The 227,292-nt window shown below is 46.2% G+C and overlaps 1 protein-coding gene and 2 long non-coding RNA genes across 3 annotated transcripts; 1 reads left to right on the top strand and 2 right to left on the bottom strand.

Moving 5' to 3' along the window:
* Window positions 1-35,485: 35,485 nt before the first annotated feature.
* Window positions 35,486-45,897, bottom strand: LOC148110508 (uncharacterized). The gene is made up of 4 exons (XR_015727633.1): window positions 45,766-45,897; window positions 37,253-37,393; window positions 36,132-36,652; window positions 35,486-35,906 (listed from the first exon to the last, which is right to left on the bottom strand). It is a non-coding gene; the product is annotated as an uncharacterized LOC148110508 (long non-coding RNA).
* On the top strand, window positions 45,257-130,751 carry HS3ST2 (heparan sulfate-glucosamine 3-sulfotransferase 2). Its single transcript, XM_045776493.2, has 2 exons — window positions 45,257-46,154; window positions 129,367-130,751. Exons 1-2 carry the CDS (start codon window positions 45,670-45,672, stop codon window positions 129,983-129,985), a joined length of 1,104 nt encoding a protein of 367 aa, XP_045632449.1. The 5' UTR covers window positions 45,257-45,669; the 3' UTR covers window positions 129,986-130,751.
* LOC123778850 (uncharacterized) lies at window positions 106,261-163,788 on the bottom strand. The gene is made up of 9 exons (XR_015727632.1): window positions 163,577-163,788; window positions 160,307-160,389; window positions 131,926-132,003; window positions 129,562-130,808; window positions 128,569-128,709; window positions 127,483-127,633; window positions 127,100-127,366; window positions 125,184-125,255; window positions 106,261-116,596 (listed from the first exon to the last, which is right to left on the bottom strand). It is a non-coding gene; the product is annotated as an uncharacterized LOC123778850 (long non-coding RNA).
* Between the last annotated feature and the right edge of the window lie 63,504 nt (window positions 163,789-227,292).

The following is a 227,292-nucleotide window of genomic DNA, read 5'->3' as shown; positions in this document are numbered from 1 at the left end:
TCCGGCTGTGCTTCTTGGCACTCAGGCCCCCCAGGACTGTTGAGGCATCCTGCTCTTTTTAGGAACGGCTCTTAGAGGAACCCCCACATCAGAAGGGTCTGAGTGGGGGAACGACATCCCAGTATCATTCTGGCTCAGAGAACTCAACCGTAAGCCTCTTCCCCAGCTGCCTCCTTCCCACCAGCTGGAAATAACTCTGGGAACAAGTGGCTTGTGTTTCTGCATATTTCTCACTTGGCAAATCAACAAGCGGTTGGATTAGAGGATTAGGTACTAATGAATGGCTAATGGCTTCCGTGAGGACAGGATGCAGGTGGCAGGGAACATGCAGGACTGAAGGCTTTCCTGAGGCAGGTCTCCGGCCTTGGTCCTGGAGCAGACCCGCGAAGGGGGAAGAGGGCGATCTCTTCTTCCTCTTCCGTAAGGCCCAACTTGGCTGATACCTTAACTCCTGTCCTGTGGATTGCTAAATCAACACAAAGGGCCAGAGGCTTGCCCTCATTGAGGCAGCTAATATCTGTTGAACACTGACATGTGCTGGGCACCGAAGACCAGGCGCTGAATGACACTGGCACTTTTTCTACCCCCGCCGAACTTGCAGCTGGGAGTCTGTATCTGAAGCACGTGGACTTTGTTATAGTGCAGACTCCAGGGCCACATGCCTAGGTATTCTGACACAGTAGGTCTGGAGTGGGGACCAGGAATCTGCATTTTTAAAAACAAGCATCCGGGGGTGCCTGGGTGGCTCAGTCGGTTAAACATCTGCCTTCGGCTCAGGTCATGATCCACGGTCCATGTTGGGCTCCCTGCTCAGCAGGGAGTCTGCTTCTCCCTCTCCCTCTTCCCCTCCCCCCACTTGTGATTTCTCTCTCTCATTGTGAAATAAATGAAATCTTAAAAAAAAAAAATAAAAACAAGCATCCAAAGCAATTCTCATGCAGTTGGTCCCAGCCATATCTTGAGAACCAACTGGTCTACCAAGAATCTTACGCAATGAGAAGAGAGTTCCCCCATCAGATAATCAGCACCCCACTTTCCCAGACCAGAATGCTGCCTCACCTTAAGGACATTAGGTTTTCAAGTAGGCAGAAAAGGAGGAAAACCTCACATTGTCAAAATTATTCTTGAAGTCACTTAGGAAGGTGCCGTGTTGGAGGTTGTTATACCATCTTTTTAAAAAATCAGCCCAGATAGTTTTCCTCCACTCTGGGGAGACGTCTCTGTTTCTTCAGTGGGCATCAGTGAATGGTTGGCTTGAGGATTCTACTGTTTAAAACGTACAAATCTTTAAATACTCCACACAGTGAGATGTTCTGTTTATCAGAAGCGTGCAAGGAATAGCAGATTCAAGGCCCCATTTCAGTCTTGCTCTGGGGTGTGCACTTCCTGAATGAGGTAGCAGGATGGATTGCGTGTACTAGTTCAGGTTACTAATTCTTCCTCTTAATTTTTTTTTTTTTAGTCCAAGGAGTTAGATTTGCAGAGATTAAACATGTGTGTGATACCACTCAACTGCACTAGCGAGACCGTGACAGGTGCCTGCCACTTGCATTTTCCCACATCGAGACAGCTCAGAGCACTTCCAAGCCCATCACTACCTTTGGAGGAATTCTTCATGATTAGGCCCCTATGCTCTGTGCCATCTGACCCCCAGGTTATTGTACCCAGGTCATACATGCCCTGCACAACCTTTAGGGGTGCTATTCACACAGACCACAATGTGAATGACACCCTGGAGTTGTGCAGTACACAACCTGCACAACCTGATGAGATGGCCCTAGTTGTACCCAAAGGCAGTCAGGCAACTCTGAGAATCTGCTCCAGGCCTTTGATTGGGTGGGTGGGTGGGTGGGGAGTACACTTATTTTATTGTTTTCAAGTAATACAGCAGTGAAAACCCAGACAAATGAAACACCCAAGAGAATATGAGTATCCGTATTTCCAATTACACTGAACATGCATTCTTCACCCACATGAGTGCCAATTTGTATTATTCTGAGTTCCACTGAAATTGGCCCAAGCCCCTGGGGTGCTTCTTGCCTAGTTTCACTTGTTACCCTGGGATAATTGGTTTAAAACTGATTACTGGGTCACTAATTATGGGGCCTATTGACAGTGTATTTCAGCTTAGGGAAGCAATTAAAAAGTTCACCCTAATTAATCAGGGGTAATTAACAGGTCTTAAATTTTGTCAAGAGATTAATTATCAAGAAATCCTGAACAAATCAATGCGCATTCCAGTAGGGTGAGGGAGGACTCAGTCATGGGAGCTGGAGGTTACTTGGGCCATTTATTCCATCATTTTTTTGTTCAAACACAGATGTTTACTGAGCACCTACGTGGGGCCGAGCATGGAGCCCGGGGACTCCAGCGGCTTTGCCGAGGTAGCTTCCCGTTGGACAGAGTGGTCAGGCATGTGACCAGGCACTTATCCGGATGGTTGCAGACAGCCTCTCAGAAGGCATCATACTAGTCATATTCCTAGCTGGTTGTGCTGAGCACTCATTATATGCGACATGCAGTACTCAGTGCTTACATGTTTTGTTTCAGTGTTTATAGTGACCCTATGAAGTAAATACTACTGGTTATTTGACAGTAAGGGAAACTGAGGCCCAGGTAGGTGAGGAGACTTGCCCAACAACAGCCAGGACAGTGCTTTGGTGCACCTCTCCCTGTGTCAGTGTTCTGGGAAAGGAGCAGGTGAATGAAGTCTGTCTTCCAAGGGTAGCTGCTAGGAAGGCAGCATAGGGTGGTGAAGTGGTTCTGGCCCTGCAGCCAGATTGCCTGGGTCAGATCATGTTGCCCCTGACTAGCCGTAGGAGCATGGGTGAGTTCCACTCCGCCTCTCTGTGACTCCATTCTCCTCTTCTGTAAAATGGGAGTGTAATGGTACCTACCTCACTGGACTATTTTAAGATGATTTGTGCAAAATGTTTTAAGTATTTCCTGACACTGGGTAAGTGCTCAGTGATTAGCTGTTAATATTATTACTACCTCTAGGGGGCGCGTGGGTGGCTCAGTTGATTAAATGCTGGACTCTTCGCAGCTCAGGCCTTGATCTCAGGGCCATGAGTTCAAGCCCCGTGTAAAAAAAAGTACATCATTATTACTACCTTCTTACAGAACTAGGAGTTTATTGCCTTCGCTCTTATTCTACCAGCTTATATTTATTCCACCATGAGGTTTTAGGAATGAATTTCTATTTTGTTTTGGAGCGTGCTATGGATTGAACTGTGTCCCTCTTCTCAAGTTTATATGTTGAAACCCTACCTCTCAATGTGATGGTATTTGGAGGTGGGGCCTTTGAGAGGTGATTAGGTTTAGATGACGTCATGAGGATGGGGGTCTCATGATAGGATTAGGGCCCTTACAAAAAGAGAAGGAAGAAAAGAGAGCTTGCATTCTCCCCCACGCCCTCTTTGCCCCTGTCCCCCTTGTGAGGACACAGTGAGACAGTGACTGTCTGTGAGCCAGGAAGGGAGCTCCCACCAGAACCCGACCACGCTGGCATCCTGATCTCAGACTGTGAGAAAGTTCTTGCTCTTTAAAGCCACCCAGTCTGTGGTATTTTGTTATGGTAGCCCAAGCTGACTAATACAGCGTTTACTGATTTTCTAGAGTTGATTGGTTGGGGCCTCTTGGGGTGGGGCTTAAGTGCTGTGTAGTGAGTGTTAGTCCTGTCTCCCATACAAAAATGCTCCATTGTCTATAAGTCAACATTGATAGCAAGGGGGATGGCAGCTCAGGTGAGGGGGCGGGGTCCCCTGATAAATTCTACAGTTGCATCTTTTCTGGGATCTACATCTGATCTTTTCATAGATAAAGTGAGCGATGGAGGCATCAGGCTATACCCCATGAAATGGTGATGTCCAGGGACCTATAGGGGGTGACAAAATTGATGCTGCCGTGGCTGTGGTGAGGAAGTATGGGCTGCAAACAGAGCCCAGCTGTCACCCTGCACTCACCTCAGTCACTAGCCTGAGACTACAGAAATAAGAATGCATTACCTTTCACGTGTAACTGATAGCCACAGGAAGCTGCGTTAGGTGTGGTGGTCAGGAGTGTGGGAGCTGGAGTCAGAGGGCCTGGGTTCAAATCCTGTCCCTGGCACTAACTAGCCAGTTGACTTTGGGCAGATCATGTAACCTCCCTGATGTGGCTCTTAGATGGGGATCCCAATCCGTTGTCATGAGGATTCAGTGACTTCGAGTATGTGAAGTGATTAACTCAGTGCCTGCACACAGTGAGCACCCCCAAACAGTCTAGCAGAACAACTCTGCACACCACTTGCTGAGATAAGGAGAACATTCCATTTGTTCCTGGAGTTGCTTTCCCAGCACATTCCCAAGGGCCCTCAGGATCCTCTTCCTGCTGTTCCCTGCCTTATGCATCAGGGAACAGAAAAAATGCTTATGAACAGAGAGGGTCAGTAAACGTGGACCGACCTTATGTTCTGTAGTCTCTGAACCTTTGATGCTATAAGGGAACAATTCCCCAGCTTCTCCTTCCTCTCTGTATAGGTGTTTTATGTGAATATGGTTATTATATTGAATTAAGGCATTGTTATAGTGTTGAGGTTTGGTGGGAGACAAAAATCCCTTTCTGTAAGAGCAGCGGGTCTAGTTATTAGGCTTTTCTGGTTCTACTTGCTCAGGAAGGTGTGTCTTGTCGATCAGAACAAGGAACTAAGAAAGACCTGGGAGGGTAACTGAGGGTTGGGCTCAGGCCCTGTTGTTATGCACAATGAGAATGTCTAGCAGGAAGCTCCTTGGTGTGTGTGTGGGGGGGCATGGGACCTACCAAAAGGAGAGTCCAAGTTGCACCAGCCTTTGGGGTCTGGAGCATTGCATCAAGACAGCATGTGAAATGGGACATGGCTTTAGAGTTCTGGAAGCAAGGTCAGTGTGGCAGGATGATAAAATTTGCTTGGTTGGCTGTGGTGTTTTTCTTTTCTTTTTCCCCTCTGTGTTTGCTTCTCTTTTGTTCTCTCTTAGCATTTAACTATTTGAATATCCCAGCTGGTTTAACTCTGCTACAGGATAGGGTGGAAATATTTAGGTTGGAGCAGAGCTTTAAAGGGAAGCATGTTTCTTTTGATCAGAGCTGAAATTCATTAATTCGTGCTTCCTTCCTTCCATCCATCCATCCATCCATCCATCCATCCATCCATCCGTTTATTAACCTATTCATCCTCACATTCTTCCATCCATTTATCCATCCTTTTATATATCCATCCATCCAACAAATATTTATTTAGCACCTGCTGTGTGCCAGGCACAGTTCTAGGCATTGGAGATACAGTAATGAATGAGACAGAGAATTGCACTCAAGAAGCTTACCTCCTAGTGACAAAAGGTAAGTACCAAACAAGGTAAAATATAGAGTGTATCAGTTGCTGATAAGTGCTTTGGATACCATAAATCAGGGGAGGAGAAAAGGGAGTGCTGGAAGGTGAGCAATTTGAAAGGGAATCTGGGAAGATAAAACCAGCCACCCTTCCTTACGAAGAGACTTTTAAGAAACTGTGAGAGTGCCTCAGACCCTCCCAAGGCATATGGCATTGTAGCAAATGAGGCAACTCGATGGCAGGCAACTGCCCACTCATGGAGTCATTTAGAATGTGCACATACGCTGGAAGAGGGAAACTGTGCTTTTTGCCTGAGTTGCATCAGCTCTCCTTATTCCTAACTGCATCCCCAATTTTCCTTTGGGGAGCCACCCTTCCCCCTTTCTCAAGTTTCTTGATTTAGGAGCTGATCTCCCTCAAACTGCATAGGGAACATGTGAGCCAGGTCTGGCCATTCAGTTTGCCTTTCCTGATTACCTTGATTGGTTCAGACATAAACGCCTGAATATGTGCATCTAATGAGAGCCATGCCTGGGACTTTGCCTGGTGTCACTCGGGCAGAGGTACCCTCTTTTTTGATGGCCATAAGGATACAATGTAATGAGATAGAATGTAATTTAAAAGTCTACCACCGGGGCACCTGGGTGGCTCAGTGGGTTAAGCATCTGCCTTCTGCTCAGGTTGTGATCCCAGGGTCATGGGATCGAGTACCACGTCGGGCTCCCTGCTCAGTGGGGAGTCTGTCTCTCCCTCTAACCCTCCCCTACCTGTGCGTGCACTCTCTCTCTCTCAAATAAATAGAATCTTAAAATAAAAAAATAACTATAACCACCAGTGGCCGCCTTTGCCTTCTGGGGAAGAGTCTGCCTGAGTATGAATTCAACACAAAGGAGACTTGAGAAACAGAGAGAGAGTAGGTCACTGGGTCTCTGGACCCAGCAGAGCCTGATCCACCAACCACTAGATTACCAGCTTTTTGAGGAAAGCATTTCTTAAAAAAAAACTGTAGTCATTTTGATTTGGGACTCTGTCACATGTAACCCAAGAATCCTGATGAACATGGTGCTCAGTGACTGTTTATTGAATGGATAAAAATGTCAGAACTTTCTGGAAGGAAATTTAAGAAATCTGAATCTACCTTTTTACATCAAGAAGTTCAGTGTGACAGCTAATGTGACATGTACGGGCTCTTTTTTTTATGATATTTATCTATTTGAGACAGAGATGGAGAGCACACAAGCAGGGGGTGGAGGGGCAGAGGGAGAGAGAAACAGACTCCCTGATGAGCAGAGAGCCCGCCGTGGGGCTTGATCCCAGGACCCTGGGATCATGACCTGAGCCAAAGGCAGTGATTTAACCGACTGAGCCTCCAGGTGCCCCTGTACTGGCTCTTTTTACCTCTACAGCTTTAAAAAGGAATTTAATGTATGTGCAGAGTCATAAAGCATGGCAAGTAAGACATGCCTTCTAAGTATGTTTAGATATTGATTTTAGCATGTTTCAAAAGAAATACATGTTCACTCTAGAGAATACAGAAAAGCACAAAGAAGAAAATAAAAATTATGTAACTATTCATACGTAAATAACTTGGCATACTAGTTGTTTTCCTCTGCATCCCTGCTTTTGCAATAAGATACTCTTGTAATCCGTGTTTATTTTCATTAAAAATATATTTTGACTATTTCCCCATGCCAACAATTATTCTCCAATAACAACATATTTGACCACAATCTGGAAAGAATTGAGAGTTACAGAAAAACACAAACAACAACATAATAGACACCTACACTCCCACCATGTACAATTAACAACTGTTAATATTTTGTTATATTTGCTCTCACTCATTTTTTTTAAAGAAAAAACATTATGTTTGTAGCCAACTTCTCCCAACAGTGAACCCTTATTTATTTTTCACCATGGTGAAAAGCACTATGAAGAATATCATTATTGAACTATAACTTTGTATACATCCATCATCCTCCCAGGGTAAAGTCTTAGAAATAGTGGAACTGCAGGATCAATGAGTCTTTTTATATTTCTGCCTGCCGTAAATGATAATGCCCCGTCCCTGTGTCCCAGCCGGCACATAATGCCCATTATTTTTAACAATTACATTGGAGAAAGGTGACATTTGGTTATTGTCTTAATTTGTATTTCTTTGATTCCTACTGATGTGAAATGGGCTTTTGATGTTTATCGGTCAGTTTGCAGTTTTTCTATTGTGAGTGGCATTTTCAGGCCCTATGTCCTTTACTCTGTTGGGGTATTCATCTTTTCTTTTGGAGTTGAAGGACCTGTTTCAATATTAAGGATATTTTCATATTTAGTGGATGTATTTGACTGTGTACCATCTGCCCTTCAGTTTTATTTATCATGGTTTTTGCCATAGGTAAGTTTTTACTTTTTCTTTCTGTAATAAAATTCGTCAGCCTTTTCCTTTACGTTTTCTGCCTTTATGTCATGCTTAGTAAGTCTTTCCCTGCCACAAATTCTAAAACTATTCATATAAAATGTTTTCAAGTGGCTTTATGGTTTCTCTTTTATATAAAACTTCAAAAACCACCTAGAATTAATTTTGGTGTATGATGTGAGGTAGGGATATTATGTATTTTTCTGAATGGTTATCAAATATCTTAACGTCATTTATTGAATAAGCCCTCTGAGGAAAAATGCCCGTTTTACCACACGCTACGTTGGCTTTTATATATCGATTTCTGAAAATTTTATTCAGTTCCATTCATTTCTGTGTCTTAGCTGCATTACAGCTCTGTTAGTATTTTAATTACTGATTCTTTATAATACAGTTTCCTATATATTCTAACAAGTGTCCCTTCTTCCTCACTGCACATGGCCACAACATTCTTTGCAATTGGGCTATCATCTACCTCTCTAGTCTTGTTCTTTGTTATTTTCTCCCTTGTTTGCTTTTCAGGCACATTGATTTTTCTTTCGGCCCTCTCAAATTCACCACATGCCTTTCTGTGTCAGGACCTTTGCATATGCTGTCTCCTTTGCCTGGGATGTTCTCTCTGCGTCCTGACCTCTCCTCTCACCCCTTATCTACGCACTCCAGCTCATTCTTCAGGTCTCTACCCAAGTGTTGCTTTCTCTGGGGAGCTTTCCTGAACTAACTTAGGATGCCTAGTATATACCTTCAAAACTTTGGTACCCACCAGGTGCAGAGCCAGGAAGGGAGGGACTCACTTCTGCCTCTTTCCTTGGCATTCTGTTGGAAAGAGATTGGCCCGAAAGCCTTGGTGCTGGCTAGACAGGGTAAAGTCAGATTCTGTGTATGTGGTGCGCTGATTTCCCTTAAAATATTGCCCAGACTTTTTGAAAATTCTGCTCTATTTCCCTGAGGCCATGCTGGGGCTGGCATTTGAAAGGAAAAGCAGCGAGAGCCAGAATCAGAGGGGCTCCAATGGAAAGGGAAATCTAGGAGGATACCTCCAAGGGCTCTTAATCAGACATCCCTCTTAATCAGGGATCCTCCTTCTCATATTAAATCACAGAGATTCGATGTTCCTCACTACTGAATAACAACAATATAATAACGGCAGTAACTCCAACCTTTACTGAGCATTTACTTTGTAACACGGTGCCTTATCTCACTAATCCCTGTATAGGCTGGAGGAGGAGGAATCACTATTTCTCTCTCTTAAAGAGACTGAGGCGCACAGAGGTTAACTAATTTGCCCAGGATCACACTTGTAATTAGTGACAGAGCTGGGCTTTGAAGCAGGGCTGTCTGATGACAGAACTATAGGCCAAAGCAGCCAGCACCCTGCCTTTCTGATGTTGGCACCTCCCTGCACCTCTCTGAGGGGCGGGAACCTCCAGCCTGAGCCCCCAGTGGCCATCAGCAGCTCTCTGAGACCCAGCCTCTGCTGCTGTTCCATTTCCCCATCCCCCATGATGTCTTCCTCTCCCGCCAGCCCCCGCTGCTCACGTTCCAGCATGCCTCAGGCTATGGCCGGCCTGAGTTATGACATAACTCTGCCTGAAATTCCCCTGTAAAGGGAAAGGGGCCAGTCAAATGTGAGTTATTCTTATTGTAAGCTCCCCAAAGCCAGGGACCTTGTATGATTTATCTTGGTATAACCCACAGCACTGGGAACAGGGCCTGGCACATAGCACACAATAAATGTTTATGGAATTGACTGGAGTTTGCGGAGAGATAGGGGACCAAGCGCACACACACATTGTCTGCACACAAGTACACAGACATTATACCTACACACACCCATACCCACTCTCTCTACCCACACAGACACGCTTTCACACATACACACAGATTTTTTTCCCGTGGGTGTGAGTTTGTGTCTGTGATTTTTGTTTCCCCACAACATGTTACGGGTATAACCCGATCGCTCATTTTAATTACATTACTGCGGGCTCTATTTGGCCTTAGGCTGTTATTGAGACCAAATTAGAAAATTTAAGAACTGCCATCTTTCTTCACTGAGAAACTTACATCAGCGATTGCCATGGGGTGGGGAATGGGGACACGGGTGGAGGTGGGGGACTGACTTTTTATGGGAGTCCCTTTTGTTCAGTTTGCATTTTTTTAACCCCGTGTGTGCATTATGTTTTCAAAGCATCAAAATGGAGACATTTAGAAAAGAAAATAACCACCTTGCTTAAAAACAAGCATTGACTTACATAAAGGCTTTTATAACTGGGTTAGTTAGGGATTACAGTGGAGGCCCGTTCTGGACAGGTTCACAGGCCCCCAGGGATGCGCTGCCACCACCCCAAGGGGAAGGCAGCCAGCAAGCCGATGACCGCCCTCTGGGGCCTGGGCGCAGGCCGTCCTCCGGGGTGAGCCCAGAGGGATGCTTCCTCTGAAACATTGCCCTCCCAGGAGCCCCTCCGGGCAGACCTTGCACGTTCGTTTAGTTACTGTCTTTGCTGGGTCAGTGACAGATCTGCAAGGATTAGGTGCGGTAAGCTCTGAAATCTACTCAGTAAGATGAAAATCTGTCCCTTCATTCTCAGGCTCAAGTGGAAATGATTAAATCTGAGGAGTCAGGCTCAGGGGGCAGGGGGCTGACTGTAGTTCCAAGTTCTGCTGCATCTTTTCCCATGACTTTAGATCACTGGCCTCTGATCCCCCGACTCTCAGGCAGCTGTTCAGAGCCTCGGAGTCAAACCCAGGGAGGACTGGGGCCTCCAAGGTGGACTGAGTAGTTAAAACCAGCTAATGAGAGAGCTGGGACTTTCTTCTGAGTCCAAGATATTCCTGGAGGGATTAATTTTTATCAAATGACTTCTTAATGAGAGTCCGCTTACCTCCAAATTTGGAGACTTTAAAGCTTCTGAAATTTAAAACTAATCAGAGCTGGACTGCTTTGAATATGAGGAGTTCACACAGTCAGAAGCTCAAATGAGAGGAGCACAAGTTAGTAACAGCCAGGAGCTGGCAAAGTGGAAAATGTCAGCTTGTAATTTGGCAAATGGCCTTGCTCAGTGTCCCTGCAAGAGGCACAGAGGTGCCAGGTCAGGGGCTGAAACTGGGGTCTTGGGGCTGGCCCTGACTTGCAGGTGTGTTTTGTTTAATCCACAAATAATTTTAAATTTGGGGAAATTTCATGTACAGATGTGGTTTGGGGGCTTCTTTGTAAAATAACAAACTCTGGCAGGAGCAGGCCTACATTCCTACACAGGTGAGGATCCCCTTGAGCTGCACGGCTCCTGCCCCTTTGCAAAGGGCTGTGAGGGCTTGTTTGCCACAGTCCCCACCTTTCCCTATTACCCTTTGAGTTGTATATATAATGTTATCTGCCTGGCTTTTGTGGGTATTTGAGTTTGAGTTTTCTGCCCCAGGTAGACCACACTCATGCTTAGAAAAACCCATGGAATGGACTATTTTACAAATTTGGGGATCACTGGGTAGTCAGGTGAGGCCAAGACCATTCCACTGGGCTCATTTGGGGGAATTCCTTCATTGTAACCCACACTACTGTGCTGATTTAGCTGCCCCTATGGCTCAACTTCAGTGACCTAATGTTTCTTTCTTGTACCCAGTGGTGGACAGATGCTAAGATGGTCCCAAATTATCCTTGCCCACTGGTACTTGTGTCATTGTGCAATCTCCCCTTGAGTGTGGGCAGAACCTGTGACTTCTTCCCAACAGAACAGAGCAAAGGTGACAGGATGTCACTCCCATGATCACAGTACATAAGACCATAGTGTCTGTCTTGATAACAGACTGTCTTCCCTTGCTGGCTCTGATGAAGACAATGGCCATGCTGGGTGGGGGGGGGGGGTGGAGGGGTGGGAGGTCCCAAGCCCAAGTGCAAGGATCTGAGAGCAGCTGTTGGCCAACAGCCAGTAAGAACCTGAGGCCCTCAGGTCCTCCATAAGGACTTGAATCCTCCCAACAGCCACACGAGCTTAGGAGCTGGCTCTGCCCCGGGTGAGCCTTCACATAAGATCTCAGACCCAGCAACAAGGCTGATTGCAGCCCTGTGGGAGCCTGAAGCAGAAGATCCAGCTAAGCCATGTCCCAACCCCTAAGCCACAGAAACCATGAGGTAACAAATGTGAGTTGTTAAAACAGCTGCTAAGTTTGTGGTAGTATTGTTTGTTACATAGCAATAGAGAACTAATACATGCTCCCTTTGGGTTTGGAGTTTCAACAACTAAATTCCTTCTCAGTTTGATCCCACCTCTGCCTCTTGTCATCTTACTTAGGGTGCAGAACTGCTAAGTGCTGCTATTGATTCTCCCAAATCTGGACCACTTGCCAGAACAGATGTTTTTGAGGGGGAAGGAGGAGAATAGAGCCACACTCAGTTCACAGCTCTTTTGTGTCATTCACTAAATGTATCCCATAATAAAATGTGTGTCCGTTGATGGTCAGAACTGTTTTATTCATCTTGACATCAGTGGTGCTAAATATAAGGTGTATGTGGTCGGTGCATGGTTGTTTGATGAATGGACATAGCTGGATGGCTGGATGATCCATTGCAGGTCCTTTTTCCCTCCCATTTCAATTTTTTAAAAGATTTTATTTATTTATTTATTTATTTATTTATTTATTTATTTATTTGAGAGGGAGAGCACAAGCGGGAGGAGGAGCAGAGGGAGATGGACAAGCAGACTCCATGCTGAGTATGGAGCCTGACATGGGGCTCTATCCCATGACCCCAAGATCATGACCTAAGCCAAAATCAAGAGTCAGATGCTTAACTGATTGAGCCACCCAGGTGCCGCCCATTTTAATTTTTAATGAATTGATCATCATCTGTTGTTTGAAGGTCTTATAGCTTAGAGAATAAACTTCCTTTTGGCATTATCTTGTTTCTGGATTTTCTGCTAATGTAATCAATGCTTTGATTAACCATTCTAATAGCCAAATATTTGTGCCCATTTATGATTACTGATGGGTCAAAGCATATGCACAATATTGTAGTTTTTAATACTTATTGGAAAAGTATTTACACTCCTAAAAATGTAGTATACGGGAATGTTAACTTGCCTGCACATTTGCCAATACTACATAGTATTTTTCTGGTTAATCTTTGCCAATTTAATAGCTGGGAATTTTAGCTTATTGTTTTTATTTGCATCTACTTGCTTTTGAATGGTGTAGAGTTTTTTAAATTAGCTATTTCTGTGTCTCTTATAAATTTATATTTCATGTACATTAACCATTTTTCTAATGGAACAGTTGATTTTTATCTTATTCATTTGTCAGAGCTCTTTATGTGTTACATGTAAATGACTCACACCAGTTTTGAAAATTTTGTCTTTTTAGAAATAGGTTTTGGAACACTTTAAGAAGTTTTTGTTTGGTGAAATGTACCCAGTCCTTTAATTTATAGTTTCTGTCTTTGTTATCACACTTAGAAAATCCTTTTCTACCTTCAACATTATATATTCATTCTCCAATCTCTTCCCTAGGGAAGTAGTTGATCTTCAGAGGACTTTTTATTAAGTTTGGCGGCTTAATATTTAATTAAGTTTGGCAGCTTAAAACATTTGTCATGTTTTGGTCAAGCATAATTGAACTCTAGCCATGTAGAATCAGATTTGGTCCTCCAGGAGATTCACACTAACGGATTTTTGTTAAAACCAATTTCTCCACCCAAGACTCCAGAGACATCCTTTCTTTTCCAGTTGTGGAAGCCACTTCATATCTTGAGCTATCTGGGAGTAGACGGATTCCTTGGTAGACAGACTCAGCCATGGGTACTGGGGGACAGATCAGGGTCAGTGGCATCATTAGACAACAGGTGATCGCCTGGACGAGTAATCAGTGTTGAGGGGCCTGTAGGAAATTGGAGTGTCCTTACCGATCGGAACATAAAATAGGATCAGGCACTGGTTGAGTACTGACTCCGTGCCAGGTACTGTGCAGAGTCTTACCATGCACTATGTCTTTCAGTCCTCTTAATAACTCCACTGTAGCTGTGCAGATATTATTACCCACATTTTGAAGATGTAGGAATGGAGCACTCAGGATCTCGATTCAGATTTGTCTGACTTTGAAGCTCTTTCCACCACGGCAGTCTGCCACGTTGTGTTTCTCCACATGAATATAGTCCTATTCAAGGATGCAGGCTGGCGGCAGCATCCGGAGCATAATGGCCAAGCTGTAGGGCTAGGTTTCCAGTGAGATGCCATGTGAGCACTGACTGGCCATCACGGTGGACATTTAAAAAGGAGGAACTCAGCCCATTGCAGAGGGGCTGCTCTGGCTCCCTGAGGTTCTTGCTAGAACTTTCTAACACTTTGCATTTTCTTATCCGGGTATAGGATTAGCCTGTGTTGATCTGCATTCTTTGTAGCAAGTTTGCTTTCACCTTCCCCCTCTTGTGTCTGTAGGATTTATGTAATTTGTCTCGTCCCTTGGGGATGACCTAGTGTTGAGTGTTAGAAGAGCTCTGGCATCTCTGCCTCTTTCTGGTGCTTGTGAGTAGGTATTTCACATCCCAAGATTGTAGAGGGATAAGAAGAGTTCACCATATGGATGGGACACCTGGGTGGCTCAGTCAGTGAAGCGTCCACCTTTGGCTCCAGTCATGATCCCAGGGTGCTGGGATTAAGTCCCACATCGGACTCCCTCCTCAGCGGGGAGTCTGCTTCTCCTTCTCCCTCTGCTGCTGTTCTCTCTCTGTCAAATAAATAAATAAAATCTTTTCTTTTTAAAGCAAAGTTCACCATATGGAATCACTGAGAGCAAATGTCTCTGAAACCAGATTTCATTCATTTATTCCACAAATACTTAGTGAGCACTTACCATGTGCCAAGAAAAGCATCAAGTGAATAGATGGTTGGAATATACCAAATGAATCGAAGTGAGAAAGAACCTGCCCTCTGGGAGCTTCCATTCTAGCAGAACAGAGGGAAAACAATACAGAGGAGATGGGGTGGGAAGAGCAGGCGAGACCCTACAGGCCACTCTAGGTAACTTGGCTGTTCCTCTGAATGACACGGAAACCCATGACATGACCCGACATATCTTTTAGTAGGTTCTGATGTGTGGAGAACAGACTGTAGTTGAGAACAGAGGCAGGGAGGTCAGTAAGGAATCTAATGGAAATACCTGAGATGACAGTGGCTTTGTTTGACCAGGGTGTTTGGAATAAACGTGGTAGGTTTGGGGTATAAACTGAAGGTTGTGCCAGGGTGGGGGGGGTTGTGACATATTGGCTGTGAGATGGAGAAGGAGGAGAACAGTCGAGGTTGCTGTCAACAAGTCAAAGGATGGAGTTGCCTTTAACACAGGGGAGAAAGGCTGTGGGGCAGGTTTTGAGGGGGAAGAGAAGAGACTCAGTTCTGGACATTTGGAGGCTCGTTTCTTCTGCTTCTCATAACATCCTTGGATTCATCGTGCAATGTGGCTTGCGGAGATGGGAGCTGAGAGGACCCAAGAGGGAACTGAGGAAGTGCGCAAAGAAGAGATGGGGTTTGCCCATCGAATCCTTCTCTGAAAGGACTTCACAACTAAGTGGTGGGGAAGCCCTCTGCACCACTTAATGCTGATGGCTTTCCTAAAGTCCACAAGGATTCCTGAGAGTCTTAAAGCCACACTGCCCTCTGTCCTTGCTACTTAGAAGCAAGAAATCCCAACGAATTCTATGACATGGCAAGGGTGTCACTGATGGAGCAAGAGAGGACTGAGTGGGATTTGGGACAAATGAACAAGGTGGAGTCTCAGGCATAGGGACCAAGACTCAGATCCAGGTAGAAGAATGATGATGGTCTCCTGCTGTGGGGGAGACTTCTACTGCCGACTGTCTTCTCTAGGGCATGGTGGAGGATGACACAGGCCGACCCTATGACATTGGGCTGGAGCGAGAGTGGTCTCTGTCACTCCTGGGCCAAACCATCTGCCACTGATGACTCTGTTATGATGACTGAAGAAGCTTCATGTTCCAGATGGTGCAGCAAGAAGATGTCAGAGCCTCCATCATCCCGAGACGCTAACAGACTCTGTGGAACACAGCTCCCAGTGGCTGGGCTTGCACATGCACCCTGAGAAGGAACCAGAACTCGTTGCATTAAAGCCACTGAGACTCCAGAGTTAATGTTATCCCCACAAAACCTAGACTGTCTCGGCTAAAACACCTCTTAAAGACAGAAGCAAATTACCCCTTTCTCTATTTCCTCTTCTCTTATCCTTTTAAGAAATATAAAAGCTGTTAACACTCTTCTGATGCTCCTGAAAATATATCAGTATATCAGAACTCCCACTCATCCTTAGAGACTCAGCTCTGCATGAAGCCTTCCCACCCCCAGCCCCAAGCAGAGTTAGACGGTTCCTCCTTTCTGCTCCCACGACACTCTTATCATACCTATTAGAGCACTTACCACATCGTGTTGAAACGATTTGTGTACGTCTGCCTCTCCCTCTAGACTGCAAGTGTCAGAAGCCTCCTCTATTTCTCTCTCAAGAATCAGGGGGAAAATACACCAAAGAAAGGATAAATACAGATAAAAGGCAGCAATGCGAAGTCTCTCCTCCACCTTTATCTGGCAGTGTTTTAGTTAAGTCTCTTTTCATTGCAGGTAACAGAAACCTAATCTTGCTAGTTTAAGTTGAAAAAAGAAATGTGTTGGAAGGATAGGAAAGGATATAGTAGTTCTCAGAATCCAGTGAGATCATCAAGCAGCTCAAGAAGGTGCGGGGACCAGGACGGCCCTGGGGATGCCGGTGACAGGACTCTGTCAGCTGTACCTCTACATGTCTGCTGTGGCCCGACACAACTTCCAGCTCCTGGACTCTGGGTCCATCAGTTAAATTTTTCAGGAGACAGAAAATGATTGGCCCAGCTTAGGTGAAGCGTCTGCCCCCGACCCAATCATCGATGGCCAGGAGAAGTGTTGTGCAGGAGAAACACAGAGCTGTGGCTTTGAGCAATCAATATGGGTGGTTCTCAGTGATAACGGGCTGGCAAATCATCTAACAGAAGCTTGTGTTAGCTGCTGTCTTGTCTGACCTTTGGAAGAGCCATCTGCTTGCCTTACAGACCCTTTCTCGACTTGACATTTCTTGATAAATTGAGATAGCTGGGCACACAATCTCTTTCTAGATACCAGGGTATGCCCGGAAGATTGAATGCCTTTAGCTGGCTACTCTGTTGCCCCCAGTTGCTTTTGTCCTTAATAGTTCTCAGTGTCCAGGGCCCTGGGCTCCACTCATGTACTGTATCAGCCTCAGCCAAGCTTGGCTGTTAGCTGGGAATGGACAACGGGCCCCAGAAATAGGCCCATAGCAAGTGCTGAATAAAACTAAAATGGATTGCTAAAAGCTAGATCGTGTCTCCTCTTCCTGGAAGTGGACGGGAGTCCCGCAGGAAAGAGGGGGTGTGGCATCAATTCTGGAAACAGATTACCCCCAAGTCCTGTCCATCCATTCCCATTTATTGATTCCACAAGCACTTCTGGGTTCCTATGATGTCAAGCATTTTCCTAGGTCTGGGATATTAAAATGGAAAATCTTGTCTTGCCATTAACTCAAGTCTAGTGTGCAGTGGGTGGAGGGAATGCAGACATTCAAATAGACAACTGAAATTTTGGGCAGTAAAACAGGCAGTGAAGAGTGTATGTTGTGGAGAGACCTCTGTATAAATCCTGTCCCCACCACTTCCTAGATGCATGACCGTGGACAAGTCACTTGACCTTTCTGGATCTTCATTGCCTTATGACAAAAGTTGGCAAAAATAATGTCAGCTTTGCAGTGCTGTTCTGGGTATTAAATATAATATATAAAGTATCTTAGCATATAATAGATTGCCAATAAGCAGTAACTATTAATGTCATTATAAAATCCAGGTTTTTTTAAAACATATTTATGCTTTTTGCATAATTTCCAGGGTCTACAACATTGTTCAATGTGTAGTAAATCCTCAGTAAATATTTTTTGAATAAATGAATAAATAAGCCATCCCTTCATCATATTAGGCATTCGTACATATATGTGTAAGATAATTTTTAATTCAGAGAAAGACAGTACAATGGAGAAGTTAAGACTTTCATCCTTAGTGTCAAAATATTTGTGTTCTCAGCCTTACTATGAATTTGGGCTCTGTCTTAGGTGGGGTTCCTAGAGGCAGGACCTGAGAAGGACCTTCTTTTGCAAATGATGAGACTGCTCTCAGCAAAAAAGTATAAAAAAGCAAGAGAGGCAGGATGAAGCAGGATGAAGCAGGATAAGAAGCTAGACAAAGATGTGGTAGACTTTGGTGCCTCAGTTCAGGCCTGGAAAGAGCTCTGGAGAATGAATTCTCCACAGAGTCAGTACTGTCTTGTAGCAAGGGGGCCGACTTTTATACCCCCCACATCAGTCAGCCCCTGGCTTCAGGTGGTCCTGGAGAGGAGCATTGTAATCTTGAAAGCATCTCTAGGCAGGGGCTCCAGCTGACTTCAGAAACCTGCAAGTATGAGGCCCTAGAAGTCACCACCAGGAGCCGGGTGCCTAGAGGGGCCTGATGGCTGTAGGCTTGTAGCTTCTCTCATTCAAAATGGCGCCCCTTGATACTCACAACACACGAGGGAACTGAGCTTAAATAACTCAACCCAGATGATCTAGCTCTAAGTAGAAAGTGAATCCTAATGATGACTATGTGTTCATAAGAATAGCTACCAGTTATTAATTAAATTGCCATGTCCTAGGTAGTGAAATAAATCCTTTACATCCACTATCTCATTTATTGCTCACAACAAACCTACAGGGTGAGTAATCTTATTATGAGATTGAGGAATGCACATGTCAGGAGGTGTTATGAAACTAGCCCCAAATCACATTACTAGCAGTGGTGTGACCGGGATTTGAAATCAAGTATGTCAGACTCCAAAACCAAAAACATCTTAACTATCACTCTAGGAAAATATTATGAAGTATTAATTTTTTTTCTCTTCCCACACATTTCCCTTCTTCTCTATATTCCTGTTTCCTTCCCTGTATTCAAGTAGGGAGCAGTCTCTGAGACCCCTTTCTCATGAGGCATTTGTAGTGGAGTGGAAATCAGAAAAGAGGGTTTCCTTTTGACCTTTTCCTCCCAAAGCTTAAGTCTTTAGGGAAAAGGGATCCAAGAACACAGAGTGTGTTGGCTTGAAAAAAATGGCAAGATTTATTCCACTAGAATTAGGATCTGCTAGACTGGAGGAGGAGAGAAAGAATGAGCATTGTGCGGTGGGGGCAGAGAAAGGGAGAGAGATGGAGAGGAGAGGGAAGGAGACAGGGAACAAGACAGCACCCTGTGAGTCCTTGGGCAGCGGAGATGAGCCTCACCCCCTGGCAGCACTGCTGGGACAGATCCCAAACCTTGGAGACGGAAAGCTTTGTGGTGCTTCCAGATAGCTGGGACCGCAGGAAGCCTCCCAAAAGATTCTTTGCTAGGATTACGAAGACACATAAAGAGAGTGGATGAAAAGAAGCCATGTAGACGGGCACAATGGATGCACCAGTGGCAACCTGTGTAGATAGATAACTGACAACCAAACATAGCCAGTCTTTGGATGCAAAAACACATGGATGTGACCAGCCCTAAGAAGGACCAAAGTCAACTTTCTCCACAAATCAGAGGGATAGAGAGCATGTAGTTGGATAATCAAATTAAGCTGGGAAAAAAGGCATATTTATTGGATATCTGAGTTTGAAGTTTGAAATGGAGATCTACAACCAACAGAGAAAGACCTGGCCTTGGGGAATATGGGGACAGTGGCCTATGTTATGGTGAGTCAGCATCGCTGGGCACTGAAAGCTCAACCCTTACCTGTCAGTTTGCGTTGCTCTACCTACTGTCCCTACCAGGATGGTGGGAGGTACTGAGAATTTATGTCCAAGTAAACCAAAGCTAGAATGCTGGTAGGGTTATAGTCTCAGTGAAAGGGATTTAGAAAAACTGTGTGCATCAGCCCAGGGAAGCAAAGCAGGGAATTTGTCACTAACCAGGGCTCTGGGCGGAAAAATTAACAAAACCAACTCACGAGAAACTGAGAGGCCAAGTCTGCACTTCATGGTGATGCTGAAAATCAAATTTATGCTACTGGTAAGTGCTGGATTTCTAAAGTGATGAGTTCACATTAAAAATGTGTTCTAGACTAGTGAAACCTCCAGGGTTTCCTGCAGACACAAAAGCAAAAGTACTCTATGATACTATTACCATAACCGTAGGTTCCATGGGACTCCCATGGTATAACTAGTCCCCATTAGAATTTAGGTATCATTAAGATAGTACAAAGCATAGGAAGAAATGGTCAGCCATGAGGAAGAGTCAGTAGATACCATAAGCAGTAAAATTAGCCACCTCAGGAACTTTAGGCAACAGGACAGCAATATGAAAAAGTCTGTGTAAGATTTTTAAAGAGATAAAAGAAAAAACAAATCATCCTGAAAGAACAAGATAATGTGAAAAAGAAAAACCAGCAGGTCTGAAAGAGAAGCAAATTGGATGTCTGCCTATTAAAAAAAACCAAACATGGGTGCAGAAAATAAAACCTCAATAAATGTGTTAGCAGATTAAACACCACTGGAAAGAGAATTACTAAAGTAAAAGATAAAACTGAGAACATCACCCAGAATAAGGGTCACAGAAGACCAGATGGACAAGAAGGATAAAAGAACAGATGTGAGGAGCATTCTAGTGGGAAAGAATATAGAGAATGGGAAATAGGCAATATTCAGTGAGCATTTTCAGAATGCAGGAAGCACACTGAGTTCTGAACAGGGTATGGATACATATGAACCCATCAACTTGAAACTGAAAGGTAACAAAGACAAAGAAAATATTAAAGACAGTGAAATTATCTGCAAAGGAAACACAGATTGATAGCCAAAAGAGAAGCCCAGAACAATGGAAGATTCCCTTCAAACTCCTGCAGAAGAAAACTGTCAATACTCAGTTTAACATCAACAATGAAGATCGTTTAAAAAAAAAACCAACATCTCTAGGTTAATGCTCCAGGGATGCGTTTGAAAAAGGATACTGACCACAGAAAGAAGGGGTATGGTGCCAGAAGCATTATTTAGCAAACACACTGCTGCATCTGTCACTAACTACACAAGCATTTCTTTTAAAAAATAGTGACGAATATTGGGGGAGATGGAAACAAAATAACCAGTTAACGCAAATGAACGTAATCATCAATGATGAATGTACATCAGTGTATGGAAATCTCTTTATAGATTTGGATTACAAATTCTGGAAGCTTTATATGTTTAATGATTTTTTTAATACGTTTAATGAATGTAATGAAAGGAAAGCAGTGAGAGCTAATCCTCCTAGGGGCTGCTTAGTGTTTCGGAGCAGAGCAGAAATAGCAACTGCTAGAAGAATAGAAGTACAATGCGCAACTTCCAGAACAGTAAAGAGGAAAGAGTACCCAATTCATTCAATACAAAAATAGATAATATAAACGGTATAAAATATATCAAATAAATTCACAACATAAAATGGTCAAAATAAATCCAGATGTGCAATCACAATAGAAGTCGATGGATTGTTGTTGTCAATTAACACACAGAGATTCTTGGATTGGATAAAGAGGGTATCTCTATGCTATTTATTAGAGGTACACCTAAAAAGTAACTTTGTAGGTAATGGGATTGAAGAAGATATCCCAGGTGAATGGCTAACAAAAGAAGGCTGGTGTATCAAAGAGTAGCAGCAGATAAAACATGATTTAAGATGACAAAGCATAATTAGGGATAAAAGTGACCATGATGTAATTATTAACGGGAAAAATTCACCAGTAAAATACAAATATTGAAAGTTATGTTCAGCTAACAAAACAGCATCAGATAAAGTAAATACAACAAAATGACAAGAAGAATTTGATAAATCTACAATCATGGAGGGGGATTTTAATCGACATTTTGTAGAAACTGATGCACAAAGGAAATGAAAAATAAGTAAGGATACTGAAGTTTTGAACATCACAGTTCATAAACTTGGTCTAATGAACATGTTTAGGATACAGAACCTAAAAATTAGAATATAAAAAGAGGTTTCCAGGTCTACAAAGCAAGTCTCAAAAATGCTAAAGAGTCCATTCCTGTAGACTACTTGCTGGCTGATGCAAGAAAATTGAAACAGAAGGGCAGAAAAGCAGTCAGACCCTCTCCTCACTCCTTTGGAAAATGATTACACATTTATTTTGTTTTTATTTTTTAAAGATTTTATTTTTAAGTACTCTACACTTGGGTCTCGAACTCACAACCTGGAGATCAAGAGTTGCTCACTCCACTGACTGAGGCAGCCAGGCGCCCCTCCTTTGGGAAATGATTACAATTTTATTTTTTTAATTTTAAAAGATTTTTGTATTATATACAGAGAGAGAGTGAGCGAGCATGCAGGGGAAGAGGCAGAGGGAGAGAGAGAATCCCAAGCAGACTCTGTGCTGAGCACAGAGCCTGACGCAGGGCTCAATCCCACCACCCTGAGTTCATGTCCTTAGCCAAAATCAAGAGTTGGCTGCGTACCGGACTGCCACCCAGGTGCTCCTGGGAAATGATTGTACTTCTAAACAATTCACATGCCAAAGAAGAAATCTGATGGAAATTAGAACATATTTAGACATAAGCAATAATAAAAACACATCCCATTAAAACATGCAGGTGCTGATTCTAAAAATTCACACGGAAGAGTACAGTGGCCAGTTCACTAGAAGTGGGGGAAATGCACGTTGAAGTAACAAGGGGATTCTGGTACGCCTATCAGTATGGAAAAAATGTTGGGACGAGTCTGGCAAGGACAAGCATCGACACAGATACGAGATGGTGGGAACCTCCAGCATACTGCTGGTTGCAGTGTCAAGGCTGCCTCTGGTCTGGGAGGCTTGTCAGCAGCTAGACAAACTGGCAAGCACACCCTCCAAGTCCGCCGTCTCTGAACACACACCATGCCACTTCCCATTAGGGGGTCATGGCGTCAGAAAGATCCTAATCAGCCTTCAGAGCAAACAAAGAGGGAACAGAATATCAAAGTGCGTTACCCGTAGTAAGATTAGGTGTCGGTTTTGTAAAAATTGTGTGTGTGTTGGTGGCAGTGTGAATGTATGCTTTCTGGGGGTCATGGTAAAGAAAAGAATCAAACAGACTCTGCCATAAAGAAACCCTCACGTTTGTCCACGGGGGGGTCAAAATGAGTATTCGTAGTAGGGTTGTTGGCAATAGTGAAAATTGAAAATAACTTAAAGTGTAGTTTAAAAAAAAGTTCTATTTATCTACTTATCAGAATATGATTCTGCAGGTAAAATAACCTAGATCTCCGTTTTTCAATGTTGAAAAATCTCAAAACCCTAATGTTGAAGAGAAGGAGAGCATGGTGTTAATTTCTCTGGTATCAGTTTTAAAGCTACGTCCATACGCAGTAGAAATACTGAAACATTCACGGAAAGGATACACAGCCACTTTGGGACGTGTCTCCACCTGAGGAGAGAGGTCCAGAGAGTGGGTGGAGTGGCGTGCATGCTGGGGAAGGAGTAAGTCTTTTGTTTTATCCGTGACATTCTCTGTGCAAACAAATGACAAATACCTATTTGGGGACAAATCTGGGGAAAATGTGAACCAACTGTACAATTTGGGTTCTAGGTACGTAGCTGTTATTTACTCTATGTTTCAAACAGTTCACAGGTAAAAATCTAAAAATTAAAATGACCACAATGAACGTACCTTCCGAGCGTGGCTTTCCCCGCACAGTCTCTCAAACCACAGGGCCAGCTGAATGGCCCGTGTACTTGGCTGTTTGGAAGGGGACTCTTGCTGGCATTTAGCTTGGGGGCAGGGAGACAGAATGTAAATTTATATCACACACTCCAGCGAAATCAATAGAGGTAATTTCCTGATTCAAACCCATAGATGTGCACAAAACCACCCAGATCTACGGAGGACGATACACACAGAGAGGGAGCCGGCCGGGGTCGGGGGGGGGGGGAGCAGTGGTGCTGACTGGGGGCCTGAATTATTCAGTGTCTGTCTCACGTCCCCAGCAGTTTGGGCTTCAGTTGGGGTATGGTGGCCGAAGCATGAGTTCAGGCTGCTGGACTGGCCTCGGCTCAGAGGCTCTGACAATAACAGACCCATGATGAATGATAATTGTGTTTTCTCTACATCAGTGTTTGGAAATCTGTTTATAGATTTGGATTACAAATTCTGGAAGCCTTATATGTTTAATGATTTTTTTTTTCCATTGACCTTAAAAGGCTCTGTACTATTTCAACCATGTCTCTGCCTGAATTTTGGGCATTGGGGAATGAACCCTGGTTCTGCCCTGTGGAATTAACTTTTGCAATGGAAAAAACACCCACCTGAAATATCACTTCTCCCAGCCCAAAGTCCTTGTTTTGTTCAAGGGAAAAAAAAAAAAAAAAAGCAGGGAAGGGAAAAAGGTATTTGGGAAAAGACTTTAGTGAACGGCTGTTTTTCTCTGTTAGGCTTTATAGGACACCCATAATCCCAAACTTCATAACTGAAGTCCCTGCTGGGCGGAGAGACAATCCATAGGGTCTCATGTGTGCCTCTAGGAGACCAAAGCAACAGGCCATGAAGTTCAGTTCTAATGGGATTAGAAAATATGGCGGCCGGCGGATGGCCACAAAATCAAAAGGTACAGAGTGACATACACATTAGAAGAAGAAAATTGAATTAGCAGTGACATTTTTTGGCCTGAGGCTTTATTTTTTTTTGGGGGCTGTGGAAATAAAGACAAACTTTGATCTGTTCTACTCAGAACCTGACAAAGACATCAAGGCCAGAATATTGCCTCTAATCTTATTTGCTGTTTCCACACTACATTTCCTTGGCTCTTCTGCTCCTTGAGGATGGGGCGATATCTCTGAATGGACATTTTTTAAAAAGTTTATTTATTTTTAGTAACCTCTACACCCAACGTGGGGCTTGAGCTCACGACCCCGAGATCAAGAGTTGCATGCTCTTTCCACTGAGCCAGCCAGGCACCCTGTGAATGGACATTTTTGTGCTCCTGTTACAACAAACCCATAAAGGAAGTCAAACCAGACACTCAAAAGGCATCCCAGGATTGTTGTGGGAGGCCACCAGTGGTCTGGCCAAGGGTTTTGGTTCATGGGATTTACGTGTTCTTCCTCAGTGTTGGAAAAACCATAGCTAGCAGAAGTAAAATGTAAAAGCGGGCAAGGAGATAGCAGTGTGGCAACTATAGAATTATGAAAGACATAATAAGCAAAATTTCCTGTTCTTAAATGAAAAACGTCATTACTTTTTCAGGGAAAAACATCCATGGAAGGAGACCTGCCACTAGACACAATCTAAAAATGTCTCTTACGCCCTCACTCACACTCTCTACCTCTCTCTAAAATAAATAAATAAATCTTAAAGAAAGCCAAACACAAAAGAAAAACAAAATTGTGTATATAAAAGGGGTGGCTTGGACCTTTCCACTGCAGCAGTAAATGCCATGATAGACCCAACAGTGCCTGTATGACTTGGAGAAATGAAGGCTCTAACTACACATCCACGTTGGTATTCAGGTGTGAAGACAACACAAAAGCATGTTAGATCCTGGCAGAGGGAACGGTATTGCAAAGATCTCCAAGTAAAAAGATGGCAGCACTTTGAAACTTGCAGTTAAGAGCTGGACTTTTCCCCCCCCCCCTAAGAGTTCTAAGCAAAGGAGCAAAGTGATTCGATGGATGTTTTTTTTTTTGAAAAGATGAATCTCTAGCTTGCTGTGTGAAGAACAGACTAGCAGGCCCAAGGGTGGGTGGGCACAGGAATGAGCAGGGTTTTGCCTGTACTGCGCAAGAAGTGATGTGGCCTGCTCTGGCACATGACCGTGGGGAAGAGAAGTAGCTGGATTTAGGATCTCTCTTATAGAAGGATGACATAAGAGGGCTTGCCGATAAGATTGCATTGTGGGTGGGGTGGAGAAGGAGAGGACAGAAGAAGAGAAGGTTTCAGGTGTGTGCATTGGGAAGATGGTTGCCATTAGCTGAAGTGAGAAACATGGGTGGAGGCACACATTTGAGGCTGAAGATCAGTGGACTGGCTTTGAACCTGTTCAAAGAGATTAAGACCTCCAAATGCTGTGGCCAGGGAAGCAAGTGGATCTGTGAGTCGGGAATCCTGTTCTCAGCCCCACACTTCTCTGCATCTCCTACAGCATTCTCTCAAACCTTTCCATGGACCCTCTAGAGCTCCTATCCTGTGATCATTAAATGCCTGTATATCCTCAGCCCCCTCTGCCCCACCCCTACTTCCTCTTCCTTTGATCTTCCTTATTCCATACATGGCACATCCACACTGAACTCTCGATCTTCACTTCTCCCCACCCCCACTTGCTTCCTCCACAGTCCTTTCCTTTCCAATTAATGGCACCTCAAAACTTCCAATTGTTGAATTCCAAAACCTTGAATTGTCAGTGACTCCTCTTTCTAACACCCCATGAAATCCAGTGGCTTTCCATATGCCTCAGAGTAAAAACCAAAGATCTTAAAATAACCCATAAAATCCTGCATGATTTGGACCCTCTGATGTGATCTCTTGCTACTCTCTCTCATTTACGTTGTTCCAACCACAGTAGCTTCCTTACTGTTGCTCAAGACTCCAAACACTTTCCAACCTTAGGGCCTTTGCACTGGCACCTCCGACTGTCTGAAATACTCTTTCTCTCTTTCCCCACTTATCCACATGACACATCCTCATTTCCTTCATGTCCTTCAAATATATCCTCTGATCTAATATAAAGCAGCATCCTTTCCCTTCTTATCACCACCTGGCATACTCCCTATCTTTGTTTACTTGTTTACAGTTTGTCCTTCTCCACCAGAATGCAAGTCCCATGAGACCCTTGTTTTGTTCTGTTTGCCTTTGTATCCCCACAGTCTAGAACAGTGCCCAGCCCATGGTAGGTGCCCTGTCAAGACTGTAGCTGTGTGTTGTTGCTGATGACTAGGAGTCAACTAATCTGGAACTTCGTCTCAATTACAACCTCATGTGACCTCCCTGAGATTCATCTGTCTTAGCTGGGAGGGGGTGATATTAATATCTGCCCTGCCTAGCTCGCTGGGCAGCTGTGAAGCTCAAATGAGTTACTCTGCCCCATAGCTTCCCTTTTGGACTTAGACATTTTCATAGGCCAGAGTTCCATGGCCAAAAAAAGCAAAGCAGGATCTGTGGAACTCATATAAAAGGATGTTTGATAACTTTCTATATAATACCCATGGTGGGGCTGGGGTGGGGGGCAGAGAGGAAGAGTAAAGCCCTAAAGAAACTAATGTGTTCTCACAGGGAATTCTCTGGCAAGTCCTGATCTTAAAATGATCAGTCCATAAAAACCGAGAGACAGGCACAAAACCAAAGATGAATACAAAAGTTGTTGAGTGTGGACAAGAATGGTTTCAGGGAGGCTGTGGGGGGAAGAAAGAGCTAAGGTTTGCAAAAATGTTAAGGATGAGAAAAATTGATTTGGGGGCACATTTGAAGCAAACAGATAAATGACAGGATGGTGCCAACAGATGACAGATTAAAAGTAGAACTCGGGTCTTACTTTGCTTCCAACAAAGAAAATGGTCTTCAGGTTTGAAATAAATCATTAAAAATGAAATTTAAAGAACAACAGAGAAAGGTAAAGAGAATCTCGTTTTATTAAATGAGGTTGAGTCCCCAGACCCCAGGTAATTGTCCACCCAACCCCCTGCTTCATTTCATGGGTCTTTTTCTACCTCCCCCCTCCCCCCACCAAGCTTGGCAACCAGGGTTCCCATCCAAGTTCTGGGCATATTCCCCCCAGTTCACCGTGCAGTCTGATGGAAGGTGGGTAGAGGAGTCTCTCCTCATCTGTGACCTGACTGGAAGGGCCATGGGCAGGTGAACACCATGTGCTTGGGTGTGTGTGTGTGTGTGTGTGTGTGTGTGTGTGTGCACGTGCACAAGTGAGTTCCCTTAACAGGGAGGTCAGGCAGGTGTCTTCTAATGACGCTGAACTAATGGTTTATTGCCTCCAAGCATCTCCTTTACCAGAGGTAGAAGAGTTGGGGGAACATGAGGGCCATTGCTCCCCTGCTGCTAACAGGTCCAACACAGCCATACGTTTGGATTTTCATGCTTCCTGTTGAATTCTCCAAACAGCTTACAAGACCTTACCTTCTCTTCTGGAAGCCCCACAAAATATTCCTCAGGTGTAGAAAACTTTGGGCAGGTTGTATCTCTCTCTCTCTCTCTCTCTTTTTTACTATATAATGTATCTTTTTAATACTTTTGTATTGTAGTAAAATATATAGAACATAAAATTTACAGTTTTAACCAGCTCAGTGTACATGTCAATGGCATTAAGCACATTCGCCCTGCTGTATACCTGTCACCACCATCCACCTCCAGAACTTTGTTATCTTCCCAGATTGAAATGGTACCCTTGAAACACTCCCTCGAGGGCCCCCGCTTGTCCCAGCCCCTGGCAGTCAGCATTCCACGTTCTGTCTCTGTGAATTTGGCTGCTCTCTGATTCTATGAGGAATCACATAGTATTTGTGTTTCTGTGACTGGCTTCTTTCACTTAGCGTAACATCCTCAAAGTTCATCCGCGTGGCCGTGTGTCAGAATCTCCTTTCTTTTAAAGGCTGAATAATATTGTATCCCAATTTTAACAGGATAGATTTTCTCCCGATATCCTGTGGCTAAATGGCAGGAATGCAGACTGAGGGGTGGGATACGGAAATCGTACTGAGTCCGCGTCATGGGGGAGGAAAGCTGTCTCAGGAATCTCCACAAGACTCCTGTCCAGACTGCCCTGGACGACCTTTCTAACAATGACTTAAATGAGGACCCAGGAGGGCTGCCAAGCTAATAACTTGTGAATGACAGAAAATTGGGCCTAACAGCTCTTCTGCGGAATGATGAATATGGATTCAAAATATTTAGTATACTAGAATGATATACCGAGACCAAGGAGGTGAAATTCAGCAACAGTAAGTGCAGTATGCTAAAATTAGGTGAAAGTGCATATTGTGGGCGTACGTGCATGCACGTGCACACCCCCCCCCACACACACAAATGCAGCAGTACAGGATGGAGTAAAACCGGCCTTAGAGCAGCATGAGCAAGAGTTGTGGGTTTTAATTGACCACAAGCTCAGTCTGAGTCAACAGTGGGATGTGGTTGCCAGAAAAACAGCTAATGCGATCCAAAGGTGCATTAATAGAAACACAATGTTCGGAGCAAGGCAGGAAATAGCCCCTGTGCTGGTCTTGCTGGTCAGGCCGCCCCTGGAATGTTGTGTTCAAGTCGGCACCGTACTTTATGAGGGATATCAAAAGCCTGGAGGGCATTTGGCAGAGGGCAAACAGTCTGCAGAAGGTGCCTCATGAGGAGCAGGAAACAAATCTGGGAACTTAGCAGGTAGGACAGAAGACCTGACACAGGAGGCAATTTAAAATTTTGTGTGGCATTGGAAAATGGAACTGTAACTCAGGGATGCAAGTTATGGCAAGGGTAAATTCTACTGAGAAGAAGAAACGCCTTATCTTAGACCTGTCAAACAATAGAATGGGTGCCTTCCGGAGTGAGTTGCTCATCATTGGAGGCAATCAATCAGCATTGTTTCAGGAAAGTGGTTCTTGGGCATTCCTGCCCCTCAGGAGAGGGAGATGTTGATTGTCAGCAGTGGGAGGAGGTGGGATTGCTCCTGGGATCTGGTAAGTACAGGCCAGGGATGCTTTTAAACATCCTATTGTGTACAGGACAGCCCTCGGAACAAAGAATTATCCAGCCCCAACTGTTGATTGTGCCGAGCTTGAGAAACCTCAGAAGGAATTCTGTGCTGCAGCGTTGTAGAGCAGAGCCCAAGCCCCCTGGTTGGATTGGGCCTACAGGTATTTTTCTCTTTATGTCAGTGGCTAATGTTTAAAATCCTGGGATTTTACAGAAAGACTGGAATTCCAGCCCTTTCTTTAAAAAAAAAAATCCCTACGTTTGACAATATTGGGCTCACCTTCCTACACAGCAACAGTTGCCTGGAGCTGAATAGCTGAGGTCCCTTCTGGAAGAATCTGGAGCTCTCTAGCTCACCACAGTCCTCACTTCATTGCCTGTCTGGCCACGGTAGGTGTTTGCATTTGTGATTAAGGGCAGGAACTACAGCTTTATCATGAAACGATAATCTGTGGGTAGAAGTTCTAAGACAAATACACTCATACCCGGTAGAGAAAACTTTCTATAGTCCCAAGAATTTGAACCCCTGAATGGGCTGCTTCAGGAGCGAACTCCACATTTCCGGTGGTAGTTAATGAAGAGAACTTTTAAGAAGAAATCCCTACTTTGGAATACTGGAAAGGGAGTGAGACTGAACCACAGCAGGTGTTCTTCACTCTGAGTGTTGGAAGAGAATCACATGATGGGTTTCCCCTAAGCACACAGGCCCAAGTCCCATCCCAGAAGAGTATAATCTAGAAAGGTCAGGTAAGGGCTGAGCAGGTACAAAATTGAAAAATCTTACCAGACAATGCTGGTAAGCACTCCCAAGGAAGAACCACTGAGCGAGATGGATGACCTCTAAAGCTCCAACCTCAACCTTGGCAGTGACTCAGGTCCTTAAAAAAAAAATCTACATCAACTTTCGAATACACACTAGAAACATAAAGGACCTGATCACCATGGGTCGGCGAAGGTGAGGGTAAGCTTGAAGCGGCAAGATTGTCAGATTCAGTCCTAACACTGAGGCCTGAAGGGATTCAAGGAAAGAACGGTTTTCAAGGTTCTAGCACATTTCCTGACACATCTGACACGTGATGTTTGCTTAAATAACGTCTCAGAAAGCCGTTTATATGCTTGCATGAGTTTTTAGCTTCAAGCAACAGATACTGACACTGCCTGCTTTAAGCTAGAAAGAATTCCATTAAATGGGTATTAGAACAGTGGAAGAAGGCTTTAAAATATGCCTGCCTTAATAAAGCATGATACATGAGTGCAATGACTTATTATACGGCCATTAGAAACTATCATACAGATTAAAATGAATACATTTAGTGGGTGTGTGAGGATGTCCACAATACAGGGCTCTGTGAGAAAATGGTTATAGAACAGGATGTAAGATATGATACAACTCATTTTCATAACAACATATATTTATATTAGTACTTAGATACCAGATCTGGGGAAAAATCTGAACCTTGACCTAAACCTCATATTTTATACAAAAATTAACTGAAAACAGATCATCAACATAAAAATGTAAACCTATAAAAACTTTTAGGAAAAAAAAAAAGACATGAGAGAAAACCTTCCGGATCTAGAGCCAAAGAGCTCTGAGACCGGACGCCAAAAGCCCAGTCATAAAAGGAAAGATGATAAATTTGACCTCATCGAATTACAAACTTCTGTTTTGCAAAGGAACTGTGAAAAGGATGAAAATACAAGCTGCAGATTGGGGACAGTGGTTGGGAGTTGGACTCAGGCAGCAAGATGTACAAACCATGCATCCAACAAAAGACTAGTATTTAGAATATATAAGGAACTCTCAAGACCCAGCAGTCAACAAACAAAAAATGAGAGAATGGGCCAGACATGAAAAGACTTTTCCCCCAGTAGGATATGCAGATGAAAAATAAGCCCACGAAAAGATGTTCAATGTGATTAGCGATCAGGGGGATGTAAGTAAAAACCACAATAAGGTACCACTAGTTACCTAGCAGAATGGCTAAAATAAAAAAATCGTGACAACAGCCAATGCTGGTAAGGATGCAGAGAAACTGGATCGCTCACATAGCAGAAGAGAGGACGGCTAGTCTGGAAAACAGTTTGGCAGTTTCTTAGAAAGTCAAGACGCAACAACCATAGGATCCAGCAATTCAGCTCTTGGGCATTTATCCCAGAGAAGTGAAAATGTATGTCCGCATAAAAATCCGTACGGAGAATGTTCACAGCAGCTCTCTTTGAAATTGGCAAAATTGGAAAACCCAAATGTCCTTCATTGGGTGAATGATTAGAGAAATGGTTACATCCACACTAGGAAATACTACTCAGGCTCACTTTAAAAATACCTAAGTATAAAAGGAGGGGATGATCTAAAGAAATGTTACAGAAGTAATCCTATTGTTGGTACACAGGTAGGGCAGAAATTACGGAGGTGCCGGGTAAGTGACTGAAATTCAAGGCACACTACCCTGGCATATGCCCAATTCCCTGCTGTCTCTCTCTAAGGAATTGGAACACGGTGCACAGGGCACAGAAAATTAAAGAACCCCAGTAAATACGGTCCACATCTTTCCTCCCCTTTTATTCACTCATACTTAGAAGGAGGGGGGATTCTAGACATTAATACATCACTGCCTCTGTATATTAATAAATGATCTGAAATGAGCAATGGTCCTTGGAGCTCCCAATATCATTAGACGGGGGTTGGGGTGGGTCTGGAGGCAGAGATAGGGCTGGGGGAGGGATTAGGGAAGAAGCAGTCGCCGATGAAAATAAAGAAGCATTTTCAAGGTCTGCAGCTAAACCTCAAGCCATCACCGGATAAGCAAGGAAGTGCTCGAAAGTTGTTTGTGTGAAATGGAGTGTAAACTGCAAACATGTTATAGAGGTGGAGGGGAAGGGACAGAAGGAAGGACCCACAGAAGAAGCATTAGCCTCCACCCTACGTGGGAGACTGTAGGAGTTTGGCGGCCCTTATTTATACGATACCAGATAACACTGCAGCTCACACTTCGTGTGTTTGCCGCCACGTCTCCAACAACAGATGGAGGTAATAAAGAGGCTAAAAATGGAAACACGAACTGGTGTGTAGCTTTGTTATGGCAGTTTGTCACAGAACAGTCAAGAATCCCTTGCCAGTAAGTGTGCTTGTCAAGGTCGCCCGTGACCTCTTTGGTATTAAATCTAACAGACATTGGCTGGCCGGGCCGTAGCCAGGCCGGGGAGGCCAGTCTCTTGGGGCATGAGGTTGGCCGCTGCCCACTTGCGATCAACCGGGCTCAAGCAATGGTTTGGCTTCCCTGGGGCTTCCGGAGGCCGTTAGTTCCAGCTTTGGTCAATAGCCTATGTAATTAATCAACTTAAAGGGAGTGCTGGTTAGCAATGGTTCTTGACCCTGGCTGAACACTAGAATCACCTAGGGAGCTTTAAAAATAATACCAGGCCTAGACCTCACCCAGGACCAGTCAGTGGGGCTGAATATAAGCCATTTTTTAAAAACACCCCAGGTGATTCTTTTGTGCAGCCCAGCTGAGAGCCAACAGGCTAGATCATTAAGGGGCCAAGTTCAGACACACATGAGGGATGCCAATCTTGTTCCTGCTCTAATCTGTGACCTCCTACCTCTTCCTAGTACACTCTGAATTGGGGTGGAGACAGGATTGGCACTGAGAGAGCAGGAGACCAAAATTTATTGAAGCAAAAACCAACGGATGCAGTTTTAAGATTGCTTCTAATTTTATATTAATTTTGCTCTAATGAACCAATCAACTTATGTGCAAACCTCCGTATGGATCCATAATCTGTTTTCTTGGGATAAACTCCTACTCTGATTAAAAAGGTATGGATATCTAAAGTTCAATAATTCAAAAATTATTGGCCAACTTGGTAATAAATTCTATTTAATATTATTTTACTTTGCACTTTAATGTTCATTCCATTTATATATTATTATTTGTATTTCTTTTTTGAAGTGGCTTTTCATGGGCTTTGACCCGTTTTTCCATTGTGGTGTTCATTTTTTACTGATTTTTAAATACTCTTTATATATGACAGTATTGGTAATATATGGTATATTAATATATATTACGGTATGACTTGCATGTCATGCACATCGCCAATATTTTTCTTGGTGCATTTAATTTTGAGACTTTTAGGTATAGAAGTGTAAATTGTGTATGGAGCCAAATTTCCCAGTCTCATCCTCCTTAGTATCCTTTCACTATTTTTAGGTTTATCAAGTTCCTTTTAATTTAAATTGTTCTTGTAATTATTTTATGGCCTAATTTCCAACATTAAATACTTTGATTCATCTGGAATTTCTTTTGGCAAAGAAACTGCCTTAATTTCAACACCCAAATGGCATCTCCATCATATACTGGACATAAGGGCCCAGTTGTGATCTTTCTCTTTTGCCCTGCTGATCATTTTGTCTGTTCTAAGATCATACTGTTTTAATACTGTCACTTTATCATTTAAGATCTTGTAAAAAGTACAGTTGACCCTAGAATAACATGGGTTTGAACTATGCAGGTCCACTTAAAGGTGGATTTTTTTTTTTTTTATGAATAAAGTCTAGTACTGTGAATGTATTTTCTTTTCCTTAGGACTTTCTTTCTTTTTTTTTTTTTTTAAAGATTTTATTTATTTATGCGACAGAGAGACAGCCAGCGAGAGAGGGAACACAGCAGGGGGAGTGGGAGAGGAAGAAGCAGGCTCCCAGCAGAGGAGCCCGATGTGGGACTTGATCCGGGAACGCCGGGATCACGCCCTGAGCCGAAGGCAGCCGCTTAACGACTGCGCTACCTAGGCGCCCCTCCTTAGGACTTTCTTAATAGCATTTTCTTTTCCCTAGTTTACTTTATTGTAAGAATACAGTATAGAATACATGTAATTTACAAAATATGTGTCACTATATTATAGGTAAGGCTTCTGGTCAACAGTAGGCTATTAGTTAAGTTGGGGGGAGTCAAGGGTTATACATGAATTTTTGACTGTGGGGGGGACTGGTACCCCAACCCCTGTATTGTTCAAGGGTCAACTTTGTATCATTCTTATTTTTATTTTCAAAAGCATTCTATTCTTCGATTCTTGCTCGAATAAGTATTTTAGAAACTCTTATAAAATTATTACAAAATTAATGAATATTAAGACAATATTGTTTGCAAATATTGAGAAATAGATCTATGGAACCAAAAGAGAGTCCACACATGGGAAACAGTATGTTTTTAAAAAGATTTTATTTAGAGAGAGAGAGTGCGTGTGTTTGAGCAGGGGTAGGAGCAGAGGGAGAGGGAGATAATCTCTAGCAGAATCCTGGCTGAGTGCAGAGTCCGATGGGGGAGTTTGATATCATGACCCTGAGTGGAAATCAAGAGTCCCACACTCAACCATTTGAGCCACCCAGGCGCCCCAGGAAACTTAGTATTTTATATCTGCAAGAGAAGAGAGGACTATTGAGTCACTGATTTCAGACATGTGCTTATCTAACTGGAAAACATTAGAGCGCTACCTCAGATTATATACAAAAATGAATTCCGGGAAAACTGGCAAACTCCGTGAACAGTCAATTTATAGACAAGGAATCCTAAATGGCCAAGGAACATATGAAAAGAATCTTACCCACAGTGATAATCAGGGAAATGTATATAAAAACAATTAGATATCATTTTTCTTCTGTATGATTGGCAAAATTACTTTTAAAATATAATCTCTTAATACGTAGAGTTGATGAGGCTGAGGGGGAATTGCTGGGAGGGTACGGATCAGTGAAGTCAATTTGGGAGGATCTATCAAAATTTAAAACACCCTATGACCTAGTGGACATACTCACAGAAGCAGCAGCACGTGCACACAGTAAGGGCAGGGAGAGGCAGGGCTCTAGCAGTTGCTAAGATACTGTACTTCCCTTTCAGTTGGTAGACAGTCCCCACCTCACGTCCTGCAACGGCCCTTGACTCTCACTGCCCAGGCCACTTTAACCTTCTCCCCCCCCCCCCCCCCACCAATACTCTCCCGTGATCAACAACTGAAGAGCTGGCGTCAATGCCAGAGATTAGCTCCTAGACCCCCTTCCAGCTCCGGGCCCAGGGTCTATTCAAACCAACAGAACCTAGTCACATTCCCACCCATCCAGAACAAGAGTGCCTGTCCCAGCTTTCCTCACAGCCAGGGGTAGTCACGTGGTTGAATTCCAGCCAATGAGAGGTGAGCAGACATTATCGTGGGACTTCCGGGAAATCTCAGCAGGGAGGGTGAACACCCTCTTCTCCTTCCTCCGTGCAGTCACCAAGATGGAGGAGGTGCTTATGGAGACCACAGCACCCAAATTCAACCACAAGCAGGGGGGACACATCCAGGGTTACCAAGACCTAGAAGCTCAGGCGCCTGGTGACTTCACGGTGCCTCCATGCTGACTCAGACCACTTTCTTCTGGACTTCCTTTAAATTAGACAAATGAGTATCCTATTCAAATTGCCGCTACTTTGGGTTTCTCGGTTATAGGCAGCCACATCTAGTCACAATGGGTACAAAGCTAAATGCCTATTAACAGGGAAATGGCTAAATCAACCACGATATCTAAACAATATAAATTGTAAACAAGCGGAGGCATCATGCAGTTGATGAAATACTTTGCAGAGGTCGAGATAAATTTACAGACATTACCATGTCTAGTGAAAAAAGCAAGGGGCAGAATAATCCTCATCCATGTACTCTCGGCTCCAAACCCCTAATACACTCGGCCGGGTTTTCCTAGTTTTCTAGACCGGTAAGCACAGAAGAAAGACGAAAAGTATACTACGTAAGCTGTGCCAATGTTAGGAACTGTTGGAGAGAGGAGAAAAATTGCTGGGGGATGGTCAAAGGGCCCCTTACCTTTGGCTCCGCCATTCTACCTTCATGCAAAACAATGATTCATGTACTACCCGTATGGTACAAATTAATTAGGTTTCCCACCTACCCACCAGCAGACCTTCTCTGACTGTTTACTGGCCTGCTGCTTGCTGCCTGCAGGGTCCACATGTGAGAGCTGTCAGAGCTGAAGACTCAGACTTGGAGGGGCAGCCTCTTCGGCACACAGAGATTAGCTCGAGAGCCACCACCTAAGTGCTTTGTGTTGGAGAAGTTCAGGGTTCTTTTAGAACTCCTGTGTCACACAGATCGTACTGCTTACAATAGCACTGCGTCTAAAAGAATGAAATAAAGGTATTAATCTACAAGGACAAAGAAAGTGAGAGGACACAAGAGCTAATGAGAAATTACAATAAAACACTGGAAGCACTGCTTGGCACGGCAGAGCCCAGAAAGTTGAACTGAACACTGAAAACAGGAACGACTGCCTGAGAGGATTGTCAAAAGCTAGGTATTCGGAGGCATCGGGTGCTGCGGGAAGCAGGGGAGAGGTACCGGGCTGAGCAGCCTGCCCCCTAGGTATCACCTGCCATGCACGTGACTGGGAACACGTGCTGCCCACTCTGCAGTCACTTGTTCTACAGAAAACTTGACTCAGCTGAGCTCCAGGCACGGAGATCTCACACACAGTGCAGAAAAAGGAGAGGTGTGCTGGTATGAGCCAAGGGGAGAGGTTCGAGTCAGCCTCTTATGGGGTATTTATTCCTGGGTCCCCTGCCAGAGTCTTCTGATTATTTCTCATTCTGGAATGAGGCCAATTCTGAGACTCCTCATTGTTTGAGAATAGTAGGGAGGCCGGGGGGATGGGGTGGAGGGGAATGATCTGGGCAGCTGGCGGTTTTATTTTGGGTTTACTATCTCCCAGCAATTCTTACCAGGTTGGCAATTCTTTAGCCCCTGGGGCAGATCCTCCCTCTGGATGAGCTGAGAAGCCACAGAGGGCTTTCAACAGAAGGCTCCCTCACATTGTTGAGAAGATGTTAGGAAGACCGGGTGGGGGCTAGATGGATCCGTTTCTGGTCAGGAAAAGAGAAACACTCTAGGTATTTCAAACAGAAATGATTTAATATAGGAGATTGGCTCTAAAAGTACTGGAAGGGCAGATGGGCCAAAAGGGAAGGATGGAAGTTACTGCAAAATGAGTAAGTGCAGGAGCCGCCCCCACCCAGGCTGGGGAAGCAAAAGGGAAAATGTTAGCAGAGCCCACGACTGCTACATTGCTGTGCTTTCTGGAGCACTGGCAACTGTCTGCAGCCACAGGGACCACAGCTGCACCCGCCCAGCAGCAAGCCAGGCCGTCACACTCTTACCGCTATTGCAGGATCCTCTAGGCCCCCAAAGTGTCTAAGAGGTGGAGGGTCTGCTATACCTGTGAGTTCTGTGCTACCGAGGCCACAGGGATGCCCACTCAGCCTCCAAGCTCCTCGGACAAATTCGAAGCCTACCAGGATATTAGCAGTGGACGTGGTGAGAGGCAGTCAGATTCAATATATATTTTGAGGGGGGAAACAACAGGATGTGGTCACCAGTCAGATGTGGGGTATAACAGAGAAGTCAAGGCTAACTCTAGATTTTTTAAAAAAGATTTTTATTTATTTATTTAGATTTTATTTATTTGACAGAGAGTGTGTGGGCACGCACACACACGAGCAGGGGGAGCGGCAGGCAGAGAGAGGGAGAAGCAGGCTCCCCGCTGAAGAGGGAGCCCAATCTGGAGCTCAATCCCAGGACCCTGGGATTATGACTTGAGCCAAAGGCAGATGCTTAACTGACTGAGCCACTCAGGTGCCCTTAAAGATTTTTATTTATATATTTGAGAGAGAGTGTGTGAGGTAGCACAGTGATGGGAAGGGGAGAGGGAGAAGCAGACTCCATGCTGAGCAAGGAGCCCGACATGGGGCTCGATTCTAGGACCCTCAGCCGAAGGCAGATGCTTTAATTGACTGAGCCACCCAGGCACCCCTAACTCTAGATTATTCTTGGCTTGAGCAAATGGAAGATGAGAATTGCCATTTACTTCGATGACCAAAATTACAGTGACAGCAGGTTTTAGGGAACTAGTAAGAGTTTGGTTTGTGACATGTTTAGGGGGAGATGCCTGTTAGCCATCCAGGCAGACGTGTCTCAGTAGACATTCCAGGGAAAGGAGCTATGAATCTGAGATGCAGTAGTATACAAAGGGATACACACACCAGGAAACCTCCGGTGTCACTAAGGGAGGGAGTGTTGATAGGAAAGAGATAATGTTCAAGGACCAATCCTTGGGGTACTCCCAAGTGAGAGGTCAGGGAGGTAAAAAGAAGCCATCAAAGGAAACTTAGGAAAAGCAGAAAAGTGAGAAAAACACCAGAAGGATGTGGCATCTTCCAATCCTGGTGAAGAGAGTTTTGGGAAGAAAAGTGGGTTGGCAGTGCCATGTGCTGTGTGTAGGTCAAGTCCCAGTAAGATGAAGAATTGGCTTGGGTTTTGCACAATGGATGTCAGTGGTGACTTCCAGAAGAACTGCTTCAGAGGGGAGGTGGAAACATAAGCTTGACTGGGATGGGATCAGGGTGAGGAGATGGAGAGAGGTGGGGAGGAGTGAGGAGAGTTCACTCTTGAGGAGCTGAGCTATAACGAGGAATGAAAATAGTGCTCCAGTTGGAGAGAAAGGGTGAGGTCAAGACAGGGTTGCTTTCCTCTTTTCTTCTGAAGATGGAAGAGATACCAATTTATTGATACACTGAAGGGAAGGACCCAGTGGAGAGGGGACACTGATAACGAGGGAGAAAAAGGTAAGGCTTGCTGGAGTCACATCCTTGAGTAGACTGGAGCAGACTGGAGAGAATACACAAACAGAGGGTCTGGCCTGATCAAGGAACATAGACCATGAACTCCTATTCACCAGAGAGAAAATAAAGTATATGAACATAACTACAGGCGGGTGGGTAGAGGTGGCAGTAAGAGTTCTCTTCCAGTTGCTTCTATTAGCCAGTGAAATATGGAGGAAGCAAGGCCATCAGATGATTAGGATGGGGCGGAGCTGTTTCAGGATTGAGAAGAGTAGAGAAGGAACCAAATAGTTATATGAGAACCAAGAATGAATGGACGAGGGAAATGTAACATGATTGCCAGGAAATGTGAAGGGTCCACTTGAGGTTAGAAATGATGAATTTTAAGTGGGACTAGTCATCACGCTTGTGCATTTGCTGTGTTCAGCTGTGTGGGTGCAGGCATGGGCAGAAAGTTGATTTTAACCAGAAAATATAGCACAGTGAGAGAGGGTCAAGGGAGTAGATGGTATACGCAAAAAGTGACTATATATCATGTTTATCTGTGCAGAGGGGGCATAGGGGGGTGTTCAATGAATAGAAAATTCAGTCCTTTAAGATAAGTTATTCCATGTCCTCATGCTAAAATTATTGTCCTCCAGGTAGAGGGGTCTTTGGGGGTATTACCTATTTCTCTAACAAGCATTTACTAAACACTTGTCATGAACTAGGTCCAGAATGGATATGTGGTTACTTCCCTAGAAGCATTTAAAGTATCAGGAAGATAAGCTGGATCCAAAGTAGGAGGGATCTTAGGTGATTACTGAGAACACAGGGTAACTTTATTTTATTGTCGATAAAATTTTTAAGTAGGTTGAAAGATGCAGATCTAGTTGAAAAGTACATATCTCTATCAATCAAAATAAGCAAAATCCATCCATGGATGGATGTAATTGAAAAGTTTGCAATATAGTAATGGTTAATATTTATTGTGGGCTTACTGTTAGCCAGGCTCTGTTCTAAGTGCATTACATTTATAATCTTGTTTAATCTCCCTAGCAGAGCCAGGATTTGAACTCAGGCAGCCTAACCACTCTTTGAAGAGACAGCTTCAGGCACAGCTGGATCCAGGATCCACACTATTACTGGGACTCAGCCTTTCCTTTTCACTCTGCTTACTTACATGTTGAATTATTTCACAAGCGTGTTAGGTTCTCTCCATTCATGGTAGCTGCAAGCTTACCCCATCCTTAGAAAGTAAGCAGCTATTTCCTCTTTCTGAAAGTACTAGACCTACATAGGTCTGTATTTAATGATATAAAATAGATTCACAATATTGTCAAGTAAAAAAGCATTTTACAAAACAGTAGATATGGGCTGACCCATAAACTAACAAACACGTGTGTGGAAGGATGTAAAAAACATTAGTGATAGTTATTTCTGAGTATTGTTATTTGGGGGACTTATTTCTTTTTACTTCTCAGGATTTTCATTTGTTCTACATTCAGGATAATATAATCTATAATAATAATGTTGAAGAAAACAGAAAACTCAATACAAGCAAACAAATATATCTGCTTAAGTTGTTCTCTGTAGCCAGGTACTGTTATATATACCACTAAGATCTGCATTTCAGAAATGGATAAATTGGGGGGTCATCAATGGCGACATTCCCATCTGCTTTCATTTGGTTAAAGACAAGGAGACGAGAGGGAGTAAGTATCTCCAGGTACTCTGGGTCAGCTCTACCACATTATAGGACAAGGTTAGTATCTTCCCCGACATTACAAATAATCCACTTTGGATAAATTTTGAAATGAAATATTCTTTCTTGGAAGCCCTAACAGGGTAACAGTGGTCTGTGGTCCATCAAGGAGGAGAAAGGAGATCAGGAATCCAAGGGAGTCCCAACATGAATACGCAGCCCAGATTCTAAGTACCAGGCTGATCTGGAACTAGCTGTTTAGTCCCTGGCCCCCAAGGGGTTTATAGTTACATTAAGAAGGCAAGATGGTAAGATAAGGTGAGCAGAAGATTGTGTGGGTTACATGACACAGGATGGGGGGTGGGGCACGAAACAGTTCTGACCCAAGGGAAGGCTATGTGGTGAAGCTGATCAGCCTCCCCATTTGGGCTTTTTTTTTTTTTAAGTTTGTTTGATTGATTTTAGGGGGGAACGGGGGGAAGAGTGTGCGTGCAGGGGCGGGGGTGGAGGAAGAGGGAGAGAAGGATCTCAAGCAGACTCCTCACTGAGCGAGGAGCCCTACTCAGGGCTGGGTCTTATGACCCTGAGATCATGACTTGAGCCAAACTCAGGAGTCAGACGTTTACTGACTGAGCCACCCAGGCTGCCCATTCATACATTTTATTTTATTTTATTTTGCACTCGTTTCCCCCTTCTCCAGCCTGCAGCAATTGGAGAACATGGAAAAATCAACCTCCTTGAGATGGTTTCCATATTTATAAGACAGGGATACTAATAAGCCTGATCTTACTGGTTTATTATGAGGATTAAATCAGGTACTGCATCTAATGCTTAACCCAGTGCCTGGTGCTGACTAAATGCTCAGTACATCGTGCCTATTATGATGATGATACTGCCAACAGCACAAGTATACCAACGTGGAGACGACAGAGGTTGGGAATCTTACAAAGTACTAAAAATCAACTATGGTTCCTGGCCTTCCTGATTCGGTTCCCTTCTACAGGCAGCATCTGGTCCCTTGAACTTTCGCCCTCTGACTTTAGCCAGAGAAGGGAGCACGTGGAAAACCTTCTCTCATCCTCACTCCTAAAGGTAGAATATTCACGCACACCCTCCGGCTCAGATGTGAACTCTGCACCTCACACAACCCACAAGACCGTGTGAGTCCATTTCACGGTCCTTCACCTCTTAGGAACCACCCTCTTTGGAACATTTTCTCACATTTTACAAAACTTGGCTCTAGGCGGAACAGAATGGAAACTTATGCGGAAATACAACTGAATAATAAGGCTTGATTGGGTCCAAAGACTTACGGGAAAGAAAATTTCCTTGTTTAGTAATTTCAAATTCAAGGTCTTAAATGCAGGGTGTAAGCGTGGAAGGGAAGATTCAAGAGAATGCTGATGCGAAAGAGCAAACGAAGACTCAGGAAGGAAGGCAAGAGAAGGATCTGGGTCGTGTGGTTGCTATTCTGTTTATGCGTCCTGTTCCCCCGCCGCCTTCATTCTGTGAGTGACTGCTAAGTTCTTTCTGGTGAGCTATTCCAAATCTCTCTTTTTGCTTCTGTTAGCCAAAGTCAGCCTCTGTTGCTTGCAACTCAGTAGCCCTTCCTGGTTTATAAATAAAGGGGGTAAAAAGGCAAGAAAACAAGGTCCAAAGAAGAAGAGAGAAGATGGAGAAAAGTAGCCGAATCTGAGGACTATGTCTGATTTTTGACACAGTCTGGGCATAATCCTCCCCGATGCTCTCAAAGAAGAATCATGGTACTTCTGGAAAAAAGAGAGGGGTGGGGGATGATGAGCAGGCCATGTCCACTGTCTCACTCCTGAAAAACTCTACCCAAATCATGGTCACTACTCTGGGTGGAAAATTGAAGAGGCAAATCTGCCTGGCTCTGATGGGCTGGAATACCCAGGCATTTCACAGCTTATGAATTCAAAGATAAAAATAATTTTTAAATTGAGCCAAGTGGAGAACGATGAGAAATAACTACACTCATTTTTTTTTTGCAAGAAAAAAGTTCTTGTCGGAGTGGATTAATCCACATTTAACCTTGTAATTCTAACAATGAAGTGCAGAAATAACAGGTTCACAATGTGAAAAACTGTCGAAGGTCTATCTTAGAGCTCCTTCCAGCATATTTGTTTTGACATTATTATTAAAAACGTGAGTGAAGAATTAATTAAACTGTAATCAAACACACGGAGATGACATAATGCCAACAGAGTGGTTCATGCCTTGAATAATGGAACCCCGGGAGGTTTTCCTAGTTAATCCCAACTCCCCAGTTTACAGCTGAGAAAACCGAGGCTCAGAAAGGTCAACCCACTTGCCCAAGGTACACCCGGAATCAATTCAACCTTTCTACGTTTTCTTTTTGAATAAATGAAAGCTGCGTTGTGATTCAAGAGTCAAGTAGACATTTGTTAAAAACTGGAGCAGTGAGCTGATGAGACAAGATAAAATTTAATCAGGTCAGATGTGTAAGGACCTACATGTTGGGTCCAAAAAAGCCCACTGTAGAAGCACAGTATGGGGTAGATATGCCTTAATCAGTAGCACTTGTAAGAGACACTTAGAGATGGAACTTGGCTGTGAGCTTGAGATGTCAGCAGTGTGATGTAGCTACAAGAAAAAGATAATGGAGTCGGAGGTGGCATTACTAGAGGCAGAGTTTACAGAAGGGAGGTGAGCATCCCAGTGAACTTTTCAACCTACACCTGGAAGTCCTCATTGGGTCCCAGGTATCAGGTTTTAGAAGTAATATAAATGTGTTAGTTCACACGTGGGAGAGGAGCCTAGGATGGAATGCTGTTAGGAATGATCAAAGAAGAGAGGGATTTGTAAAGCACTGTCATCAGAGCTTGAATCCTGGAGTCAGGTTAACCCCAGCCCTGCTGACTACTGATTATGTGTTCATTAAGCCTTAATCTCACTGTCTGTAAATTAGGAATTATAAATGAATACCTATCTCCAAAGTATAAGGAGGTAGTGCATGTCAAGTGATACGCACATTCTGGCAACAAACAAGCACTCAATAAATGTTAGCTACTATGCAAATTAAGGAAGGGAGGTGATGTGAGGATAACGGTAACAAACTCATAGGCTGTGGTTGATATTAAGTGAGTTAAAGTGGGGAGGGCTTGGAACAAAGTTGGTAGTTATGATCTGTAGTAGAAGGATTGGCCTAAGGTTTCTAGGATGGGCCGGGTTTAGGGACAAAATATTCCCTGGTTTGGGCTAAGGTCCACAGAGCCTGATCAGGTTATTCCCTGAAGAAGGATGTTTAGTTTGTGGGGGAGACAGTAGAGGGGATGGTGGGCATTCAGACATTCTGTGGGGGTATCACTTGGTGAACACCTGGGCACGGGGATTTGGCATTGCTGTGGGGTGACAGCTTAGTTCTTGGGCACTGTCATTTAGGTTTGCTCTGATCCACTAGTGTGGTCACTCGGGGCAACACTGGGGTTGGTCACACATGCCTGTTCTGGACATGGTCACTGTGGGCCACTACTTGGGAATCATTCGAAGTGGAACTGCTCCTGGATCAGTCCTCCCCTCTGTCTCCTCCTCCTCGTGCCCCTGGGTGAAGTCTGCATCATCCTGGACCTTAGGGACGCTGTGGGACCCCAGAACAGCTCCCCAGGGAGTAGTCCGCCGCTAGGGGGCGGCCGCTAAGAGAAGAACCGGCCCCGCGCGGAGTCCGCTCCTTTGGGGCTCACTCTGCCGCCACGTCCCGGGAACAGTGGGGTGGGGGCGCATGCTTCATGGGTGTGAGACAGAGCGAGCCGCCTGGGTATGAGTCAGCGCGCGGGGGGCTAGGGAGCTCCGTGAATAGTCACGGAATCTCACTCACGCTCGGCTCCTCCACCCATCCGCGTCTAGAGCGTGTGTCCCAGTCCCGCGCGTGTGTGCGCACAAGGCACGATGTCCGATTCCAGGCTGTGTGTCTGGTGAGATGGGGATGAGGGGGACAGGGTAGGGTCCCTGTCGGTGTTTCCACGCCCATGTGGGGTGAGGGGGTGTGTCCTGGTCAGGGTACGTGTGTACCTGTGTGTGTGCGTGCGTGTGTGTCAGTGTGGCGGGACCGTGTATCAGTGTAGAGTGCTTGCATCTGCGCCCGGGTGTGGATGTTGGCGCAACCTGGACCGGGGTTCCCAGCCCTGGGGGTGGTGGGGGCGTCTAGCTTCCTGGAGGAGTAAATGCCTCGCCAGACCAAGCCGGCCAGGGCTCCTCAGGGAGGGGCCTGCGCTGGGAGGGCCAGAGATAGTGCGTCCCTGGGAGGGGCAGGAGAGTGGGGGCGTAGGGGGCGGGCCAGGTCCCAGGGCGGGGCGCGGGCTCGGGGGACCCGCGCGGCTGACGTCAGGCGACTCCTTAAATAGAGCCGGCAGCGCGCGCGGCTCGGCATTTCTCGAGGAGCCCGAGCGGGGCCCGCGCCAGCGCCACCGTCCGTTCCACCCGCCAGCCCGCGCGGCCGCGCCGCTGCCGAGCGTTCGGGGCGCCGCGCTCCAGGGACCAGTAATGGAGCTTCGGGCGCTGGGCGCGCTCCGAAGCCGGCGCACGTGAGACCCGAGGAGCGCCGCCCAGAGCCCCGTGGCCCCGGACGGGGAGATGTGGGACGCGCAGCCGCCTGTGCCCCGAGGAGCCGCCGCCCCCGGGATCCCCGGGCATGGTGCGCGCCCCGGCCGGCAGCGCCCGGAGAAGACGGCGCCCCCCACGCCCGACCCGCGGGTCCGGGGCAGCGCCGCGCCAGCCCTCTAGGCGGCCGTAGGGCCACAGCAGCTCCGCCGCCGGCGCCCCCCGGAAACCATGACCCCCGGCGCGGGCCCATGGAGCCATGGCCTATAGGGTCCTGGGCCGCGCGGGGCCAGCTCAGCCGCGGAGGGCGCGCAGGCTGCTCTTCGCCTTCACGCTCTCGCTCTCCTGCACTTACCTGTGCTACAGCCTCCTGTGCTGCTGCGACGACCTGGGCCAGAGCCGCCTCCTCGGCGCGCCTCCCTGCCTGCGCGGCCCCGGCGCGGGCAGCCAGAAACTTCTCCCGAAGTCCCGCCCCTGCGATCCCCCGGGGCCCACGCCCAGCGCGCCCGGCGCTCCCAGCGCGCCCGTCGCTGCCGCGCCAGCCGCTCGCCTCCCAGCTGTCAACCACTCGGGCTCGCCCAGGATGGGCACCAAACGGCTGCCCCAAGCCCTCATCGTGGGCGTGAAGAAGGGGGGCACGCGGGCCGTGCTGGAGTTCATCCGCGTGCACCCGGACGTGCGGGCCTTGGGCACCGAGCCCCACTTCTTCGACAGGAACTACGGCCGCGGACTGGACTGGTACAGGTAAGGAGGGGGCGCCCCACTCCGCGCGCCAGGTCCCCAGTCGGGTCCATCCTTAGGGCCTCCTCTTGCGTCTTCTCTCCCCCTTAATCCGGCTCGTTGTGTGGGTTTAGGCTGACACGTGGGGGGACTCCGGCAGGATTTACTTAGAACTTCCCAGGTTTGGTGTAGACCATGCACTTTCTCGAACGGCTAAGGGCAGTTGTTTCTGGAGGCGCCGGATGTGAAGGGGGATCTCTAGCCAAACCTCATGGCGAGCTGGTGGGCCTCCTCCTTGTCCAGCCTCTGGGGTGGAGCGGGGTGCCCGGGGAAGGGGGCCGTCTCCTGACCTTCACTGATCTTTCCAGGCATCTGAAGGACCCTGAGCAGGGAAGGTCAGAATAGGGCCCCCTTGCGGCAGGGCTCCGTGCTTGGTGAGGTTCCCTGGCCCAAAGAGAGGTGTGGGGATGAGGAAGGTCCCTTCTGGAGGGTCATTCCCAGCTCCAGATATTTGTTGCTGTGCCTTGGCTGAGAGCCCCCAGTCGCTCTGACCCTGGGTTAGTGGTCTTGGGTAGTGGAAAGGAACCCTGGATTGGAGTCATGCTCTGTCACTTAGCTTGAACAAATACCTGAAACTCTTCGAGCCATTATTTTTCTCATCTTTCACAATGGGCAGGAAAACCGTCTCTTCCCTTATCTGCTTTCCGAGGTCTTTCTAAAGTGCCTTCAAAGTGTAAAAAAAGACACCTGCCCTGGGTGGTGCTTCCAAACCGGCAGCGGGGATGTGGAATTTGGGATACTGGTGGGCACCTCAGGTAAGGGTTGGCTGGATCCTAGGTACAGCCAGAGACTGTCCACTCCTCTGTTGCACTGCTAGGGATGACCGTCACCCAGGCTGGTGGTATCTGGGGATAGCCTGAAGCTTCTGGAAGGTGACTGCCTCTCCTGTTCCATGCCCATCTGCCTCCCAATCCCTGTATGGTGCTGAGGTGTAGGACAGGCCCGAATGTGGGCTGAGTCAGTGCATCTCCTAGGGTGGTGTAATGTATGTGCTCCCCATAACACATGGGTCACAGAATTCCCATCATTTACCTGACCCCTTGAAGACCTTCTAGAAATGTCTGCGTCGTCATAGAGCTGGGGAGGAGTAATGTGGTAGCTGACACAGTGACTAGAGCTAATTTTTAAAAATTCATAAAAATAAACCCTTTAGGAAGAAGTCTTAGCATATTGGACAGATGAAAAGTTCATTATAAAGGGGACCCCACTGGGCTCATAATAAGGGGCCCTGGATTTGCAGTGGGGCAACAGGGCTGGTAGGCCTGACCTGTTGTGGTTGTGGGGCCAAGGGATGGGACATGCACTGTCCTTAGGAGGTGGACACACACTCTGTTTCCAATGGAGCCCAGCAGGGATACCCAGCCTGTTGGTGGCCCCGGCCCCATTATGTTGGCTTAATGGAATAGAGTGACACAGAATGGTAGGTCTGGTGCTTCCCACGCTGTGACCCACAGGCATCCCATCTGGGTGTACAAGGTGTGTGAGGACGGCGTCAGAGCCAGACCCCCGGGCCAGGGAGGCAAATGCGTGGAACAGCAGAACCCTGTGTGGGTCAGCCGTGGTCACACTCCAATGCACAGCAGGTTTTCCTCGATGGAAAAATATGAAGATTATTATGAAACCCTTTGCCAGTACCAAGTGCCTTTAAGTGCAAAATAACAAAATTCGGAGCATCTGGCTCTTAGATATTGTGTCCTCCAATAAACACCCATACCCCACACCCAGCATCTGCACTCCCCTCTCCTGGGTTCACCAGCAAGCAGCTTACCCCAGGCTTCCTTCCCAGAGCCCGTGTCATTCAGGGATGGCTGCTTTTTATTTTTAACCTTGGCATGTGTGATTCTAAGCCAGCTTAACTGTGAACCTTAGAGATGGGAGCTGTGCCTTTTTTTTTTTTTAATAGCACATTTGGATTCTGCTAAAATTCTCAGCTGAGTCTTGGTAGGTTTTATTTAACGTAAAGCGCACTGACAGCTCCACTTCTCTCTTCCACCCCACTTCTCAGGGTCTGAGTTACGTTCCCTTTCACCCTTTGTAGTTCCAGAACGATGAGCCCAGAGTCTGGCACAGACTGCCCCATCCTACCGCTTCCCCAGGAGGGCCAGGAGCGTACAGCTCAGGGAGGAGCTGTGTGGTTTGCGCTTCTCTCTGTTGCAGACCCACACCCTCAGAGTCCAGGGGTTTGGTTGTGGTTTGCCATTTCTGGGTGAGGCAGTACCGCCCTATTTGGATGCTGTTTCCAGACTTTCCAGAACATTTCTCTACAAGTGCTTTATCCTCAAGAAATATGCATTAATTGCAGAAATGACAGGGATTCCTGGGATCCTTTAAAAGCCATGTTCTCACTTTGTTCCCAAATTCTGTGAGTTCAGACAGCAGGTGATAGGATGCTCCTCTTTCTGCCCACGGCCTGTGTCATTTCACAGATGTGAAAACTAAAGCCCCCAAAACGGAGAGCATCTGAAATGGGGTCACAAAGCAAGTTGATGAGCCAGAAGTCACTGGCACGCAGTATCCCACAGAGATCCACATGCTCGTGTGTGTGTGTGTGTGTGCGCGCGCTCGCACGCGCGGGTGCATGCGTGTGTTTCCAGCCAAGTGCTCCGACCCCTGCTCTGCATAGCTTGCCACCATAGGGCCAGTGTCCACTGAGTAGACGTGGCCAAAGAGCCCTCGCACCCATGGTAGCAGACTGTGTTTTCCAGAGGTGGGGTTCAGCATGGCAGAGTAGTGTGCCATAAATCACATTATAATCTGCCCACGGCCAAGCCCCTGGGGACCACTTCCTGGGTCCTGAGGCCCCAATACAGAGAGACAGTGGAAAAATCTAACTTCACTCCCAACCCAGAAGGAGAGCCTGCTTTCCGTGGAGATAAACCAAGAGGTGATACATGGTGCCTGAAGGCAGAGTGACACAGCCAGAGAGACCAGGAGGCAGAGTCTGTGCCCTCCTTGTGTTGACCCCGAGCCCCTTTTGGGAACCAGCCCCGTTCGGGCCACCCTTGGAGAGCCCAGCCCCCTGCTTTGGGATCCCTGCCCTTAGAGGTTTCTCTGAGTTCCATCCTCCGTGTGTGTGGCCTGGTTCCCCTCCCCCAATTTCCTCCCCAAGTCCTGCAGGGTGGGATCGGCTAGATGCTTGGACAGGTAGGCAAAGCGGCAGCAGGCTGACGAAGGAACCAGGGATGGCCTCCAGATGCTGTGGGATTGGCAGAGCGGGGTCCTCCTGCGTCTCCGCTTCCTCCTAGAATGGGGCCTGGAGCAACCGTCGCAGAAGGTTGTGTTGCGGAATGAATGAAGCCTGGTGTGGGAAGGTGCCCTGGAAAAGTCTGTGGTATTTAAAGATCAGGTGGCCACGTTACTCCTGTTGCCACTGTGGCTACTGCTGCTTCCCTACTGACGCTTCTGGATCGCCGTCAGTACTGTTAGTGGTAAGGCTGTTGGTCTCTGCCCCTGCTGCTGTTACCAGACGGGGCTGAGGAATGAATTAATTGCTAGAAAAGTAGTTCTGTGATAGACGAGGTAGGGTCCCGGTCTTAACTTTCAACTCTGCTTTACTTTGCTTTTTTTATTTTTCTGTCTTTCTCTCCCTCCCTCCCTCCCTCCGTTCCTCACCCCCTCCCTCGCTTCCTTCCTTCCTTTGGCGTCGATGAACAGTCGCTTCACATTTCTGGGTGTCTGTTTGCTCACCTTTAAAAACGGAGCTGATGTCTGACCTGCTTTACAACCTCGTGAAACCCGAGTAAGACAGAACATGCGAAGAGGCTGCACGCAATCTAGGGTCATACGTGGGATGCTGTCATGGAGCAAGGGGTGGGGGCGAGGCAGAATCATTCGGGGTCTTATCTGTCATCAAGAGATACACGCGGTGCTTTGTCTAGTAGTTTTTTGAGTCTCAGGGGGAGCTGAGTTTCGTGAAGTGTTCTCGGTTTTGCTAGTTTTCAAGGATGGCCAGGGTGTGAGGAGAAAGCGAACCTTCTCCAAATGCATTGAATTGGCACCATGAGCCAGTTAAAACACGATCATTGACTCTCTGTTCTGGCGACGATGTTTTAATAGATAAGCCTGTTCTGGAAACTTTAGATGTCACATCTCAGGTTGTTTGTTCAGTGTGGATGGTGGTTTTGGGGAGGGTGTAAGGCAGAGAGGACACAGCATGTGCCCTGGATGCAACCGTCTAAGACGAAGAATCAAAAGCCAAGGATACGGTCTGTCCCTGGTTCCAGCTCCTCTCAATCAAGAAGTGAGATTCTAATAGCAAAGCCAAACTTTAGAAAGAACTAAGACCAGAGGCAGAAGGGTCTACCCTCTTTAACCAATGAGGAACACCTGACATTGGCAGCGCGGCACCCACCCCGCACGTGTGCCCTTGCACGCATGATTACAATGTCTGTGCAGACACAGGTCTTCGCAGTTTTCCTACCTCGGTCCAGGAGGATGTCATCCATGCTGATTAAAGAAATCAGTGAGTCCATAAATCCCCTGTCCTTCGTGTGCTCGCTGTCAGCCTGGCAGCGCGCTGGAGACGTAATAGTTAGCTCTAGCACGCGTCCAGTTGTCAGGCACCGAGGAACATTCAGGATGGGCAAGCAGGACTGTCATGGCTCAGAGACGTGTTTTGAAGAGCTGGCTTCGCTGTCGCCTGGAGCTTCCAGGGACCGTAGGAGAGCTCACCATAGGACGAGCTGTCCCCACAGCCTCTGGTGTGTGGCTGTTTAGTGGGGGAAGACCCCGACTACCCTGGTGCTTTTCAGCTGCCACACATTGTTAAGGCTGTTTTGGATGTGAAAATACCATTTATCAAAGATTCTAAGCACATTTTCCCCCACATTTTAACATCTGTGAAAAGAAGGTAACTGACAGTTGATGGGGTCTTAGACGCAGTGAGGTAATGCTTCCATGTTGGGTGGAAACTCTCTTCCCCAGAGGTGCCTTCTGCCGTGGGGACCCACTGGATCCCCCCACCAAGAGCCCAATGCTAGGTGGCAAATGCCCACCCAGGAGGGAGCCCCCAGGTTGCTGTCTCGGCGGCCAGCAGGGGCCTCTTCTGATGGGTCAAGGAGCTGTGCCCATTTTAGATCTGAGTCACCCATGCCATCTCCCCGAAAACGTCCTTCCTGATATGAGAGAAAGTGTGGGAATAGGGTCACAAGGAGATAACAAGAGGCCGTGGTGGTCACGTTCTTCGTGGGCTGCTGGACCGCCCAGGTATGTGGAGGCACATCGCGAGAGTCCCTGACGAGCTCAGGGCAGAGTCGGTGCCCAACAGGTGCTTGCTAACGAGCCCGTGCATCTGCCGCGTGGGACTAGAGAGCGACTTTCTTCCCTTCGGTTAGACCTCCGTGAGTCAGCCCTGAATGCCTGAGTGATGGAGTGGGTGGGGAGGGGGTGGAAGCGCACAGCTCTCTATTGATCAGGGTCCCCCGGAGGACTGGGAGGGGAGGCTGTCTGCGCACGGAGGGCCTGGCACCGGGGGGGGGGGGTGCTGGGTAGACGGGCATGTGGCCGGTGAGTCAGGCTGGAGGGGTCAGAGAGGTCGCAGCTGATCTGAACCCGCGGGACTCCCTCTCTCCTCCAGAGCTGACCGGGGGCGGGTTCATCCATGTATTTGTCAAACGCCTACTGTGTGCCAGGCTCCGTGCCAGGCTGCTGTAGGCCAGCCCTTGCTGCCACTTTGTTCTCCTCATGGGCTGCGGGGCTTTGTAGCGCATGGGCAGCCTGACGAGCTGGGTAAAAGCCACCAGTGAGTGGAAATAACTTAGCATTTCAGAGGTAATTGCTGTGTGTCAGGCCACACAGCTGGGCTCTTGGCCCAGTGCTGCACTCGCCCGGGGGCTTTCTCAGCGAGATAATGGCAGAGGAGGGGGGGGTATTACTGAGCACGTGCTTCCAAGGCACGCGGGCCAGGGGTGCTGACCGGGTTATCTGGGGCTGGGCAACGTGTGGTTTCCTGGGCGCAAGTCCAGTAGGGGTGCCTTATCCAAGCTTTGGAATCAGAGGCTCCGTGCCATGGCCACCAGGGAGAAACCCGGAGTGTCTGCTTGGGGTGGAGGCCGGGGACCGCTCCCTGCCGTCCGAGGGGCAGCGTTCTCCCCGCCCAGTCTCTGAGGGGCGCGTTTTCCAAGCTTCAGACATCCTTGTGCCACCATCTTCACAAGAGCGGCCAAACTCTGGCATGGCCGCTGCTATTTATGTTCTTAATATTTTTAAGTTAGCGCGTTTACAGATTGTAATTTTTTTCATAAAGAATTGGGCTTATTTTTTTTTTCCTTCTGTGCGAATATTTTGGAAACATAATGCAAAAGAACGTTCCCTTGAAAATTATTCCCCTCCTTCCCACCCCCGTTTCTCTGCTGTGTGGTTCCTCTTCCCAGAGCCATCCCAGGTACCCCTGCTTTTGTGTGTCCTTCTAGAGACGTACTGTGCGTTTGTCAACCCAACACCAGATAGGCAGAGTGAAAACACGTTTTTTAAAAAAAAAAACTTGATTTCAAAACCACCCTACGTGGAAAACGAGCCTCAGGTGTCATCATTAGAAGGGAATTGTAAGAATAAATAGTTTGGAGACAAAACAGTGTGATTGAAGTTTGCTTCCTCAGGTGGCTAGAATGTTCCAAGCCTGTGCCCTGCCCTGTCTTTGTCTAAAAGAGGATACTAGGGGATACTAGGAAGAGCTAGTTAAAGAAATCTTAATTTCAGCATGAGCCTTTCCTTTCTCCTTGATGTGGGGGAATGGAAGGAGTGGAAACAAAATGTAAAAAACAAATTTTCTCACTGTGAGAAGTAGTCAGTGATACTTCATAAATAATTCATAACTACCCGGTGATATTTAGTAGGTCTGTGGAGTACTCCAGATTACCGAGATGGGCCATCCAGCCGACATCCCATCCAGGGAAGTGGTGCTAGAATTTGCAGGAAATCCACCCTAAGTAAATCCTGCGAGGTTCCTAGCTTTCAGATTCCTTTGATGTGTTAATGATTGGAAGAGACAAGCCAAAGGAAAAATCAGAACAAATAAGAGCGTTCTAGAAGTATTTTGACTTGCGGTATTTAACAAGGGCCTTCAGAAGAACAGGGTTCCCAGAATAAAGGATATAGCAGGAATTTAAAGGCGGTGGGGGCAGGGGGACAACCCAGACCCTCTCAAAGTTGCCATTGGTTTCTTCACTGTTCCCAAGGGTGGAAAAACCTCATTCTTCCCCACGATGACCAGATGCACCCGGGTCGTTACATACATACCTACAGGCGTCAGTGTTGCAAAAAGCAGACATGAAGTTGTTTCCACTAGGGACTCGGCAACTTATGGCAACTTATGGCAATGGGGCTCAAGCCTTTTTTTTTTTTCCTTCATTTTGAGCTCATGCAAGACAGGGTGTCTTTTTAAATTTTTAGGATGCAAAGTCCCTTTTCTTCCACTTTGTGATGCATGACGTGAGACTTCAACCTAGTGGCGGGGCAAGGTGACACTTTCGCCTTCTCAGCTTCATGGAGGGAGCTCCACGGGGGGAAATTGTCCCTGGGACTTATTGTCCCTGAATAGAACCGTATCCAGCAGCAGCAAATTAGAGGGTATCTGTGACAGCAGGGCTCCCCAAGCTGGCCCTTAGTTGGGCAGATAGCCATCAAAGCTGATGAAGAGGTGGCTTCCTGCAACCTCCCCCTCCCCCCATCCAGCGCTCACAGCTGGGTGAAGGAGTCCCGCATCTTCCCTGAGGCTGGTGGAAAGATGCGCCAGGCATTGCATCCATGGCTCTTGGGGCAGCAGAGCTCCTTTGGGGGAATGAGAAGCATCATCTCATTGGAAGGAGGGAGAACAGCCCGGATTCAAAGAGCGTGGGCGAGATGACCTCAAAATGGGGGTAAAGAGGCAGAGAGCCCCAGGGCAGGCAGTTTCGGCACAGTGATTAAAAACTTGGCTCTGGAACCAGAATGAACGGGTTGGGCTCTCACTGCTACCACCTGCCAGGTGTGCGCCCACCAGCCAGTGGCTTCTCTGTGTCTCAGCTCCATCTGCATACCGGGACGAGTCACGTTGCCTTGCCCCGTAAGCTTGCTGTGAGGATCAGATGAGTGATCACATGCGCAAGTGCTCAGATTTCTGGCAGGTGGAAGGTGGCCAACAAGGTTTACCTGTCATTATTAGTCATTGATTTTTTTTTTCATCCAATCTGTATTGAGCTACGTTCTGAGGGCCTAGAGATAAATAGGACATGGGTCCTGCCACTGGGCTCTTCACGATTTGATGTGGTTACGAGATGTTCATGGAAAATCAGATGGTAAGAGGTACCATGTAGAGATCCATGCAGAGCTATAGCAGCACAGAAAGGAAATGAAATCCGACTGGGAGAATTTTGGAGGGCTTCCTGGAGGAGGCAGTATATTATTTGGGTCTCAGGGCAGATAGGATTTTCAAAGGGAGTGATTGAAGTTGGGGGTAGGAGGGGTCTAGGGATGCTGTTTCTAAATATGTTCATGCCACGATTTCACTTCTGATTTCAGTCCTGCACACATTTATTGACCACTGACTGTGTACCAGGCACTGTGCCAAGCCCTGGAAAAGTGAAGATGGGAAATAGGAGCTCCCCTTTAAAGAGCTGAAGGGCACACAAGTCCAGTAGTGAGATTAGCAGAGGGACTATGAGATCACTGTGGGATCTCACGGGAGGGGTCCCCACCCAGCGTGGGTTAGAGAGGCATTAGGGGGAGCCGGTGCCTCAGCTGTATCCTAGATCTGGCTGCTTCTCATGGTTCCAGCTCAGATGTCACCTACTCAAATACCTCTGTGTTGGACGCTGGGTACAGTGTGAAGTTACGTACACAGGATGTGCTGAGGGATTTCACCGTGGCAAGGCATGAGGGCGGGGCGTCAAGGAAGCCAACAGTGGGCTGAGGACGGTGGTGGTGCTGCTTGCTGCTGATGACCTCCATTAAGGGCTTGCTGTCTTGTGACAAGTGACGGACTGGATTTTGACCCTCACACGCTTTCTACGACAGCTCCTGGCTTAACCGGCCAAGGGTCTATCCGTAGGCGTCCTCGAACTAAACAAAGACAGGAAAGTCATGTTTGACTGCAGCTTGAAGGCTGCAGGGTCACCCCCAAATAGGTGGGAGATGGCATAGTCCCCCTTTCTAGGGGTCCTTGAGGCCCTTTTTTGCAAATGCAGCGTGCTTAAGTAACCTCTTGAGATCCTTTGAAGGTTGAATTAGCTTTGCTCCAACCAGACGAGGTACATGCCACTCGGTGTGCGTGTGTGTGTGTGTCCCAGCTTCTCATTCCAGCCTCATCAACATGCATGGCAACGCAGCGGCCTTGCTGGCATTGCTAGATTTAGGGGGCTTGCGTGTGTGGGTCCCTTCAAACAGAACTGAACACCGTTGTGCCTTCCTGCACAGTGGGATCTGAATCCCCCCGACTTCCCCAAAGCTGCCGGAGCATGGGGAAATGTTCTCTGCTTTGGCGCCTCTTTGCAGTGTTTCTGCTTTGATGGTTTTAATGAAGATATGAAATCACCTAACAGCTTTCATTTTGCTCAAGCGAGATGGCTGAAAGTGGAGGTAGCATTTCCCAGGATCAATCCCCATTTTCAGAAGTGGTTGGTTAAACTCTCTGCAGTTTATGGCCACTTCTGGCTGAAACCATGGGGGATCTGAATTATTAATTCTGTGAAAAACGAGTTAAGTCATTGCAGAGCTCCGTGGTGGCAAAGTCCCTACTACTGGAGGTCCCCCATCTGGTAGTTTCTCTAGCACAGACCTATCCCTTAACCACAAACCCTGGAGCACCTTGGCTGGATTGCTGTGTGTCCGTCATTTCTCCAGGAGAGAAAGAACTTGACTTAATTCAGTTATTCTTTTCTGCGGAGGATAAAGAGGGGGAAATAGGCATAAATGACCCTGGGAGGTGTTTATGTCACAGCCATTTTGATAGACACTCAAATTTGGACATCATTCAAGTGACAAGTGTGCCAGCAAGGTCCTCTCTCAAACATGAACCCCTAGCACCTCTGTCCTATCTGAGTGGCTGATGCCCAGGGAAGTGTGTGAAAGCATGGAGAGCTTCGAGCAGTGAGCAGGGGCAGTGACCGAGCTGCCCAGACCTTGCCTCTCGCGGAGGAGCAGTTTGGAACAATGGTGACGTCACAAATTCAGCATCCTTCAGGTACTCCCTAGACACATACGTGAATGAATGAAGTTGGCTGTGGGGCAGTGAAGAGAGGGGACAAAAAGGACAAGTCCCAGTTAGAGCGGGTGCTTGTCCCATTTAGAGGGGACAACCACTTGTTAATCTCAACAGATTTATTGCCAGATTTTCTAGGTTTTTCCTTTTTTAGAACAAAGCTTGAAATATGGCATCTTTAAAAAAAAAAAAGCAAATCTCAATTTATAATTGTGTGTTACTGATTCACAATTTCTGCAGAACATGTTTGGGGGCTGGATGTTACCTGTAACTGTCCTTTCATGACTTTGATGGGCCAGGTCGTCGAAACAGGCACTGCTGTTTGCCAGTCCTGCCTGCCTTTCGTGTGTATTCACTGTGGGGTAAGTCGCCACCGTCCTAAGCTTTGATTTGTCCTGTGTGAGATGGGGATGGCATGTGCTCCTACTTCCCAGGTTGTGGTAATAACTCAGTGTCATAAGTACACATTAGATTTTATTCCTGATGTGATTCCGCCTTCCTGGATTATGCTTGGAGAAGGTATGACCAACACTAAGCTGATGGGCATGCCTGGAAGACAAGAGGCATGACGTGGACCTTTGTCAGGGTGAGGAAAGCTTCTCATTTGAATCAATAGGGAGGAGAAGAGTCTAGAGCCGGGATGACCTGTGGTTGGAGAAACCCATGTGGTTCTAGAGCTGGCCCCCAGGGAGGGAGCCTGCAGTCCCCAGAGCTCCTTGTTGTCATTCCCATGTGTGCCCTTGGAGTCCCTGGAGGATATTGAGTTGGTGACGCCATCCCTGCCCCCAAACTGCTGCATGCAGCTCAGTCACTGCCCCCAGCGTGCCGTGCCATTCAGAACAGCGCAGGGCTCTCCGTCCTTCTGCATCCTTTTTTTGGCCTTCGTAACTGGATAGGGCAGAGCTGTTCCACGCTCCATGCTTTAGAGATGACCTTGCTTGCACAGAAGGTGACTGCCTCTCTGACTCGGTGGTTTGATGTAGACAGAAGTCCAGCCTGGAGAACGGATCTTGCTAACAAGGAGAGGCTGAGGGATGGGCAAGGGCCAGACATAAAGATCAGCCTGGAAGAATTTTTGTTCAGCCTCGATCAGGAGTTGGCACCTTCAAACGGATGAGGGCTGCGGGGGGCGGGGAGGGGAGGAAGTGTTGGGAAGATCGTGAGAAGGCAGCTGCCCTCGAGGAGGACCAGTTGTGTCAAAGATGACACAGTTCCCTTTCAGACCAAGCAAAGCTTTGACGGGAAGGGAGGTCCGTTGGGATCAGTTGCATGGTCAGTACCGAGAACCCGGATGCTTGAACCATCGATGGAAGAGCTGGCTTTGTGATGCCTGGGGGCAGTCTTGTCTGCAAGCCTCCTCAGACATTGGGTCTTCACGGTTCTGTCTGATCTGACGGCACATCTTGACCTTCAGTGACTCGGGGACCATCTTCACGGTTTACCTTTGAATGTGTCTACAGATGTTTCATTGACTTCACGTGACCTTAAAGTCCACTCATAACTTTTTCTTTAACACGTTTACTTAAACATGAAACTTCACATCACCATCATACATGAGAATCCCCACTAGCCCAGAGTAGAAAATTGTCATAAACACAGAGTCCGTAGAAACCAAACAGCACACTTCAGTTCCAGCCCATACCCAACCAGAGGCAGTCTCGTTCTTTCTGATGAGGAGAGAGAGGGAAAGAAACCCATTAGAGAGGCGTTAACAACATTTTAGCACCTAAGACTCTCTCCATCGTGTAATCGGAAGATTTGAACAGAAAGAAAAGGAAAGGTCATTATTTTCTAGGGAAGTGATTAGGTGGCATTTCAAGTCATGTCCATGGGCCACCTACATTTTTCTTTTTAACTGGTGGTACACATCACCAAAGTGTATGTGTACTTGGGGACATGCCGGCCGACCCACTGAGATCCCTCTTGCTTTGATGTCGCTATATTATTTTATCATGCTTGCTTGTCATGGTCCATCAACAGCTTGGGAGGGACTGGCTGACATTACAAAGTCTGGGTGGTTTCAAAAGCTGTGATTCCAATTTTAATTGCAAATTGATGGGGCATCATGGGAAAAGCGAATGGAGACGTGAAGAACTGGAGGAAAAGATCCAACTCTGCTGTATTTTTAGATTTTTCTTCCCCCCCCCCCCCCGATCGGTTTTGTATAATTTTATCTGGACTCTGGGTTTGGTAAGTTCGATACCTTCTCTCTACTGTATTACCTGAGGGCTAACCCAAAGTTGCTTTACAATTCCAGTTTAAACGACCTACGTAAAACCTTTATCTGTTGCTCCTTAAAAAAACTGTGACTTGGATGAATGTCAGTGGCATTATGCCGAGTGAAAGAAAGGTTATGTACTGTATGATTCCATTTATATGACACTCTCAAACAGACAAAACTACAGTGATGGAGAACAAATCAGTGGTTGCTAGGGTTTAGGGCAGGGGGAGGGGATGATTATAAAGAAGCAGATAAGGGGATTTTTTTGGGTGATGGGGCCATTCTGTATCCTGATTGTGGTGACGGTCACATGAATCTATACGTGTGTTAAAATTCATAGAGCTGAACACCAGTCAAAAGTCTGTTTCACTGTGTAATACATCTAAAGATTAAAAAAAAAAAAGCCCCAAAACTTGATTTAAAAAAAACATGCAGGATTGTAGGACTCTGCCGCTGATGGGCATCCTATGCCCCAAATCCTAACTACCAAAAAGTGACGCAGTTCCCGCATGTTTGGAGTTCACCAGCCTCCCTCACTTCCATCCTGATCACAAATTAGAATCAGCCCCCCCCATCCCAGTCCCCAGTCCTGAACGATGCTAGGATCTGAAGCAAAGTTTGGGAAGTTTCCATTGAGGTCTGGGGCCACCGTGGCCAACAGACATCCAGCCAGGCCTCCCCCTGAGGGGCTGAGGTCAGGACTGTGGGAAGCAGCAGTGGGAAATGCATCTCGTAATCGGAGTGCCTGCAGGTGGGTAGCATATCTGCCTGGGGTCCCGGGGATAGTTGGAGGAGATGTGCAGCATGGGGGAAAATGGGTCACAAACCACAGTTGGAAGAAGAATCCACTGACAATGTGTCTGACCTCCTGACCACCAGACAGCCTAAGGACTAAGCTAGAGGCATCCCCTTGCTCCTCTCACCCTCCACCCCCAGCCAACCCCGCAGACAGATAGCTCTCAAATGCACCTCTCCAGCCGGAGCACCCCCAGAGCTGGGGAAGAGCACTGTGGACTGGAGGTGCCCACGTTTCCCTCTTCCCAGTACTTGGTAAAGAACCATGATGCTTCCCAGAGCCTTACAGGCCACAAAACTTCACTTTCCAGCCATGGCTAAAGATGGGCACCCGGTCATGGTCTCTCTTCCCGTGTCTGAAGTTGGACAGGGAAAACATGCATGCAACAGAGAGCAGCCACGAAAGCCACCAGGCTCTCCTGCATCCTTCCCCAAACCCCACTTTCTACTGGGCTTGGTTTGAATGCGTTTCTTAGGTGGCTAAGACACTACTTGTGTCGTTGTACCAAAACCGCTGGAGCTGGAGGCAGAAGTGTGTGCATTGCCAGCCTGCAGGTGGTGATTGGATTCACGGAAGTGGCTGCAAGAACTCTGGAGCCTGAATAGCTGGAGGAGGGCACCAGGGGGGCGGGGGGAGCATGCCCAGGGAGTAAATGAACACAGTGACAGGGAGGAGGTGAAGGGTGGTCTGCGCATTAACCACAGTGGAGCAGAGGGCATACGCATGGGCGCGTTCGAGGTACCGACCCGCCCAGCCTCCCTTCCTCCATGCCAGCCCCCGAGGGAAGGACCGCTCTATAGTTCTCGAAGTTACCATTTTCCCATGGTTGCTGGTCTCTTTGGGCTCCTGTGCAGTCTGCTTTGTTAAAAGATAGTAGCCACATGGTGGAATTCAGCATAGCGGGTAAAGAAAAACAGACGCTGACATGGGACGTTCTCAGGATCTGTTGTTCGGGTGAGAAAAGAGCGAGGTGAAAAACTCACACTTTGGGTGACATGGAGGGGGATAATATATATCTGAGTTTTCTTCCTTATGCGTACATAAATTTTGAAAGGATACAAGAAACTGTGGATGGGGCTGGGGTAGGAGGGAGATTGTCACTACACACCTTTTATGTTTTTTTGAGCTATGTGAGTATATTCTTTGAAAAATTAAAATAGAAACTGCACATTGTGGCAAAATAAGGAAACTGATAAAAGGGTTAAAAAAGTCCCCCCAAAATGGTACTTCTGGTTGGAACCACTGTTAGCATTCTGCTTTTTACCCCTCCAGACACATTTATACCATTCTCTGCATACATATATATTCGTTTTATAACTTGCAATTCCGTTTGACGATGCGACGTGGATATCCTTCCCTCTCAATACGCGTGGATCTACAGAATCATTTTAAATGCCTTTAGTTAGGCCATCACCTGTTCCGTCACATCTCTTTTTGAGAAACACTTAGATTGTCCCCACGTTGTATTATTTAAAAAATAAAAATGTCAGCAGGAAGCATCTTGTCCATTTTCTTTTCCCTGAGGATCAGTCTCTTACAGAAGACGTTCTGGGTTCGAGAATAAGCGTACTTAAAAAAGAAAGAAAAGTTTTTGATAGAAATTGGCAGCCCTCCCCTACCCCTATGACGATGTGGCGGAGGCATTTCTACACCACAGGCAGAGCCGAAAAGGGCTCCCCCTGCCCGTAACCTTGTCAGCACAAGGTTATCAACCTTATCAACAACCAGTTTGATCTTTGCCGACGTAACACATGGAAATAATCTCCCTTTAATTTGAAAAAATTTTTGATAGCCATTTCAACATGTCTACTGCCCATTTGTGTTTATTTTCTGAAAATCTTGGCTAATTGTTTTTACCTCCGGAGATTTTTCTTTCTCTTTTTGAAAGCGATGGTGAGGGACTCAGGATGCTCCTTCCGGCTTCACTTCATACTTTTAGCGTCCTCTTATTTCAGATGTGTTTCTGGGTGGATAGAATTCGCTGGCCTTTATATTTTTCTGCAGTCCGATAGCCGTCTTTCAATAAGAGAGTTTGCATGTTTATGGGTGTTCTGATGATCAACCGATTTGGGCTTTTTTTCTGTCATCTATTTTGTTCATCTTCCTTACTTCTTTTCCCCCCCTCTCCTGACCCTTCTATTAGATCAGGGGAGCTTTCGATTTCTTCCCTCTACTGGAGTGCAAGTTATGCAGGCTTTTTCTGTGCTTGTCATGGTTGCCTTTACATTTGACCACACGAAGCCTTAGCAAAAAGTAATTGAGAATCATGACTCCCAGCCTTCCCCACCCCAACATTGACCATGTTACGGTTGCCCAGCATTTTATTCCACTTTTGTGACTTTAGTGTTTATCAAAATAACACGTACGTCGTCTACACAGGTAAATAACATCTTAAGGCTTATTTCCAAAACTGCAGCCCACCGCCTCACTCCCTACACTCTGCTTCCCATGCAGTGGAGCAACCAATTTTGATTCTTTGGGCTGTCTCAGACTTCCGCGTCCTTCCATATTACCAAATAACATGTTTATGCTGCCACGTTTTATAAATCACGGAAAGGCTAACCTTGGGAGTTAAAACTGCACCTCTCAATTGCTCAGGTAAATGAAGAATTTCAAAGCTGCAGGTGGGCGATATGTAGAAAGTAATGATAATGTGGATAATAATATTTGTTGAAATCAGTCGGCTGTAGCCAAAGCTGGATGCTACAGCAGCTTGGCTTCTTTATGACATGAAAAAGATGACTTGACTAAGGATTCCGCCCCAGAAGTTAGCCGAATGACGCAACAAACATCAGGAAGGAGTCCTTTGGAAAGATAAAAACGGAAGATGAATCTAGGAAAGCAGTAACACTGATTTTAAAAAATAATAATAATAAACCCACCCAAGAACTGGTTCTTTGAAAGATCAATAAAATCATCAAACAACAGTGGTATCTAATCAAGAAAAAAAAAAAGAAAGCTAACACAAATACGCAAAATTAGGAAGGAGAGCATGTAACCACAAATTTTTAAAAATCCCCAAAGGGCTTAAGCATCTTTATGATGCTGCAAGAGAAGTAGATAAAATCTAATATTTAGTCCTCATAAAGCACTCAGGATATCTTAAAGATATTTTCTTTTTTGAAATTTTTATTATGTTAGTCACCATTAAAGATATTTTCTTAACATGATCTTGAAGGCCATTTTCAAGCTAATTTTCAGCATTGTGGCCTGGGTGGAGAGGGGGGAGCATTTTCCCCAGACCCTGTCTGCTGGTAAATCGTGGACATGCTCAAGAAAGGGTAGGTACGGGAAGAACTAGAACTACAGCTAAAAACCACAGTCTTAGCCAGGAACTGGGGAAAGTTCATCCCCGGGAGCCACAGAGAACGGGCGGCCGCAGCCACTGTTGCCCAGGACTTTGCTGCTAAGTAATCGTTACTACATCGTCTTCTGTTTCAAATGATACATTTGATGTATTTCAGCTCAAACTGTAGTAACAGCAGAAGTCTGTGTTTGTGGGTACCGAGCCTCACCTTCCTTTCTCCATAATTAATACCTTTCTTTAGTTCACTTTTATTTATCTGTCAACCATTTGACAGACTCTTAGGAAGAAAAAGGAAAAAAATTTTTTTTTCAGTTAGTGTTTTAATTTGAGCCCTTTGCGGATTCAGAGACTCTCTGCTTTTCTCACGTGTGAGCGACCATCTGGCTGAATTAAAAATCTTAGGACAACATCTTTTCAAAAACACCTGTGGAGACGTGGTGCTACTATCGTGGGGCGTGTGTGTCTGTGTGTTGTGTATATGGCAGAGGGGAAGTTTGATGTCAGTTGGATTCATTTTTTTCCCCTCTGCAGACAAACGGTGTCATTTTTCCCCCGCCTGGATGCTTATATAATTTTTCTCTATTGTTTCAATTAAAACATTTCATCAGGGTTTGTTCAGGTGTGGTTCCTGACTTTACCTCACCACTTACTACACTTCTGATCAGTAGCACCCACCTTATCTATTCATCCGGATTCCCCATTAAATTCTTATTCAGGGGCTTCTGGGGGGCTTAGTCGGTTAAGCGTCTGCCTTCGGCTCTGGTCATGATCTCAGGGTCCTGGGATCGAGTCCCGCATCAGGCTCCCTGCTCAGTTGGGGAGCCTGCTTCTCCCTCTGCCTGCCACTCCCCCTGCTTGTGCTCTCTCTCTCTCTCTCTCTCTGTCAAATAAGTAAAACCTTTGTAAAAAATTTTTTTAAAAATCTTAGTTTTGCAGATTCGTCCTCTTTGGTTCTCACGTCTTCCAGGACTTTCCTCTTTTGCCTCTGATCACTGTTTCTCTTGACTTGTTCTATTCCCTGACCCATAGTTTGACACGTGGCACCTGGGCTTCCAGCCTCGGTCTTGGCTTTTCCTTTTCCCATCATTAATGGCTATTCTTCTGCAGCCGTTGTTGCCCCTAGATTATTCCTCTCCGTGGATGCATGGATGTAATGTTTTTTGAGTCCGTTGAAAACGCAGCTGGCGGTTTTCTGACTTGTGTTTCTTGCCGTAACTCGACTGCTCTGATAACATGTGCTCTCACTCCTCGTACAGAGTGTTTGAACTGCCTGTCCTTCCGTGTGCCTGGTGATCTTTCTCTCCTCTCTGTGGCAATAGACAGGTGACCCATTTCCCTCTTTCCTGTGGCCAGATCCTATTCCGTCGTGTATACATACAACATCTTCCTTATCCACTCACCTGTCAGTGGACACTTGGGTTGTTTCCATGTCTTGGCTATTGTGGTCTCATCTTAATTACATCTTGTTAAAAAAAAAAAAATCCTTGGAACTCCTGGCATGTGAGTTAAGTGCATCCCCAGATGTCAGCACAAACACAGACATCTCCTATTTCTGTCATTAGTGAAAGGGACAGGAAGGTGGGGTGGGGGACGTTGAAGGTGCAAGGAGGCCTTTTTTACCTGAAACCAGCATTGTAACCATCTTTTGTCACCTGGAACTACTGGATTTCTTTACGCTGTTTCCCACTGGAGTGCAGATTTTCAGTCTAACTCTTGCTGATGGATGGCCTCCTTCTCTTTCCTTCTTTTGCATCCCTGGGCTCTCTACAGGCTCTCTATCTCCAGGAAAGCATGCCCTCACCAAGTGGGATAGGAGTTGCCCTCTTCTATCCAGAGTTTCAATCCAGCGTGATTCACACGGGCACCTTATCTGGAGTACATGAGATTGGCGCTCTTTACCTTACCGTATGTCTGAGTTTGGACAAGAACGTGAGTTCAGAGGGTTTATTTAGGTGGTGATTCCCGAAAGCAGGACCGATGGAGAGAAGTGGGTGCAGGGAAGAGGAAGGGCTGGTTACGGATAGCTGGTCCACAGTATGGTGACAAGAGCTCAGCCTTGCTGGGAAATCTGAGGACTTCTAAGGAATCATCTTAAGTGGTGTTCAGGGTCCTGCACAATGAGGGAAGGAAATCTCAGTCTAATAGTGGTGTTCAAAGAACAAGAAACCCACGTTCTAGGTTCAGTAAGTTCATTGACTTGCCTTTTTGTCTTTGGGTGAATGACTTGAGTGTTCTTAGTGTCTTTGTTTTCTCTTAGAGAATTACAGAGTTAGATTGGACTTGGGTGTCCTGAGAGGTGAACATGTCATGAACCGGGTGGTCTGGGGCAACCCTCGAGGTGATTTGGGATGACACATGCTTACATTACATACATCAAAACACATTGTGAGCACGTGACTTTGTGAGTTTTCATTGCCTCCTTCTGATGATATCAAAGAGAAGGTCTCAGCTTGGGGTTCACGGGCCTGTAACACGTCTCCAACACCATGACATCACCTGGGTAGAACTAAATCTTTTCCTCCTCTGTATTTGTTTTTACAATTGCCTCCTGTTTGTGGTAAGAGATACTGGCTTTTTGTTTGTGGTTCTAACAACATTTTAGAAAAAAAAAAAAAACCCTAAAGACAGAGACTTATGTAAGCAAAAAAAAAAAAAAAAAGTGAGTGGATTTTAAAGAGAAACATGAAGTAAACACAAGTGCAAGAATACGGCCAGAATTGTGGAGGGTGTATATGATTGACTAAATTTGGAGAAAATCAACTTAAGGATCCTTCCAGCTTGACTATCTCACTGAGCAAAAATTTATCATGCAGTCGGGACTCCGAATACAACGTTCCACAGCCCAGGATTTTGAACGATCCATTTTGGATTCCTCTGGAATGCGTTCCCAGCAAACCACCCCTCAGATGCAGTATCGGCAACGTGGGATCCAAGAGGCATTTTTGACAGTTGGCGGACGCTTCTCTCTCCTACAGCAGCCACAGAACGAGCCCTTAAAAATCATAACCGGTAAATTGCCTCTTTGGCTACTTTGACATCCTTGTGTAGTTCAGTCCAGGTGTGCTTGTAGCTGAAGAGTTTGGGCCGGAGTCCTCGCTGGGGAGAAAATCATTATGAAAAGCTATCGATTAGGTGTCCACGGCCGCTGAAACCCAGCAGCGGAAGCTCCTAGAGCTGCATTTATGAAAGGCCAGGGGTCGTAAAGAAGGGCAAGACTGTGATTGAGAGAGGGGGAGGCGATTTGTTCAAAGGACGACGGCGTGTGGAGACAGGCAGCCCCTGAAACGTCCGTTCTTCCTTACTGCAGGTGGTAGTGTGGGCGGTTCAGGGGGCGACTGGCGTGGCCCTGTTGCCGTTGGCAGGGGAAGAGCGGTCCCGGGGTGCTCTTTCTTCCTGGGCAGTCCTGCCACGGAGTCGTTACCGTAGGACTCAGGGGTGTGACGATGCTGACCTTCTGGTTTCACCGCACAAACCCAGGACTGCCCAGCCCAGCGCTGCTCTTCCCTGCCCAGCCACGAGGCCCCAGCCCCCATCTCACTGCCCCTACACCAGCCGACACTGTCGCCCCATGTGTGCGCTGAGCTGTGATGGTCCCGGTGCCCCTTGCGCGGCCCTTGGCAACCTGGTAGAACGCCCTCCCTCACTGCACGAGATGTCCGTAAGCACTTTTCACTGCTGTGCAACGAGGCAACGTCCTGTCGCTCGCTGGCTCTCTCCTCTGTGCCTAACGAAGCGCCTGGCACCTAGTAACGTTGGCAACTGTCAAAATAACGAGTGTGTGTTCGTGCCCCCCATCCCCCTCCCCCGGGCAGGGCAGGACTGAGCGAAGCTCCCAGGCGCCCACCGAGAGCACACGCGCCCCTGCGGCTCACAGCTGCAAAGGCATGAAAGAGTGAAAAGCTTCTCGGGGAACTCTGGAAGGAGCTCTTGAAAAGAACAAAAGTGTTCGTAGTGAAGGAGGAGCACAACAATGTTCTTTCTGCCTATAGCTTCAGAATAGGTGTAATTTTGAATGGTCCGTCAATCACATTTGATACACGAAATCATACCTTAGAGCAGCATATCTCACGTTGCTTTCTTTTTGGCACAAAAGCAGCTGCATAGGTAACTCCTGTGAGTTCGGCGGGATTTCCTTTCCAGGGTGGCCGTGACTTCACTCTTTTTCTTCAACTCAAGGCAGCATATTAAATGCTGGTTTTTTCTTTTTTCTTTTCTTTTTTTTTTTTTAAGATGATATACAGTTTTTCCCCCTTTCACCCAAAGATCAGCTATGCCCCCCACCTGCCACTCCTGCTAGTTAGAATTAATGCCTCGGATGCTTCTAGCTCCATTTTGCTCATAAATTTCTCTGACAACATGCTGAAAGCTATATTCCCATCCCCCTCAAATTTATAAATATGTACCCGCAACATTCTGCAGAGGATTCATCTTATTGCAATGGAAATTGATTGCCTTCAAATGCGGGCGACAGGAGTGTGGGATCTTTGCAAAGAGCTCTGTTTTTTTCTACCTCAGCTTTTTCATGTAAATGGTCATTTGGGAGGGGGCGCAGAACACCCCAAATTGTGCAAAATAAGACAAAGAGTGGCCTTCAAGTTTGCTTAAAAGGCAGCTTTGGTGCCAGTGCTGCCAACATTCGCTTGCACAGGAGCTGAATTGTGGTGCAGCGCACATGTCATCTCGGACATCAAATCGATTCTGACTTCTGGTTTTGATGGCGATGGGCACCTGACTTAGAAAGGCAAGTAGAAGCAGATGCAATCAGAGATTCCACGGGCAGCTTCGCCCAAGGAGAGTGGCCTTGTGTCAAAGAGCACAAGATTTCCCCCAGACTCCCTAAGTGGAATTCATGCCACATCATTTCCATTGCACGTGTGTCAGGGAGGTCACCTCCAGCCCGGTCTGCATATTCTTTGCTTGGCAAAGAAACGTCATTATTTTAGAGCTGCCTCCTTTAACTAACTTTTGCAATTACCCAAAGGAGCTCGCAAAATAGGAATTCCTTGATGGTGTCAGGGTGCATTTGAGAGGTGAAGGCGAGCAGCACAGGGAGGCAGTGAGACTGACATCCAGTCACGTGCTAGGGACAGTGGGCATAGTTCGAGTTCCCTCCGTGACCTGACTCACGCTGTCAGGGGAAACGTCAGTGGTTCTGGAGCAGATGACGGAACTCTCCAGAGTTGCCGCTCCCCTCTCCTCTGCTGCTCCAAGCCACGAGGTGGCTCGAAAGCCTCACTGCCGCCTCTCCTTCGACAACTCTGGAAGTTCTCTCTTCTGCTTGTGTTCTTTGAGGGGTCATCCTTACGGTTTTACCATAATCCTCTTGGAATGTATCAGGATTGTACCTTCTTCCCAAATAATACAGGAACCTCACTTACTAACTTCTGTCACCACCCCACGTCCATGACCACGTACCATGTAGGATTTCAGTTACAGCCCAGATCCTGTGATTTTTATTCCTGCCTTTCTGAAAGAGAGTAAATAGCAGTGTAGATTTATCCAGAGCTTTCCTAATTCCTTGGCTCACATCGCGTCTTTCTCCACCTCCTCCTTCTGAGTTGAATTGCTTTCTACCAACCTATGCCCTGTAGTTGTCTTGTCACCGGTAAATATTCTGCCAATATCTTTTTTCCCCCCTGAAAATGTCTTTATGTTGCCTTCATCTTTGATTAATAGCAGAATTCTAGGTCAGTGGTTATTCTCCTGCAGATCCTGGGAGGCATAATTCTAGCGTCTTCTGAAATTCCTTACTGTCGTTGAGAAATCTGCTCTGAGTTTAGTCGTCATTCGTCTAGAGGCAACGTGTCCGGTATCTCTGGTTGTTTTTTGCTATTTCTTTGGTGCTCTGTAATTTCTTTACAACGTATCTTAGTATGGGCTAGGTTTTATTTTCTTTTGATCAGGACACATTTTGCTTCCTAAATCTGAGGGTTTAATGCCTTTTTATCAGTTCTGGAAAATTCTCAGCCATCATCTCTCTTGAGTGTTTTCACTTCCAGGTTCTCTCTTCCTCCTTTGAGGACCTCTTGTTAGACACGTGTTGCACCGGCTAATGAATGTTCCCTAGTGCTTCACATCATCCCATTTTCCTTCCTTTGGGCTCTCTGTGTTGAACTACAGAAAATTTCCTTTGTTTCATTTGTTTGAGAGTGTCTGTTTTTAACAAGAAAGAGACTGAATTTGGAAAGGCTAGAACTTTGGCTGAAACTTGGATTTGCCTGGGTTTTTCCCCCCTATAATGTGCTCTTTTTTCATTTGTGTTCTCTTCTTTTTCCTTTTAATCTCTTCAGTTATATTAAAGACTTGTTTATTTTTTGTCTTATTTTGCACCTTTCAAAAGCTGTTTATTTTTAATTGAGATATCACCTCAAATTAAGAAAATATTAATTTTATAGTTTCTTTTAAATTGCTTTATTATCAGGGCACCTGGGTGGCTCAGTCAGTTAGGCGTTTGCCTTTGGCTCAGGTCATGATCTCAGTGTCCTGGGATCAAGTCCCGCATTGGGCTTCCACTCAGTGGAGAGTCTGCTTCTCCCTCTCCCTCTGCCCCTCCCCCCTTCTCATGCACTCGTGTGTTCTCTCTCTCTCTCTCAAATGAATAAATAAAAAAATCTTTAAAAAGTAAATTGCTGGGGCACCTGGGTGGCTGGGTTGGGTATCTGCCTTCAGCTCAGGGTGTCTACCTTCAACTTTGGGATCGAGCCCCACATCAGGCTCCCTGCTCAGTGGGGAGTCTGCTTCTCCTTCCACCCCCCACCCTGCTCCTGCTCTCACGCTCTCTCAAATAAATTAAATCTTTAAAAAAAATAATAAATTGCCTTATTATCTTTAGTTCTTTGGAAAATCCATTCCCTTTTTGTCCTGTTTCTTACTCTCTATTATGATGGATTATTTCCTGGTGTGTTTTATAATTTTTAAATTGCAAGCTCATCTCAGCCAGGGTGGTTTTTGCCCTGTGAGCTCCTTGTGTCCTGGCTGTGGAAGTGTCTCGTCTGAGCGGCTTTGCATTTGCTTCTATCGCACTGCCACCAACTCTTGTGTTATTTTCTTGCTTTGCAATTCTTGTGTCCTAAACACAAGTTCAGGGTTTCATTTTCTTGAGACTTGGGTTTTCCTCCCAGAGCCCTGAGTAAAGACAACGTTGCAGGCAGTTCTCCTGGGCCAGTGGGAAGGCTTCTACCCCAACAATGGCAACCCCTTGAAGATTCCCGGCTCTACGCAGGGGTCTTGGTTCCAGGTAATCTCACGTGAGTTTAGGGTCCTTCTCTGGACATAACAACTCCTCAGCTAAAGCCTGTTTGTGGTCTCTGGGGACCACTGTGGCACACTCTGACCATCCGTGTTCTCTTCATTTCTGGCATTCAGGGTTCCCCCTTCTGTGAGCTCATCTCTGCGTTTGTTATTGTAATGTTTTATCTAGCATTTCTGTTGACAGGGAAGTTCACGTTGGCTCAGACTACTTTGCTTTGGGGCCTCACGGTGTCTCTTTAAGTGTGGTTACATTTGCTTTCAGTAAGAAATGTAGCAGAACGGTGAAGAGAAGGCCTTTGTGTTAAAGCAAATTCAGCTTTTGGTAAAGTCTCAGCCTTTTAAAATTGAGTTTTCTTCTCATTAACAAAAGACCTCTCTGGCGTGATGCCACTCGAGGGTGGACAGACATGAGTGGGCCCTTAAGATTGGTTACCACATTGGGGCAAAGGGACCAGTCAGCTCCTGCTAGTATATTATTTTTGGCTTTAGACGGTGGTGTCCCCAGCAGATCTCACTGCAAGCCCTTTCTGTCTTCCCACCTTTAACACCTCCCTCGTTATATGCTTGACCTTACCCGGTACCCTCGTGTAAGCTTAGTGAGATCCAGGACATGTCACGTACTTGTGTCCTACCCCCCCATCATGCCAAGCACATAGTAAGCAGTTTTAAAAAATCTGTACGTGTCCTATGAACTCATTTGTCGTTGGAGATACCAAAATTAAAACAACTTGAGATGTCATTTCACACCTATTAGACCAGCAAAACTTAGAATACTGCTACATGTTGGCGCAGACACGGGGATATGAGGACTCTAGGGACCACTGACGGGAAGGCAGATGGGTGTGACTTTGAACAGCGGTCTGACGTTACTGCCAAATAAAACCTGTCCAGCTCCAGAGTTCCACTCCTGGGCAGATAGCCTAAAGACACTGTCACAGCACTCCATCAAAGACACAGCCAGTCACAGCCATGTGCGGGTGGTGGTGGGGAGGCGGCCACCATCGCGGTGTCTGGCCTAGGAAAGTGCGGGGGTGCAGAGGTGGGGGTCCACCACGCAGAGTCCCCGCGGTGCTTCGACTCAGCAGAATAGATGAACACAGAGCAACACGGATGGACCTTAAACGTACAGCACCAAGTGACAAATGCTGAAAAGGGAATGGGATTTTCAGCATAATACCATTTATGTAAATTTTTAAAAACCCACATGCAAAACAATATACATTTTGCAAGAACACACTCAAGCAAAAAGATACACATTAAATATATGAGAATGGATTGCCTGTGGCAGAGGAGAATGAGAACGGAGGTGAATACATTATCAATATATAGGTAAGAAAGGGGCCGTGCACAGACCAACAGTGATGATAAGCCATAGAGCAAAGAGTATGATTAACTCCAACACACAATGTTAAAAAAAAAAAAAAGAAGAAGAAGGAAATGAACATTTGTTCAGTTGGGAGTCTCATTTTCTCCTTGAATTCTTGCCTGATCAGGCCAGCCTCGTGTGTTTTCTGGAATCCTGTAATTCTTATTTTATGCATCTGCCCCCCTCCCCCCGCCCTTGATAAGCTCTTTAAATGCAGCATTTGTGTCTTATTCTTTGTTACACGGTTGCAGCAAGATGTGGCTGGGGGTCAGGTGGGCCTCCTTTACAGACCGTCTGACCTTGGGCAAGGTCACATCCTCCTTCTGAGCCTCAGTTTCTCATTCAGAGAACAAGGACCTCTGGGTGTTGTTACCAGGGCTCGGTGAGGAAGTGTGAACTGTTTTTCCCAGTACAGAGCCTATGGCAGAGACTCAGTCAATCAGTAAAGCATCCTGTCCTTGATTATGTTTCCCGGGGCCTCCACACATGATGGGGGGTCCTATCAAGAATTTGTGGACAGAAAGGAACTGTGATATTCACGGTAGAGTGGAGCAAAAGATGGTGTTTTCAGGTCCAGCTAAAACAGAACTTCTGTACCGCGTTTTTGGTTTTTTTGTTTTTGTTTTTAAAGCATCAGGCTTGCTTCTGAGTGTGGTCGTGGAATACACACACCTCCACCACATCCCTCCCCAGCTCTGTGTCTCTGCATTCAGTCCTGGGGACTCTGTGACTCCTCACTCACCTTCCTCCCTGCTGGTCTGGGAGAGAAGGACTCTGTGTATTCAGGTTGACTTCCCCCTCCCTTTTGTTCTCTGCTGTCTGTTAGACCGGAACTTGACGCGGGGCTGGGTGATTACCCCCACGCCTGCCGCAGAGTGTAGAAATCCTGACACTCTCCTGTGGACGGTGGTGATTTTCTGAGGCCTTTAGATTGATTGCATTCATCCTAGCAGCAGGTTATACTCGCTATAAAATTATCCAGCTGCTTTCTAAAATCTTGCATTCAACCTGAGATTCTGTAAAAGCTTTCACACGTTGAATGTTTTAAACCCGGCCGATTTTGGACCATGAAACTGTGCGATTGGGGCGGGCGTTGCTGCCTCTCTCCCTTGTTTTTCTCATCTAGGAAACGGGCCTCAACTTCAGTGCGGTGTGTTGAAACGCCCCGAGGGCCGTGAAGCATCCCGGGTGCCTGAAATAGCAGGTGTAGCCGAGATTTTCACTCCCCGCCCGGTTCTCACTGGTCCACCCGCGCTCCCTGGCTGCTGCCAGCAGGAGCGCGCAGACACACACACTTACCTCTTTAAAATAGTTTAGTCCTCCATCTCTTTAAGATCAGCCAGCCCACCCAGAGACTCACTGCGTAAATGAAGGAGGAAAAAACCTTTTACTAAAATGTCGCCACACGGAAGTACTACGGCTTATCTTCTGTCTGTGGGAAAGCACCCGTCGTGTCTAGTTCTCGGGCTCCGTCCATGTAGACAGCCTGAGTAGGCTCAGCTGTGCTGTAGTTAACACACAGCCCCAGTGTGTCCGTGGCTGAGCACAGCAGAGACTTGTTTCTTGCTGGTGCTAGTGACCTTCAAGATCCGCAGGGGACCTCTACTCATCATGGTCACGCAGGGACCCAGCTCATGGAGGCTTCTGGATACGTGCTCCCAGGGGCACCACAGAAGTGGAAGGGAACGTGCTCCACAGTGTGCACTGGCTCTTCATGTGTCTGCGTGGGAGCAGCTTCAGGAAAGGCTTGATCCAGGGCATATGATGCTCCCTCATTCAGATCTGCTCCCTCTGGGTTATCTCTGTCCTCAGATTCTGGCAGTTCTAATCTTCACATCATCACAACGCCCAATTCAGCAGGAGAGACAGATCATTCCCACACGAATCCTGAGAGTCCCTCTCTCATTGCTCCGGATTAAGTGATCGAGCCTTACCGACGTGATGACCATGGCTAGGGCAGTGCAGTGCCCTCTCAGCTTAGTGTAGGTCATCTCTGCTTCAGGGGCTGGGTGTAGGAGTACGGTTGCTTCTGTAAAATAAACTACAGGCTCCCCAGTTGAATCTGAATTTCAGATAAACAATGAAAAATATCTTTGGTAAATAAGGAAGTCCCAAATATCACAGGGGATATACTTCCACTAAAAAATTATTTATTGTTTACCTGAAGTTTAGATTTGACTGGATATGCTGTATGTTTATTTGCTAAAGCTACCAATGCCACATGGGAATCCCTTCCCAGACCACATGCAGGGACACGGTGGTTCCTTAAAGCAAAATTGGAATGTTGTATTATCAGAACAAGAGACCGTGTCTGCTGAGTGGCACAAAGCACAGTTGTTCAGTGTAATAACAATGGTAGTGCCGAATGCATGCGACGCTCCCCCTGGGTGTATATGGTGATAGAGCCATAAAATAATACCTTATTACGGCATGACACTGTTCCGGTTACCATTGCTATGTAACAAACAGCCTCTCATAGGCACTTACACCGGTTTATTATTACCTCTCCTGGTTCCGTGGGGGCAAGCGGGGCTGAGCCAGGAGTTCTTGTACAGTATCTTGCATACAGTGGCGGTAAATGTCAGTTGGTGCCGTGATCATCTGAAGGGTCTGCGGGGATGAGTGTCCAAGATGGCGCTGTCACACGGCTGGTGGGTGGGGCTGGCAGTTGGCTGGGAGTTCAGCTAGGTGGGGCTGCCAACTGAGTGCCCCCACACGGCCTCTCCACGCGGCTTGGGCTTCTGGCAGCAGGGCAGCTGGGATCCGAGAAGAAGCTTCTCGAGGGCAAGCATTGTAAGAGGTCCGTGCGGAAGCTGCAGGACTTCTTATGACTTCAGTTTCCGAAGTCCCAGAACCTCCCTTGTGCTGTGTTCTCTTAGGCAAGCCAGTCACTGAGGCGAGTCTAGATTCAAGGGCAGGGGAATTAGAGCCCGTGTCTTACAGGAGGAGCAGTGTGTGAACAGGGAGGGAAAGGATGATGGAGTCATCCTGCAGTCCGTCAGCTGTGTGCATTTTACGTGCGTTTTACATGCGTTATGTCATTGAGCCTCCCCCCCAATCAGCTTTATCGGGTAGAAACGAATATTGCCCCGTTATATAGATGAGGAACCCAAAGTTGTCGTGGAGTCCAGAGACAGGCCTGAGATCAAACACAGGTAGGAAATGGCAAAACAGGGACTAGAAGTCAGGTCTTCTGGCTCCAGATCAATTATTTTGTTCTCTGTGGCAGCCTGGCTATCTCCTCTTTGCACTGGTCCAGCCATTGTACATGGATGTACGTGGATAAGAATACGGATGAAAATTCATCCTCCTGAAGGAGGAGGCTCTCAGATACAATCCGGGTTCTCCTGACTCATGGGGGTTTCCCCCTTCTCTGCTGGTTGTATCACACTCTGTGTCTTCTAGGATAATTTGAGATAAAAGATAAAGAACTTCCTAGACTAATACCATTTTAAGCCAGTGATGGTGTTGATGGTGGGGGTAGTTTGGATTATTATTCCATAAATATTCACATGCCTCACCCCTTCATTATGGCGTAGTGTGCTCCCTTACTCCATTAGTGTTAGCCTTGGTCATGGGACACGCTTGGCTCCGAGGGCTGTTTGCGCCGATGTCATGTGACCAAAGATTGGAAATGTGCTTGGGTCCTTGGGCTTGCTCCCTTGTGCTTCTGCAATTGTTACAAGAACCAGCTAGTTAGCTGGTCCTAGAAGGATGGGAGAGGTGTGGTGCTCGCCTGGACCCGGCCCGAAGCTCCGCCCCAAGCCCCGGTGAGCCCAGCCCCAGTTCAGCCTGGAGTAGTGGTTCTCAGCTGAAAGTGAGTTAACCCACCAGGGGATATTTGACAATGTCTGGCTACATTTTTGATTGTCACAACTAGGAGGAGGGTGCCCTGGCATCTAGAGGGCCTCTGCGGTCAGGAATGCTGCTAAGCATCCTTCCAGGCACAGGACAGCCCCCCATGACAGAGAATTGTCTGGCCCAAACCGTTAGCAGTGCTGAGGTTGAGAAAACCAGGGCTTAGATGAGCAAACTTCCAGCCTATCTGTAGACACGTGGGCAAAACTAATTGACTGTTATTTGAAACCTGAGTTTGGGGGGGAGGTTTTTAATGCAGCATTATTGGGTAATAAGTGGCGGATACAATGGCAGATGAGGGAACCATGTTTTATGACCCAAGTTCATATATGGTTCCTTCCCCACTAAACTTCATAATTTCACTGGCCTGGTCCCTGGTCATTTCCTCCATTCAAGGGCGGCCGAGCTCACCAGCTTGCATTCTTACTAGTTCCCAGACACCCCCTAGGGAAGGAAGGCCACCACCCCAGGCTCTGAAGAAGAACCTCCCTCAAGCCTCCGGTCACCCTCTTCCTTGCCTCCTGAAGCCCTTAATGACTCTGCCTCACCAGGCCTGGCCCTTCCCCTCTCTGTCACATTCAATTTGTCTGAAGAATTTTCTCCAGCTGGTTATTACTGCTTGTTTTCTCCTGCAGGAAAGCTCAGCCTTTTCTCTCATCATTTCAGGCTGGCCCCTCCAGCCCTGACGACTTGGCATGTTCGGTGGTGACTCGTGTCTCTGAGGAGCCTAATTCATTCTGTACTTTCTCAGAAAAGATGAAAATCGTTCCTTTTGGTCCTTTATAAAATCCTCACATCCCCTAGGATCTTTTTATGTAGTTTGGTTCTCAAACTGAGAAAAGGATCAGGTTCTGACTAATCTGCCCAAAAGAAATTATAGAAGCTTTTTTTTTAACCTACCGAACAAGCAATTCCGTTTTCTATCAGCTTACCTTTCCACCCACTTTGAAGGATGTTTTTTAAATTGAGGTATAATTTGCATACAGTAAAATGCACCAAACCCGAGGGTAAGGCTTGATCAGTTTTTATGTCTGTATGCGTGACTCAGATCAAGATCTAGAACATTCCATCACCCGAGAAATCCCTTTGTGCCCCTTTCCAGGCAGTCACCAGAGGTGATCACTATTCTGTCTTTGTCACCCAAGATTAATTTCGTCTGTTCTCAAGACTTCACATAGTCCAAATCATACAGCGTGCCATGTAGTATTTACTCGTTTGTGCCTGGCTTCTCTCTGTCCATGTGTTTGAAGGACTCTCAATAGCGTCTTCCACAGGGAAGAGAAAGGATTTGGTAGAATTACTGCTGCTGTGATTTCAGGAGGCCGTGAATGGGTAAAAGAGAGAATTCAGGACTTCTGGAGAAGACAGGCACCAAACCCCACCCCTCCTTCCCGTGTACGCCCATGAGAACAGTCAACAAAGCAGGAGGAAATTCTGCACTGGTTTTGGATGCTTTTCTAGGAATAGCTTTACGTGTTTGGTAGAAACGTGAAGTTATTTCTGCTACGCTGGTAGCAGTGAGGTTGGTCTGGAGGTACCAGGGAGGGCAGCCTCGCTTTCCCCATCCTGAAAGGAGGGGAGAGGGCCACGGGTAGGCAGGGATCCCTAAAGCAGAAGCCAGCATGGTGCTTGGGCTTTCTCCCAGACTGGAAGGCTGCCATGTGCAGAAAAGTTCCGTGGAAGACATCTCCCAGCGCTGGCAGCCAAAGCAAATAAAAATCCATGGAGACTGGGCACCCTCTGAAGCTGGCTGTCTGCTGGAGCAAGATGCCTGGCGTGCTTACTGGTCTAAGCAGGTTGACTCTTCTTGAGTCAATTTTGGTGATTTATCCTTTCCTAGAAAAACATCCATTTCATCCAACTTTTCATTTATACGCACAGACACACGTGCTGTCAGAATTGTGTTTTGAATCAGCTGATGACTGGCTGGAGTATGAGTTCAGGAGCATAGAATGGGAGTATTGAACATTCTGGGCCTTCCGTAGCTGAGAGTCGTGTTACTGCACACGGGTACGGCAGCCGGGCTGGTGTGTTGAGCCCCGGGGTCACAGGCTTCCAGAACCCTCAAAACTAGACGTTGCCTTCTGCCCGATGCCACAGAGGTGAACTCTGAGGCCAGGCTGACTCTTTCCCTTTGTCGGTAAGCTCTTCCCCTGAGCTTTGTCTGAGAATTTGTCCGATTCTTTTCTTTGAAGTTAGAACTTTACCAGGATATGCATCTAGGCTTTGGTGTCTATGAATTTTCTTTTCTCCCCCAATACGATTTGCACTCTTTGAAGCACAGCTTTGACTTTTTTCTTTAATTCAGGAAACTTTGTTTCTTGTGTCAAATACTGCTCCTGCTACATGTGTTTAGTGTCTTGTTCATAGACACACGTTTTCTGTGTGGGACGCCACACCGCCTGTCTACAAGCCCCTCCCACCCCTCACCGTGGTCGCCTCTGAGTCCTGGTGATCTTGCTCAAGCTTGGCCTTTTCGCCAGGGGATTGCTTTTCTGCATTGCTAATTTAGCTGTTACTGGACTAAATGCATTTTGAAATAGCTTAATTCCTTTCTGCCTCGAAACCATAATCATTTTCATCTCTTTTTTTAAAATCTCATCTATGTTTTTGATGCATGAGGTCTGCATTTTCTTCAGTTTTATTGACAGTACAGAGTTAATGCTGTTGGAATTTATTTCTATTTTCCTGCAGAAAATCATTTTCAAAAGCATGTTTTTTCTGCCCATTTCATGACATAGACAGTTCTCATAGGCTTCAGAAGTTTTTTTCCTTTTTATTTTCTTAAATTAAAAAAAATTTTTTTTAGCAAGCTCTGTGCCCACTGTGGGGCTCGAACTCCACTCACCAAGGTCAGGAGTCCCATGCTGCTCTAACTGAGCCAGCCAGGCACCTTCTTTTCATTATTTTTAGTTGACAAGAGTTCTATCCAGGTCTGCCATTTCCTCCTACGTGGAGGTGAGTGGGTTCTTATAGTAATCCCCTCCCTGCCCACCCCCCCCACTGTGGATCCTGAGCTGGGAGTTTTTGCCAGACCCAGGATTGAGCGTCATGGGGGAAAGAGAGGGAAGATAAGGCCGCAGACCATGCCAGCACAGAGCTGTGACTTCTCCGCATTTGACAAGGGTACCATGGCATGTTTCAAACACCCCAGGTGTCCAGCGCCTTCATAGTGAGGGTTTTTGTGACGTTCAGGACTCTTTTGTGGATGAATGACATAAAAACAAACCCAGGCTAGCTTAAACAAAAGAGAATTTACTGTCTCACATAACCAAAGTGTTCAGGAGTTGTTGTGGCTTCAGGTACGGCTGGGTTCAGGGGTATCCGAAACAGTGCATCAGGTGTCTGTCTGTCTCCCTCCCCTTCATTCTCAGGTTCCTTATGATGGCATGATGCCCATTATAGCTTCAGCCCTTATATCCTCACAATTCCAAATACAGAAAGAATAGTTTTTGTTCTCCCAGCACTTTCAGGAAAAGTCTCCTTGTCGACTCATTGGCTCTGATTGGGTCACATGCTTGTCTTTGGACTACTCGTCACATTTAGGGGGTGGGATATTCTGCCTGGTTTAGGCACGGGTTATATGTCCACTTCTCAAGCAGGGATTGGTATCTGCCACATCCAAATCCTAAAAAGAAATGTCGAGGTACCATTATTATAAGAAGAATGAGTGGATGGTAGTGACACAAGCAGTAGATGTCCATTATAGAAGATCTCTCCACTTAATTCTGTAAAACTGCTCTGTTTCCACAGAGTAGCAAGTGGCGAATGGACCCAGCAGGGCTGCTCTGTATAGTTGGGCAGGTTGTGCACTATACAACCATGCCACAGCTTGAGGAGAGCCCAAGTCACATCATAGACATTCTAGATTTGTATCACTTTTAGTTTTCTTACAGATGGAAGTATCAGATGGGGCGTCTTTTGCTAACTACATAAAGGTGCCTTAGAGGCTGGTATCAAAGAGCAGGCCTCTTAAGGTGCTGTTACTCAGTGGTTCTTTTTGCAGGCTGCACTTCCTTTTCCTGACGCAGTTTCTTTAGCTTGCTTTTGCATGTTTGAGTACGTAAGTCCTCACTCTTGTGTCATTTCTCAGAAATAGAAATCTTATTGCTAATATAGGATGATTTTTCTCCCATGCCCGCATGCTCAGCTCCAAAACATATACCTTCACTGAGAAAGCATGCTTCCCCCATCCCTTACCTCTTAGCATTTCTGGTGGTAGAGAGTGGTGGGAAGTCCATTCTGGGGCCGGTAGATCAGGTGCTGGGAGAGCAGGAGAGACCCTTGTTTGCTTCTACGTGGTAGCTGATACACCATCGAGTTGTGAGTGACTTCAGAGCGCCCAGGAGGCAGCAGTCTTGATTTTTCTGTGCCTTGGGCATGTTGCGTCCCTCCGCTGGGCTTTAGAGGAGGGAGCAGGGCTGAGTAATTTCTGAAGGCTTTCCCACCTTGCACATCTAATGCCTGGGGGATCATTCGATTGTAAGAATAACAGCATTTCAACAAATGCTACATAATTTCAGTAACCCTTTCTTCAGTGCTCATATGGAACATCATGTATGATGGCACTTCCCTGGCTGTTTTAGAGACACTGTGTCATGTAATCCTTACAACAAACCCCAGATATATATTACTGTCACCCCCATTTTATTAGTAAGGAAGGTGAGGTTCAGAGAGGCTAAATAACACCCGGGTGCTTATTAATTTTTTGAAAAGATTTTATTTATTGGAGAGAGAGCCAGTGAGAAAGAGTGAGCGAGCACGAGCAGAGTGGAAGAGGGACTGAGGGAGAAGCAGACTCCCTGCTGAGCAGGGAGCCCAGGACCCCAAGATCGTGACCTGAGCTGAAGTCAGATGCTTAACTGACTGAGCCACCCAGGCACCCCTAAAGCCTGGATGTTTAAAAATAAAGATTCGGTTTGGTCTTACACCCATGACTTTATGTGATATTTCCTAATGCTCAGTCTAGTGAAAAATAATATTAATTGTAATGACTCCCATTTGTTCAACAAACGTGGATGACGGTGTGCTGTGATTGGGACAGGACAGGGTTCAGATTTTGTCTTTTTCACTTGACCATGAACCTTTATTTTCTCTTCTGTAAAGTGAACATGATAATACGTGCTTCCTAAGATGGTATAAGCACTCGGGGCACCTGGGTGGCTCAGTCAGTCGAGCGTCTGACTGTTGATCTCAGCTCAGGTCTTGCTCTCGCGGTTGTGGGTTCAAGCCTCAAGTTGGGCTCCACTCCCAAGATGGTATAAGCACTCACTAATAAATGGTCTTCCTTGATTATATACATGTATTTACTTGTTAACCATGGGTTTTCACAGTCCTAATTTTTCCATGAGAAAATACGAACTCTGATGGCATCACAAGACACTTCCTGCATCTTTCTACACGTTCGTTACGCCGGATGATTTCCCTTTAAGAAAGCTCCCCCTTATTATTCCCACCAAAGCCTCTTGATGAGTATTCGAGATGATTTTAAAGCATAAACAGTTGAAAACGCGTTAATATCATTTCCTTTCCAGGCCCATTTCAAAATGAAAGGGAAATGTGTTTGGGGAAAAATTCACTTACAACTTTGGCCAAATGCCCGAACTCTCAGAAGAGCCTGACAAACAGAACAAAGTTTAAGTCTCTCTAAATAAAATCCCCATGTCTCTGATTCTGTGCTGGGGAAGGATCTTGCAGTGACCCATTTGCTAATGATAGCCTGCACATCAATAATGGATCGTGAAAGACAATCTTCCAATCAATTTTTTTTCCTGCTGGTTTAGATTAAAGCACAGAAAATGCCCAAATGCTCCATCTGCTTCCTCTAAGATTTCTGGTAGGCTGGAGCCCAATTATGGCTGCCTTATCCATTTTTAATAATCTACTTATGATCATGCAAACACAGGGTGTGATTATACCCACATCGGCTTCTGTTTCAGAGCCTCCATTCCCATCCATAATTAATAAGCCACTGGGTGCATCGGAGGGGAGCTGAAGGAGAGATGGAAGGGACCTTCAAGTAGGATGGCTTTTCTGTTGCTGCTCATTCATTCATTTTACAGACCTTCCCCAATGTCTGCAGCGTGCAGGGCGCAGTGCTAGACCCCAAAAGCAAAAGGATCACACATACCTTGGGCCTCTTGAGCAGCTCACGACTGTGGAGGCGGACGCATAAACACACGCTTGTGGTGTGGATGGCACTGGTCTTCAAACCAGAAAATTCAGCTGCTGAGACAACCGAGATGTTTTATATTCTCAAATCATGAAGTATGGGATAATTAGATGACTGTATTATTACGGATATAATTCTGGGAAGACCTGTTTTGGAACCAGTTTCTTCTATTTGAGGAGTGAGCTATTCTGGGGAGGCAGTCAATTTAGCAAGGAAACCCGATCAGCAAGAGCATGAAATGTACAGTCAGCCCGGGTTTAAGTCACTGCTTTGTACTGTGTGACCTTAGACAGTCCCTTTACCTCTCTGAGCCTGTCTCTGCATTGTACAAGGAGGGAAACGCCTCCCTCACTGGCCTTCTCTGGGATAATAATGTTCATGAATTTGTCATATAGATTGCAAAGTGCAACATCAGTATAAAAAAGAAAACTCAGTCTTGCTGATCAGAAATACGATAAAACCACAAAGTTCTTGTTTTCCGACCCTGTCTCCCCTCCCAAGTTTCCCGGGCAAGTGTTAGCCATACCATGCTTTGGAAAGAGCTGATCCTTCCCGTTAGAGACAGGTGTGAAGTATTTTGCAATTGTTCATGTTTGCAAACAATGCAAACTGCCTCTAATAATTTAGGAACAGATATTGGGGACTCACAAATTTGCAGAAGGCCAGAAAACTGAATTTAGTACATGCTCTGTTATTATTTGCTGAAAATGTAATTGAATTAAAACTTTACTGCTCCTTCTCACCTTCAGTGTAGCAGGTGCCGGACTTGCTTATCTCCTTTCGGGGCTTGTGTCAAGGACCCCGCGTGCTCTCCTTCCCGTCTTAGTTTGGAGCCAGAGCGGGCCAGGGCGGTCTTCTCCTGCCAGTGTTGGCCTCTCTGGGGAGGTGTCCACCTCTGCCTTCAAATCCCCACTGTCCGTCTTGATGGAAAATTCCAGCAATCTATAGCTGAAGTCAACCTAAACTCTTAATCTCCAGCAGTAAGTGGGACCTGACAGAGAGGTAGCTTTGGGGCAGGCGGTGAGTGGGATGAGAGGGCTGCGGGACTGGAGTTCCGATGATGTGCTCCCCAGCTCCGCCTGACCCCCTCCCACCCTGACATCCGGCACATCGCTCTTCCCCAAGCATGCCGGGTGTACCTAGCCTCAAAACCGCAGCCCTTGCATTTGGCTGGACTCCTCTCCCCCAGAACAGCCCCAGGTCCTGCCTCCCTAGAATGCTCGAATCTCTGCTTTGGCAGGAGTGAGATTCTCCCTGACGGCTCTATTGAAAATTGCAACCCCCCTCCCGTACATGCCAGAATTCCCCATCCCGTTTCTGGGCTTTATTTTCCTTCCTAGCACTGATCCTTTATGCTGTCAGATTTGCTTTGGGGGAGGGACGTTCTCTCCCCCTCTTGGCAGGAATTGGCTTTTGTGTTCACTGCTGTAATCCCTACCTCATAGAACCATTTCTGGCACATGATAGGTTCCCGGTAATTTGCAGAGGGAACAGACGAAGCAGCTGATCTCATCACAGGGTTTGGACATGTCAGCTCCTTGTTTGGCCTCTGCGGGCACCGGCCTCCGCTGTGTTTCTGCCTGTGGTCTGCAGCGGCTGTGCAGAGCCGAACCCGGTGGGCTGCTGGTGCAAACAGTGTGCACCGTGTACCTGCTGGGCAGCTGGTTCTTATTTCAGAGACCCCCGGAGGTCGGGCCGTGCCCCGGCTGCCTGTGGGGGACGAGGTGACGGGGTGGCCAGAGCTGCAGTTCCAGGACTGGCCTTAGTCGGCTCTTGTGGGTGGGCACCTGCGCCGTCTTCTGACTGCTAATTACATTCTAGTCCAGAGCTGGGGTCACGGGGAGCCTCCTCCCAGGAGTCAGTGGAACTTAATGAAATACAAACCTCTTGCCTCGGCCTCTCAGATCTTGGCCACTGCCAGCCTCCACAGCCTCGCCTCCCACGCCCCAGCCGCCCGGCCCTCTGTGTTTCTTGAACCCACCGACTGAACTGCTTTCCTGCCGTGGGGCATTCACCCTTGTTTCCCCGAGTGCCTGTGCCCCGGTCGTCTTCAAAGCTGAGCCCAGCGTATCCTTTCCTGTCCAGAGTAGCCTCCCCCATCCCATTGATTTTCTTCCTGACACAGTTTCTCCGACTTGTTTGGTTTTCACGGCTTCTCCCCCCCCCCCTTCGGAACGGGAGCTTTGTGACAGTGGGGCGTCCTTCGCCACCGTAGCCTTCCCGCCTGCACGGCAGCCTGCGCTCCATGGGGGCTCAGTGAGCATTTGTAGAAGGAAGGCATGAATGAATGGACCCACAGGCCAATTAGGCATTCTTGTTTTGGGATCCAAAGGCAACTGGCGGGGGTGTCTCATTCACGAGGCAGGCTTCGCCTCCATTCCTTTGAAGAGAATCAACAGCGGAGGTTGCAAGCTGGCGGATCATGGAGCTGTGCGGAGCCTGTGGATTTGTTGAAGTGGTTTGATTGGCCCCCCGTAGGGTTTTAAAGGCACACTAGCCAGGTACCTGGTATTCTTGCAATCGCAGCATTTGGCGTCCATTGTCTCTAACTTTTCCCGTCTCCTGCGTTCCCGTTACGTGCCTGCTCGTGTAGCATGTGAGCTTACTGACCCCGGGCTACTGGATCATTTAGACTTGGAACACTCAGACACCTTCTGGGGCCTCTGCTGCTCTCCTCATGGATCAGAGTCCGTTCTCGCGAGGCTGGCTGGAGAACCAGGCGTAGGGGGTAGTGAGATATGGCTGATGGTTCTTGTTTTTCCAGAAAAGTTGAGCAGGGTTGACGGCTGAGCGGAAAGGATGGTGGGCTGGAGAGCAGAGCTTTGGAACATCTCCCATGGGAAGGCGGAAGGCAGAAGGCAGCCTGGGAGAGCGGGAGCCGGGCCTGCTCTGTTCACTGCAAGCGTCCTTAGCACATAGCACGGCTTGGAAACTACTAGATGCCAAGGAAAACTTGAGTGAAATTTTAAAAATAGCTGTGGCTAAAATGACAGTGTTTGCTTTTGAACTCACAGTATCCCTAATTAGTTGGGTTTTATGACTTTCCCCATCAACCTGGTGAAAGCAGGGAATGCAGACAGTGGTGACCTTACTGCCCCATGGTGCCTTTAAGACGCAGCAGGGGCACAGTGGCAGTGCTTGTGGGAGGACCAGTACAAAGTGCACACCTGCCAGTGCCCATGTATCTGAAGAATTCCCTGGCACAAGCTTGCTGCTCCCATGAACTTGAAGTTGGTAGGAAACAGCTCCACTTGGGGTAAAGACACACACACACACAGACACACACACACACACACATGAAACCTTTTGAGCCTCAAGATGACAGATGTGGCTGAGCCTTCTATAACTTATCACCCACCCATCCCTCCGACCGAAATCCCAAGACCTCTGCACCACCGTCCGGCTTTCTGTCAGGCCCGGGCGTGCTCTCTGCCCCTCTGCCACCCTCTCCGCTTCCAGATCTCATGCATCCCAGAATGTCCATCCCCCGGGCTGTGGTAGTTGGTTCTTGGTACAAGCCAAACAGTAGTGTCTGCTGCAGGGTTTTTCCCACCAGAGTCATGAGGATGACCGAATTCTACCACTGGGGCTGTTGAGCCCATCGGAGGCCTCGTTCTGCCACGTGGACAAAGCAGTGAGGGAGTCAGACTGAGAGGAGCAGAGAGAGCCTGAGCTCTGAGGTCATCATCAGGGCCCCTAGCGTCCAGCAGGGTCTGCATTTTCCCATTTGGTGGCAGAAATTCTCTCCCCACTTAAGCCCTTTCCGTTTTAGTTTGTGTTTCGTTTTTAGCATGATGCATAGTTTTCTAGGCCGTGCAAGAAACTTAGTGGCAAATACCCACCACCCTCTTCTCTCACCCTCCGTAACTCCCAGCACCCGTGACCAGGCTCTACTGTTCCTTCCCTAGTTGAGCTTGGCCGGAAGCCCCTAATCATGGAGCGCATGTGACCACGTGTTAAGACTTTGCTAAATTAACATTTGTTAAGTGGAGCACAGGGTGCCAGATGGTGAGGAGGTTCAACAAAAGACCACAAGAGAAATTGAAATAGAGAAGTCAGTGACTCACGGGTCCTAGAGGGAGTCCATGGCACATCTTGAGGGGCCACAGCGAGAGACAGAACCTGGGGTACATGCCATTATTGGGGTCTGTGTGTGGAGGAATTTGGGCTTCAGGGCTAAGGCCAGATTGGTCCATTCAAACCAAAAAGAGCAGGGTTTTGCCAAGCCCTCTGAGGATTTGATCTAAGGGGAGTACAAGGGGGAAGGCCCTTATTCAAACCAGGTAAAGCAGAAAAGGGGATTTATTATAAAATGACAGGGATATTTCGTGGAACTAAGTATAGGAAAGATGGCAGGACCTCATGAAGAACCGTAGCCAGGAACCAAAGCAACAGTTACCTGTTTGAGCAAATGGCAAATATGAACCAGCTTCTCTGATTCTCTGTTCCAAGTTCCTCAGAGAGATGGCTTGTTCCCCTGCCTTAGCCCGAACCAAGTGTCTGCAGCTGGTCCAGTCCAGATCAGGGTGGGCAGGCTGTTTAGTCCAAATATGGCCACGGGGGCCCGTCCTAGGGGTGAGGAGGCTGCTCGAAGAAAGGGAGATAACAGCCCAGAATGTATCTATTGTGGTGACTGAGTACATATAAATGACACATGTACTACTTTTTCCAGGAGCATGGTCCTCAAGACACTATAGTTAATAAATAACCCTAAGCTGCTTTTTAAAAAGATTTATTTATTAGAGCGAGAGCGAGCATGCACAAGAGGGAGGGGCAGAGGGAGAGAGAAACTCAGACTCCACGCTGAGTGCAGAGCCCGATGTGGGCTTGATCTCATGACCCTAAGACCACAACCTGAGCCAAAACCGAGAGTTGGACGCCCAACCAACTGCCACCTAGGCGCTCTTCAAGTGCTACCTTTTTTAAAAGGCAGAATAGATCTCTGGATAGGTAAATCAAGGGAGAAAAATAAAAGAAACCTCAAATGCATAATGTTAGAAAGACAGAACAGATTTTAAAAATATATATTGCATTTATTAGGTAAGACGTCATTTAAGCAGAAGGACTTCTAGGGGAAAAATTGACTCAAGAAGATATAAAAAAAATTGAAAATATACTGATAACCATGGATATATTTGAAAATAATGTCCCCAAAAAGCTGCTAGACCAAAAATATCCGATGTATGAATTCAATCAGATCTTCAGGGAACCAAATTATTTATGCCCGTCCTAGACAAGTGTATGAAAAACATACTTCCCTGTTTATTTTACTAGCAACTAACTGGATTGTCCTGATACCAGACTCTGAATACAGACATAAAACCCAAATGATACCGGAGCAAACACTATTTGGCTAAGTTAGCAAAAAAGAAATACATATCTAGAGAATTTAGGGGGACTGTGTTGTAGCCAAGCAGTATTTCTTCCAAGAATGCTAATGGCTTGTCATCACGATGCCTGCTAACAGCACCAAAGCACTATGGCAGGGCAAAAGAAGGAAAAATGCGAAATTGGATGGCTTTTAAGTTAGGCATTGCTGGAAGTCAGTGGTCATGTCTGAAAACAAAATACTAAATTAGGACTGGAGGATACTCTTTTTTTATTTATCTGACTGGCTCCCTACGTGATGTTTAAAGCCCAGAACACCACTAGGGTGATTGCAGTAATGTTGTTCTGGACGATATTGCCAATGCAATAAGAAAAGAAAAAAAGAGAAAATGGACACAAATCCTGAAAAGAATTCACATTTTTTCCCCCAAGAATTAGAGGATGAGGGTATTGCATGCCCACAAAACCAGACTAGCAGTCTGTTAGAAAAGAAAGCTGAGCAAAGTTTGGCAAAGGGGACACATGTACGTGCACGTACACACACACACACACACACACACACACACAGTAACCATTTCAGTAATACTGTGTGTGTTATGGGGGGAGGGTTGTTTACAACAGAAACAAAAATGTTAAATACTTAAATATGCAGGAAGAATCTGTATGAAGAAAACTGTAGAACTTTACTGGATGATGTAAACAGAAGCCCTGAGTAAGTGGACGTCATGACATGTACCTGGATGTCAATTCTCCTTAATCTACTCCTTTTATTCAACTAAATGGAAATGCCGCTGAAAAGAAAAATCTTGACTTTAAAAAACAAACAAAAAAAACCCCTTGACTTTTAAGGCTCATCTGGAGATCAGTGAGAACACCGGAGAAAATTGTTAACATGGGGAATGAGATTACTATATTAAAATATGAGTTTGTTGGAGCGCCTGGCTGGCTCATCAGGAGAGCATGCAATTCTTGACCTCAGGGTCGTGAGTTCAAGCCCCACACTGGGTGTGGAGCCTACTCAAAAAAAATAACAATAAAAAAACACAAGTTTGTAATAATTAAAAGAATAGTACTGGTATAAAAATCAGTGGAATAGAAGGGAAAATCCATTAAAAACTTTGAATTTAACATATGATAAGGTGGGATTTGAATTTGTGGGGAAGATTTATTCAACAAACGGTGCTGAGACAACTGGCTAGCCATTTGGAAAATCTTCCTTCACGAGTATCAAAATGTCTCAACGTGGTTACAGATTTCAATTTAAAAATAAAACCACTTTACAGTTATGGAATGGTGGAAATTTTCAAAGCTTGACACCCAAGACAGAAAATATAAAGGAAAAGGCTAAGAAATTGGACTGCATAAAAACATAAGGACATTTTTATGCTAAAAAAGAAATCATCAAGGTAAAGCAGAAGGTAACATGGGTAATAGTGTCCATAACGCATAATGTGAAAAAAGAGAAATTCGAATGGACAGTTTACAAATGAAAGGCAAACGCTCCACTCCGTAGTCATGAGAAAAATGAGGTAAACTAACGATAGCATTTTTTCCACCAGTGAAGTTGGGAAATGTGAGAACTGTCCTCTTGCAGTGCTATTTTGAATATCAATTGGTGTAACTGCTCCAGAAGGAAACTTGGCCAGGTGTTGAAAAGCCTTAGACTCAGTCACACCCAGAAATTCTGCTTTTAGGGGACAGTGTCAAGGAAAGAAAGAGTAGATGCATATTTCACCTCAAGGATGTTTTGTAAGCTTTGTTTGAATATAAATATCCGGCCTAGGAGAATACTACGCAACTGTTTAGGGAGCCGAGGTCCATGAATGCAAACTTCAATAAGGAATATTATCCAGTGTGTGTTAACAAGTTTTAAGAAGTTGTGGAGCACCACACTCATTTAGTGCGATTCTGTTCGCTTTTGGAAAATACTCTGCATGCACAAAATCACCCAAAGAGAAACATAAAAAGTCTGGAGGAATACACACCACACTGTTAATAGTGTTTATCTCTGCTTGGTGGGATTACACAGGCTCTTCATTCCCCCCCCCCCTTTCTGCTTATCCGATGTGTTATTTCCATGTAAATCAGCCAGAGAATGCGAAGTTAGGAAATATTTTACAGTCCGTAGCAGTTAAGTTTCAGATCCATTTCTGAGCCTGGGCCCTACCCAGGACTGCTGTTAATCTACAGATGAATTCGTCCACAGCCGGGCTCCAGCTTACAAGTCCCGGCATTGATTTGTTTCTTTTTGGAGTGAATTTTGCTGCCACAGCATCCCGAGGTCTCCTGAGCTGGGAGTGCCTGTTTAACTACCAGTCCTTTGTGTCCCTTGCCAGATTTATTCAGCAATTCCTAATTGAATAAAACCCATAATTTCATTTTTAAAATACACGGGCCCATTAGTGTCAGTAATTAGACATTAACAAGTATGAAGATGGCCCATTAATGAAGCAGCAGTTTTAAGAGGCTCTACCGGTAGAGTCTACAGGGGAGTCTCTTCTAAGTGCCGTCCCTTGAGGATTTTTGATGGACCAGTTTGTGATCATCTGAACAGCAGTGGGACCCGCAATGAAATTAGCATTTTCCTGACAGGTGTTCAACAGGGAGACCGGCCGCTAGGATTTATGTGGTTCAGAGAACAGAAGGAAGCCCCGTGAAGCCAGAGAAGGGGGTCTCTGCAAAATGAGCCCCGAAGGCAGGGAGGGTTCGGACCCTGCCTTCTGGGAGGGGCCTCCTTACCAGCCCTGCTGGATGAATCTTGGAGCGGAAGCCTTCTGTCACACGCAGGAGGCAACACGGTATTGTAAAGATGTGGCTTTAGCACCATACAGCTGTGGGTTCAAGCCCAGCTCGGCCACTTTCTCGCTGTGTCATCTTGGGTAGTTTATTGCAGACTCCTCAGCCCACCCGAGACTTGCTCTCCTGATGTAAGATTATAGAGTAGGACTGGACTACACCCCCCAAATCTTTAACCTGCTTTTATTTATTTTTATGATTTTTTAAAAAGATTTCTTTATTTTAGAGCACGAGCTGGGGGAGTGTCAGAGGGGGAGGGAAAGGGAAAGAATCTTGAGCCGACTCCACGCTCAGATCATGACCTGAGCTGAAACCGAGAGTCGGACGCTCAGCTGACTGAGCCACCCAGGCGCCCCCAACCTGCCTTTAATTTGGGCGGGAGGAGCAGAAGGAACCCCTTTTCATCACCCTGTGGTGCAGCTTGGGTTGAAGGCAAAAGTCTTGGAGTCTCTACCTTATCTGGGTCACTCGTGCCTTCGGAAAATTGGATAAAAAAATAGCTAACGTATAGCGAGGACTTACTATGAAGTGTTTTACAAACATGGTCTTAAATTCTCACGTTAAAGGAGGGTGCGGCTCTTAATATCCCTGTGTTTACAGGTGGGGGGACTCAGGCTCAGGGAGAGGTTTGAAAGCTTGCCGAGGGTTCTGCGGTTCCAGAGGGTAAGTGGCTCCTGTGGAATTTGAACTGTGGCCGTCTCACTGCCGAGCACTGGGCTGGACCTGCCTACGCTGACAGGTACATACCAGCCACAAAAGAGCATTTCAGGGACTCCATCCCCCATCCCCCAAATCCGACCAGCAATGCTCAGTAAGCTGTGGTGGGAACACTAACCGAGGCTTTGGGGATATGGACGTCCCCACAATCTGATTGCTCCTCGCCTGCTCTCAGACACGCCACCAACCTCTCTTTCACGAGTGACTGTCAGCAGCCTCCTGATTCTTGCTTCTGCCCCTTTCTCCCGTCTGTCCCCGGCACTGCAGCTTTGGGAGATCTGCTAAAACAGGAGTCAGATCAGGTCACTCCTCTGCTTCGTGTTTCCTTCAGAGTAAACATCCAAGTCCTTCAATGACCTCCGAGGTCCTACACCCCTGTCTCTTCCACTCTGTCTCTCTGAGCTCTCCTTGCCCATCCTGTTCCGGGAACACGGGTTTCCTCATGGTGCCTGGTGCATGTGATGTTGGGGACCGTGCACCTGTGTCTGCACTGCCAGGAACGCTCGCTCCTCTGAGACCCTCCTGCCCCCCTCCCTCCCTCCCTTCCTTCCTTCAAGTCTGCTCAGACACCCCTTCTGAGCACAGCCTTCCGTGAATGCCCTTTGTAACTTTTAACCTCCCTGACCCTTCATCATCCCTGTTCCTGCTTTATTTTCTCTCCTTGGCACTTGGAGTCCCCTCACGTGCTGCATACTTTGTTCATTCGCCTTGTTTATTGCCCATCTCCCCACCGCACAAGCCTCGTGAAGGCAAGGATTTTTGTCTCTCTTGTTCCGTCTCCTTCTGGACTCTGGAACGGTGCCTTGCATATTTGACGAATAGAGGAACCTGGTCCAACATATCCTCCTTGCAGGGGCCTGGAATTTGGAGGCAAAGTCCCAGGAAAGGTAGCCAGGCTCCTACACTGAGAGCAGCCACTGCTGGTGACACCTCGTGGGCTAGAGACCCAGGGCTGGGACTCCAGTGTTGGCAAGGGAGCAGGACTCTTTTCCCGGGCTGGGGAGGCTCCCCTGGGAGGTGCATGCACGCCTTGCTTTGGGTGCCGGTGGAATGATTACAGACGGGGCCTCGTGCTCCTGCAGACGGTCTGCTTATTGTTGATGGCAACGAGATCTGTATACCGGAGATACCCGGAGAACCAGCAGCACGGCAGACACTCCGAGATGAAAATTTCAGAACTTGGCTTGTAAATCTGCTCTCTACACAGAAGTGGGACAGCCGTGTGATTTGTCAACTGAGTATTAGGATGTCAAGTGGCAGGCCCTGGAGATAAACCCGAGTGAAAGACTATTTAATAATCCACCCTTCACTTCTCATATCGACCCTAAAGATGATTCTTCCAGACTTATTTTCCAAGAGATAAGTTCCCCCTTAAACTCATTCTGATTTTTATTTTCATTTACCCTGAGTTTTATCGTCTGTACCAAACGTAGCAAATGCTGTTCTTGGGCAATATTTGGCCCCAAGAAGTTTTGTTTGGCTCACATGATATTTTGAGGGGAAAAAAAAATTCCCCCCCCCACTGGGTGCCGACTTACAAATAGCACACAGAAATATGAAATTTCTAGCTTGTCTTGAAAAATGGGGAAATAGGGCAATGGTGGACCCGTATTTTCGCTTTCTGACAAGCAGGTAGTGAGGAGGGATTTCCTCTTTAAGTGAAGCGTGCCGCTGCCACCCCACTCAGCCCCTCCCACTCACCTGTTACCTGCTCGACCCCAGTGGGCGTCTGGACTGGTTACTCCGGCGCCCACCCCTGGGTGTTGGGCTGCTCCACTGATGATGGAGGAGGGGGCAGTTCTGGACCCCAGAGCTCAAGATTCTCCCAAACTTCAACTCAGAGACTCCAAAACACAGACTTTTCAGGCCGTCTACTTCCCTGCCCGGGGCCCTGCCTTGGCTTCCAAGAGGCAGATGAAAAGGAGCTATTTCTATAATGACTTCTAGACTTCCAGTCCATAATATTGGATAATCTGGTGAAAATGGGCTCTTGAGGCAGAAGGCCCCGTGGCGTCATGTCCTGGCTCGAGCCCTTCTCATCATGTGTGACCCCATCCAGATTTCCTCCCCTCTCTGTGCCTCCGTTCCCTCATCTGTAAGGTGAGGACCACAGTAGTTCCCATGCCAGAGGGCTAGGGTTACGGTTTATTTTACTCACGTAAAGCGTTCCGAGAAGGACCTGCCATGTGAGTGGTGGTGGATAAGAATTCACCAGAACGGAAATCCAGTGCCTTCGTGAAAATGCTGAGCTGCGAGTCGGCAGCATGGATTTCGGAGCCTGGCTCCTCCACCCCGCGGGGACCTGTGGAAGCAGGCTCCATGCCGTGGGTTACTACCTAGGGCGGCGGAGGTGAATGAAACTGAGAACGGGATGTTTACAACAGCAGGTTCAGGGGTGCCCTTCTTCGGCTCAGGTCATGATCTCAGGGTCCTGGAATCGAGTTCTGTGTCAGGCTCCCTGCTCAGTGGGGAGCCTGCTTCTCCCTCTCCCTCTGCTGTTCCCCCTGCTTGTGCTCTCTCTCAGATGAATAAATAAAATCTTAAAAAGAAAAAAAAAAAAAAACACCACCACCAGGTTCAGTGCCTGGCACGTAGCAGACACTCAAATGTTTGTTAAGTCTTATTTCATTTAAATGTCAAGCTTCTGGGACCATTTTCCCTGGACCTCTACTTAAAGCCAACTAAAACTTTTGAGTGCCCGGTAACGTAGACTGGAAGAAAGGGAGCAGTGGGACATGGCTTTTCGTTGCTGGTGCAGTTAGTTTTGAATGCCTAATCACTCCCTTTGTTGGTTAGATTTTATAAGTGACCATTCTGGCTTGTTCTGAACAGTTATGCATCTGCGTCTGGCTCTCCTCTGGCGATCTCTGACAGCATAAAATGCTTTTGTGGGGCAGCACCAGAACTCGGGGCCTTAAAGCAACAGCCCACGATGTTCAGCAGCTCTAAAGTTTAGCAGGTTGGCCTGAGTTCCCCTGGGTGGTTCTGGGCTGGGCCAGACTCACCTGCACTTGGCTGGGCCCACACGTGCATCCGTGGCCAACCCAGAGGTTGACCAGGACTGGCTGGTGTGTGGGGCTTGGCCCAGGACACCTGAGACGAGGGGGGCCCATCTGCCAGTGGTCTCCCACCCTTCAGCTGGTTAGCCCGGGCGTGCTCCGTGGTGGCCGTGGGGCTCCAGGAGCAGCAAGGGGGCAAGCCCCGGTGCACGAGAGCTTTTAAAGGGTCTGCATGTGTCGCATTTGCTGCTGTCCTCTGGCGGCAGGAAGTCACGTGGCCACGTTTGGAGGCACCATGGGAGGGTTCTCCCAAAGGACGTTATTAGTACAGGAAGAGGAGTTACTGTAGCCAGTTCTGCAAACAGTTGACCCCACCTTGACCCTAAGCCAAGCTGGAAAATGACCCCTTCAACTTCTATTAAGTAGAAAACCCAGAAGGCGAGCGTTCTTCCCCAGGGTCCCACCTCCGGGTTCTTGGGCTTGCCTGGACTCTTGGCCTTGGCGGCTGTCCTGACCAGCCTTCCAGCAGGGCCGGTGCTCCTCTCGAGCTTGGTCCCCAGAGAGACTGAGTTAAGTCCCCCAACCCCTGCGGCCCGGTGTGGCCTGACTTAGAAGAGCTCCGGCAGCGAGCCCATGTGGCTGGGAGTCTGGGCCTCTCGCATGCCAAACTCTGCCAAGGCCATATGCTGTCTGGGAAAAGGCATGATTTACTGCGAACGTCCTTGCCGAGAACAGGCAGAGGCAGCTGCTGGGGCCAGAACCTGGGACAATCAGACGAGTACTGGGACCTGTTCTCCCTGTAGGCCCAAGAGGCCGGACCAGTGACAGATCTGCTGGTTCTCCTCGGATCCTTGTGCTCCACACCCCTAAGCCAGGCCCTCAAGGGGGCTGTGTTCTGAGTCCCTGAAATCCTCAGAAGAGGCTGCCCGGGGGTTTCCACGCCAAGACCTTTGCCAGTATCTGGACAGCCTGGGACCTGCCTATCCTTCTGCCCCATGGGAGGCCTCATGGCCTGTGTCAGCCCTGTGTGAGGCCCCAGGGCTGGGCGATGCGGTGCAGGATGCTTGGCTGCAGCTGGAGTACGAGCGTCGATGCCATATCACAAGACACACAGGGCACCGGAGGCCAGGGCTGCAGAAACGTGCCCTGATGGGCCAGTCACAGCAGCAGCCAACACTGACGCCATTTGCTGTGTGCCGGGCACCTTGCTGAGCCCATACCCTGTGGGGTTGGTATTATTGGTGGTGCTGTTTTAAAGAAAGAGGAGCTGAGACAGCAGGAGAGGAAGTCACTTGTGGCTCAGCCAGCAGGAAGGGGAGGGGGTGATGGTCAACCCCTAGCCTGTCTGTCTGACTCGGGCACCCTTAAGCCCTATAGCGGGATGCCAGGGAGGGCGACTGAGGTTTCCATAAGAGATTGTCAGGGCAGCTGGGAAAGACAAAAGCAGGAAGGGGGAATGAGTGGACCTAGAAAGGGTGAACTCTTGCCGTGGTGTGGTTCTCACCAACCCACATCTCTTTGAAGGGGCCAGGACCCTGGAGCTTTGGCATGGGGCACTTAGTCTTCCGACAGCACCCGCAATTGGGTGCAGACTACCAGTTCCCCTGGGGGGCAGCTCAGACCCAGGTCCTCTGACTACACCTGTGACCTCTGGCCTCCGTAGACCTGCAAGATTTGACACCTGTTAAAGATTGGGGGGGAGGGTAGTACATAAGCTGCGTTCCTCTCTTCCCTGCCCAAGTTCAGAACCAGTGGAGTCGAGAGTCAGACAACGGGTGATCGAAATGTCAGCCCTGTCACTGATGAAGGTGGCTGGAGAACGTGGTCAGGAGAGCGTGCTAGTTGTCCTGCTGAGTTAGACTTACCCGCCTGGTCACCAGCATAGCTGAGTGACTGCAGGTGTCCCCCACCGGCCGCCCCTCAGCACTAATGGCCCAAAGGAGTGGGCAGTGCCCTACGTGTGGGGGGTAGCTGGTTCTAGCAGGCTGGGGAAGGGTTGCTGACCACCCGTCCTTGGCTCGTCTTTCTCCCAAACTTGCCAGCGAGTTAAGTCAGTGTGAGAAGTGATATGAGGATGAGAGGGGGAGGCCAGGAGTTAGTCAAGCTGAGGCCTTTCCATGCGGCTGTCATGGCAGGGAAATGGAAGTCCCTTCTAACACTCGTGGTTGGCCGGGTGACAGCGTACAGAGGAGAATGCTTGTCCCTTTGTGACAGCCCAAGAGAGTGTCACTTGCAGGGGGAGGGGATCTGAAACTCCGAGGTGTGTCCTATAGCCCAACTTACCCTGAGGATGGTGCGGGTCGATATCAGCTTGGATCGCGTCCCAGATCTATCCTGACCCGAAGCACCAGGCAGTTAGCTTGTCCTGCAGAGCATCCGTGAGATGCTGTCTCTCTTCCTCCGCATCTGTTTAGCGTCTGGTACGTGCCAGGCACTGTGCTGGGCGTGGTAGGCAGGAGAGGAAGAGGACGCCTCTGCCCTCGAGGAACTGCTGTCTACACACGAGACAGCACTGTGTAATTGATGCAGCAGTGCAGGGGTGAGGAAGGTGCACAGCGGAGAGGGGGGAAGGACAGCCTCTGTCGTGCACAGAGGGATAGCCAGGGGCTTCTCGGAGGAGGTGAGGCTGATGCCGAGCTCTGAAGCAGGAGCAGGAGTTCACTCGGAGAACGATGCCAGGACGCCCCTGCTGGGCAGGGGTGTAGGAAAATGCACAGAGTCTGGGGGAACCTTAAATCCTCCCGCATTTCCGGAGTTGAGGGTTTGTGAAAGAGGGTACCTGCAGGATTGAAGCAAGTGCCAGATCTCGAAGGGCCAAGGGCGCTGCGTGAGGATGTTTAGAATTGGTTGTGTGCGTGACAATTTCTCAACCTTCTGTCATCCGTGGAGCCCCTTGTTGATTTTTCTTTGTGTCAGGCATTTGGGTTTTCTGCTTAAGTTACTTAGCGAGTAAACTCTTTTCTTGCTGTGGTGAAGGGAAAGCCGGTATCTTTTGTTGAAGAAATAGGTACAACAGAAACAAAATGATGTTATTCACATCTGATTAGACAGTGCTGCCTGCTGCGGGCTGGGAGCCTGAGATGTGCTCTCTCTTTGTTAAAAATGCAGAGTAACAGGTGTTAGAGAGACGTTGATGCCAAACGGTGACCTTGTCCTTGGCTAAAGCAGGAGAGGTTGGGAAGGGAATAGCCGTTTGGTCTGTGACGTGGTGTTAATTGATGCCGAGCCCCAGGACCCCCAAACTACCCCACCCAGTGGAAGACCCATAAGCCATGGGGAGTGGATGAAGGGTATTAAGCAGCAGTGCAATGTGACTTAGACAACAGAAACAAGTAAATTGTGGAGTAATTAGAAGGTGGCAAGTGATGCAGAGAAGAGTAAAACAAATGAGGATAAGAAGCACAGGGGGAGGAGTGTTACACTTCTAGATAAGGTGGTCAGGGTGCCTTTCCGAGAAGGTGGGTTTGAGTACAGACTTGAAGAAGGGGAGGGAGGCTTGGAGATCTGAGGGAAGAGCTTTCCATGCACAGAGAACGTCATGTGCAAAGGCCCTGGGGTAGGAGTGTGCCTTGCGTGTTCACCAGCAAAATAGCCTATGAGGCTGGAATGGAGGGAGAGAGGGAGAGGGCAAATTGTTGAAGATGAATTCACCAAAGTAAGGGGGAGAGTGCAGACGATCTCCTGGCATTTGCCCAAAGCCCCATCTGTATATCCCTACAACTGCCTTCAGTGTGGTGGGGAGTGAAAAATTCCATCAGCCATTTTGTACCCTGCCTTCACAAACTGACCACCTGCCTTCACCAGCCAGTGTCAAGACAATCTAAACAGATTGTCTGGGCCCTGGCTATAGACGCCACTTTAGTACTATGTCATTACCAACCCAGTGTCTGTGTCTAGACAGCCCCAAACCCAGTCTCCGATTTCTGAGCAAAACCCAGCTCGATGATCTCTTGGGATTCCAGCAGAATCTACCAAGTTTCAGCGTCTTGTAGACCACCTCCGGAGCCTTTGAGGCCCAGCGCCCTACAGGCCTGGACTGTGGTGTCAGGAGCTGTCCTTCTCCTGTCCTTTCAGCTGTTCCTGAGCTTCCAGGGCAGAAGGTAATCGAGCTGTCTTGTGGAATATCTACTTGCCAGGCATCCTGCGTGTCTGTGCCTCGCCCTCGGGGGGGGGGGGAGGAATGAGGGCAGGTGTGGATGGAGGCGGGGGCCGAGCACCCTCTGCCGTGTTGGTAGGCCAGTGGGATGCCCACCCCAGGGGTCTGCCATGGAGCGCACGTGGCCCTAGCAAGCCGGTCCCATCTCACAGGAGATTAACTGTGTCCGAGGTGTGGGGGCGGGGAGAGGGACCCGGAGCAAAGAGCTGAGTTTGTGGCGACATCCATGCGGCTGCACACCCAGCAGACACGGCCATCCGTCAGTCTGTCAGCATCTCTGGGGGCACCAGAGTGTATATTAATCCAGAGGTGGCAGCTCCGCTGCCGCATTCTTCCCCCACATGTGTGTGAGTCTGAGATCTTCCCTGGGCTCTCGTCTTTGGCCACCGAAGTGTGAGGATTTTCCGTGGCCAGGCCCCACCGACAGAGCTCGGGGCCACGGGCCTGGGAGCAAACCCATGACTGGCAGCCGTGGACTGGGTGAGCCGGGTCGAGAGAGGAGAACGGGGACCCTCCACAGCCCCGCAGAACTTCAGACAGCGCAGGGCCCAGCTCTGGGACGATTTAAGGCCGTTCTGCCAACCTCCATGCCAGAGAGCAAGCAGATGAGTGAGGGAAGGCCCAGCTTCACAAAGTCACTTCTCTTGATTTGTCTTCTTTCTGTGAAAGGTGTGGGGAAGGCTTTGATACCGGAAGTCCAGACAACATTCATGCGTTTTGCCTGCTCAGCGTCTCCTTCTCTGGCCGGTGCCAGGCGTGGGTTTTCCTGTGGAGAACTTGCTCTGTGCCAGGTGGTCCTGGCTGGTGAGTGTAGACCGCACCCCATGTACCGAGGTGGGCACATGACCCAGGCTGGCCAGTCAGGGACCTTTATTCCGTGCCACTGCGATATGTAGGGGTGGCATGTGACTCCAACCGGGCCATTCAGAACCTCCCTACGAGACGATATGTGGGCTCCGATGGAAATAATTCCCTTTTCCTCTGGGATCTCCAGCTGTTCCAAGGCACATCTGTGCCTTGGGGACTGGTTTGCAAAGCGAAGCCACTATACCAAGGACAGCAGAGCCAAGTGATGGGGACAGACCCGCATAGAGGGATGACCTATTTGGGCCCCTGGATCCAGATGGGTCTGAGACCAGATAAATCTCTGGCCATCAGAGAACGTGTGGCAATAAGTCCCCTTGTTGTTTGTGCTAGTTTGAGTGGAGTTTCCATCACTTGCAACTGAAGGCTAGACCACAGTTCAAATCCCAGCTCTGCCATCTGCGGAGTCCGTGATCTTGGGAACGCACTCAGCTCCCTTTGCTCATGTGCAGGACAAGAATAATGATGGCCTCGTCCCCTAGGGCTGTTGGAAGGGCTGGGTGTGCACGCCCTGGCTGTTCTGTGGCATTGCCAGGTGCTCGGAGCGGCACTGGTCCCCTTCCTTCCCTGCTGCACAGGGAGGCCTGGGACGCCACTCTAGCTCATGGTGGGAAGTGTAGACATTGTGCTGTCAGGAAGAGGAGTGGTGGAACCCTCATGAACACTGCGAGCTGTGAGGGCGGCTCTCAGGCCCTGCCTCTTGCACTATCTCTCCCTGCTTCCTCTGTGTCCCCATCTCCCCTTGGTCACCAGCCCTCCCTCCATGCTCTAAAGAACATACCAGAATGCATGTCCAGCCCTGTGAGAGGGGTGAGAAGCAAAGGAAACAAGTTGAGAGAAAGTAGGGCTTTTTTGACTGGAAGAGGAAAAAAGGTTTCTCTAGGGTTAGGTGACTTCTATGGCTCAATCCTAACTTCTCACCAAAAATGAGGACAGACAGGTTTCCCGTGACCTTGGGAAGCTGGAGAAGACACTTGGTAGCATCTCAGAGACTTATGCCCTAGGTTCTTGGTTTAAGCTAGTTCTTTGCAAGATCACAGCAGCAAGAACTGTGAAGTCCTTGGCTTGCTTCTCTGCTCCCAGCATTTTCTCAAGTTATTGGCATTTCATGGGTCCTTAACAGACATCTGGTAAAAGAAAGGAAGAAAATGTTGGGGTGCCTGGGTGGCTCAGTCGCTTGAACATTTGAGTCTTCGTTTCATCTCAGGTCATGATCTCAGGGTCATGAGATCAAGCCCCGTGTCATGCTCTGCGCTCAGCATGGAGTCTGCTTGAGATTCTCCCCCTCTCTCTCCCTCTGCTCCTCCCCCCTGCTCGGGAGCTTGCTGTCTCTCAAAAAAAAAAAAAAGAGAGAGAAAGGAAGAAATGCGGGGGCCCAGGTTGCAAAGTGGCAGCCAGGAGGCTGCAGCTCCAGGGGACACATCTGAGTTGGTCCTTACCGTGTTTTTCCATGACTGTTGATGTTGTTTAAGAACACTTGCCAAAATTTTTTTAATTGAGAAATTCCACATGAACATCTTTATTTCTTTTTTTTTTTTTTAAAGATTTTATTTATTTATTCGACAGAGATAGAGACAGCCAGCGAGAGAGGGAACACAAGCAGGGGGAGTGGGAGAGGAAGAAGCAGGCTCATAGCAGAGGAGCCTGATGTGAGGCTCGATCCCACAACGCCGGGTGAACATCTTTATTTCTGACTTTGCTTTCAAAAAAACCAGCATATGTGGGATTTCCAAAGAGAGTCTTGGGGATCAGCGAGGCAGGCGAACTTAGCTGTGCTCGGTTTCCCAGACCATAGCAACATCCCTGCTAACCATATGCTCCATTTGGGGTGAATGTGGATGGCTGTGTGGTGCTTGCAGAATATTATAAACTGCAAACAGATGCCAGCTCCCGGCCACATTGACCATTTGTGCTTCCTTCTCTGAGAGTCACGGAGTGAAAGGAAATGATAGTAAAGAAGCTCAGAGGGGCTCCTGGCTGTCTCAGTCGGTTAAGCCTCTGACTCTTGGTTTTAGCTCAGGTCGTGATCTCGGGGTCGTGGGATCGAGCCCCGTGTCAGGCTCTTCACGTCAGCGTGGAGTTTGCTTGTCCCTCTCCCTCTGCTCCTCTCCCTGCTCTCTTTCTCTCTCCCTCTCTCTCTAAAATAAATAAAATCTTAAAAAAAAAAAAGCCAGAGAACATTTCTTAGCCTTACTGCATCAGGAGACTGCTGCCCCGAACATTAGCCTAGCATCTCACAAGATTTCACACCGTTAAGGGTGAGCCAGATAAATTGGAGAGGCCAGAGGACACACACACACACACACACACACACACACACACACACACCAAAACAACTGGTCCAATGGGCAAGAGTTGAAGGAATAAGAGCAATTTTGCTTGAACAAGAGTTCTGTGATAGAAGAATGTTATGTGGAAGGCCCATCGTGCTGTGCGAGATGGATGCGAAGTTCAAGGAGTCACAAGTGCCATTATCAGAGAAAAAAAAAAAGGAAGTGAGCTGTTTTAGAAAGTCACTGGAGTGGCTGGAATAACCACTTAACCGGATTTTTGTTGTTTTTGGTTTGAGGATAAAATAGTAGATGCTAGTTGAACTTCCCTTCTGTTGAGATTTGCGGTTAGCCGGTAATCACGCCCCCGCCACTTCCTGGTTCTCAACTTAATAGTGGAAATGAAAATGTAAGTTCTACTTGTGTTCTGCTCAGGCTAGATTGCAGAGTGCAGCTTGAACCCAAGATCAAAATAGGCATTCTACAGCTACCCATCACTCCGTAACCCTGACTTTGGGGCCAGCCTGTAGGAGAAACTGGGGCACCCACCCTGCCGGCCACAGAGGGAACATATACCTGCCTCACTCTCTTCTGGGTCTGCTAGAGAAAAGCCAGAGGGTTCCAGACTGGCCTCTAAACACCAGAACAGGTGGGTCCGACCCCAGGTGAGACAAGGGCTCAAATTCGAGGCAAGTCACAGAGACAGAGAAAGGAGGAGAAACAAGGTCAAGAAAGAAGCTGAGCCATACTTGACCCAAATGTCACCATATAACTATTTCGGACATCTGACGCTTACAGTGCTGCTTGTGTGTCAGGGACCCTTCTAGGGACTTCACATGATCTGATTTATCTCACTGTATTATCTCATTTAATCCTTACAACAACCCTATGGAGTGTTACTGTTACCATCTCTGTTTTATGTGTAAGAAACCCAAGGAACAGAGAAGTTGAGTAATGTGCCTCAGACCCAACTAGTAAGTGGTTGAGCTGAGCTTCAAACGCAGGCCCGTCTGACTCTGCATTGGAGCTCCTGCCAAGACAGAAGGAAAAGCGGAAGCTTCATTCACTGTGCTTTTCCAAGAGGAGGCAGGTTTTGGCAGGAGTCCGAGGCCCTGGGCACAGGACTCCGTAACAGAAGGAGATTCACAGCCAGATCTTCTCCCCGGACCCTAAGGACAGGTCCCGCAGTATCACCCTCCAGGGCAGGGTCTGTGTCGGACTGGGAGGGGTCAGACGTCTGCCGCCTCGGGTAACTCCTCCAGCCTTAGTTCCTCCATCTGTAAGGCGGAGGGAAAAACATCTGCAGTCCGTTTTATCCCCTGTCAAAAGTTAGGCAGTGTCCGATCCCACCTAGACATCGACCTTGACCATCATTCCCTCTTACCGGAGACATCTTCAGCTGCAACCCTTGTGCTTCTCTCACTCTTAATGGTGCACTGTCACCACCCGACCCCCCATTTCTGCCCCTGCCACTGAAGGTTTTGTGAGTGCTGGCTTGGAAGAGGAAAGTCTTCTCACCTTGTTCCCTGAAGTTTCCAATGCAGGAGAATCCCCCAAAGGGTCTGGAGGGGGAGTTGACAGAAGCGAAGAAAACCCCAGGAAGAGCAAAGTGTTTGAACTTGGGGCTCTCGCCCGCACATCTCACTTCCTACTAGAGTGGCTTCACTGTGTGTCCCTGTGTATTCCCTTTGGTCCTGGATTTTTACCAGAGAGGTTCCTCTACTGGGGAGAAAGTGGGGGCTTTCCCTGGAGGAGCAGCACCTACCTCATTGTGGTGGGTCAGGAACACATGAGGTCTTGGGAGCAGAAGGTCTGGTGCACAGTCTCTGGTCATCGGACGCCTAAAGGCTGGGAGTCAGATTTCACAGACGCTCCCTGACCCAGCCGAGCTCTCTGCGAGCATCAGGTCATGAGAGATCAGCCGCCTTCTCGTGGCTCGGGTGGGGGCCCAGGCTCCCTTGCACCCCAAGACTGAGAGCTGACTGTGCATCCTTCTCAGGGGTGTAGGTAGCACGTAGATAATCTTCTGAGCAGAGGAGCCCTTGAGGCTCATTTTCTTCTCCCTCAAAAACCTTTCTAGGCTACCACAGATCCCATTTGATAGCTCAAGTTAGCTGCACAGTTAAACCCAAAGCAGCCTGTTTATGAATATGAGATGCCAAGTTTCCCTGCAAAACATAGCAAAGTAACAGATGCTTTAGAGCAATAAACAAACTGAAATATAGCTTTTCTTTGCTCTCTCCAATACTAATAGGCAGAAAACCTTTCTTGGCAAGTATAACTTGGGGAGGGGTGCTGTAAGGTACGGGGGTGCTCACATCACTCCGTTAGACAGGGGGCCTGGATGACCCACCTTTGGAGATCCACGTTTGGCCCTGACCTTGGTGGCTGGGGGTCCCTTGTATGTAGCCCAGGGCCGGTGCCAGCCTGCTGCAGAAGAGACAGAGGCACCCACTCCTGGTGAGCCCGGCTGCATGTGGTGAATCACAGCGTGGTGAACCAGATGGAGACTGGATTTCCCACTGCTCCCCCCCCCGCCCCCCCGCCGGCTGGGCACCGTTGGGCAAGAAGGCTCTCGCACAGCGTAAAGTAGTGGGCCTGGTGCAGGTACGTTCACACCGTCCAGAAAGTGTCTTCTGTTTTCGTGGATTTAAAACAAACAGGCTCAAGACCCCAAGGAGACACTTCTCTGTCTTCTGTGCTGGTTCATAACCTCACATTGTAAAGCTGTTAGTGTGATCACTGAATCCACTTTGGAATTCTGAGTCGCAGACTTCATCAGAGTCCCCAGCGTTTCTGAGCATTTGTTTTTGTGTGTCTTGTAGCCTCCCACACCCATTCGCCAGGGGTCATTTCAGAACTTTCTAGTTGCTTGGAGTCTTCTGCCGCACCTTTACCATTTACCAGACCTTCAGCAGATGACCTTGCTCCCTTGCAGCCTTCCACCTCCCGCCCACCTGTTTCCACACACGTGCGCCCAGAGCAGGTCCCGTCTGCCCACCACCCGCACACACTGCAGGCGTGGCCTCGGAAGGGCAAAGTGCTGGCGAGTTCTCAGCCCCGGAGACCACACTCCATCAATAGCAGACGGAGGCTCGGTGGATACATACTCCAGCGTTCTTGTTCTTCCGTTGGGATGACTCTGTGGTGTGTTCCGTACAGTCTCCCAGAGCTCCCAGCAGGATCGCACGGCCGTTGCCCACAGTGTTACTGGCTCGATAACACTTCTGTTGCTGGTCTTTCTGTCCTCACCTCCTTTTCCTGTTCTCTGGTGTCGCCTAATATCACGTTCCAGTAAGTTGATACCTTATTGCAGTGTCACCTTTCTTGCGCTCAGATCCTTGTCTCCGTGACGCTTTCTGGGGGGGAAATCAAACCTAGACACTCCGTAACGCCATCGCTGGTCTTCTTTCTCATTCAGAGCTGACCAGCTGACCCCTGCTCTTACACTCCTTTCCTTCTGAGACCGCCCATGATCTCATAAACACCAGGGCTACTTTGTCAAGAACTTCTTTGGCTTGGTTACAGCATTAGACACTGCGGACCATCTTGGTCCTTCTGGAAACTATATTATGCCTTGACTTCCACTTGACCAGGGAGTTAGTTAAATTACAGACATACCCAAATAAATACTGGCTAGACCAAGATAGAAATTGATGCATCTCTTACTGACCAGTGTGGGGAGATATTCCAGGGCCAGCACAATGAGGATCTAGTCCACACCATCATCCAGGGACCCACACCCCTTCTGCCTTGTTGCTCCTCTATCCCTGGAGTGTTGTTCTTACCCCATAGTCCAGGGTGGCTCAGCAGGAAGCAAGGTGCAGGTATGGGTGTAGGGGTGCAGTATGGGCACACATCTGCTCACATCTGGTTGGCTTAGACACAGTGGCCACACTGAGCTGCAAAGGAAGCTGTGAAGTGTAGTCTTTCCCTTGGCAGGTCCATGTGCAGCTGAAACGAGAGGCTCGAGTACTGTGGGGACAGGGGTAATAGGCTTTAGGGGGCAACCAGCAGTCACATGTTTCTGGTTCTGCTCTTCTCTCATCCTGTTCTTCAAAGTCCTCTGCCTGGATCTCCTTCCTGTGCCAGCCCACCAAGCTCTTGTGCTTATCGTGGTTCTCTCATCGCTCATAGTCTGTTTCTGGAGGAGCACCTCCAGGCTGTACCCCCCAGATCCAACCTTCCAGATCCCACCTTCCAGATCCCTTCTCTCTTGGCCTCAGTTTCCCAGTGCCTGTAATGATCTGTAATCACTGTAATCCCAGTGCCTGTAATCACTGTAAATGATCTCATCCGTATCCCAACCTCAATCATCCAAAACCTGAGCTGATGAGTGCCTTCTCCTGCCCCTTACCCTATTGAGCCTCTCGTATCCCCTGACTTGGCGAGTGTCAGTTTTCCTCCCTTTGCCCTTTGAGTCAGAAGCCAGAGAGTCACTGTAGACTAGACTTTCCACACACTCATCTCATGCTCCCTCTCCGATCACATGGTGACTTCAAGCCTTCCTCATTCCTACTGTATCAAGTTTGCACACGTCTTCTTCCCTCCAAGGTCTGCCCCTTCCACACTGTCATCAGGGGGTGCATTTTGGATGTCTTGAGCCATCATCACACTCTACATATGATTTTTTTTTGGTCTACATGGTGGTTTTCTAAAAGTCATTAGATGTCAGCATCTAAATACTGAGCTAGTCACATGAAACTCACATTTCCATACTCAAGCCTGCACAGCAGCAATTCCTACAGCTGAGGAGTAGCTGCCTTATTAAGGTGGGACATAGGCTCTCCAGTTCCCCGAGAACCAACTCAATGGGCTTCTTATATATGTCATCTGTCTGGCCCCTGTAGGCATTTTTCGGCCCCATTCTGAATTATGAATCTGATTGTGGTACAGTCATGCTATCACTCCTACAGTGGCTACCCGTCACCTACCACATGAAGGTCAGACTCCAAAGGATGCCATGAAGGGCACCCCTGTGTTTGACCCCTACCTGAATTTTCCACCCACTGCATCATACTCACCTTTCATTCCTGCCATCCTGAGCCCTCTTGCCCTAGAATGCCGCATGCTCGCTCACACACACTGCTTGCATTTGATGCTTTCCCTTCCCTTGCCCATTGGGCACATTCTTATTTTTCAAGTTAGCCATCTTCTGTATGAGAAGCCTTCTCACTCTTTCACCCTCTGGAATAGAGTTACATGTCACCTCCTCACTTGCCTTCATTGCACATTCAGTGTGTGTTAACCTTCAGCATTTCTTCTTTTTCTGTAGCTGTTTGTCTCCTTAGCTAGATTATGAGCCCTTCATTCAGGCCAAATATTTGCTCTCAGCACCAAGGACAGCACCAGACACCAGGAAGTGAGCTTCTCAGTGTCTGTTGAAGGAAGGAGTTGAAACTGTAATAACCATTGCATCATGAAAATTGAGATCAACCTATCTTCCTTTACACTCTAGACACACATAGATGTGTCTACCTGAAATACAATACAAAGACAATATACAAATATGAAACAGTCACGAAATACAAATAACAACACGAATCGAAAAACCTGGAGACAGACTCACACACACGCATTTCTGAAAATAGACAAAGGAGGAAGCGCAGAGAACAATGAAAGCTTCTGCCTTAAAAATTTGGGTGATAAATTTACAACCCAAATCAAACATAGTGTCAATGATAACAAGTAGAAAGGGAGGCTGAGCAGAACATTATTACATTGTTTGCATGCAGGGCACTGCACTAACATTTTATATACATTTTATTTAATCCTCACAGAAGCCCTGGAAGAAATTGTATTTGTCAGGGTTCTCCAGAGAAACAGAACCAATAGGATATATATAGATTATATATAAGAGGAGATTTATTATAGGAATTGGCTCACGCGGTTATGGAGGCTGAGAAGTTCCACAATCTGCTGTCTGCAAAATGGAGAACCAGGGAAGCTGGTGATAAATTCCGTCCAAGTCTGAAGGCCTGAGAACCAGGAGCCCCAAGGTCAGAAGGCAGGAAAAGCTGGACCTCCCAGTTCAAGAACAGAAAGCGAATTGACCCTTCCTTTACCTTTTTATTCCAGATCAGAGGATGCAGATCTCTTTACTCAGGATTTACTCTGTATTCAAACGCTAATCTCCTCCAGAAGCACCCTCACGGACACCCCCAGAAATACTGTCTAACCAGCTAGTTGGGCCTCCTGCACCCCAGGCAAACTGACACATAACACTGTGCATCTCAGAAATACACTACTTTCTCCATTTCCTGTGTGTGGAGACTGAGTCTGAGAGCTGTTGTGACTTGCTCCTTGTGCCTCGACCTTGAAGTGGGAGACACTGGACCGTCCAGGCCCGAATGTTTACTACACTGAAACATTCTCCTTGGGGTCATGCTTTACACATTCAACAGGTTTTTTGGTTTTTGTTTTGGTTTTTGGTTTTTGTTTTTACCACCACAACTAAGGAGGTGAGGTTAAGACCTGGGATTTGGGAATTGCCTACAACCTTTTCCTGGGAAATAATGGACTTTTTAAAAATTAAGTTTTTATTTTTAATTCCAGTGTAGTTCACATACCGTGTTATGTTAGTTTCCGGAGTACAGTATAGTGATTCAGCACTTGCGTACATCATCCAGTGCTCATCTCAGCAAGACCTCTCCTTAATCCCCCTCATCTGTTTCACCCATCTCCCCCCGCCCCCCACCGCCCCTCTGGCCACCATCAGTTTGTTCTCTGTAGTTAAGAGTCTGCTTCTTGGGGGAGTGGGGGGAAGTCTGTTTCTTGGTTTGTCTCTCTTTTTCCTTTGCTCGTTTGTTTAATTAAATTCCATGTGTGAGTGAAATCATGATATTTGTCTTTCTCTGACTGATTTCACTTAGCATTATACTCTAGCTCCATCCATGTGTTAGGTCCTGCAAATGGCAATATTTTCTTCTTTATGGCAGACTGATATTCTGTTGTATATCTGTAGTGCATCTTCTTTATCCACTCGTCTGCTGATTGACACTTGGGCTGGTTCCATAATACGGCTATTGGAAATAATGCTGCTATAAACATAGGGGTGCATGTGTCCCTTCAAGTTGTGTTTTTGTATTTGGGGGGGGGAGATACCCAGGAGTGCAAATGCTAGATAGGATGGTAGTTCCATTTTTAACTTTTTGAGGCACCTCCACACTGTCTTCCCTAGTGGCTACACCAGTTTGCATTCCCACCAATAGTGCAGGAGAGTTATTTTTTCTCCACATCCTCACCAACACTTCCTGTTTCTTGAATTTTTGATTCTAGTCACTCTGACAGGTATGAGGTGATATCTCATTGTGGTTTTGATTTGCATTTCCGTGATGATAAGGGATGACGAGCATCTTTTCATGTGTCTGTTGGCCATCTATATGTCTTCTTTGAAGAAATGTTCATGTCTTTTGCCCATTTTTATTTAATTCTTTTTAAGATTTTTTAAATTTATTTGACAGAGCCAGAGAGCACAAGTAGGAGGAATGGCAGAGGGAGAAGGAGAAGCAGGCTCCCCATTGAGCAGGGAGCCCAATGCAGGGCTGTATCCCAGGACCTTGGGATCATGATCTGAGCCAAAGGTAGCCGCTTTAACCAACTGAACTACCCAAGTGCCCCATCTTCTGCCCATTTTTAATTGGATTGTTTTTGGGTGTTGAATTGTGTCATTTTCTTTTTCTTTTTTAATATGGGGGGGCGGGGCAGAGGGAGAGGGAGAGAGAGAATCTTAAGCAGACTCCATGCCCAGTGTGGAGCCCGACATGGGGCTCCATCTCACAACCCTGAGATCAAGATCTGAGCTGAAATCGAGAGCCACCCAGATGCCCCTGTATCATTTCTTTATATATTTTGGATACTAACTCTTTATTGGTTATGTCATTTGCAAATATCTTCTCCCATTCAGTAGGTTGCTTTTTAGTTTTGTCGACTGTTACCTTTGCTGTACAGACGCTTTTTATTTTGATATAATCCCAACAGTTTATTTTTGCTTTTATTTCCCTTTGCCTCAGGAGACATACCTAGAAAAATGTTGCTGCAGCCAATGTCAGAGAAACTACTGCCTTTGCTCTCTTCTAGGATTTTTATGGTTTCATGTCTCACATTTAGGTCTTTAATCTGTTTTCAGTTTATTTTTGTGTATGGTGTAAAAAAGTGGTCAGTAAGAAAGTTTCATTCTTCTACATGTAGCTGTCCAGTTTTCCCAACAGCATTTGTTGAAGAGATTGTCTTTTTCCATTGCATATTCTTTCCTGCTTTGTTGAAGATTAATTGCCCATATAATTGTGGATTTATCTCTGGGTTTTCTGTTCTATTGATCTTCGTGTCTTTTTTTGTGCCAGTACCATACTGTTTTGATTACTGTGGATTTGTAATATAACTTGAAGTCCGGAATTGTGATGTCTCCAGCTTTGCTTTGCTTTTTCAAGATGACTTTAGCTATTTGGGGTCTTTTCTGGTTCCATACAAATTTTAGGATTGTTCTAGTTCTATGAAAAGTGCTGTTGGTATATTGATAGGGATTGCATTTACTGTGTAGATTGCTTTGGGTAGTATAGACATTTTAACAATACTTGTTCTTCCTATCCATGAGCGTGGAATGTCTTTTAATTTCTTTTGTGTCCTCTTTAATTTCTTTCATCGGTGTTTTATAGTTTTCAGAATACAGGTCTTTCACCTCTTTGGGTAGGTTTATTCATAGGTATATTATTATTTTTAGTGCAATTGCAAATGGGATTAATTTCCCTTTCTCCTGCTTCAGTATTGGTGTACAGAAATGCAACAGATCTCTGTAGATTGATTTTGTATTCTGTGACTTTACTGAATTCGTTTATCAGCTCTAGCAGTTTTTTGGTGGAGTCTTCTGGGTTTTCTATGTAGAGTATCATGTCATCTGCAAATAGAAGTTTTACTTCTACCTTACCAATTTGGATACCTTTTATTTCTTTTTGTTGTCTGATTGCTGTGGCTAGGACTTCCAGTACTAGGCTGAGTAGAACTGGTGAGAGTGGACATTCTTGTCTTGTTCCTAACCTTAGGGGAAAGGCTCTCGGTTAGAAAATAATGGACTTTTGACAAAAATAGTTCTTTAAAAATAAAATAGACCAAAGAACTGCCTTTGGAGCAATGACTATTTTTAGGTTTGATTTGAAGGTGTAGCAATTAAATGGTGGCTACCTTCTTCCATTTCAAGAATCTTGGTATTATAAGGAAAAACCCATGTCTCCCTCGAGACAATCTTGTACAATCAGAAAGGGAAAAGAAAAGCTTCTGACATCTTTCCTTTGACCTCCTTACTAATCAGAAAATTACTTTTCTAATAAGTGTGTAGAGTTAAATAATAATCACACTTATATGACAACCCATCCCTTGAATAATGTTGATATATGAGCGATCCCATTAGATAATCACAATAATAACCAGACTTTGGGGGTTTTCTAAAGGGATTTTCTTCTTAAAGGAGCTTTGCCATATTTTTTTTAATCCCTTGAAACCACTGAAATGTTTGTTTTTGTTTTTTGTTGTAGTGGACACAAAATGTTACATTAATTTCAGGAAGTGGCTTTGATTATAATGGAATCATACCTTTAAACAGTTTTCCTCATTTTTTTGTCTTGGAGATACTGAATAAGCAAGTCATTTATAAGCTTAGCACAGAGGACAACGTGGTTGTTCTTTGCAACTGTTTTTTCTGGTCGTTTACAGGGTTCCTTAAAGAGAGTGCAGCTACATATATCCTACATCCTTCTCTCCATTGCACTCATGGGGACATTATCCTCCCTTCGGATCTTCTTATGCAAAAGCACATATGTCTGTCTGTTTTGTTAACTTTTTTTTTTGAGGCCTTGCCGAGTACCACTGATGTAATGGTATACATTTAATTCTTAGCTATCTTTACCCCTAACTTTTAGAGTAATCCTATGAGGTAAGCACCATAATTGGCCCCATTTCACAGATGAGAAGAATGAGGCTTACAGAGGCTTACCAGTGACTTCTTGGTTAAGGAGTGATCAATTAGAAGTCATGTCAGACTCCAGAGCCTGTGGGGTTTAACCACTAACTTAGTGTGCCTTCCTAATTTTCAAAAGCTATCACACTGACCTGTGGCATGAGAAATTCCTTCCAGTAGGTTAAGTAAAAGTTGGATTTTGTTTTCTGTTCAACTCCCCAGGCATTCAGCATCTTGCTGGAGGCGCTAGTGGGTAGAAGAAATCGCTGGTGTTTAACAGAAAAGGGCCAGGGTTTGCTGACATGTTTAGTTAATCCACAAGGAGATTGCTGATGAGGATTCTGGTTAATTAGTTGTGGAATTTTAAAAAACGAGCAGATGTGCCATGGTAAGATGCATTTTACTTCCCGAGCCCTGGGGGAAAGAACTGGGCATGTTCTGCGGCTGTGTGTACTTACATATCTTGATTGAACATTCAGCAGCATGTTTTGCAAGACTCAGGTATCCTGGCTTTGTTCCAACATGGATAATTAGATTCTGCTCCGGCTCTCCCTACAGTCTCAGGCAGCTACAAGATTAATCATAGTAACCACAGCTAACAAGCTCCTACTATGCACCAGCCAACACACTAGGAAATTTCCACACATCATCAGTCCTTCCCACAATCCTGCAGACTAACTTCTATTTTCTCCTCCGTTTAATGGGGAAATTGAGGCTCAGAGAGAGGTTAGTGACTTGCCCGAGGCTGCACATGAGTGAGTGGCAAAACGGATTCAAACTTAGACATGCCTGGCTACAAAGCCTCTATTTTTCCTCTTCTGTACTCTTCATTTGGGAAAGAAAAAAAAAAAAAAAAACATTCAGGGGGTGCCTGGGTGGCTCAGTCGATTAAGCGTCAGACTCTTGATTTCCCCTCAGATCTTGATTTCAGGGTCGTGGGATCGAGCCCCTCATTGGGCTCAAACTGGGCACGGAGCCTACTGAGGATGCTCTCTCTATCCCTTTCCCCCTCCTGCTCACACCTGCTCCTCTGAAAAAAGGGGAGGGGGGATGCATTTGACCAAAAAAAAAAGAAAAAAAGTCAAAGGATACAAAAAGGATATATCATGGAAAATGAGTTTCCTCCCAGCTCTTAGCCCTCCAATTTTCCTTCCTGGAGGCCCACCCTGATAGTCCTCTGTATCATCCAGTATATTCTATGCATCTACACCTTATTTTCTTTTTGAGGTTGCTGTTACAAGTTATTTGGCTAAAATGGACTATTTCTCTATACTGGATTTTCCTATTTAAAAGTAGGGAAGGGTTTCGTATGAATATCAAGCAAAGATCAGGCTGTTCTACACAGCTTTCAGGAAAAGTCACCACGAACAGCAGCAGGTCATCTATTTTTACATACAGTTAGGAGACAGAGGATACCAGAATATCATGGGGTAGCTCTGACCTTCCTTTTGACATCCAAGTACACACACTTGCACACACAGAGACCAGCAGTCATGTGTATGTAGTGCTTTCTGACTTTTTTTTATCTACCAGTTTAAAACCTGTGTGTTCTCCATGTCTTACTTTCTGAAGCATTATTTATAATCACAGCATTGCATTTCATTAAATGCATATACATTTAGGTTGTTTCTAGTATTAATTTTTACCACTTTAAATGAATGTTGTGCATCCTTAAAATACATATCTGCCTGCAAATATCTTCACATTTCAACATGATAAATTCTGAAGAGTGCCTTCCATAAAATGTAAGCTTATTTTCAAAACCTAGCAGGTTTCTGTGCACCATGGGTAACACTAAATAATTCTCAATTTTGTGATAGGTCAAAATGCTGTCTTCTTTGGATTTAATTTGTGTTTCTTTGATACTTGATGAATTTTAATGTTTTTCCCATTGTATATCTTCTTTTAGGAATTGTGTTTTTTCCTCAGTTTTCTGGTGGGGTATTTTCCTTACTGATTTGTAAAACTATTTATTACAGATATTAAATATTTATCTCTTATATACAGAGCACAGTTTTTCCTTTGCATTTTATTTCCCCTTATGGTGATTTTTTTTTTTTTTTGGTCTCCCAAAACTTTGAAATTTTTATGTGGTTATATTAAAGTCTTTTTCTTTGCTTTCTTCCTTTGGTATTATGAGTATAAAACCTTCCCAGTTCTCAAGAATATATACATATTTACTGATATTTTAATCCCTTACTCCACTGTTTTCTTTTTCACTTTGAATTACTTCATTTTGAATTCACATTGGTGTAGGTGTGAATGAGGAAACTTGACTCTATTTTTTTTCTCAATTTGCTAATTGCCCCCAACAAAGTCCCAATGCGCCATAATCTCCCAGCTGACTTAAATTAATGCCACCTTTACCATGTGCCTTTTATGTAGTTGTGCTTATTTCTGACTTCAGATTCTGCTCCTCCATTTGCCTATTCCCAAGCCAGAACCACACTGTTTTAATTACTACAGCTTTATAATATATATTGTGTGACACTGTAGTTCCCCGCCCATGATTCTTCCTTCCAGCACGATCCATTAGCTCTTATCTTTAATTTATTCATCCAAAAGAAACTTTGTAATTGTAATGTCAAATTCAATTTTTTAAGTCCTCTTGGGATTTAGATTGCTATTACATTTGATTTATAGATTAATTTGAGAAGAATGGATGTCTTTCTAATGTTATGACTTCCCATCTCTCCATTTATTAAAGTTTTAATTGAACTGTCTGTAAATTATAGAACAGTATTAAATATTAATTGTGTTAGCAGGCATCTTTGTCTTGCCTAACTTTAATGAGACTCGGAGCCTGTGGGTTACCAGCACGTAGTCACTAGAGTCAAAAGGCTTGGGTTTATAGCCAGGCTTCACCAATCAGTACCTTGGGTCTTTGGGCAGGTTACTTCTCTGTGACAAGTTTCTTTACGTGAATAATCAGGCTAATACAAATACCTACCTGGTGATACTGAGATGAGGTTTAAATGAGATAATACATGTGAAAGTACTTCGAGCCTTATCCGTCCCCATGGCTCTCAACACATGGTAGCTGTTGGTATTATTTCATCCTTCAGTATGCCGGTGCCTGTGGGTTTGAGACCGATGTTCTTTTTTTCATGTTAAAGAGGCAGCCTTCCTGGTTTCTTAAGATTATTTTTTTCTTGATTAGTAATGGATGTTGAATTTACTAAGTGCCTTTCCGGAATCTGTTGAGATGATCATTTTTTTCCTTCTGACCTATTTCTGAGCTGAATTATGATTTCATATTAGATGTAATGATAATGGATCTCAATGGGACGTGACAGCTTTTCTTTTAATAAATTATGCTTTGGTAGGTAACTACTTGAAATCTTGACTGGTCAGGGAGCTTCTGCTTGTCAGCCTGGGGTAGGTGGGCCTGCCTGCCGGCATTCTGGCAGGTGTCTCGGCCCACTCCACCATGTGGGTGTCTGGGGGCTGCCTGGCTCAGCAGCTCCAAAAGCATAATCTCCCCTCCTCTGCCCTAACAGGAGCAGGGCAGGGGTCTGGGTTGGGCTGTAGGGTTGGGGGCAACCTCTGCAATGTAGCTGCTGCTTCTAGAGATCTCAGACACTGACTGTATGTTCTCCTGTGCCTCTCACCCCACCGGGCTCCCTGGTGCCTCCAATTCCAGAAAATTCTGTAGCAAGAATCCACTTTCTTCTCATTAGTAGCCGCCACCCCCACCCACAGCCACTTGTTCTGGCTCTCTCTTCCAATACCCCTCACACATCAGCCTCCCTTCTTCCAAAAATATGTCTCTCTTCATTGTCTGCAACCAGCTCCTCACCCTTTCTCTTAATATGTTGACTTTATATTTTTTGTTCATTCATTATCAATGTAGTGGTTACCCGAGAGGGAGTGGGGATAAGTACTGTGTTTGATCCACCATGTTAGATGGAAATTCTGTGACTTGGGCCCTTTATTGATATTAAATGACCCACTTTGTCTCATTTAATGCCTTTGCCTTGGATTCTACTTTTTCTGGTAATAATATCATGATTCCAGCTCTCTTTAGACTGGCATTTTCCTGATGTATCTGAACCTCTCCATTTTCATATAAAATGTTTCTGTCCTTGTGTCCTGGGGTGGTCTTGTAAACATAAAAATGACTAGGTTTTATTTTAGAATGAGAAATCTTTATTGTCATTTTAAAAAATTAGGGTGTTTAGCTTATTTTCAGTAATTTTTAATATTACCACAATCATTCCTACTCGTACCCTTCTGTCATCTTGCTCTACAATTTTGGTTATTTTTTCCCCTGGCTTTCCTTTCCCATCTCCTTTGTTATATGAGCTGCATTTTCTTTGCTGCTTTATTTTCCAGTGTTTTGGAAGATACATGTCCTGATTTTAATTGTTCGTTACACTCTGCTCCAATAGAGCAAATGAGTAGGCAGTGCCCTTTGGGAAAGTGCCTCATATACTTTCACACTCTGCCACCCTCCCCTTCTTCCTCTGTCACCAACTTCTTTGATAATTTAATCTGGGATGTTGGGTTTGATTTATCAAATTAACTAATTTTTAACTTTATTGATTAATTTCTTAAAGGAAAATCATGATATTAGAAGCAGAATTTGTTAGCTATCTGGACTTCCCGCTTGTTTGATCCCAATCCTTGCCCTTTTATGCACAACTTCCCCGTTCTTGAATTCTTTCTCACCATCACGGAGGTCATTGCTTTCATTTTCAAGGAACTTTTTGGGGAGAGAGGTGGAATGCTTTTAAAGCTGTTGCACTTCTTGTAATGCTTTTTTTTTTTTTTTTTTTTTGCCTTCACAAGCAAATTGGCTAAGTACTGAAAGTCACAAGGTTTTTTTCTGCAAAACTCTATAGATAATAATCTGTGTTTTTCTAGCATTTGATGCTGCTGCAAAGTCCTTGTCTGGCTTGAATTTGTAGAAAACCCATTTTGTTTGCTTTATCCCTTTTGGGTACCTATAATACTTTAAAAAAAACTTTTGCACTCTTTGTATAATTGCTTGTCCTGATGTGGGCCTGTATAGATAGATGATGGCGCATGGATGGGCGGGTGGGTGGGTGGGATGGATGGATGGATAGATACGTTTCTGGATGTGGGTTTTATTTCGTTAAGACTAAGCTGGCCTTTGATCTGCCCACACAGCCATCTTTTATCTTCATAAATATCTCTTTAATGAAATCTTGGCCTATCACCCTGTCCAGTTTGTTTCAGATTTCCTCTTCAATAACATTGCAAACCGTGCATTGCCTGTGACAATTCAGTCTTCCATGTTGCCTCCTCCCTCATCAGTTCAATCTTGTGGACCGTTCCTTGAGAAGCCCAAGATCAGACTCAAGTGTGTTCTGATTTTAATTTTCTATGTCATTAGTTCTGTTCTTTCCTGCTACCAGTGTCATTTGTGGATACATTTTTAGCTTCTCTGCAGTACCATCTTACCTCATCCATGCCTAGTTTTTTCTTATCCTGTTGTCTTCTGTCTTCCTTGGTCTTCTCACCCAAGCCTATGCTCACCTCTTGTCCTTCTGCTCAAATGTCCCCTCCAGGGTTTCTCTGGCCACTCAGTTCCCTTGTTCTGCTTGCTCTCCTTTTCTCCTTCACCCCACATTGTAATTCTACATTTATTTGTCATCTCTTCCACCAGACCAGAGGCTTCACGCTACCTCTGTTTTATTTAGAGCCATGCCTCAGCACCTGGCACAATGGCTAGCAAACAGTAGGCACTTAATCATTGTTTGTTGAATGAGTATAGGTCCACATCACTTCAGGCCTGCCAGCATTGCTTTAGCAGAGCCAGAGGTCCCAGGCTTCAGTCATCAAAGGATCTCCTTTCTGCCAGATTCATGTGCCATGTTTACTATTACTTAATGTCCGTCTTTAGATCAGTTCACATTTTCTGCGTTCACCGTGTAGTTAAACCCAACCCTTAGCAGTGAAATCTGTGAAATGAAGGTGATGTCCTAGTTCCAGTTTTCTAAAGTACATTAAAGTAAACACATGACTAGCTGATGTAAGCTCCGTCCACGAATCGCTCGCACGCGGTGGATGAGCACTGACTGCACTTGGGGAAGCCCTTTCTATAGACGAGCTTGGCCTTCTGGGTTTCCTCAGGGAGCGCGGTCTTCTCAGTCTGGGCGCTGATTCCTTCCCATGTCCTCCATTCAAGCCAGCTTGAGTCATTGGTTTTTGGCTGCCTGTAACAGGATGGCACAGGGACAAGGACCAAAGATACCACAGTCAGCAGGGACGACACCATCCTTTCCTGATGGGGTTTGCAGACTGGGGAGAAAGGCATTAGATACACAACCAGATAAGCAAGATGACGACAGATCCTGCTTAGAGCTTTGCAGGAAATAAACCATGGGGTGTAGAGAGTGATATCCAAGAGTGGTGACAGGTAAACAGAGACCAGAAGAGAAAAGGACTGAGCCATGGGAGGACCAGGAAAAGTGTCCCAGGTAGGAAGAAGAGCAAAGGCCTGGAGACAGGAAAAGGTAGGACTGGGGATTCAAGAGCATCTGCTAGCTCATCATGCAGGGGCATCCTGAACACTTTCCTGATCTGAAATGCAGAGCTGGACTGTCTACACCATAGCCTGGACAAGAATCCAGGTTTGTACAGTTTGGGCAGGCCTTGGACCCTGCAGAAGTATTATTGACTCAATAATCATACATGTGGCGTTGGGCACAGCAGAGGCCTGGATGATGTGTGTGTGAGCAGCGGTCTTCCCAGCAGCCCTGTCCATGGCTTTCCTTGCTCCCTGATCAGAAAGCCAGCCTCTGCTAACCCTTTGCAACCATGGAGCTCACTGTGTTCTGGAACACTTGCATGTGCAGAAGACAAGATGGAAAGGACTCCCTGTCCTGGGCTAATTCCTCCCTGCATGGGAGGGGAGAAGGGTGGTGGGGTTGGGGGTGGGGGGTGACTTCAACAGCTGCAGTTGAGTCACCTCCCACTAGGGGGCACTGTGATGCTGCAGGAAATGGGGCAGCCTTGCAGCTCCTCCCTGCAAAACTTAGTAGCCCCAGGGACTCCAGAGAGTGAGATTGTAAAGCTTGGTGTTTAAAAAATAACATAAACTCACTGACTCACCCGATCATGGGCTGGGGAGTTTGCAGATGCCTGGGGAGCATTTGGAACTCCTTCAGGAGGGCCTGACAGGTCCTTAGAATGGATCCGGGCACAGGTGGAGGGTACAGCTTCTATGGACACTGCAGGCGGGGAACACTGGGAGATGGAGATGGGGACACTGACTTCAGAAGGCCACTGGGCTGACACCTCCAGCCTCAGCCTGGGGTTGGTCATTGTGGAAAACCTCACGTGTTTGGCAGCAGGACAGTGAGGACATTGTATCCGAATGGCTTCTTTAGTTCTCTCTGGAGTATGATGTGAGCTCAGCAGCCGAAAGGGGCAGGAAAGAGCAGGCTTTGATCATTGGCAGTTGGTGGAAAAGGTCTGAACTAGTCGTCGTGCAGAGTGGGAGAGTGGCTTGGTCAGAGGAATGGAATTGCCCCCTTTGCCGAGGCCCCCTTGTGTTGGCAGTCGGGCATTTGTAGAGGAGCCCGTCTGCCGGCTTCACTTGCCCTTCAGGGGTGCTCTGGCCTCCCCCTACCTGCCCTTCCTCTATCTCCTTTCACAGAGATTGTCTTTGGGAGACTCTGAGGGGGTGAAGATCTAAGCTGCCACTTAGTATCATCACTGGTAGCCGTGGTCCCACTTGGTGGCCCCCAGGTGCTGTCTGGCTTCCTGGATGCTGGTGTCCCTGGGGAGGGTCACACGAGAGCAAGCTGGCTCGGAACGGATACTAGAAGCCGGTGCCTCCCTCGAGAAAGGTGCAGAGCTGCTCCCTGCAGCTCTGACCATGGATGAGGAAGCCGTGCCCGCCGTCAGAAGAGACAGTGTGGGAGGTTACCAGTTGGATTGCTTATGGATTAGGTGTGGGAGCTGCTGGGGCAACTGGGGGATAGTGGGGGTCATTGAATGAGACATGAGGAGGGAAACGGTAAGTGGAGGGAAAATCACTTAAATATGTATGGAGAAGACGACCAAAAGATGTTCCCAAAGCCAAGAAAAAACACATTTCTCACGAAGTAGGGAGTGGGCGCGTCTGATGCCATGGGGAAGTGTGACAGGACCAGGACAGAACTGGGATTGCTGTTTGGGGGTGTCCTCAGCAAGCGCTGCTTCACAGGGTGACGGGGTGGGTGGCAGATGGGACAAGTTGGGGATGCATGTGAGGAGAGCAAGTGGAGCCACCGAGCTTTATTTCAAGAACTTGGGGGAGGTATATAGGACTGTGGCAGGAGAGGGTGAAGGGACGGACAGTTAGCTTTTTAAAAAATCAAAGACTTGAACTCTACAGCATGGTGACTACAGTTAATCATATGGTATATTTGAAAGTTGCTAAGAGACTAGATCTTAGAAGTTCTCATCAGGAGAAAAAAATGTTGTCACTGTGTAGTGATGGATGTTAACTAGACTTCTTGTGATCATTTTGCGATATGTACACATAGCGAATCACGTTGCACACTTGAAACAAATGTTATATGTTCATTACATCTTGATAAAAACTAAATAAATACAAAGAAGAAGAAATAGCTAATTCCACTAAATGCAGTGAACGTTCGCTGAGTATGCTGCTTGTGCGAGTATCACCAGGACTCCTGTAAGACCTTGCTACTCAAACGGTGGTCCGTGCACCAGCAGGTCAGCCTTGCTGCAGAGCTGGTCAGAAACGCAGAGTCTCAGGCCCCCTCCCTAGACTTACCAGTCAGAATCCGCATTCCAGCAAGACCACCTCCCCCAGGAGGTTCAGATGCACATTAAAGTGTGAAAAGCACTGATTTAGGGGGCTACTCCCAGGGAAAAGGGAGGGTAGGCTTCAGTGTGGGGAAGGAGCTAAGCCCAGACTGAGAAAGAAGGAATCCGGAGTTACCCCCAGAAAGCGCCCTGATAGTGTCCCCACGCTCAGGCCACACTAGCCACAGATGGTGCCTGAGAGATTGAGGTCCAGTTGCCTGGAAACTTACCGAGCTGTACATGTAGCAGCAAAACCCATTCATCCAACACCCACAGTCACCCTCCCTCCTTTCTGAGCCAAGCTGCTTGAGAGGGGAGCTGAACATTCTGGGCCTCCCAGTGCCTTGCTTCCCACCCACACCTCGGCTCCTCCAAACACGCTTCCTCCCCCTCACTCCACGAAACTTCTTCCAGACAGGCCATCTTCTTCTGAAACAGTTCTCAATGGAGACTGTTTAACATCACTTTTTTTATTAGCTGGTTTTTTTTTTAACTACAAAGAATACATAGTTATGGCAAAGAAAAATCCACTGAGTGCAGGAAGGGAAAGGTAGAAATCAAGTCTCATTCTACCCTTCTGGGCCCTCCAGAGTTCCCTGCATTCAGCCAGTGGACAGAAGTGACCGTGAGGAGGACACCCCTATTATGTGAGCACCTTGGCTGAGGTTAACACCAAGCTTCTACTCCCGGTCCAGTCCGTGGCAAGCACCAGGCACCGCGCCTCATGCGGACTGGGTGCTGGGAAGTGTAGCTGTTGGCTGGACACCTTCCCTCTAGAAACAGCTGTACTCTGGAGGGAGGAGCGGACGTCTGGTCGGGCCTCCCCATCTCTGCCCCGGATGCTGCAACAGACACCCACACACACAGGTGTTCACCCGCCTGGACAAATAAATTTCCAGATAGAATTGCTGGATTAAAGGGTGCCTTTTCCATCTGGGGAGGTACTCTCTCCTTGCCGTCCTGCTGCGCCCCGTTGACACCCCTACCGATGCCGGAGAGTGCTTCGTTCAACACACTGGCCAGCAAGAACTGTTAGCATTTTTATAAAATATATTTTTCCAGTGTTCAAGGTGGATATTATCTCATTATAGTTTTAATTTGCATTTCTTTAACTTTGTGAGAGATGGAGTATCTTTCTCATGTACTTATTTTAATCCAAACTCTTTTCCTATTCACTCTTCTCATGGTCTGTGTGCCTGCCTTCTACCCGCTGGTTCTCTTTGTCTTACTGATGTGCAGGAACTCTGAAACAAGTCATCCCTTTGTTTCTCAGGCTCACATGCCGCAAATACGTTTCCAAGGGGTCATTTTCCCTCTATTCTATTTATGGTGTTTTTTTTCTTTTTTCCATCCCGGAGACTTCCATTTTTCAGAGTCTAAGTTTTCAGTTTCTTCCTTCATGATTTTTGTCTCATGCTTAGAAAGGCTGTCCTCGTGCCAAGATTAATTTTACATTCTCACGTTTTCTTCTAGTGCTAGAGTCACACTTGAATCCAGATTCTGCGACTTGCGGTTGCTTTGGCGATGACGTGCGTTCTCAGTGCCCCAATTTCCTCCGCCCGCAAGCAGGAATCAGTGAGGGTGGCGGCCGCCTGGAGTTCATGTGGAGACCGAGGGGGGTGGTTCTCAGAGCTGAGAACCGTGCGGGCACTAGCTCATGCCCAGGGCATTGGGGACCGCGTTGCTATTGGCTCCGGATGCTGTCACATCACTGCCACGGAGGGGTGGGGGGGCTTTAACAACAGGCATTTACTTCTCTCTGTTCTGGAGGCTGGAAGTCACAACATCAGGTTGCCGATGTTCCTCAGGTTGAGAGCTCTGTTCCTGGTTTGCAGACGGCTGCCTTCTTGCGGGATCTTCCCATGATTGGGGGTGGGGGGGAGATCATCTCTCTTGTCTCGTCCTTATAACAGCACTAAGCCCATCTATGAGGACTTGACTCTCATGACCTCATTACCTCCCACAGCCCTGCCTCCAAAGATGGTTACATGGCGGGGGGTGGGGGGGTAGGGCTTCAAAGTATGAATTTGAAGGAGGATATAAACATTCAGCCCTTAGCAGACCATGTGTACGGCCGGTGCATGCTTCACGTTTGTTGCTTTCTTTAAAAAAAAGATGTAGAACGAGATGATTTCATATATGTATACATCGTGAAACGATTACCACAATCAAGTTAATTAACATATCCATCACCTCATATAGTTACGGTGTGTGTGCGTGCGCTGAGACTTAAGATCTATTCTCTTAGCCAATTTCAAGTATACAATGGAGTATTGTTAACTAGAGTCACCATGCTGTAATTAGATCCCCGGGACTTATTCATCTTCGAACTGGAAGTTTGTACCCTTTCACTAACATCTCCCCATTGCCCCCTCCCTCCCACCCCTGGCAACCACCATTCTACGCTCTGGTTCTCTAAGTTCGACTTCTAAATCGTATAGTATCTGTCTTTCTGTATCGGGCTTATTTCTCTCGGCCGTAAAAAAAAGACTGAAATCCTGCCCCTTGTGACAGTGTGGATGAACGTGGGGCACATTACGCTCAGGGAAATAAGCGGTGTGCCCATTTCTGTGGTTCGCAAGGGTCTCTTTGATTCCAGATGCCATACTCACAACCAGCCCCTAGAGCAGTCCACTGCCTCCAAACATCCTTTTCTGGTCTCTGTCACACAGCAGGACCCGGAACAAATTCCATAGTGCACGAGGTATGGAAGAGAAACAGGCTGTACTGGGTAAACTTGTGCACCAGGGGTCTCAGTAGAAGAGGCAGGCATGGGATTAACTGTTTTCTGACCTCGCCCCAAGGGACCTGCCAGGGCCTGGACAGACTGGGTGTATGCTCCAGGGAAGGGACTCTGCCCCCACACCTCCAGCAGTTTCCCGTCTTCTAGGGCGGGGTGAGAGCAGCCCTGCCACCTAGGGGACCATCACACTACTGGGACACCAGGCAGGCTGGGCACAGGAGTTATCTGGGAAAGCCAGCTGCCCGGCACCTTGATGACCTATGGGGGAAACTGGGTTCAGGCCTAGCCCCTCTGGCCAGAGGGAGGAAGCCCCCCGCCCTTGTGGGAGGCCAGGTTCAGGTGCTGGCCCTCACTCTGGGAAATGAGGACACCCACCACCACCACCACTGTTTCCACAAGGCTGTTAACTCCTTGAGGACAGAGGTTACACCTGCCTGTTTTTGTATCCCTGGGATACAGTAGGTGCTTCATGGATGTTTGTTTAATGAATGAATACATAAGTGCCTACCAGGCATAGGCCAAGCGTTGTTGATGTAGAGATGTGACAGCCGTGATCCCTGCCTTCCGTGACCTTACACTCTAGGGCGCTGATAAGACACAGATGATGTGTAAAATGGGGGCTCTGTCTGCAGTGGGCACCATGGAATCACAAAGGTAGCAAATGCCTACATCTTCCTCGGGGAAGGGGGAAAGAAAGGAGCGGGGAAGGCTCCTTGGTGAGGTGATGATGAGCTAAGAGCTGAAGTTCTGACAGGCTACCGAGGGCTTCATAACACGTGAGAAGTTAACCCTTAGCATGAAATATAGTCTTGTGGGGAAAACCCTGAATTGTCTAGTCTGACCAGAAGCCGGGGTGGCCATGGGCCAGATTAAGAAGAGCCACATAAGTCCCATTAAGGCCTTTATCCTGCGAGCAGTGAGGAATTGCTGGTGGAGTTCAAGCTGGGACTTCATGTTTTGCTCCTGGGTCCCATAAGTATAAGGATTCGGGGCTGTGGACCAGGAAGGAAGGGGTCCTCACTTCTCCTCTCAACCAGATGAGGCTAAACGGCCACAGGGGCTGGGCCTGCGCTTGGCTCGGCATGCAGAGGGTGAGTGGCTTTCGTTGTAAGAACCAGTTTCTTGCAATAAAGCTTTTTTCCTCCTCTTCTGCTCTTAATTATCCCTCTGGAGACCGCAATGATTTTCAAGGAGCCTAGTTGCCCAGTTAGGAGCTAATAAATCACCAGAGTCCCCCAGGCAGCCAGGCCTTCCAGAACATATACATGCAGTGTATAGATTTCGTAGAAAATGAAACCTTCCAGAGAGGCTTACCGGTCATAACCAGGAGCAGCTCAGACAGGCTCCCGTGTCCTGACATGCAGGGGATGTCCCTGGTGTGGACAGCGGGGCCCCGGGAGCGGCCTCTGCCCCACCGGGCAGCTTAAACAACATCCTTTCCGGAGAGCCTCGGGCTGGCAAGAGAGTGTTTGGATTTTTTTTTTTCCCTTTTTTTGGGTAGGGTCCTCAGGAAGTCTGTGATTCTTCCCTCAGGAAGAAGGTAAGAGTACAGACTTCTGTGGCACGGAAGAGACACACGTCTCCAGTGACACAAATTGCTTCTTCCTCATTCTTCCCAGATGAAAGCCCTGACTTCGTTTTTCCCTTCAGCAGACATTGCCTGCTCCCCTACTAAGTGCCAGTCTCCTCCTTGGTGCTGAGACTAGTGAGCGAGACAGACACCGCCCCTGTTCTCTTGGGACTCACGGTCTGAGGCTGGAGGTGGGGATGGGCAGAGACGTGAACACACGAATCAATCTATATTAGGTAGGAGTGAGCGTGAGCACGTTACTGGTGAGGGTACATTTGATTAAGGCGGCTCTTCCCAAGCTTTTCTGATGGTAAGAATCACGGGGGAGCTTGTTACAAAAGTAGGTTCCTGCACTCCAAACCCACAGAGTCAGAGTGTCCAGGGGAGGGGCCTGGATTCTTTTCCTCTAAGGTGCGCCCCAGCTGATGCTCCTGAACAACTGTATTAAAGGCTAAGTGGCCGAAGGGACACGCAGTCTGCAGTAGTGGCTCTTGGCCCTGGGGTGCACTGGGATCAACTGGGGAGCTTCACAATTGCAGAGGTCCAGGCCCCGCTTTCAGAGTTTTTGATTTAAATAGTCTGATGTAGGGCCTGGCCATTTAAATATCTCCAGAAGCTCTGCAGGTGGTCTCAGTGGGCAGCATGACTTTACCCCCCCCCCACCCCCGTGACACTGCGGACCCACCACAGCCCTGCTCTCCCTCAACACCGCGGGAGCTTCGGGCAAGGGAGTGTGTTTGCAGTCGGCAAAACAGGGCACAAGATGGGTTCCTTCTTACACCTCATTTTACCTTCTTATATGTGGAGGTTTGGTCGAAGCCAAGCTTGGACCTCCCCCATCTGAGCCTCAGTACCTGTGGCCGTGATAAAAATCTTAAAAATGGCACCATGTCCCGCCCCCACCCAGGACTGTCTGCTGAAACCTTCCTCTGCCCGAGGCCAGGATGCCAAGAAAAGGCTGGGCTTCCTGAACGAACACTCGTAACTTCTGAGGACCCGAGATGACCTGTGAGTAGGCACCTGCCTTTGACACTGGATCTTTGATCCATGTATTGAGCACCTGTGGTATACCGGGTGTTGTGCTAGGAAGGCAAATACGAATGAGAAAGCTGCCCGAGTGGCTGACCATGTGCTGATGTGCGTGAACACGTATCTGAGGGGCTCTGCGCGGTGGGGTGAGGGTGCTGGTAGCTGGATGCACCGCGTGCCTTGAAATGATAAGAAAGGGTTCACAGATGATGTGACTTTGGTTTGGGCTTGGAAAGATGAGTCAGTGTTCTCCAGGGTGAGAGAGATAAGAAAGATGATCCAGAGTCTTAACAAAAACAAAAAACTCAGCAAGTTACAGAACACCTGACAGAGCAGGATGTGTTTGGGGAGTGGATTTTGTATTCAGCATGACACGAGCATTGGGTTGCCAGGAAGTGGCAAGAGATTAATTCTGGAAAGGCAAGGCAGTGGCCTTGAGTACCGAGTCAAGGAATATTCAAAAGAATAGTTGATGGTTGACAAGATTGCATGTGCTTTAGAAAGATTTCCCTGGCAGATGCAGGATGCAGAACGGACAGAGGGAGGGGAGAGTGGAAGCGTGGAGGTCAGGAAGAACTAGATGACAAGCCGGGGGCTATGCAAGCACGCTGGGAGAGGAGGGGGCTCCTTGAGAACTTACCGGAATGAGAGAAGGAGTCAGGAATGACCCTGAGGGTTTTCTGCTTTGTGAGTGGATCCATGTTGATGTCAGCTGCAAGGACAGGCAAAAGAGAGAAGTGAGTTTGCGGGGGGGAAATGGGGAGTTCAGCTGTCGAGGTGCGGTGTCCGGTCCACAGACAGTTGGGCATTCCAGCCTAGAGCAGGGGTGTGTTGGATCTGCAGTTACAGACTTGCGAGTCCGCAGCTCCTCCGTGGTGGTTAAAGGCTGGGGAAGGAGTGAGGTCATCCAGGGAGATCAGTGGAATGGGGGGAAGTGGGACACAGACCATTGGGAAGATCCAAAATGGCTCCCTGCCCTCATGGAGTTTGTAATCCAGTGGGGCGAGCAGATATTCAGCAGGGAGGAAGCCAGTGTGTAAAAAGATAAGATTTGGATTCTTGGGGTGTAAGCCACAGAAACCAATGCTCACTAACTTGAACTAGTAGTACTTTATTGGAAGGACATGTGGGGACTCACAGAACACAGAGGAATGTAGAAGAACCAGGTCTCAGAGAGGACAAGAACGAGGGCACCTCTTGGTTTCGGCTCAGGTTAGGGTCTCAGGGTTGGGAGATCGAGCCCCGCGTTGGGTTCTGCGATCTGTGGAATCTGCTTGAGATCCTCTCCCTCTGCCCCTCCCCCTGCTTGTAGTCTTTCTCTCTCAAAATAAATAAATCTTTTAAAAGAAAGAAAAGAAAGAAAGGTTGAGAATGAAGACAGCCAAAGGGATTTGGTAGGAGAGGCTGGTGAGGAAGATTCAGTCCAACAGTTTCCAGTCTTTATGACACAATTGGCACTGACCGTCTTAACTTCAATCACGCACCCACCCCCTTGGCCTGCCAGGATTTTATCCAAAGTGGGAGTGGGAGTTCCTCGAAGAGAAATCTGGGGGCTGTGGCCAGATGTAGGGAAAATTGCTGCCGAGCAGGTTACAATCACAGATGGGAGGTGAGTGAGTCCAGACTGGGGGTGTCAGACAGTTCTTCCAGTAATTTTTGCAGAGCTACATAGTAAAGAAAGGAGGCCAGAGCTGAGAGAGAGAAAAGTTCAGCTATTAGCAGCTGAAAACAGGTAAGCAAAATGTAAACAATGCCGTGAAGAGGGAAAATGAAGCTCGAGGAAAAGTCTAAGGCCCCCAACACCTGCCTGTGCACAGAGTCTCCTTGCACCTGACCGTCACAGGCCTCCAGTACTCTCTCCTGATGACCTGAGGAGAAATATGGAAGGGACGGAGAAAATGCGCCGGGCACAGGAGCTATTTGACTCATGGCATGATGACGCTTGTGTGATGTTGTTTGCAGTCTGGTGTGTGAGTCTCCTTAGTATCTGTAACTCGGTTTTGCAGCTGAGATGCCACGAATGGGAAGGGCGGGACTTCCCTTTAGTGCACAGCTGAGGGCCTGATGCGGTACTCCAGAGATCACTGGAATTGGTAGAATTTTCCGAACTGGTAACAGAGAGATGTTCGTTGTTGCTCCTGGCAAAAGGATCTCTTCTTAGTCAAATAAGCTTGGGAATGCTGTACCCACAAATTTCTCTCTTGGGTATTTGTTTGTTAGTGTGTTAAAGGGTATTGCAAAGAAATCTGTTTAGTAGCTTGTCAAGTCAGCCTTCTGTGTTGGAGAAAACCTTTGTATCAGTCACCCCCGTGGAATTTGGAAAGTCCTTAACTTGCAGCACACCATCACATCTATGTAATGTCATCTGCTCTTGTCCTTAAGGCCAGTGCCTAATTACAGGGTGTGCCAGAGTCAGAATATAATATAGCCACATTTCTAAGAAAATCCAGCCAAGGAATTCTATTCATGTGCACTTGTGATTGCTAATAATGATATCCTATTTTTTAAAAATAATTGCCCTACTCAGTATTAATGAATATTAAACTTTCAACTCACAAGTGTCCATTCTAGATCTGGAGCCGGAAGCAGAATAGCAGTTGTCTCTGTCCGTGAGGTACACAGTGGGTTTGCAGGTTCTGGGGGAGGCACCAGGAGAAGGGATCTGAGAGCACAGGTGGACAGGTGAGCCTGCCTTGTCCTCTGAGAGCAGTGGGAGGGGCTGCAGAGAACAGTCCGAAGGTGGAGGAGGGGGAGGAACAGGAGTAGAATTGGGGGCTCCTGGTGAGACTGTGGAGCACTTCTTAGGAAGAACCAGAGGGGGTTCTGGAAAGACAAATACAAACAATTACTTTGCAGTGTTTGAGAGTTCTACTGAAACAGAATTAACAAGTATATGCGGGATGCTGCTGTCTCAGTCCAGGGAGAGGAGGGGAGCTCACCTAGTGCAAGGACATGGATGCGGAGGAGGATGCTCAGGGCTATGACCTGGCGCTGCTGCGGTGGGTATGCGTGGGTCCAGAGCAGGCACAGAGGAACGTGAAGTCAAGGGATTCATGGAGGATTTGAAGATCAGGTATAAGGAGTTTGAGACTGTGTTAAATCAAGATGGAAAGAAATAAGGTTATAGTCTGTATTCGTTTCCTGGGGTCGCCCTAACAAATGACCACAACCTGGGTGGCTGGAAGCACGAGCCTCTGGTGGTGGCCCACAGTCCTTGGCATTTCTCACTGGTACATCGATCACCCCACGCTCTGCCTTCATCGTCACATCACCGCCGTCTCTTTTCTCCCCTGCTTATCCCTCGTAAGGCTACTGCTCGTTGGATTAGGGCCCACCCGGATTCAGCGTGAGATCCTCAACCAGATCTGCGAAGACCCTTTTTCCAAGTAAGGTCACATTCACAGGTTCTGAGTGGACATATCTTTCAGAGGGTCTCCATTCAACCTGCACCACAGTCCTAAAGTGGAATTTCAGAGGGAACCATTTCAGAATTAGGGCAATTCCAATGACAGGACCCAAGGTATGGACATGAGGAAGAGTTGCTTAAAGGAAAGGGAAGGTGGAGATTGTGGCTGAAGAGCGGTGAAGCTGGGTTATTGGATGGAGTGGATGATGGGAACTGGGAAGACGACGACCAGGAGCCGGAAGTGTATGCTTCAGAGGACGGTGAAGGTGAATGCTTGGGGGGTAGGTGAGTCACAGGGGGAAACGATGATCTAGTGGGGTTCTCAACTCTGCCTCCACATTGGGACCATCTGAGGAGCTTTTTAAAAAAGTACCCAACCCATAATCAGTTGGTCTAGGATAGACCCTGGACAGCTGCATTTTTTAAAATTCCTAGGGTGATCTAAAGTGCAAAACATGACCTTCAGAGAGAAGTAGCGAGTGGGAGCCAAGGCCTGTTCCATCAAGGCCTGAAGGCGACGCATCGGGGAAGGAAGACTTCAGAGCTTCCCACCATCGTCCCTTAAAGTCTAAAGCAGAACCGGGAAATTAAAAAGTAAGGGAGCAAGAGGTTGCGTTACCTGGCTTCCGGCTGAGGTGCTGACCGGCCTGGAGTTCCGGGCTACTTCAGGCTTATACCCAGGATGTATTTCAGATGAGTTCCAGCAGAAAAAGTCATCAGAACTCGTTTCTAAAACACTTGCTATTCCTACAAAATAAGCCTCCCCCCCAAAAAAAAGATTTTCTTAATACGTTTGGAAAAATTTCTTTTGCCAGAGGAATGTTCAGTGCCTTCCTTTAGTATTTTTTGAATATGTAATCAACAAATATATTAAAAATTTTAAGCAGCATAAAAGGTTATACAATAAAAGTAATTCTCTGTTATCCCTGGCCTTCTCACTCTGCCCCCACCTCAAGACCCCTCCCCAGAAGCAGCCATTTTTATCTACCGTGTGTCCTTGCTGAGGTGAACACGCTGCATCTTGGAAATCAATCCCTTTTTATGCACAACAGATATGCCTATCCCTGTTAATTGGCTAACCCATCATTGAAGCCATACTGATGAACATTTAGGTTGTTTCCTCTCTTAGCAAACCTGTTAGATTTTTTTAAACAACTAGCCTGAGTTGAAGTGGGTTCCTCACTGGAGATCTAATGCAGTGTAGTGATTATAGTCGACAACACAGCATTATAAGTGTCACGCTTGCTGGAAGACTCGTCCTTAAGGCGGGTTTCTTCCCCAGTGAATGCAGGTGGAGCTCAGATGTCACCGAGGAGAAAGGGGGGGCCCACCTCACGAGCTGGGTGTAGAGAAATGATCTCCCTGCTCTCCTTCACCAGGGGACCCTGTCTGACGATGTGCTGCTTCTGCCCCACAGGAGCCTGATGCCCCGGACTCTGGAGAGCCAGATCACACTGGAGAAGACGCCCAGCTATTTTGTGACTCAGGAGGCCCCTCGGCGCATCTTCAACATGTCCCGGGACACCAAGCTGATCGTGGTCGTGCGGAACCCGGTGACGCGCGCCATCTCGGATTACACGCAGACACTCTCTAAGAAGCCGGACATCCCTACCTTCGAGGGCCTGTCCTTCCGCAACCGCACACTGGGCCAGGTGGACGTGTCATGGAACGCCATCCGCATCGGCATGTACGCGCTGCACCTGGAGAGCTGGCTACAGTACTTCCCGCTGGCTCAGATCCACTTCGTCAGCGGTGAGCGGCTCATCACCGACCCGGCGGGCGAGATGGGCCGGGTCCAGGACTTCCTGGGCATCAAGAGGTTCATCACGGACAAGCACTTCTACTTCAACAAGACCAAAGGATTCCCTTGCTTGAGAAAAACAGAATCGAGCCTCCTGCCTCGGTGTCTGGGCAAATCGAAAGGCAGAACTCATGTACAGATTGATCCGGAAGTGATAGACCAGCTCCGGGAATTTTATAGACCTTATAATATTAAATTTTATGAAACGGTTGGACAGGACTTCAGGTGGGAGTGAGCCACCGAGATGCAAGGGCTCTTCTGCTTGTCTCTTCATGAGGTTTGCCCCTAGAGCCTATGATCCTTTCCCCCCAGCAAACCAAACCCAGGCTCCAGCCCCCTTTCCCATCTCAGGTTCCATCATCCTGGAACTGGGAAGCCCAGCTAAGGCCACAAGACCAGGGAGTCCCTGCCACTAGCTATCCCCAGTCTGTCTAGGCAAAGTTGACCTGCTTCTGGTATGTCCAGTCAATTCTGAATCATTTCCCTTTAGCCCATCAGAGGCCTTGGGAAATTGCTCTATGAAGAGCGGATCTTCTGATTATGCTACATATTATAAGTGGTGATGGTTCTGTTGCTGTGAGCACAGCATTCTGTCCCTGTCACTGTCCACCCCGGAGTGGACTTGCTGATTCCTAGTGGCTTGTACCTCCCCTCTGAGCTTCACTCTCCCTAGCCGCCCTGGGTGGTGGGACAGGAGACCATCCTCTTCCTCCTGACCTTAGCAGCTCATTGAGACATTGCAGAGCTGAAAGCACCCCTGGCCACTCCTAGGAGACAGACCCTTTAATGATGAAATAAACCAGGGATCTCAAAGCTTGTGGTCTCAACTCTGCTTGAAGGGTAAACTGTCTTTGAAAACCACTTTGTGACCCCCCCCCCATGGACAAAAGCACATTAATTCTGCTGTTACGGGTACTTTCCTCACGCGAGCTTTCATGTTCAGCATGCGAAAGAATCATGCTTGTCCATATGAAATAAATATGGCTCTCTCGTGTCCTTAATGCTGGGCTCTTCTCTGTTAGCCAGGCCTGCAGCACAGCTCATTCACCCGGCTCCACCTGTGCAAGATGGGGGCGTAGTGCTGAGGGTGGTCTGGGAGGGGTGCGTGTGGTCCCGGAGGGCACTGAGGGCGGGTGTGGTCCCAGAGGGCACAGAGGGATGCAAAAACCACATGGGCAAGGAGCAAGGAGGTGAAGATGGGGAAAAGAGGTTCTTGCTGGCAGAGGCTGCCACAGAAACGTCATGGGGAGATCTGTGGGGACACTCTGAAACGAAGTCTGACTGTGACAGCTCTCTGCTTAAGCTTTGTATCTGAAGTGCCAAACTAGAAGCCCGGGGACTGACAGGACGTCAGATGTTTCTGCTTGGCCAGCATGATGTTTTGAAATAATTTCCAACAGTTAAAACTTGGGAGTGTTCATATAAAAATACAGATTTCCATTTATTTGTTTAAATGGGAGCTTGGCGACACGGAGTCTGCTTTCTAGCACGGCAACAATCAGTTGCTGAAGCCTGTGCTCTTGGGGCTTCCAGTCCCCACCAGGCCCACCTCACTGAAGGACAGCATCTGCCTGGCCCCTGGTGGCATGTGAGTTCACAACCCTGCTTTGGGTGTGTGTACTGTGACCTCAGAATAAAGCCCAAATCCTCCAGCATGATGCGCAAGACAACCTCAGTTCCAGTTTCTGGATCTTCCCCTCCCTCATCCTCTGTTCCATCCTCACAGAACTACACACCTTGACTCTTTAAAGTCCTCCTGCCTTTGCCTGGGATGCCTCCCCTCCCTACCCTCTATCCCCACCTCATGTCTCCAGCTAATGGAAGCTTCCATAAGACTCCACTCAAGCATGACCTGCCTGATTATTTGTGAAGCCTTCCCCAACCAAGCTGTCTGCGCACTCTTCCACATTCACTTGGTAGTTTGCACACATCTCAATTACAGCTTTTATCACGCTAGATTAGCGTTATTTGTATAAGTGTCTGTCTCACTGTAGACCACAGCTTCTCGAGAGTCAAGACTGTATCTTGCTAACATACAGGAGGCACACAGAAAATGTCTGATGGCTGAATGTGTGAATGGGTGGAGAGGTGTTGGAGGCCTGGGGGCATGGACAGAAATGTTCTAAAGAACTACACTTCTGGGTCATGATTCCCAGGTAGCTCCACAGTACTCACGCGTAAGCCGAGAAGGATCGCGGAACCTCCAGGGACCACTTGGTCTTTGTCTGCTCTGTCAGGCGTGGTGCAAGGTTCCTGAAAATGAGAGTCTGAATTGAGGACACAAAAGCCTAAGACATTAGTTCTGTGTCCTGGCCCACCTTCCTGCCGGAAGCTTCTTACAGGAGATCAAATGACTGAGACCATGGTACCAAGGAGCAAGTCCTGGGAGTCTGCCCCCTCTGTGCTTCCCCTGCGGGCACAGAGAAGTGACATGGAGGCCAGTGGGAGCTGTCACCACCGAGGAGCTGGGGTGGGTCGGTTATATGTGGACATTAATGAATTGGCCTTACACATCCCCCATCCAGAAGTGGTGTCCTGTGATCCTGGGCCACGTGGTGGCCAAAGCTGTATCCAAAAAGAGACAGACTTACGTTGGGGACACAAAGAAAACACCCAAGAAAGAGTAAGATTTGCTTGTTTATCACAACTGGGGGAGTCCAGTCAAAACTGACAGAGTTAAGAGTTTTGTGGGTCCCAGGGCGGCTTTATTCCTCTCCATTCCAAGCATTCCCATGCCACCCAGATTAAGTCACTCTAAGTACTAGTGAATAGGTCAGAGTCTATTGTAATTAGCATATCATTGTATGCAAATGAAAGAGGCTAAAGTACCTCAAAAATCCCAGTTTAAATGAATGAAATCTGGTGTACATGAATCTCTTTGGCAAACTCTGATTCTTAATCCAGTGCAAATGTACCCTTTTGCCCAGGGCGCTCCAGGCAAACTTGTACAGTTTCCAAATTAGTACAGTTTAAACAGATGAAGTTTGACCATTCAATCTGAAACCAAAAAGGCTCCTCTGGGTGTGTGCCTGTGTGTGTGTGTGTGTGTTTCTAACAGTCCAGGGTATATGGCAATTCCACAATCCGCCAGGCTCCTTCCATTCTAGTGCTCACGATTCACCCCATATCTGCATCCCCACTCAGCAGAAAGGGAGTCTAGAAATCCATGAAGACCCTCCCAAAAGAGGACAGAGCCTACTGACACAGAGCTTGCTGTAGCACAGGGTCTTGCGTTGGGAAGGCTTCAGGTCTGACTGACTAAAGGCTGCTGGCCAGGGGAAGCTGGAGGCAGGTGAACTAGAAGTGGGGCCTCCTATGCAGTTGGTGTGCCAAGCTATGTAATTTTTTCTGGTTGGTCCTGCGGTGGAAGCCGGGACATCAGAATAGGAGTCCTGCCAGTCACTGAACAGGCCCTGATCATTCTGCTACAGAGGCTGTGGGTCAGAGTCCTGTTGTCTATTTGGCCTGGCTGTTGTCCATTTGAACATTCAGTCTCTTGGGAGGAAAGGGGGGGCACAGGCTGCAATATCCTTCCTACTCACAGCTTCCTCGTATCATGAGTGGGGCCCCCGGGCTTGTGCAAGGATAGTAGTACTACTTCCTCTCTCACATCGCTTTGGGTAGAACTCAGTCCTTCTAGGTTGCCTTTCTTTGGTTCCAACCATTTGCTATCTATTACTTGGATCTTACCCTGAACCCAAACACCAGTACATTCATTCCTCGTAGAAGGCTGATCTTCAACATATCATGGCAGACTCCTTCCCATCATCCCATTCTCAACTCTAACACCTACCCAGAATTGCTCTCCCTCTCCTCTGGCACTGTCAATCTTTCATTCTGTTTTCCTTCCATAATGGCCCTAACCACTGGCTGACATCATAGATTCATAGATTCGGTTCCTTGTTTGACATCTGTCTCACCCACGGGTCTGTAAGCTCCATGAAAATGCAGTCCATACCATCTTCTTCAGCATAGTGTCCAGCATACAGTAGGTACTTAATAATTACTTGAGTAAATGAACTAGTGGGGCTCTGTTCCCTGAACACCAGCCTTTAGGACTGCTGCTTAACCCTAAGAACAGATGCTGCCCCTAAGCGCTGTCTTCTGCCTGCGATCTCTTTGGTCTCTTGGGACCCTTATTGCCATTATTAGCTTACACAGCATCCTTGTGAGATTTAGAAAAAGCTGCTCCCCTTGGCAGATAAATGAGAAAAGGGTGCCCCCTTAGGATGCACACAGCCTTTCGGGTGCACCGTACATATAGCAAATGGAGTGCAGACTGGATATCAGCCCCTGCTCTCCCCAACCCCAGCTGCCATCTTTGTGTAGAACACAGATGGCACAACCATGTATGGCAGCCCCGACCACCGTTCCTCATGCTCTTGGCAGTTCCCGGGCCGTGAATGCTCCTGGAATTAGCACTGGGACATCCCCAATGCTTTTGATTCTTTTTTTTTTTTTTTTTTTTTTTTAAAGATTTTATTTATTTATTCGACAGAGATAGAGATAGCCAGCGAGAGAGGGAACACAAGCAGGGGGAGTGGGAGAGGAAGAAGCAGGCTCATAGCCGAGGAGCCTGATGTGGGGCTCGATCCCAGAACGCTGGGATCACGCCCTGAGCCGAAGGCAGACGCTTAACCGCTGTGCCACCCAGGCGCCCCCCCAATGCTTTTGATTCTGCCAGCTGCCGGCCCTGTCTTGGAGGAGCTCCTCTGTCCCTGCTGGCGTCATGGTGCTTCATGATTGCCCACCCGTCACTTGTGATCTCTCTGGCGTGTGTGTGCATGTGTCTCTGTGGACGCGTGCTCGCGTGTGTGCCTGTCTCTTTCCTGTATCCTCACTCACACTTACTAACACTCAAAACTATTCAACAGGTATTTACTGAGTGTTTGCACGGGGAGGGTAAGGCGTAGGGCATAGGGACAGCTAGCGTTTATCGAGTGCTTTTGGTGCGGCAGCTGTTGTGCTTCCCATAGCTTCGCCCGACAGAGCAAGTACTGCTGCAAAGTGTAGTAAATACAAGATGTCAAGTGTGGTGAAGAGCACGGGCTGCCCAGGGTGCCCGGCTGGCTCAGTCAGAGGAGCAAGTGACTTCTGATCTCCGGTCATGGGTTCAAGGCCCATGCTGGGTGTAGAGATTTTTTTTTTTTTAAGTTTATTTTTAAAAATTTAAAGAGCCCGAGTTGTAACTGTAGCTCACTACTCTTACTCTGGGACCTCAGGCAAGCTATTTTATGCTCCTTATGCTTCTGTTTCCCACCCTAGAATGTGAGGGTGCCACAGCCTTGATTGCTGCTGGCTGGCTGCTGTCCTGGAGCAGGTCACAAAAGACAAGCCTAAGAGAGGAAGGCAAGCTCAATAATTGAAGCCAATGCAAGAACTGAAGGTGGAATCCGCCCAGACTCTATGAAGAAGGGCAGGGAGCTCCCTCCCGCTCCTTGTCCCCTTATAACCTTATAATCATGGTCTCTTGGATAAAGTTCAACTTTTTCACGAGACACCACGGATATGATCATGTTATATCTCCCAGGAACAAGAATGGCATAATGTGGACCATTCCTCAAACTGGGTGAAGACTACGAGATGACATATACAACAATGAATCATCAATGGGATTTCATTCATTCCACATAATTTACTGAACACGTTAGGCAGACTAGCTGAGCACGGAGGACGCAAAGTTGTGTCAGTCTTCCTCTCTGCTCCCCTTGTGGAGCTCCCAGACTAACGAGGATGAGAGTTACATAATGACTACATAATGTAATAATCTGAAACTGCATGACAAGGGGGAAAGAGCAGGGACTTTCCCAGAGGAAGTGATAACGAAGCCAAGCCTTAAAGGGTGAGGAGGAATTCATCTTTTGGAGAAGAGTGGTCTACGCCAGTGTGACATGCCCCTGGGGCATGGTTTTTCTAGGTGGGGCCAACTGCAACCAAGAAATCAGAGCACTGGGCTAAATTCTGGTCACTGGATTGGACCCACCTGTGCCACCCCCTAGTTCCAAGGCTACTCTGTTTTTTCAACCAATTCAGAGTGTACCTCACACCTGCCTACCAGATACTAAGAGGAGAAATGCAGATCTACTCTTTTTCCAGATAAGATGGGCCACTAGTCAACTTAGAGTCCTACTTAGAGTCCTTCCATGCGGAACATCTGTAATCTCCTCGTCCTCTCTCCTTACCTCCCAGAGCCCAGCACTGGAAATCTGAAGAACAAAATCAGATGGATAAATAGGTGTCCCAGTGGGACTCCTCCCACCTTGACAATGAACTTGGCTCTTGATAAACTTGGCTTCCTGATAAATAAGGACATATTGCTTTTATCACTAAAAAAAAAAAAAAAGCTTATATACCTCAGTTCCCAAAACAAAATTAGAACAAACTTCATTTTCTAATGTGAAATGGAAATATAAATGTGTCATTTAGAAATTATATTCCTAACTGCTTTTTACCAATAACAACTGCTTCAACAAATTAGGGATTTATTATCTCAAAGAGGTCATTTAAAGAAATCTGGAGCTGATCAGTCTAGGGGTAGGACAGCAGTTCCATTTTGTTATCAAGGACTTAGGCTCCTCCTTTCTTTCTGCCACATCATCCTTAGTCCATGGCTTTTGTCCTCATGGCCCAAGATGGGTGCTGGTACACCAGCCACCACATCTATGTTCCAGTTAGAAGGAAGAGGAAAAGAAAGAAGTCAGAAAACACTCCTCCTAACCAAGTCAACCCTATCTGAAGAGATTCACAGAAATTCTACCAGTAACTTCTATCTCATTGACCACCTCTAGCTGAAAGGGAAGCCAGAAAATGTAGTCTCTCAGCTGAATACATCTTCTCCCTGACAACCCAAGATGTTGATGCTAAGGAAGAAAGACGGTGGGTACAAGTCACAATCCCTATTACAGTGAAACTTCCAATTGTTTGAAAAAGCTGTCTCTCAGCTTCCCAGTATTTTCCCACCATCTTCAAAACCTCCTACAACCATCTTCTAGTATCTCCCAATCTGAGATCTCTGATTCATCTTCCCGTCACCTCCACTTGACTTCTCAAGACACATGCTCCCAGCACCACCTTCTCCCCACCTCAACCCCAAACCGGCTCTGCGAGGGAGGGGGGAGAGGAGACATCTGATTTGCATCATTTGCCAATTTCCCTGGTGCGAAGGCGCCCACCCCAGGCAATTTCAAGCTATGGATGTCAGGTCTCTTCTCCCCAGAGCTGCACTACCCGCACTCAGGAGTCCGTTCTACAGCCAGCCCTGGCACACCAGTGCTCACCTCTCCCCTCCCTGCCTCCATAGCTGGGAAACATCTGAGAGACTGAGTCACAGGCCTTGTTATGCACTTGTGTGCCTGGCGCCTGGATGGACCCTGAGCTCCGGGCGCTGGGAGAGCATACTTCCAACACCTCCACAGCGAGTCAGACTGCGTTTCATCTGATGATGCAAAGGAGTCACGTCATAAAAGCATTCCATTCACCTAAATTCGATTCTGTTCTGTCCGCGAGAGAAGGAAAGGGGTGATTTCAACAGCGTGAGCAGTTTCATCTGCCATTCTGCTCCATGAACATAGGCAACAGTGACCATGTGGAGGGGCCACGGACCCTCTTATCCCCTCGGGCCGTATATCCCTGTCACCGTGTGAGCATTCTGCTCCAATGATTGTGATTCTAATGTCAACTATTATTTATTGTTTTCATGCTCCGTGCCCCCTACACGCAAGCCAACTCCTCAGATGCCCTGCTGCGTAAATCAACAGAAATCCATAGCCGTGATGGCGGGGAAACATGGCAGTGTGGGACTGAGGGGATTTCTCGAGGGGATTTTGCCTTTGTCATGAGGCCTGGTGAGTTCAGACCCCAGTCTCTGGTGAGAGGCAGCCCACTTCCTGTGCCCCCACCACGTGGCATCTGCATCCCCTGTAGACACACAGACTGCTGAGGAAGGGACCAGAACATGAATGAAAAGAAGCAAAAGAAGAGCGGGGGAGGACAGAAGGGCTTCCAGCAGCTTCTTTATTCCCACCTCATCCTTCCTCCTGCTCGCGGCTGGGGGCACACAGTGTGCACCCCTTCCTCGCTCAGCAGAATGTTTGGTGGAAATGCGTGCTATGGGCCTGAGTGTGGCTGATGTTTATTTTACTTCCATGTGCCTGGAAGGACTGGAGAGGCATCCATGTGACTGACATGTGTCTCGCTGATCCGCGTCTGACTGGAATGTGATTGACGACACATGACTAATTGGATCACGGCTGACTGACACCTGCTTTGTGGGCCCAGCCCACCCAGCAAGCACACCTCAGCCTGGAGCTTGTCTGCGGGCACCGGTCTGACTGACGGATGCTCAATCCTGCAGGGGGGCTGGCATCTTGTCACATGCTGATGGGCCTTCGGTCCTGCCCTCGGGCTTCTAGGAAGGGCTCCGTTCCTCTGTAGGCCTGGAGCAAAGGATGCACGGATAGCTTGGCCGTAGCTGCTCCTCAGCCCCTGACCTGGCCCCTCCTTCCATGCTGGGCATGTGGGTCAGAGCCCAGCATGGGCCCTGCAGTTCACGTGATCCAGATAAGCCTGGTCCTGATGGGGTTCCATGCTAGCCCCTCCCCCCCACCCCCCCCAGTGGCTTTCGAGGCATCTCTCCAGAGGCTGCAGTGGTTCAGAGCCCTTGGGCAGAGACAGAGCAAGGGGACTCAGGGTAACATAGAGACACAAAGATAAGACGGCAGAGGCCAAGTATCTGGGGAAAAAACGTATTTAAGCAGGACTTCAATCTTTCTCCTGCCTTTGAGTAACGATGACAGGATCTGTAAACTGGTTTCACATCCTTAACAGCATTTCCTCTTTGTAATAACCAAGATTTTTAGTGCCATTTTGCAAAGGGATGAGATGGAGGCCCAGAGAATGTTTTAAACTTGTCTAAGGTCACACAGCCAGGGCTCAAATCTGTAACTTCTAGCTCCAAATTCCTTGCTTTTATGAGGAAGAGACTTGTGCTCTAGCACTAAAATGTAAGGTGTCTTTTGGAAAACACTTGACACCCACAAAGGTGGTCAGGTGTGGGAACGAGGAACAGCTAGGTGTCGTCTTTTAGCTCGCATGCACAAAGCCCAGTATATTAATACCTGAGAAACGGAGATAATGGGAAGAATTTGGGCATAAATCCTGGTTTTTGTCTGGGGCAATAAAGGGCAAGAGAGGGGTGTGGACTTGACCCAAGCCTACCCTTGGAAACTAAACCAACATCCAGAGAGCCGAGTAGCAGCAGGAATCAACATGAAATTCCAGATCAAACAGTAAACCACCAAGAGGGAAATAGCATCACATGCAGAACTGTGTGTGATACGTGGTACACGTGTATACAAGATACACGTCCAAGTACATGATAAAGGTTCTGTGTTGAGTTCAAACATAGCTCTTACAAGTCAAGGCAAAGAGGAAAACTGAAGGGTAGTGTGCTTCATGTGATCTCATCAAGTGACCTCAAAGCAGAGAGAATCAATTTCCTGGGGGAGATCTTTATCTAAGAACTGCTGGTCAACATAATGTATCCTTGCTAATTACTTTTACAGGAATTCCAGGGATAATCACCTGTCTTTCTTACAGAAAAGAATGATAAACAGAAATAGTGAGAATGTGGAATAATGGGTCTATTAAGGGGATTCTATGGGAGATCAAGGTAGAATTATGCAGATTTGCAAATAATGACCGGTCTGAACCCACAGAGGGATAAAGGCTAGAGAATTCTGAGGGAATTTATCACCTTATCCCTCCTGGAACATCAACCATCTGACTTTGGCATTAGCTGTAGGCAAAGGGTTCACCACTGATGTCACTAGTGAGCACATGAAAGATAAGTATCCTACAACTTCATGTGAAAGAACTTCTACTACAGAAAGTGGGCCAATAGTGAACAAAAATTATGATTTATAATAAAAACAACTAAAAGCTTGATTATTCTAAAAGGAGGATTACTGATGTCACAACTGACAGAGCCAAGAGTTCGTGTTCCCCAAATGGTCCTCAGTTAATTACAAATTTCAGCAAATGCCCCAGTAAGTCTCTGAAACATCATCATGGCCCCAGCCTTGAAGACTCTGTGGCTAGAAATTTCCAAGGCCCCACTGTCACCCTGAAGCATAGAGCTTGCACATAAGGGGACCCTGCGGCGTACGTGCTGGCATATAGGGTGACCCACCATTTCCCAATGATATTTTTGTGAAGTGTTTTGTCAACTTAAGTTTATGAAGTTGAACCATGGGAAACTGCTGTTTTGACCGGCAAAAATGGCAATTTCATTCAGTTCAACCTAATATTTTTAGAAATCTAGAGGAAATAGCTAGCTACCTGTAATGTCTCATTTATTTTAGTTACGCATATATATTTAAAATGGCATCATCCAGGGGCGCCTGGATGGCTCAGCCATTAAGCATCTGCCTTCGGCTCAGGTCCTGACCGAGCCCCACTTTGGGCTCCCTGCTCTGCGGGAAGCCTGCTTCTCCCTCTCCCACTCCCCTTGCTTGTGTTCCCTCTCTCACTGTCTCTGTCAAATAAATAAATAAAATCTTAAAAAAATAAAAAAAGGTTCCTCCATATCTTTAAAAAAAATGGCATCATCCAGAAAAAAATATATGGACTTATAAGACTGCTTTCCCCTATTCTCATATCTCATGAAATGATATTATTCAAATTCTCCTCATTAATTGTTGGCATCAGGGCCTTGAGTTCATCAAACAGTTCTCTATCATACTTGTCTGTCGAGTCCCACTGTTTGACACCAGAGGAATTTTCTCCCCATCTCATGCACCCATTCCCAGGACATCAGGACAGTTGACTTTTCGGGTTATTGATCAGGAAGGGGTGGTAACATGATCCCATCAACATAACCACCTAACATCTCACTTTGTAAGGCGACCTTTCAATGGCTTGATTTCATCTGACACTTGCCCTTGAGTTCACTTCACAAAGAATGATGACTAAATCTGTGTTAAATTTCTTTGCTTCTCTGGTACCAAGTCCATCTAGCGACCTATATAAACATCCCAAATTGGCACCGAATCTGCTTCAGGAGGTACAAACGATATTCCATAGTTCAAAATTAAGTAATTTAAAGACGGTCCTTTACTAAGGAGACTTTCTAAGGACTCAAATATAAGATGAATCTATCTTTTCTGGGGGAATATTTTAGTGGGGGGAGCTGCTATCCCTTACAACACAAGCATATTTGGGAGACTGCTTTCAATTTTGAGTACAAGTGTGTAGCAATTAACCTTTCTGGAAAACTCAGCAGCAAAATGGCCCCCAGGTAACTGAGTGAATGAACTTTTTGTGTAGGTAATTTAGTATTTCCCATTTGGATGCCAAAACTTTTTTTTTTCTTTTTTTGCCAAATGCAGGTTTTCTCTTTGGCGTAATTCACATTTAGCTAATTCTGCCTGGCACCATTTAGCCAACCGGTTTGACTGTTTCATGTTGTCTCCTGGCACCTGTGAATATAACCTTGATATCCAATGGATAAAATGATACTGGTCTCCCTGTTTGCCAGGACAGGAGGACATGTTTCTAGTTCACGTAGAAACTGTGTCAAGTTGATGAAGGACAGTCTCCTTGTATGCCATTAAAAAAAAAGAAAAACACCAGAATTTGCTATCCTACCCACCACTCTGATTCTCACAGCGAATTTAGAAAAAATGAGAGGGAGAAACAGAGGGAATTAAAAGCCTTGGGTCGATACTATTAAGATCATATGACTTGAACCATAAATGATTTATATACATGAAATCAAAGCCCATAATATATCAAGGGTCTTAGTTTATTCGTTCTAAACATTCTCTATTGAGTGAAACAGAATCAAACCATGATCAATGGTCAAATACGTGAACTAAAGCCACCTGTCCCTCACAGAGAACATTAGAACAAGTGACCCTGATCTGCAGTTTGTAAAGACAAAATGTGACATTGAGATTTCAAGGAATATTGATTCGACCAGCATTTCCCAAACTTTCACCATCTAAGCACCATCTTTACAATTTTGGTCATACCCACATACGACCTGTGCTATCATTACCTTAATCTCTTTCTTTTAATCATCTCCTTTTCATTTGTTTACGTTTATTCTAAAAGGAAACCTCACGTTTCTGTCATACATGGAAAATCAGTCCCACTAGCCCAAACTGATTAAAATATAAAAGCATAACTATCACTATGAGGGGATGTATTTGTCCCCATTCCTCTGGTTTCAAAAAGATGGGATTTTCACAAAACGCTCCTAGAATCTTGTAGAACATTTCTTCTCTTACCAGAAAAAGGTGGCAAGAATTTACCTGGTTAGTGGGCATAGTCATTGGTCCAAATGTCCTAACTGGTAGGGCTAATTAAAAAAAAAAAAAATCCTAGTCTTCGTCTCCTTTTCCTTCCCTGTACAACCTGGACTGGAATAAGGCAATAATCTGCCACAATTGGGTCTGTTCCTCACTCTTTCCCTCAGGTGTGCTGCCCAAGGTGTCAGCAAGGGGGCTATTGGTGAGGCTAAGGAACCAGGCTTCCATCTAGCCTTCATCATAATAAGGATGCCACTGTAATCTCCCATCCACCTTGTGCTTTTGTCCTTTTTCTCAGTTGATTCAAAATTCAGATGGAAAGAATAGAGTTGGATCCCCAAAATTTATTACATCCCTCAAATCCCAACAAAATTAACATTTTAAAGAAATCATCAATCTACTACCTAAAATCCTCTCATGCACCAACGAGACATTCATCCCACTTTGGGATATAACAAAAGTGGACAATAATTTGGGAAGTTATAGAAATTTATCCTTTTTTCCCCTAGCTTGAATAGATTATACTTGGAGTTTACCCTGATGGATTCTATGCAAAGAGTTAATGATAATAATTTGTAATAATTGGGGCACTCAAAACTGAGAGCGAAGTCTAAAGCATTCTAGTGATCAAATCACCCATGAGCAGGGTGATATTCAAAAGATTTAAAAACCAGTACAACAGGGGCGCCTGGGTGGCACAGCGGTTAAGCGTCTGCCTTCGGCTCAGGGCGTGATCCCGGCGTTCTGGGATCGAGTGCCACATCAGGCTCTTCTGCTATGAGCCTGCTTCTTCCTCTCCCACTCCCCCTGCTTGTGTTCCCTCTCTCGCTGGCTGTCTCTATCTCTGTCGAATAAATAAATAAAATCTTTAAAAAAAAAAAAAAAAACCCAGTACAACATTGGCTGGGACAATGAGAACAGATTCCAACCATCAACAACTGGGGGGGCCTCCTTTAGCTTGGGACAATGCAAAAACCTCTGAGACCTTGCTACCCAGAATGCCTCCTGCAGACCAGCATCACCAGCCTTTTGGGAGCTCGTCAGGAATGCAGACTCTCAGGCCCCACTCCAGATCCCCAGGATCACAATGTGCATTTTATCAAGATCCCCAGGTGATTTGCATGCATGGTAACGTGTTAATGAGCACGAAGCACAGAGCATCTCAGCGTTTCTGAAAAGCTGCCTGGAGGTGGGGCTGAGGGGGTGGTGATGGGGAAATGGGGAGTTGTTGTTCAATGAGTATAAAATTGCAGTTATGCAAGATGAATAAGTTCTGGATATCCGCTGTACAGCATAGTGTCTATGGTTAACATATATTGTGTATTTAAAATGTTAAGAGTATAGATCTCGTTAAGGGTGTGTGTGTGTGTGTGTGTGTGTGTGTGTGTATTTTTAATCACAAAGGGACACAAGGAAACTTTGGAGGTGTTGGCTGTGTCTATTATCTTGATTGTGGTGAGGGTATCACGGTGTATGCACACGTCCAAACTCATCAAACTGTATACATTAAACATGAGCAGGGTTTGTGTTTTTTTGTATACAATTATACTTCAATAAAGCTGCTTTAAAAAGACAGTACTAAAGGATTTTCTTCTCCTCAAAAAAAATTAAAAAGCTGCCAAGGAATACTGCTAGTCTGTGGACCCCACTTTGAGTACCAAGGCTCTCAGAAGTCTGGAAGGCAGGGAGTGGATGTCACTAGACTCTGGAATTCGCTCCCAGGCACCAGGCTGTGCATGCCCCCTCCCCCATTTCCCTCCTGAGGGCTGTGGCAATAGGAACAGCGCCCCAAAATCTGATTTGGGTCCCTGGGCATCCAGGTTACCTACCTGCTTCCCGCTGACAGTGTTAGCTTCCTGTTTCACTGTCAAGAAATGAGTTATTTCCAGAAGGACTTTACAGGGTCCCTGAATTAACTTTCTCTGAGTATTGAAGCCTTCAACTGTAAAAGGAATAGATGCTCTTAAAAAAAAAAAAAAAAAGTTCTGCAACCAATATGGCAAATGCTAACATTTGTTAAACGTCTGTGGTGGCTACCTGCATGTCTATTATATTACTCCCTATGTGTTTGAAATTTTGCAATTAAAAGACAAAGTATTAAGTAAAGCAATAGCTACCCAACTGAGAGAAGAACAGCAAAGAAAGGATAAAAATCACCCATAATTCCACTGGCCAGATATACCTTTGGGTATTTATCCATTCAGTCCCTTTTCTTGTTAAAAAGGAAATTTTAAATTTGCATTTTTATTATAATTATGTAAGCACGTGCTTTTAATTCCTCTCCTTTATCAATCCCAGTTGAAATGGTCGCAGGAAAGTAAATAAAGAGGGTAGGTGGTGGGGTAGGGAGACCTCCATCAGAGCTGACAAACAGGGAAGCTTGCCAGGCAGCAAGCCTAATGCTTGTTTTCCAAAAAGAATCCCCAGCGCAGAGTGACACAGGAGGTGGGACACGGACCCATGGAGCTGCTGGCCCTGGCGAGTCCCCCAGAGAGCATGCCAAGCCACGTGGAGGCATTTCTGCAGTGAGCTCCTAATGAGGGCACTTAGAGGGGAGGGCAGTGCCCTACTAACTTCTGCTGCCAAAATAAACTCAGAAAGGAAACTGCTTTGCCCAGCAGGAAACTTCTCTCCTACAATGCTGACTCCCCCGGAAACTCACTTCCTACTCATTGCAGGCAACCAAAACCCCAATCCAGCAAAAGATAACTACAAAAACACAAGCTTCCCCATCTCCCGTTTGTCTGAGACAAGAAGATCGAACAAGGACCCACAGGCTCTCTGACAGACCTATTTTTTAAAACCCAGGATTGGACAGAAAGCTCTCCTCTGTAAAGATGCTCAAGGAGAGAAAAACGACAGGGGCAGGGGCCGCAAGGGTGGGGGTGGGGGCGCAGCGCCACTGAGAGAAGATTCAGGAATTTAAATAAAGATTGTGTTAGACCTAAGCCAGGAAAAATGAGAAAGCTTTTAATGATGATTCCTATTTCATCTTTTCTTGATTTTGAGAAGACACCACATTTCATAAGAAGACAGTAATTAAGAAATACTGTTTTTAGCCAAAAGACAGCATGGGTTAGTTTCACGGAACAGGCTTTGGATTTAGACAACCCGGGTTGGAATTTTGGCTCTGCCATTTATCAGCTGTGTGACTTGACCTGTCTGTGTCTCAGTTTCTTCATCTGTAAAAAGGGCTGGTAACGATAGTCCTTATCTCATAGAATTCTCAAGATTAATGTGATGATATAATATTGTCCAATGTTTGGCAAAAAGCAGTCACTAATATTACATATTCTTCTTACTGTTAAAAAAAACAACTCTACCCAATTTTAAAATCCAATGGATAGTTTCTGGTTTCTAGAGAGTTAATTTAGCTACATGTTTACCTCTATTCTCTCCCCAAATACCACTGAAATAATACAAAGCAAAAATCTGAGTAACCCTGAGAAAGACAGAAAGCTACTACCAATACTCAGAAACTCTGGGGACTTCCTGGAAGATGTAAAAGGATGCAGACAGACTGACCGAAAACTCCCAACAGGGCTGATCACTCCAGCTCTGCTGGGAGTGGGAGGAATCCTTGCCCACTGGCTCTCCTGAGCACCCCTCCAGGGAGGGAGCGCTGCCCAGGGAGAAAAAAGCAGAGCTGCCCACTCAGGGCTTTGAGAAAAGAATGGAATACGCCCTTAAAGAATTTTGCAAGCGTTTCCTTGATTCTTCTTTCAGAGATGCAGGGGTTGTTGGCAGGAGTGACACGATGTGTGCGCGTGTGTGCGTGCGCGCATGCGCGTGTGAGTGGGGGTGTGGGAGTGTACATGCATGCACCTATTTGTATTCCAGATTCTCAGGCACAGCCACGTAGGCTCCTTGCTGTGGAAGGTGACCAGATGGAAATTGGAGGAGCACAGAGAAAGAAGCCCTCCCCCCATCAGATACAAAGGCAGCTGTATGCCGTGGCGGAACGCGCAGTTCCAAACTCCCAGGCAGCTGTCTTCGTTCTCCAGGTCCATACATCTTGCGCAGAGCAGGAGGACTCAAAGAGACATTGTTGCTTGTTAATAATTTCCATAATCTTCAGTATCAGCTACTAAGCCAGCAGCCTACTCCACATAAGCAATAATAATTTATAGTTGCAGTTAATGGGCTGTTTTATAGGAACCCACAATTATAATTGGATGTCAAGTGTTGTGAATCTCAGCGGATGGAAAGCGACAACTACTGGGGCCTGGTGTTTAATTTTTTAATGTGATTATTAAATTTCCCATCTCCTTGCTCTTCTATCTTCTCTCTCAATGTGGCTTCCAGCTGTGGCCCCATCTTTGTCAGTGCTGTCTTCTCCTGCCCAGAATCTTGAATTTTACTTCTGTAAACCTGTTTCTGGTCCTATGGCCTTTTACTGAGCACAGGTAGACAGCCAGCCACTGGCCTGGACCCTGCAGAAATAGGGCACCTACCAAGTTTTCTGTTAGGAACCCCCTTCCCCACCTCAAGAAAAAAACCCAGCCCAGAAAGTATCCCAGGTCTCCAGGTTTGCTCAGCTCTTAGCTTGGCAGCCCCAGCCCATTCAGAAGGTAACCACAGGGAGTACATGGCTCCTTCAACCCAGTGGCCGCAGGTTCTTGGAAAGGACTACCTTGGCATTTTATAGTCCGAATCTGTCCTTGGAGTTCTCCTGCTCCGGATTCTGGGACAGAGGTTAACACGGGACTCACGGACGGCAAGTGTCAGGGAAGTGGTATAGTTGTTTGGAGCAGATAGGTCGAGGAGTCATGCAAAGCACGCTTTGACATGTCCACTCCTGGGTGAGGGAGGAAGTATGGCCTTCCTCTAATGAGAATGAGGAAGACGTCCCAGGAGATGAGATGTTAGGAGCTGTTTGAGCAAGAGAAGGGAAGAACTATCCAATGGCAGCCCTGGGCCCACCTGCCTTATCCATCTAAGATCCCAGCTTAGACAAGACCCCAGTGTCCAAGGCCAAGTACAGAACTTAATGGAACACAAAACTTAGTTCCAGGCCTAGCCAAAATCAAAGGCAGGCAAGGACCCAACAATTCCCAGGGCAGTTTGGACACAAGCCAAAGTCCAATCTAAGCAGAACTCTAGAGCCTTCTCCATAACCCATTCTGGAACCCTGCCAAACCCAGAACCCAGTAAAATAGTAGCCCCGCATTCAGTCTTGCCTTAAATCCATAACCAGGAGTCCAAATCCCAAGCCCATGTCAGGATGAGGATTAAGATGGGGAGGCAAAGGCATCAAGTTATTAGAAACCATCATGCATTTGTCATTACCTGAATCCACAACACTCTAACCCAGCATTTGTCTATTGGGAAGGAACCACACTCTGAATAGACTTGACTCATGGCATCCAAAATACCTTATTTCCCATGAACTTCCAGGTCTCTGAGGACAGAGACTATCTTCCCTACAACCAGGAAATCCCAGGCTGAGCGCAGGGCCCAGCATAATAAATACATGCTCCATGACTTGGTGGCAAAGAAAGAACTGATGGAGAAGAAGGTGGTCTTTGGGGTCCGTCGGACTTGCATGAGAATCCCCACTCTGTCACTTCCTAGCCCTGTGACCTTGAGCAAGCCCCCACCCCTCCCTCGGCTGTGAAATGGTGACCTTGGGGGTAGCTATGAGGACAAAATGGAACACTGAACCCAGACTACCTGGTCCACAATGTTGGTTTCCCTTTTCTTTCTCCAAGGGCAGTGTCCCCGAGGACGGTACTGCATAATATCTATTTTTTTCTCTTCATCTCTGAGGGCAGAATCCTCACGGGGTTTCAGATTCCTAGAGCCCTTTTGACCTGCCGAATCTGCTTTACCATCCTGCTGTCCAACACTCTATTGGGCATCTTCCCAGGATGGCGTCTCCACAGCTTTCTATGGCCACAGTCTAGGGCTGTGTAACAAACGATCACAGAACCTCCGGGGCTATCAGAGAGTAAACATTTACTGTTGCTCCTGAGCCCCTGGGTTGGCTGAGCTGTTCTGCTGCTCCGGGCCGTCACTGGCTGACCTTCTGCATGTGCGATCAGCTGGGGTCCTCAGCCCTGCTCCAGCACGCCAGCCTGCCCTACTTCGCATGGCAATGACAGAGTTCCAAGAGATGAATGGAAGCCTAAGAGAGCCCCTTGAGGCCTGGGCTCAGAGCTGACACACCATCACTTCCATCGTGAGAAACCAGGCCAGCCCAGTCTCCAGAGCGAAGTGTCTCTTGATAGGAAGAACTTCAGGGTCACCTTGCACGGCAAAAGGATTCAGAGAAGGGAAGGGCTGTGACCATTTTTTAAAAAAAATAATCAATTCATTACATCCTCTTTGCCCCACTTGAGTCTCCTAATGTTTAAGAAGGGGCATAAGAGGCTGAAGGGAATGATGTGCTTGGACTAGAGTCAGAAACATTTGGGTTCTAACCCCAGCTCTGGCACATGTATTACTTAGGCTTTCTGAGCCTCAATTTCCTCATCTATACAGTAACGTCAGTAGCCACAACTTCTGACCGCCTTGGTGAATTCCCATTACTCCACTGGGGCATGCCCAACCCTCTGGTAGTAAGGACAGGAAGAAAAATCTAAACAGCAGGTCAACAAAGTCACTGTCTGGTGGTGGCCCTGAGCCTACCCGCCTGCAGAAGCAAAGGCTGACTCCGTGCTGTTCACTCAGATCCCAGGTCAGCCATGACCCTAGTGTCCAAAGCCAAGTACAAAGCCATGGGTCACCGTGAAGACGATCTCTCACCATGTCCCAGGAAAACACTTCTCCAGGCAGCTATAAATAGGGAAAGCCAATGGCAGAAAAGGAAGCCAATGTGGATAAGCAGCTGCATGACTTACTATCCCTTCCATCTTTCACCAAAGTCCGTGGGAGGAAACCGAAGGTATGTGCCATGCCCCATTCTCTGCAGGTAACTTTTGTATCTAGCACAAGTGTTTCCCCTCCTGCCTTCATCGACAGTCTGTCTTCCCCAAGGTGGCACTCACTGGGCCACACACAGCTCTTTCTCTAATTATGGCTTATTTCATTTGCATTTTCTCATTATAATGTTATTATCCTAAAGCCAGAGTCCTATTATTGGGGCAACTGGAAGTGGTGCCTGTGTGGATTCAGTCTTTACTGAGACCTAAATTCTACTTGGTTAAAATCCACTCGTGGGGTCAGAGAACAAAACACATTCCACAGTTCCTCATGCTTTAGTTCCTTACTTCGTCTTTCTCCAGACAACAAGGAGTTGACCTCTATGGTTTCTCCCAAATGTACCACATAATTCATTTTACTTCTGCTCCCCAGCCACAATAGCTTATCTCCTCCTGTAAGCGGATTCCCCTCTGATCAATACTGCGTACTCAAGACCTACCTCGTGGGGCTGGGATGAGGTTAAATGGGAATGTATTTAAGTTCTTAGTACAGTGCTCAGTACATAGCAAACAGCTCGATAAAGATTAACGACCAGTGTTACTATTAGTATTAATGTTACTTTGAGTATCCGTCTTCCACCATCCTCCTCAGAGGTCACCGGAGTCCTGACGTTAGCTGTACCTCCCCACCCTACACCCTCTTTTCAAGACAAAAAAGCTTCCTCCCACTCAGCTTCTTGAATATTCTCTTCCCAGGCTCTGCCCTTCCACTCTGCAGGGCTCAACACTGGCAGCTACACCCAGGTCAAGGAACTGTTACTGCCTCAGCTGGAAAAGAAGCTGCTGGGCCAAGTCCAGAGGGAAAGAGACAAGAGGCCTCGCCCTGCATTTTCTCTGGTGACGCCTGACCCAAGCAGAGGCTGGTGCCTCCGGGACTGGGTGGTCCTGGGGAGGTCCCTGTGGGTTTCCCTCCAGAACAAAGATGAGGAAACCAGCAGCTGGCAGGAAACAAATATGACACAAATGCTCTGCTTGGAATCGCTATAAATAGGGGAAGCCAATGGAGTGGAAAGAAAAGCATTTAACAGCTAAGTGTTCTTTGCAACAGCAGGCTCACACCTCATTTTATCAGACATTATTTACACAAAGAAGGTGTGATGGTGCTTATGGCATCATTAGGCATGGATTACTTCCTTAACTGTGAATACAGAAGCCCAGGGGAAGCAGCTGCTCTAGAACTCCTCAAGGACATGCTGGAAACCAAGTACAGCCTCAGCCACCCCCTCTGTCACCCAGAAACGCGGTCATCGCGCTCGTCAATCATTTCCTCTCTCACTAGGCTCTCAGCCCATCAATAATAAATATAGAGTGGATACGAATCCCTGTCTCAGAAGTCAGGGGTGCGCGATGGTCACATCTCTCTCTTTTCGATAACCAGCCTAATTCCCCATTTCGAGTCTCGCAGCCCTGGCGGGAACCTCCGCCTCAATTTCTCAGCCCAGACCACGGTGTCAAGGATCTGGGGTTTTATGCACTGCCAAGGCACGGGGCCCGGGATCTTCAGTCATCAGTCCGCCCCCCCCCCCTGCCGAGAGTTCCATCGTTCCATCTGTGTGGTGCCTTCAGGTCTGCTTGTGCTGTTTCTACCCCAGGGGTGGGACATGGGATACGTGGCAGATCCTTACACTCTATGTCCACGGACACATCATGTACCCATTTCTCCCTAAGGCTGCTCTGCCTTCCTACTGCTCTGGGACCCCACTGGCCTTTCTCCCCTGCCCCAGCCCAGGGGATCTCTCTCTCTTTTTTTAGACTCCCTCCTTTCTGAGTCTTCCAAGCCAGTCTGTCTCCTCCCACAAACCTATCCTCAACATGTTTAGCCTTTCAGCAACAACAACAGAAATCTCGGGGGATACTTCTGCCTTCAGCCCTGACACATTCCTCCCCCGAAACAATCAACCACCAAGCCTGCCACCTGCCTGCATGGGAGAAAGGAAAAGGGAGAAAATACAAATTCATGTCTCACAATATTATCCGAACACCAGCACTTAAGAAATTCTTGACTATATGTTATAACCACCCAGAGAATCTGTCTTTTCGGGAGCATGCCAAGACACTTAGGGTGTGGACGGTGTTTTAACCAAGCCTTGAAGATATTGACTTGCCCACCAGCTCCTTGCTGGATCAGATGTTCATGCAGGAGTGTGTGAGGTGGTCCAGGGAGGAGGCAGGTGGAAGAATCTTTGGAAGCTCGATAGAGCCAGGCAATAACCCTCACGGCCTGACCCCAACCTGCAGTTTCCCACATCATTCTCTCTCTTGGATTTCGAAGACCCCTCTGAAGAATGAAATCACCATGCGGCAGGTACTGAAACACAGACCTATAATGTAAGCAACAACTTGAAGCCACGGCCAATCTCAGAGTCCGTTCAGTCCCTTGACAAACTCAGTGGTTGCTTGCTCTGTGCTAGAGGCTGAGGGAGCTCCAAATATTTGTTTGTTTTCTCATGCATTTCACTGATACTTCTTGAGTGCTCACTCTATGCCAACCGTTGTTCTGGGCTCTAGCAATACAAAGTGAAGGCAAGATAGCCCAGGCATCTTGTGGAAATAACATTTTATGGGAGAAGACATAAATAACTAAGCAAATAAACTGATGACAGAAAAAAAATTAAGGCAGTGTAGGGGGTGGAGAATGATGGGGGTCTCTATCCTTTTTTAAAGATTTTATTTATTTATTGTAGAGAGAGACAGAGAGCATGACTTGGGGGGGTGTTAGGGACAGAGGGAGAGAGACAGAGACTGAGAGGGAGAGAGAGAATCTCAAGCAGACTCTGTGCTGAGTGCACAGCCCGATGGGGCTTGATCCCACAACACTGAGATCATGACCTGAGCCGAAATCAGGAGTTGGACGCCCAATTAACTGAGCCACCCAGGCACCCTGGGGGTCTCTATCTTACACAGGCTGATTAGAAAACGTCTCCTGATAAGGTGAGCTTAAGCAGGATAAGGATGACAACAAGATGATGGGGGAGAAGAGCATACCATTGGAGGGAGAAGCAAGTGGGGTTGTGCTGCATGTGTGTGAATAACTGGAAGAAAGCCAGTGTGGCTGAGCCTAAGTTGTGAAAACAACAGAGTAGGAGAGAAAGTCAATAAGACATGAAAAGTCCCAACTTGTAAAGCCTGTAGTCATAGCAGGGATTCTAAGCACCATGGGAAACCACTGGAGAGTTTTAGTCAGGAGAGGACATGGTTCACGTCAAAATGATCTCTCAGCCCCAAGTGTACAGAATGGACTATGGGAGGAGAGACGAACACATGGCCAAGCCAGTTTGGTGACTGGTACAGTACTACAGGCAGGAAATGACGGCGGCCTAGACCAGGGTGGGGGCAGGGGAGATGGCAAGAAGTGGACACATGCCAGGTACATTTTGGAGATAGGGATGGCAGGTCATGCTGAAGCACTGGATGTTGGGGATGAGGGGCAGAAAGGAAGGAACAAAGCATGTTTAAGGCACTGTTCCTATTCTAGAGAAATTCACAGACCATAAAAAGCTTTAGTAAAATACATTATTCCTATCAAATGCCAAGGACCAACTTCTTATTACCTGGCCTTGGAACTTTCTAGAAAGATGAATGCTCCTTAGCTGCCTGCTCAATATGTTGTAGAGCTTAGATTCCTAACCAGGTGGTCTTCTGGGATGGGAAAGTTTCCCACCAATCTGGGATCTCACAGGGTTTGGGTATAACTCATCTGGGGGATGGAAGCAATGATGACTGGATTCTTCCTCCAACATCTCAGCGACACCAGCCTCGGCTCAAACACCTCTCAGTGATGGGAAGCTCATTACTTCTAAGACAGTCCAGTCTGGCTATAGATCATTTTGACTACCAGCTTGATTTCCTTAATAAATTTCTTAGTAGAATCTTTCTTTGAACCAAATATGAGTCCCTATATCTCTTGCTTGTACTTATTTTCTTTTCATGCAGAAAGGAGTTGGAAGGTCAGAAAAAGGAAGTCTTCATAAGAACCAGAGATTGTTCCTTGTACAGTGTCTTCAATTCTCTCAATTTTGCTTCATTTGCTACGTGCTCCTTGTAGAAGGGACCCCTTTCTACAGGAGGGAGGATGTAAATGAGCCCCTACACTTGAGTTATGAGGGTGTATCTGTCGGTATAGACCAGCTGCTGTAACAAACAATCCCAACATCCTAGTAGCTTAAACATAAACCTTTATATCTTTCTTACTTCATAGTCTGTGGCAAAGTAAATTCTTGGCCACTCCTCCAGGGGAAAGATGAGGTCTTTTCCCCTTCCCCTTCAAGCTGGGTTGGCCCATGACTGATTTGATCAATGGAATTTGGCAGAAGTGATGCTGTGCCAGTTCTAGGTCTAGCCTTTAAGAGGGAGAACAGCCTCTGACTGCACACTTGGGTGGAAGCCAACCCCCATGCAAGAAATTAGATTACCGTGAAACTTCCATGCTGTGAGGAAACCCAAGCCAACCAGAAGGAGAGGTCACATGAAAAGAGAGAGAGGGACACAGAGACAGGGATGCCAGCCTGCATCTAGCTTTTTCAGCCATCTCAGCCCAGGTACCTATGTGTGAATGAAGAAGCCATTCTGAACATTCCAGTCCCCTACCTTACATCCCCTTCCTGACTTCTCCTGAGTGCCTTGTAGGGGTTGGCTACAGAGTGTACTGCAGCCAAAACTCTAAGAGCCAAACTGCGTAAATTCAGGCTCTACCACTTACTAGCTGTGGGACCTTGGACAAGTCACTCGACCTCTTTGGTTCCCAGATTCTTCACCTTCAAATGTGAATAATAAGAGTATCCATTTCATAGAGTTACTGTGAAGATTGAATCAGTTCATATATGTCAAGCAATCGTTGTAGTGACTGGTACAAACGTAAGCTACTATTGATGTGAGCATGACCAGCAGGGATTAAGATTGTGACTGAGTTCTGATCAGTTGAACTGGTTTAGAATCTGACTGGTCCCAATATCAGTGAGTAGTGGTGGGTGTCCTAGAATGGATTCCCCACAAGCAGGCCTCACAACGGGATTCACGTGAAAGTCATTTATTAGCTGTGCTCCCAAGAAAAGTCTGCGTGGGGGGTGGGGGCTGGGTGGGAAAGTGGGATTGGAAGGGAAGTGAGTGGGTCAGGCAGGGCCATGGCCTCATCAAGAGAGTAGTTTCTACTTATGCAGCAGAACCTAATCCTAACTAAACACTGATGCATGCTCACACCTTATGGGCTGCAGTCTCCGGTGTCTTAATATTAGTGCTAGCTGGCTTTTACTGAGCAAATGCCGCATTCTAGGTACTGTGCCAAGTACTTTACATACACTTTCTCATCTAATTTTCAAAACCTGATGAGCTATTACATCATCATGATAGGTCCTAACAGGCAAATGATACACCAAAGTTTCCATTTAAGTAAAGTATCTGATGATGTTCATTAGATTCTGCAGATGAAATGTCCTCAGGTACATTATCTTCCTCTAAATAATGTCTGAGAAGATATGCACATTTATGCATAAACACACCAGCTGACACAAACTTCTCTGGTGCAGTGGAAGCTGGAACGTGCTTATGGGTAATAAGTGCAGGGTTATTCATTCTTAGGTGAGGCTAAGAGGGTATAACTGTGATGTAGCTTGAAGCCCTTGGCCTGCTAAGGCCCACGGTCAGTGATGGACCCCAGGTTTCATCCTGAGCCCAACTCTAATTAGGCTGTTCTTACAGCAAAGGCTGAGGCTATCCACACTTAGGTAGATGGTACAGCCATTGATTAGTCATGTCTGCATGGCCATAAGACTGAGTCTTCGTCCCTTCAGCTGCTATAACAAAAATACCATAAACTGGGGGAGCTTAAAAACAACAGAAATTTGTTTCTCTCTGAAGGCTGGAAAGTTTAAGATCAAGGCACAGGCAGATCTGATGTCTGGTGAGAGCCCTCTTCCTGGTTTACGACAGCCCACTTCTTGCTGTGTCCTTACAGGCTGGAAGGAAAGAGGGAACATTCTAGGGCCTTTCATGAAGACACTAACCCCATCCCAGAGGGTCCCTCCTCAGGACCTAATCCCCTCCCAAAGGCCTCACCTCCTGATACCACCACCTGGGGTAGCAGACTTGAACATGAGTGTGGTGGGGGCGCAAGCATTCAGACCACAGCCCATCTGCAGGGGCCACATCTGTGAGAACACGTCAACTTGTGGGGCTAACTTATCATGCCATTTTGCAGATAAGGGAGGGAGGTTGGAAGTGATGTCTTTTCCTCCAAGTCACAGAGGCAAAGGTGGAATCACACACCTAGACTTGTCGCCAGGGGTGACACTTGGAATCACTATCTTATTAGGATAGCCTCCTAATTTGACACCAGCCCCTGCATGGCCCTCTGGCAGGAAGGGGACAGTGGGGGCTGCTTCGGGCTCAGTCTAGAGCCTCCTTCACATCCAGGATCCAGTGCCATCTCTGCCTGCCCCACCCCCCAACACACTCCCTCTGATCTCCAGGATTCCAGGTACCCAGGGACCCCAGCCTCCCAGGCAGGATGGGGCCTCGGTGGCCTGGCTTCAGCCCTGCCTGTCCAGTCCACCCCCACGACCCCACACCCCGCCGCAGAGCCGGCAGTCAGGCTGGAGCTGCACCGCTGAGCGCGCCCCTCCGCAGGCCAGGCTCGGCTATTGATCCCAGCGCTCCCCTGCAGCCGCCTCTGCTAAGAGAGGTAATTTACCACCAGCTCCGAGGTCACGGGAGGGGCCCGGCCGCCTGCCGGCGCTTTTACGCCGCTATAAAAACCATTTAAAGGGCCACTTTGCGAGCCGCAGCGCTGCTTTCACCAGAGGAGGGGAGCAGCGGAAGCCGCGCGCCCGCAAGCCTCCTTTCCAGCCCCCAGTTGGCCTGGATACCCCAGAACCTCTGCTGCCCTGCCCCGCCTTCGGGAGAGGTTGCAGGAGTTTAGAGCCCGTGTGCGCGGGCGGCGGGGTGAGATGGAGGGGAGCCCGATGCCCCCAAAACCATCTAACCCCCACCTCTCAGACTGATCATCCCTAAGTGCCTACGCCCTGCTCGGTGCCTGGCACCCCTGAACGCTTTGCTTCTCCTGCCACCTTTAGCATCTCGAGGGCGAGGGTGTGGGTGTATTACCATAATGCCCATTTGTCAGAGGAAAAACCGGAGGCTCAGGGGAACCTAAGTGACTTGCTTCAGATCTCACAGCCAGCAAATAGCAAAGCCTGGATTTAAACTCTGAAAGTCCAACTTCAAAGCCGATGGTCTTGATTTAATCATGGGGTGACCGCTCTGCACCCATATTTTGATAGAGGCCATCACTTTGATAAAGAAGGAGCAGAAGGCAAGCTGAGGGTAAAGCCCAAGCTGACACCCTGCAATCCCCCCCACTCCCAGGTGGGCTCTGTGTGACATTCCCCAGGCACTCCTGGCTGCCCTAAAGCTAAGGGAAGGAAAAACAAATGGTTAACTAACAGAGATCACAGCCCTGCAAGACCTGAGTCTCCCTCGGTTTATAAAATGTCTGAGTGATTTACCAGAAAAAAAGCATTCTTATCAATAACCTAGCCTCCAGAAGGAAACTCCCAACAATCTTATTAACACTTTACCAGAAGGAAAAACAACCCTAACTTGACAATGGCAAGGCCTCCAGTATCTTGTAGGTCCTCTTTAGCATAGGAAATTTCTTTTGAAACCTCCCTTCTCCTTGTGTCCCCCAGCTCAGTCACCCCTCAGAACTCCAGTGCAGCAGCTCTTTCTGTCCACGGGTCCTGTCCCTGTGCTTTAATAAAATCACCTTTTTGCATCAAAGGCATCTCAAGAATTCTTTCTTGGCCATCAACTCTGGACCTCACCTATATTCCAAAACTACATCAACTTCAGCCTCAAAAGGCAGCTGGCTTACCAGCCACAAAGGTGAAAACACTCAGGTGGAAAGGAAACACTACCGCCATCCCAAGCTGTTTCCTTCTCCCCACTGTGGGCTCCTAAATGCCCTTCCCACTCCCGCCTGCCTGCTCAGCTACCTCCACCTGCAGGTAGAGTCAGTCATGGTTTCTTTTGGGCCACCGCTGAATTCATTCATTTATTCCTTCATTCGGTGAGTCATTCCGCAGACACGTATTGATTTCTGCTCTGTGCCAGGAGTACGGAATTGGGCTGCAGGCCCAGGGACACAACATTCCTACAGTCTAGTGGAGGAGACAGACATTTAAGCAGGCAATTGTAATGAGGATAGACGCAGAGTTGAAAGGGAGAGGATGCCAGGAAGGCTGCCGGAGCAGGGGCCATTCAAGTTACAATCTGAAGGATGAGCAGAAATCACCCAGGCTAAGAAGGGTGGAGAAATATGTGCCAGGCAGAGGGAACAGTACAAAGACCCAGGGCTGAGCACCAACACAGCACAAAATCTCCCTTATCGGTTAGTTACTAGAGCAACCAGCCAAGTTTCATGGAGGGTTGGAGCATGAAGTGACAGAAGCAATGGCTGTCTTCTAATTTTGGTCCCACCACCTCCATTCTTGGAGATGGACAATTGAGGTGGGCTCAGTCTTGGGCAAAGTGTTGCAAATTTTTATGCCACTATAAAAGCTTGTATGGCTTGGGGACAGGTGCCCCGCCTTCTACATAGGAAAATCTGAGGCACCTCTGGGGAGAAAGGGAGGTGGGGTGTGGCAGGCAAGGAAGCGGGGCCAGGTCGCCATGGGCCTTGTAAGCCAGGTTAATTCATTTGGCCTTTCTCAAGCAGAAGCCAAATGGTAAGTCATCAAAGGGCTGAGTGATGGGGAGATGACCAGATTCTCCTCCCACACAGTCACTCTGGGGACAGAGTGACAGCCTGCCTGCTTTTAAAAGATTCCTAGGAAGCCTGGGGCAAAAAACAAAACAAAAAACAAACAAACAAACAAACAAACAAAAAAAACAGCCATGCTTCTCAGGTTAGAAATCATGTGAGTTCTTTAAAAATGAAATTTTAGGGGACTGGGGAAGAAGGCAGTCTCTTAAAAAGCCAAGGAAGGAGAGAGTGTTTCTGGCCAACATCATCCTGTAAGTGTCTCAGCACCTGTTGACCCCATAGGCAGAACCAGAGAGAAGGGATCAGGCCAGAGCTGCTCTTACTTTGCCAACCTTTCCTGACTGCTTCAAGCTGCCACATCAGTGTTCTCTCCCTCACAGAGACCAAGGGGCCCTTCAGCTTCTGCCTCTCTGCCTCAGGATCCCGAGGTAGAGATCCCTAGTCCTGGGGCTCACTACTGCCTCTGCAGAACATCCCACCACATGGGTTGAATCTAACTTTTCCACCTAGCCCTCGATTCCACACCAGCCTGGGTTTTCCCAGGCTTCATCGTACCGATTGTCTCACTTTTCTTGAGTCTTAATATTTTTCCATTCTCCCTCTGCTGGTAAGAATCCTTGAGTGTCCTGAGCTAAACAAATGACCCTTTCCCTCAGCAACCCCCCCCCCCCCCACCATCTTTCTTCCTCTACCATTACACTTTTCTCTAGAAAAGCAATCTCTGTTCATGGTCCCCACTTCCTCTAAGACATCTGCCTAATGCCAACAAGACCACCAGTCCTTAAGCATCTGCCCTCTGCCAGCTCTGCATCATGAGCTCATCCATTTCTCATATGACCGTGTGAATTATGATCATCCTCATTTTACAGACAGGGAAACCAAGGCCCCAAGGAGGGAAGATAAAGTAAATTGCTGAGTCATACTACTGGCCCTAAACTCTGCTTCTCTGCCTTCCATGAAGGCAGACACCTATCTTATCCCTGCCGTCACCCTGGTAGATTTGAGGCACTTGATAAATATTTGTTGAATGAATGAATGTTCAAATACGTTAGTGACTTCCTGCTAGCTTGTCCGGATCCCTTTTCTGCAAAGTTTTATAATTTAGTAATAAATACATTTGGTAGCGATGTTCTATGCATCATTGTGTCTCATGATCCCAGAATTCCTTTATGAATTAAGTATCTTGAAAAATAAAAGAGTGGAATTCAATATAATTCTGAACCACTCTATCTCATGTCTTCATCCTTGCTGTCAAAATGGCAATGCCTTCTTAAACAGGAGAGAATGCCGGCGACATATTAATTTGGTTTTAGCTCGTGAAATACACTCAGGCATGCACGGTACAAAACAAAAAAAAAATTCAAGAAGGAGACAAAAATAATCAAAAGGGATGAATTTGGTAAATCCTATACAAAATGCAGCAGGTCTGAAAATATTTATTGGGAGAAACACACATTAAAGAAAGGTTATTTAGCAGACTGAAGAGAGCAAAGATATCCAAAAAAATGAAACAGTACAAATTTAGACAATGTTTCAAAGAAATTTAAAAAAAATTAAGTAAAAAATATCCTTAGGCCAATGGAAGAAAATGGCCTTAGACTGATATGCACAGCCAACTAGGTGAATGGTCTATAGATAAATTGCTGCTACCAGTCAGAATGGGTTAAGTTCTGCTGCAGTAACAACCCTCCACTCAGTGGTTTAACACAGAGAAGTTATTTCTTGCTCACTACACATTTCCAGCACACACTGAGTGAGGCTACACTCCATGTCTTCGTCCTCTCAGGACCCAGGCTGATAGTACAGGCCCTACCTGGAATATTACTGAAATGTGATAAACCTTGTGCTAATGTTAAGAGCTTCTGCTTAGAAGTGACACATGTCACTTTTGCTCACATGTGATTGAAGCAAATCTCACTGTTTTGCTTGAGCTTAACAGGGCAGGGATGTGTAACTCTCCCAAAGGGAGGGCAGCATATAATAACCTTCCACTTCAGACAAATTGGACTTAGGCAAATGGTTAATACTCTACTTCCTTCCTCCCCTCCCTATATATACCTTTTTCCAGGTCACAAATTCTACTGTGTATAAAACCACCAGGAAACAAGTTTCGATGCAGTTTCTGGAATCTACCTCCAGAGAGGCTGATTTAGGAGATCTGGGGTGGTCCTAAGGGACATGCATGGCCACTTCGGGTGACCTTGATGTCTGGTGGAATATGGCCCATTTTGAGAAACACTGATTTAATCTCAGATGGAAACTGCTATCTTCTCCAAATGACCCTTCCTCCTTCCTTGCTCAAGATGCATGCAACCAAACACCCTCAAATATCCAGTCACTTGAGCAACATGGAGATTTATTTATCTATTGCAACAGTAAGTAGCCTTGTGAGGATGAGTCCAAGACTGCTCTGATAACTCCTTGGTTATCAGCGACCTAGTCTCCTGACGTTCCATTATCTTTAGTCACCTCATGGTCCAAGATGGCTGCTTGTGCTTAGCCATTACATCCTTATTCCAGACAGCCAGAGGAAGGACAGGAGGAAAGAAGAATGTATCCCTTACCTTTTAAGGAGACTTTCCCAAAACCCTACATACTTCTTCTTGCATTTCAGTAGTCACTCAGTTAGTCACATGGCCATACTCATCTACAGGAGAAAATGGAAAATTGTCTTTTATTCCAAGTGGCAATGAGCTCCACTAAATGTAAGCATCTTGTTAATAAGGAGAAGGAGTAGGCCTCTGGCAGTCTCTGCCACACTGTTTGCCTTTCTGCAGCTTTCAGCAGTGTTGACATCCCTACCTTACACTACTCCCCCCCCCCCCCCCCGTTAGCCTCTGGGGTGCTGCCCTTATCTGCTACATCAGCCAGCAGGCCGAGACTTCCGACTTTGGGCGGCTGGCCTCTCTCCTGCTCCACCTCAAATATAATAATTTCTCAGCTTTCTGCTCCTCTTGCCCAGAGATGGCATGTGAGCCACACCCAGCAAAAAGACAGGTTTTGCTTGGCCCCTAAAGGGCTGCTCTGTTTTTGAATTAATTCATTTGCAACATTTACATCAAACTAAAGCTGCTACACAAAAGAAACAATCAACAGAATAAAGACGCAACCTACACAATGGGGAAAATATTTGCAAACCATCCATCAGATAAGCAGTTAATATCCAAAATATACCTAAGGAACTCATACAACTTAAAAGCAAAGAAAAAAAAAAGGGCAGAGGACTTGAATAGACATTTTCCCAAAGAAGACATACAAATGGCCAATAGGTACATGAAAAAAATACTCAACATCATTAATTATCAGGGAAATGCAAGTCAAAACCACGGTGAGGTACCACCTCACATGTGACAGAATGGCTGGTATCAAAAAGGCAAGAGAGAGGGGTGCCCGGCTGGCAGGCTCAGTCGGTGGAGCACGCCACTCTTGATCTTGGGGTGGTGAGTTCGAGCCTCACGTTGGGTGTAGAGATTAAATAAACTTAAAAAAAAAAAAAAGACAAGAGATAATAAATGGTGGCAAGGATGTGAAGAAAGGGAACTTCAGAGTGTTGTTGGTGGTAAAGTGATGAAGCCACTGAGGAAAACAGAATGGAAGTTCCTCAAAAAATTAAAAATAGAGCTACCATATGATCCAGCAACTCCATTTCTGGGTATGCATCCCAAGGAAATGAAATCACTATGTCGAAGAGGTATCTGCGCCCCCAGGCTCCTCACAGCATTATTTACAATAGCCAAAACATGGAAACAACCTCAGTGTCTGTCAACAGATGAACAGAAAAGAATCTCGTTCTCTCTCTCTCTCACACACACACCAGAACATTATTCAGCCATAAAAAAGAAGGAAATCCTGCCATTTGTGACAACATGGATGTAGCCTGAGGGCATTATGTTAAGTGAAATAAGTCGGAGAAAAACAAATATTGTATGATCTCAGTTATTCGTGGAATTTAAAACAAAAACCAAAGTCATAAAAACAGAAAGTAGAACGGTGGTTGCTAGGGGTTGGGGGTTGGGGGAAAGGGGGGGACGTTGGTCAAAGGAACAAACTTCCAGTTAGACGAACAATCTCTGGGGAGCTAATATTCATCAGGGGGACGTGAAAGTTGCTAAGAGAGTAGAGCTTAAACGTTCTCAGCACAGACACAATTGTAATTATGTGAGATGATGGATATGTTAACTAACCTTATTGTGGTAATTGTTCTGCAATATATATGTCTATGAAATCATCACACTGATACCCTTAAACTTACACAGTGTTACATGTGAATTCATCTCAATAAAACTAGGGGAAGATAATAATTAAAATATAATAGTCCATTTCACATGGGAATCCAGATTAGTAGATGCTCTTAAAAAATTGCAAGATCAGGCCACACCGGGCCCACATTCCTTTATGGCCACAGCCACTCAGTACTCAACTGAGTCCAGCTGCCCCTGCAGATGAAGCAACAGCCCCCTGGTGTCCCTCTGCCCTCCTAATGCCTGCTGAGGCTACTGAATCAGTGACCCTACAGCTCCCTGTTTCCTCCTGGAAGGACCTTCTTAGCTTAGTTCACACCCACATGCGAAGAACAACTTAAATCAGGAGCAGTCATGATCTCTTACCTACATTTCAATCTTGCATTTCTAACATCTATAAATCTTTCCTGCTTCCAAGACTATTTTTATGTCGTGAGTGATTCTGCTTGGTCCCAAACTGTGAACATCAGGAGAGTTAACTCTCCTGTTTTTTTTAAAAAGTTATTCTAAGACATAGTAACATCATGAGCCCCTGGTTGGATGCACTGAGAAGAACACATCACTTCTGTGGTATTCTCACCAAAAATGCATAACCTCAATTTGATCATGAGAAAACATCAGACAAAATCAGATCGAGAGACATCCTACAAAACAGCCAGCTGGTGCTCATCATAAGTGTCCAGATTATGAAAGACAAGAAACTAAAGAAACATAACTACTATATGCAACGTGGGATCCTGGACCAGAAAAAGGTTACTGGGGGGAATATTGGTGAAATTCAAGAAAGGTCTATAGTTAGCAGAACCGTACCAATGTTAATTTCTTGGTTTTGAAAACCAGACTATGGTTACATAAGACGTTAATATTAGGGGAAGCTGGATGAAGGGTACCTAGGAACTCTATACCATTTTTTCAACTTTTCTGTGAGTGTGAAAATTATTTCCAATGAAAAGTTAATATAAAAAAGATATTATAAAGATACTAAAGATAAGAAAAAGATAATATAAAAATATTTATCTTGGGGTGCCTGCCTGGGTGGCTTAGTCAGTTAAGCATCAGACTCTTGATTTTGGCTCAGGTCATGATCTCAGCTTGGCATGGAGTCTGCTTGAGATTCTATCTCTCCTCCTCTCCCTTTGCCCCTCCCCCCTCAAATAAATAAATAAATCTTTAATATATATATGTGTGTATATATTTATCTCACGGGATCATGGTAATGTCAAAAGAGATTACATACAGAAAGAAAACAGGGCTTTGTCTTCTCCCTCTGTCTACTCCTCCCTCCAGAGCCTAGCACAGTGGTCTGCCTTCTGCAAGTTCTCAGTATTTGACATATTGAATTAGCTTAAGGGAAAAAAAGGGGGGGGAACTAACTTTGTATTAGTAACACCATTTCATTCTTACGATAATCCCGTGAGGAAGGCATTATTATCCTCATTTTACAGACGAGGTCATTGAAGTACAAAAGGGTTTACAGCTTGCGCACTTGAACACAATTTGTTTCTGAAATCACTCTCGCCCCCAGCACTACCAGCCCAGGGGAACACCTGACTGCGCTCCCCAGCAACCCCCCCACCCCAGCCCCACCCTTACCAGCTTCCCGGTTTGTGCTTTCAGAAAAGAGGGCTGCTTCTGCTGGTCTCCTGCTCTAGCACTTGGATTTCATTAACAAGCACAATCGTAATTGAACTTTTATTCACCAGCCACAGCTTGGCAATTATTCAAGTTCTCCCAAGCTCAGAGCCTAGGTTCACTTCCTTTTGGCGGACAGAGAGAAGAGAAAGCAAACCTCAGTCCACATTCCTAGGGCAATGTACCCTGTTTGTACCAGTTTCCGTGTCTCCCTGTGTTCCCAGGACACAGTGCACTTAGTAATTTCTAAAGAAGGCTGTTAGATTCAGATGGTAATCACAGCCCCCTTCTGGCGCATTCCCTGGACTCTTGGCCTCATTAGAAATCCTCTCGCTGCCTGCTTCCAGCCTCTCGCTTGCAAGTAAATGCTGGCCTCTGCTCTCCTTCCTGCCAGAATCTCAAGTCACCTCATTTACCTTTTTCTTAATGTAACATTTATTGTCATTTCCCTCCTGTTCTCTGATTATAGAAGGGAATACATGTTTGTTGCAGAAAAACATGAAAACGTGGAAAATCATAAAGAGAATAAAACTTGACCACAATGCCACCAACCAGAAATAAGCACTGCTACTATATGAAGATGTAAGTGATCCTTGACTTTCTTAAATATGGCTTTTGTGCAAATTGCACATTATACATAAAAATCCCTAATCTAGAGATACAAAATGCAAGTAAAATAGGACTATCTGTTTTCATCACACTGCACAATTCCAGGGGGCACTGTTCATATTTGTCTATGGGAATAACACCCTCTGAAGTTGTGCAGTGCACAATCTATGCAGCTGTACTTGGCAGTTGTGTTACAAGGCCTGGAAGACAACACAAAGCAAGTTATAGGTAAACTAAGGGACTAGAGCAGCTCCTGAGAATTGTTACAATGTGGGGATATGGGACCAGTGGTGCCAGAATCATGTGATTTTTCAAAAGAGGTTAGAAATCTGGATTTTAAAATAACATCACCAATTTCTAAATGCTGGCAACTAATTCAATTGTAAAAACCCACTGTATAAAACGAATAGCCCTAATCTAGACTGTGGGGTATCTGGTGAAGCTTCTCCTCTCCCTTCTTTCTTCTACACCTGCCATCCTTGCTTTCTCCATGGGGTGGCCTTGAGAGCCCTATTCTTAGGCAGGATGCCTCACTCTATTGTCCTGTAATTGGGGGGGTGAGGGGTGGGGAGGCAGTCAGCAAGGGCCCCACTAAGACAATGAGAGGATAGTTTCCTCTGTCACTTGTCTGGCATTTCATCCCTCCTCTACAAAGGGCTCATCAGCATATTCCTTCCAACCACATAAGAACCTCTTTTTGAGGGCCGCCTGGGTGGCTCAGTTGGTTAAGCATCTTTTGATTTTGGCTTAGGTCATAATCTTAGGGTTGTGAGACAGCCCTATGTCAGGTTCTGCACTGGGTTTGGAGCCTGCTTAACATTCTCTTCCTCCCTCTCCCTCTACTCCACCCCCCAACAAACAAACAAACAAACAAACAAACAAACAAACCCAACAAAAACCAAAACAAAAAACCCCTCTATTTGAGTGGAATTTTGGTGAGTACTATGTACAGCGACATTTGAGCTACCCAGCGATGCTTTCGTTGATGCCTCAGATAAGTGTTTAGGTCAAAGATTTAAGGCTGGGGGCTGCCCAACTATCAGCCCCCACTCCCAGGAAGAGGAGGGAAGGGACAGCAGGTCCTGGATAAGGGAAGATGCTCAAGACCATTTTCCCAATTGTCTCTCCTAACAGGGACAGTAGTGTTCTTTTCTTTGATGGCACATTCACTCATCTGATTATTTCAGCAAGATGTGTCCCCCTCACTGGGCTGTGAGCTACGTGGCAGTACAAAATGAATCTGGTTTCATTCCAAGGTATGTCTCTGGTGCCCAGCCGAGGCACTGGCACAAAGCAAGTACTCAGTGAACACTGCTGAGCGAAGGGAGAAAGGGCAGATCCGTACTGTCGACACCATCCCACCCCAGGCTCAGGCAGAGCACCTCTAAAGAATTCCCCCCTCCACATGAGATTTGTAGGAACAAGTCAGGATCCTCATTGTTTTAAGCTCTGTAGGAATAGAAATCCTTTGTTATATGTGAGCTTACAGTTTCACTTTCAGAGAACCAACTTCCAAAGATACTTTTAGCAAAATATTATGTATAAAAGTGGGGAACTTCGTAAACACTCTTTCAATATTTTTATCCATGTTTATGTGCACATATAATATTTAATATTTCAAAATCATGTCTTTCACAAACCACACATTGTAACTATTTTCCTGGGACAATTAATTTTTCTTTAACACTGTTTTTAACAACCACATAGAATTCCATTGCATGAATGTACCATAATTCTATTTCTTGGTGATGAGCATAAAGATTGTTTCCAATTTTTTGATACTGTAAATACACTGTCCAGAAAAGCATACCCATGGCTCTGATTATTTTATTTCCATTATTTATATTATAAATTTATTTATTTACATTATATTATTTTATGTTAAACTTCCTGGTCAAAGAGTATGCCAATTTTGATGCACGTTACCTCACATAAATATTGTACCAAATTTTCACATACTGTGTATGAATGCTCATTTCCCTATCCCCTCATCTATAGTAGATTCAGAGCCAGATTATGGGCTGAGACACCTAAACACTCACCTGAGGCATCAATGAAAGCAGTGCCAGGAGACTCAAATGGTACTTAACATCCCAATCCCCAAAACTCTCAAAGAGAGGTTCTTATGTGGCTGGAAGAAATATGCTGGGCCATTTATAGAGGAAGGGTGAAGCCCTTCAAGAGGCTTACTTAAGGAACAATTAGATGGCCATTAACCTGCTAAGGAAGGTGGGTCCAAATAAGGGATATTAATTTGCATATTGGAGCATGCAAGTTCAGGGCCAGAGCCAAACTGCTGGGGCATAGACAGAGGCCAAAAACTGCCATCAGTTGTCTTCCTCAGACACTTTCCTTTTTAACTACTGAACAAATGTTTAATGGACATCACTTTTAATCATGGAGAGTACTTTGTATTAACTGGAAGGATATCCACGGTAAACTGATAAGTGATAAATCAAGCAGAGGAACAATATCTTTGTACTCCCCACTTTTTAAAAAATTTATGTACTCCCCACTTTTTAATAAATTTATGTATTTATTTATTTAGAGAAAGAGTACATACAAGTGTGGGGAGGGCTAGAGGGAGAGGGAAACAATCTCCAGCAACCTTCCCACTGAGCTTGGAGCCTTGTGCAAGGCTTGATCTCATAACCCCAAGATCATGACCTGAGTGGAAATCAAGAGTTGGATGCTTAACCAACTGAGCCACTGTATTCCCCACTTTTTAAAGAGAACTTAAATAAGCACTCATATGTTTCCATCTGCTTGTTTAAGCAAAGGAAAATATGGAAGATAATATACAACATTTTTAACAGGGCCTATTAGAGATACTAGTCTGCAGAGGGGAAGAAAAGATTATTAAGCATCTAAAGATGCTTGAATTACGTCAGTTGTTTTAATTGTGTCAACAAGCACACACAACTTTGTGTATTTCAAATGTTTAGTTTTTTAAATTAGATTTGAAGAGGCACCAAATAGTAGCAAGCCCAGGAGAGGCCACATCACAGACTGTCTCTGGCTCGATATTATTACTTTGAAAAGTTTGCTTAAAAACTGGCAGCATTAAATACTAATCTTATGAGAATCATAATAGGCATCTCTTTTTGCTCTTGACCATGTGGGATTATGTCTAGTATTTTGCTTTTAAGTTAATGTGCAAGTTGTTTTAAAATAGAAAGTCTTCACCATATTAAAGGAACTACTCCTTTATTCCAAGCTTACCTAGAGTTGTTAAGAAAAATGCATATTAATGACTACCTACTGTTTAAACAATATCTACAGAGTTGATCATTTGGCTTCCCTCTGTACCTGTTGATATAATCAGATGTATTGCTAACTTTCCTAATATTAAACCATCCTTGCATTACAAGAGTAAACTTGATTGGGTTATGCTTTATTGTACTGTTTGCGCTAGAACCAACTTGGTCAGAATTGATTTGAAGATGCTTTATTTAGGGTTTTTATATCAGTATTCATAAGAAAGTTTGGTTGGTAATATTCCTTCCTTGTGATGTTTATCATCAGATTTTGCTATCAGTTATGTTAGCTTCATAAAACAATTTGAGGAACTTTTCTTCTTTTTGTTTGTTCTACCTACTTAGATAGTCTGGAAATGACTTATTCTTTGTATGTTTTTTTAAAACTCACTCACAGGGACACCTGGCTGGCTTAGTCAGTAGGGCATGCAACTCTTGATCTTGGGGTCATGAGTCCATGTTGGGCATGGAGCCTACTTAAACAAAAATAAATAAATAAATAAATAAAAATTTAAAAATAAATAAAAAGGGCTGCCTAGGTGGTTCAGTTGGTTAAATGTCTGACTCTTGATTTCGGTTCAGGTCATGATCTCAGGGTTGTGAGATGGATCCCTGCATTGGGCTCTATGCTGGGTGTGGAGCCTGCTTAAGATTCTCTCTCTCCCTCTCTCTGCCTCCCCCAACCCACTCTCATGCTCTCTCTCTCTCTAAAGTGAATAAATAACTCATCCATAAAATTATCTGAGCATGGAATCTTTTAGAGAAATGGAGCTTTCTTTGTTTATAACTTTTACTATTTCTTTCAGGGCTACTGGTCCATCTACATTTTCCATTTCTTTCTTTAGTCAATTTCATTCATTTGTATCTTCCTTAAAAAGAAGCTATTTCATCCAGATTTTTAAATTCATTTGCAATGTACTGTAGTATATCCTTTGATAATTCTTATAAAAGATCCTCTAACTCCATACATCTGGTTCCTTTTCCATTCTGAATGTTGCTTATTTTCTTACATTTCCCAAAGGTCTGTCTATTTCACTGGCCATTTTAAAGAACCAGGTCTTACAGGTAGCTATCAATGTTTATTGGTCTTAGATTTTCTAGTTCAGTTCGGTTGTTATTTTTTTTTTTAAGTGCTCTGTTCTGATTTCCTTCTGTTTATTTTTCTGACCTTCTCTTCCTAATTCTTGAGGTCAATACTCATTTCATTTGTTTTCACTTTACTTGTTTAATGGCTAAAGCATCAAAGACAGTTATTTTTCCTGAATCCAGCTTAAGCTTATCCCATAAAACCAAAGATGTTGCATTTCATTTCCACTTTCTTTGAAATGGTTTATATGCACAGCTGAGTTTTTAAGAGAGAGTTTTTATGGTTGTTGTTTTTTTTTTTAATAACTGTTTCAGAGATTATTTTAAATTAAAAATAGGTTCATTATACAAAACAAAAATAAGGGAATATTCATCCAGAATTCTACCACTCAGATAGTTATATACATCGTTCCAACCACTGGTGCATATGGCTGCTTCTTTCCTTTAAAGAAATAGTATTATCTATATTATCTTAAAAGCCTCTTTCTTTCCTGAATATTGTATGTGTGGTTATTGGGACCTCTTGCTACAACTCTTAGGGGGTTGTGACAGGAAGACTTGTGACAAATATTTCATATATGAAAATCCTGCTTTGCCTCCGTGTCCTTTAACTAGCCACCCCATCATCAAGCTTGAAGGCAAGGGGAACCAGAAAAGACTCCTCCTATCCTCCTGTCTAGGACCCCTGCCTCCTGCCCAGCGTCCCCAAATTTACAACCAGATCCATCCTTTACCATCTAGGCAAATCACTTTACTTCTTCAGAGCCTTCCTTTCTCCATCTGTAAAATGTGGATGACAGTAGCCCCTAGCTTATAAGGTAGTGATAAGTTTTAAATAAAATAATGTATAGAAAGCACTTAACACAGAGCCTGGCACATAATAAATACTCACTCAATGATGGCTGTTGTTGTTGTGACTAATCCCACTACTTTCTAAACAAGCAAAACGAATAAAGATCTCACTTCTCAACTGAGGCTCAGGGGATCTCAATGCCTGCTACTCATCTGCAGTTTTACAAAAGCAATTAAAGCTTTCCTGTGATCGTGAGTCTCTTCATCGTCCTTGAAGCCCGAGTTGCCCTATTGAGAGAGGAAGCCAGTGCCCTTGTGCCCGTTCCAGTGCTGTTTATTATGCCAGAGAGGCTGCTCAGACTCATTACTGCTGCGGAATACAGGTCCCCAGGGGCTGAAGTGAAGCTGGATAATTACCAACAGATCCCTAATAGGTATGGACTCAATGGAAACAAGTCAATCCGGAACACAGCATTTATGTCTAAACTATTCCAATTCATGCCTGGGGGCACCAGAGACTGCTAATGAGGGTTGAGCTCCTGAGGCCAAGGGCCCTGACCACCAGCTCCACCCTGAGAGCCCCATGCCTAAGAGAATCCTGACACCCACTCCTCCCCAAACCACCCAGTGGCTCACCTCCAGAACTAAGAGGCAAGCTGGTTTGGCCTGATATCAGAATCTTCTCTGCCTTGATGGCCTGGCCCTGTCTTCTCCAGTAGATCTAGTCATCTCAGAAATTCCACCCTTAAGAGAGATCTCCTGAAGCAAGCCTCCCTCCCTGCTCTTCTCTCCCTCAATCCCTATTCAGCCACACTTCTCCTCCTTCATTCTTATCACAGGGACCATCATTTAAAAAACCAGCAGTGACTTCTGAAAGCCACCTCCCTTCAGCTCCCTAGTTCTCTCAGAGCCATGGGGTTGTCCTGAGGAAATGTGGTTTTATCTCCAACATTTGCTATCAGTACGCATGCACACATGGAATTTAATCGAAAGCATCAAAAGCATGATGATTAGGGGTGCCTGGGTGGCTCCGCTGGTTAAACGTCAGACTCTTGATATCGGCTCATGTCATGATCTCAGGATCGTGGGATTGAGTTCCAAGTTGGGCTCTGCACTCAGCACAGTCTGCTTGAGATTCTCTCTCCCCCTCCCTCTGCCCCTCCTCCCACTCACATACTCTCTCTCTCTCAAATAAATAAATAAGTAAATTCTTTTAAAAAGTAAAGCATGATGATTAGAATTCCTGACAGATTGTCCCCCAGAGGTAAGAATTTCAGTCCACAAATTGAGCTTTCTGGATGGTTCTATAGCTGATCTTTAGTGGTATCCTAAGCCCCATTTCTTTTTGGTGGTAGAAATACGATCTCAGCAATTGAAAGAGGCCCCACCCCACCTTGTTCCCAGGATGGGTGGGACACCTACCTTCTGGGGGTAGAAAGGCCAAGTGCAAAGGGTGAATGTGAACCTTGGTCACTGTCCACCACCCATACTGGCCTCCTCCAAGCCACCCTGCTTTCTCCTGCCTTGGCCATTGTTCATTGTCCATGCAGAGTCCTTGCTGAGATCTGTTCATTCCCATGTCAGAGTTACACTGGTCATTCAGCTATTTCCAGACCCTTCTCTCCAAATAGCATGCACTCACCTGCTTTTCTGCTATACCATTCCTCCTCGGTAGCACTAAAAGCCCCTGACTTAATGGACAAGGAGGGGCAGAGAATCCTTGGTTAATATCTAAAATAACTATTCCCTCACAAGTGTCACACACACACACAGAAATGGTGGGTAGTCAGGAGTAGGTCAAAGGTCCAAAAGGAAGACCCTCACCGTTTGGGAAGCATCTGTAACACAATCTGTCCACAACAATTGTGGACACAGCTGGTATTCCTGGAGGGAACAAGATAGATTAGATCAGTACAAGAGAAGTTGTGGTAGAAATTTTCCCAGGAAGGGAGCTTCCTCTGGGGTCAGAGGCCATCAGGGGCTTTCTTCACTCCAAAATTCCATAGAAACATAAAAGGAGAGTAGGTAAGTGATTCCACAGAAGGATGTGTGCTTATGTGTCATTCAGGTAAGAGTAGGGTGCACCATGTGGCTTCCCAACCCACCTCCTCATTTGTTTCTAGAACATACTGTTTTTCAAGACCCACTAAGTGAGAACTTGAGCAAATGTCAGAAGCAGCCAACACCTCTTGGACTCCTGCAGAAGTATTAGCCTGAGCCAGAAACTTGAAGGCAGGTCATACCACCAGACAGCTCCACCATTCTTGGCCACCATACAAGATGCAAACAGCTTAGATCATCTATCCTCTAGGGGTCCCTGTGTGGCACAGTTGGTTAAGCCTCTGACTCTTGGTTTTGGCTCAGGTTGTCATCTTGGGGTCTTGAGATCAAACCCGCTGTTGGGCTCTGCGCTCAGCATGGAGTCTGGTTGAGATTCTCTCCCTTTCCCTCTGCCCCTACCATTCATGCTCTCTCTCTCTAAAATAAATAATTTTTTAAAAAAGATAATCTTTCCTCCAGATATTTGCTGCCCCCATTTTATCCCGACCTTTTCCCCCACCAACTCTTCCAACCCTAAGCAAAAAAGTAGCCCATGCTGCCTGACTCCCTCTCCCTGGAGCCTCATCACTGACATCCTTGATCTCCTGGACACTCCCATACAGATTGGGTAACTTCAGTGCCCATGAGGATGACCTGTCCAACAGAAATCCCCCCAGTTCTTGAACCCCACAACTGTGATGTCTCCCCTATACCAACTTGAGCCATACCTAGAACTTCTCAGCATCTCCTAGAAGTGCCTTATGTCATAAATGCTAAATTCTCTAGCTGCAATCTCCTCTCGTCTCCATTGCTCCAATAACATTGATGCCTTAGGGGTCTTGTCCTTCTCTTTTTCTCAGCCTGTGAAATGCTTGGCTTCACATTCTTCCCTACCCAGCCTGGACCCCACAATCCCTCATTTCAGCTAACTGCTTGCCAGCCACACTCTCAATCCCCTGTTCCCCTGCAACTACCTCCCTAACCCAGAATGTGTTCAGGTTGCTGAAAACCACCACAGAAACTCATACAAATGTCACTACAAAAACAGGATCTCCAGCATTGGCTTCACTTTCTAGCCTGAGAATCAGTTGAAGAATGAAGTGAAAGCATGTTTTGGTTTAATTATCAAACTCAATCAAGTCTTTTAGCTTCATAGAGATGTTGGTGCTTGTACCTAGGAGAACTTATGACAAAGGTAAACCAACCATAGTCTCTGACCCAAGGAGCAACAAAGTTCTGTTTTAACGGATTCTGTGGATCATGACACTGTTGCCATTGTTCCATTTAAGAGACCACCATGCTTGCCCCCAGGGACAGTCTCAGGGGTTGGAATCAATTCCTCAGCACCTTGCAGTGGAGCCTGGTAGTAGCATCCCTCACAGACCATTATTGATCACTGTGTGTTTGCACAATGACCTAAGTAAGCAAGGGGTTGTCCATGTACGGAGAGATTAGGACTCAGGGGCAAGGTCAGCCCACATGTCCAGAGGCATTCGTAATTCTAGAGTAAGGATGGGCATAGGCTCTTTGACAACAGATCTCCCCATCTTTGGGAATTAAGAGCATACACCAACATCTTTGTTTATAGTCAAGACTTACTCATCTGGCCCATGGAAGTGCAGCATGAGAGTGTCAAAAAGAGGCACACCAGTATAAGCACACATGAACTTACTCATTGTATGCATATAATATTTTAGATTTGAATTCCTTAAATGGTGATACAGCTATACTGTCTTGATCTAGTCGAGCTGTACCCACCAGGCCATGAATCATTCCAACACTCAGGCCTTGTGGCTGCCTTAGGAAATTGAGCCATGTCTCACTTTGGTGGCCTGAATGACAGGACTCACTTGGCTTGTCTATCTTTAGTGCTCACACTGTGACAGTCACTCACCCCCCCTACCCAGTGGTAAATCCTAGGCACAGGCAATAGAAAATGAATGGCATGGGAGGCTAAATCAGGTATAATTAGTGGCAATTATACCCACTGTAGGATTCCAGAGCTAAGTTCCAGCCATATTCCTCTTTTCCATTTGGTATTAAATGAGATAACAAAGGACTTAACACAGGGCCTGGGACATAGCAGGTGCTCAGTAATGGCTAGTTGGGCAATAACGTTAGGCTGTGTAGGATTGTGGCTGAAAACAGGGACTCTAGAGCTATATTCCCTTTATTCAAAGCCCAGTGCTAATGCTTACATGCTGTGTGGACTTGATGTAGTTATTTAGTGTCTCTGTGACTCAGCTTTTTCCTCCTTGCCATAGGAATAATAGTCACTACGCCACTGGATTGCTGTGGACAACTTAGCACATACAAACTTTCTATAAGAATTAGCTAATTTTATTAAAAACCTAATGATGATGATGTGATGATGATGATGATGATGATGATTAGAGGAATGAGGGGTCTTTGGGCCCTGCCTTACTGTCCCCCTTTCTTCCTCCCCATCCTTTCAGCCTCACCTGCCCTGCACCACCCAGGGTCCATGCGCTCTCGTCATCTCTGCTGAGATGCTGGGAAACATTTTCATGCTTGTTTGGATTACCCTCTGAAGTGGATTAAAGATGGACACACATTCTCTGACACTCTTCCCATTGAAAAGTGGGTCTTATTCTCCCATTTTTGAATCTGGAATTCTCTTATTGACTTTCTGGACCAACAGAATGCAGCAAGAGTCCTGGGACTTCCAAGGCGAAGTCATAAGAAGCCTTGCAGCCTCCCCTTGGACCTTGTAGAATGCTTGCTCTCAAGATGCCCCTTCTCAGAACCCAGCCACCATGCCTTGAGAAGCCCAAGCCACACTGAGAGCCCTGTTTAGGCACCCCAGTCAACAGCCCCAGCTGAGATTCCAAACATCGGCCAGCATCAACTGCTAGCCATGTAAGTGAACATTTTGGACATCCAACACAGTCGAGGCTTCACATGACTGTGGCCCAGCTGCCACCTATGTGCAAGTGTATGAGAGACCCCAAGCAAGAACCACCCAGCTGAGTCCAGTGAACCCACAGAACCACGAGAGACAAAAATAAATTGTTGTTTGAAGCCACTAAGCTTTAGAATGGTTTGTTACAGCAGAAATGAATAATCACAGCAGTGTCCAACCTGAAAGTGGCTACCAGGTTATCCTCTCCCTTGTCTTTAGGTCATTCTTTCCTCCTTCTACACTTCCACCCTTCACCACCTGCCCCTCACTTTGCAGCAGGGCAACTCCTGTTATGGATAGTAGAGCTTAGCCTACAGAAAAGGCAGAGAGAGGAGGTTTGTTTAGAACGCCTGAGAGGCCTTGAGCATTGCAAGCCTCCCAGAAATCCAAGAGCAGGAGCTACAGGCAGGCTGGCCTTGGTGAGGCTGGGAATCTGGGGATAAGCAGAACCTGAAGAAGCTCCAAGTGTTTCTTTCCACCCCTCCAGCATTCCATACACACCTGCTGAATACCTACTCTGGACCAGGTTTGTTCTCTGCTCAGCTGCTTTTTGATGTCAGCTTTTCTCTGGACCATCTGCATCTCCTGATGCTTCCCCATCATCTACATTTTATCTTTTCTCTACATTATAAATCCTGTTGCTTCACAACTGTCCTTCCTGTGTAACACACAGTCCTCCTTCACATGGCCCCTACCCAATGTGAAAACCTCTCTAAATGCGGTTTGGCCACTTTAGCTGAAGCTGAATGTCACAGGTCAAATTTCTGACAGCAAGAATGGATCAGCCCCCCTCAGGCTTGGTGTCTAGCCCTGGTCCAGTCAACACTTGGAAAGCTAGCACTGTGTTGATGTGGAGAGATTCTTAATAGAAGGGGTGAGAGAGTGACAAGTCAGGGCTAGATCAGGGGATCTGCCCTCCGAGAATGCCTCTGTCACTAGTTTGTGTGTGGCCTGGGGCAACCGACTTCCCTCACAAGTGGTCTTGCCTCCTCCTGTACAGAATGAGGTAGTCCCATCAGGTGGGAGGAGGGCAGGAGTGCACCTGATAGGTGTTCCAGAACCTAAGAGTAGAGAAGCATGTCAAGTTTGACAGCTCTTTTAACTTTTAAACAACTTTTTCCAATAGGGACTAATATCTTCATTTTACAGTTGGGGAAACTGAGGTATGGCCAGATTAATAGCATGTTCCAGCTCACACAGCCAGGAAGTAACTCATCTGGGACACAAAAATCTGTTTGCCATCAAGGCCTGTGTTCTGAGTCATTCCCTGTACCCCTTATCTATGCCACAGTCTGTGTGCCCAGGAGGAAGATAATATAAAATAAAAAAGGTTGAGAAAAGTTGGCACAGTCTATATTATTTCTTTCAACATTATATCTTTTTCTCCTATGCTCTAATATTTTTTTCTGTTAAGCATTTTAGAACACTGGGGGCTTGGGAAGTAATAATGAGCCGGATGTAAACCAGAGACCTCAAGGAGAGAGAACTGCTCACAATGACATCCCTCCTCCACCAGGGGATGATTTCATGATATCACATAATACAAGGGTGGGGAGACAGCTCCATCTCTTTCTATTAATACCGTTCAGTGGAAATTTGTTAAAGAAACAGACCCGTATCCACTTCTATGGCCAGGGAAGTGGGAAAAGGCCTTGATCTCTGTAACCTTTTGGGCCCTCTGAGGCTATGTATGCAGAGCATGCACAGGGTCCTGGCTGGTGCAGATGAGCACCCCCATTAACTGAGCTCTCCCTCTAATGAGCACAACCCCTGAGGAGGGAGGGCAGAGGCCCAGGTCAGTGGGAAGGGCTCTGTCTTCCCTACAGATCATGGTCCGGAAAATGGGGTTCACAGGATCTCAAATGTGCATGTGAATTTCTTGCTCTGTGCTGTGGCTCCCTGGCTTGAATACAGATGAAGCCTGCTAAAACCCAGGCCCCTGCAGGGAGAGGGCTGGCTGGAGGCTTTTTAATGTCTGCCATGAGACAAGGGAGAATCCTTCCACCCAAGGGTTCTCAGCTGGGATTTCCCCACAGAATATACTTAGGGCATCAGCAGCAGGGGGTACACGCAAAATGAGGGGGTGGGGAATGTGGATGGCACCTAGCATTTCATATTTCCAAAACAGACTTTGTAGACGTCTTTACATGTATTAATTTCTTTTTAAGTTTTTTTTTTTAAAGATTTTATTTATTTATTTGACAGAGATAGAGACAGCCAGCGAGAGAGGGAACACAAGCAGGGGGAGTGGGAGAGGAAGAAGCAGGCTCATAGCAGAGGAGCCTGATGTGGGGCTCGATCCCGTAACGCCAGGATCACGCCCTGAGCCGAAGGCAGACGCTTAACCGCTGTGCCACCCAGGCGCCCCTAAGTTTTTTTTAACTATTTATGGGATGCATGGTGAAAACCATAATTTTTTATAATAGCTGTGTATAGCGCTTACTGTGTACCAGGTTCCATTCTGAGAATGGTTAAAATATTAACTCATTTAATGCTTTAACATTTTAGATTACATGATCTATTTTTGTAAAGTAAGCTCCACATCCAACGTGGGGCTTGAACTCATGACCCTGAGATCAAAAGTTGCATGCTCTACCAACTGAGCCAGCTAGCCAGGTGCTTCTATGTGATCTATTTTTATCCTCATCTTACCGGTGAGGAAACTAAGGCACAGGGAGGTTAAGGAATTTTCTTGGGTTCGACAATTAAATAGTGAGGATTTCAACCTAAACAAATGTGCACCATAGTTGTATCGGTTAGCTTTTGCTATGTAACGAACAATCCCCAAACTGCGTGGCTCTAAGCAGCACACATTTATTATTTTTCACAGTTAGATGGATTGGCAGGCTGGTATTTCTGGTCTGGGCCAGCTCAGCTGATCTCTGTGGTCTGCTGGCAGCTTGGCCAGGGCCAGATGGTCTAGGACAGCCTCATCTGCACGTCTGGTGATGGGATCCAAGTGACTGTGGTGATGGGGATGACTTGGCTGTTCATCTCTCATCATCCAGGAGGCCACTCCAGACTATTAACATAGAGGTGGTCACAGGGATCTCAAGATGGATGAGAAAGGGAGGATCCCAATATGCGAGTGCTTTTTGAGCTTCCTCTTGTATCATGTTTGCCAATGTCCCACTGGCCAAAGCAAGTTACAAGGCCAGCCCAGAGTCAGTGTGGGAGGGGACTACCCAAGCTCATGGACATAGGGAAGAGAACAATTAGGGACTATTTTTACAATCTCCACAATAGTCTTAGCTCTGAACCTCTAACTAAACTAACTCTTAGGCTTCTAATAGTCTTACTCCAACTCTGGGCCTCAGTGGAGCCCTGGGCAAGAATGGCTGGGAGGAATCTTATAGCCAAACAGGACCAGATACTGCTCATGCATGCCCAATGTCCCACCTTCTCCCAATGCCCCACCTAATTGGCATCCCACCATTATATGGAGACAGACTCTAAGTGTCCACGGAAGGAAAAGGAAGTGGATTGTGAATCAGGGAGCTTGGGTCTAGTTACCTGAAACTAGCTGTGGGACCTTGGCTAGACCACCTCAACCCTCTGGGCCTCAGTGATTTTGTTTTGTTCAATTCAGTAGTCCCATTCATTTAGTAAACACTTATTCGGTTCCCACTGTGTGATAGGCATTGTGTTGGACAACACAGATACAGTTGTGAAAATAGTCCTGCCTCTCATGATGCATTTAGCATCATGGCAAAATAGGCAGTAACCAAATAATCTCAGTAATGAGCATATAATTCCAGACTGAGGTAAGTACTCTAAAAGACAAAAGCCCAGTTCTATGAGATGTTACCTGGAAGGAATTTGGTGTAGACCATGAAAGTAGGGAATGAAAGAAGGTCCCCTCCAACTGAAGGACAATTGGGAAGACCAGGGGAAAACATTAGCTGGGAGGACCAGGGGAAATACCAACGAACCCACAGTGACTGGGAAGTAATTCTCCACACACCTTGAAAGTAGAGGTCCTAACTGTCTTTGTCCTGGGCTAGCCTTTCAAGGATCTTTGTACAGTGAACAGCCTTGGAAGACAGAGATAACACCTCCCTCTGGAGCAACAGGTCAGCACGCTAACTGCCCAGTATAAAAGATTCGGGTTCCCTAAGCTCTGGGTTCCTCTCCTGTAATGCAGCCCACTGCATGCACAGGTGTAACTTAGTCCTCTTCACATCACTCTTTGGGAAATGGGACTCAGAAAACCAAATCAAAATGATGATACTCTGGACTCTGCTATGCTGTGATTAAGAAACTGTCATCTTTCTCTGACCCAGGTATCTCTTTTCTTCTCGCAGCATCTATGAAGCTGTGGCGAAGCTAACAGGTTAGCTTGCAAGGAAGGCAAAACTCAGACCCTTCATAGTTCTTGATGTTTCCAAGAAAAGTGACACAAACTGAAGCTGGAGGGGGTGGGGATGAACAGAAGTCCAGGCAAAGAACAACATTTGCAAAGGCTTGGAGGTGGTGGAGAGCAAGGAAATAGAGAGCAAAACTGTCCACTATAATGGGAATGGGTAACTTGATGAGGAAATGGGAGAGATGAAGCTGGGAGCAGGTGGGGAGAAGTAGTCAGCTTGTGAAGCAGGAAGACCTTATCCACAGGGCAGTGCAAGCCACTGAAGGATATTTTGGGCAGACTAGACACAAAATCCATTGAGGCTGACTCTGAACACTCCCCATTTTAGCCTCCAGAACCTTTTCTACCTCAACACCCTCAGAAAATAGCCTTGGTTGCAGCATAGGTTGGCATAGCAACAATGATGTGGCTGTTTTCTCTATGGTTTTATTTTTACAAGCTTTGGATTGTCAAGCAGGTTATAGGTATGTTTGGACAATTATGGTGCTGGGCGGGGGAAGAGGGCTGGAGGGGCCACATCCTTCTGGCTGAGGACTGGACAGTGACAAGAGGTAATTTCTTTTGGGAGACTGAGCCTCCTAACTAGTACTTTCTGGCCTGATGACGACTGTTTGTTGAATCCAGGCAGGCCAGGAAAGCAGTTCCTTTCCTGGCACCAACGAAATACAAAGTAAGGGAAGTTACACCTGGGGCTTCAGGAGTGAATTCCTCTTATTTGAGTATATACAGTATATACAATGTATTTGAGTGTATGAAATGTAGGCTCAGACTACCTAGGTTCAAATCCCTGCTCCTCCACCTACCAGCTTTATGACTTCAGGCAAATTAATTAATTGCTCTGTGCCTTTCTCCTCACCTGTTAAATGGGATCTAACTCATAGGGTCGTCATGAAAATTAGATGAGGATTAAATACATAAAGTGTTTAGAATGGTATTTGGCATATAGTATGTATTCAGTAAATATTAGCTATCATTATTACAGCTTGTTTGAAATGTACCTTCTTACAACCTCTGTCATTCAAAAACTTCAAGCATTTACATCATTCCCACCAGAGCAGGCTTCATGCAGTAAATTAAACACCTGTAGTCACTAGATCACGTTATAAGAAACTCCCTCTTGGAATCCACTGGAATCACTATACTTTGATATTTAAATCCCAAAATACAGTTTCGGGATTCACTCAACCTAATTTGTTAATGACTCCCTAGTACTTACCAAGTTTCCTTCCTAAGGGACACATAATAGACCTGGAGGGACTTCTCACAATTGTCCTTGGGCTCTGAGGTCTTTAAACTGCGGAGGTTCCAGTCTAACCCACAGAACATGAGAAAAAATAAATCATTATTTTTCTAAGCCACTAAGTTTTGAGGTGCTTCATTACTCAGGACTAGATAACTGATACACGAAACATGCAGATTGCTCACCACACTCCCTGAGATTCTGACTCATTAAGTCTGGGATAGGGTCCGGGTAACTACTGTTAACTCATGTCCCCAGGCATTTACTAATTCACATGGCTCCCATCAGTGCCCCCCCAGCCCTGCTTTCCTGATGATAAGAATCACCTAGAGATTCTTGGACCCCCAGCCAGAACTTCTGAATCAAAACATCTAGAAAAAAGACCGAAGAATTGAGAGGTTGAATATACAAATGGACATTAGCCAGATTGCATATAAAAATAGAGCTCTGACCCATTATCTGCAGAATGAGCCCATGAAACTGAGCAACTCCCCGTAGCTGTCAACTCAACACAGCCAGGACTTGATCAATAGCTTCCCTAATTTTTGGCCCTGCTTCCAACTTAGGACCAAGCAGAGAAAGCCAAATGTGCTCCCCTAACGCCATCACATTGGATGCCTCACTTCTAGTTAGCCCACCTCCAGCGTCCCCATGCCAATAGCCTACAATCAGGGCACCCCCAAAATCTTCCCTCTTTTCCACCATAAAGCTTTCCCTCTCCCTGCCTGTCTCTGAGTCTCTGCCAAAGCTCAGGCAAAGGTAGCTGCTAGAGCGAACTCTGAATATATAGCTTTTGCTTATTCTTATTTAGGTGGTCTTCATTTATCTCCACAGAATTTCTATATTTAATCATAACAAGTGGTTCTTCTCCTCAGGGAAGTCTGGAAAACTCCATTACAGACCCTTGCTACTCAAAGTGTGGTCCCCAGTGTGGCAGCAGGAGCAGCACTAGCAGCAGTGGCACCTGGGAGCTTGTGTGATTTGCAGAATCTCAGTCTCTCTCTACCCCAGACCTACTGTTTCAGAACCTCCATTTTTAACCAGATCCTAAAGGTGACCCTCCACCACATTAAAGTGTGAAGAGCATTGACCAGGAACATTGATCCAGGTCAGTGGGTCTCAGCACTGGGTGCACATTAGAATCCTCTGGGGGCTGTTTAAAATACCAAAGCCCGTCTTCCACAGTCAGAGCATCTGATTTAATTGGCCCTAGGTAGGGCTTGCACATCAATGGTCTTAAAAGCTCCCCAGGTAATTCTCACATGCAGCCTGTGCTAAGAACCGCTGACCTAGGACAATAGTTCTCAAGCTTTGGTGTGTGTCAGGATCATCTGGAGAACCCCCTGGGCACACCGAGGTCCAGGCTGGACGAGGGAGGACAGTCCTGGCCTTGGTAAGAATAACCAAGATCCCAGGTAATTCTGAAACTGATTGAAGTAGGAGAAGTGCTGTGAGGGGACAGTCCCATGGAAGTTTGCCATATACTTTTCTTTTCCTCCTAATTTCTTCTTCTTCCTCAATTCCACTTGTCTGGCACCACGGCTCTTAAACTCAAGTAACAAGAGAACCTCAGAACTGGAGAGAACTGTAGGCATCTTTGAGCACAGTAAACGAGGGTCTGACAGCCAAATCCAGCTCATGGCGTGCGTGTGTGTTTTCATCTATACAGATTTTTTTAAAAAGCTTTGAATCCACTGCCAGCATTTTTTAAAAGGAGATTTTACATAAAAATCTAAATTTCTGGATTCTCCTGGAAAATCAGGAGATCTAGCCACAGTCACCCCATTCCTGCATGGCAACAATTGGCTGGAATTGCTCCTTAAAATGGGGTATGTGTTCACCAGTTTCCCACAGTCCCCACCTGATCCATGTTGATCATTTTTGTTACCTGCCTGGTCCTGCAAGCAACTGAGTTCAAAACCTTTATATTAAGAGTCCTACCCTATATTTTGTAAATGAGAATACCAAGCCCTCCACCTCACCCTGGTGGAAGCTCAAAGACCCTGAATCATGGCCAGTGCTGAGATGTGGGTCAGACTTCTGACTCTGCTGCTTGTGGGAGGTGGGGATCTTGCCTGGCTGAGACCCAACTTCCACACTAGAGGACAACGACCTAGAACCCCCCAGCATCCACTCAGAACTTAGAGCACCTTGAATGATAAGCAATCTCTGCTTTTGGTTTTGGGGCTGTCACCTACTCAGATGCACTTACACAGAAATTAATTCAACCCATTGAGACTCAACAAACTCATCCACACAGTGAGAACAACAACAGGGTCTGATCTATAGAGTTATTTGAGGGTTAAATTAAATCATGCTATTCTGGTAGCTGAGACATAGCAAGGGCTCCATAGTGAGCACTAAATACTATTAATGGTTTTTTTCTATATATTTTTCAAAGTGGTCATTGTTGACTTTCTGCCAATCCCAAACTTATTCAGAAAGCAATGTGGTAAGAGAGCCACCTATTGGATGAGTGGCTTTAGGCAAAGCTCTTAAAACTTGCTAAGCCTCAGTGTTTTTCATCTGTAAAATAGAGATAATAATAGCACTTACTCCCCAGAGTTGTCTGAAGTTTAAATGAGATAATGCACGTAAAAAGCTTGCTTACCACAGTGCCCAGCTCCTAAGAACCTCAGCCTTCACTCCTCAAAGCAGGGTCACCACCTAGTGGTGTCAGGGGGTAACTGCAGGCTCTACACGGCAGACGAGAAAAACAATGGCCAAAATATGGCCCTCATTGGTGGATAGAAAGGCCTGATATGACAGTGAAAAGTGAATTCAGAAAGAGGTGGCTGGTCACTCAGTGAGCTTAGGAAATGTTCCCAGGTCCACTCCTGGGCCACTCTTTACCACTGCATGCGCTTGCCATAACAACTCTGGCTTTTCAGCTCGCTTGGGAAGCAGGGGTCTCCTTTGGATGTTAGCCAGCTGGAGTTGGGACTTGCTTGGCCCCTGGTTTGGTTCGTGGCTATTTAGCTTGCTGCTTGACCACTGGCTTGGTTATTGTGCCCAGCTTCTGGTCTCAGCTATTCAGTTTTTGAACACTGTATGATTTGGCTCTGTACCATCATCATGGCTCAAGCCAGCTGATTCTCCCCCAGCTGTGGATAAGAGCTGCTCTTCTCTGCTTGGAAATGTAGCCAGCTAGAGGGGTGGGCTCTTTCTCTTCCATAAGAGACCTGGAAACTGGTCCTGCCCTGCCCAGAAGAAACCCAAACCACACAAGATAGCAACAAGTATTCACTACTATCAAATGGAGCCACTAATCATCTATAAGAGTGACCTGTGTCAGCCTCTAAAAATGTAGCTTAAGGTTCCTTTTCCCTGCCACTGTCCTCACCTAGCCTCTCACTCCTCCCCAGGCAGGAGCCAGGATCAAGAACAAGGTATTTTCCCTCAAGGAGGGATTAGTTGAGTTTAAGGATGTCTTATGTTTTCCACCATCCCAGCAATGGGCAGGGAAAGGCCATGCCAGGTGAATGGAGCCTCTTTCCACACTTTCTCTTTCCCTCAGATTCTTTACTTTGACAGAGGAGATTGTGGCCTGATGAGAGAGGGAATCATCCAAGCAGACAGAAACTAAAGGTTCATTCCTGGTTTTCTTTCAACAAATACTTAACAGGCGCTTACTAGATGCCTGGCACTGGTCTGGGTGCTGGAGAGACAGCTGAGGACAAAACAAACATGCATGCTGTCCTGGACCTGACTTCCAAAGCAGAGGTGGATGACAAATAAGATAAATAAGTAAAACACATAGTGTGGTGGTGATAAGTCCTAAGGAAAAACAAATCAGGGAAACGAGAAGGTGGTGAGATGACATAGGAACAAAAACCGGAAATGGGGAGGGACTGAACTGTGTGAACATCTGGGAGAGGAACATCCCAGGTGGAGGGAAGGGCAAGTGCAAAGCCCTGACGTGGGACTGTATGTCCAGAAGTTACAAGGAGGCCAGTGTGGCTGGGATGGGTGAGTGAGGGGAGAAGAGTCAGAGATGAGGTCAAAGAGGTACCAGGTGGTACTGCCTGGGTGGCTCAGTCAGTTGAGTGGCAGGCTGACTCTTGATTTTGGCTCAGGTCATAATCTCTGGGTCCTGGGATCGAACCCTATGTCAGGCTTCATGCTCGGGCAGGGAGTCCGCTTGAGGATTTCTCTCCCTCTGCCCCTTACCCTGCTCTCTCTCTCGCTCGAATAAATAAATATATCTTTAAAAAAAAAAAAAAAAGAGGTACCAGGTGGGCTGGAAGGTGAGGAGCCACTGGGGAGTTTCGAGCAGAGGAGTGACAAGATCTAAATTATGCTTAATGGGATCCGTCTGGCTGCTACATGGAGAATGGACTGAAGGGGTCAAGGATGATGAGGGACAAGTGCAGAAGCAAAGCATCCATTTAGGAAGCAAGAGATGATGGTGGCTTAGACCAGGGGAGTTGTAGTGGAGAAGGTTACAAGTGGTGGGACAAGCCTTAGAGAGGAGTGAACACATCTCATGTGGAGCACCTACCACAGGTGCAATTAATTCCATAATCACTTTTGTCCTATCCATCTCACCTGACAGAGTGTTAGCTCTCTGTCATTGGGAACCAAACCTGTCTTTTTAGTTCTGTGTCTGGGTGTCCAGGACAGTGACTGACACTAAGTGGACATTCCGATGGATGGATGGATGGATGGATGGATGGATGGATGGATGGATGGATGGATGAGTGGGTGGATGGATGAGTGGGTGGATGGATGGATGGACGGACTGACAGATGGGATGGACGGATGGATGGAGGATGGATGGATGGTTGGATGAGTAGGTGGATGGATGGATGGATAGATGGATAATGGGGTAGAAAGTTCCATTTTCCCAATTTTCCCTTGTTTAAACTATAGAGTTATGATTGGTCAATTTTAGAATAATTCATGGAGCTGAACACCCGTTAAGGATATTCCAGAGATGCCCCCAACTAACAAAAAAAAAAAAAAAAAAAGGAAGAAGTTGTAAATACAGCTGAAGTCCTGAGAAGCCTCGTCAGATGTCTGGGGAAACCAGAACTAGAGACTATAGTTGTCCCAATTGAGGTGAGAGACATTCTAAAAACTGAGTTTGGACATCGGGAATTTTCAGTGTGAAACATTCTGCTGACTTAAACCTTGGTGTGTGGTTCTTTTTGTAAGCACTTTTTATGTAACCTTGCATAAACAGGACTCTAGAGACCATGCCTGCCCAACATAGATAATCCTGAAGGGACCGCTGTGTGGGATACTGAGGGAAGGTTGCACTTTATGTGGATGTTGGGTCCAGTAATTATTCAAGGACACCCCTCCTTTTCCACTGCACCAGGAAGAAACCCTTTTCTTGTTAAATACCTGGGCTCTCTGGGGAACTGGCCCTGCCCAGACTGCTCTCCCAGCTGTACCTCACCTGTAGCCACAGGGAGACTGGAGACAGAAAGTTTATCAAAAATAAAACCCACTTTGACTACCTCAGCAGGTAATGTCTCAAGAATGGTTAGTCATACAACTCCCAGTCTGGATTCAGTCTGGCCACAGAAGCTTCTTCTATTCCACACAGTCATTAGCAACCCTGGAATCAATAGATAGCTCATGCCAGCCTTAGGAAATGCACAAACAGTCATAGCCACAGACCCAGTTAAGCTACTGTGGTGATTCCAGGTGCTCACTAGGGGGAAAACTGCACTGGGATGAGTGTATATTCTCTTTTCTCATAAAGACAACTGTACAGCAGGTAAGTAAGTACATATGACTCTAAGTGTTTTCAATCTCTCTCTCTGCCTTTCTGTCTTTCTCTCCCTTTCTGTTTCTGTCTCTGTTTCTCTGCTTCTCTCTCTCTCTCTCTCTCTCTCTCTCACACACACACACACACGGGATATTTTTTTGCCTTTAAAAATAGCATTGGTGGGGCGCCTGGGTGGCTCAGTTGGTTAAGCATCTGCCCTCAGCTCAGGTCACAATCCCAGGGGCCTGGGGTCCAGCCCCACGTAGAGCCCCACATCAGGCTCCATGCTCAGTGGGGAGCCTGCTTCTCCCTCTGCCTGCTGCTCCCCCTGCTTATGCTCTCTCTCTCTGTGTCAAATAAATAAAATCTTTTAAAAAGATAGTATTGGTAAGCATGTACAACGATAATGATGTCTGAGACAGCCAAGGAGAGAAAAAAAAATGTCTGTACAAGGAAGAAACAAAACACCCACACCCAGGACAAAAGTTCAAGGGAGTATCTTAATTTATCATTAAAATGCAGCAACAATAAGGAGGTAATTTCCTATTTGCCATACTAAAAAAAATACTAACTTTCAAAATGGAGAAATCAACCCATATGTTTAAATTTGTTTATGTAAAGAATATTTGTAATGAAATAAAAACCTCTTATGTACAAAGAAATATGCAAATTGGTAAAACTTTCATTCATAAAAATTATGTTTTAAATGAATATTTATTGGTACCAAGTATGTTCATTACATATTGTTAAGGAAAAAATGAAATAAAACATAGGGTTTGCATTTCTAATAATCTAATGGACTAGGCATCTTGACAAAAATCCCCGACAAAAAACAAGTAGAAATCCTTCTAAATGTGGTAAAAATCCTTCTAAATGAATACATGAATTAGGATGCAAATAACAGAAATTCCCAGATGCCAAATTTGAAGTGAGGGCTGAAAATCAAAGTGGCGAATTGACATTGAGGCTTGGGGACAACTGCCAATCTCAGTGACCAAGAAGTTTTTACAGTTTTACAGATTTTAACAGTTACATGGGAACAAACGACCGAAGTCCTAGACCTACCTATGGTGCAAAAATAAGGCCAAGACCCTCAAAGGACTATGCCCTTGGTGAAGAGTTTGACTAGAAAATAATTTACCCACTGGCAAAGAGATAAGACTAAGAAAGCCTGTTGGACTCAATCCAAAATCCGATAGGGAAAGAGTGTTTCCGTACGAATTCATAACCACAAAATTATTCTCACTTGCTTTTGGGATTTAAATTGCACTCCCTGCAAAGGTTTGGAGAACCCCACGGTGAAAAATTAGTAGAGTGATTCCAGGTTGGTAATACTTCAGAGTACCCAGAAGAAGAAAATTCATATTCTCTCTGGAGGCACCTGCCCTCAACCCAAGCCTCCCTGGAATCCACAGAAAATGCCCCATTAAACATTAGCTCACTAACCAAAACTAAAAAACACATGAATAAATAAGCCACCATAAATGAAAATAAGCAGAAAGAACAAAGAGAATTAGAACTTCATAACATAGATTGTCAGATTCAGAATATTTTTTTAAAAAATGTTTTTTAAAGGAGAAAGAAATAAAATACTATCCCAAAGGGCAGAAGCAAGAGTGAAAAACAACCAAATATCATGTTAGAAGATAAAACAATTTAAATGGAAAAGTCAATGAATAGATAAATCAGATAAATTAGAAACAGATAAAGAGAAAAAATAATGACCTAGAAAACAGACCCGAAAAACTACCCAGATTACTGCACAGAGATATAAATTTATAAGTGGTTAAGAGACACTGCTTCTGGAACATATATCCAATCACATTTCCAAAAGAAGGGAAGAGAGTTGCAAGGTGATATAAGCAAGATGGGGGAATAGCAGATGTCAGCCCTTACTCTGACAGAAACATCAATGCTGGCAACCATCCCTGGATGGGATACCTTTGTGGGAATCTGGTGGCCCAGGGGAGAAATTCCAGCACCCTCTTCAAAATCCAAAAACAAATGCTTTGAAGAGGGTAAGAAACACTGCTTCATATCATCTCTGTCACCCCTCCCCTGGGTGGCACAGCTCAGTACCAAGAGAGGTCCCTGGCCCACAATTTCTCCCATGAGGGGAAGTGAGAGCAGAATGAGTGCCTGGCTTTCCCAGCCTAGAGAGATGTTGCCCAAGAGGCCACTTCTGCTTCACACCACTCAGATTGCTGAAGAGATTAGCATAGCTGAATAGTCTGGGGAAGCTAGAGTCAGAGAAAAGAAACAGGCTCATAGCAACCACACTGTGGATCTCAAAAACCCAGCCACAGATCCTACTAATTCTCAGACTCCACCAAGAGGCCTACCAACAAAACCCATGGAACTTCTTACCTGCAGCTCCCCCAAATGACCAATGCAGCCCTGGCACTGCATGTGTACCCCTAAGACAGTGTACATGAGCCTCCATAAATGGCGTGCACGTGCTCCTACAAATGGCATGTGCAAACCCCTGCAGACAATACATGGATATCAGCAGCAGGCTTGTTTCTGCAGGTTTGGGGGAAGGCACACGAGCTTGCACACTTCAAGACACTGCCCTAGGGAAAATAAACAGGAGGCTCTCAGCCCTTGGCCCAATTTTGTGGGATAGAGAGAAGGCACACATCCTAAGACTTCCCCTCCAAAGAAGGAACATGAGGGAATGAAAAGACTGAAGAAAAGCAATCGTTGAAGAACTAATGATTTTCAAAGATTGATAAATTAATCCTGAGACTCAGAAAGCATAGAAATCCAAAAAGGTTTTTTTTAAATCCACACCTGTGCATGTCACACAGAAACTGAATAATATGCAAACTACTCCTCCCTCCACTCCACCCACCAATAATAAACATCTTAAAAACAGCCAAAAATAAAAGACAAAGGAATAGAAATCTGAGTAGCAAGACTTCTCAATGGAAATCTGTAGACATAGACTGAGATCTCAATGTGCTAAAAGAAAAGAACTGTCAACTTAGAATTATATACCTAGCTAAACTATCATTTTCTAATAAGAGCAAAATAATGCCATTTCAGACAAATAGAATAAAATAATGTCTTCATTAAGGAATTAATAAAGGAAGTATTTGAGGAAGAAAGAAAGTGAATCCCAGAAGAAAGGTCTAAAATGCACCAAAAAATGTACATATAGTCAGTTCTGCGGATTTGGTGGTCCTGCATAAGTCTGGTTAGAATCATAGGAGCATAAGGAGCATCACAATGGTGCCCTAAAGCAGGGATGGGCAGATGTTCCCTTTGAAGATGCTGAAGTGTGCAGATACTCTCCCTCTGAAACATACTGGTCCAGAAAATCTTTTACTGCCATAACATTAGAAAGTCTTTGCTGGAGGATGCGCCACAGTTCCCTTCATTACCCCCAGGGTGCTCTTCCCTCTGGATGAACCCAACCTGCAACTTTATCCTCCCCCAAAGCTACAGAGCTGTTAATGTTCCAGATAATCCTTCAAATCCACATGCCAGCTTTCTACTCAACTAATAACAATTCTGGATAAATCATACCAATATCTAAAAAGAAAAAAAAGGCATTTCATTTTAGATTTTTGAAAGGAGAAAAATCATACTCAATGGAAAATAAAAGGAGGGATTTGGGCTCTCAAATCTCATTTTACACCTCTTGCTTCATATATATTCTCTCTCTTCAAATGGTCTTGCCCTTTTTTGCCATGTGCAAACTCCTACTCATCCCTCAAGACCCAAATGAAACATAAATTCTGTGAAATATTTCCTGATTCCTTCTATACTAATACTGTACCTTGCATATAATATTTCAGTTTTTGCCATTATTTCTATGTCTGTCTTCACCATTAGACTGTGAACTTCCTAAAAACAAGAACTAGTTTTTTCTTTATTTCTGTATCCCCAATTCCTGGAACATTATCTGACCTATAGTAGGTATTTGTTCATATGTATTTATTGAATGAGTAAATGGACCCCATAGATTTTCAAATAAAGTTATGCAATAGATATAGACTATTCAATCACCGTGTAATCAGGTCTCACATCAGTATTCTGGATCCTAGGAGAAGTCTAGCTCACAAAATGTAAAATCCCCCAGTAAGTAAGGAACTAAAGCTCAGCGATGTGATTATATTGATGTCCCTTTAGGATCTGGGGTCAAATATCTGTGACATAGACCTAATGCAAAACTGAGTCCTGGGACTGCAAAAAATACCAGAGGGCTCTTGGACCTTATCAACTGCCATGGTCCTAGGAGCATTTATTGAGAAATTTACTTATCAGGGTTGGTAACCTCTAGATTTGGATTTGTCTGCCTGCTTTCTAAGCCACTCATTAATCTGCAGGACGTTCTCTGAGCCTTAATCATTTCTGCCTTATTAGCATATCATTAATTTCTATGTAAAGCAGGGGTCACAGACCATCACTGTGACACAATAATTCTCTGAATGTAGGAAATTGAATCATTTAAATTTCTAAGCAGAAATGAGAAGATATGTTTCCAGAAAAAGTAGTTCAGTGATAACAAAACAGGAAGCATCCTGAGTAAGAAATGGCATTTTGTAGAGTAGGGAAGAGAATGTCAAAAATTCCAGGCAGGGACCCTTTTTAGGTAAATGTCCACAAAACGCAAATCTGTAGAGACAGAAAGTAGATTAGTGGTTCCCTGGATTTTGGGGTGGGAAAGGAGATTAAGTATAAAGGGGCTCAAGGGGTCTTATTGGGTGATGGAAATTTTCTACAACTAGTTTATGGTGATGGATGCACAGCTCTGCCAAGTTACTAAAAAGCACAGAATCACACACTTAAAACAGCTGAATTTTGTGTATGATATGTAAATGATCCCTCAATAAACTGGGGTTTTTGTTAACAGTTTCAGTGTTAGCATATCAAGGCCAAAACAAAGTTTGGCAGCTCTGTAATTAGCCACATCAAGAATTAAGAAGGGGCTCCTGGGTGGCTCAGTTGGTTAAGCTTCTGCCTTCAGCTCAGGTCCTGATCCCAGGGTCCTGGGATCAAGCCCCATGACAGACTCTCTGCTCAGTGGGGAGCCTGCTTCTTCCTCTCCCTCTGCCTGCTGCTCCCCCTGCTTGTGGGCTCTTGCTCTCTGTGTCAAATAAATAAATAAAAGAATTAAGGAGACTGAGGGGTGCCTGGGTGGCTCAGTCACTTGGGAGACCAATTCTTGATTCCAGCTCAGGTAATTATCTCAGGGTGGTAGGATTAAGCCCCACATCCAGCTCCCCATTTAGTGGGAAGTCTGCTTGAGCTTCTATCCCTCTCCCTCTGCCCCTCTTCCCACTCGTGCTCTCTCTCTATATATATAAAATAAATAAATCTTAAAAAAAAAAAAGAATTAAGGAGACTGAGACCAGGGGGGCTTAAGAAGTTTGTAACAGGATATTTGCTCCAATGCAATCGTTTGATATTTCCATTATAGAAAATGTCAAGCATATAAAGAGAGAGGATGGTATAACAAACCTCCATGTACACAGCACCCATATTCAACAACAATCCAACTCATAGACAATTTTATGTCACCTAAAAGCCCATCTACTCCATCCTACCCCACACACTAGATTTTACAGCACTGTATTTTTTTTTATTATGGAAAATGTCAGACATATACTAATGTACACCGTGCAGTACAATAAGCCCCACAAACCTACCTTCCAGCTTCAACAATTATCAATACATGGCCGGCTGGTCTTTCTCTATCCCTCTCGCTACCCTCGTCCCTGTCTTATTAGTAAGCATACCTTAGACATCAAATCATTTCATCTGCAAATATTTCATTAAGTATCTCAAAAGGTGAGGACTTTATTCTTTTAACATAGCCACAGTACTATTATCATATCCCAACAAAATTAAGTGCAAAATTAAGTGGTAAATTGCTAAATACCCAGGGTTCAGATTTCCAATTGTACTATAAATGTCAAAAATACATTTTTTAAGAGTTTGTTTATTTGAATCGGGATCCAATGAAGGTTCACACGCTGCTATTTACTAACACGTCTCTCATTTCTTTTAGTCTACAGGCCGTCTCTGTCCCCCTGCCCCATTTCTCTCTCGTCTTCCTTGCAATTTCTTTGCTGAAGAAACCAGGTCATTTGTCTGTAGACTTTTTCTCCGTCTAGATTTTGCAGCACTATTTTTAATAACAAAACACTAGAACCAGTAGACACCATGCATCGAAAGGAAGTCAGTTAAATAAATGAGGATATAACCACGTAATGGAATTCATAAGAGCTATGTGATTAATTAACATCAAACAGAAAGATATAACAAATATTTATTAAAAATATACTATGTGCCAGGTTCTATTCCAGATGTTAGAGATAAAGCAGTGAATAAAATAAAATCTTTGCCCTCTGGGAGCCTATATTTTAATGGAGGGTGACAGACAATAAACACATAAATAATTAAAATGCATAGAATGTCAGGTGGTGCTACCTGGGATGGAGCACAATACAGCAGGAAAAAGGAATAAGGGCTGTGAGGAAATGGGAAGGGAAGGTTGCCATTTCCAATGAGATAGCCGGAGAAGGCTGTGATGAGAAGGTGACATATGAGCACAGGCCTGACAGAGGTGATGAGTGAGCAAGTTATACAGGTAAATGGGGGGGGGGGGGGAGCCAGGGCAGAGGCAGCAGTCAGTACAAAGGGCCTGGGATGACAGTGTGCCTGGTGTGTTCAAGGAATGGCAGGGAGGCCAGTGTGACTGGAGGGAGCTGGAGGGTGGGAGATGCTGCTCAAGAGGGGCCTGGGCCCAGATAGTTCAGGGCTTTGCAGGCCATCACAAGGATGTTGGATTTTATTCTGGGTGATATGGAACCACAGAAGAGGTTCCATCTGAGAAGTAACAAGATAATGAAACAGTAACAAGATAATGGGAAGATGAATAAAAAAAAGTTGCTATACTTGCTGGACAATTTCTCCAGCACCCTATCAGTTCCTGCACATGACCCTATGGGCTGATGACCACTTATCTTTCATTTGTCAGAGAGGGGACAGTACAAGTGCCCCTGAGGCCCTTCCACTGAGGCTCAGGGCAAAGAGCTCTGGATTGAGTGATGTTTATTAGGAAGAAGTTCCACAGAAAGGGTTGATTCTGTGGCAAGAGCCCCACTTTCTGTGGTCTGGCCTGGGCACTAGCAGTCTGTCCCTCCAAGAGCCCCTAAAGCGAACTATAGCCTGTTCCAGATCTGTTTTTGTACACTTTTTTATAAAAAACTTTTGTAAAGTTTTATTGGTACAAGGCCACACCCATGCCCATTCATTTGCATATCGTCCAGAGCTGCTTTTAGCTAAGCAGAGTTGGGTAACTTTGTTAGAGACCTTATGACCCCAAAGCCTAAAATATTTACTACCTGGCCCATTATAGGAAAAGTTTGCCCAGCCCTGTCCTAGAGAAACCAAGCTTCCCAAAGCCCAAGGCCCACCCAGTGAGGTGGTTCTGTCTTTGGAGAGTCACAGCCTGGTTCTGGCTGAGACCTATCATTTTGAGGGGCTTCTTCCATTGGTCTGGGTGGATTTCCTGAGATGGGTGGTGGATTCCCTGGGGCCCCTCTGCTCTCCCTCCCTATTCTCGTCCTCTGGGAACTGAGGTGAGTGGCTCTGCCTCACGTACCACACTTCCCCCACCCAGAGTGAGCCCCCATACAGTATAGGATGTCTTCATGGGTTCACAAACAGCCCCGGGCCCAGATTCCAGCTCTACCACTGCTTACTCGTCACCTTGTATAATGTCTCTGGGCCTTGGGCTCCTCAACTGCAAAACAGGGCTAACAGTCTCTGGTCCAAAGACTGCTGAGAGAGTAGCATGGGATGGTGGGCATGGAGGCTGAGCACAGCACCTAGCCCTACTGCGACAGTGTGCACTGGCCACCACACCAAGGCGGGCCTCTTACTCCATTGACAGGGCCACTTGGATGCAGTTGTGGATACTTCATCCCTGAGTGGCTCTAGCAATTACAGGACTCCACGGGCTATGCTCATCCCCACGTCATTGTCATTATCACAGAGCACAACTGTCAACAGAGAAGCCCTGGGCACCAGTGGACATCTCATGCTTTCCTGGCAACACTTTTCCCCTTTTTGGATAAAATCACCCCACCCCCTCTCTCTGACAGGAATGGTGGGGTCGAAAGAAGGTGACCTAGCCCAGTCTGCCTAAAGAGTCTCCTCTTTAGTACGCAGAGAGACTCAGGAACATCCCAAGAATTAAGCCCTTTCCCAGCAGAGACTTTGCATTGGGTTGGCCAAAAATATCCATTCCCCGTGAGCACAGGCTGGAAGCAACCCCGCCCCCGGCTACCGCACTGTGTGGCCGTCACTCCTCGGATCTCTTCCCTCCACCTTGGGTGCTCACTTTCATATGCGCATTGCACTTCCAGTCTTGCAGAGTCAGAGAGGTTTCTGGGGCCAGACATGTCACTATGGGACCCAACGCTGCTCCCAGACTCAAACAGTATTACACTCCAAGGTATAGACAAAAGCTGCCTTTTTGTGTCTCCTTTAAAGGGGGGGGAAATGCAGTTTGGATGTGCTAATGACAAGGCAGGTGAGGTGATGAGACTGGTGTCCCTGAAGGCCAAGCAGAATAACTGTGTTCCAACGCTGCCACCCCCTGCAGCAGCCGTGCCCCTGAGTTATCAAGGAATGAAAGGAAGCAAATGGAGGAAGGGGACGTGAAAACATCTGTTGAGAAGATGGAGAGCTCCTCCTTTCCTATGTCTCATTATTGTATCTAGAATAGAAGCTAAAAGGAAGAAATTGTTCAGTAACAACAAAAGGATGGCCAAGAAAGACTTCAGTAAGATGTCTGCAGCACCAACTTCGACAATCCGCCGTATGACAAAGACAGGCTAGTCTATGCCTTGTTGGAGGTGTGTGAAATAGTGTGATGGCCAGGTTTTCCTGCCCAGTGTACCATCACCTCTGTTTTGACAAAAGCATCGTGGTTTCCTTTTGTAGAACCACCTTCCCTCCTTGGCCCCCTCCACTCCCCATCAATCTATAAGTCACTGAGGTTTAGGGGGGGCATAGCCCACTCCTCTGCTCCAGGGATGGGCAAGGAAACCAGGCCTGGTCAATGAGGGCACTGCTTGTCCTTGTCCTCAGTGATGGGTTCAGAGGTGAGCAGACGGCCCCATCACTGTACCAATCAGAGCCAACAAATATCATCCCTAGGGCTTTGGCTGGAATGATTTAGGCAAAGGTTTTTCTCTTTCTTCTAGATATGCAAGCTAGTTGGATACAGTCTGGAACCACAGAGGGGCTGTCCTGGCCACCACTTGAGGAAAATGAAACTGATGAGTCCTGATGACTTTGTCTGAGCTCCTACATCCAGCCATGTTTAGAGCTAACTGTACCCCTGACCTTTACGTTCACAAGCTAATAAATTCTCTTTTCCATTGCTTAAATCAAGAGTTCTGCCTGTTGCAAATATCTGCCAGCCACCAGGAAATTAGGAAGGGGTATTTTCTCTCTCTAACCTGTGGGAAATCCCTTTTTGAAAGGGATATCTTTGTCTTCCTGCCCCCTTAGATACCTTTGTCTTCCTCCCCCGCACTGGAAATTCAATACGTGAAAATTTTTCCTTGTCCTTTGGCATTCTCTAATAAAAAGAAAAATGGACTAGGGAGGAACATTCCTTGACATGGTACAAATGAAGGTCTATGTAATCTAAATATGTCATTCAGTTTGATAAGAAACTTGTCAAAATTCCAAAAGAGTCTCAGGGAAAAGGCAAAAATGATATGCAAATGCCAGAGGGAGGGAATATACAAGCCCAAGCATCCCCTTGCTGCCCAGATCACTCAGCGGCCTGATCACACAGCAGCACCGTATGTCAGAGGGTTCCCAGGGCACACAGGGTGACAGCTTCCCACTTGAGATGCTAAGGAGAAACATCTCCAACTTGGGGAGAGATTTCCTTAGTTGTCTTGCTTCTTGTGTCTCTCTGGCCATTTTTCATGGGACGTGGGTCATAGGAGATGGTAGGGAGAGCTAGAGAATGGACTGGGAGAGAATTGTGAATATTTTTCTACATAAAAAATGATTGTTAGCTTTATGCAAGTTCTGTTGAATATGTATCCCTTTGAGCCAGGCCCACACTATTGCCTGACCTATTTCCATGATGCTGGGTAGCAGCATGAGGCCCATCGAGTTTGCTAAAATCCTGTAAGCCAGAGTGGTCTCTGCCCTTCTCCATATGACCCGGAGGGCTAGGCAGCCTCACTGACTAAGCAGGGAAGGGTTCTGGTATTTCCACTGGCTAACACACAAGTTGGTGAACACCAGCTTCATTTGGCCAGTCCAGATCTTTCCTATCCTTTCTCCACCCACCCCCACCCCACCCTGCCAGTAATCATTTCTGGAGTGAATCACTGTTCAGTGGTTGACCTTCAGTGAGCTCCAAAATCGCCATTCAGAAGAACTGTGTATCAGTTCTTCTCACAGAGATGGGCAATCTTTGGGAGCTCACTCTTCCCACATATAAGGAAGCAATCATACTAAAATCTCTCTTCTCCAGGGCCACAAATAACTTATTCACAGGTAGCCATAGTAATAACCCATGCAACCACAAACTTTTTTTGAGCATCTATTTTGTGGCAGTACTCAATCAGGCACAGAGACTAAAAATGTAAACCAAGTTTATCTCTGCCCTCAAGGAGTTCGTAGAAAAACTAAGCAGATAGAAAGAGCATGCTGCCCATGTAAAATCATCAACAGTCACCAGAATTCCAAATGAAGCTGAGTTCCCAGACTGTCCACCTGTCTCTTTCCTGCTATCTCTGTGTGTTGGGTCCAGTCCATCATCGTCAGGCTGTCTCCCAGACCCCGGCCCAGCCCACCCACTCCTTCCTCCATCTAAAGATTTGGGTCAGCTCCATTTCCCTCAGGTCCTGCACCCATCCTGAAAAGGCCTGCAGCACTGACTTTTCTGAACCAAACATCTTCAGCAGCACCCACAGCCTCTTTCTCCTGCACACATTTCTCCTTCTGGAACACAGCATTAGTCACAGACCCAGACTTGGAATCTGGGTGCCACAGAGCTCGCTCCTGGGCTGTCTCCTTACACCCTGTCTCCTCCACTGCTCTGATCTGAAATCTGGTGCCAAGGGACCACTGCTGGGCAGGTACCATGCCCTGAGCCATAACCCTCCCTGTTTTCATCTGCAGCACTCCTGCCTTCCTGTCTTGCTCTGCTGTCATCCTAGGAACAGAAGCACAGAGCCCATTCAAGTAATGGCTTCCTCTGGAGGAATGAATAGGACTGTCCTGTGAGTGATCCTACAAGTTCAGGTTTGCTGACAGCAAGCTAGAGGGAGTGTCCACCGCTCTCAGAGGCGGGGCTACAGCAGACACCAGCTTTCTCGCAGTTTCCAGGAACAAGAAGCTGGCAGTCATGTGCCATTCCTACACATCTGACATCTACACATTAATTGTCCATGCCAGAGCCTTATATTCCACACCCCCCCCCCAGCACAAGGTCACTTATACGAAGGTGCTATAGAAAGGTAGAGACACAGGGTCAGGCTCTTCCCCTGCAGTACAGCCCCACATTATGAAAAACCACTCTGGCAGATGCTGAGAGAATGGGGAGCGGGGTGTTGCTTGCTTCATCTCCATGGCTCTTGACTTGCAAATTTCCCAAACTAAGCCTGCTCCTCACCATGCATGTGGTATTTGCCCCTCTCAATTGGCCCCAATGTCTCTTAGAGAGTCTATCAGTTTTCTGGGGCCACTGTGACAAAGTACATGGCTTCAAACAACAGAAATCTACTGTTTCACATGGTTCTGAATGTTAAAAGTTCAAAATCAAGGTGTCAGTAGGTCCATGCTATGACGGCTCTCGGGAGAATCCTGCTCACCCTCACCTACTTTCTAATGTTTCTGGTGTTCCCTGGCCTATAGCTGCATCCCTCCAGTTCCATGGCCACCTTCTCCCTGTGTATCATATCATCATCCTCCCTCTGGGCATGTCTGTCTCTGTGTCCAAATTGCCCCTTTTATAAGGATACCAGTCATCCTGGATTAGGGCCCACCTGATGACCTCCTTATAATTTGATTACCTCTGTAAAGACCTTGTTTCCAAATCAGGCCATACTCTGAAGTACTGGGGGTGAAGATTTCAACATATCCTTTTGGGTGGACACAATTCAACCCATAACAGAAAGTCTCCCTGATAAGACCCTCCTGCCTTCCAAATGTATCACCATATCTATCTCTTTCACCACTGGGCCCCACCTACCCCAAGGGCCCCAAGACTTCAAGTGAGCTGCCCCAAGACACACACTAGGGCCCACCGCGCCTGCCGTGCCCTGGGACACTTAGTGGTTGCCCCATCATCCCAGCTGTCCATCCTCATAGTCTGGCCAGTCTCCAGTTTGAGCATTTGTCTGATTGGTTAATGCTAGCTATGGTGAGATTATTGGGATAGGCAGCTGAATAAACCCTGGAACATTCTAGACAACTGCCCACTGTACTCAGCATCTGTTGAGTGCCATAAATCACTAAGATCTCAAAAATGGGAAATACAGAGAAACTATCCGAAGCCATAATGCATGTGAAGTTTGCTTAAGCTATCTCTTTTTTAAAAATTCAATTAGCCAATAATTCATTAGTTGTGTATAACACCCAGTGCTCATCACATCACGTGCCCTCCTTAATGCCCATCACCCAATTACCCCATTCCCCCACCCACCTCCCCTCCAGCAACCCTCAGTTTGTCTCCTATAGTTAAGAGTATCTCCTGGTTTTTCTCCTCTCTGATGACTTCCCATTCAGTTTTCCCTCCTTTCTCCTCCCTGTGCTGTTTCTTATATTCTACATGAGTGAAACCATATGAGAATTATCTTTCTCTGACCGACTCATTTCGTTCAGCATAATACCCTCCAGTTCCAACCACGTCAATGTAAATGGTAAGTATTCATCCTTTCTGATGGCTGAGTAATATTCCATTGTATATATGAACCACATCTTCTTTATCCATTCATCTGTCGATGGACATCTCGGCTCTTTCCACAGTTTGGCTATTGTGGACATTGCTGTTATGAACATTGAGGTGCAGGTGCCCCTTCAGATCACTGCATTTGTATCTTTGGGGTAAATACCTAGTAGTGCAATCGCTGGGTCATAGGGTAGCTCTATTTTTAACTTCTTGAAGAACCTCCATACTGTTTTCCAGAGTGGCTGTACCAGCTTGCATTCCCATCAGCAGTGTAAGAGGGTTCCCCTTTCTCCTCATCCTTGCCAACATTTGTTGTTTCCTGTCTTGTTAATTTTAGCCATTCTGACTGGTGTGAGGTAGTATCTCATTGTGGTTTTGATTTGTATTTCCCTGATGCCAAAGGATGTGGAGCATTTTTTCATGTGTCTGTTGGCCACTTGCATGTCTTCTTTGTAGAAATGTCTCCTCATGTCTTCTGTCCATTTCTTGACTGGATTATTTGTTTTTTGGGTCTTGAGTTTGATAAGTTCTTTACAGATCATGGGTACTAGCCCTTTATCTGATATATCATTTACAAATATCTTCTCCCATTCTGTAGGTTGCCTTTTAGTTTTGTTGACTGTTTCCTTTGTTGTGCAGAAGCTTTATCTTGATAAAGTCCCAATAGCTCATTTTTACTTTTGTTTCCCTTGCCTTCGGAGACATGTCTAGCAAGAAGTTGCTGTGGTGGAGGTCGAAGAGATCACTGCCTATGTTCTCCTCTAGGATTTTGATGCACTCTTTCTCACATGTAGGTCTTTCATCCATTTTGAGTTTATCTTTGTGTTTGGTGTAAGAAAATGGTCCAATTTCATTCTTCTACATGTAGCCATCCAATTTTCCCAGCACCATTTATTGAAGAGACTGTCCTTTTTCCAATGTCCTGCACTGTCGAAGATTAGTTGACCACAGAGTTGAGGGTACATTTCTGGGTTCTCTATTCTGTTCTATTGATCTATGTGTCTGTTTTTATGCCAATACCATACTGTCTTGATGATTATGGGCTTAAGCTACCTCTTTTGATGAATGGGGGGCCTCCCTGCTACTTAGCATGGTTATTAAAATGATGTAAAGAATGGCTGAATTGGCTGGTGACTTATTAAACACTATTCAAATACACTTAATTCCTTTGAGTTTGCTGGGGACATCATAGTCTTATTCTTATGGTGTAGAAAGTGTCATGACATTAATGAAACTTCAAAGGTGTTGTAATCAACTCTGGTCTCTACTTTTCTGTGCTTAACCCTGGAGTCCAAAGGTACAAGTCACAGCATTTTGTCACAGAAAAGTAGATTATTTCTTCTCTCTATTCCAGCTGCTCTTCCATTTCCTAAATCAGTGGGACCCTTTCTGCCACTGCCCTGTCACCTGTCTTCATCCAGCTAGGATAGGACTGGTAAAACCCCAACAGCTGTGAGTCTAAGAAACAAGGAGTGGGAGAGACAGAAGCCATTCCAGCTGGGTGGAGAGTCTGACACTAGGATAGATTTTGAAATGGTTCAACCCTAAATTGATAATCCATGTCAAGAGCCTTATGTTTGGCATCCCCTGTCTTATTCTGTTCAATTACTCATCCATTAGAAAGACACATAAAATTTTTTGTAACTAGGGTTGAACTCTAGTTTGAAACCCATGATTTTTCTCAATTATTCCTCTTCCTTCTGGTTCCTTCCTCTAGCCCATGTATTCTAGGTATTGTGTCTGGAAGGAATGCAGCAAAAATCCTTGAATTTCCCAACAAATTTCCATCTTATAAAAATACTCCCACATTGGAATATGATGTGCCAGTAGTCCAGATCTGTGATGCTCAGCACTCACTTCTGTTCTGCTTTTCAAAGACAGGAAGGCAATGGCTAAGCATCTTCGAAATTTATTAAGTTGTACTGCTCAGTCCCCATACCTATATTTCTGGGAGCTTGGCTATGGCCTCCCCACTCCAACCCAAAAAGAATTTCTAGTAAACCTTCTGTGGAGTCTACATTGAGAATTTCCCATATGAAGAAAATTCTTAGGTATAATTTTTTTCCTGCTAAATTCAATTCAAATACCATCTACTAAACACATGTGTTGAGCATTATGGGGGACAGACAAATGGGGAAATCTTAGTTCTGGCCCTCCAGGGGCCGATAAATTGAGAGGGAGAGGTGGAAATACACAAGTGATATGGAGCAGATTCTGCTAAATGCCATTCAAGAGGTGGTAGTGGATGTCATGTGGGCTGCCCACACCTTCCCTGTGTGCCTTCCTTCCCCCAGCTGCCAGGAGTGTTAGTTGTAGGCAGCTCCCAGCTGATTTGGAAAGGCATTTTAGACATTTATTCAACCAATGCTTATTGAATACCTGTTGTGACCTGGCACTGTTCTAGGCACTAGGGATACGGCAGCTAACAAGACACATCTGGTCTCTGCTCTCATGTACAAGCCAACAAACAAGGTATTTTTAGCCAGTGAAAAGTGCTAAGAAGAAAATAAAATGACGGCAGCTAAGACTATGAATGGAGTGTCAGAGAAGGGCTCCTTTGGGGAGGGTGGTCTTCCCCCAAAATGTTGAATGGGTAGGCCAGGTGCAGATTTGGGGAAAGAGGGTCCAGGCGGAGGAAGTGGCAAGTGCAAAGGCTCTCAGATGGCACTGAGACAAGTGTGTTTAAGGAAGAGAATGAAGAACCATATGATGAACTGAGAGTTGACGTGGGAGAAAGGCGGGGGGGGGGGGCGGTCTAGATCACATAAGGCCTTGAAGGTTAGGTGTTTGGATTTTATTCTAGGAAAGATGGAAAGGTACTAGCAGATTTACAGCTGGGAGGGGTATTTTCTGCAGTTTAGAAAGATGGTTCTGGTAGTTAGGCACAGAGGCATGGAGGCAGGAAGCCTGCGAGGAAGTTACATCACAGTGCAGGGTAGAGGGGATAGAGACGTGGACTGAGGAGGTGGCAGAGGGGACAGAAAGAACTGGACAGATCCTGGACACAGATTAAAGACAGACAGCAGGAACTGCTAACATCTTGCTAGCTATGGGTAAGAAGAGGCAAGGTGGCCAAGGATGACTCCCAGATCTGGGGCTTCAGTAACTGGATGGTGGTAATGCCATCTTCTAGAAGGAGGAGGGATGAGTAGGCAATTTACAGGTAGACGTCAGATGAAAAGGATTCCAGACCCAAGTAAGATGGAAGCCTTCAAGATAGGAGAATCGGCACACATCTTAGAATCTCCTACTAGTCTAATGCAGTTGGCGCATAGGGTGTGTTGTGGTGAGAAGGAGTAGTGAGAAGGAGTCCTTCCAGCAAGGACAAGGAAGGCAGAGAGAAAATCAGGTTTGAAAGAAGAAGATTATTGAGTTTGCTATGGGCATTTTAAGGGGGAGGTGACTGAGTGGCCTGTTGGTGGAAAGTGCTGTTGGCAATTAAAAGCGCTTACCTAGAATTCCAGAGAGTAGTAAGGGTTCCATAGACTCATGGTGGTTGAAGCTATGGGCTGGGTGAGATCACAGAGGACAGGGCTGAGAATGGAGTCCTGGAGAATAGTATTTTTTTTTTAAAAAGATTTTATTTATTTATTTGACAGAGAGAGACAGCCAGCAAGAGAGAGAACACAAGCAGGGGGAGTGGGAGAGGAAGAAGCAGGCTCCTAGCAGAGGAGCCTGCTGTGGGGCTCCATCCCAGAACGCCGGGATCACGCCCTGAGCCGAAGGCAGACACTTAACGACTGCGCCACCCAGGTGCCCCCTGGAGAATAGTATTTAAAGGCTGGGGAGGGAGGAGGTGCAAAAGGGAGACTTCAGGGTCAAGGACCCTCAAGATTGCTTAGGATATTCAAGGAAGCCAGAAATGGAGAGGAAGATTTTTGCAAAGTAACAGCTTCCTTAGGTAGCCACCCACCCTCCTTTGCATTTTTAAGTCTAACAAACAGGTGTGGCCTCAGGGTTCTGCTCACTCTTATGGGTAGAGCCTCCTGCACCTCCAGCCAGAGTCTAGGTCCCTGTGGCCAGAGAGTATTCCCGGGGACCAATGCTTCCCTCCCAAAACCTCATCGCTTCTGCTTTACTTTTCTCCTCGCCCCATTTCTTACAACAGCAAGGCTATGGCTTGGAATCATCACCGATGCTAGCCAGGTTAATAGAAAGACAATTAAAGGCAGTGGTTCTCAACTCTGCATACAAATAAATCACAGGACAGCTTGTTAAACTGCAACCCCCATCCCAGAGATTCTGACTTGGAAGGTGAGAGGTGGGGTCCATGAGTCTGAGTTTCTAACAGGACCACACTTTGAGTTGCACTGCCCTAAGGCACCCTGGATAGCCATGCTGACTTCTTGTAGACAGGCCTCTGGAGCTGAATTAAAATAATAAAAGTAACAACAAATATTTATTAAGCTTTTACTATGTGATACTCACTGCTAAGTCCTACCTATGCATTATTTTATTTAATCCTAAAAAAATGCTCTGAGGGAGGCAGGATTATTAGTCTCATTTATTCTCACAGAGATGGAGTAACTTGCCCAAGGTCACACGACTTTGGCAGCCCTGAGGTTCCTCCCTCTAAGCCTGTGACCTTAGCCAGTGCTTCCATCAACTGCCCAGGTGGGCTTGCCAAGAACTCCACACACAAAGGACTCGGCCAGCCCTGCTGGGTGGCCCTGAGACCTCTTGTTACAGAGAATGGCCATCTGTCCACTGAGATGATGGTTCTCACCCATTCCCCACAGCTGACACACATACCAGGTGGAATTCACAATATACCTCTGTAGACATAGCAAAATTTCTACTCTGCACATGGGTAAAATGTAAAAGAAACTTGACACCACTATAAATCACAACTCACAGGCAGCCCAATAATTCCCAACTATCACAGTTAAGAAAACAACATCACGGCAATAATCCATCACTATGAACTATGGCCAAGATGAGATAGTCTGCAGGTTACGTGTGATTCTTAACACACTAACTACAATGCAAGAGAGTGAGAATAATGCATTATGTGTGCAATCTTATGGCCATTCTAATTTTAGAAGCTGGAAGGTAAATCATTTGAAAACCGTCTCTCGGGGCGCCTGGGTGGCACAGCGGTTAAGCATCTGCCTTCAGCTCAGGGCACGATCCCGGCGTTCTGGGATTGAGCCCCACATCAGGCTCCTCCGCTGGGAGCCTGCTTCTTCCTCTCCCACTCCCCCTGCTTGTGTTCCCTCTCTCGCTGGCTGTCTCCATCTCTGTTGAATAAATAAATAAAATCTTAAAAAAAAAAAAAGTCTCTCTCCCCATCAGGTTGACATCTGTGTTTTTGCCTGCCTGGTATCCACTCTACCTCCAATTCAGCCTGAATAATAAGCCCCCCACCCCCAACTTTCTAGTGTGGTTTGGGTAGAGCCAGATCCAGTCCTGATGCCAGCAGTCGGCATGTGGCCCAGATGTGGCCAATAAGAGCACAATATGCCCCAGACTTTTGGTCCCAGATTGGTCACCAGATTCAATCAGAGCCAGTCAGACTCAGTGCAGGGACTTTTGTCAGAACTGCTGAGAAACAAGGATCTCTCTTGCCTCTTGGCCTGGAAGCTGGGAGGATGCCAGCCTGGAGCTGCTGAGATCCACACTGAGGGTGACCACATAATTAATCACCCAAATTGGAACACTTTGAGAGTAAAAGGAGATACCATTAGTACTTAGACTAAACAACAGGCAAGCATTGGGACTGTCTCGGGCATGCTGGAGCGACTGGTCTTCCTGCCCACAAGAAAGAGCTGACAGCAAGGAAAGCAGAACTCGGAGAGAAACTGAATCCTGCTGATAGTTTCATTTTTTAAATAAAATTTTTTTAAAAACAGACTTTCTTTTTAGAGCAGTTTTAAGTTCGTGGCAAAGTTGAGTGGGAAATACACAGCATCTCCTTATACCCTGGCCTGCCCTCAGCCTTCTTCACTATCGATGTCCCCCACTAGGGGGGTCCATTTGTGACTGTTGATGAACCTACACCAAGACATCACTATCACCCAGAGTCCAGAGTTTACATTAGGGGTCACTCTTGGGTTGTACATTCTACGGGTTTGGACAAAAGCACAATGACACGTATCCACCATTACAGGATCATACAGAATAATTTTGACGCCCCAACAAAGCCCTGTGCTTTGCCTATTCATTCCTCCATCCCCCAACCCCTGGCCACCACTCAGCTTTTTACTGTCTCTATGGTTTTGTCTTTTCCAAAATGCCACACAGTTGGAATCATACACCGTGTAGTCTTTTCAGGTTGGCTTCTTTTTTCTCAGTAATATGTATCTAAGGTTCCTCCAGGTTTTTTCATGGCTTAGTAGTTCATCTCTTTTTAGGACTGACTAATACTCCATTGTCTGGATGTATCACAGTGTATTTCTCCATTCACCTACTGAAGGATATATTGGTCACTTCCAGGTTTTGGCAATGATGAGTAAAGCTGTTTATAAACATCCACGGGCTGGTTTTTATGTGAACATAAATTTTCAACTCTCTTGGGTAACTACTAAGGATTTAATAAGCTTTTTCTTTTCAAACAATTTTATAATTATAGAAAAGTTGCAGAGATAGTTCAGAAATTTCCCATAAACCCCACAAGTAGTTTCCCCAATGGTTAACATCTTACATTGCCATGGAACATTTATCACAGCTAAAAAACCAACACTGGTACGGTACTATTAACTAAAGTCCAGACTCTATTCAGGTTTCACTAACTTTTCCACTAACGACATTCTCAGTTCTAGGATCCAGTCCAGGCGTGTGGATTCCATTTAGTTGTAATGTCTCCTTCGGCTCTGAAAGTCTGTGACAGCTTCTCAGTCTTTCCTTATTTTCCATGGCACTGAGAGTATGGCAGAGTATTGGTCAGGTATTTTGCAGAATGTCCCTTAATTTGGGTTTGTCTCATATTTTCCTCATGATTGGACTAGAGTTATGGGCTTGGAGAAATGCTTCAGAAGTGAACTGCCCATCTGGTCACGTAATAACAGGAGCTACGTGTTATCAAAATGGCTGTCACTGTCAACCTTGGTCACCTGGCCAACATAATGTTTGCCAGGCTTCTCTGCTTAAAGTTACCTTGTTTTCTCCCCCTTGCCCTTTGGAGGCAAGTCATTAAGTACAGCCCATGCTCAAGAGAGAAGAGGTAACTAAGCTGCACATCATGGATAATGGTAGTTTTGAGCCCCTGGATCTACTTATACCTGAAGCCATACATCCCCAGCATTCTCAGTTACATGAGTCATTAAATTCTTGTATTGCTGGAACCAATCAGGGTTGATTTTCTGTCACTTGCCAATGAATGATGACTAACAGATGCCCCATATCCCTTCTTGCCTCCTTCCAATCCACACAGAAGCCAGCATGATTTTTTTTTTTAAGTGAACATATGATAAGTTCCCAGAACTACTACTAGGTCACAGCCTATTTGTACAGCCTGCATGATGAACATCCCTTGAGCTCCTGAACTGAAGTAGCCCCGAGGCTTCCACCCCATCTGCCTCTCTGGGATAATATATTCTGTTGACCCAACCCTGTCAGGAAAGTAGTCTATTTAGACTTGCTGTTTTACCATATTTAGAGAGCTCAAACACCCAGAAGTATTTGTAGACATGATCTCTATCAAGGTGGGGGAAAGAGGGTACTTTGTCAGTCTCAGTGACCCAGATAGGAGGTTAATGATCTCGCTGGGGCTGTTAAGTTCAATCTTGGGAGTCTGTGTGTTTCACAGTAATGAGTGGAGCCCTGAAATACTGGAACATCCAGTTCTTTGACTCCTTCTTTCATTTATTCAGTGACTGTTCATTGAGTTTGTTATGTGTTGGGTATTGTGCCAGACTCGGGGAATACACTGGTGAACAAGACAACATCCTTACCATCATGGAGCTTATTTCTAGTGGGTAAACAGATGATAAAGAGGTAATTGAGGAAATAAACCAGGTAGTTTCAGCTAATGAGTGCCATGAGAGAAATAACAGACCTGGTAAGAAACTAACTGATGGCAGAGGGGAGAACAGACTTTACATAGGGGTTTTAAGGGAAGATGTTTCTAAAAAGCAAGAGGAGAAAAGGAACCAATCATAAGAAACACTAGGGAAAGATTTTTCCTGGCAGAGGGAACAGCAATGCAAAAGGCCAGAAGGCAAGAAAGAATTTGGTGTGTTCCAGAAATGAGAGAGAAGCCAGTATGACTACAGTGTGGGGAGTGGGCCGGAGAGCAACGAAAGATTACACTGAAGATGCAAGGGCCATCAAGGAGGACCTCTGTAGCCATGGAAACGAGGACTTTAAGAAAGGGAGCAACATGCTCTGATTTATTTATGTTTTTTTAAAGACTGCTTTGGCTGAGTGGAAAATGGATTGCAAGGTGGCAGAATGGAAACAAGGAAGACCAGTTAGCTGTTACTGAAGTCTGAGCAAGGGGTGGTGACTGATATCCAAGATGGTGGCTCTAGACTCCAAGAGAAGGGGACAGATTTTTAGGTTCTTTTTGGATGATAGGACAGATTGGTGAATTAGAAGTGAGAGAGGATTAAAGCCAACTCCTTGGTTTCGGGCTTGACAATGGCCTCATCACCTGAATTAAACAGGCTGGGAAGTGTAGGGTTCCATCCAGACATGTTACATTTGTGACATCTGATTGTGAATAATGAAGCAGGGCATCTGCTGAGAGGGAGAGGTGGGGGGAAGGAGGGAAGCTTGAGAAAAGACGGAAACATCTGAAATGGAGGCTCAGAGAGTGACTAAGCAAATTCAATGAGGAGTACGTGATGAGGTTTCTGAGGAGCGCTATGTGCCGATCTGAAATTTGTGGTCATGAAGCTAAGGTGAAGCAAGGCAGCCAAATGTGTGATCTTCTCCTGTGGTATTCGATTGACTGGGTACAGACTGATGGTTTGGTCCAACCAATAATGAGTTTTTTCCTAGATGAATAGATTAAGGGAGAGTGGAGGATATTTGAAATAGTGTGATGATAGCAATGGAACAGGGAACTTACATTGGACAAGACATTCAAAAGGCTGGATGAAAATTTAATTATGTCAGTGGACTAGAGCTGCTGCTCTATCCAACATGGTAGGCACTAGCCACATGTGGCTATTGAGCACTTGAAATGTGGCTGAACTGAGATGTGCTGTAAGTATAAAGTACGCACAGATTTCAAAGCCTATATGAGCAACAGAGGATGTAAAAATCTCATTAATAATTTATATTGGCTATAATGATAACATGATAATATTTTGGATCTCTTGGGTTAAATTAAAAATATTAAAATTAATCTTCACTATTTCTTTTATACTTCTTAATGTGGCCACTAGAAAAACATAAATGGCATATGTGGCTTGCATTATATTTCTGTTGAACAGGGCTGAACTAAAGGTCTCACTGAGTTGGAAAATGTGTGGGGTGGTGGTATTAGAATAAAAGAAGAAATATTGGTCAGAGACTGAGAGACTTGAAATTCAGATTTGAGGTTGTACAGTTACCATCAGTGGTGAGGCTATAGGAAAGCATGAGGAGAGATGGAGAAACAGATCATAGGTGTGTAGGAAGACCAAGAAATGGAGAAGTCAAGTGTTGAATGAGTTAGCTGTGTAAATGTTGAAATCACCAAGAACAATGAGGAGAATTGGATGGTAATGAAGAGAGTGACTAAAGGGCTCTAGAATCTTTAATGAGTGAGGGGATAGAAGATGAGCACTTGGAGGAGGAGCAACTGGTACCACAATCTGAGGATTCCACCTGAAAGATTCAAGGATTTTTTTTGTTTTGTTTTGAAAGGGAAGATGCTTCGGAAGTGGCAAAAGGGAGCATTGAGGTACATGAGGTGACAAGGACAAGCAACAGACACTCAGGAAGGCTGCCCAGGAGGCTGGGGGACCTCTGAGTGTAAGCTAAGACAAGAAATGAAAGACAATGTCAGAGAGGAGGTTGAGAATATGAGGATGTCTGCTGGTGACAACTGGGAATTCCAGAGGGTACAGAGCAAATGTGCGGGGAGGGAAGAGGGGGATAAGGGAAACTGGTCCAATCAGGAAGTAGAAAACACAGTGGACTGGAGATTCTGGGTGGCGACAGATGCCCTACAAAACCTGGACTTCTGGGGCTGAGTGATCTCCCAGAACCAAGTTGATGAACAGCCAAAGCCACCATCCTAAATATTTAGCTTAATGGTTTAGAAGCAGGGTGACAATCTTCAGGCATCTGACATCCTCACTGGTTCTGAGAGATGTTTTAAAGTAACAGTAATTAGTAATGATTTAAAAAAAAAGAATAATTAGTATAATGAGAGGTACCAGGAATAATTAGAACTTTCAATGATGTTGCTGTTGTGAAGACAAGTTAGAAAGGGCTTTTGATTAAACAAGATCAGTGAGGAAAGATAATGGAAACAATGAGTGAGAATGTCATCCAGTGTGTCAGTGGAGACGTGGCTGAAAAATGCTGCTGATGGAGAATTTAAGAATGCTTAGCCAGGAAAATCTGCTCGCATGGAGGTTTATTTCTTTTTTAGTGTTTTAATGATACATGCAGTTTAGTTTGCATCCCGAAAGGAATCAGGAAGAATCTATGCCAACTAGGTAACTGAGGCTACTCATAGGAATTGAGTTTAAAAGGGATGGTTACTATCTTTATTACACATTTGTGTGATGTTCATATGTTTATAATGAGCATATATTACTTTTATAAACAGAAATATACACAGATACTACATCTTGGAGCAGAAAGTATACCTATATATGTAAAATTTGAAATTCTACAGAAATCCTTTCAAAAGGATGTGAAGTTTCTGACATAATGCAGGGATTGGCAAACTTTACAGATGGTAAATATTTTAGGCTTTGTGGGCCACATGATCTCTGTCACAACTACTCAACTCTGCCAATGTAACATTGAACCAGCCACAGACAATACGTAAATTAATAAGTATGGTTGTATTGCAATAAAAGTTTACTTACAAAAAGAGGCAGCAGTCCCAAATTTGGCCCAAAGATCATAGTTTGTCAAACCTCGAAATAATAAACACATAGAATAGAATAGTAGCCACTAGAAGAGAAGCAAAAAGGCATAGCATTCCTCCATGTTTGCTGGGTAAGAATAATTTTTTTAAAAATTTATTTATTCATTTTTAGAGAGAGAGAGAGAGCGCTGAGGGGGGGCAGAGGGAGAGAGACAGGGAGCGAGAGAATCCCAAGCAGACTCCACGCTAAGCATGAAGCCTGACTCAGGGCTCAGTCTCACCACTCTGAGGTCATGACTGGAGCCAAAACCAAGAGTCAGATGCTTAACTGAATGAGCCACCCAGACGCCCCTGGGTAAGAATAGTTTAATGTAATTTGGGGTGCAATTTTGTCCCGTATGTAAAAAAAAATTTTTAAAGACAAAAAAAACCAAGGCAGAGGGAATGAGAAAATTATTTCACACTAACTGGACTGACAGATGCTACTGACTAATGTCAGAGAAGTTACCTTGGAGCTTCTCAGAGGTCAAAGCAAAGAGGGAAGAAACACACGAGCTTTGAAACCTCCCATCAGCAGACAAAAGGAAATGTCTCAGATTAGCAGGAGAAATGGACTTTTTCCATTTTTTTGAGCTTCAAGAGAATCTTGTTTCAGGTCTTTATTTAAGGGCAAGAGACCAACTCATCCCAGTTTTCCCGGATTAAAAGTACTGCATCTCCAGAATTCTGTCTTGGGAAAATGAAGACTGTCAGTCACCCTAATTAATTGAGTGACATTGAGAGATGAATTCTCAATAATAGTAGTTATGCAAATTTCAGAGTTCTTTTCACACATGCCCATTTCTGGTATCAACCAAAAATAATGGCCAACGTATCATTGGTCCAACACAAGTATTTATTGAGTGCCCACCTGTACCAGGCAGTACAGATACAGAGCTAGATAAAATACTTACCTCCCCAGCTCAGAGGCAGATAGTAAGTACTAGGAAATGGAACAGAAGCCTATACAAATGAGTTGAGACTTTGAGGAGGAAGAGAAGACAAAATACTAGATTCTGGGGGAGGGATAAGTAGAACTGAATGGTGGGAATCTAACACAGATGGCAGAAAGGACAACATGATTATGTTCTCAAGGTCACGATGGAAAAGGAGAAAGCAAAAGGAATCTCGAGGAGGACACACAAGGTTTCCTCAGCTGAAATCTCAAAGGCATTTCTCATGCAAAATTTCAGACTGGGAACTCTGAGATGCTGAAGCCACCTCCCTTCTCAGAACTGTTCTCAGTTAAAGCTGATGTCAGAGCATCCAAATTTGACTCAGTGAGGGCAACTCTGCTGAAAGTCACAAACAGAAGCCTGCAGGCTGGCCCTGGGCCACAAACACCCACACATGTGTCACCTCTCTGAAGATCCTTACATTTTCAAAAAAATTAAATTTTAAATTACTTAAATTTTAAAATATTTTGGGATATTTTACAAAATCATTTGAATTTAGTTAAAAATCAGAAGCCCAGATGATCTGTCCCCAATAGTGCAAGCAGCTAGACCCCCCAACCTTAGACAGCTGTCCGTGCTCCAGTGTGCAGAGACGCCACTGCCCCTTGTTCGCCACCTTCCCTGACCCTGAGGCCATAGACCAGATCCCATTTGCCTTCATGCTTGCCCTGTTCTTTAGTTCACATTCAGGTTGCTTCATTGATTTATGTCAAGTTCCTGCCCTGGTAGTCATTTCTACTCAAGTTGGTGACCCCCCAGGCTAAGCTAATAAGCTAAGTCATAGAATTTCTTGGTGATCCACGGGACCCAAGGAGATCTCAGGATTCTTAGAGGACTCAGTGCTCTTTAATGTTTGAGTTCTAACCTCACCAAAAAGATGATGGACTTCCCATTCCTCACAGAAATTGTAAAACTTTACCTCAACCATGTGTCAATCCCTGCTCTCTTCACCCTTAGCTGACATTCTAGTCTTAGTTTCCCTCCCACTGACCCCTATAGTTCTCCTTGAGGAGCCCTTATCATCTTCAATATCTGCTACACCACTAGACCATCAGCTCCATGAGGACATGGACTGCTCCTGTTCCATTGACTGCCAGATGCAGAGCACCTAGTGTTAGAGGGTCTCAATAAATATGCCTGGATGAGAAAATAAAATGTCTGCCTTTCATTCAAGATTAATTGTGCTTCTAGCTCTTAATCTCACTCCCACCAAGAACCCTTGGACACCTTTTCATAGTAGGGCTCTTCCCCTAAATCCAGCATCGAGAAATCACCTTTCCTTCCCCCGAGGAAGGCTGAAGGTCAAACATTCTAAAACCAAGGGATGGCAGATGTGGTGGGCAGAATTCTAAGATGGCCCCAAGGCTTCCTGCTGTTACGACCACGAGTGTGAATATGATGCAAAGTCATGCCTGCGATCACGCTACCTTACACGGCAAAAGGGATTTTGCAGATGTAATTAAGGTTACGTATCAGTTGACTGAGTTCATCAAAAAGGAGGCTATCTGGTGAGCCTAATAAAGTTATGGGAACCCTTTAAAGACTTGAGAGTTTTCTCAAGCTGATAGCAGAGGAGTAAAGTCAGCAAGATTTTTGAAGGATGAGAATGATTTAACGTGCCATTGTTAGCTTTGGACATGAAGGGGACCATGTGTAAGAACTAGAGAGTGTCTAAAAACCAGCCAGAAAGCTGGACTTCAGTACTACAACCATCAGGAATTGAATTATGCCAACACTCTGACAATGAAAGTGGTTTTTTCCACCAAGGCCTCAAGATGACAGCCTAACCCGGCTGAAATCTGGTTTCCACCTTGGGGAACCTGAAACTGAGAACCCAGTTGAGCTCACCCTGCGCCCTGACCCACAGAACTGTGAAGTAATAAATGGCTGCTATCTTAAGCTGCCAAGGTCGTGGTCATTAATTACACAACAATAGAAAACTAATACCACAAGTCATCACCACCTGTTCAATAGCTAAGGAGATACAGGATGACCAAAAGGTGGAATACTGTCCCCACCTGGACACAAAGATGAGAAGACACAAGCCAAGGCATGCTTGCTCCAGAACATGCTGCCTCTTTACTGTGGAGCACAACTCCCCGAAGCTGACTGGGTATTCCCTTCAAAGCCCTCTCCACACAAGACCACCCAAGCCCAACATACAGCCAAGCCTGGGAAGAGGGCATTTGGGAGAAAGAACCTAGAAGCATTACAGGAAGAGGACACAAGCTGAGAAGGGAACCTCTGAGGTCTGTGACAAATCAGAGAGGAGCCTGGGTCTCACTTGACTCCAGGTGTTCTGTAGTGCTCAGCACACCACACAGGAGAGTTATGCAACCAGAATGCCCCCAGGCCTCACCAGCCTTGGGGCATAAATGAGGTCACACCAGCATTTATACTTGCAATTTGCTTGCTCAGACTCCTTCATTAGGGCACAAGATAAGTTGCTGGAACAGAGAGACTTAAATACATAGTAGTTGAGGCAAAATAGAATTTTCTTTCTTCCCCATGTAACATCCCAGGGGTGGACAGTGGTCCTGGACAGAGTGGTGACTCTGCTCTACAATGTCACTCAGGGTCCCAGGTTCCTTCTATCTTGTTCTCATCTAAGTCAAAGCTCATGCTCCACCACCAACATTCCAGCCCCCAGAGAGGGAAGAAGAGAGGAAGTAGAAGCCAAGCAATTTCCTTTTAAGGAAATGACACATCACTTTCTTTCACATACCAATGGCAAGAATGGGGCCACGCCAAGCTGCAAGGGAGGCTGAGAAATGTAGTTTCCACTGAACAGCCTACAGAAGGGAAGAGTACATTTTGGGGAATGATAAGGAGTCAACATGACAACACTACCCCAAGTTTTGCTGAGACCTTGGAAGATATCACACATGTGCCTGAACACCACCTGAGTCCCACAGTTCCTGTGCATCGGCCATATCTGCTCTCTCAGTGCTCTGGGAACTGGCAGAGAAAGTACTGCATAGACCAGAGGGCAGTCCCCTAGAGCTCCCAGAACTGTGTGACTGTCTTAGTTTGGGATCCCTCAAAACAGAGCCAGAGGCAAGGATTTGGGTACCAAAAGTTGATTTGGCAGGTGATCCCAAGAAGTAGGAGAGAAGTAGGCAGAGTAATAGGGGAAAGAAGAAAAGTCAATAAATTGTGTGATGTTCACCTGATAACTGTTGCGGGTGAGTGGGACTCAGTCCTACCATGGACATGCTGAGAAATTGTCTCTCTGATGGACAGGAGGCTAAGACATTTATCCCTCCTCCCATATCCCATTGGCTGAGGTCTATCTCTGAGGGCATTATCTCCCCAGCCTGCCCAAGGGCTGAGCCAGCCCTCAGTGAGACAGAGAAGCAGAGAGAAGGTGGGACACTGTCTGCATGCATGAGAAGTGCCCACCATGGCTGCTGCTGAAATCTGACAAGGGCCAAGGGGATGTGGTGTGGGCTGGGCTAAGCTGGGCTGAGGACATGCCATCCTGTCTTCTCTGAGCCTGGAAATGAACCCTTACAATGTCCTAATCACAGTTCCCTTGCCCTGATGTAACTCACCCATACAAATAATGCCTGGGGTTCACAGGCTTCTGGTCCAGTCCCAGCTGAAGCACAGCCCTGAACACCCTCCAAAAGTTATCTATGAACATACCTGTATTCTGGATATTAAGGGAATTAACCAAATATTGCGTGGCTCTCAATAAATATGAGCTCCTATTATTATTATTTATAAGGGTTTAGGAGCAATGCCTGGCTTTCGCAAAGCAGGCTGTATGTGATATAAACACTAACATTTTGGGCCAAGATCACACAGTATTAAATGGTGGAGCCAAGACTGAATCCAGGCAGCCCAATTCCCGAGTCTTTGCTCCTAGCCATGTTGTCCTGCCACCTCTCCAGGGGTAATCCCTGGTGGCATTTATTAGATGATAATATAATTGTGACTCTAATGTGTGGGGCTACCTGGGAAAGCACCACGAAGAATGCTCAAGAATGAGAAGGGATGTTGCAGGAATTCACAATCAAAGCAAGCCCTCCAGGGCAGCCTCATTCTGTCCTCCCCACCCAAGCAAGGCCAGACGGGCGGCACCAAAGAGACCATCTCAGTGGTTAATACTGAGTCCTTCAACTGCTCCAGCAGATGGGAAGGATGGGGAGGCGGTGATGAGGTTGGGGCCTCAAGAACACTGAATAATGGTGCAGGAGTTTTAGAACCTTGGTATAAGTGATTTCAGCTTGGTTAGCTTTTTAGGACACTGCAAAGAAATTGGATGTGGAGGGGGCAGGTGCAGGGAGCAGCCACTGGGCTGGAAGGCTGCCATGCCACCTGCAATGGGAGAGAGCAGAGGAGGAAGCTCATTAACTGTCCCTGGATCATTAACTCTTGGTCCCCAGAGGCACAATCACTGAGGCTGGACTTTAAGATGTGTCCATCTCTCTGCAGGGCCCTCTGGAGGCTCCAGCCTAGGCCAAGGCTCTCATCTCAGGAAGAAAGTCGTATAAGCCACCCTTCCAGACACAGGAATCCAGTAACCACTGTTTAGGCAGAATAACAAAGGCTACTATTTACTGAAAGCATCCTCTGCTCAGGTGGGGACACTGAGGCTAAGAGAGGTTAATTAACATGTCCAGGGCACACCATTTGAAAGGGGGCAGAACCAGACATCAAAGCAAGGCTGTCTGGATCCCTAAGTTATGTTCTTAATCATTACATTGCCCTGAGTCTTGCAGGATGGATGACAACAGTTCTCATGGCCAGTGGGAACATCCAAGAATGTGCCACACTGGCCTGAACAGCAGGCAGAGAGGTGTGGGTAGGAGGAGAGCTGGTCAGACGTGTAGGTTGCTCAAGTACACATCAATTATTCATTGGTTGATATTCACTGAGAGCCTCTTATTTGTCAGGCTCCAGGAATGGAGGGGTGAATGGAAGAAACTGGGTCCCAGCTCTCATGGAAAGAGTGAGGGAGAGGGAACACCAGCACCCATCATTTCAGATGGTGGCAGTGATAGGAAGGAAATAAAAGATGAGACACAGAGGGACAGCACACGGGCTCACCCCTGGAAGTCCTAGGTAAGAGAATGCAAGGGAAAGAAACAGCAGAAACCCTGCAGTGAGTCCAGACTTGGTAACTCTGAGACCTAGAAAGCAGCCTAGAGTATCAGTGAGCAGGACATGGGATGAGAGAAAGTCCAAAAGGGGGGCAGCCCCCGTCCCTGCTCAATGCCTCACACTGAGACTCTAACTTTCTGTGTCAGGCTTGCTGACCAGTCTCTGACCTTCAGGTGCCTGGTACAGGTCCAGACACAGAATCGGTGCTTAACTGGGGTTCAGGTCAGACCCACGAGGAGAAGGTGGGAACTGTCAGCAAAGGTTGGGTGACAGCCCCTGTGGCCACCAGCGGTGAGGAGCGCGTCAGACTCTGCTGCTACAGTGAGAGGAAAGTGACGGTCTGGCCCGGTTTCCCCCTGGATTAGGGGTCACTCGGGGCTTTATACCTGAGGCTCCTTCATCTTGGCTGCTCTGGGAGTTGGTGAAGTTCTGTGCCCTCTGCCTGGACTCACCTCCACCAGGGCTCACTTGCTCACCTTTGAGAAACCCTGCCTCTGGGAAGCCTTCCTTGATCACCTTCTCTCCAACCTTCAGAACTTCTATCTCTCTTTCCCATCTTATTTTTCTCCAGAGCACTCATCACTCTTAATATGCCATATATTTTATATATTGACTGTTTCTTGCTTGTTTGACAAAGATGTTTGCCTTTTGGTTAACTGTTATGCCAAGCTCAATAAATACTCATTGCATGCATGCGTGCATGAATGAATGTTACCAGAACCAGATGATTCACGAGGCAGAACAAACATCATCATGGGACACCAGCTAAGCAGAGGCAGCCCCAAAATAAAACCGTTTCCATTTCAACAAATTAATTAAACCTTTGCCAATTAGCACATCTAGAAGGAAGCTATTTCAACACATACACTTTGTGCTTTGTGCCTTAGTATTTGTGCCTTTGTAGCTTTCATTCTGAATTAATGGTGGCAGATCCAGGCAACACCATAGTATTTTCCATACTTAAAGCCTTTAAACCCAGCCTTAAATTCTGCAGCTCTCCACCTTGTCAAAACTTATCTATAAAACAAAGCCACCTAGTGAAAAACTCAACTTCCATTGCCTATACGTACTTTAATATTTCCTCTAGAATTTAGAGTCTATTTCAGTTAAATATCAATCTTCTATTTAAGTTTTTCCAGCTAGAGTGTAGCTTAGCAAAATTCAAATTCTTGGGTCCAGTCACCTAGAGCAGACTCTGGCCACAAACTCCGCTATAAGAAATGTGGGTCTCACTGCTATGAGGGATTGATTTAATGTTGACATCCACTGTGACATGAGGTGGGGGACCCAAGCACTGCAGTGGTTAGTAAAAAGCCCATATCCTCCAAATATTCTAAGTAGGCATTAAAAATCCTAAAGTGATAGTTTAGGATGAGAAGATGGGGACCCACCCAAGGCAGCACAGCAAGCGTTCCTCCTTGTCTCGTGGAGGCATTCTTACCCCGCTCTGCATCCTGCCCAGCTACACAATGTGGCTAGTTATAATGCTACACAGGAGGAGACCAAAAATTGGAAGACTATTTATTCTTGCCCTAAGAGAAGGTATTTCCTACAGCCTATAAGTCTTGGGCAAAATCATCCCCTCAGAGATAAGCTTGGAGCAAATAACTAGATACCTGAAAATAGTAAACTCTCTCAATTTACTGCCAGCCAGATAGGTCTTTGACATCTTTTCGACTTCCCCAGAAACCAAATGAGCCCAATATACTATAAAATGAGGTCCTAGCCAAGTCACCGGCCATGCACTTAAGCACTTTGCGTCTAAGACGTTCACGTCTCTTATTCACTATCTCTTCCCCGTGGGCACCTTAGTCCCTGAGCTTTGGTGGTTCACCTCAGGTCAGCCAGCAAAGCGTGGAAGGAAGCTCTTCACAGCATCTGTGATCTAGCTCAGAGGAAGGGGACAACCCCAGCTCAGAGCGGGAGGGCTAGTAGGTGAAGGCAGACCCAGGCTCACAGAGCAGGGGTTCCAACCCAGTGCCCCCAGTGACCAGGCAGGCAACCTTGGAGTCTAGAGCGTGCTGAGCCAAACACTGCATGCCCTCCACTGCAGGCAGCATGACTCCGCTTTTTGCCACACAAGATCCTCCAGGTTTGTCAAGACAATCTGAAAGTCTAGATTTTCAATGAAATATCCTTCCTTTTCGATGTTGCCAAAAGAATTCCATATAATTTTATAATAGTTGTGTGAGCCAAAGAACATGTGTCTGTAGACCACCAGTTTGTAATTCCCTTTATGGAGGAGCTGGGAGTCTGGACAATACCTATAGCAGGAACGTGGGGTGCGGAGCAGACTAAAAGCCCAGACGGAGAGAGGAGAGAGCTCAGCACTCAGGCCCGAGCCTTTCAATCAGATGGGAGCACCTCCACAGATCCTGAAGACCAGCCTGCCAGGGAATGACACCCCACTTCACCTCATAGGATCAGGCTTGCTTCCTCTGCTCTAGCCTAGTTTGGGCGTGGGGCCAGAAAAGAAGCACTTGGCCCAGTTCCGCAAGGCTGAGGACAAGAGACTGGGGGTGTGGGGAGTGGGCGAGTAGAGTGTGAACACTGAGTGTAAGAGCATGGGCCTTGTAATCTTGGGCTCCAGGCCCCTTTATTGATCACACCACTAAAGTCAGATAAAGAGAGGAAGGGGAAGCTCCCAGAAGTAAAGGATATAGCAGTTTTCTATCAGATGGGGAGGCAGCACAGAGCAGAGGATAGGAGCCCGAGGCTCTGGAGTCCAATTGCCTCGTGTGTGAACTTGGGCAAGTGACCTCACCTCTCCCCTCTGTGCTCTCTCCAATCACTTCTCTCATTGACATTTTTTTTTAAAAAGGTTTTATTGCCTTTAAGAAAAAAGAGAGGTCATAGATCTTTTTTCCCAATTTTCTCCAATGGTAACACCTTGCATAAATATGATACAATATCACAGCCAGGAAGTGGACACTGATACAATCCATTCGTGTGTGTGTGTGTGTTTAGTTCGGTGCAATCTTATCCCATATGTAGATTTGTGTGAACACCACCACTGTCAAGATCCACGACCACAGGAATCCCTCATGCTGCCCTTTGACAGCCACTGCCAGCTGCCTCCCTCCCCTCCTCTCTAATGCATGGCAAACATTAATCTCCATTTCTATAATTCTGTCATTTCAAGAATATTATATAAATGAAATCATATGGTATGTGATCCCTTGGGATTAGCTTTTCTCCACACTCAGCCTAATCCCCTGGAGACCCATCCAAGTTGTTGCATGTAACAGTAGCTTGTCCCTTTGACTGCTGACTAGTAATTCATAGTATGGATGTTCCAGAGTTTAACCATTCACCTGTTGAAGGACATCTGGATTTTTCCGATTATTGGCCATTATGAATAAAGCTGCTGTGAACCCTCATGCATGGGCTTTTGTGTGAACACAGGTCCTCACTGCTCTGGGACAAATGCCCGAGAGTGCAATTGCTGGGTTGTATGATAGGCACATGTTTAACTTCCAAAGAAACTGCCATACTGTTCTTGAGAGAAGCCACATACCTGCACGTCCCCACCAGCAATGAATAAGTGATACAGGTCCTCTACATCCTCACCAGCATTTGGTGTTATCATTATTTTTAAAAGCTGTAATCATCACATAGGTGATGGGGATTATGGAGAGCACTTGTGATGAGCACAAGCTGCTGCACGTAAGTGATGAATCACTAAATTCTACACCTGAAACAAATATTACACTTACGCTAACAAACTGGAATTTAAATAAAAACTTGAAAAGGAAAAAAAAAAGCATATGGGAAGAAAATTGTAACCATCCCAATAGAGTTATAGGGGCATCTCATTGTGATTTTAATTTGCATTTCCCTAACAGCTAATGATACGAACGTCTATTCATGTGACACCCACTGACTGTTACAAGATCAGTCTTGAGAAAGGTAAGTTGCCTGATGAACGGAGATAATAATGGGAACAGTACTTACCACACAGAGATGCTGTGGAAGTTCTCACGAAGCACCTGAGGAGTGACTGGCATCTGAGTATTCGAGAAACGTTAGCTGTTAAAATCCCTGGAAGAGAGGGGTTAATAATATAAGCTTCAGAGTCAAACAGAATCCCATTCTGCTATTGTTGAGAATCCCACCCCCAAAACTCACTTTATTTCTCTATCGAATGAGAGGAATAACATTGCTTCCTTATAGGGTTGCCATGAAACTCGAACAGATAATACATCAAGGCACTTAGTACAGTACCTAGCAAGTACTCAACTCTAGCTTTCCCCTCCAGTATTCAGTTTGTCTGAGGCCCCAGCTAAGCCTTGTCTCCCTAACAGACTCTTCATGCCTCTTTGACTATTGTTTTCCTGACCCTCCAGGGTCACTCTGTTGGGGCTGGGGTAAGGCAAATCCTGGATACAAACTCTCCCATTGAGGATTATTACTACACCAGGGCCCTCCACCGCTCCAGGAGAAGAAACAACAGATTTGGCTGCGGAGCTGGGTGAGATCACATTTATCTAAGGAGCTTCCAAATGAAAACTAGCATTTGTACTTATTGCATTTCACCTCCAAATTTGATTACATTTCTCTCCCACTGTAAATCTGCCTTCCCTTCTGCCAACTTATTATTAAAGCCAGGATGGAATTGCTGGAGTGATACGTAAAATTTCCATCTTGGCTTTGACATTCCAGGAAGTTACAAACCAATTACAGCTGCTGAGCCTCAGGCCCTCATGACTCACAGAGCACAGCAAGGGATGGAAGAGGCCGGAGCGGGGACATGAGGGAGATAGTGAGTTGGAAATCAAAGGTCAATTAAAATAAAACAGTCAATTTTAATTTGAATGCCTTGCTTATAGTCACATCCCTTTCCCATAAATGAGAAAGTAAATGAAGCTTGTTCATTTGTGAGGGTGTGGTGTGTGTTTTTTGAGGACAACGAGGGCTTTTGAAATGGTTTCAGAGTCTCAAAGATTTGAAATTTGTAATGTCCCAGGGAGAAAACATACAATCCATGACCTGCCCAAATGTCAGCAGCTCTTGGGTAGCTGCCAAACAAAGAGCCATGGGCACTAGCCTTAGGGCACATGGGTCTAATGTCAGCAGTTCTAGCTTTGGGAATGGGCACCTCTGTGTCTGAGCCCTGACTCTACTACTTAATAGCTGAAGGAGCTTGGCCAAAGTGTGAGCACCTTCTCTGTGTCTCTATTTCCTCATCAGTAAAATGAAGATAATCATTCTTACCCCTGCCAGTTATTTTAAAGATTAAGATAAATAATGTAGCCTAGGTGTCAAGCACAAAGCCTGGCCAGGTGTTCAATGTTATTTCCTCTCTCCTTGGTCAGTGGACCTGAAGCCCGAGCAGACAAACTGAAATACTAGTTTAACTAGACCTTAATGTAATGGGATTCATCTTCCTGGTGGGGCTTAGGTTCCAGGACAGTTGGTTTTTTAACGTCCTTCCTGTGGACTGTTTGATCCTATTTGTCTCCTAGCGGCAACTGGTTGTTGGGGTTCAGCACCATGGACAGCAGAGATGCCGCTAAGGCAGTTTATCACAGAGCTCCATTCACTGGCTGACCCTTTGGTCCTTTCCTGTCAGCTCATGGCTCAAAGACTTCCCGTGAGCTGTACAGCTGACTTGATGTTAGGCTGGAGTCTTTTATGACTCTGGCCTTCACCATTTGCTTCTAAGTTCATATTTCTCTTCTCCAGTTCGAGGCAGGGATTACCCTAGAAGAAATTCCCAGTCTTTTTCTTTGGGGGCTGCTCTGACTGCAGGCAGGGAGCTGGAATTGGAAGGGAGAGAGAAAGGCTAGCAGGGAGAACTAAGAGTGGGAATTGCACATGGTAACCTAGGACAGTGAAGCTTGGGTGGAGAACTAAAAGAATACTTGAGAAGAGCCAAGTTGGTATGAATCTGAAGGATGAGGAAGAGACAAATGGGAGAATGTGTAACAAATTCAATGGCCAGAAAAGTCAAGTCCAGAATGAAGTGAGGTGTGATGAATGGATCAAAGTGGTTCAAGAATAAGACAATGAATAGTCAGTGGGCACCAGAATGCCCTTTCTAGGTGATGCACAGAACATGCAGTAAAAGGAAGAGCATTTTATTATTTTTAAAATCTTTTTACTTTTTTAAAATGTTTTTTTATTATATTATGTTAGTCACCATACAGTACATCCCCGGTTTCCGATGTAAAGCTCGATGATTCATTAGTTGCGTATAACACCCAGTGCACCATGCAATACGTGCCCTCCTTACTACCCATCACCAGCCTATCCCATTCCCCCACCCCTTCCCTCTAAAGCCCTCAGTTTGTTTCTCAGAGTCCATAGTCTCTCATGCTTCATTCCCCCTTCTGTACCCCCCTTTCTTTATCCCTTTCTTCTCCTACCGATCTTCCTAGTTCTTATGTTCCATAGATGAGAGTAGCCATATGATAATTGTTTTTCTCTGCTTGACTTATTTCACTTAGCATTATCTCCTCCAGTGCCATCCATATTGCAGCAAATGTTGAGAAATCGTTCTTTTTGATAGCTGAGTAATATTTCTTTTTACTTTTTTAAGAGGGAGAGAGAGAGAATCCTAAGCAGACTCCATGCTCAGTGCAGAGCCCAACACGAGGCTCGATCTCACCACCCTGAGATCATGACCTGAGTCGAAATCAAGAGTTGGATGCTTAACCGACTGAGCCACCCAGGCGCCTCTGAAGATATAGCATTTTAAAGGACCTGGACAAGTCTGATGGAAACAAAAGAAGGAACACAGAAAGAACAGAGATTAGCAATGGAGCAGAGCCCAGATGAGTGGGTGAGGAGCAGTGCAGTAGCAATGATTTATTTTCCTTTTCCCTCCTTCCACTGACCTTTCCTGAGACATTGAGAAAAAGTCTAGCAAAGGTGGTTGTGATGGGGATTGTAGGAGTTTCCAAAAAGGAGACAAGAGAGGGGGTGTTTTCGCACTCCTTTCTCATACTCTTCATCATGCCACAACCATTGCCCTAGCCAGGGAAAACAGTAAAAACTGTGTACCTAAGGAAAAGTCCCAAATTAAGTCACGGTATGCACATGGAGAAGAGCAGCCCTCTAGCTGAGGGGATGAAGTGGTTGGTTTCAGTCTGAAATTGAAGGGAGAAGAAGGCAAAATAATATCCACACATAACACACCTCTGCCTGGCAGCAATCAGCACCTGTTAATTCATGTGCAAGGTTTGGTTCCAGAGAACACCTGCTCCTCTATTCCCCAAGCATCTGATGTTGTCTTTGAAACCAGAACGCCAGCTTCCCAGGGAGGAGCAGAGACACCAACAAACACAGCCGGCAGAAGTCACCCAGCTGGCCCTCTCTCCTCCTCCCCACCCTGTACCTCTGCTAGCAAGGCCAACCCTCAAGCTGCTCCCTTCCCTCTGCTCACAGCTGAGACTTGCTCTGTAGGAATCCCAGGCATTCCTGCTTCCTTTTTGCCAAGGATTTTACCTGGCTTATGCTCTTGAGTGATCAGGTGAAGGCTTCAGGCCAGTGAAGGGTAAATCAGAGGGTACATCCCATCTCCCTCCTGGTCCCCTGCCCAGGCCTCTCTGTCTCTGACTCTGCTCCTCCCAGATCTGGACAAGGTCACACCTGAAAAAGTATTTCTCTTTTCTCTCTGTATCAGTGGTTCTCAAAGTGTGGTCCTGGGACAAGCAGCATCACTTGGGAGCTTATTTGAAATGCAAATTCTTGGACTCCACCCCAGACTACTAAAACAACAACTCTGGGAATGAGTCTCAGCAATCTGTTTAAACAAGCCCTCCAGAAAATTCTGATGCACACTGACATTTGAGAACCCCTGTCTATAGGAATCACAGGAAGAGGATGTCTAAAATTCCACGATGTTCAATTTTTCTATTGTTCACCTCGTTTGGTGGGATTCTGCATTAGTCAATTTTCTCTTAGAACAACAAAAAGTCTGTATTGAACATTATTTCGTATACATCATGCACATATTTCTGTAGGACCCATTCCTAGAAATGGATTTGTTAGGACAAAGGATGTACACCTTCAGATGCTAATAGATATGCCAAATGGACCTCCTAAAAGGTTGTGCAATTTGCATTCCCACCATGGAAAATGGAAGGGCATGCATCCTCCGCACTCTCTCCAGCTTAAACTATGTGTTCTCAATGTTTTCATTTTTTTTCCAATCTGAGAGGTGAAAGTGATATCGTTTTGATTTGCATTTCTTTAAGAGTGAAATTGAGCATCTTATGTTTATTAACCATTTTAGCACAGTACTTTTTTTTTTGTTATCTCTATTTCCTGCCATCAACATGCATGACTTATAAAATAAAAAACAAAAGAAAATGTTCCTCTTCTACAAAGTGCTTTGCAATCTCCCAAAGGAGCCTGATGGGAGTTTTAGGGTTGAGTGTAGGGTGACCAACTGTGGTGGTTTGTGGAGAGGTGTGGGAGATTCCCAGGATGTGGGACTTTCAATGCTAAAACCAGGAAAGTCCCTAGCAAAACCGATTGCATGAAATGGTCACCTTGCTGAGTGATTTGCTCAGGGTTTCACAGAGCAAATCATGAGCCAACCCGAGGCAAAGCTCCAGACCCTTGACCTCCAGTCCAGGACTCCTTCTCTTCCCCTAGGTACCTCTCATGCAGACACAGAAATTGACACAGGTAGTTGGGTGACAGGACTTGTCAATCGCTTCTAACAGGAAGATCCTTTTGCTCATTTATCTCTTAAACCCAACATTAATCACAGAGCCTGGCAAAGAGCTGGCAGCTAGAGTTACACTAAGGCATTACCACAGGATTGAGGAGAAGAGACCCAACACTGCAGTATCCTGATCACACAAAATCCAAATCCATCCAATGATATTTATAAGGAAATGTAGTTGAAAGACCATGGGCTTTAGAGTGGACAGGCCTGGTTTTAATCATCCCAATCCAATCACTTGCAAGCTTCATAGCCTTGGAAAATCTCTCTGATCCTCAGTTTTCTTATCTCTAAAATGGACCAATAATACCTACATCATAACAGAATAGCTGAGATATGAGGCAGACATGAGAAAGAGAAGGCAAAAAGGATATATTGTTCTTTCTCTTGTTAAAAAAATAAAATTCAACTGAGTAAATTTTGAAGATCTTATTTGCTTTATTCCACAATTCATGAAGTGGACAACATTCAATCTAACAGATAGAAAGGAGCTCTGAAGAACTACATAAGGCAAAAGATTCTATAGGCAGAAGGGAGCAGGAAGATGAGAGCAAAAAAGTGGCATTGGTTACTTCCCTTTAGGGGATGAAAGGCATTTATCAGGCAGATTACCTGACTCATGGTTTAAGGTTCCATTTCTGGAAGAGCAGAAACTATTATTAAGGTAAGCCTTGGTTTGGTGAGGTGGAGCTTAGCATAAGTGACTCCATTTTGGGTCTGTTGTCTTTGTTTTTAATACTCTCAAGGTGGGAAGAACCAGCACTAGGAGAGGCTTGCCCAGCTGCCACAAGAGAATGAGTGGCATCTACTTCAGGGCCCTGCACTAAGGCACCTGGCCAAGGGGTCAAGTGGGGCCTGAAACACAGTCCACACTCTCCTTACCAAAGCACTTTCCTTACTCTCTGGCACAGGGCTGAATGTGCCAGGGGAAAGAGGCAAACTTTCTTCCTAGAAGGAGCCCTCCCCTTGCCAAACTGTGTGGCCGTGGGGCTGTGTCTACCCAGAGAGGGCACATCTTGCAAATCCACACAAAGGCATTGTATAAGCTAGCTGCAAGCCGCCACTGCATTACTCCTGCACTACCATGTCCCCTCGGATCTCTCCTACCCCACAGAACATGGAGGACAGATTCCTATGGACCCCAGCCCCTTCCCCTGACAGGTCATCTGAAGAGCAATCTTTTGTTCATGATGAATCACAAATCAATTGCAAAGCAGGAAGCTGCCTAAATGCTGGCACGAGGTCCCTGTGAATTACTGTATGAGGCAGATGGTTACCAATTAAGGGAGGACTCGGCCATCATGGACTCAGTAGCACTTCAAACGGGCTGCCTCAAACAGGTTTTGCTCACATGCCGAGTTTCCAGCTCTAAATGCTGGAACACCTTCGCCCTGGCCTGTCCTTGCTGTTTACAGAGCTGACAGAAGCCCAGCTGTGGATGTTCAGGGACATCTTTGAGCAGAATACCAAACCTCCCAGCAGTCAGCCCTTGTTCAATTAAGAGAAGAAAAGATGACTTCCAACCCTACGAATATCCAACATAAGGGAGAGGATAATCTAATATATTCTGAGATGATTTAAACTCATTAAAATTTAAAAAAGAAAGAAAAAATTCTGTGGCAATGAGCTGCAGAGAGAACAGGGGTTTGATGACTCCACTGAATAAGCCAAACACATAGCTCAGGAAAAAAAACAGGAAACCCACTCAGGTTACTTAAAGTACAACCACTCAATGAGCTAGCTAACCAACTAACCAGACAGGCAAACCAGAATCAGATCAGTCCCAAACACCCTACGAAATGAGGATGGATGATTCTTAGTTCTGTTTTCAATGTTGAATCTGAATGAATTATCCTGGAGGAGGGAGAACTGCTATCAATTAAACAAATAATATGCTGATAAAAGAGCTGTGTGATGATAACAATTAAGCACATTCATTCAGATGCTGCACACGTGCTTCACACCCTCTGCTCACGGCACTGGCTCCTCATCTGTCATGGTCACACCGACAGGATGTGTGTGCTCCCTCTGATGTCAGCAGATACAAAGCCCCTCTCCCGAGGCACACACAACACTCACCCAGAGACCACCTGGGGAAAGTGCCTCCACACACAGACCCCACGCACACATTCATCCATTCGCCCCCTTCAGAGCCACACATACCAGTGGCCAACCTCCCCATGCCTAGCAAGATGATGGGACATTCTGAAGCTCTGGGGGGTAGCGGGGGGTCACTCCAATAGTCAGGAAGATACCACCCCTGTGACCTTGTGTGGCCTCTGGCTCAGGTCATGGTGCCACAAGTGCTGCTCTGCTTTCCCTAAGGGTGTAAGGACCCTGTTGACCTGGGGCTCCGGGTTGGCCATCTCCAAGTCAGCACCTGTGATCTACCCTAGGCTGTGGGAACCCAGGGAAGACCCACACCCATTTCTGTCCTCTGGAAGTCCCGCTGCTCTGCTCTCTAAAATGGAGGGTTATAAATGCAGAAGGAACCAAGAGCCAGACTGGGGATATAAACAAGGGCAGCTGGCCACACGGACCCTGGTAAGTGACGACCTAGGCCCCATTTAAAGAAGGCAGAAGCTGCTCAAGCCCTCGATTTTCAAAGAACTCTCCCCATTTTAAAAATGCTATCAGGGGCGCCTGGGTGGCACAGCGGTTAAGCGTCTGCCTTCGGCTCAGGGCGTGATCCCGGCGCTGTGGGATCGAGCCCCACATCAGGCTCCTCTGCTATGAGCCTGCTTCTTCCTCTCCCACTCCCCCTGCTTGTGTTCCCTCTCTCGCTGGCTGTCTCTATCTCTGTCAAATAAATAAATAGAAAATCTTTTTAAAAAAATAAATAAATAAATAAAAATGCTATCAAATGCTTTAAACCTCCCCTCTTCCAAGACAAAACAAAACAAACCTATCTGCAACTGGGTCTGTTCTCTCAACTGTCTGGTG

This window comes from Ursus americanus, chromosome 2, assembly GCF_024610735.1.
Source record: "Ursus americanus isolate L20-20 chromosome 2, mUrsAme1.1.p, whole genome shotgun sequence".
Lineage (NCBI taxonomy): Eukaryota > Metazoa > Chordata > Mammalia > Carnivora > Ursidae > Ursus > Ursus americanus.
This window is presented reverse-complemented; position numbering and strand designations above follow the sequence as displayed.

Excerpts from the sequence above, each read along its gene's own strand:
- HS3ST2 (XM_045776493.2), top strand. The coding sequence starts at position 45,670 with ATGGCCTATAGGGTCCTGGGCCGCGCGGGGCCAGCTCAGCCGCGGAGG. Across the intron at positions 46,155-129,366 it reads CGCGGACTGGACTGGTACAG|GAGCCTGATGCCCCGGACTC; the intron begins GTAAGGAGGGGG and ends TCTGCCCCACAG.